This window comes from Mustela nivalis, assembly GCF_964662115.1.
Source record: "Mustela nivalis genome assembly, chromosome: 5".
Classification (NCBI taxonomy): Eukaryota; Metazoa; Chordata; class Mammalia; order Carnivora; family Mustelidae; genus Mustela; species Mustela nivalis.
This window is the reverse complement of record NC_139024.1, coordinates 36,924,600-37,212,957: the sequence shown is the minus strand read 5'-3', so window position 1 is coordinate 37,212,957 and position 288,358 is coordinate 36,924,600. Positions and strand designations below refer to the sequence as shown.

At 35.2% G+C, this 288,358-nt stretch overlaps 1 protein-coding gene across 8 annotated transcripts; it reads right to left on the bottom strand.

Annotated features, from left to right (window-relative positions):
- Positions 1 to 63,280: 63,280 nt before the first annotated feature.
- Positions 63,281 to 236,192, bottom strand: EPHA7 (EPH receptor A7). 8 transcript variants are annotated; one of them, XM_082731671.1, is made up of 17 exons: positions 235,848 to 236,192; positions 231,387 to 231,451; positions 227,064 to 227,733; positions 174,926 to 175,081; positions 173,734 to 174,069; positions 94,733 to 94,857; positions 91,934 to 92,117; positions 86,928 to 87,036; positions 86,161 to 86,216; positions 82,144 to 82,269; positions 81,091 to 81,276; positions 80,428 to 80,489; positions 78,611 to 78,820; positions 77,753 to 77,902; positions 70,136 to 70,329; positions 68,918 to 69,073; positions 63,281 to 66,869 (listed from the first exon to the last, which is right to left on the bottom strand). In XM_082731671.1, exons 1-17 carry the CDS (start codon positions 235,942 to 235,944, stop codon positions 66,755 to 66,757), a joined length of 2,997 nt encoding a protein of 998 aa, XP_082587797.1. In that variant the 5' UTR covers positions 235,945 to 236,192; the 3' UTR covers positions 63,281 to 66,754. The 8 variants fall into 8 exon arrangements, with proteins under 8 accessions (XP_082587797.1, XP_082587798.1, XP_082587799.1 ...); XM_082731672.1 differs by having other exon boundaries at positions 82,144 to 82,257; XM_082731673.1 differs by having other exon boundaries at positions 91,949 to 92,117.
- Positions 236,193 to 288,358: the final 52,166 nt, after the last annotated feature.

The following is a 288,358-nucleotide window of genomic DNA, read 5'->3' as shown; positions in this document are numbered from 1 at the left end:
TCTACAAGTCACTGTTAGCTTCACAGTTAATTGGGCTAGGCCAATGACTTGTTTTTCTTTCCACACAAATGATTCTTTTAAAGCAAAAGTCAGAAGCAAAATTCACAAAGTCACCCGATCAACCAGTTTGGTTAAGTGGCAGCCTTTATACCTGCCATTCAAATGATTTCAACAAACACTGTAATTGCTAGTGCGGACTTGACCTTGAAAAAGAGGTAGCTTTAGGATTATCTGGTGTATTGTTCAATAAACTCTGTATTGTCAAGCCACCCAGACTTTAAAAGCAACAGGATGTTATAGTGTTGTTTTCATATCCTGTTTTTAGAGGATCAAACATGCCACAGAACAGGCTCAGAGATTCTTCTTTCTTTTGTCCATTATATCCTGAGAATGATTACTTTATTCCAGATGACTCTATCTTACACCTCTTGCCTGTTCCATAAGTTTGGAATGGGTTAGAGTTCTCTCAATACAAAACATTCATGCAAAAGAAATTGTGGCCAACTCTGCCAACTTTCTACACTTTCTACACACTCTCTCAATAGCAAAATCATTCAAAGACATAAAGGGAAGAAGCCACGTAAAAACACTTTCTAGTGTTTGTGAAGGAAGAGTGAGTGAGGACCTAAAGCGTGAACCAACTAGGTCTACCAAAACAAAGTGACTTTTTCACTGAGCTCACCTGAGGAAGTTCACAGGTTCCAGCAGGAACCATCAATTAACTTAACTGACAGCAACTTCAGTGTGTGTCCCATTGAAGACTTAGATCCTTTTGTTAAAAGAAAAAAACACACTTTCTCCATGGCTGTAATTGCTTAGGACTACAAAGTTCTACCAGGCAAATTTACAAAGAGTACTATGAACAATAACATGGCATCGTACTTTATTTACTTTGAATAGAAATTGTTTGCCCTTTTTTTTTTTTTTAAATCATGTGATTAGTTGCCACAGTTACTGTATAAGAAAAGGTTAGGGCCAATTTCAAGCACAAGTGAATAAACCTTCACTATTTGAATTATCTCTATGGTTCCAGTAACATTGCCCTGGGCTGAGAGCTTGTTAGATATGCAGACTCTCAGGCCTGGCCCAGACCTACTAACTAAAAATCTGCATTATAACAAGATCACCAGGTTATTTACAAGTCACATTAAAGCTAGAGAAACACTAGACTATACAACCTCATGCTGGTCCCTTTATTAATGGACCTGCTTTTGTGTTTATTGCGTCTGTGGCTTAGGTTCTCCTGAAGACTACTTCTAAATACATTTATTAACGTAAAAATAGATATAGGCACTTACTGTATACCAGACACTCTTCTAAACTCCTCTTAATACAAAAATCCTTGCTTTAGTGGAGCCATAGAGCTTAAATCCCAGGGTCCTTAAGCAAACAAAGCACATTATTTCTACAAAAAAAAAAAAAAATTGATGCTTCATCCTTGCTAATACTTCGGTAGCAGGGCTCTGCAACCAATAATTGCATACTGATGCTCAGCATTTTACATTGAACTTTTGTTCTTTACCTCTTCAGAGAGGGTGAAATGGTGGTATTACCTAAATGGCCTTTGATAAATCAGTATTTTACTTACATAGTATTAATATTACTGAGAATAATCTTTTTACCTGGATATCTATTTCCAGGGTAATCCCTGGAGAAGAAACGTAAAAACATTTCATCAGTGACAGAGCACTTAGTAAGAAAATAATGGTAAAATTATATTTCATAGAGCAAACTGTTAGTTCTAGAGCAAAACAAATAGTTATTTAAATTGTGAGTTAACTTATTTGTCACCTTTAAAGATTGGTGTTACGTTTCTAAAAGTGAGTCCCATTATACAGTTAGACTTATAAGAAAAAGTAGAACAAATTAGTGATGTTATTTATTAACCTGAACTACATTGTACACAGAATTTCTGTGCTGTGGTTAATATTTCAGTTAGTACTTAAGTATGCAGTAATGAGTTAATTCATTCATAGTTCTCAGTGTCTAACTTCAAAAAGAATAAAATCGGCATATTCTGGAAAAAAGAGATAAATTGTTCTCCATCATTTTATATATTTTACATATATACACACATATCCATACATATGCATGGATATACTTATATTTATATACATACACACATGTTCAAACAGACACAATATCCTGAATGAGTACATTGATGATTATGTTGGTAAAAAATAGAAGACTAAAAATGTTTAAAATTATTCATCCCAGATATGGAATTATGATATATATGAATAAGAGCTTCTGAAAGAGCCTTTCTTTTCCTACATCTGCTAAGTATGCCCATGGATGTTCCTTTATTTTTTTAAAAGAGTATTTATTTGAGAGAGAAAGAGAGAGAAAGCATGCACACAGGAGCATGGAGGGAGGGGCATAAGGAGAGAGAATGTCAAGCAGATGCTGAGCTGAGCCAGAGCCCCACATGGGGCTCGTATCTGAAGACCCCAAGATTATGAACTGAGTTGAAATCAAGAGTCAGGTGCTCAACTGACTGAGCCACCTAGGCTCCCCCATGGATGTTTCTTTTATTCCTGCTACTGGATCCTCAGGAATTCTACTTTGTTGCAAAACCTCCACCACATTTTTTTATTTCAACAAACATGCATTCAGCGTCTACTACAAATTCAAGAGGAACTCTCTAACAGCAGATGGATAAAGAATTGGTTAATTAGCTAAGTGCTCACCTAGACTCACTAATCAAATACATTTGCAAATATTGGGGACAGGGCTATGGAGAAGATCAAGGTGGACTCTGGTGGAAGTATATTTGTAGCACACAAATACAGGTTTGGGGGTGAGAATATAAAGGTTTCCATAACTTAAAGAAAAGACAGGTGGTTCTGTCGCCATGGTAACAAGGAACCACTAAGCATCTATGAATGATGTCAACCCACTTGCATTTGTGAATGTTTGTCAATGCCTGTACTCTACTCCCCACTTCCCAAAACCTATGCGAGATCAGTCCTCTGCTCTCCCCAGAGGAACCATGCTGACCAGTATAGCTGTCCTGTAATAAATGCAGCTTTTTGCTTTTAATCTTAGGTATTGTGCAATCATATCATCTTTCGACAAGGGATAGCATACCTGGTAAGAAGAGAAAGGACCCCAGACTGCCCAGTTTCTTCATAGCCCAAGACCCTGTCATGCTCTCTGACTGACGGAATTTTCCTCAAAGTGTGTTATCCGCAGTGTCAAGCATCTCTTAGGAGCTTGTTAGAAATGCAAATTCTTCAGCTATTCCTGGACTTGTTGGACTAGCAAGCTCTTTAACAAGCTCTGTTAAAGCAGCACTAATATGAGGTACAGAGCCTAAATAATATTGAGCCAAAATTCAAGTCCCTGGAATACCACTTCCTAAATATTTGACCTTGGGTAATTTACTTAACTGTTCTGTGCTTCGACTTCCTAAATAATTAGGTGATAATACAGTACTTAACTTCTAAGGTTATTGTGAAGAGTAAAGGACACAATGATTTTAAAGTGTTTAACCTGGCATGTCATAGTACTGCGTAATTCTATCCATTTTGTCATATTTATTATTATTAGTTATTAAATCCATTCATGTGTAACTTCATAAATTCACTGATAACTATATTCAAGTATATGCAAATTATTTACAAGGAAAATAGATAGCGTTTTGTATAACTACTTACTCTGATTGATAATCAGCTGCAATTTAATATAGAGTATCATTTAAACAAATGCCAATAACAAAAGCCCAAAAGTAAACTATCTCGACCTAAGATTACCATCCCTCTTCCATGACACAGACCAGTGCTTCTCAAATTAGGCATGGTAAAACATCAGCTTTTATTTTTTTCCTCCAGTCTCTTAGACCAATATAATTCAGCTGCTCAAACTACAAGTGCCTCACAGAGAAGTGAAACAAAATAGGAACTGATCAATTCCTTGTCAATGAGATGAGTCCTCTGATTTTGTGTGTGTGTGTCATCAGCAATACCAACTGGTCACGAAAGTTTCTAAACTCTCACTCTGAATTTTTGTAACTCTTTCACCAGTCATTAGGGCTCTGCTATTCATCGATCACAATTTGAGTAATCCTGAAATAGGTAATAAGGACAGCTGACCTCCTATGAAAATGTTTTCTATCTTTTCCATAATGTTAACTGACACACACTCAGGTAGAAACACTTAGCTCTCATTCAAAATTACGTAAAAATGAATAAATCCTTAAAATTAATAACATAGTATTTATTGCATGAATATTTTAATTAATTAATTGATTGATTGATTTTAGAGAGGAAGAGAGAAGGGTGGGGGGAGGGAGAGAGAGAGACCCTTAAGCAGGCTCCATGCCCAGCACCAAGTCTGACGTGGGGTCTGATTTCGCGACCCTGCGATCATGACCCCAGCCAAAATCAAGAGTTGGAGGCTCAACCAAATGAGCCACCCAAGTGTTCCTAATGAGTATTTTGTTACCAAAATACTTGTTAACTATTAAAATAAATTCTCACTTAGTCTTTGAATATCAGTATCCCAGTGTGGTATGAAGTACTAGGTTGAGGAAATTAAGACAGATGACTTTGGGACACTTGCAATCCAAAGCAACAAGTAAACTGCACAATAGTGAATATTTGAGGACTGTGAGCAATGACGTTTTTTATTAAACTAAATGCAGGTTCTTCATGTTCTCACCATCCATGGCTTGACAGTTCAATTTTGAAGTATTCATTTCATGTGTATGGATATGTGTGTGTGTGTGTGTGTGTGTGTGTACTTCAAAATCTTTTCCAGCTTTTTTGAGATATAATTGCCATATGATACTATGTAAGATGAAGGTGTACAAGGTGATAATTTGAGATATATAAGCTGTGAACAGATTACCACAATAAAATTAGTTAACCCTTTTATTAACTCATATAATTATTCTTTTGGGTGTGTGGTGAGAAGATTTAAGATCTACTCTCAGCAACTTTTAAGGATGTGATACAGTATTAACTATAGTCCCCATTCATCCTATAACTGGAAGTTTATGTTCTTTGATTAACATTTCCTCATTTTCCCCATCCTCTAATTCCTGGTAACTACTAGTCTACTCTGTTTCTTTGAGTTTGGCCTTTATGGATTCTGCATACAGTGAGATGATAGAGTGTTTCTCTATCCCTGACTTATTTCATTCAGAATAATGCCCTCAAATTCTATGCATGTTGTCACAAATTGCAGGAGTTCCTTCTTTTTGGAATGTTCATACTTTAAGATTTTTAAAAATATCTCCTTTAAATTTGTCTTGAAAATTTTAATGTGTATATGGTAAAGCCAGTTTCAAATGAAAAAACATTCAGCATATCTATAATTTCAAGTTATAATTATCAAGTATAATTAACTTATAAGCTATAATAAAGAGCATTTTTTATTTTATTGATACTTATCAATTATATTGTGTTGTAAATTCATATAGTCATAATAAATAATTTCATAAAATGATGGTTTGCATTTATAATTTAAAATGAGAGACCGAATTCTGTGTAGCCACTGAGGCTAGTAATTCTGGCAACAGTGCGCCTACTTATTTGGCAAAGGATGACAAGAGGAATGTGATTAGTGGCCTCAGTACTTTCCACAAATATAGATCTTCAGAGTTCTTCGAACGTCACTGGAGTTCTATGCCAAACACTGTAGGGGTAGTTCCTTACTGTAAGCCCATCATTGACTATTTGCCACTTTCCAAACATTTTAAATGAATGACAACATCTATAAAGCTTAGACCTCTGGGGTGCCTGGGTGGCTCAGTGGGTTAAGCCTCTGCCTTAGGCTCAGGTCATGATCTCAGGGTCTGGGATCGAGCCCCACATTGGGCTCTCTACTCGGCAGGGAACCTACTCCCCACCGTCTACTTGTGATCTCTCGCTCTCTGTCAAATAAATAAAGTCTTAAAAAAAAAAAAAAAAAAAAGCTTAGACCTCTGTATTCACTAATTTAAAAAAAAAAAAAAAAAAAAAGGTAGCTTCCTTACCCCCACCCATCAGGTCCTTTATATACTCTTTGGTTTTAAAGTTTATATCCCTAGGTATAATAATCTGAGAATCTGAGTACGAGTAAGAGAGCCCAAGTGAAAAATTGTTTCTTTGTTTAAAAAAATCATCCAAGGAGAGATAGTAACCCTGTGCTGTCATGATACCACAGTATCACTCTATAATACTATGTTCTTAAGAGTTCACTGGACTTATTCACCAGCATATGTACTTGAATTAAATTTATTATATCATTAAAATTATGATTTTCTGTACCTTATAACTTTTAATGATAGCATTTATCCCTAAAATAGTGTATATGTAGATGACCTTTTTTCCCTAATTGAATGAACTTTATCTGTTAATTTTGATAAATTAAATTTTCCTAATTCATGAGCACAATTGCCTTGAGTTTAAAACTCTTTCTCTAGTCTTTCAAGATGTGTTTGCTTTCAGATTCTTCTCCTTTCTTTTTCTTCCCTTGTTCATTGAGATGATCTAATTTACCAGGACTTTGTTTTGTCCTGGCATCAGGAGACAACAGTCTTGTCTGGGAGCCACAATATGGCCTTGCCCTTTGATGGCTGGATAAATCAATCAAAATAGATGAGATAATACTGATAGCCCAAAATCTCACTGCTTAAAACAGCAGAACTTTCTTTCTTTCTCACATTACATGATCAAAGTGGGTCAACAGATGGCTTTGCCCAAGTGTCTTACCACTAACTTTATCCCTTAATGACCTAGGTTGATGAAGACTCCATCACCTTATGATGGTGACATTTAAACATGTTTCTGCAACTGCCACAGTAGGGAAGAGAGAGAAGGATTCACACACACTAGCAATTAATGCTTCTTCCATGGTGACACGTATTATCAATTGTTACCTTTCACTGGCTGAAGAGAGCCAACTGCCATGCTTAACTTCAAAATACAGTTTTTTCCAGTGGTCCGAAAGGGGTAGAGATCCAAATATCAGCAAATGATGGGGGATGTCTGGCACAAGTGTCTACTGGAGTTGCAGGAGTCATTTCCTTGTCAGCCTTGGCTGAAGCAGAAGCATGTCCCAGCACACACTGCTGCCCTACACTACACTCTCACCCAGCACTCCTGGGAACTCTCCACATTGTCCCAGAACCCATCTCCCACAGGCTCTGCTACTCTGTCACTTAATCACCTTGTTGGACTTGTCCATGATTTAGTAGTAACCAGGCTAGATGCATGGGAGCCAAAGAGCAGCTCTTCAGGTTGCCCAAATTTCCCTGGGGTATATGAAATTTCAGTGGACATCAGTGGAATTTCAACCCCCAGAGAAAGCAGAATAGGGCCCTCCCAGCACCTATGCTCTATCTTAAAACTCATGTCTCTTCCTCTTTGACTCTACTGTTAGTTGTTCCAAAATGTATTCTTTCTTTTCGCCCTCAATCCTTTTTTCACTTCCTCATAGAACGTTAGTGAAAGGAAGAATACATTAACTTCTCTCCCTCTTCTCTGATTCTTTCCCCTGTCCCCCAGCAAGACCACGAGAATGTCTTCAACCTCTCTTCTCTCACTCATACCCACTCTTCCAACCCTTAGGTTTTGCCAGAATAATTCTGCGATTATTGGAATTGTTTTTGCATTACATCCCTTAAGTTTTAAAAGTCCTCATGTCTTCATTTACTGAATTCACATAATTTAAGTTCATTGTTCACCACTACATCTGCTTCCTACATTCTGTGTTTTCTCTTTTGTCTAATGATTATCTTTTACTATGGTCTTTTCTCAAGTATTTTCCTTTGATAGCATGCTTACGTGGAAAACTGAGTTTTTATATTTACCAGAAAACTAAGTAGAATTCTTTACATGCAGTTTTTTTTTTTCCTTTTGAAAGTACTAAATAATCTCCTATTGTCTATTAACTTCTGATATCAAATAATAAGGCCTATGCCTTATTATTGGTTATTTTTCCTTTTTTGGTAACTTGTTCTCTTAAGTTGGAAACATACCTTACTTTTCTTTATCCTTGGAGCTCGCATATTTTGCCAATAATTTACCAGGCTATGTATTTCTTCTTGTTAAATTATCCTGGAGCTTAGTCAGCCCTTTTAATTTCTAGATTCAAATCTTCTCTCAGTTCAGGAAAATTTATTTCTAGAAGGTGTATAGTAATTACTTCACTCCCATCCACTACTTTTCCCTCCTTCCAAATCATCTTTGATTTTGTTGTTTAAAGGCTATTCTCACAATTTCTCTTTTAATTGTGATTTCTCTATCACTTTTTTTTTTCTGTAGTTTGAAGAATTTCTTCTCCTTGGATCATCTATTCTCAATAATCACCATTGTCCCCTTTCATTGTATGTTTAATTTTTTAGTTCCCAAATTAGGAATTTGGAGTGTGTGTGTGTGTGTTGTATTTGTGTTTCAACACTTCCTTCCTTCTCTCCTTTCTTCCTTCTTTCTTTTCCTTAATTTTTTTTTTTTTTGAATTTGGTTGTTAATTTGCTCATATGTCACTGATGTATATTCAGTATTTCACCCCGATCCTCTTCTCTCTGGCTGCTATGGCCCCTTAATTGGGCCATATTCGGTTATTTCTCAAGCAGCTCACTGAAGCTCAGTTCTGGGGGCTGAATTGTATGTGGGGCAGGGATTCTCTACAGGTTAAAATAACCAAGAGTTTTATTTTTCCTTTCTTTTTTATCTTCTTGTGTCTTCAATGGAAGGCTATCAGCCTCTTCCAGAGACACCCAAAGTGACCTGTTTTCTACTTTCCTTGCATTTCCACAGGTATAGGATCAGGAAAAACCAGCCAAAACTCTAGTTCTGATCTTTGGGTTTCATTTGACCAGGGTCACATAAACCTTTTCTGGTGATAGAGTGCACACATTCCCAAACACTGACATCTTTCATCTGCTGCTCACCTTGCCCAGTCCTCTGGGCTTTGATGCCATTCTTTAGTCAACCAAGTAGCCCACATGAGAAGGACCCAAGCAGAGCCAGGAATCTAGCTACCCCTGGTCATATATAAGTCTCAGTAACTACCAGACTCACAATGACAAACTGCTTGCCATTGAGAGCAGGAGGAAAGGTGGGGGGTGAGGGGTAGTCTCTCAGTGGCTTCTTTGTTGTTAGTGTTTGACCTGAGGAGATATGAGCTAGTAAATACTACTCTGCAAAATAGTGTATTAAATACAGATAGAACAAGATAGACTAGCGGACACTAGTGATTGTTTGCTCAAGAGGCATCACTTCTTCTTATTGGGGCCAAAGCCCCTAATTTTCTCAAATGATATTCCTCTTATAGGCTCAGCCTAGCAGACCCTTCCTCTTCCAGGATGAAGCACAACCAATATACAGGCTAGCCAAGGTGGTGTCAATCCCTTTGACAGTGACTGGTTGAGGCTTGCCAATGTGAATCTAGTTGTAGGGGAGGAAATTTTTTTGGAGGCTTCTAGAAGTTCTTCTTATTGATCAAAATAGATTTGAATCTATGAGAAATGGATTGGAATGAGAAATATCCCTCTTACTCGTTAGATATCATTGTGTCTCTAGCAACTGCTTCCTGAATTTATCAGTTTTGGTTTTACTCTTCTTTTGTGAATTATCTGCTGATCATTTGAACATTTGTATGGATCTTCTGACCTTTGAAGATAACAATCTCCCTAACACATATTGTAAAAAAATATATATATATATGGACTTTAGTGTCAGATGTAAATGGATATTCTGCAATGTATTTAATCACATCGTCTGCTCTTTCATTAGTAATTTACCTATTTCATTGGTTTGTTTTAAAGTTACATTTGTTAGTTTACATAAAATCTCTACACATTAAATATTACCATCTGGTCACCCAGAGGGGTGACAGGACCAACTCTTCTAATATTTTGTTCAGATATTGAAAGAGATGACACCAAGCATGGACAAAGAAGGTATGAAAATGTTCATTACTCATGCAACGAGAAGTACAGGTGGCTCCAATGCAAGTTCAAAAATGTCTTGAGAGAGCGAGGAGAAGCAATCAACTTGGGGATTGTGTTCTGAGAGCAGGCCTGGGGTGAGGGTTCCCAGGCACCAGCAGGTGGGGTAGTTTGGGAGCTTGAATTTCCTTCCCACTAGCACAAGATAAGAGCTCCAGAGCCTTCTGAGTGACTTTACCAGAAGTGAGACAAGAAAAGGACATACCAAAAATGGAGTCAGAATCCATTAAAAATGTTCATTTAATCCTCCTGCATTGTCATTTTCAGTGACCCATCATGAAACAATGCTTAGGGGATTTGTTTTAGAAAGATAGATTAAATGGGCTCATGATAAGAAAAATAACATATATCCCCATTATTGTAGGTACTTTTTTTTTTTCTTTAAGGAACAGAAAACATATGAACTCGTTTTACACATCTCTAAACACTGATGTTAGACTCCTAACAGATCTCGTTTTAGAATAAGATCTAACGTGTGGGCCCTCAAATAGATAGATGAATAAACGAATGAGGGACTGAGTAAATGCTTTCCTGGTTCCATGTAGCTTCTGTGTTTAATTTCTAACCGTTTCAAATTATGTTAGGCACATGTTAAAAGAAAACCCTCCTTTTCATGATGTGCTCTCATTTGAGAACTGTTGAGGCTTCCTCCATATTGATAGCTAACCATAATCTTTTGCAAAGTTAAGACTCAAACCCAAACCAAAAAAAGAAAACAAACACCAGCATGTTAAGAGTGCTGGTGTTTCCTTCTGCTGTGGGCAAGTTTATCTGGTTACGTGGCAGCCTGGACTTGCGGGCTTCCAGCTGACAATGCCACACAGCAGGAACCATGTCCTGTTGCTGGAGTTCTCACAGAGGCAAGGAGAGACAGCTCTCGTTTGCACATTCTTCTCCATTTGCTTTAAAGATCAAAAAGAAGCACGCAGCAACATTGTTCATTAATGGCACAGAGATGAGTGATTATGAGCTTTTGGCTTTCTCTTGCCTTTGAGACCACACACCTTAGATAGTCAATGTTTAAAATATTGGTGACACAATCAGCTATCAGTCCCTCAGTTCAGAAGAGGAGTGAATCCTCATTATAACATTCCATCTCTTCCGAAGTTGACTAGGCATGCTGTGCAAAGAGTATACTGTATGCTTCCTTCCCCCAGTGATCACACAGCCTTGTCAGTGCAATTTTTTATACGTTCTCTGTGCTCTCTAGTTCAAGAAATTTCTTTTCAGTTCATTGCCATGAGCTTTTAGAATACAAAAGCATGTGGAGCCAGCCTATCCAACGCACTATGCTCTTTTTTAAAAAAATTAATTTATTTATTTTCAGCGTAACAGTATTCATTATTTTTTCACCACACCCAGTGCTCCATGCAATTTGTGCCCTCTATAATACCCACCACCTGGTACCCCAACCTCCCACCCCCCCAGCCGCTTCAAACCCCTCAGATTGTTTTTCAGAGTCCATAGTCTCTCATGGTTCACCTCCCCTTCCAATTTCCCCCAACTCCCATCTCCTCTCTAACTCCCCATGTCCTCCATGCTATTTGTTAGGCTCCACAAATAAGTGAGTCCATATGATAATTGACTCTCTCTGCTTGACTTATTTCACTCAGCATAATCTCTTCGAGTCCCATCCATGTTGCTACAAAAGTTGGGTATTGTCTTCCACTATGCTCTTGATCTCAGGCAGGTCTTGGCTGCCAACAAACCCCTCCCCACCCGCACCCCCTAGCCCAGTGCTTTCCCTTGGCTACCTCAAAAACAGGTCTAAACACCTGCTCACTGGTCAGGAACAATACACGGGCCCACTATAAGGCTATTTACACAACACAACATAGTCTGTTTTCTATTTCATTAGGGATGAACAAACATTAGTTTACTTTCCAAGCCAATCTGCAGTCTCTCAATCGGTTACAAATATTCCATATTTAGCTTGGTAGCCTGTGTTTTTTTAGGTTATAATAAATTACAGGACTTGACCATTGGGCTGGAGATTTGTCCTCAGCAGTGACAAGAAAAGGCAAAGCTCAGGTTGCTGACAGCAAACATTTTAAAAGCAGAGAAGATGCTCAAACTGTGTGACTTCTCCTCTCCCTCACAATTCACTTGCAGCAGGAAAGACAATTTGATTTGGGGGAAAGGCTTAGAAGTAGGAAATAGGGAAAGGAGATCCAGATCCCTGTCTGCCACTAATTGATTACTTGTGTGAGTATGTTTAAGTTACTTACAGCCTTTGGACCTTGATTTCTTTAGTTGTAAAATCAGGGTATCAGATTTGTAAAGTCCTTTTCCACTCCAACCTACAATCAAGGTAGCTGCATCTTCCTCACCCCATTTTTTCCCTGGTTGCCCCTTGAGCTTCAGAGTCTTTTTTTGTCCTTTCTTCCATTCAAGGTTGCTCTTTAACTTGATATCTCCTGCAAATAAACATAGGAGAGATTGGAAAAGGGAACCAGAATCTCCAGAGAAACAGCCCTGTCTCCATACCAGTGTACCAAACACTAATGGGAGATACAAAGAAATGTCTTTGCCTTTGAGATTTCCCTGTTGAAAAACAGGAGTAAAAAAAAAATAAATAAACACAAGCACTTTCAACTTTGCTCTAGAGAACTCTAATATTTTTCACAGATTTAGAAAGGCTTGCAAGATTTATAAAAGGTTTGGACTTCTCTCCTCCAAAAAAAGAATCTAATAAAATCCTAAAGCCAATATTTTTTTTTTTCTCAGCATGCTTTCATAAAACAGAGTCAACACCTCAGATGAATACACGTGCATAAACCAGGGAACAAACTGCAAGTTTACATAGATATCCAGTGATTTCCATGTTTTCCTTAGTTGTTTACTTAGCTCAAACCACAACATGTGGTCATTTGGTTTTGTTTGGCTTTATGATTATTGCAACTCTATAGAACTGGGTATAAACACTTATGACAAAAATCCTCACTCTCTGTAGTCAATGCCAAAATTGTTCTTCTCATTCCTCTTGATCTAAATATAGTTTTAAAGATCCCTACTCTAATAGTTATGTATTTTTGCATAACACAAAACAGAACTAAATCAAATTGCCAAAAATACCTATGGAGAAATACTAAAAATGTATCTAAGCAGAATTCTTTGTATGATCTCAGGTATGTGGCAGCTGGCTTAAATTGGGTAGGCTACAGAAGAAACTATGTATCCTAAACAATTCCACAGTGTCTTTCCAACTACAGCTGTGTAGTCACTTGACCTCTCAGAAAAATAAAAGTTTATGCTTCTTAGGGCCATCTCCTTCAAAGTCCTCTTGTGAACATATGTCATTCTTGAACCCAAGCCCTCAGAGGGTCTCATGGAGCCCACCTTTGAGTAGCTGGCCACTGATCATCAGCTATGATCTCTCTATCTCAGTACATCTCCAAATATACAGTGAGAGCCAGTATCTATGGGCCACACTCTTATATCTCAGTGCTAAGATGATATCAAAGAATAAGGAGACATTTCTACTCTCAAGGAAATCAGAATCTGTTTGGGAAGATAAAATTTACATATATGGGACAACTAAAGACTGGTACAAGATAATTTATAGCCAAGTCCTAAATCACGTAGTCTGGACAATAAATATGTTAAGAATTTGGAGGAGTGACAGATCAATAAAAAGCCTTTAATAGTCTTCTCGCTGATCCTGAGGGACCCCAGCTTGAGGTAGAGAAAAATAGCAATGTCAGTAGTTGCGTTTATGATTTGATGGTAACTTCTTTTTTGACTAACCCATTTAGGTCTTGAGGAATAGAATATTCAAATCCTGCAGTTTCCTTTACAGACCCGTCTCTTCTCTTCACCTCTCCTCTCCTTCTCCTCCTCTTCCGTTTTCTCTCCACTTTTCTCTCCCTTCCTCTCTCTCTCTCTCTTCCACATTCTATCAGCAGACAGAGATTTGCCTAAGTGCATTTCCCTGAACTTGGCTAGGTTGAGTCATAAGGATAGCACATTTTTTCAGAAAAATAATTTTAAAACTTTAAATGCTTAATGTTTCTCATATTAAGGTCAGAAGTGTTCTTTCATTTACTTAAGGCTTTACTATCACAGAGACAAATTTCATAGTAAAATCATTTGAGGTGTCACTACTGTGAGTACCACGTGTAAAATGTTAAGCAAACAGCACAGTATCTGAGAACAGGAAGAAGGCAGGGGAATGGTATCAAAAGGAAAACAAAGGTTTTAGAGGAGTAGAAAAGAGCTCAAAGAAGAGCTCTTTCAGTAGCAGAGTAAGAAAGTTTATGCCAAAAGAACCTAGACTTCTCTTAGAGAAAAGAGAAGAATCAGAGGAGAGCAAAGCTGGTGATGGAGAGTATAGGTAATACAGGAGAACTATCATTTCAAAACAAAAAGACTAATAAAATTGAAGACCATCTCCCAAGTTGCACAAAATAGGACTTTATTGCTCCTTTATGCTTAATTAATTTTATCATATTGTTTTCCATTCCTGTAAAAAAAATATTATCACTAGCAAGCAGGCAAATTATTGTTTTCATTTGTTTACTTTGTATTTTGTTTGGGTTTTGTTTTGTTCTATATTCAGTGAAGGACATTCTATCCACCAGGACTCCGTGACACATGAGATTACTGGTTTTTGTAATAGTAGGAGAAAATTGAATAGATTGAAATGAATAAACACACACAGACACACACACACACACACACTTCTTAATGTTACTTAATTTCTGATTTTTGCACATCAAAGCCAAATAAGGCAGCAGACATGGTTATTTCTAAATTCACACTGATACCGACTTCCTGTTCACAACATGATTTATTTGTGGCATTACACAAAGAATGCTTTCACTCTTAGAAAACGTCATTCCATGTATAGAGAAGCAAACAATTTAACAACTTTGCAATGAGTTTGATTACCATAGACCTGGATACAAGTAAAACAAGAGTGAAGGTTCATAGTAGAGTCTGTTGGAACCTGAGGAATTTGAAATCGATATCCAAAAACATGGTTAAATGGAATGAAATAAACAAAATAAAACAGAAACGACAATTTGAAAAAATAATGTGCTCACTGATAAATCCAGAACAATGAAGTGTATTACTTGGCTAGTGACTTAATATTTAACTTCAAGGTATATGCTAATAAGTTAGATCTTGCCTAAAATTCAATTTTAAGTAGTTCCTGGAATGGCATGGGTTTTACTAATCCAGATTTATAAAAATTGTGATCCTTTAGGGGAAGTTAGGAAAGTTTTCTAAATTCACCTTTAGAATACCGTGTAGAAACAAGTCCTTTAAGAGAAGCAGCTTTTATATATGAGGGAATATGATCATTTCATTCTCAACTTAAAATACAGACACCTACCTTACATTTCCATAAAAAAAAACCAAGGATCCATTTGAGAAGCCACCTACATAAATGCTATACACTGAAATATACCCAGAGGAAAAAGAATTGCAGAAGTTATAAAGTCAGATATTTTTCTTTTCCATCATTTCTGCCATCAGCAATAGCTTAGGGAGAAAGCCTTTAACTAGGATTAAAAATATCAAATGTTCTATTAGGTGACATTAAGTGTAATGGAATCTCAAGGTTGAATTAATTTTGTAGCTTCCCTTATCACTCCAAAGATTACTATCTCAAAAACTGGCATCAACAGTCAACACAAGAAGACTTGAATAATTGGTGATCAATCATGACAATCGGATGGCCTCATCCTTCCCAACCTTAAAACCTTAGAAACCTTGTTTAGAAACAATAAATAGAAAAACAGCTACAGTTAGGTGTGAGTTTAATTTGCCTGTTTGAAAGTACAGTCTAACCTTGCATTTCCAATTTTCATTATACTATGCTAATAAGCACATGAGAATTTTATGGGTTTGGTAGTTACTCATTTAGGAATGTTTCATATCATGGAAAGTAATACATTTAACTACTAGTCAAACAACCTCATAAAATTCTCAGAGATAAGATTTCATAAAACTTGGACAGCAGTAAGGGATGAAAAAAATTTCATCATAATGAAATTCCAAGACAGGCATCATATTTCTATGTGAAATAGTTCCACAGAGAAGACACTTTACATGGAAGAATCTAAATTAGGATGAGTGCATCTTGGAGCAGAAGCCCACCATTGAGAGGGGTTTCAACAATTTCTCTTCTCAAGACCAGCCCTCTATGAAAATAAAAATATTTACACATCTATTTAGTCAGTGACAAACAGAGAGGAAACCATCTGGCCATTTGAATCAGTGCAAATTGCCCAACCGCTCTTGTGAAAAGAGGAAGCTCGTCAAATTAAATGCTTATTTTGTTTTGGAGCTAAACAATTGTCCTAAACTGTAATCATAAAATCCACATTGGCAGTATCAAATAAACAAAAGCAAATCAGTGAAGAAAACTTGTTTTTGTGTCGTAATTGGCAGGAGGATTAGCATTTCAGTGGATCCGATTTCCTAAACCTCCTCTGTTCCTGATAACAGCTTCAGCCGTGAGGTGACACAGCAAAAAGCATAAATTATCTAAAGCTGGAGATAAGCAGAGGCCATTTGGGGGTTCTGAGTGCAACGTAAATAGATGCAAAACAGTAGGAGAACCAGCCCATCCAAAACCTCTGAAGGATTAGCTGTGTGAGCTCTGACTTCTCCGCTGTTGTTAGCTGTGATTTATCATCAGACAGTAACGGAGACTCGGCCTTATCTGTGATAATTCAATGGCTTAATGGCAGTACCTTTATCTGGAGGTCATAATTAAGCTTGTTTGATCAGGCTGAGAACAAGCACCTATGCTGTGCTGAGCCCTATTGCTTTTGGAGTCAGGGGTATAGCACAATAAGAACAGCACTGGAAATGGCATTAGTAATTTTGTTCAAGGGCTGTGGTGAGTTGTTACTTACCTATCAAGCAGAACCCGCAAACTGGGAAGGAAGAACAATGCGTTCCAAATTTAGAGACTTCTGTATCATTCAGGGTTTAAGAACACTAGGAAGCTTTGGTCTCAGGTGCTTGGACTTAAAACCAATTTGAATATAAAACTCAAAAGGAAGAAATATTGTAGCATGAACTTCAGCTAATAAAAGCAAATGCTTATTAAAACGAAAATGAATGTTTATCACATCCTACAACTGGAAGGTCTTAACAAACTCTTGTATCTCTTCAAAAATAATGGGAATTAGAGGCATTGATTCAAATAGACATAATATAACTTCATTAATCCAAAATTACTGGACAGAAGTTTCGTTTGATTTTGAGAAATATCTGAACTATTAAATATTTTAAAGGAGCTATATTTTATTACTTTAAAGTACTTAGAGTAATTTGAGCTAGCTGTTACATATTTCTAAAAGGAGATCATGTCAGGTCTAAATTTAATGGGATGCCCTGAATTTAGCTATGCCATTTGGTCACAAAGAATGACTGTGTTAAAACATGCAGTAAGAGTTTATTTTTAACTGTGTTAAAAAATACCACTTGTGGTAATTTTGTAAACAATGTTCTTCTCTTAAAAACATGTGCAGGTAGGTTTCATCTAGCTCAGGTATTAATTAATCACAAAGTCTGAATTAAAGCATTATAAATCAATGATGCCTTTCAGCATTTGACTGCAGTTTTATATCACTGCTGAGTTTTATAAAAATTAAGTAAAAACTCCTTTATAAAGTATTTTCATAAAAACTGAACTGATTTAATGGATACCTGGTCCTATCTCTGTTTATATGTAACATGGGATTTTGTTTTGTTTTCTAATATAAGGTTTTTTATAAAGTCCTCTCCTTCCAATATTTAAGAAGTTCCCATAGACTAATATACCATGGGCAAAGTCAAATGCACTAGGTTCAAGTCACAGTTCTGCTACACACTGTGTGCTCCTGGAAAAATGATTTAATCTAAGTTTCATTTTGTCCCATGCAAAAGAATGCTAATAGTTATGCCTGAAGAAGACTCCAGTAAAACCATTCTTGTGAAGTATTTTGCACAATGCCCACCACACCCTAACCACACTGAATGCTACCCCTCCAATCAGTGCTCCTTCTCATCTTTGCCCATTCAAGAACTTGAAGGTAATTTCCTTAAAAATGAGGATACAGAGAATTTAAGAAATCTGGATATTAAGAGCAATCAAATAGATGAGGAACTCAAGATGATAGTCTAAGTAACAAATCAATTCAATGTCACTGTCTATTCTTTTTAAAAGAATTTATTTATTTATTTGAGAGAGAGAGCATGTGTGGGGTGAGGGGCAGAGGGAGAAGCAGAATCCCAGCTGAGCACTGAGCGCTGAGCCCAGTATGGAGATCAATCCCAGGACTCTGGGATCATGACCCAAGTCAAAGGCAGGGGCTTAATGGACTGAGCCAACCAGGGACCCCTCATGACCTCTTTCAAAAGCTTGAGTACTTTTCATTTGGTAGTAACAGATACCTTATTTCTTCTTCTGCCCATAATTATATTTATAATCTCCTGGAGTAAATTGTCAGAAGGAAAAATATATGTATAGTGTATTATACATGGTAATGTATATACATAAATGTGGATTAAGGGGGGCCTTTTTTTAACTAAATAAAAGGAATTTTTCATTTCCTTAGTAAGAAAAATCAATATTTATATAATAATGGATGTATCATACAAAGGAGTTGTTTGAATGTGATATATAATTATTTGCCTTGAAAATTCTATTCTTGCCAGACTGCAAGTCAAAGTTTCAGTATATAAGTACAGAGAATTTAGTCACTTTTGTTCTTAATAAGCAATTGCAGCATTGAAATCAAGGCTTTTTAAGCTCCATATTTCTAAACCTCAGGTCCTGTACAAGGATATGCTCCAAAATTCCTGACCCTCTAGACAGTGAAGTGATCACCATAAGCCTGATGTCTGAAGCAGGAGCCCATTAAAATCCACAAAGGTGAAGGAAAATTCCCATGCTCTTCTAAGGTGGGAAATATTTTGTTAAATGTACCATGAGAGGTCTGAGAATCCTATTCTCCATCATGTTCTCTAATTAGAGGGACCAAAAAAAAAAAAAAAAAAAGAAGGACAAAAATGGAAAAGAAACAAACACATAGGAACACAAGAGTTGAGAATGAACAACCACACCTTCTGGGTTATGTCTCCCTCCTAGGGAAAAAAACACTTAAGTCAGGAATTCTTGGAGGCAAAAAGAAAAAAAAAAAAAAGGAGGGGGGACGATTCAGGTTGGACTATAACCAGTTTTTCTAGTATCACATTTTTATAGGTCATTTTAAGGTCATTTACTCTATCAATCTCTTTCAACAAGCAGCTTTCCATCTCATAAAATAGATCCTCCTTTCTTTGGAAACTATTACTATAAGTTATTCTAATGTTCTACAACTTCTATCTATTAGTACTTATTCTTCTCATTAGATTCACATTAGTCAATCTCATCTAGGATGTGACATCCCTTAGAATATTTGAAATTAAATAGCACATCCCACATGATATTTCTATGAGACTACATCCTAGGGATGGTTTTGAAAGTCTATATCAAATGGTGTGGTTGTCAGGCAGGAGAACTTTCTAACTAACCTCCCCCCGCCAAACACCACCACCACTACTACCACTGAGACGACTCTGATGTGTAGCCATGATTGGGAATCAGTGCCCTATAGCCCTTGCTCTTAACACATTCATAATGCCAAAATTTATATTTTTTGTGGCTCTGAGATGGGGAAATAGTATTCTGCTGGTGTTTCTAAAATGATATCTCTAATTACTGGTGCAGTTGACCACCGTTTCCTATGCTTATTGGTTATTCTAATGCTGTCCTCTGTGATTACCTCTTCATAGCTCTTGATTGGCTATAATTCTAATGGGTTCCTTTCTCTTACTGATGCATTAGAAATTTCGTATTTTGTTGATACTGAGTCTTCTTATTACCTATCTGTATTACAAATTTTTCCTAGCTGTCACTGATCTTTAGATTTTTACTTCATTTTTACCTTTTCAAATATTTTATTTTCAGTTTATCTCTACACTCAACGTGGGGCTCAAACTCACAATACTGAGATCAGAAGTCTCATGCTCCACAGACTGAGGTAGTCAAGTGCTCCTAGAGTTTTACTTTAAATAGGGCATCTTGTGTGGTGTTGTAAAATAATGCAGATTTTTCATTGCTGGTACTCTTGTGGCTTGTTTTTAAAAGCCTTCCATATTTCCCAAGAAAATTCACTTCTTCCTGATGTTATATTGGCCAATTTACAAACAAAATGTAAATATCCACTTATTCAGAACTTACATGGTATGTTTTAATAGACTTTTGTTAGATTAACTCTCACATATTTATTGTATGCTCTCTGTTATCTTATCTTCTGGGTTCTTGCTGGTGCAGGGGGATGTGGCTAACTTTGGCTACTTTTTTAATCCAACAATCTTGCTGAAGTCATTCCTTAGTTTTAATAGATTTTCTGGGGCTTTTTTTTTTCCCTTTGGTTTCTAGGTAAATTATGAAATTATTCATAAATAATGACTTCTTTGTTTTTTTTTAAATTCCATACAGCTTTTCATACTCCCTTTTCCAGGACCTTTCATAATATATTGTACAATAGAAGTAATACCAAAAATCCATGTTTCCTTCTAAACTTTGAAAATAATATTCTTATAATTCCTTGTCCATTTGTTTTGGGTTTTTGGAAAACAGCCTTTATCAGGTTAGGGAATTTCTTAACTGTTCATGCTTTCTATAAGCCTTTATAGTAAGTGCTGAAATTTCTGAAATGATTTTCTGCATGTATGAAAAAGTATGTGATCCCCCCGTTAATGTGGTGGAAAATACAGGGAGATACTCAGCTATTTAACTACCCTTGCATTTCCAGGATAAAATCTACTCAATTATAATGTATCATTCTGTTGCTATCCTGCTCTTTTTTGACCTGCTAATGTTAATTTAGAATTTTACATCTATATTTGTTTGAGATTTGTCTATAATTCTGTTTTCTTAGATAGTTTTATTTCTTAGTATTACTTTATGTAAGTTACACTTACATAATTAAATTAATTGGACACTTTTCCCAACTTAATATATGGATTTAATTTGCTGAAACATATTGAGAAAGAGAAATACAATCTGTTCATTGACATTCTGATAGTATTTACTTGTAATATTCTCTAGGTCTAGAACTTGAAGAGCATGCCTGTTTATTGCATTCTTATTTCTTTATTGGTTATCAATCTGTTCACATTTGTCATCTTTTCTTTCACCAATTTGAGCATTTTTCTTATTTCCCCAAAGCTTATCCATATTTTCAAGTTTATTGACATGTAGCTGTATATAACATTCTTTGTTTTGTATATCTAGTTCACTTAAGGTTATTTCTCTCTTTTATTTCATATTTGGTCTATTAAGTCTGTTTTATAAGGTGCTTAGCATATTAACTCTATTTCATGAGGCATTCCATGGAATTTTTATTGTCTTTTTCATGATATTGACCTTCTTTGTGAAGCTGATGATTCTTCATTATGGGCTAACGTTCTGCAACAGCATTACCTTATCCTGGCCTTTGGCCAACACATAAATGATATACCCATTTTCTAGACTCCTGGAGTTCCTTTGCTCTCATAGTTTTTAGGAAACCTGCAGAAAGTGCTTTATTTGTGGTGCCTCAAATGCCTTTAGAGTACCAGACTGGGACTTGACTTGGTATAGAAGATGTCATTCTGCCCTCCTCAGCAGGGTTTAAGGTGCCACTTATCAAAGCTTGGAGCCACTGACTGACCAGTAGACATGAGCTGTTACATCTCCTCTCCCTCCTTTAATGGTTTCCATAGTCAGAAGAAATTGAGGATGGAAGTCCTTGTATATGGTCAGGAAAAACTTGAGAGCAGAATGGAACTTGATCCAGACCCTGTCGAAACTATTAGAGGTCAACAGAACTAGATTATCTGGTATAAGCATATGGCCTCTGGACCACAGCTTCTAACCTCCAAAAAGTATAGGCACCTTATTAATTTTTGTTCTTAATCTTAATTTTCTGAATTTTTTTCTAGGCAATTATTTTGTTTTTGATATGCTCAAAATTATCTTACAATGCAAAATTATTCATCCACAATCATTAAATTGTTACCTATTTTATGAGCCCTGTCACTAAGTCTCTACTGCTCAGGTCATATTTAAATATGTGGGAAAGCTTAACATATTTGCTTTGCTGCAGCATCCCTAAAATGCTTACTAACTTCCATATATATCTTTCTGATGTCACGAGGCTCACTTTCAGAATATAGCTTCTATTTCCAAGTTATATATATATATATATATATATATATATATATATATATATTTTTTTTTTTTTTTCCCCAAAGGTTCATCATTCCCATTACAGAATTATCCTAACCCAAGTCCTTAGCTGAGATGAAAACCTCAGAGTGTTGGCCCAGGCAATAAGGATGTTTATCTATAATAAACCTCTGACAACATTATCATGTAACATTCCAGAGTCTCCATATAGCTTTCAAGAGGAATTTTGAGTCTGAATTATGGGCCCTAGATTGCTTCACCTGCCACTCCTTTTGGGGGGTACTTCAGGAACAAAAGGAAAGTTTGTTGCAAAATTCTAAAGAGTCTCTATTCAGCCATATTCTTACTACACTATATATGTCCAAGTATTTTAAGACATTTTGTACACTTTCCTATTCATGTCTGTCCTTATTAGAATCATTATATTTTCAAAATCCATGAGTTCTGACAGTCCGCTGTTATCTTTGCCTTGTGAGTCTTGGGACAATCACAGCCAGTGTCCAGGGATAATAATTGGATTTTAGCAAAACTACGCAGTCAAAGAAGATTGTTAGCAAACTCCAAGCCGTCCCAACGTGTAGCAGGTTGATCCTAAGTCCACAGTCATGTGTATGCACTGGAGTGTCTGTCTCCCCAGGTCGAAGATTTTCTTCTGTTTTCCCTTCAGCTCTGCTCCCAAGCCCTTGAACAGTGCTTAGGACAGAGGAGATACTCAGTAAGTATTTGTTGAATGAATAAAGCATCACTTTATTTTCTGTAACTCCACCTAAATTCTGATTTCAAATGGGATGGCTGAAAATTTAAACTCAGTCATGGTTAGCATTTCTTATTTACTGAATTGGTGTCAAGGGACCAGAATCCACGCTGATGCAAGGCAGATCTATGCTGAGCCGAGGAATGTTATTTGTTTATGTTTGTTTTGCTCAACCAAGATAAGAAAACAATTTAGACCCACACATATTCACAATGAGGCTCAGTTACAGATGCATACTTGTCAAGCTCTAAAACTAGACCATTTCTCCTTCCTCTCTTCTGTGTTCATAGAAAAAGTGTTGCAGACTAAGAACACTGGTGGAAGTCTTGTTCCTATCCTTATCCAGTGGGACAGAGAGACCATCTCCCTGTAGATTGGCATGGATGGCTAGCCAATGACTGTACCAGAATGGGCTCTCCAACCAAACAAATGGTTACAAATGTTTTTTTTTTTTTATATTTGTCTATTTCTTTATAATAGGCAGGACAAAATAATCTTTGTGGTAGTAACTGTTTCTTGGAGCTGAAGGATACAATTCCAACCCAGAGAAAGTCAAAGAAGGTGATTTATGACAGCTCTTTCTCTCCATGGCAAAATTTAGAAGGGAATAAGAACAAAGGGCTCTGACACCTCTGAGAGAATAAAACACCCGCAATTTACAAAATAAGTGCTTTAAATAACCTATGACCAATCTGACAGCCTCTTTAAAAGCAGATATAACTTGCCAAGATAGACAGAAAAGCTATGACCTGTGCAGAAGGATACAGGTCTCTAGCAGGAGGGGATGACATTTTTGACATCAGCAACATCAAAGGCATTGCCCTACGAAAAGACCAATTAGTTCTCTGGAACATATCTAAATTCAAGTGGGATGATTGATTGGCATTGGAACTTTTATTTTATACCCAGCAGTCGCTGAAATCTTAGGAGTCAAAAGTGGAAAAAAGCAAAGGTCAGACTATGTGGTTGAGGTACTTCTGGGAAAACTGAGCTTGAAAACGATCTCTCCAAAGATTTCCTTGAGAAAAATATTTAGAAATATTTTTATTGATGTTGGTTCAACAAATTCCATTTGTTATATTCTGATCTGGTAACTCAATGAGCAAAAGAAGTGCCATTTGACGAGGAAGGAGTAGACAGAGAAGCAGGAGAAAGTAGAAGGAGAGGAAGAGAAGAGAAAAAAGGAAAAAGAAGAGCAGCAGGAGGGGGAGGAGGAGAGCATCACAATCACAATCCAGTCAGAGCCTGCATCCCTTTTGTGATTTTCAAAATGGAAAATGCGCTCTTACTCCATTTGGGGGTCAACCTGGACAAGTTAATTAAAATGAAAATATAAAATAAAATCTAGTAAATGAACCTCCCTCTTATATTGTTGGTTTAGGTCTTTTCATGTAATGATTGCAAAAAAGAAAGTATGGTAATTTTATTTGCTTTTATTATTTAGAGAAGACTAATTGCAAATTGAGAAATTGCTTCTTTGTATAACAAATTAGACTTTTAAAGAAAACTGTAATCATGAGAATATTATTTTACTTTTCTATTTAAACAAATAAATCACAGTTTGGATTTGAGACCTTAATTTTTCTCCTGTGCTGTTTGAGAGACAGCTTAAAGAATTCTTCTCTTGACCAATAATTCTGAGCACTTATCAATATTTTACTTTTTTTTTCTTTTTTTTTTTTTTAAGATTTTACTTATTTGACAGACAGAGATCACAAGTAGGCAGAGAGGCAGGCAGAGAGAGAGAGAGAGGAGAAAGCAGGCTCCCTGCTGAGCAGAGAGCCCGATGCGGGGCTCGATCCCAGGACCCTGAGATCATGACCTGAGCCGAAGGCAGAGGCTTAACCCACTGAGCCACCCAGGCGCCCATCAATATTTTACTTTGAATTAAAAAATATGCATGCATTTTTGTCTAAAAGATTTGATCAATATGGAAGTAACAAAAACAAAATATAAATGTCCCATTCACGTTTTCTGTACTGATTCCCTTTTCTTTCATCAAAAGTCACCACTATCAGAGATTAAGTATCATCTTCTAGGGTCTATTCCTATGTATTCACACACACACACACACACACACACGCACACACACACACACATCTTTTGTCCTTTGGCTTGTTATACTATTGAAAATATACTGTATAGCTTCAAGACTTCATTTTTTCTTAATTTTCTTGAAGGAAAGTCTTTCCATGTCATTATTTATAGGTCTACTTCCTTATCATTTATTGTTGCATATAATTCCACTGTACAGATGTACTATAACTTACGTGACCACTCCCCTAAAGGCACAATTTTATTTTATTTTTCCAATTTCAAATAATGCTGCGAAAAGCACGCTTGTGCATTTATCTTTATGAGGCTGTCATTCAACTGTTAACATTCATAGTAAAGACAAACCAAGGATGTACATTATATTAAGAAAATGGTTAAGTATGCTTTCCATTTTCCTTTTATAAGAAAATGTGCATATTTAAGAGGGTGAATTTTTATGTATTCTCAACTCTTATTAAAAAGCACAAATATTAATTATTAAATGTTTCTAGGTTCTTTCTTTTAAGTTTTTATCAAACATTTAAGTGCAAAATCTTGTTTGAATCATAGCATGCATATATTTTCTTTTAGTAATGGTGATATTTAAACATATCACCAGGAATAGGATGAAAAGTAAACTTTATGTTTTGAGCCAAGGAGCAAGGGGTCAGAGTGATATTTACAGAGTTTATTATGTGGCAAGCAAGTGAAGTCATAATCTTGCATAAATTTTATGAGGTAGATGTTTTTATTTCACTTTTTACCTGTGCTTATGGTTCACAATTAAATGTTCTTCTTATTTTTTTTTTCTTTTTGTCAAGAGTCTCTGTTATATTACAGGAAAGCATATTTCTATCAGTTGAAATTCTAAGTCTCCTTCCAACTTGGTATCAATCCATTGAATCTAGAGTCCCAGAGTGTTTATTCAGCCTGCCCATACCCTTCAAACCAACCCTCAACGTGATATGGAGCCGCTATGAAATGTCTTGCTGAAATCGGGATGTGCTGTGTGCATAGAGCTCTCCTGAATTCCCCGTCTGATTAAACAATCACAGAGCAAAGAGAAGCTGTTCACATGACAGCGTACTCGGGCACACGGAAGTTCCTTTTCCTTGGGTTAAGGATTCAAATCCGTTCTGTAATCTTACCCAACAATGTCAATGACACAGAGTTTCTAAATTCTGTTTCTGTCCTTTCCTTTGAACATGAAAACTAGGAATTTAGCATTCCCTGTCATCTGACACTTTCCTGTTCCCTATGACATTTCACAGAGTGGCGATAACACCTTTGCAATCGCAGTTACAAATCAAAGCTCTTTGAGGACAGGATCTTTTTTTTTTCCCTGCTGCACGAGCGTATACTGGGAATGTAACGGCACTTGGTAGGCACTCACTATTTACTGAATCAATGTAGGAATTGATCCTGAGCTGGGTTTTCATTTGTTTCTGCCTAAAGACATGAATTTAAAATAGTTAATTGCCATCTTACTATCATGCACAATATTTTCTTTTTCCTCTTCTGAATCTAAATTCATGCTTAACACTCTTCTGTTTTGCAGAAGACTTGACACAGATATGAAGACAAGATGAAATCATGTGAGAGGGCTTCCAGGATGACAACCCGTTTGCCTTCCCAGGTGCTCCTCTCAGGAAAAGCTCTCAGCTCCACAGCCACATGGGATTGCTTATTCGAAGTAGACTTTTATGCCTTCTGAGGTCAGTGTCAGAGACCACGTCAGGGCCATTCATTTCACAGGCTGTCAGGAAAGTGCAGAGTTAAACTGCCCTTCTGACTTTTGTCTTACCTGTAGAGGGTGATGGTGGCTGTGAGCACAGGTGCACCTCGCCCAGGTAAAGATCCTAGGGGCAAATATACAGTGGTCCTTCAGGATCCCTGCCTTCCTCTCATGCCACACAGCAGTACTCTCTGTCACTCAGGTTTTCAATCCCTTAAAAAATGCCTTCAGAACCACTCAGAAAGATTGGAAGTCATCCAATCTAGGAGGATTCATAAATTTTTTAAAGCTGAAAAAGATCTTAACAGTCAGAAAACTAGGAACGGACACATATGTGATTTGTCTAATTATAAGAGTGATTAATTCAGCCTTTTGCTTTTCTAAGCTTAAGGTATGTGACAAATGCAAAAGAAAAATTAGACGATATATATTCCTAACCCTTCTCTCATACACACAGACACACAGACCACTTTGTCAAGAGGTTTCCGTTTTTACCTCTCTGGAAGTCAAGCCTTAATCTAAGAGATGGGTAGAAAAGGATTTGAAAGAGGATTGGAAAGTCTGCATTGATCTACATTAGAAAGGCAGATACAAGAAATAATATAGGAGGTCAGAGAAAGAAACACTCCTACTCAGGCTTGGTCAGGAAAGCCTTTCTGGGCAGAATCAGTGCTCAGTTTTGGGGGTCTGGCTAGGCTGAAGAAGGGGGATCCTTGGAAGATGGAATGAATGGAATTTTTGTCTGGTACCTCCCCTGTCTTCTGTAGAATGCTCAAAATGGTTTTAAATTCTCTTTTAAACACTGGATGATTTTTAGGTTTATATTTGTTTGCTTTCTTAATCTAAAACAGATGAATGACACTGCCTAAATTAGATAGGAATAGTTGTTACATTCTAATATATAAAGGAAGAAGTTAAGGTTTCCACTATTGACCAAAATAGAACAACAGAGAACAAACTTGTGTTCCTATTGAAGCAAACAAAATAAATGAAAAAAAAAAAATATATATATATATATATATATAGCCATGGACTTCAAGAGTCTGGACAGTGATCTCTGAGGGACAGGGAAGCTATCATGTGAACATACAATTGCTCCAGCCTTCCTCTTTGGAAATTTCCCAGGTTGCAGTTCAGATCAGGGGGCCCAGATGGAACATGGTATCACAGATTCTATGAGTTCAAGAGACAAAGCTGAGAGTCTGGGGAGATCAAGGTGTTAGACTTTGTAGAACAGAGTATTAAATAAGTGAGTGTTGCACAGTGAGAAGATCTAAAGAGAGTCCTTCTTGATTATTCAGCATAGTGTTGATTAGCACGTCAGAGGAAGGAAATTACCCAATTGGGGGGGTGGTCACTTGAGAAGATTAGAGAGAACAGTACCCAGTACTTATACATACAAGGACAGTATCTGCCTCTATCAACCAGACCAGAAATCCTCATTATTCATGGGACATTGGGTATAGTGCTCAGAAGGGTTATGCTTCAGGAATAGGAAGAGTTTAGACCTGGATCAAATGCAGCCCCAGTTCCTCTAATCAAAACTTAATCGACTATTTCCAAGTAACATATTTTGTCCCAGAACAAAGCTCAGAAATATAGAAAAGTACAAAATAGAAATACCAATATACTGAATTAGAAAAGGTATTAAAGATAGTGGAATAGGAGTTTTCTATATCTTCTCCAACATACATGCACATGCATTGATTTTGATAATCACTCACAGATAAGAATATCTTGTCTAGGAGTCCAGAAAAAAGTTCCAACACATGTGGGAGAAGGGGAAAAAAAAAAGATCAGGTGCAGTGAAGATGATAAAGGAACAGATTCACTTTATCTACCTCTCCCCTCCCCCAAGACAGCACACCCCAGTGCCAAGAGAAACTGTCTCAGCCGGTGATTTTCCTACAGAGAAGGTAAGTGTGCCTGAGTGAGTGCTTGACTTCCCCAGCCTTCGCTAACTCTGAGAGATGCTACAGAAAAGGCCCATTTTTTCCCATCTCATCCAGAATACTAAGATGTGCTGCTGAAGTAGGGATGGGAGAGGTTGGGCTCTCAGGAAGCATCAAAGGGATACAGATTCTACTGTCTGCTCTGTAGTCTCCCTCAGGAAGCCCACCCAAGAGCCACCTGAGAAACCCAACCTGGTATCAACTTAAGACTGTTACACTGTTAGCAATAGAGATTGTTATGTGTAAAACTCATGGTACCAACAAAGCAAAAACCTATAGTAAATACACAAAAATAGAGAAAGGAATATAAGTATACTGCAAAAGAAAGTCATGAAATCGTAAAAGAAGAGAAGAAGAGAAGAAAGGAACTGAGAGGAACTACAATAACTGCCAGAAAATAATCAACAAAATGGTAATATGCACATGCCTATCAAGAATTACTTTAAATGTAAATGGACTACATTCTCTAATCAAAAAATATAGAGTGGTTGAATGGGAAAAAACAAAAAGGCTGCCTACAAAAGACTCACTTTAATTCCAAAGACACACAGACTGAAAGTGAAGCTGATGGAAAGTTATGTTTCCTGTAAATGGAAACCAAAAGAAAGTTGAAATAGCTATAATTACATAAGAAAAAAATAGACTTAAAAAAAAAAAGGCTATGATAGGAGACAAAGAAAGGTGTAACATAAAAATAAAGGAATCAATCTAATGAGAAGATATGACATTTGTAAATATTTATGAACCAAACATAGGAGCACCTTAACAAATAAAGCAAATATTAACAAACCCAAAGAGAGAAATAGACAGCAATATAGTAATAATAGAGAACTTTAATACCCACTTACATCAGTGGATAAATCATCAAGATAGAAAAATCAATAAGGAAATATTGGCCTTAAATGACACATTAGACCAAATGGATTTAACAGACGTTTATAGAACATTTCATTCAGAGGCAACCAAATGCTTATTCTTCTCAAGTGCACATGGAACAGTTCCCAAGATAGATTATATATTAGGCTACAAAGCAAGTCAATAAGTTTAAGAGCATTGAAATCATATCAAGCTTCTTTTCCAACCACAATGGAAAGCAGTGTATACTATTTAGACATCAGGGCAAGTATAAATGAATCTTAATCAATGGGCAAAAGACAAAAGCTTGAACACATTTTCTTTAATTCTTTGGTTGCTATAAAATGTTATCAAAATATTATCATTTAAACAGAGGAAAGTGTTAGCTTATTTGTGTCCATTTCATAGTAACATCTTCTTTAAACCCAAAATTATGTTTTGTTTCTATGGCAAGTTTATATCATTGTTTTAAAAAAATTATTCTTAAAATCACAAGTTGAGAGAAATTAAAAACCATGATGTGAAGTTACAATAATATATGTAGATATATGCTGAATACTGTGCATTTCACAGATTACTTGGCAATCTTCTGATTGTTAAAGTTTCTTCAGAAATAAATGCAGATGGCCAAATTTTATCAAAGAATTTGTGCATTTCTCTTTTCATACAGAAGTTTGTAAATACTGCTTTAAATCTCACAATAATACTGTATAAACTGAAGGCCCGGGAAAACCTAAACTCAGTTCATTTCACCTGATCATCCTTGTGCTATCCTAATGTTTCATAATATTTGGGAGGAATTACAGATAATCAAGTATAGAGTACAGAGCCTCATTTTAACATCTAAGTTTTATTCTTAAAAATTCTAAGTACAATAAAATGGCAATTTGATTTTAAAAGCTAATTTTTATGTTCACTGGGGTAAAACAACATCAGTTTTTCAGCATGGCATTGTGTGGGGCAGACATGTGGGAGGATGTGACCATGAAGTCTATGGAGTGAAAGTTTTGGCAGAAAGATCAAAGAGTCGCAAACTGTATGTTTGGTTCAGACATGCTCATAACTCTACCGACTGACCCATATGCTCTTCTGCAATGACTTCAGGACATTCACCCTCAAAAAGTAGAATTTATTTCTCCATTTCATAGAACTTGGTGGATCCTGTGACTTCTTGGGTAAATAGAAATAACCACAGAAATAGCACTGTGCCAGTTCCAAGCTCTCATCTTCTCTGCCCTGGGAGCTTCTACTGCCTTCCCCTTTGAAGCCATATGCTACGTCATAAGTGGCTCTACCAGAAAGCACCATGCTGTAAAAAGCCCGAGTCAGGTAGAGAGGACCTGAAGGGTGAGAAACCATGTGAGAGAAACAAAGAAGCCAATGAGCATAGAGATACCAGATCTGTGAGTGAAGAAACCATCTTGGAAGTGCATCTTTAATCCCAACTGTCCTGGGTAATATCACAAAGATCAGAGACAAACCTCCCAACTAAGTTCTTTCCAAGTTCCTGGAACACAAAATGATGCTAAGTAACATGGTTGTTATAAGCCACTAAGCTTTGTAGCAATGTTTTTTTTTTTTCTTTTTCCCAGCAATAAATAATTGAAAAGAAGCTATATCATTAGATTACATCCTGCTACAACAAAAACCTGAAACAAAAACATTTGCTTTAGAGCTAGAAGGCAGGTGGAACCTAACGGAGCCTTGAGAAGACCATTAAGAAAGAAGGAGAATATTGTTATTGGAGCTAAAGAGACACCTTCTGTTATGTTATAAGGGAACATTTGTCAACACTGTCACTTATGATAACGTGGAAGATAGAATGTACCTACCTTGTGTCTTTCACTAAGGAGACCTTTGCGCAGAATGGCGAAAATGACATCTTTTTTTAGTGGCATGGTAAAAAGAAAGAAACAAGTTCAAAATGGACTTACAGAGGGCCTGAGGGTCTGAGACAGTTTTTCCAGCCAAGGAAAAGTTTCTCAAAGTAACAAATGACCTCAGGGTAAAGATTAAGTCAAGGATACAATGATTAGATCTTTCCTTGAGAACTCGGAAAGATTTAAGGGTCTGATCAAAGATCCTAAGAATAAAAGAATGAGACTTCTAAGAATCTTGAAGATATGCCATTTAGATACTTGGCTAGATAAAAGGATATTTATGGATCCTAAGAATGTTATCCTACAGCCATCTTGACTCTCAGAATAGGAGAACCTGTATCTATGAGATCAACGTACTTGGCTTTTGCCTAATAGACTGGACCCCCAATATGATTTATAAAAAATTCATAAAGTTTGTAAGAAAATTTTACTTGCTAGCTTGGATTGAAAAAGACAAAGAGTTCAAAATGAAAAAAAAAAAAAAAAAAGTCCTCTGGACCCCCAATCTTCTGGGGCTGGAAGTAGGCTGGGAAAGATTCCCAACTACATACATAGACCAAAGGTCAAAGCCCAGAGCACAGGGCCTAAATCCACAGAGAATCACTCCCAAGGGAGCAGAATCAGGGTCTGTTTCAAGGAAAAGGCAACATGTGCCTGGCTAGACTTCAAAAATGCCTTTTATCAGTGACTGTTAGATACATCCCATTTTACTATCTCTGCTTTGGGTACTGGACCAATTCTTACATTGCCCCGTTCTTGGAACAGCATTATATGCTCGATGTGCGGGAGACAGTTCACTCTCAGTCTCAGGGAGACAGTTGTCTCTCAGTTCACAGGTCTCAGGTTGAGAGTAATTATATTTGAGAAACCTCAGTCATACCTGGACCTTGTTTTGATAGTGAGCTCCTGGACTTTCAGTTAATATCATACTGAAATGAGAACATGAAGGTCTCGAGATGGGACTGAGTGTATTTTGCATGTGGGAGAATAGTCCATCGTAATGGCCAGAGGCAGACTCACAAACTGTCCTGTTCTCTAAACACACACAACTTCTCATATTAAGAAGTAGAATCTAATGTCTTCTCTTTGTGAATATGATAGACTAATCCCAGTGGCTTAACTGACTCCTGAGTTAGGGACTCCTGAGGCTAAATCATAAGAAGGCTTTCAGCTCCAACTTGAGTCTCTTGGAATATGTTTCATAAGACATCATGTAGATAAGAGACAAACCTCCCAACAAAGTTCTTCCCAAGTTCCCAATGCACAAAGTAGTGAGCAAAGCAAAATAGTTGTTATAATATGTTGTATAAAACATGGAATATATAATAACACAATATAGAATATATTAATATAATATAATTATACTACATGTATAGTATATATTTCATTATATATGATGTGATACATTATATATTATATATTATAACTATATGTTATCTAACGGTTGTTATGATCCCTCTCAAACCTAGGCGCCATGCTGTTGAAAGCTCAACTGTCATATCCAAAATCTATACATGTGTGTTCCAGTCAACAACCCCAGAACAACTCTCAGCCAACAGCCAGTCCGAACAGCCGGTCATGTGAGTGAGCCATCTTGGATATTCTGTCCAGTTTGAACCTCCCATGGCTCCCGACCATCTGCCTCCAACATGAGAGACTCTAAGTGAGAGGTAAGAATAACTTGTAGTTTTAAACTGTGAAGTTTGGGATGCCTGGGTGGCTCAGGGGGTTGAGCCTCTGCCTTCAGCTCAGGTCATGATCTCAGAGTCCTGGGATCAAGCCCCACATTGGGCTCTCTTCTCGGCGGGGAGCCTGCTTCCCTTTCTCTCTCTCTCTGCCTGCCCTTCTGCCTGCTTGTGATCTCTCTCTCTGTGTCAAATAAATTTTAAAAAATCTTAAAAATATTAACTTTGAGGTTTGAGATATGTTGTTACACAACAGTAGATGACCTATAACCTATACAAAAGGCTCCTGTTTAGAAGGAAGAAAGGAATTGTTACTTTAGTGATGTTACTTCAGTTGAAACATGTCCATATGTCAAATTGTAACAGACCCAACAGATTACTCTGCATTCTTCCATTTCCTTTGCTAAACATCATTCATTAAGGAGCCAAATCCCTTGCAGTGTGGAGGATAACACCCTCTCCAGTAGCCAAAAAAGAAAAAAAAGAGAGAGAGAGAGAGAGAGGGAAAGAAAAATTATAAATTTTTCACATGACTTGTGATCTGGGATGTGCAAATATGTGTATACTTAATAGTTCTAAAAATAGCAATAATATATTTTCAGGTGACCTTCCTTGATTTTATTTTAAAGTGAGATATGTATGGAAAACACATGGGGAAAACATTCTCAGTATAATTGTCGGAAGGGCAAATATTTTAATGCACACATTTTAAAAGAAACATTTTCCATTATCTCTTTTTGAAATATGATAGATAAAAGGTTTTAGAATCTGTCCCACTGGATATTTCCAGAATATGAGAACTCTCCCAAGATGATTACACTTCTTTAGGAGTGAACCAATCCAGCCTGAGGTAAAGCATTATTTTTGGTCTTCGGGATTCTTTGCAATCCTCTCGCTCCTTACACCCCTGCTGTATCAGCAGTGCTCACATACACCTCGCATCCCATTATCTTTCCCAGTATTAGTCTTGTGGGCCTAACTATAGTGCTCTTCCTGCAGGCCAATGAATGGTGAGGAACCTGCTTTTTTGTATTCCTCCCAGAACCTGGCCTGGTGATATGCTCAAAATAGCTGCTCAGATAGCTGCTGAACGAGAGCGTATCTTCAAAGTGCAGAGAATGGAAAGCCACACTGCATTTCATTTCTACCCTGGGCAAGGGTTCTTTAGCTGTGCTCACCATAGACTCTGTTCCCAGAGAAGCATTTCACATTAGCACGCATCATTACTTGAGGAAAAAAAAAAAAAAAAAAAATCTGCCATGTTCGTGACATAGTCCCACCTAAAAAGCACACATGAAGGTTAGGGAAGGAGACACGACAGGAAGATGGTTGTTTGAGAGAAAGATTGGTTTGATCACTGAACTTTAAAGTCGTGATGTGTCATGGAACGGCTTGGGAGGCCCTGGAGAGTGAAGATCCTGGGAACTCACGTAGGATTATTAGGGAATGGGCAGCCCTGAGACATTAGAGAGAGCAGGAAGCCAGAACCTGTAGAGTGAGCCAGAGCTAGAGGAGACAGCGAACCAATCCTGGTGGACAAGGAGAAGCCAGCAAGGGAACTGGCCAGGCAGGCCATGAAAGCCAGGTGAGTGATCACCTTGGTAGGCCTGGAGGCACTCTAATGGGTGAGTAACACAGTCACATAGCTAATTCAAAGAAAAGGCTTTTCTTTCAGCCCATCACTCATCAACTGTCTATGATGAACTCAGGGCCAGGGTGCTGGGGATGTAGACATATAAACACAGACCCATTTGTTCCTTTCAGAGAACTTATGTATTAGAGCAGAAGTACTTAACCCAGTGCATATCACCAGCCCCACTAGCATTACACAAACCCTAGAGGGTGAGCAGAGGGAGTTCTTCTGAGACAGCGATGTATTTCTCACCTCCCTCCCCCTCCCTGATACAGGGGCAGGGGGTCATCCCACCTGTCTTTGTCCTGTCTGGAAATGATTCCAATGGATGGCACTGGAGGCCTCACTCACTGTGGCAAGAACATACTGAGGAGCCAGTGGAGTCCAACCAAGGAAGGCTGCTCCATGAGAGCTCTCACTGCACAGCTTTGGGAAGTCACACACATCTCAGCACAAGAGGGTCCTCAACCCCTGGCGGGGAGTCACTTCTGCCCTGGGTTCTGCCAACTAATGAATGCTGGGCCGGTTTTAGATGGCTGTTCTTATTAGGGTGTCAAAGCAGAACCTGCCCCAGGAATTTCTGAACATGGAGCAGGAACATGAACATGGCAATGCTGAGTAATTTTGCCAAGAACAAAGAGAGCAAAGCTTGTTGCCCTCTGTGAAAGGTCAACTATGCCCCCACCTGATTCAGAGGCTCATTCTGTGGACCTGGCACGCTTCCTAAATCTCTTTTAAGCTCTCTGCTCTGGTTCCAACCCACCCAGACACTACCATTGCTCTCGGCATGTTACCATGCAGGCAGAGGCTGCTTCTAAATGATTCCCTTGTTTAAAAAAAAAAAAAAGACAATAAAAGAAAAGAAAGAAAAGCCTATGAGCAACCAGCATTGACTGGCATTTCTCATAAGCTCAGTTTATAATGACAGCCTTGCCTCCTTCATGTGCATTGTTTGGTAGCTTCCTCTCATTGTCACCTGAATACTAATGAGAAACCTGTTCTCAATATCACAGCAAAAGAGAGTTTTTGAAATATAAATAGGCATAGGAAGGGTAGCTGCCCAAAAGAAACAAGATCTAAAGTGATGAGGAAGAAACAAATCATGAAACAAAGAAAAATAAATGCATATAGCCTCATATTATACTTGAGCCAAAAGTGATACTCTTCTTTCTAATTTTTTAAACAGCAATTTAGTGAGCCGTGTAAGTTCTCATTCTGAGAAATCATTAGTGGTTAGAATTTGAAATTTGGAATCAGACCTAGATTTGAATCTCCGCTCTGCCACATTCCAGCTGTGTGATTTTGAGTGAGGTATTTGATCACTTATTATGTCTCAATATTACCATCTACAAAATAAAAGAAATAATCTTATTACTCCACAGTCCAAAAAAATAGATAAGAAGCCTCTTGACATATGTTAAGCTCTCAAAAATGATAGTTAAGGGGCCATAGGAAAAGCCACCGGGGCTCGTGTTACAGCCGACTGGGCTGTGGGAATTGTTCCTCATATTAGCAGTTGGCAGGGGTGGTAAGCAAAATCCCTCACAGAATTTTGCCTCCAGAAGGCCTCCAGACCTGTTCACGTCCTTATGCATGATGTCCTCATTGCTCAGAGATGTCAGCGTGTCATAGATTGTTTCTACTCTCCAAATGGGCTTGAATAGATGACTATAAATAAGACAAATATAAAGAAATTCATCTTCACTGATATTAATAGAGACCTAAGCTGGCCCTTTCACTCCACAAGTGAGGAACAACCACAAAGATGGAGATGCTTTGAGAAGGTGGTAAGGAGTAATGGGACCCTAACTGTTCCATTAGCTTTTACCAATTTTCAGTGTTCCCAGTTTACTTGTGGCTAATGGCATGATTTCTTAAATTTAACAAAATCAACACTCACAAAATAGACAGGGGCTTAGAAAGATTTCTACCAAGTAAGTCTGGCTCTTGATAAAACGAATAATACTAGCAGAGAATAGGTAGAATGAGGAGGAAAGTTCAAATGTTTGTTCCCTGGACAGGCACCCACATTGTGAGCACTTCTTTTGTGAGACAGGTAGGTATGAGGTGCCCCTCTCTGAACTTCCACAGAGAAAGAGATTGTGGGGGGAGGGGGGCGGTTGCAAGGAATACTTAGCTGACAGCCTCTGGGTATTCAGGCTGTATCCTTTGTTTCTGTCTACCCTGGCACCCCCCAGCAATGACTGAGCCCTGGGGGAGAGGAGAGCCTGGCCATTTCTTCCCCATGAAGGACTGCTCTCAGGCCTTCCTTGCTCTAGAGCTTCCTGTTGACGAGTGGTGGAGACACTGTCTGATCTGCAACTCCATCAGAGGCTTTCCCTGTCACCTCCTGCTCCTCCTTACTTCTGTCCCCCAGCCCTGCCCTCCTATCAGCCCTTCTGCCTTGCAGTCTGAAGGCTTTCTTCACTGTCTGGTTTCATTCTTATTCTACCCAACAAAACTCTTGGACTAGCCTCTCAGCCTCACTTCCCAGAGAACCTAAATGACACAGGGAATCAAAAAATTCCCTATGACCCTGCAATTGCACTACTGGGTATTTACCCCAAAGATACAGATGTAGTGAAAAGAAGGGCCATCTGTACCCCAATGTTTATAGCAGCAATGGCCACAGTTGCCAAACTGTGGAAAGAACCAAGATGCCCTTCAACGGATGAATGGATAAGGAAGATGTGGTCCATATACACTATGGAGTATTATGCCTCCATCAGAACAGATGAATACCCAACTTTTATAGCAACATGGATGGGACTGGAAGAGATTATGCTGAGTGAAATAAGTCAAGCAGAGAGAGCCAATTATCATATGGTTTCACTTATTTGTGGAGCATAACAAATAACAGAAAATGTTTAATAACAGAAACTTGGGACCTGGAAATTGGGTTCCCACAGAAAGTGAATTAATAGGAAGTTGTTTCCCTTTTCTTTTGCTTATTCTACTTTGTTTCCTTGTGCCTATAATAATCAACATTTCACTCACAATTTTCAGCATATCTCACATTGCTTATATTGGATTTGTTTTCACATCATCGTTCACATGGAGTCTTGGCAGATTTGTTATTAAAACACATTTTCCCACTGCATTTTTACAATTCTCCGTTAACTTACCACCAAACTAATTTTTCAAAAGGCAAGGAATTTTGCAATGAATAAGAGATGTATTGCATTTTTGTGCCAGGCACTGCTGAAGAACTGAGGTAGCAGTAGTTAGCCTGACAGCCAAGATTCTGCACTTGTGTCACCTGATAGAGGCCTTCAGGGGACATTCCAACTCAAATAGCATTTTCCCTTGGTCTTGCTGACTATTTCTTCCTTGTCTGCTTGCTGTATAGACTGTGGTTATTTGTTGATCTCTTTAGGTGTTTTCCCCAGTAGAAGACAATCCTTTTGAAGCCAGGCAAGCTCCATGAAGCCAGAGCCTTTGTCCAGATCCCCAATTATCTGAGCTCCTCTTCAACCACACAGAGAGGTAAAAACAATGACAGTGTGACTAGAAGTTGCTCCCCTTAAAATTAAATAAACAAGGACACTGCTCCTGAGAAATTAGGTAACGGTATGAAGCTATGACAAAAACAAAACTTTTAAAATGTTCCATCTTCAGGTCATTCTGTAGACTGTCCACATTTGTGTATGTTGTAGATGTCCAGTTTATAGATAAATAAATGTGTAAATATTGTGGGTATGTATTAAAAATAATTTTTTAAATAAGAAATACACTCAAATACAGTTGATAACCACTGCCCTAGATATGAGTTTTAAATTGTTTAATGTCATAGAAAATGTTATAGCTCAATTGTGCCCCACTCCTCAAATTCTTATCCTGAAGTCTTAACCCCAGTACTTAAGAATGTGACTGTATTTGGAGAAGACATACAGTCTTAAAGAGATAAGTAAGTGAAAATAAAGTCACTAGTGTGGGCCACATCTAGTATGACTGGTGTCCTTTTAAAAAGAAGGAATTTGGACACAGAGAGACACAGAAAAACCCGCCTGAAGACATAGGAAAAAGACAGCTATCCATCCAAGGAAAGAGACAGAAGAAACCAACACTACCAACACCTCGATGGCAGATTTTTAGCCTCTAGGACTGTGAGGAAATCAATTTCTGTTGTTTAAGTCACCAGTCTATGGTATTTGCCTTAGTAGTCATAGAAAACTAATACAAGATATGATACGTATCTCTCTCTCTCTCTCTCTCTCTTTTTAAGTAGGCTCCATGCACAGCACAGTTGTCGAACTCATGACCCTGAGATCAAGAGTTGCGCGCTCTACCAACTGAGCCTGCCAGGTGTCCTGAAAATGATATAGATTTCTATATAAATTTCTACATAAATTTGTCCTTACTCTTTCCCAGTCAGTATTCAGGGGTTTATTTTTTTATACACATAAGTGTGCTAGTTATAGATATTTAAAATCTGATATTTTAAAATTATTATTCCACATGAATGATACAACCATTTAAATTGCCTATGCCTGCATCTAGAAATCCCCCAGAAAGAAATAACAGTTATCATATAGTCTGAGATGACTCTCTCTCTCTCTCTCTCTCTCTCTATATATATATATATATATATGTATATACATACATATATAAGTCTATGCATGTATATCTATGTTAAGATCCTTATAATTTATAAATTTGTCTATTCTTATTAATTATTCTAAGTGGAAAAATTTAATGCTCAAATGGAATGTTTTAGGAGGAAAAAAATAAATACTCTTCCCCAAATTGCAGGGGATTTGTGTATTTTATTGAAATCCATCTGTTTTTACTGAAGTTGAAACTGAGTAGATTGCTAGGAACCCATTGCCTATAAGAGCCAACCTTTTTTGGTCTGTCTGGTGATACACTGAGCTTGGGATTATGAATGTGTGTTATCAAAAACACTCAACAGTGTCTCAGCCTCTGCCATGACCCAGTATCAGGCATCTAGTAGATGCTATTGAAATACCACCACTGCCAGATGAAACTCTTATCCAGAAACAAAGAAAAAGATTGAGTTTGTTCTACTTTTGTGACAAATCGGTCACAAAAATCTGTAAAACAATGCAACTCCAGAACTGATGGATTCCAGACAGAATTTTAAAAGAAAGACACACACACACACACACACACACACACGTGGTTAGAAATGCTCCAGCTAAAGTATTTTCAAATTCCTGGGTAAAAAGCAATTTACTACAGACATTCACATGCGCCAAACTGCACTAATACTAAAGAAAAATAAACCAGCTAAGGAATGTTCTTTTTTACCCACTAATATCCCTAGGATCCTGTCCAAGGTACTGGTTGACATTTTGGCTCACAGACTAGAAGGTTATTTAATGGTGTGAATCAAAGAATAGATTCTCATTCAAAAGGATAACATTATTAATAATTTTATTGCATGCCATACATCTCAATCATCACAGTGGACAAAAAGGCACAGATGTTTTATTAGACGTTAAGAAGGAATTTATTAAATTAATTGCCATGTAAGTTTTACATTTAGTAAAATGTCTAATAGCAAGTAAATCTTTCCAAAAGATTAAGATATAAACTCCAAGGGGGAAGCTTAATGTCAGTACTCCCAATCTTTAACTTCTCTTCCCTCATTCTCCCTCGAAAAGACTCCAGTGAATATTTTGTCCCAGGACTCTGCAAACACCACTATTATGAAGGTCACCCTGGGTCGGTATCCAGTCCCCATTTTATGTGATTCACCTGTGACATTTGACATAGTTGTGACCACTCCTTCCTGAGTGAGGCTCTCTTTCCCCTTTCTCCAAGGATAACACTCTTTTCTGGTTTTCTTCCTTTCTCCTTTCTCTCCTTTGGTAGTTCCTTTTCTCCTCTCTGGCCACAGGAGTGTCCTAGATTTGTCCTTGGCCTACTTCTCTATCTACACTCATTCCTGATGATCTCATCCTGTTTCACAGTTTTCCTTGCCATCCACATGCTAATGATTTCTGAATTTATACCCCAGGTTCATGCCTACCCTAAAGCCAGACCTTCTTGTCAAGCTACTGTTCACCACCTCCACTTCTTTACCCAATAGACTCTGCTCCAAATCAATACTTCCAAAACCAAACTCATTTCTATTAGCTTCAAATAGACTCTTCTTCCAGGACCCTCATCTGCCTTACTCTTTTTCAGTTGTTTAGTCCTTCCAGTAACCTTTTACTACTTTGCTTCTTTAGCCCACACCTGACCTTTGATCAGTGTTGATTTGCTCACACCCTCAAAATAGATCCACAGTCTAATTTTTCTTACCAGCTCCACAGTGCCACCAGCTCCAGGTCACAATCTCTCTCCTGGATATTGCTTCATCAAGTGGTCAGGCTGTGTCACAGACTAAAACATGGATATAACCAAGGTCAAAAGACAGGCAAGTATCACACAGGGAGGAGACCCAAGTATGCCTTGAGGTCACCAAGACAAACAGCATGCACACCAGACCCGAGTGGTACAGCAAGAGAAGAGAGAGCAGACACACAATCCAGCCCCTTCAATGTGTTGGTCCCACATGGTCAGTGGATGCATTTCCCAGCTGAGGTGGGCATGAATTCCAGTTTATAGTGGAAGGACCTCGACCCTGATCCAGTGAGGTCTGAGATACAGAGAGCTGGGAACATGTCTAAGGATATTGACATGGGGCCATTGACATGGGCATAGCCAAGGAAAGTCTGCATTCATCCGATCTGGGGAAACAGGGACGTCCTGACTGTGCTCTATGCTCTTTGCTTGCAATGTAATGTGATTGTGAGCTTGCCAGCTCCTCCTGTAAAAAAACACAAGGTTCTTCTCAGGAACAGAGGTAGGCATTACCTGTTCTAGGATCCTTCCCTCACACTACTCTTGGTGCGCTCTTCTCTGGATTCTGTTCTCCATGAAGTAGCTGGAATAATCCTAAAACAGTAAGCCAGAACATACTTCTCTGTCAAAACTTCCCAGTGTCTTGCTATCTCACTCAAAATGAAAGCTGAAACTGTCCAGAAGGTTCTGCATATTTTCTGCCCCTTATTACCTTTCAGATTTCCTATTACTTTTTAGCATTCCTCAAATTTTCCCAATTTTTTTCTACCCCAGAGCTTTGCACTTGCTCCTCCTGGAATCCCTCTCCCTGTATGTTCTGGCTTCTTCATTAAGAGTGATTCACAGACCTGTACCCCTGGGGATAAAAATATATGTTTATAAAAAATAAAAAATTATAAAAAAAAAAAAGTGTTTAAACCATGCCTTCTTCCTGGTCTTCCACACAGACCTGGGCCTTCAGCAAAGCCTACGGTCCTTTGCCTCTTTTTGAGGATATTTTTCTTCATAGCATTATCAACATCTAACAATATATTTTACTTAATCATTTTGTTTGTTCATTACCTTTTTAGAGACTAGAATGTGAAGTATTTAAGTTCCTGTGGACTTTTATTCTCTGTTATAACCCAGACTAGAGGAGTGCTTTCTTGCATACAGTAGGCTTTCAGAAAGTAGGTGTTGAATAAATGTAAATAGTGAGTATAACTATTATTGTACCTAATTCCATCAGATGGAAATTTAGGTTATCCAAAGCCCTCTGTAATAATGGTTTGAAAGGGAGAATTAATTTTTAAGCTTATTTACCACTACATATATTCCAAGAACATTCTAAGTTATTTATATAAATTAACTCACTTCATTCTTACAAAAGCCCATGAAGACTGGTGCCATTATCATCCCATTTTACAGAGGAGGAGACAGATAACTTGAGTGTGCTAAGTTTCCAAATTACTAAATGACATACACAGGATATTCGAATAATCTAGTTTAGGGTTTATGCTCTTAGACTTATTAACTGTCCTCAGTTAATGATGTTAATGATTGAGAACTCATTTCTAGTAACAGAAATACAAGCCAAATTAGTTTATGGATCAAAACGAACTTACTGCCATGTTTTACCAAAATAGACCTGGTCTCAGTGACTTAAGGTACTCACATTTTATCTTTAGGACTTTCCTTTTTTTTTTATATAACTTTTGCTTTTCTTTTTTTTTTTTTTTAAGATTTTATTTATTTATTTGACAGAAAGAGCACAAGTAGCAGAGAGGCAGGCAGAGAGGAAGGAAGCAGGCTCCCCGCGGAGCAGAGAGCCCGATGTGGGGCTCAATCCCAGGACCCCGGGATCATGACCAGAGCTGAAGGCAGTCGCTTAACTGACTGAGCCACTCAGGTGCCCCAACTTTTGCTTTTCTGAGCACATTCCCTTTCCTTTTTTGTTTTGACCTTTTGTTTGCTTGTTTAGTTTTAGTTTTTTGTTTTTTTCAGATAAATATTCTTCACAAGATAGAAGGCGAGAGGAGATTGGCAAAAGTGTATAAGACCTCCTAAAATCCTCATTTAGCAAATCCTGACACAGGAGAACCTCCCCATCTCTCAGCATTAGTGTGCAACATTCTGATTGTCTCTTTTTGGTGAGATAGCCAAGCTTGGCCCACTCACAGTAGCCAAGTGGTTTTCCATGATTGATCAGGCCTGGCATACCCATCTTGTGGCTAGTTAGAGTCTTTGCATTGGCAGACCACCAGAATCGTATGAAGCAGGGAGAGGTGGTTCCCCAGAGAAGAGTTGTGGACAGTGAGAAAACAAAAACCATTTGTCCATTAGAACCTATTTTAGAAGATGGTCAGAGTGTAATACCTCTCTTTATTTGACCTTTAATGAAACCAATACAAGTAATAACAATCAATATTATAACAATATCATAGCTAAACCTTTGAGATGTCAAGTCCATGTGTTCTTATTACAATGTTAAATTCACTATTTAATAAATTAAATAAATATAACAAAGTGGGCCAGGTTTAAACCAGCAAAATAAGTGCATCAGAAGTCAAGGATCATTAATCCAAACTGCATACCGAAAGTTCAAATAATAAAACTAAATTACAAAGTTTCACTCTGTAGGGCCTCAGTCTTGGATATAGAGTAAAAGGAGGATGAAGCAGTGAATGGCCATTCAACAAATACTGACAAATACTTACAATAGCAGCATAGTGTCAAGTGTTCCTCACTAGGGAAAGCACTTATGGAAAAAACCTGATGTGTGCTAATGTTGGACACTCCTACCTCCTTGCTCCAAGCCTGCTTATAATCTGTGTCACCTTGCTGTCACCCTGTGCCATCTCTCTGTGAAAAGCTGCTCAGAGAGAGGTCTAATATGAGCTGTAATATGTTTGTGCTTGTAAACTCAATGTTTCACCTTCCCCAAAGTGCTTGGACTCATAACTTTATTTAAAGTTTTAGACTGATTATCTCTACTCTCTTAAGTGAAATGTAAGAAAACTCACAAAAGTATGGGAGGGGGGGTTTTTTAGATATGGATTTTTTTTCTTAGCACTGTAAAAATTATTTTAAAAACATACATATGTACACATACATGTACACATGTGAGTAGACTTACCTTTTGGCACATATTATTGACTAAAATGTATGAAAATTCTTTAGTCCTTTCTAGAAATTGAGGGGAATCTGAAAAAGTTTTAAAATAGAAGATTCACTCTATTTAGAATTGACATTCTCTACAGCAACCTTTACAATCAAGCCATATAGTGTTTTTTTATAACAAAAAATCTATTTACTGTGCTCTATGCAGATATTTACAAATTTTAACTTTAATTTTAATTTTTGTTTCTCTCAACAATTATGAAGCAGTTGTTATTATCTCCTGTTTTTTTTTTTTTTTTTTTCCTGAGACGGCTTTGACTCGGAGGGTTAAATAATCTCCCAAAGTTGTAGTGAACAGTAGAGTTGATATTTGAACTGTTCAACTCCACAAACATTATTTAAATGCTTGTAAGAAAAGAACAAAATGGAAGGGGATCTTCACAGGAGGAAGAGAGATGTCCGGGTAAGAAGTAGCATTTGCAGGACCAGAGTGTGCAGGATGCATGTGACGGACACTGAGGAAAGGTTAGAGTCCTGAGGGCTCTTTGCGGTAAACATGGCTACCTGAAGTGTTGGCTGGTTGTGTATCAACGCCACATTGAGCCTGATTGTAGAGGATTTACATCACAAGCCAGTTTATATATCTAATTTGATAATCATGGCAACTTACTGAACACTTTTGCCATGCCAGGCAATTAGTGTTTTCTCATGTGATGATAATCTGATGGGACTATATTCTGATACTCAGCAACATGAGTAGAACTGTCGTTGGTCTTGGTTCTTTGCTATTTGTGCCACTATACACAGCTCAGGACGTACTTGTAATTTAGGAACATTTAAAGACCTCTTTCAGGCTTTATCTAAGTGTCTGCAATGACTGTCAATCATATAATTCTTTTATCTTTTCATTATTTATTATAACATTATTTACAATAAGGAGTTATACTAAATAGCCCAGAATGGACAATTTATGACCAAGTCGAGATGAAAAACCCTGGATAACAAACTGTAAGAATGAAGGTCCCAGCTGGTGCTCAGGAGCCACTCTAGAGTTCAGAAATGTCAAATCCAGTACAAGGAGAACATGAAGACTGGCTGGCCAAACAAGGCTTTATTCCTCGCTGACTTCTGGGGTGGAGGGCGCACTTCACCGCTCAGCCTTAATGAGTTGGCCAGCTCAGGATTCAAGACCAGCTGCCTCAGGATGCTGGGAAATAAGAAAGACTCTTGCTCTGCTAAGAATGTGTGTTAATTACACCTGTGTTTTCTATGTACAGAAGACATGGTCTAAATCCAAACACCGATACATTGTGTGGATTGAGCATAAAAGGGATAAAAGGCCATGCAATCTTTTCCTATCAACCTATATAGATGGAAAACTACTTTGGATCTGCTGTGAGGAAACTGACTAAGTCATGCAGAGCCCCGTAGCTGTTATGAAAGAATAGCCCTGTTGGGATAGGAATCTGCCCTTGGATTCCTCCTCACGCTCTGCAAACAATTCTCTGCCAGGCATTGCAGTCACAGCTGGGTGGCAGGAGAGCGCCTGAGAAATCATATAAACTTGACCCAGTCTCATGACTGCTAAAGAGCTCTTGTTGAACTTGTCTCTTTGAAAGGAAAGAAAAAAAAAAGCCAAAACCCAGTATGGAACTGATATTTATACCCAGAACTCATATCAAAGCTGATGCATCAGATACATATACAAACTACTATACTGGGCTGTGATAATAATTATTCTGACCATTAGTATCATTGTGCTCACAATATAACCCAGAAAAATTGCACCTTGAGGTTGTCGTGTTGATTCAGATTTGAATCTATTCATGTCTAGAGCATATAGAGATACCAAAATAATTTCAAAATCTTTCCTCTGTGGAAGATATGATATCAGGCACATCTCTATAAAGAAAGATTGAACTAAAGCATAATTTAGTGACCAAGGAGGTAAAAAAAAAAAAATTGAATTAAACACAGCTTTTTTTTTTAAACTAGCAAGCTTCTGAGGAAGTTAATTCCTCTGTCTTCATATATTATTATTCACATTAATAAGAACAGCAGACAAAAGAAAATTTGTTAAATATCTTACAGGTTTCATTCTCCTAAAACGATGCCAGAAAATACTAATGCCTATCTATGCTTAACCATCCAGCATAAGGATATGGTTATTCTATTCTTCATGTAATAAAAATGTGAAAAGGCCCATATTACAATATTGTTGGAGGAGAAATTGGAGAAATTTTTTTGAAATCTTCACACAGAAAAAATCAGAATGATAGACCCAGGATGGACCTTAGCTGGCATCTAATTCAGTCACTCTCAAAGTGTGTTCCCTCGGCTGGCAGCATCAGCATCATTCAGGAAATTATTAGACATGTAAATTCACCCACCAGACCTCAAAGCCAAAGAATCAGAAACTCTGGGTAAGTGCACTGATGAGGGAACAGAGGCTCAGATGGGTTGCCAGATTCATTATTTTGGGCAAAGTGAGATTAGAAACCAAGTTTCTTTTGCTGGTGCTATTGGTTCTTTCCATAGTTAAGCACTTGCTTACATTTTGAACTTGAGTTATGAATTAACTAATTACTTCCTTTAAAGAAAAGCCATGAGAACTCAGAGGTGAAGAAGTCTGCAAGGTAGAAGCAAGGAAGCAGAACCAAGTGGCAGGATTGTGTGTTTTCTGAGGATTTCAGTCTTGAATTATTAGCAGAGACCCAAGATTCTGCTACAACTTAGGGCACTAGTGTCATTAATTTTAGGTGTTCGTCATTAATGATTCTAGAGTTGCTATAGTCTTTTCTGCTGTTTCCTTTTTAAGTTGCTTAGATTTTTTTCTCATATTTTATGCCACTTTTTCTTCTCCAAATAATATAAATCATCATTCCTCCCAGCACCTGAAAGACTAGGTCTAGGCTTTTTCTAGAATCTACCAGGAAGATGGAGTCATTTTTGTTGATTATTCAGTTTTCAAAATGTTTTCCTGTTGCCTGTTAAAGTTTATTGAAGTATTTCTTTCAACATTTTAAAACCATACTTCTAATTTAGAATCCTCAAGATACCAAATTTTGTTATGCTTCTAATTGGAAATTATTTGAAAGACTAAACCTATCACTAAACAAGTCTGAAATAAAGATTATTTTTTAAAATATTTAATTTATTTATTTGAAACAGAGAGAGAGAGAGAGAGAGAGAGAGATCACAAGTAGGCAGAGAGGCAGGCAAAGTGGGGAGGGGGAAGCAGGCTCCCCGCTGAGCTGAGAGCCTGATGCAGAGCCCCAGCCCAAATCCCAGGACCTGAGATCATGACCTGACCAGAAGGTAGAGGCTCAGAGGCTCACTGAGCCACCCAGTTGCCCCAATAAAAAACATTTTTAGTAAAAGCATTTCTTGATTTACATTTTTTGATCATTTAATGGAGAGTGTAAGATATTTACATTCTATGGTTCTTGAAAACTTTTGTGACAAAATTCGAGGGATATATACCTGTATTTCTCTCGTGCTCAGCATGGAAAGCAGACAAAAAATAGTAATTTAAGTTACTGTGGGATGTAGGGAAGAGCACGATGTTTCAGAGACAAATATAGCTATCAAGGCTATTGGATCCCAAATATGTTGCTTAATTGCTCTAGAACAATTTGTGGGCTGAGAATGGTGATGGTACCTGTCTCAGGGAATTATGATAAATAAAAAGATGCCAACATATTGAGTCTAACAATGCACTCCCCTACAGATGGCTCTGATGTAATGATGTCAGCCATAAATACCCATCAACGTTTAATTATTAGATTTATATGCCTCTTTATTCTCTCATCAAGAGACTACATAATCCTACCTGTTCTGAATATGTATGAGTGTGTGTGTGTGTGTGTGTGTGTGTGTGTGTTTTCAGCAGCCTTTACCACCCCAGCATTACGGATCTCTGAATTACGGATAATTTTTGTTCTTGCAACTCTGTTTATGTTTATCACTACTTCTGATATCATTTTTCTTTATTTTTTTTAAAGATTTTATTTATTTATTTGATAGAGATCACAAGTAGGCAGAGAGGCAGGCAGAGAGAGAGGAGGAAGCAGGCTCCCTGCTGAGCAGAGAACCCGATGTGGGACTCGATCCCAGGACCCTGAAATCATGACCTGAGCCGAAGGCAGAGGCTTGACCCACTGAGTCACCCAGGCGCCCCTGATATCATTTTTCAATCCATATCCAAAATGAAATGAATTCTTTTTTTTTTTTTAAGATTTTATTTATTTATTTGACAGAGAGAGATCACAAGTAGGCAGAGAGGCAGGCAGAGAGCGAGAGAGGGAAGCAGGCTCCCTGCTGAGCAGCGAGCCCCATGCAGGACTCGATCCCAGGACCCTGAGATCATGACCTGAGCCGAAGGCAGCGGCTTAACCCACTGAGCCACCCAGGAGCCCTGAAATGAATTCATTTTTAAATGGTAACTCTTTTTTTTAGAATTTATAGACAATTAGCATATTAGACATTCCATCTAAAATGTATGCCAATTTCTAGTTGCAATTATAGAATGGCAATAATATACAAGAGCAACTGTTGAATTCTAGGCATTGTCTTAGCACATCAGAACACATATCACCTTGTGAATGTACCTACAAGAAAAATCTAACATTGTTTGGCTTTTTTTTAACTAAAAGTCTTTGAAAGTGATCAGTTATGGGTTAAGCTGTTTGAGTTTGATGTTCTAAAGAGCCTGGCCCCTGATATACTTTGATTGTCAGGTAATAAGAGGGAGAAGGGGGGATGTGAGGTTTAGACCCAAAATGGGCAACAAGTATTCTTCTATTTAATGTATAAGTTTTTGTTTTTTGAATTTCACTAATATATATCCAGATGCTGACTATTCACATAGTGTTTAGTATTTAAAATGTATATGTATTTATTCTGAAAAAAAAAAAAAAACTTTTGGATTTTGTTAACTATCAATCCATTTATATAAAAATAAAGACCACATGTAAGTGATAGCAAGTATTTGATTAAAAAATAAAATCCATGTATATTCATATTTCTAAATATCTGAACAACATATCACATGGGCCAATAAATAGTGACTAGCTTTTAAGTTTTCCATCAGGATGTTTAGATGTTTACACATTTCCTTAAGCTCTTGTGTTAATTGTATTATGTTACAGTGAGCATGGATTCTGGAGTAATTTACCTAGGTTTGAATCCTGGCTCCTATGGTTATTCTGTGTATAACTAGGGAACATCACTTAATCTCCCTAATCTTATTTCCACATGTAGGAAGTAGAGATAATAAAATTCATGCTTTTCTGAACTTTAGAAGACATAATTGAAATAATTTATGTACCATGTTTAGCATATTCCTGGCAAAATGTTAACTATTATTATTGTTAATAGACCACTAACCATTATTATTTTTATTACTGATTATTTAAATATATTTGGAAACTATGCTTGGTTAATACTAGTTAATCCTAGTTAAGAAAAGAAGGAAAACATGTAAGCTCCAGAGCTCCTGATATAGTTACTAAATTAAATTTGCCAGAGGGAAGGAGGGAGCAGGATGGGTAAAATGGGTGAAGGAGAAGAGGAGACACAAGGTTCCAATTAAGATAGGAATAAAAAGCACAGCAGAAGGATTAAAGTCTATGATACTGTAACAGCGTTGTATGGTGAACACATGGTAGCCACACTTGTGGTGGGCACAGCATAACGTAGAGAGTTGTTGAATCACTATGTTATACACCTGAAACTAATGTAGTATTGTGTGTCAACTCTACTCAAGTAAATAAATAAAAACAAAAGTTTTAGAGACTGAAAAAAATTGTACTATTGATTATATATAGCTAAAGAACACTTCTAATATTTAAAATATCAGAAACCACAAACTAATATCAGTACTATGAAATCTATGGGAATATCTTTGTCATTTTTAGTCCTTCTAAAATTGTTCTAAAGGCATATTTACCTTAAGTGTCTAATAAAAATCAGACAAACTTTATGAGTACTTCTGCATTTTGTAAAGCTATTACAAAGCCCTATTATTACATATCTGAAATTTGCCATTTATTTGAAAATTCCACTGATGAGATAGAGCTGAAAATATTTTCCATGAAGAGGCAAAAATCATGATGACTACTATAGAGTTAAATTAGCGTACTTATAGAAAATCACTTAGGATTCTGAAATAATAACATTGGGAATCTTTTCTTTTCTTTTTTTGGTCATAGCCTTTGGTATTCTACATGGTATAGAATGACCCACAGGGAAATGCAGTGCTATTTCGTGAATCTTTTACAAACTTGAAGGATGTATTCAAATTGCCTCCAAACAATTTTATGGCAATGGTAAACACATTTCTACTGATCCAGAGGGATGATCTCAACTTCCCATTTCTTGGCTAAGGAGGATTAACATAAATAAGATGAATATCGTTCCCTGTACATTCCCCCATTGTAGACATGTCTAAAGCTTTATGAAAAATCACGAGACAGAGGCAACTGTTTCGTTTTCCCTGAGGTTATGAGGGGTGGGAATGGAAAGGAAACTTGCAAACAATCATCATTTATAGGATTTCTTTTAAGTGAGGAAAGAGCTGAGAGTGCTATTCTGGTCCATCCCAGAGCCTGTAAATCCACATTCCACATCAGCGGTTCCCAAACTTTGCTGCATAATAAAATCACCTGAATCAAAATTAAAAATAATAATAATAATAATAATAATAATAGTAAAAATCCCCATATGTAGATTGCACCCCCAACAAATTATATCAAAATGCTGCTGGTGGTAGCTAGGCACCGATATTTTTAAAAGACCCCCAGGGAATTCTTCTGTGTGTCCAAATTTGGAAATTATGAGCTTTAATGTGAACTGGGAGGACTCAGTCCTAGGCTCTGCTCTCCTTTGATATGTAACACCAGTTTGCAAACTAAAGTTATTCATACTCAAGCAGACATTTAGGTTAAATTATTTGGGGTTGCCTTCTGACTATGAAGGCATTTGTTTGAAGTAATATCCAAGTGAAGTGGCAAATCAAAATTTAAAATTAAGATATTTCTATCAGGCAAGATTTCAAACTGTGTGAGCAACAGAACCAAGCCTGCTACAGAAGGCATGACTGGGTGCAAGCAGTTATGAGACTGGCAAGAGAATTAGAATGCTTGGGTTTAGGTAATCATAGAAAATATTTAATGCATGGCTTATTAAGCAATGGGAACTCTGTTTCTAAATATAAATGAGAAGGCTATTCTCCTACACTTTTTAAAAGTAAAATTAATTGTTTTTTTTTCTTTGTTTTGTTTTGGTTTGTTCTAATTCCAGGATCCCTCAAGGTTTATGATAAATGATTCCCAATCTGGTGATGGTGTGAGAAGTGCTAGTTATTGGAAGGGCTTTGATCAGTTGTGCTTCATCTCTAAAGACAGTTAAGCAATGTGTAAATGTTTCCTGATAGTTTTATGAAAATTACATGAGGTAAACACAGAAATTGTACTTCTGTCAAGATGATCTTAGGTAACCTAATACCATGTAATTTATTTGTTTACGTGATTATTTTTGGTTATTTAAAAAATAAGGCCAGGAGCACCTGGGTGGCTTAGTCATTTACGTCTGCCTTCTGCTCAGGTCATGAGATCGAGCCCCACATGGGGCTCCCTGTTCAGCAGGGAGTCTGCTTCTCCCTCTCTCACTCCCCCTGCTTGTGGTCCCTCTCTCAAATAAATAAAATCTTTTTAAAAAATAAAAAATAAGGCCAACTCTGTGTCCTTCTCCGTCTTTAAGAGCCCCACAAGTAAGTTCACAAGGCTTTTCCCTCAGAAATAGTTAAGACACTGAAAGTTTTAAAAAATAAATTATTTCAAGCAAGCCTCAACTACTGTCCGGCAGATGAAAGAAAGAAATTAGAAAACATTCTACACCAAAAAACTTGATAAATAGGTGGAAATGCTTCCAAAAATGCAGGACTTCGCCATTGGATTCCTACAATATAGAAATCACGACAACACTTTGATTCATATTTTTGAAGAAAAGCAGAAAAGTTAAACTACTGAAAGCATTTTTTTAAAAACTTTTCCCAATATTTCAAATGTAGATTATGTCCACTACCACATTAGCCTGGCCAGAACTTTAAGTTTGATCACCCCCTGCCATCCAACTAGAAGTTTACATGCTCCCATTTTGAAACATTCCTAGAAAGATGAGGTGTAGATACTTTCTTGACTTACATTTTATTGCTTAGCTGAAGCTCTTTGCATAGTTATTCAAATAGATTACCTTTTATATGCTGAACTGTGCATGAAGGCAAGATATTATTTTTCCTGCTGGTGACACAGTATAGAATGCATATCAAGATAAAGTAGAGGGAGATTGTGTTTTTCTGTAATTTTCATGATTCTGCCTACAGCTATTTAGAAAATAGGAAAGAAATGGGTTTTGTAAACCTATGCAGTTTTAGAAAGGCAGGCTGTTGCTATACTTTCTTGAAAATTAACTTTCAATAGGTAGTAGTAGTATTAAAAGGAAAGGGAATTTGGGCAAAAGGGGACATTAAATATAAAAATAGTAATTAAGCATTTCACAGTCTTTGCCTTACATTTCATCACTATTAATATCAAGTCCTGATAGAGAATTAAACTATTATCCACACAACCAGCGGTATTGGATTGCATTATACACACCAGCTTATCCTATGTACTCACAAACACCCTGTTCAATGAGCTGACTTCTGTGTGGGTGTGTGCGTGTATACATTGCAGCAATATACCTCTGCTTCCACAAATAATTGGCTTTTAATTTCTTTCACCTTGACTTTTTCTCCCCTCTGTGATGTTAGGTGAATTTTAGAAAATGCTAAGCATCAATTCAGAGTAATTAAAATATTTTGCTATCTCGTTAAAAATTTGGTAACCTGATTATATTTTTTATTTAAATTTTTTTATTAATTTATTTATCAGAGAGAGAAAGAGCAAGCACAAGCAGGAGGAGAGGCAGGCAGAGGGAGGCGGACTCCCCACTGGGCAAGGAGCCCATCATGGGGCTTGATCCCAGGACTCAAATAATTTGAGGGGATTCCTCAAAATCACAGTGAGTGAGTGGCCAAGTCCATACCATAAACAAAGTGTGTCTTGCTCCAATATCTTTGCAATTGTCTCATCTGCAACTGATTAGGAAGAGGTTTAAGAAATCTTCAGTTCACATTGTTTACCCTAAGTTAGTGCCTAAACAGGTTTTCTTCCAAAAGTTTAGCTTGACTCTAGAAATCTACATACTCAGGTATAGATCCTTCTTTGAAAAGTTCTCTACAGCTACTTTCTGGGTTCTCTACATCTTTTGTCATTAACTCTTCCATAGACAGAGGGCTATGAGGCCTAATGAAATGCTTACCATTTAAGTTGCTTTCAAAGAAACTTTCTGGATGTTTAAAATGTGGCAAACCATCCTCTGATGGATTCCTGTCCCTTAACTTATAAATAATGAAGGGTCTTTAATCACAAAGCTTAATGATTAAAATAGTAACCTCCAGACATGCTTCTAAGGTCTTCACATACATTCATTTATTTAATTTTAGGAGCAAATTTATAAAACAGGTGTTATTTATCATTTTTATTTTAACAGAAAAGAAAATGAGCCAAATCATGATTCTGTAACCAGCCCAAGGTCACATCACCGTTAGTGGACAGGACCTGAAAGAAGAAACAAAAGAGTGTTTTACCTTCTTCAGTCACAAACAGTACTCACCTTTTCCTCCAGCCAAGTGCAAATAAGTGCGGGTGTCTACCTTGCTCAGACTTGTTATAATTTGACTGAGAACAGAAGAGACTTAATTGTCCTGTCTTGGAATCCCAGGAAGGTAACAATTTCATACATCTACTTTGGAAACACAAGCAGGGACTACTGCCCCCTTTTGCCATCAGATTCTGAGATGTTAAATTGAGAGAAAGATGCTGCACACTTGATAACCAAAGGTGTGAGTTTTGAGAAACAGAATTGCAGGCAATTTTTAGGAAACTGCAAAATGCAAATCAATACACAATATGCCATATATTATAAAAAATTATATGGATCTGCCCATGATAATAATTATAATTTTATAGTCAAAGATGGAGAAACTACCAAGTAAACCGGAGCTTACCTCAATAATTCTTTGAAATGTATTTCTTCGGTCTCAATAACATTTATGGATTCACTTATTCAGTCCAATAGTCTTGAAATGGTTAGCTTTAAAACATTGCTATTTATACCCATGCACACACATTTCTACCTGTCTGAAATACATTAAAATAAAAAAAGCAGCAGTGCAATGTATTTTATTTTAAATAGAATGAGCCGTTTGAAAATTCAAAGAGTAACCAGAAACAAAACAAAGCAAAAAACAGTCCCCCAAATACCAGTAATCTTCTTACTTGACTTTGAGATCACCTGAAACACAGTGAGAAGGGCCTGAAAAGGCCTGCCATGATGGAGTTCGATGTGCATATTTACATCCAAGTTATGAATCTCAAAAATGAAACAGAACATAGGAGTAATGTTGACCCAACCATAGTCATATGGTTTCAACTCTAGATGTTTGGTTCTAGTCCTGTGGCTGACAGTTCAGGATGAGCAAACCCGAGATAATAACATTATCTAACATTATCCACACAGTGCTAAGCCAACAAAATTAAAATAGAGAAATCAAAATTTACTGTACCCCGGAGCACTGCTGAACAAGGAAACATCCTTTACTCCTGCCAAAGTTACAGTTGTTCAAGTTAGGCAGCTTACATGTGTGCGGGTCCCATAACCTAGGGGCCAACATACAGAATTCTTGATGACTGAGAAACTCCAGGTGGGCTGTAAGCACAGAAAAATGGTATGTAGTTTGGAGAGTAGAGGGTGTGATTTAGAGTTTATGGGATTAGGATACCTTTTAGGTAACATGCTGCAAGATTGTAGGGAGCTTTAGAAGCTACAAAACGAAAAACAGGAAAACACCTTAGATTTGATCCTTTGTTTGACAGGAAGCCACAAAGTGAAAGCAAAGTGGAGGGATTCTTAGATAATGTCCAAGTCAGGACACTTGAAAAGTCATGAGGATATTAGGAACTACCAATCCAGATCAGAAGAAAATATACCAAAATCATGAATAAATAAGAAACTATCAATATCTTTTGCCACGCACATTTATTTAGAACTTGCTAGGCTAACCGAAAATTGTACAGAAGTTGGCAAGATGATAGCATCTCAAATTCAACTCAAAAAAATAAAATCATCATAATTTGAATTTAAAACTTGCTTTATATTATTTAAATCTCATTTGTCTGCCTAATTTTATATGGTCTTCATAAAACTGCTGTTATGGAAAAAGAAGGCAGATATATCCAGTCTGACGAATAAGAAGACGGAGTTTCATAGATTTGAATTGTTCTGTGAAAGTTAAGGAATCAGTAAATGATGAAACCGGGGCTAATATTTCTACAAATGAGAGCTTCTCAATTTCCCCTCCAAACTGGTTCTCAATTTGTCCTCTCCAAGTGTGAAGATTCTCTGTTGATATTACATTTATATGAAGTTACCCATGATGGTAGTTAAAACTTAGTCAAAATTGAGATACTATCAAGCAGGTAAAAGATTGTATTTCAGTTAAACTACAAATGTATTTTTTTTAGCCCCAATGGCAACTATATCATTGTTCATTTAGTCAAAATTATTGATTAGTACCTACCATGTGCAAACACTATTTATTCAGCCTCTGGGCAATGTGAGGGAAATATATGGGAAGGAAGCTCCCTTGCAGAAACTCCAGGGCAACAGCTCACGCATAGAGAAAATTCGCACCACTATAATAGTAAATTAAGTCTCTATTTATAAAAGAAGGAAAGAAAATAAGAAACGCAATAATATATTAACTCCTAAACGATGGCCAAAGCATGTAATTGAATGCATGTTTCTAGTAGCAGATTTCAGTTCTTATCATTAACGTACTGAATGTGTAAAGGCATCAGATGCAAAGACGTATCAGCCTTCTTCCCAGACTCATGGCTTGGGCAGGTAACAGGGTCTACTGCTGCAGTGGGAGCAGATAACAAAGATAGAGTAAGAATCCTAGAAGCACAGATTTAGCCTGTTTAACTCGACTTACACAAACAAGTGATAAAGCATGAAGGTATGCATTTTAAGATTATTAAAGTCAAGAGAACAGGCTAAATACTGAGCATGATATTGTTTTGTGCAAAGGCCACACAGACCTCTTGCTAAGAGAAAGAAGCTATAAGGCCAGGAAAATACGAAAGTGGTTGATTATTTGGTAAAGGACGGGTAGAAAAAATATACAGAAGTTATGGCAGTTGCCATATTTTCACTAGCCGGGATGATGATTTGAAATGTTGAAGTTAAAATTGCATATCTGTTTCCCAAGAAAAAAGTTTGTGATCAGTTAATTAAATATAAATATGATGCTTTATCAAATCCAAAATTAAGTTGTGACCCTCCATTGCTGATTTCATTCGGAATTAAGTGTTGGTACAAAGTGTGTGATACTGTGCTCTGGAGGCTCCTGATGGGATTATACATAGTTTTAAGGTCAATAATGATGAAATAAGCTCAATAAAGATGTGTGAGGAATGGCACAGGGCAGCCTCTGGGAAATCTCTGTGACATTGAAAAGAGATACACTTTTGTAGAATGAGAGTGATTAAGGGGCTCAGGTCAGACGATTGGTCTTCATGCCTTAGGTTGGGACCAACTGCTGGAGCATCAGAGCCCCTGGATTGAGGGTCACATGACTTTCAATCACTCAACACAAACGTCTTAACAATCTGAGATGCTGGGGACTGTGCCACGCTTTGCAATAGAAATGTGAGTTGGATAAACTTTCTACTTCCTGTCTGTGAGGAAACATAATTGACAGATAAAGGAACAATGTAAAATACTATATAATATAACTGTGTAAAGAAAAATTAGAGAAGGTTTCCTTTTTCTATTTTTAAGATTCTTTTATTTAAGATTTTATTTATTTATTTGACAAAGAGAGATCATAAGCAGGCAGAGGCAGTCAGAGAGAGAGGAGGAAGCAGGCTCCTTGCTGAGCAGAGAGCCTGATGCAGGGCTCGATCCCAGGACTCTGAGATCATGACCTGAGCCGAAGGCAGCGGCTTAACCCACTGAACCACCCAGTCTCCCCTATTTTTAAGATTCTATTTATTTATTTTCGAGAGAGAGTGAGAGTGAGTGAGCCCAAGCAGGGGGAAGAGGGATAGAAGGTAAAGTAGACTCCCTACTGAGCAGGGAGTCACACTCAGGATTCAGTCCCAGGACTCTGGGATCCAACAGCAGACGGTTAGCCAACTGAGCCACCCGGGCGCCCTAGAGGTGATTTCCAATTCCAGACACGATGGTGGAGCAAAGCCATGCAGGAATCTACCCACAGTTTCTTCAATAAATAGAAGTCAAAGAAAAATTTTTAAATGTATGTTTAGATGAAAGAATATGTAAATGAGCATGTAAACATATAGATATCATCTTCTACTATACCTCAGAATGCAATGTTTATTAACTAAATGATCTGTTTTGTGTTATAGTTTCCAGAGGGGTATTTAAGTCATTGAAGATGCATAAAAAGTGGAAAAATGATATCTTGATATCAATTATAAATTGAGGGGGATTATGTGTTTTTCCTCAAACTTAAATTTTTGTTCAGTATTTGTTATTTATTTATTTATTTATTTGTCAGAGAGAGAGAGAGCAGGAGCACAGGCAGACAGAGTGGCAGGCAGAGTCAGAGGGAGAAGCAGGCTCCCTGCGGAGCAAGGAGCCCAATGTGGGACTCGATCCCAGGATGCTGGGATCATGACCTGAGCCAAAGGCAGCTGCTCAACCAACTGAGTCACCCAGGCATCCCTCAGTATTTGTTTTAAAGGCAATTACATATTCTTGCTTTAAGGTATAGGAATAGGAACTATTTTGGCCTGTAAATCTGTGTTGGGTTCAGTAGGTACTAGGAGGAATAAGAGATTCACTTTCCCTCCTCAGAAAACTCATAATGACAAGGGCGTGTGAAAGAAGTTTGTATGCCAAAGACACAAATTGTTCAGTCCAGCAGGAGGTGATAATGTGAAGATCACACAGGCATGATCCCAACTGATGATGATATGTTACATAATTGAATGCAATTCTCCAATTAGTGAGGGGCCATTAAAGTCTTTTAAACTGGGAGAAAACATGATCAGACACGTGTTAGAGAAATGACTCTGAAAGTTGTAATTAAGAAGGATTAGAGGAAGAGAAACAGAGTAGAGGATGTGACATTAGTCTAGGTGAGAGGTGATGAAAACCTAATTTAGGGCAGTGGCTGGGAGAATGGTGGTAGATTCCAGAAATATCAAAGAGTTAAAATCCGTTGGATGTAGTGAAGGATTGTTTATGGCCAGATGAGTGAAGTTTGACTCTTTCGGTACTGACTTAAGAGATATGGCTAATGGTGATTTAAAGAAGAAAAAACTGAGAAAAGGATAAGGACAAAATTTGGGAAGAAAACATATAATTTATATTCTAAAATACATTTGTCTTTTAGGTCAGAACTCACAAAAATGTGATAAGTGTTTGTTAGACAGATAATTCGAAAAACAGACAAAAATATCTCCCAAAGAAATGATAAGAGCTAACACGTATTGAGTACTTACTGTATAAGTACTTTCCAAGTATCAATTAACAAATTTAACAACTTTTTAAAAAAGATTTTAGTTATTTATTTGACAGACAGAGATCACAAGTAGGCAGAGAGGCAGGCTGAGAGAGGTGGGGGAAAGAGGCGGGGGAAAGAACAGAGAGCCAGATGCTGGACTTGATCCCTGGACCCTAAAATCATGACCTGAGCAGAAGGCAGAGGCTTAGCCCACTGAGCCACCCAGGCGCCCCCAACAACTCTTAGAGTGGGTACTCTTTATATCTATTTTACAGGTAAGATAGGAAGAGGGAAACAGAGAAATTGACTCATTCACCCTTGTTACACCTGTCGTGACAAGAATTAGTCCCATGTGGTCTGTCTTCCAACCCTCTGCTGTCGCCTACCATGGCTGCCTCTTCATAACGTAAATGGTAAGAAGACTTCCAGGCTGGCTTACGAAGGTCCACTTTATAATATATTTACTTAACTCTAGATTTACGGATGCTGTCTTGAGTTTGAGAGCTGGAGTAAGGGGTGCTTTCATTATAGAAGAAGAAAAATACTCTTTTCTCTTGTCTAAGCCTGATTTTGAATTAGTCATACTCACATCTCATTTATTTTTGCAGATTACTGTTCCTTAATTTTTTTTTTTTTTTTTTTTTTTTGGCCATGTCATTGCCTCATCAAATAAGATATTGGTAAATAGCCTTTCATTGTTTCTCTCATCAAGTCCAATTTCTTGTGCTTGATTTCAAGTCCCTCTTTACTCTTGCTCTGTTATTTATAACCAGTGATACCTCCTCCTTTCCAACAGCTGGAAGAGCCTGCCTTGGGTACCTCCTGGTCTTGCTTACTAATCAGCTTCTTCCGCCTCCCTTCCTCACACGGGTCTGTGTCTCCGTGCTCCTCTGCGGGGTCCCTTGGGCTGTCCCTGCTGCCCCAGCCTATCACAGGAGCAGCCATCCATGCTCTGAAATTAGTTTTCTCCCTCAGCACCTGGTTTACTACCACCTTCACTGCACCCCATTCATCCTTCGGAGCACCTGATCCACACTACCTTTTAAGAAGAAACCAATTTGAATTAATTTGCACTTCAAGGATTCTAAAATATTTATAGAGTGTCTACTGAGTGCCAGAAACGGCTCAGTCCCAAAGGACGTAAAACAAAGATTTCCATTTGGCTTCTGCCCTCCACGAGTACTTGATCCAGTGGGAGAGACACACATACAAATAATCCGACAGAGCGCAGTGGGAGAACCACAGCACAACAGCATAAGCAAAGCACCAGGAAGGATGATTCTGGCTCCTTGGTGTCAGGAAGTGAAGACTTGGAGAAAGGAACTTTTGAGATGCGTCTTGAAGAGAGGAATATCCCCCACTTGGAAAAGTAAGAGGGAATGTGAAAAAGGAGTAAAGATATGGAGGCAGAGAGGACAGTCTATGGCTCTGATCCAGAAATAAAGAGGAATTAATTCGTAGGTCAGGCACCCCTGCCAGACTGTGGCCCCTCAGACTTCATTTCTACCACATCCTTTTTCTGGTCAGAATTGCCAAGAGCTCTGCATTGCCTCTCCCATCAAACTCTGCTTCTCCTGTCTGACCCTCGGTTTCCTGTAACTTATCCCTGCCTTTGATACACACTTCCAAATCTGAAGACTAGCATTATTGGGTGTTTGTTGGCTTTGTTGTGTTAGTAGATCAGGGGAGATTTAGTTGCTCCTTGTTTGGCTGGCCCCACACCACACCTGACCTAACAGGTGGCACTTTTTTTTTTTTTTTTTTTCCTTTGGAAGATTGCTGTCATTGAACTGGCAGAACAGCCCCTGTGGTAATTCCCTTCCTTTGGTCAGGTAGCGCTCACCAGGTCTGTCTGTGGCATCAGGTTCCTGCCGATTTTTTCTGTTAAGTTGAGTTCTGGTGAATACACATGAAGCTTGGTGGGCAACTCACAAAGATCTAGTGAAAACACAGAATTACAGTAATGCGTGGCCCCAGATGCCATGCCCAGTAGAGACTTGAAAACACTTGTGCAAACGCCAGAGCTGAGGAAATGTGTGGGTCTCTTTCCTTTGGAAAGAACACGTTGTAGCCTCATATTCTGTCCAGTTTTCATTGTTAGCCGTGTGTGCCTCTATGGCAAATTGACAGAGAGACATCAGGTTAAACTTACGACTTTCTCTTTTAATTTTCTTCAGAATCTATCCGAGCAGTGTAGTAAGAGTCTGCAAATTCATATCACTTTTAAAAAGCATTGTGTTTTTTAAAAGATTTTGTTTATTTATTTGACAGAGAGAGAGAGAGCATAAGCAGGGGGAGCAGCAGGTAGAGGCAGAGGGAGAAGCAGGCTCTCCGCTGAGCAGGGAGCCCAACATGGAGCTGGATTCCAGGTCCCTGGGATCATGATTCGAGGCAAAGGCAGGCACTTAACCCACTGAGCCACCCAGGTGCCCCTTAAAAAGCATCCCTGAGTTGTTTGCCTCATTTCTATGCATTGAAAAATACTTTTAAAAGCATGTGACTTATCTGAACTCTCATTCTACATATATAGTCTAATTTTCTCCATTTGTTTTACTAGAGTTTGTTGTTCAGTCATGGTCTTTAATTAGCTTTGGTTACATAGCAGAATGGTGAGATTTGAACTGTATAGGTTAGTTCTTTACTAAGCTAGACTCAACATTACTTAAAAAACAAAGGTGCACATGAGCACATTAAATTTAAATCCATGACTAGCCACTCATTTAAAAAATATATATTGTGCATTCTTTATTTTGATATAAAATTCACAAATATACTTAATTAAAGGCTGTGAATTTCAAAAGGGAAACAAGGATAATTTTCAGCAGTAGAAACCCGGGAAATCTGAAATGATGATATACATATCGCAGGTTATATTTGATTTGAGCTTTATTTGCTATTTATGGAGACTAGACGACATCTCATTTGCTACTATCTCCAAATCATCAAATGCTGGAAATTTAGAAACCCCTACTACTTTTACGCATGTCAAGAATTCCTCGTGCTGTTACATACCTATAGAACACTACAGCTACTTACTGCTACCTACCAAACTTTGTGCAATAGGTCCAATTAAATTAGATCAATTAATTAAATTTATTTTAACCTCAAGGTCAATCAGAAGAGGTCTTTTATTGTTTAATTATAGATTTAATTACATTCAATCACTGAACTTGAAAAAAATATCCCCTTACAGCACTTAAATCTGATGAGACTCACAGAAGCACTCCTGTTGAAATATTATATTCTTCTGCCCATATTCTTTAAGCTGAGATGTACTAGCCAGAGCGAAAAGAGGAGGGAGGTAAGCAGTATTGAGGGGACATTAATAATAAACCGAGAGGATGGTGTTCCCCTCAGGGTAGCTTGGATCTTTGCCAGTCACCATGCACTGCCTTTTCTCATTTGTTAGTATCAGGAGTTAGTTAAAGATCTCTTGCACTTAAGAATTTGACCACCTTTTTGCTTTACATGTCTTCCTTCCAGCAGCCTTCCTCAAAACTGAGACTGAGTTTTCATGCAGCTAATAATGTAAAACAAATGGTAAGAGTAGGAGTTAAAACTGTTTCAACAACGAAATTGTTACTGATGATCACCGTGAGTTTCAAATCTATTTCTTACCTAGTGATAGACCTTGTGTGTATCTTTAATAGCTTTACACTTGTGCAGGGAAAGCGTGCTGGCAGGATAGAGTATCTTTGTACTGCTTACAAATCCAGTCCTTTAAGAGACCACATGTGACTGCCCATCAGTGTTTTGAGCTACGTAATTAATCTCCCGTGTGAACTTCACAAGAGCTTTGCCTGTAGACTAGTTAGGGGTAGCCGAGACTTCAAGATTAAACCTTGTGTTTCAGCTCAGCCTAGCCTGAGTACCAGCATCACAAGTAATAAGCAGTGACAGTATCTCAGCTGGTCTTAGTCTATTCTCATTTTTGAAAACATGTTTAAATATTTGTGAAACATTGAAGAGCTTAAGACAGTGATGCTGCAAAATAGGGAGCACTTCATTCTCTGTGTTGCAGGGGCAAGTCAGAAGGATCACTGAATCAGGGTCGATGGCAAGCGACCCAATAGGACCACCGGGTTTATCACCTTTTCCATTTGCTCTGGATCCCCTGTTCACACCCTGCAACATCCTAAATGCCAAAACTCCCCAGGCTTCCATTTTATATCAGATGTCTAAAGTGTTTGTCAGGGTCTGATGACAAAATATTTACTTTCACATACAGATATCCTTATTAGTACCATGTAGTTGCAGTTTCAATGAAAAAAAAAAAGAATAATAAAGGTTTTAACTAAAATGTCTGATAGTAGGGCTCTTTGAAGATACAGTCTTGTTATTCTATAATAATTAGAGTGGAATTAAGTCACTGTGCAAAAGGATGAAGGGAATCAGTGGCTATTAATTTTCTTTGTATTCTAATTGGTCCACTGAAATATTTCAATGAAACCTTTACTCTAGACATCTCCTTTCATGATATTGTGTAAGAAAATAAATGAGTAAGGGACATAAAGAAACCCGCCAATGATTGGAGACAGGATTTTCTTTCCATTGTCTAATAGACTTGTTTATTATTTTAAGCTGGTAAAAAGAGACTTATGATTCGTGTTGAAGAAAGAGTTATTTGTGCTTGATACATTGAAGACACTGTTTAAAAGCAGTTTGTCCTTATAAAAGGATGACCCCTGTAGTAATTGTTAGGCAAGGAGGGACAAATTCAACCAACAAAGAGCACATCTCGCCCCAAGTTCCCCATGATTTCTCCACATAGAGCAAAAAAATACACATCAATAATTTATTTGAACATGCACATCAGCGAGTAGCACCGTTCTGGCCACTCAGGAAACGAAAGGGAGAATATCAGCATTACCTAAATTTAAGAAAGAAAAAAAAAAATAAGAAAGAAAGAAAGAAAAAAAAAGAGGTGAATTACACCATTTTAATTGTCTTAAAAACACGGTTAAGAAGAGCAATTAAAATATAGTCCTAAATAGTGCTAGCTAATGTAGATTACATAAGTATACAATATGATTCAACTAATAGTGCTCTGACAAGCATAAACCACCAGTTCGCGTAAACAAGGCCCAGGTCGATTGCTGAGAAAATGTTAGATTCAGATGTAATAAAAGTTACTTTTATTTCAGTCCTGAATGCAAAACACAAGTCAAGTGTGAAGACAGCATTCTAAAAAAGGTGGCTCTGTTAAAGCAAGGAGGCCATTTCCTTTTGCATTTTTATAATTTTTGAGTTCTATTTTTGACGTTCGATTTCTCTACCTTTCCTCCCCTGAGCACTAATTTATCAAAAAAAAAAGATTTCAAGGTGCAAGGTGTACATTCTTATCGTTATACCATGTCATCTCTTTCTGGAAGAGAGTATTACAATCAGCATTACAATGTTAATTCTTCTTCTCTGAATGTTTGTTTCACATACATGTATTTCAAAATCATAACGTTGATTGGGAAAAGAAACCTACGAACGAGAGAGTGATGTATTCATACACTTCCTATTGTGCTGTGTGTCTTTTCCCATCCCTTCTCCCCTTTCCCTGTAAAGAGCTGTAAAAAATTTAAGGCAGATGAGGTATATTGCTGAAGAAAAAGTTATTTTTGAAAAAAAACTCAAAAAAACTTTTATTCTGCCCTTCTACTCAAGAAAGACTAATCAACTATAAATCTAGTGCTAGAAAAAAGCAGGAAAGACACTGTTTGCATGTACCATACTATGTCTTCTATTTCTAGAATGGCTTTTTGTTAATTTAATTTTAATAGAAAAAATAAGCACCTTAAGCTATGAACAGGAAAAGAACTTCATTATTAGTGAGTTTAGAATCCAAACGGAATTAGGAACACTCACTCAAACTCTTTCACTCATTCTCTCAAAGGCCAATGCTACTGATTAGAATTGTAAAGTGCTGTACTTAGTATAAACACTTGTATACACTGCAGACACTGAAAAATAACCCTCAAGCACATTGTGTTATAGTTCCAAAAATATATTTACAGTCTATTACAAAGATTACAAATGGAAGTGTCTAGGTGACTGTATTACGCTAATTAAAAGTATTTTACAGATTATTTTTCCTTAGGGACAAAAAACATTTTAGTGAAATTAAAATGATTTTTCTAGTCAATCAAAAAATAAATTAAAATATCAAATAACACTGTACAGTGATTTAAAAGAAAAAAAAAAAGGGTGGGGAGGGGTTTGGGAAGCAATCCATTTGAGTTTTTCTATAGCCATCTTTGGTCCTAAATGTGGGAAAACACATTATGTAGCACTGAAAATACCTGTTCTTTTGTGATGCTCTGCAAGTAAAATAGAAAAATATAGTGCATTTTCAATGTATTCAGAGCCCACTACAGAGAAATGTGTGTACAAAACAAGACAGTATAAATAAAATTTACAAGTTTTACAAAGGAACATTTACAGGTTTTTGTTTCTGTTATTTGTTTGTTTGTGGATGCCCACATTATCAAACAAGACCAATTATGACCGATCCCTGGGATCTTTCTCTATTAAAATCATTATAAACAGCCCAATTCTCTTTGGAAGTACAACAGTTCAATTCTGGGGTAGTTCATGATTTTCGTAACTTCGAAAGCATTACTCATAATATGCATACATTCCTGAAATATCTATAAAGACACATTTAATTATTGCTTATGAAATTCTAACACAGTAATCAAATAATATGGTTTAATAAATAAAGCTTAAAAAAAAAAAAAAAGCCAGATCCTTCACCTCTTCCTTACACGGTAAAAAGAGTTCTTTCATTTAATAAGCTTCTGACATCAGTGTTCACAAATAAAAGGCTTTTTAAAAACTGCAGTGGTGATATCCTGTGCAGCCGATTTGTTTCTGAAAGGTGAAAATGTGAACTGCCCCTTTTCTCCTGCTTCAGAGTTCTAATATAAAACTTACTTCTTTCTATTCGTGTTTGGACTGCATTAAACAGAATAGGATATAAAATATACATCAACTATTTCTCCTAAATTTCCTAATGTCTCAATATTGAAAAAAACCTCGATGTGCTCGGATTAAATTTTAGGTAACACTGGATAGTTCTTGCTCTCAGACACTTGCCTTCACCAACACTCTTTAGATGAAGTGCCTCAATTTTTTATAGTCATAAACCTACAATTTGCATTTTTTTTAATTAAATTCTGTCTAGTAAAATCACTCTATAAACAATCTGTTAAAAGTGCCTTATAGTATTTATGGATCATTATTGCTTTTTTCATTGAAAAGATAGTGTGTTGTTTGATCTTTACAAAAAAATTTCTTTTTAAAAAATACCAGAGCTCTTGGCAACTTACATTTTTGTGATTACCTGCCAATTAGCAAATGATATCAAAACAGCACTGATTAAACAAAATAAAATGGCACAAAAAGGATACCAATGTTCTGACAGAGATATATCTTCAATCATGCTATGTGGTTTTTTTTTGTTTCTTTCTTTTTTTTTTTTTTTTAATTTGAGATTCTTTCAAAGGTACCCAGTGTAGCAATGTGTCATAGATTAACACTAAAAAGGTCCAAAGCTATAAACAACTTTCTAAAACAAAGTCCTTATGAAGAATAAACACAAATGATTTTAAAAAGGAATCGTCTGAAATCACATATTTAAGGAAAATATTTCATTGATTTTAACAATAAGATCATGATTTTATTTGACAAATATATTCTTTCTTAAATTCTTTATGTACATTTTAAAAAGTCTATACGATAAAAAGGAGGTTAGAGAGCTCAAGGTGTTTGGATGTTTTCAGGTAGTACTTTGTTTATTGTCACTGCTGTTTTCCTGGCCACCAGTGGTGGATCCTAAATTCCCTTTTTATATATTCTGGTGGCACTTAGGAGTTCAAGTCTATAGGTGCTTCTTAAATCTTCTCTTCACTGTAGGAAGGACCCAGGACATCAACTGTCTTCTAGCAGCATTCTTATGCATATACCGAAGGCCAGTACTGTTCTCTCTCAATCCATAATCTCCCTGATAAGGGAGAAATGCTTATCACACTTGGATGCCAGTTCCGTGTAAATGTAGCATTTGTGCTCTCATAGTCTGAACGCTGCTCATAATTTTCTTCTGATGGCCAACCAGTGTGATCCCTAAACTCATCACATCTCTGGAAAAGACAAATGCATTTTGTTAGTTATCTTACAAAGAATGTACTTGGTATTCAACTGTCATCAGCTCTTTAATTCAATCTTCTGTTTATCTGAGGCAAACGGATCTTATCTAAGCCGTCTTGGGTATTATGATCACATTCCTACAGTGGGTCAGACTGGTGAGCTGCATCAGCGTGCTCCTTCCCAAGAACCTAACTGCTCAGGCTCTCAATCTGCCGTAAATTCTTTTTAAACTGATCTGAAATTTTGTAGACAAAAATTAATCAAAGTCTTAAAAGTATTCTTAACTTAAGGTAAGATCAGGAAATGTTATTTGCATGGTATTCTTGAACCTAAGTGAAGTTTAAATTTTTTTTAATTTAAATTTTTTCCAATGTTCCAAAATTCATTGTTTATGCACTACAACCAGTGCTCCATGCAATACGTGCCCTCCTTAATACCCACCACCAGGCTCACCCAAACCCCCACCTTCCTCCCTGACAAAACCCTCAGTTTGTTTCTCAGAGTAGAGTCTCTCATGGTCCGTCAGCCTCTCCGATTTCCCCCCACCCACTTCTCTTCATCTTCCAATGTCCTCTGTGTTATTCCTTATGTTCCACAAGTAAGTGAAACCATATGATAATGGTTATACAGGGAAGTGGTGCAAATGTAAGCATTTGGGGCTCTAGTAAATCAAGAATCTTCGCTGATCACCAAAAGATCTATATTGAGTTTCATTATTGTAGGGTAATTCTGAGCATATTATTTGTTGTATACTTGACTCCAGTTCAGTTCAATCATTTCACTACATTTTAGAAAAAAAATTACTTTCTAAAATGTGCAATACCTATGTTTAGTAGCTTAAATGTGACATCGACTAACTGTGTCTGTATATGTAGTTTTACTTTTCCTAATAGCCAGGAAGATTGAGCTTAGGTATTTGCAAGTGATTAAAAGATGGCAACAGTACAGTAGCATAGTATTTCATAGTCATGGTCTAAAAAGACTTTGAGGATCCTAGTTTTTCAGTGAAGTAGATTGCTTTGGAGAGATGGGGTATACTTATGCCAGCTCTCCCATGTGGTAACTAGAAGGAAACCAAACAAGACAGCACACACACACTTAAGTTCACATAGATGCTACTTCCTGACATGCCAGGAGAGAGAAGCTGATTTCTGGCTCTCTCAGCTGAAACATGTGAAACCCTTCGCACAACAGTACATAAGATGGATCTGCTCATAGACCCTTGAAGACTGTTTCCCATTTTCAAACACACTGATCGAGAGGAGCTTCATTGCCCGTGAGTTATGTTGCAGCCAAAGAAGCTGATGTTCAGAGATGATAAGTGGATTTCCTAAAACCACATAATCATTGAGGGAGCCAGAGATGAAAATTTAGTTCTTTTGACTTCCAGTTCACAGCAAACTTCAAAAGTTGTTTTAGGAGGTCATTCATCAGGTTAAAAAATAATAATAATGGGTCAATCACACACCTTCCAAAACATAAGCTAAACTCTCAGTTACAGTTAATTGAATTAAGCTGCCTTGGATCTCTTCAGAAAGTAATCCTATTGGATGTCAAAATGCATTTGGTATTGGGAAGGAAGCTTTGAGTTTTTAATGTCATAAAAAAACGTGGTGAGAGAAATCCTCCTTTGCAATGGAGAAAGTTTCTTTCTTTACTGCACAGGCACCCAGATGATACAGTGGTTAAGGAAAGAGGAAGGCTCATGGTGTGGTGTTTAGAACACCGTCTATAGAGACAAACGGATTACCACTTACTAGTTGAGTCAGTTTGGAAAAACATTTACATTCTCTGAGCCTGCGCCTCATTGTGTATAACAATATTGACTTAAAATTATTGCTATGAGAGTTTAAAAATGGACTACAACTTCAAAGGTCTATTTAGCACAATGCCTGGCACATAATAAGCACTTATTAAAGAGATGCTTTTCTCCCTGATTTTGTGGTTTACTTCTCTTTAATATATGGCAGATGACCTGATGTATAAAGCTCAGATTGTACATAATATATGCTTAAATAGAATTCTGAGAGCTTCAACTTACTCGATAGTCATCCTGGCCACTGATTCAAGGGAGTTGTAGCCAGCAGCTGTGAAGTTATCTTTATACCTTTCCATCTTAATAGCTTGTAGCCATTCTCCAACTGAACAAAAGGTAGTGAAGTCGGGAGTGTTTTGATCCAAAAGAGGACTTATTGGCCTAGATACGAATGAAAACAGAAAAGCACATTATTTTTCTTTTCATGAACCAATAAAGAATGTCTTTGCCTAAACAAACAAAAAAAAGCTATAAAGAATAAAATTACATATTCCAATGGGTGTTGTAGTAATGGATAAACAGACAAGTTAATACAAATCTAAAGGCTGCCCGGGAACTACAAACTCTGAAATTGACATTGTATTTAGATTTTACGACCTCCGGAAGCATCTTCCACACATTTCTAAAATTCCAGCCAACAGTATTTGTAATCAGTCCATATTTATTTGTTCACTTGCTTCACCAAAAGCAGCTGTGAGGGAAGGAAGCACGTTTGACTGTGGACTAACTCGTTCTATGTGGTGCTACTGAGAACTCCGTGCCTTCGCTGTACTGATGGCGCCCTTGAGAGTGCCTATTGAGTTCCTACGACCTACGCAAGGGCACACTGAGCATCAGGTTCACCTAGTGGCTGGAGCAGAATGATTTCTAGCGCGCCTCACAAAGGGCGGCGGGGGGGGGGGGGGGGGGGGCAAGTGCAGAGAACGGATGCAGTGTTTTGGACTCCTTTTGACGGGTAAGCCCCTTTCATCACTCACTGAGCTACTGTCATAAACTTTAACTTCACAGAGTATTACTAATAATAAATAAATAATAAGTAATAAAACGAAACTAGTTTTAGTTTTACTAAAAGACTCAAAGCAAAGCAAATTGCCTCATGCAAAAAAGTAAGGCGATAGTAATAAAGACCCACGTAACCGGAGTACTGACTTGAAAATGTGAAATGCCCCCTAATCACAAAATTCCAGTTGGAAAGTCTTCTAAAACAGATAGCCAGTGATAGCTCCCATAACTTTTAAGAAAACCAAAAGGCAATAATAATAGGTCTCATTAAACACTAATTTAATTAAGGTAAGCCATCTGAAAAGAAAAACACAATAAATTTCACACCGGTTCTAGTTTAACCCAGGTGTCAGCTTGCCACTGGGTTAGGACTGAGGAGATAAATGGATCAGGTGAATATTCGAATGTCTCCCAGATTCCATCCACTTAGGTATTTCTTACCTACTACAAGTTCCCAGGGGTGTTTTCAGACTATTTGGGTTTCGAATCATTTTGTCTAGAATTCCAACTATCTGCTCAAACTTCGGTCTTTCTGCACGTTCCTTTTGCCAACAGTCCAGCATCAATTGGTGAAGACCAGCTGGGCAGTCCATGGGTGCTGGCAAACGATAACCTTCTTCTATTGCTTTTATAACCTAATAGCCAAAGGGACATTAAAAATATTACTGATTGGGGTTCAGTTATAATAACATGCATTGTCTAGCAGGCGAAGAGATTTATTGAGATAAGACTGAAGCGCCCTTCGAAGCTTTGCAAAAAAACTTTGTTTTTGTTTTCCTGAACACCCATAAACATTCAATGTGTTATTAAGGAGTGTATGAAGAGCACGATATCATGACCCTTCTAGCTGATTTAGGAATTAGGAGCAGCGATTAAGTTCAACCAGGGTGCAATAGACAAAAAATTTTCATGTCATCCCAGAGGTTTTTAAAAGGGAATATGTTATGGAAATATTTTACATGTATCTGGCTGTACATGTACATACTTGCCTATGGATGTATGAATTCTTCAAGTTGTAAGAGGAAGATCTGAGTTACCCAGAATCACCCCCTGCAAAGTTTCAGGGTTCAAATGACATTTTCAAACTAAATCTCAAAATATGTGAATGTGCTATGATAGAAAATATTACCAAGCACACTATTACTTTAAATAATATAGAGCCTACCTACTTAGGAAATGTATAAGGTTATAATATAGAGTGGGGTATTGAACAAGGAGTATACAGGTGGTTCCTGAAGGTGACTGTACCACATTCCAAGTTTAGTGACCTCACACTGGCAGACTGAATGAAATCAGCCTTGCAAAGGGGCAAGGGAATGGATTACACCAGGAAATTGGGAAAAGTTAGAAATTAGGACTTTCCCACTCCAGAGTGCTGGTTGTTCAAGTTTTATCAGCACATCCCTTTCTATTTATATCTAATAACAGCCTGAAACACTGCATCAAGCTTTGAATGTTCATGAAAAATAAGTCTCCAAAGACACAGGTACATAGCAATAAAAAAGTCTGAAAACTACTTATACAGACTTGTTTCTTTTTGTTTATATGGAAAGCAAAAATAGATCTTAAACATTAGAAATTGTTAGAAATTGGAGCAGCACAAAAAATACTTAAGAAGGCAAGCAACACAAATAAGGACTCGTAATACATTAACATCATGTCAAGGGGGATTAACAAATCCTTTTTGATACTGACTGACATAATGGCAGTAGAAATGTTTAAAAAAAAAAAAAAGATGGGAAAAAAAAAACAGAGGTAGCCTTAAGTTTTTGAAGAAAATAAAGCCATAGGTAGGCAGACAGAAAGCTGGTTTTAAGAAATGTTGATTAACTTAATATTTATAGGGAAACATATCCCTGATGCTTATTGACATTCAAGAATAGCACATTAAAATATAAAAGGTCACCCTTTGGGATGAATGAAGTAGCTGGCATCAACAGTTGTTTCATAAAGTCCTTCATATAAAAAAGAAAAAAGGAACGTTAAGAAAAATCTATATATGTAAATTGATAAAATTTAAAAGGTAAATAGATTAACTTAATTATAGTGATTTTTGAAAAGTACTGTAAGACAAATCCTCAGCTAAAATTCTTTCCTGATTACTACATTGTACGTCCTGCATATCCGTTTGCTTGTACTTTGGAAAGCTAGGTTATGTTATTTAAACAGTGACTAAGTTGTGAATAAGTAAACCGACAACTTCTAATAATTTATATATTCAAAATGACCAATAATGAACAATCGGGAGACATTTTTTTTTTTCCTAATTGGGAAAAGAATGGCTTTCCTTATGTCGGAGGTTGCTTGTATTTGAACCTAAGCAATATCTTCCTGATTTAACAGGACTCCACTCCCATGCTTATAACATTGGGGCAGCCCTTACTATTTTTTTTTTTTTTTTTTTAAGATTTTATTTATTTATTTGACAGAGAGAAATCACAAGTAGGCAGAGAGGCAGGCAGAGAGAGAGAGAGGAGGAAGCAGGCTCCCTGCTGAGCAGAGAGCCCGATGCGGGACTCGATCCCAGGACCCTGAGATCATGACCTGAGCCGAAGGCAGCGGCTTAACCACTGAGCCAACCAGGCGCCCCCAGCCCTTACTATTTTGAATCATCTTCTAACCAATGTCCCTGCTTGTGCAATGCATGTAGAGTGATCTTTCCATTTTCTTTTTTCTTTTTTTTTTTTTTTTTGCCTTGAGAATAATCTTTAAAAATGCAAATCTAGGGGTGGCTGGTTGGCTCACTCGGTGGAGCATAAGACTCTTGATCTCAGGGTTGTAAATTTGGGCCCCATGTTGGGTGTAGCGATTACTTAAAAATTAAAATAAAAAATAATAAAATGTTAATCTAAAACTTATCATGATTCTCCAGACACTAATATTTTTTAGCAGCTCTCCAAGCCTTCATAAAAACATTTAGAATTCTTCATCACTGAACCCAATATATTCTTAAGTCTTTGTGCCAATGAACATAGTACCATTAAATGACTCTTACAGGAATGAGTTAATGAACCCTCTGTGGTTTCTCCTATTGCAATATAGGAATTTCATGATTCTTATTATTACAGCAGGGAAACGTTAATTTCAGCACAAAATGAAACTTCTGGCCTTCAAAGATACAGTGTTTTACAAATTTTTAAAGGAACATCAACTAAGGACAGCACTTAAAATAAGAGATTCTCTGGATTGGGAATGGACTTTGGCACCTTAAGTTTCCCATTAGGAAACAAGCACCTATCTCTAGGAGCACTAGAGAAAATTGCAGGGAAAATTCAGCTTCAGGGAGCACACATTGGCATAATCCAAGATATACGTACCCTTTGAGGGGAAACCTGCTGATGGAAGATGATTCAGGCACAAACTGAATCTAAAGGTTCTACAGGTTTTATTTGGTTAACTGCATTTTATTCCCAGTTGGAAGAGTAAAAGGTACTTTCTGCAAATAGTTATACATTCTTGGAAACAACAAGGCACACAGGTAAAATGGTTGAGCCTACGTTTCTTAGAGCATTATGAAATTATTCACAAAATTCATTTAAGACATCTTCTTAAAACAACCGGAAACATGTTGGACAGGGATTCTCCTGTTCAAGAGATGCTTTTCTCCCTGATTTTGTGGTTTACAGGTAGATCTAGCCTTAATATTCTAATAGAAGTTCAAGAAAACAGAAAAATATTAAGCAATTTCTAATTCTAGATAGGTCCGAGATTAATAGGAAGTGACTTTGGTAAATGACATGTATATAGGGAGCACTTCTTTGGTATATACTGTAAAGAAATACTTAGAAATAAAAACAAAAGTTTCTTGCTGAAAAGTGTTTCAGTATTATTACAATATGATCATTGTAATTAGGAGAAAAAGGAATATAGAAAGACCCTATGATACTGGGCTTGTAATAACTCAAAACGGGATCTAACATGATTGATTTCTGCTCTTTGCTCATGCTCGTTTCCATTCCATTAACTTCACAATAATATATGACCCACATTTTATGCAATTAAATATTCTGGACCACACATATGGGATGATGGCAAAGTTTTACCAAAAAAGATCAAAATTTTGTTTCTATCATAATATGAAAAATAAAAAGTCATAAATCAGTGGTGACTTTTAAAAGGAAAAGAAAAAAAAACAGGGCTCACAGTTTAACGAGAGTAAGTTTAAAGTGTATTATATTTTTGAAACTCTTAAAAAATGTCTTCTGAGCCTGGGTGGCTCAGTGGGTTAAAGCCTCTGCCTTCAGCTCAGGTCATGATCCCAGAGTCCTGGAATCTAGCCCTGCATTGGGCTCTCTGCTCAGGGGGGAGCCTACTTCCTCCTCTCTCTGCCTACTTGCGATCTCTTGTCTGTCAAATAAATAAACAAAATCTTTAAAAAAAGTAAAAAGTCTTCTAATGAACCATTTTAATAATTTATGGACATGTATTATTTTTATTATCTTATGACTAACTGCTAGTTAAACTAACAATTTATTGGTTTAACTTAAAGCAAGAAGAAATGACTTTGTTGAGTACTATAAACAGAAAATATGTAATCTATATAATATAATCTATATATATAAAATATAATCTATATGAAGAATTTCAGAATTTCAAAATTTGAGGGTAAAAGTTTTATTTGAACTAATTAACACACATTTAATTAAAAATAGCTACTGTGAATGCTAAGAGTATTTTCGATTTCTGTAATATTTATTATCTTTGACTGAATTTACACACAGAAAGATCTTTCTTTGAAAGGCCATTACAGAAAGGGCCAAACATCTTTTTAAGAAAAAAAAAAAAAAAAAGAAAGAAAACTAGAAATTTATTTGGGAAGCTCACTCTCAAATTTAATAGCAAATAACTAAATTCTAACTGTTCCCATTGCAGTGAAAGTTCAAGAAAATTATAAACACATGCACATACAATAAGAATCCATTCAAGTGTTAATCAAACAATAACCTGTTTGGATGTGGTCATCATCAAACACATGCATATTATCTTTTACCAAGTTTTTCTTACTCGCTGCCCTGCCCAGCACGCAAATAAACCTTTTTGGATACTACCTTACTGACTTCTACAGTACTCCTGGATCAGAGTGATCACAGAAACCTATTTTTATTCAGCATTCAGCCTGGAATTTTGTGGACTTGCTTACAAACATAACCATCAATTTACATATTGTTTCTCACGGTGTCAAAAGTCTTAAATCCAAGGCATTTGAAATTTGAAGGCTTTCTAAAATCCCTGATAAATTCCTGTCAACTAAATTTGAACAATGTAAAGATAATTAATTCATTTGATAAAACAATATAAACTAATTAAAAATAATAATATTTGGTTAGATCTGTTGAAAGTAAACTTCCCAGAAAACACAATCTATTTGCAAATACACAAGATTTCCATATGCATCGGTGGTTGTCAGATCTCTTAAGTCTCTCCATGAACTCCTACCGGAGACTTAAAATAAAAAAAATTTTACCTAGAGAATTTTTTGCCAGAATGAGGTTCATTATTTTGAATTACTCATTTTTTTTACCATTTGCATTTTGAAACTTATATTTTTTAAAGATTTTATTTATTTATTTGAGAGAGAGAGAGAGAGAGAGCATGAGAAGGGGGAGGGTCAAAGGGAGAAGTAGTCTTCCTGCCAAGCAGAGAGCCCAATGCGGGACTCGATCTCGGGACTCCAGAATCATGACCCAAGCCAAAGGCGGTCACCTAACCAACTGAGCCACCCAGGTGCCCCTGAATTTTGAAACTTAAACATGTAATTGCTCAAATAGCACTTCAACAACGTAAGTATAAATAATGAGCATTATCCTATAAGAGAAATATTAATATAAATTTTACTATAAAAACAACTGTGTAGGTAATCTCTCTCTATATAGAAACATGTGTCTGAATTTATACTTCAGACTTTCATAATTACAAAAAAAGAAGAAAGGTAGTGCTAAACGTTCTAGGTCAGAAGTAAATGTCCCTGTAGACATAATTTCATTTGATCAGTAAAAATTTTGTTAATTCTTGATACACTAATTATATATTCTTGAAATTTCATTTTCAGGAAAAAAACAAAGAACATTTAAGGAATTCTAAAAATTAAAATTGAAGATTTTTTTTTCTTCTTAACCATTTCTCTTATTTGTTTTTTGGAAGTTAAGTGAACTTTGAATTTAAGTCATCTTCTATTCCTGTCATTCTTTTATGTTTGAATCTAGTATAGAAGGAAGGTGTCAAAAGAAATGAAACTCCACCGAATGTCTAGGGAATGTAAATATTTCTCTTTCTCTGCCCCAAGGATTTGTTTGCCCACATTTTGACAGTCCATGAAATCTTTGACACTGAGTCCTGTCAAATATTAACAACTTTGCCTCTGCCAAACGGACTCATCATTTAGACTTTTATCTTTAAAAAACAGAAACCAAAACCAAAAAAACAAAGAAGTTTCATGTCCTCTCTCAGTTCAAAACACCAAAACATCTAGATGATTTAAAAATTCCACCTCTTCAGGCTGTGAGCTTTTCAGTTAATTCAGAAACTACTTCAAACTTACCAACAAATGATCTGACTTTATTTGTCAAAAAAGAACCATTTAGAAGTTTTAGGAATTTGACACAGTAAATTCTAAAAATAACCCCACCAATACTGATTTGATATAACAATGTTTGAGACCTCTTTATGAAAAATAACTCAATTTTATCTTTAGTCAGCTTCTGTTGCTGTCCATGTCTATAATACTTCAAGAATTCACTACTCCAGTTTGCTAGTCACATCCTTCTTTTAAATGGCAATACAGACTTTCCTCAAGCACCACTTACTTCTTTACTCATTGAGAACATGTATTTTTTTTTAAAGATTTCATTTATTTATTTGACAGACAGAAATCACAGGTAGGCAGAGAGGCAAAGAGAGAGGAAGGGAAGCAGGCTCCCTGCTGAGCAGAGAGCCTGATGCGGGCTTGATCCCAGGACCCTAGGATCACAACCTGAGCCTAAGGCAGAGGCTTTAACCCACTGAGCCACTCCTTCATAAAGTCTTTCACCAATTTGCCCCAAGTTAATCTGCATATCAAGTCACTACCAATGTGCACATCTCTGTTCAAGGGTAGGGAGTCTATTTGGTTCATCTCTGCACACTTTGCTAAGCTTTTGCTTCTGGTCTATTCAGTACACCTTCTTGGAAAATTCTCTCATTAGCTATGAACCAAAGTCTTCTCAGATTTCCAGTTCAAATCCTAGATTTTACACTTGCTCTACTTCTATCCAAATTTCACTCACATTTTCAGTAAGTTGAACTGTATGAATCTGCTAGTATTTGAACATTTCTGACTTATGTGAATACCAATTTCATAAAATCCAACCTAACAGAAGCAAATATTCATTTGCACTTATGCTATATTATTTTATAAATGGTTTCTTGGTGTGAGATGTATGCCGCCAAGAACTCCATCACCTTCTTTTCTCAAAGGATAACAGCATGTTTTATGCCTTAGTGTATATCACGATGCATATTTAGTTAAGTGCTAGCTTGTTAGGAATTTCCAAGAGCACTCCCATTGTGATTACATTCTAAAATATCACTACGAAACACTTACCAATACTGATCATAACATCGAGTTTGTCTCATGAAATTAAAATTTAATCAGATCAACCAACAATAGATAATTTAAACCTGTTTTCTCAGGACTTTAACAGAAAAAGAAAGATAAGCTTCAAAGACAAAATAAAGCACTGTCTTCCTTCCCTCCTCTCTGCAAATGATTCTTCCACTCGTGTGACTTTCCCATTAGAGATGGGCAAGCACAGCATCATTATCTTTATTAGGACAACATATCTTTTGTATGCTTCTACTACGGCGAGAGATTAAAAAAAAAAAAGAAGAAGCAATTCTTCAGAATGAAATTAACTGAATCATTAATTTATGGTAATCTTTATGGAAATAACTGTGACAACTCAGCAATCATATTTTTCTAATTCTATAAAAGTTTCTTCTTAGGAGCCATGACCTACATGTTCCAATAACAATGGACATTAATGTATGAAATCTTTTTCATTTAACGAGTGTAACACCTACATCTTGATTTGACATGTCCCAGTAAGGTCTTTCTCCATAAGACATAACTTCCCACATGACTATTCCATAGCTCCATACATCACTGGCTGATGTGAATTTCCGGTATTGGATGGCTTCGGGTGCTGTCCACCTTACTGGAATTTTTCCACCCTGTTATAAAAAGAAATTGAAATTTTAAATATGCATAATAACTTATAAATCATTTATAGCAGAACTATAAAGCTGCAGTTAAACACTTGTATATTTGGTTAGCAATTCAGCAACATCTCATCTATCCGTCTTGAATCTCTCTACGTGTATTTAAACGTACTAATCTGTTTTTAAAATGTCATTACAAGTTTTCATTTTTAAGGCAACTCAATTTAATGGCCCCTTAGGCTGTCTTAGGGCAAGAGTCTAGTCAAAGGACAATGACAAATTAGGCAACATAACTATGAAAAGGGAATGAAATATAAGGAATTTAACTAAATCCTCATTTCTTTTTTTCCTGATCTCACGAAAGTTGTAAGAATTAGTAGCATATTTAATATTCTTTTAAAATCTTTATTTCAAATAGGATTATATTTCTCTGCTACAATTACAAGAGCTAGCAACTAGATGTTATTGTATAAAACTGTATATTATGTACATGAACACCCTGATTATAAGACAAGCATGTTGCCATTCTGATCTTACTTCTCTTAGTCTACATGTAGAGTGGAAAAGCAGCAGTGATTCTTCTAAAAGGAGAAAACAGCATCAACAAAAATCTGAGATAAATTTGCCTCTTTTCTACTGTTGAGTTTCATATTAAGTCCTGCTTTCTCGGTCGGAAAGCCTTAGGAAGACAAAGAAGTGCGGAAAGAGACTTTTTCTTACAGTTGTTGTATAGACAGCTTCTGGATCGTCCTCTATAACCCGGGACAGGCCAAAATCGGACACTTTACAAACAAGATTGCTGTTGACAAGAATATTGCGAGCTGCCAGGTCCCTGTGAACGTATCCCATATCGGCCAAATATCTCATTCCAGCAGCAATTCCTCTCAGCATTCCTACTAACTGAATGACGGTAAATTGCCCATCGTGTTTCTACAGGAAGACAAGAATAAAAGTCCTTTACTTTCAAAGGAGGACAATTGTTGTGAAAACTGCATTCTAGTCATTTACTACAGTATAATAGGAATTATTAACCAATTTTCTACATAATACAGACATCTGTGAAAAGTAAAGTGGTTGTTGATTCAACTGACCTTCAGATAATACAAAAAATCTTTGGTAATCGTTTAGTGATTTAATAATCGTTTAGTTATTCTTACTGATTAAAAATAGTTTCAGGTTGTGCAGATCCAAAAGTATACACTGATTTTTGAGTCAAAGTGAGGGAATGGAATATCTGAAAATATTATCCCTGACAAGTAATTATTTTTTGTTATCTGCTAAAAATTATGTAAATAATCTAGAAATACATAAAGCGATGAAGACACATATATTGAGATATGTTTTTCTCCAAATAATAAAAAAGGGAAAGGAGAACGTTTTTGATTAAAGATGAAGAAAAACTAAGAAGTAGAAAGTGGTTATCCTGGCTGACTTTGTTTTCATTCTATATTTTTCCTTATTTTGCTGTTGGTGGGAACACTACTTGGAACAAAGATTCTCTAACACAGATGCACTAGCAAATGGATTTGAGAGCTCTACTGCATCCAGACTGGCCACCATCTATTTCTAAGCCATTATTTTAAGATTTTATTTATTTATTTGACAAAGAGAGAGGGAGGCAGAAAGAGAGGGAGAAGCAGGCTCCCTGCTGAGCAGAGGGCCCTCTATGGGGCCAGATCCCCAAACCAGCCCAAGGCAGACACTTAACCAACTGAGCCACCCAGGCACTCCTCCAAGCCTTTTTTAATTCACAGATTTCTCCAACTGAGTTGTAAATATGTTGCATGAGGATATTGGTTTGAGTTGATAAATTTGCTAGGTGATGCTTTATTCCAAAGAAGTGATAGTTATGCATATCATAATGATGCAGAAATAAAAATTTCTCTAAATCTTCAGATTGTTTACAATTTAAGTTGAATGTATCATTCCAGATTATGTATGATAAAACTGCATGTTCTCTTATTCTTTAGACTATTTTCTCCTCGCCATTTAGAAAAATGTTAACATGTGTTTATTCTTAGGTGAAAAGTCTCAAAGCAAAATTGTGTATGTTTATATATTTAGAATTTATTACAAAATAATCACATATTATTAATTTTCAAAATGTTAGTAATTCTATCTTCTACATTCAGTGTTCATATAGCAATAAGATAGAAATGGTTCCAGGCAGCAGAACTGGGATCATCGTGCTAATAATGAATGCTCTTCTCTGTATTATCTCTTCCTACTAAAAAAGTAAAATGTTACTCTACAACATGTATTCAAATTAAAGGGCTTCTGGTAGGTAACCTCTGTACTTGAGGGAATGTGTTAATAAGTACTATTGTTTAAATCACAATGTAGCAATTCCTGGCTCAAAAGGATTCTAGTTCAAACCAGACTAGGATTCTGATTTTTAATCTCATCTGTTTTTCTAAAAGCAATTTTCGGATCTGTTAAAGTTTATAATGTTTATTTTTATACTGTAAAAAAATCAAGTTATTATAGTGGTAGTATGTATAGTATATTTAGAATGAGAGGATAAGTTTGGTACCTACCCTGAGAAATGCATCAAGGGCTCCATTTTCCATGAATTCTATTACTATCATGACTGGTTTCCCTAAAATTAAAAAAAAAATGCACACACACATATATATACATATATATATCTATAAAAAAAAAAAAAAGCATTGCTTCAGGAACCATAACCTAAACTTCAGGCTTATTCCCATTCTCACCCTTGATAAAAAATGTGGTGCTCTTCTGAAAGGCTGAATGGGTGAGCTGTGAGTGTTTCTAACGTCCCCAGTGCTGCTGTTAAACTCAGAGTCTGGAAGTTTGTTTGGAAGACGGTTATGATTCACAATTAAACAACAAAGTCAGTGTGTTCTTCTGACTTCTGCTCTCTGAACAAAACTCAGAAAAAATGGCACTTGATATAAAATGTAAACACTAAAACGTATCACTTTTATGGCTACTGAAGCTGAATGAAAATATCAGTCACTCCGTCTATCAGATTTATTCTTTAATTCTCATTCTGCCTTCATTTAATCCTGAATGTTTTCAGAGGTAGTCACATAAAAGAAGAAGTTAGTCCATAATATACCAAGAAAAAAAATTCATTTAAAATATGCAATATATTCATGACTTGCTTTTTTGATTAGGTACAAAATAACACTTTTTTCCTGACAGGGTGATAAATGAAAGATATCAATATCTACCTCTTGTAACCACCCCTTCCAAATGGACAACATTTGGGTGGTCAAACTGCCCCATGATGCTTGCTTCACATAAAAAGTCTCTCCTTTGTTTTTCTGTGTAACCAACTTTGAGGGTTTTTATGGCTACTGCAACATCTCTTTTCCCTGGAAGTTTCAAACGACCACTGCAGACTTCTCCAAATTCTCCTGAAGTAATAAAACAGGCAAGTGTATTTTAATCTCAAAAATATTTCTTCTAGCAAAGTAAATGCATAATTCTAAAAACACTTTTAAGCTCCCTAAACTATCTGTTATACAAACTGTTCTTTTAACTGGATCAAGGCAAACTTTTTAAGGAAAAAAACACAGATTTGAAATAGTATATTTAATGTACACTGATGATTAAAGCATAAGGGCACATTTGCAAATTCTGAATATTGCTATTTCTTTTGCTGTTTGAAAAGCAAATATTTTTTAAAGATTTAAAAGTCTGGAACTCATATGCACCATGACTGCTAAATCTAAGGGAGTTGGATCCAATACACATAATTACTCTGAAAATATGTTGTATATGTAGGAAATAATATCCCTTTTAAATAATTTATACAAATTAACTTTCTGCATGGAATTAAACAGCTAACTGATACCTACAAATACATGAAAAAAGAGATAAAAATGAAAGCCCGGCAGGAAGACGGTTGATCAAGTAAGAGGAAATGTATATTCCACCAAAATTCAGGAACATTCTAATTAAAAAAAAAAATACTCAGGCATTCCTTAAACAACAGGCCAGAACTATTATGCAGTAGCTTTCAGTAGAACACTATCTTAAAAATCCAACAGAAGATAAAAGATACAGAGATTCTCTGTGGCATATGCTTCTTTTTCACCTTTTTTTTTTTTTTTTTTTTTTCTTGAGCGCTCATAAACAAGTACAGCCTCATTGCTTCCAACAGTTCAGGTAAATGCAAAAGTTCTATACTTGAGGTATAATTATTTGCCTGTCATTATGATATATGACTTTCGATCCTGGCTAAATGGAACAGCTGAACAAGGAAGCTACAACAGCCTTACCTGCACCAATCACACGCTCAATTTTAATACAGGAGGCATCTAGCTCCTTGGCGAATTGATGGACAGCTCTATTTGGATCCTCATAGGTTTCAGGGTCAATGTAGGTTTTGGTGCCTGGAAATTTAACTGTAATGATGTAAGAAAGCATGACTGTGATGAAGCAAAGCACTTATTGTGCAGTCAGCCCAGGAATTTCATTATGCAGAGTGCTCCTTGGAACAGTGAACTTGCTTCCACATCACCTGAGTCACAGCAGTTTCAACAGACTACTTCAGTCTGTTGGCGTATAGGTATTATCTGCAAGCTTCTATAGGTAACATAGGATCCAGCTCATAGGTTACGAACTGAATTGCTTTTCCAGTAAATCAACAAAAGACATCACCAAAATTCTCTGACATGACTCTTATCAGACTGGAGGTTTAATTAAATTCACTGCTATCATGGCATAGTTCAAGCCATATTGAGGTTTGTAATGGACTTGGAAACACATTTGTAAATCTATCAGTCAGTCAATCAATCAAATTAATACACTGGGAAAAGAAGACATTTCATTTACAGGTAGCCTACTACACTGACAGCAATATTAAAAACATTTAGACATCTTACTTATTCTTTTGATTTATTTTCTTAAAGACCAGCCACTGTTGACATATACATAAAATTAGTACAAGATATGAGGGACCGCTATCACAGAATCAGAGAGAAATCTACTAAAGACACAGTTTCATCTTCACCTTGAAGGGCAGTAGAGGCCAGATGTACAAAATGCAGAGTAAAGTTAGAAAATTTACAATATTCCTGGGATCTGCTAACCATGTATGACAGCAATTTGAAAGAGGAATGGTTTATATGAACTTTCAATTATAAGGCTCTGGAAGGAGGTAGCCAATATGCCTCAGAAAAGGTAGTCAAAATTCAAACAACATAGAATCATCTTAAAAGTTAAAATCTTCTTAAAATGCACCCAGAAGCATGCAGGTAACAGATAATGCTAAGTCAACTTTAAATGAAATTCAATTACAATAATGTATTCCAAATCTAATCATTTGGTTAAAGACAAAGATAAGATAGATAGGCATATATTTGGTTATATTAATGCAATAAAAAGAATTACACTATATCCTCAAAAAAACTTTATTGTTTTTAACAAAGCCACTGAACAATCTTTTCATTAAATCTTACTATTTTGAGAACAATATATTTCTTTATGTATCACACTACAGCCTAACTGTGCTTATGTCATCACATTAAATTAAAAGTATATTTTAAAAATAAACACATAACAAACAAAAAGAAGCAGAATGTCTAAAGAAAATGGGTTTAAAAAATCTTGATTTATTCTGCTGTAGTTGATTGTTTATCCAAAATTGATTGTCTTAAACAATTATTGTTGCAGTTTATAAAACTGACAGATGCTCATTTGTTACTAAAGCTGAACATGAAAAAAAAAAAAACACAAGAAGAAAAGAGAGAGGGTATAGAAAGAGAAAAGAGAGAAGAAGGAGTACAGGGAAGAGGGGGGGAAGAGAAAAAGAGAGAAGGGAAGAAAACAATAGGTTAACCTCCTAGATTGGCAGGCACATAGAGAATGAGCCATCTTCTCCCTTTTTATTCTCTTTCTTTCTTTCTTTCATTGTTTTTTTGGTTTTGTTTTGTGATAAGGGAGCTAGATTGGAGGTAACCTTCTGCATCTCAAATGGGTCTCTGATGGTTCTTTATTCAAGCTGTCATAAAACATTTTGACAGGCCAGAGCAATTTTGGCATAAAAACATGAAATACTGCCCAGCTTGGATTCAAAGACATTGTTAGAAGAAATGGTAGGAGGAAACAAAATGTAAATTGGAATTGCTTCACTAAACTTCTCCATTGTGTTTATGTCTTTAAATGTAGCACTTGGGGCCATGGAGAGTTGAGGGCGCCTGATACAAATGACTGGACATTCTATTAAATTCAGTGCTCTAAAAGCTAGTTAAATGGTTGCTTTCATGTTTCTGTAAAAATTCAATCTGGTGTCTTAGCACCTAAGAAAATTGTCTGTATACTAACGAAATAAAAGGACACCAACTTGTAAATAGCTGGTGACCATAGCTTTGTACTTTACGTATTTTAGATACAGCTATAAAATCAAATAAAATGCCTGGTACTCATCAAATGACAAAAAAAGATATCCTGTAAAAAAGGTAACTAGAAAATATCAAGCGTTTACCAGGATAGGATATTGTTAAAGTGCACTTTAGTTTTTCATTATTCATTTAAAAATGGATGTTTTAAGAAAAACATTAACATAATTTCTGAATAGGTTGGTTTGGTGTTTCTCTCAATTTAAGTGTATGAGCTTTTTTGTTTTAATATCGCATTTCCATTTCTCATGAGTGTTAAATATTTTAAAACCACCATTGACATTTTGTTCTGGGGATGAAAACTGTTTTTATATATCATTTATCTCGTCTATGTCAGCAAGGAAGACATGCAGCTCTATATTTGTCTGATTACAAACTTGATGTCAAATGTAAAAAAAGCAAATGGCATAAAAATATTAAAACTGAGTGATGACAATTTAGCATAAGGCTATACAACATGTTTTAGATAAGCCATGTTTCAATTTACCTTCTGCATTAACCTGAAAGCTAAAAGCAAATAAGCTACAATGTATTTGATAATTTGGGGATGTGTCAGATATATTGAGTAAAGGAAAGAAAAGTGACATACTGATGAAGGTAAAATTAAATGATTCAGTTATCAAATTATTTACAAAATGGGTAGAATTGGGCATTTTAGGAATTATAAGTTACTCTTCTAGATACATATTAAACTAGATATAAAAGTTCAGGCATTCAAGTTTTGATTTACTTTTTCCCCTGGGGGAAGATATTCTCTCATGTTGGGAAAAACAAAAAAAAAAATGTAACCTCCATTTTTTCTGTGTATCTCTATAAACTGCCGATGGCAAACTCATCATTGGTAACAATAGTAACGGTAATAGCAATGCTCGCAATTTATCACTTTAAACCACACATTTTCTTGATTGATGTTTATACATTTTTGTGACTTTAGGATGGGTACATGACAATATCTTCTTAGATACTGACAAAGTAATTTGATAAATAACACAATGATTGATATAATTCTTAGGCCAATTAGGAAATTCATCTATCCATGAGAAATTTTAGTAAATATTATGCTACCAAGAAAAATAATAAATACAATTGTCTTTTAATATTTTCAAGGATTAACAATAAAAGAGTGGGTTTGGATAAGAACATCATTAAGTGTCCGAACTCAAATCATAGGATCATGAGATCTTTACTTTGGCTACGTGAAGTAATAATATTTATTTGCATAGCTCTCATTTTTTCCCTGGTCATCCACATTGCAACAGGAATAAGATTAATGCAGAGGGGCATCTACTTCCTTTGGTTTCCAAAGATCTCTTCTAAATATGACTTCTAAAATCAATTTTTAAAAATCAGGTAACCCAAGGCCCCAGAAAAACAGTGGAAGATTGAATCCTATTATTATGAAATTGATATCAAGGGAAATGTCTACACAACAGACAATGTATAGTAGCTGAAGAAAAAGAGGCTCCATAGCTTGGCCTTTCATGGTAGCATCGCTCATTGAGTGGAAAAACAAGGTTCTGCCTTTCTACTTCTAAATGAATTCCTTAGCTAGAATACAGGCCATGCAACTTGTAATGGATTCTTGTTAGAATGGTATGAAACACTTGGGCAAAATTTGCAAAATGAAGAATCGTGACATAAAAGCAGCTAAATATCTTGCAGTAATATTAAAATTTCTTGTGAGAGATTATATTTCTCAAGCTATTCCATGTTTTTAAAATTCACATCATATGATTTTCATTCTAAATATCCTGTTCAAATGCTTTAAAGCAACATTTTGAGCTCATTATGTACTTTCAAGCATGAGACATTAGGAATTTTTTTCATGCCAATGCTAACAATCAGGTGTCTGTAGTAATTGGGGTACATAATAATAAAGAAAAACCAAACACTTACAATGAAAGTAAAGCTCTTCATCCCCTTCTTGGTCAGCTTTGCTATAACCACAGTGCCTAGAAAAAAAAATCAGATTTGTGATGATCTCAGCCAATAATCTTACTTTATATATTTAAAATTCAGTACAACTGCTTTAATTCTTTGACAACATGCTAGTTAGAGCAATAAACAAAATACAAAAAAAAAAAAAATCTTGTCCATAGTTTGAACTCATTGATAATAATATAGTAACTCATATGATTAAAAGAAGTACAAAATATGAAGTACTTGTGTGAGATAATGTAGAGAGAATATACTTCATAAATTTAAATTTATCAGTGAGTGAATATTTGCTTATACTTTTTTCTGAAAAACAATAGCGATAACAAAAGATTTTAAATGGTCTCCACTGACCCAGGAACTAAATGTGTACATCTTTCCTCAGCTATCTCCTATATTTATGGTGAAAACCTAACTAAAAGTAACTAATAAAAACACACCCAATAGAAATTACAATGCTCATTGCACTTAAACTAAAGGCAATGAATGATTAAGCTCATACTGTATTTGACCTTGGGAGAAGGGAATTTATTGACCTTTAATATTTCATATTTACTTTCAAAGTTCTAATACAAAGTTACTTACTTACTTACCTACAAAGTTACTTACTTATAAAGTTCTAGTATTTCATATATATTTCAATTTGTACACTAAATACTAATAGGCTGACATAATTCTGAAAAGTCAATAAGTTTTGTGTTAAAGATTAGAACAAATTTGCGTTCTACCTTCTTCCAATGATGAAGCCAAAGACCATAAACACCAAAATGATGGTCCCTGCTACTGCGACCACGGCAATTATAATAACAGGATTCTGTTCACTGGAGACGGCTGTCGCTGGAAAGAGAGGAAAATAGGCTCAGAAATACTCAACACCATGTAAGAACTTGAGAGGGTAAACAAAATCTTATGAATAAGAGATATCTATGACTTTTAATTCACCTCTAATTTTAAATAAATGCATTATGTTGTAATAATATCAACTTAAATAAATGCTGTTTTGTGGGGTTTTTCTTTTGCATTTTAAAGGCGTGGCAGGACAATACTTTCATCTATTTTATATTACTCAGCTATAAAAGACACCTATAAAATGCCTTATTGAATGGCTAACTCCTGCTTAGTTGCTGAAAACTTAGTTATGAATCAACAGAGAGAAGTCTTTGATCTATAATCATTATTAAAATCTCCATTTTCCGTCCCAACAAGGTATGCGATCTTTGTGACTCTTTTTTTTTTTTGATATATGAAAAAAGAAACAAAACACATACTCTGCATTTTTTCAAAGCATCTTAAGTGGTCTCTCATATTATTAATATAAAATAAAAACCAGAAAAAAAAATAAAAATAAAATAAAAACCATCATGGAATTATAGTAAATCATCCTGATTTTATAATGTACCATAATTCAGGAAAAAGATGAGTGGAAGTATTTGTACTAATTTGACAAAGTATGCTACACACACATTTTGAGAGTTTAAGATTACAGAGGAGGTAGGCTCTTTACAAAAGAGCAAACTTTTTGGAGGTACTTTAAAGAAACATTTTAGCATTATCTAATTGCAGATACTTCCTGTACAAGCCTAAGTGATTCTTCTATGCTTATTAAGACATGTCCAGCTGGACCTTTCTGAGAGTCTCCTTGGGAGCAGTGTGTGTTTATGTGTTCTTTAAAGCAAGCCCTGATTCCGATTCCTCATTAAGTCACATGGCCTTCTCACTTCCATTTTTCCAAATTAGTGAAGTTCTACTTATATGATAATTCATAATTGTCATATTTTCCCCAGAGTATTATATTTTCTATGTCAGTACAGACTTCATAAAATAATCAAAGGAGTGTAAAAACAATGAGAAGATGTATTCCAACAAATGATCCAGTTGCAAATATCATTTAATATATAATGTCAAACTAATATAGTTTGTTTATTGCTGAAACAGTCAACAGCTGTAATCTTTAATATAAAGCAGGATGGAAAATACTACTCCTTCTTGGTGGTGGCAAGGGACTGGGTCTCCAGGGCGGTAAATTATACGTAGGAAGAGTATGTCTTGCATAAAGTTTTTCTGATTGACCCTTCTCTATTTATCTATGTTCTCCTCTTGACAACACATTTCTTAATTGTGTATACCTATGCTAAGCTAACTATAGATAGATCTTATATCAAAAAATAGTGAAGTAGCGCCTGTGTAATAGACAGTTTCTGAACAAAGGCATACACACTCTCCCTAATTCAACCCCTGCTGATTTGCTCCCTGAGGTAATTATACAAGGGAGGGAGGCTGGAAAAAAGGAAACTTTTAGGCTTCAATTTCTGAATTACAGCCTATTATTATTCAACAACAAAAAAGATTTCAAATATATTTGTTTTTTTGGCTTAGTTAGATTATTTTAAATTTTCATCTGTCTTTATGTGTGTATATATATGCATAAATCTCTTTCTATATATATTTCTCTCTATATATAAATATGCATATATATATATATATATATGTATATATTAGATATCGAGAGAGAGAAAAAAGAACAGAGTAGTTTTTTTCCTGAGGGAGGAAAAATTATACACATATGTGTAGAAATTGTTTCCATTCAATTGATGTGTCCCATGGGTCTAATTCTTTGCTTGTCTTAGGCTCAGTTCTGCCTTAGCCTCAAAAACAGAACTGCAGTGAAAAACTGAATTCAGGTGAATGATGATTAGAATTTGTGAATATTTATACAGTTTTATAGGTACTCAGGGTCACACTTTAATCTTTCCACAGTCAAATTTATAGTTAATATTTTCATCTCCTTCATGGGTAATGCATTTTAAAAGTAATTTGTAAGTGCCATAATCATCACATTATGATTTCAAAATTGTAAAACCAGTAGTATTGATTCTGAAGAGATGGGGATTTTAGGATACATGTGCAATGGAATAATCTGTTTAATTTCCCTTTTCAAACACGGCTTAGGGGACCTCTCTTGGGTGGCATGTTCACTTTTTCCCTTCCTCCAAGAGCAGTGAATCATTGTTTCCTGACACTCTGATAGCATTGGGTCATGCACTCCAATGCTTAATTGTACGACAGAATTTGTGTACAAGTCTCTCTCCTTTAAACAGCATAATTGTGTCATGTGTCTCTCCGCATCCCTAATTCTTAGCGCAGTACTTTGTGCTAAGCCAGCAGTTCTCAAAGGGTGGACTGGAAACCCAAGGGTCCCTCAAGAGCTTTCCAGGTTATCTGCAGGGTCAAAACTATTTAATATGATGTGATGTTATTTGCCTTTTTCACTCTCATATGCTCACAGGTGCACAGCTGAGTTTTCTAGAAGTTACATGACATGTGAAAACACCCTTACTCTGATGGCTAATGAAATGTGTGTTTGTGTGTTTTATTTTTTTTTAGTTTTGCTTTCTAATAGTGAATATTGATAGATATAATCCAAATAATCAAAATCTCTTTGGATAGCCTCAGCATTTTTTAATAGAACAAAAGCTTGGGGATGGCTATGCTAAATAATAAGTAAAAGCTGACTTGAGACTTTCTGTATGTACTCCATGTACATTAACTTAGGTAATATTTAGAGTACCATTGACTTAGATACTGCTATGCTAGTAATGAGGTCATGCAAAGTCTCACAACTAGACATGGAAGAACTGAGATGTGAAACCAGAATATGTCTCCTGGCACTGATTGATAGTGGTAATCTGTTCTATGTTGATGACTGTGAGGTCTTCATTCCTTGCTTATTTATTGAGTGCCTTCTATGTGTCAAGCACTGATGGTAGGAACTGGCAAGACAATAGCAAGGAAAAGATAAATGGATTGTTCCTTCATCAACTTTACATTCCTGTGGGAGAGAATATTCAGTTGATAAAAACCATAAATTCTTTCTAATACAAAAATCTAGTTTTAACATCACTTCATGTGATCTTTTGGGTTTACTACTACATCTTATTCTCTTTGAATATTAGTTGTTTAATTTTTTAAATAATGAAAATAACATCTACGGATCTCAGGAATCAATAAAAAAATAGTTTGGCCCAATGTTCTCAATACAAAGTCAGAACAATGCACAGATTCATTTTTAAAGTTTTCAAACTCAGAGGTTTAACTGATAAGGAATGATTAGGTAATGTGAGATAACTAAGGTATCTAACAAGTTTAAGAAATTCATTAGCATATGATAAATCATTCCTTAAGGTGTTTTATTATATGAGAAATCACAAAGTAATATCATGAGATCAGTCTAAATTGAAAACTACTAGAACATATCTGATACAAGACCACTGAAATCTTCACATGTTGATATCTTAATGTAAAACACTTTAAAATTTTTGTGGCCACTGAATATATTTGAGGTTCTGAGAGTTACTGCTTAATTTAAAAACACAGCAAACCTTACAAGCATTTGCTGATCAAAGAGTATTTGTCAATTTGTCTTTTAAAATATGTATAAAAATATTTTTCTGAAGTCAAAATAACTGATAAAAATTATACTGATTTAAATTACTTACAAATTTTAATTAAAAATTGAGGAAAGAAGATCACGTAATATATTTTTTAATTCATCTGTTTAGAATTTTGTGGGAGGACTATACTGGCAAGATAATGAGGTAGCAGCTGGGTAAACCTCGTGCCTAGCAGTAATATCTGAAGAAATCAAGAACTCCAAAATACAGAAACACACACTGATTCCTCAGGTAATGGAAGAAAAAACAGCATGGCACTCAAGCTGTTCTGAACTTAAGCTCTGACAGTAAACTGGGACACGCATTCCCACATACTTCTGCTTATTTGTGGTACCCTACAGACACATGCATTTTTGTTACGTTCTGTGGAACTATAGAACAAAAAAAAATGATAAAGGGGATTCAAGATACTGGGGATGTTCAATTAATTAATTTAACGATTTTATTTATTTTTTGACAGAGAGATGGAGAGAGAGCACAAGTAGGCAGTGCTGTAGGCAGAGGGAGAGGGAGAAGTGGGCTCCCCACTGAGCAGGGAGCCTGATGCGGGGCTGGATCCCAGAACCTTGGGATCAAATGACCTGAGCTGAAGGCAGACGCTTAACATACTGAGCTAGAGCTAGTCACCCTAGTGACTAGCTCAGTCACCCCATGTTGTTCAATGTTTAGGCTGAGTGGTTGATACAGAGATATTCATTTAATTATTATTCTTAATATTTCATGTATACTTTAAATACATTCTCTGGTACGTTTGAAATATTTTATAAAAGAAGAAAATGGGTGATAAAAATAAATATAACTTTTAAGATCTTCTCTCTGAACTGCAATTTTGGAAATCATTGCTAAAAATCAAGAGACTTAAATTAACACAGATTTTTATAGATCATCTTTCCCTGGCCCATCCTGTGTATATCCTGGCTTCATTTTGGGGGTTCCACCTTTGATGGACACAACCGGAGTAATATTGTTTTGGATTCTATAAAAACAGCCTGTGTCAATAGACAATTGAATAAGTCCCGTTTCTGTTTCTGACTTCATCTTTTCCAGAAAATCCCCAGTGCATATTAAAAAAACATATAAATTACGAGATTTTAACATTGAAAAACAAAACAGCAAATTTTAAATTGTTATTCTGTATAACATTTACAAAGTACATATTTATGCATATATATTCACCTTTAAATATAAAAATAATCTTGAACCAAATCATCACCCTCAATATTGGGGGAAAAAAAATGTGACAGTTATAGAGAATAAGAATCCAAAGCAGAGGTGGTAATTACCTTCAAACATTTTACCTGTAGCTTCCTCTAGTGTAGCAACATCAAGTCTGGGACTGTAATTTCCATACCCAGCAGCAGTAAAAGCCCGAATCTGGAAAACATACACTGTTCCTGGCTTCAGGTTATTAATGGAAGCTGAAGTAGACTTGGTTTTTACTGTCGAATAGGTCCGTTCCCTTTGATCCTAGAAACAATATATTCAGGGAATATTTAATTGTAATTGCAACCAGGCAATCTGACAGCCAATTCTTGCAATTTATTTCAATTTGCTGCATTGTTTTTTATAAAGGGCTACATTGTACCCTGTGGAATATTGTAACATTGGGTTGTTTCTAAGATAATATAAAATGGAAATGTGAACACATGCCTTTGTTCTATAAATTTCAAAGAGAAATAATTTTGTTAAACCATTTATGTGTTTTGAGCTTTTGCTTTGTTGGTAGAGGGCACAGTGGCAAGAACTATTTAGCCATAAATATAATCAAATGTCCTGTTAACCAAAACCTGGGTATGCTTGTAAAATCTATGGTTTAATAGAGGTCTTCCCTTCATAATGTAGTCTTTTAATACTTTTCCTGAATGTTATTCAGCAAGCAAAAGGCCATATGCGAAAAATGAGGAAAGGTATTAAATCAAGAAATTTAGCTAATACCACCACCATACTGACATATCAATTGCTTTCATTAAAAACTACATTTCTCACAGAATAGAACCACTTTTACAAAACAATATTTAATGGACTATTTTAAATTAAAACTATCAATATAAAAGTTAAAGCACTGTATAATTTGGCAATATTTTAAACATCGCTTGGTTCAATTTTCCTCATTTTTCATGAAAGCTGAGGCCAGTAGAGTTTAAAAATGCATTTATCATAAATGATAAGACTAAGAATGAAATAATTATAAAAACCCAAGAATATAAAAAACCCCATCAAAACAATATCCAAATGAATAAATATTTAAAGCTTAATTGGAATGACTCTAATGGCTTTTTATTTAAAAAGCTATAAAAACTACATATCAAAATATACAATTTTAGATAGTTTCTTACTTGTTCTATAATAAATAATGGTGCTCAACTATGTCTGACAATAAAACTATTCATTGAAATCTGAAAATGTCAGTTGGGTTGTTTGATCTGCCTTCATGCTATTTGCAAAAGTCTGAATAAATCTGTGCTTAAACTGTATTTAGTGAAGTTGATTTTTGATTGTCTTAATTATAATCATTCATAAAAATGATTGTTGGTATTATAAATATATATTTATCTCAAATATAAGAAGTAGGCATAACTGATATTAGATGACATAATGATATATAGAGACCACATGCTTTCATATGTTAGAATGCAATATATTATTCTAATAATTGCCAACTTTGTAAGTTCAGCAAATGTAGATACATTCTTTTTTGTCATACAAAATAGAAAAGAAACTATCTGAACAAATTTATTCCAGACTAAGGATGTGCAAAATATTTCCTTGCACTGTGAGAAACTATACTGTCATTTACTACTTAACACATTTTTAAAATGTATTTCATTGCTTTAGAAATCTGATGAAATTTCAGAAGGGACCAACTATAAACTCTTAGAGCTCACTGGAAAACAGACATAACAAAACCAATAGTAAAAACAAAGATTCCTCAGAAACACAGTTGACAGGGCAAGAACTGTATTTCCTGGTACACAAATAAGGTGTTTAAAATGTAACTTTGGCCACGAAAGTCATGAATTAGTAATGAAAATAGTATGTAAAAATATTATAAATTTAATCTGAACATTGAAACTAATCTTAAACTGTTTTTTCTTCAAAGGGAAAAATGTATTTATTGCCAATGCACTGCATACATTTAAATTGTTCAGTCAAGTAAATTCTGCCCCCAAGATTTTCCAAAGCTTGGGTCCTATTTTGAAATTCTGTCTAAATGATTAAAGGCTATGCATATTATAGAACTTCAGCTAACATACTGAAGTCAGTAAGTAACACTTGTATTAATAATAACATTAATATCAATTACCAATATTCATATTAGTAATACTAATCATTTCTGTGTTTCAAACCTTGAACCAAATCTTTCTGTGAAGTGGAGCCTATATAATAATTTGTGAACAGGGTGTCCACGCCCCTCCAAATAGGTCAGAAGTAAACGCACTCATACACTCAATTATATCACTATTTACTAAAACTCAGCCATTATGAAGATTAAAGGGCAGCATTTGGGTTTTAGCCATCCTATTTTTCATGGAGAAAGAAGTGTGAAGAAGTGCTAGATATGATTATTATGCCATATGTAGAACAAATTTGGAGGAATTTAAAGGAGCGGTACCTCATCATCTGATTCTGAATTTTGGAGGAACTACACTATTTATCACGGAAAATGTTTTTATTTGTTCAAACGACTAAACTACTTGAGGCCACCATCATCATTAATGAAACCACATAAATAAAAGAAATCATTAAGGGCCCAAGCAGAGATCCTAAAAGAATCATTCTTCAAAAACGCATTGAGCTGCGTGGCTCTACGGTACCAAAAAATCCTACATCTAATTATTATATCAAAAATTGAACAAATATACCCACTAATGGAATAGTCTCCTTTGTATAACCCAGAAACTTAATACACAGAAATCATAATTATAATGATGAACCTGAGATGGTTATTAAAAAGGGCTAAAATTAACTATGAATTTCAAAATAGCTCCAAATAGCTGGCATCATGACCAAGTTTAGTCTACAGTGCAGGAGGATGACACGAGACACCTCGGCTGCACATTTCAGCTGTTCTTAGCACTTACTTTCTCGTAATACTTGATTTCATATTCGGTGATGACTCCATTGGGATGCTCTGGTTCCTGCCAGGAAAGCTCGACACTCCGCTGCAGCACCCTCTCCTTCATCACTCCGCTCACTTGCGAGGGAGCTGTTTGGACAAGACATGTCAATAAACAATGAGAAAATTCACTGGATGCCTCAAATCAAATGTCACAACTGATCAGTCCCATGCTGTGCCAGTTTCATTAAGGTAAAAGAAAGCACCTTTTCATAGCTCACAATTCAGAAGCTAATGAATATTCAAACAGGACCTTATTACTGTTCATAAACCTTAATAGAAATTTAAATTAAAGTGCAAACAGCAGAAGATAGCATTGTTCAAGTTAGTGAAAAATGGAAATGATGGGGCTGAGAATGACAATTAAGCAAATGAATGCTAATTAAGGCTACAAAATATGATTTCAGATTAATCTCCAGTGATAAACTAAGTCCAAATATTTACTTCACATGCGGTGGCGATATACTTTTTAAAAGAAAAAAACAGTTTAATGCTGTGTAAGAATAAAATATATGGAATGGCTACTTTAGTCTTCAATTAAAGGGAACACACTTTTTAGAAATGTTTTTATGTTTTAACTGTGTGTGTGTGTGCTTGTGTGTGTGTGTGTGTTTGTATGTGTTCGCACACACATATTTAAGTGGTGGCTGCTTTAGCATTCTCACATCTTTACCTAATGAAGTGTAAAAACTTTTTCCCAAGGTTAATTGGAATTCTTTGAGAATACACACACACACACACACACACACACACACATACACACACACACACACATACACACACACACACAGCTAGGCTTTTGCCCATGTAATTTCTGTCTACGTAACCTAGGTTTCAAGCTTTGATAGAAGCAATTCAAGCTACAATTTTGCTCTCTCTTTCTATATAGATAATAATATGCTCAGAGTCCTTTCATTCTAATTAGTGGCATATACTCTTTTTGGTAGCTAAGACTGTGGAATGTAGCAAACTAATTTGCTCTGTCTAATTTGCTCCGTGATGATTAACTAGTTGTCTTCTCTGTCTAAATGAGTAGCTGCACTGGCTTGGCTGAATTTCAGTGGGGTCATTATGTTTCATGTATCATGCTCTATCTCATTCTGTAAAATATTTTCAGGCTGTTAATTTAATTTTCAGATGTCCAAAATTGTTAATAATCCTGCTGACAGAAAAGCAATTATATGGGGCGAAAGCTGTTTAAGCAAGCTTCTGATGTTTATACCTTTGACTTTATTTTGTTACTTCTACTTCTTAATATTTTCTAGTATCAATGTCTAGGAAAAACATTTTTCGCTGCTTTCTGGCTTGGCGATTTTGCGGGAAGGACATGGAAGATGCATGATTCCCATATTTCCTCTCAGATTACTAACAGAAGCGTAACTAGGGCAGATTAAGTGGAACAACTTTCCCTTCAGGGGGATGCAGCTGAAGTACTCAGCAGACTGTGTTTACAGACTAAATGTGTTTCTGTTATGTTTCCAATGAAACAAATTTCTAATAAGAAATCTTATTTTGCCATGACTTTTAAAACCTGCATCTATGCAGCGAAGAAGAATTTGTTTCTAAAGTGATTTGTCTCTCCATCCAGAACATGCTTAGCATATTTCAGCCACCTGGGGTGTTCAAGAGGCTGCGTCCTCAAGCCATAACCTGGGGAAACAGAAACCCCAACGAATTCTGAGGTGAATCTATTTAGCAAATAATTTCCAGTAGTCCTTCTTCTTCTTCTTTTTTTTTTTTTAAAGATTTTATTCATTTGACAGAGAGAGACACAGCGAGAGAAGGCACACAAGCAGGGGGAGTGAGAGAGGGAGAAGCAGGCTTCCTGCTGAGCAGGGAACCCTATGTGGACTCTATCTGAGGACCCCACCCCCGAGAGATCATGACCTGAGCGGCAGGCAGACGCTTAACGACTGAGACACCCAGGTGCCGCAATTTCCAATCGTCTGATTTACTTAAAATCATTCAGAAAAATCTATATTTAAACTTTAGTAAGAAACAGAATGCAGCACACATAAGAATACGGCAGTAGACAATACCCGGAATTACTCAGTAAAGTTGCTGATCTCTGATCTGGCTTTATGATATGATGTGTGCTATTTGGAAATACATTTGCTGGAAAAAGGTAGAGAGTTAGGAGGCGCTGTCCAGGTCTCTCTCAAACAACACACGTAGCTTAATGCGATTTTCAGTGTAAAGCAAATTATATGACTTTGCTTAGTCTCTATCCTAAATAGTAAGGTGAAGAGACACTGAATTCTCCAAGGTATGGAGGAGTCGTGGGGTATAGATGTACCTCATTTAGTTTCTGACACGTCGCAGCAAAATCTAAGTATAGAACAAGATTTGATTTCTGCAAGTTACACACTAAAATTATATTCATTATTTCATCCTGGAAAAGAACTCTTATCAATAAAATTATGGTAGTTTGGGGGTTGGGAGAAAAAGATGTCAAAAAATACATTTGTAATATATGGCATTTTGAAACCCATATCACACCATTAACAGTGATTTTCCCCTTTTGTACAAGGAGCCACATCTATAAATAGCTATACTCCTGATTTTCTGGAAAATTCCCTTTAAAAATGTGTCCCTTGCTGATACTATCTTGAGTCACACATTTAAGAGGGTCAAAGCTAGAGGTACTAGCACATGGCCCTTGAGAATAGGCAAAACACAAGATAGGAAATATCTTTGTCTGTCTCATGTCCTTCAGATGCAACATTTTGTTATAGGAGAATTGATGATATTTTCCCTTGAGTTTCAATATCTTAGGCATAAGGATATATACTTTATAAACAAAAATCTGTAAGTGAGTTGGATTCTAACAGAGTCATTATTTTCAGATAAACTTCTATGTAAAGGTAAAATTGAAGTGGCATGAAGTTCTTTAATCTTAAGACATAATGATTTCTATGCTTAATATAGTCAATCTAAATTAACCACATTGTAATGATTTCACCAATACACTCACTGTTACACCAAAATACCCAATTAACTACAATCTGAAGTCAATTTTGAAAAGAAATGTCTACAACTAAATTACATACACACTTAACAACCAATTAGGTTTATGATATTTAAATTATATTTTTTATAATTAGCAAAGTGAAACAAAATCTACTGTAATCAGAATTAATGGAAGCTAATAAATAATAACCAATAATAATAAATTTCCTGGGGGTGCATGGGTGGTTCAGAAGATTAAGCATCTGTGTTTGGCACAGGTCACGATCACAGGGTCCTGAGATCAAGCCCCACATTGGGCTCCCTACCTGGCTGGGAGCCTGCTTCTCCCTCTCCTTCTACTGCTCCCCCTGCTTGTGCTCTCTCACTCTCTCTGGCAAATAAATAAACAAAATCTTAAAAAAAAAAATTTCCTAAATTGGAAAATGTAGGAAAACAAATACCACATAGAAAAGAGGTTTTAAATGTAAAATTTTAGTAGGTTTTTAAACAAATGATTAACAGATTCATTTTTTACCTAACTTTCTAGCAATATTCAAATACAAGAATTGATTTCAACCAAAGGAACATGGAAGATTCTCACAACTTATTGGGGACATATATGGAGTCTCTACAATTGACAGTGAAAGAACATCTTAGAAAATTGAGAAAATGGTTTCTGTGGTTCAAGTAGAAAATCTCAACAGCATAAGAACAAAGTCAATGAAGTTGATGTGAAAGGAAATCAGAAGTCTAATAACAGGTCAAAAGGTAAAAATCTGTGGGCTGCAATTATTAGTTAAAAGGCTTTGAATTTAAAAATAATCAGTAAGAATGGTGGGTTTGTGTACAGATGTGAACCAATCAACATTTTATAGATTTTGAGCTTCAAGCACTCGTGTAAGATTTTTTTATCTTAATCAATTTCTAATTAAAATCTAAATATAGCAGATATATTTAAGTTACAAGATGGAGAATATTCATAAGTCTCCATTTTTCTCTACTAAAATATTAAAGTTACTTACAGGTATGGAAAAAAAAATTCCCTTCATGAAGTGGAGGAAAAAACAACTGAAAAACATTGTATAATAGGTGAACGGCCCTATACAGATGTCCATACTCTAATTCCTGGAACATGTGAATATGGAACATTACATGGCAAAACGGACACTGCAGATGTAATTAAGGTTACAGACTTTACAATAAGGATATTATCCTGGATCTTTGCCATTGGGCCCAATTTAATCATATCAGCCCTTAGGAGCAGAGAAATTTCTCCAGCCAAGGTCAAAGAGATGTTATAAAAGGAGGAACCAGGGAGATCTGAAACATGAGAGGAAATTGACCTGCTATTACTGGAGCGGCCACATGGGAAACATGAGAAGATATGGGAGTAGATTTTAAGATCTAAGACTGGCCCCAGTTGACAGAGGAAGGGAAATGGAGGCCATGACTCTACAAGTACAAAAGCCCCACATTCTTACAACAACATGAATGAACTTGGGACATACTTCCCCAGAGCCTCCAGGTAAGAGGCCAACCCTGCTGCACCCAGACTTCTGACCCATAGAACTAGAAGATAATAAATGAGTGTTGCTTTAAGAGTTTTACAGTAGGTGGTTTTTTTTTTCCTTTTCTTTCTTTCTTTTCTTTTTTTTTTTTAACGGTAGCAAGAGAAAACTAATACACATGGTAAAAACAAAGCAAAACAAAAAGAAATGAAAATAGACTTACTGGAATTTTAGTGAAATCTATGAAAAAATAGGATACTAGGCTACTCTAGTAATGTGATCTGCCAGACTTAATATTGAAATAGCATGGAATCAAGGAATTTTTATCTTAATTAGGACTCAAACTGCAAAATCTTATAAGAAATAATCTCTAATATACATTTAAAAGAAATATTTTCATGTGTGTATAATAGAACACAAATAAAGCTCATGAACTTGATTTTGGATTGAAAAAGTGATTTATATATACTAGTTATTATTTTCATAACAGTTAAGTGTTCTCACTGAATTTCAATAAAGAACGGTAGGCAAAAAAAAAAAAAAAACAACACTTGTATTTCTAAACAATACAGTGAGGTAAGATGGGTCAACAAGCATGAAATGACTTTTACCATGCATCTCAAGTTGTTAAATCTATATTGATGGTTGTTAGATTTCCATTAGGTAAATACAAAAAGTGAAAATTAAGAAATTTTTAGAACACAGTCAAATGCAGATCTGACACTAATAGAATAATAGTCTTTACTTAATGCTTTATTTGCTATCCAGCATAGAAATCATTCTTTTTAAAGATTTTGTTTATTTATTTGACAGGGAAAGAGGGGGAGCACAAGCAAGCAGAGCTGCAGGCAGCGGGAGAAGGAGAAGCAGGCTTCCCACTGAGCAGAGAGCCCCACATGGGGCTCGATCCCGGGACCCTGGGACTATGACCTAAGCCAAAGGCAGAGATTAACCCACTGAGCTACCCAGGTGCCCTTCGAATTCATTTTTTTTTACAATCCTTTGAAATGACATACGTGTATTCTTAGGAGTTTAGCATTTTATAATGCAAAATTTAACTTTCTTACTCTTCCCCACAGATGTTTCTTTTCCTTTTTTTTTTTTTTTTAAGATTTTATTTATTTATTTGACAGACAGAGATCACAAGTAGGCAGAGAGGCAGGCAGAGAGAGGAAGGGAAGCAGGATCCCTGCTGAGCAGAGAGCCGGATGTGGGGCTCCATCCCATGACTCTGGGATCATGACCAGAGCCGAAGGCAGAGGCTTTAACCCACTGAGCCACCCAGGTGCCCCCCCACAGATGTTTCATTTTTACAATACAGGACAAATGTGTAAAAATATATAGAAAATTATTTCAAGAACAAACACTAGGCCATAAGTACACATGATCCAATGGAGTATCATATAATGTATCAATTCCATTTTTAGACTATGTTAGAATACACAAAAATTCTAACATGTGGGGCACCTGGGTGGCTCATCTGGTTAAGTTTCCAATTCTTGATTTTGGCTCAGGTCATGATCTTAGGGTCCTGAGATTGAGGACCCCTGTGGGGCTCCACACTCAGCAGAGTGTCCCCATTTTTGGATGTTCTCCCTCTATTCCCTCCCCCCACTCGTGTGTGCTCTCTCTCTCTCAAATAAATAAATAAATAAATCTTTCAAAAAAATTGTAACCTATGATTTCACTCAACTTCAACTCCCTGGGTGTGAAAAAAACAGGGTCACTAATAATATTATGAGCAATAAATATAAAATTTCATATGAAAGAAAAAGTGCAGAAACTAAGGGCAATTGAGTCTGCAGCAATTATGAACAATCCATTTGCAATAGAGGTCTATCGAATTCCTTTTGTTGGATAGAAGCACGATCTGTGGCTAAAACATACAAGTCTCATTCTGTAAGTAGTTGAAAAAAATCAGTGGAAAATGAATTGATCTTTTTCAAAATTAAATTACATACTTTGCGTTGCTACCTATTTAATGCACCCATTAGGAAGATGATGGTTTACCCAAAATGTAAGATATACAATATAATAAACAAGATACATCAGAATGGATTTCTAAATGAATCTAAAAACAATTATTAAAAATGCAAATTCAGTAAGAGCTAAAAATAAGATCTGAAAGTTCTCTGAAAAAGTGAATATGATCTCGAACTAACAGCACAGGAAAAGAAAATAACCTGGATTGAAATCCAAGTCAAGCATATATGTAAGTCATTTTAATATATTTCCAGTAGAGTGAAAAAAATGCATAACCAGAACAACAGAAGTCACTCCTTCACTCTTTGAACAACTAAGAATGGCCTTGTCCTTTAAAGCAATAGTCACAGTATCTTTATAAAAATGATCTGACAAAACATTTTGCTGAGATAAGAATTTTCTTCTCTGTTATCATCAGATGATTAACAGCCAATTGTTTGCATGTTTAATTAATTACCATAGGAGGTAGCACTTCCTGACAAAATCTCTATCTAAAATGCTGTAAGGAAGAAAAAAAAAAACAAAAAAAAACAACCAAAAAATAAAATGCTGTAAGGGCAAGGAGGTAAGGGTGGTGGAGAATGCTACTGTGGATATTGGTTCTAAGTATATATTGGGACCCCTGCTAACTTCCAAAACGCTAATTGATGAGGGCTAATTTTTAATGTTCATATAATTACAATGTGTAAAAAATGAAATATTATATAAACAGAAGGTATAAAATAGGATCCTTCCCAGAACTAACTATACCATTCACATCAGTCATACCTACAAAGGAGTAACTAATAAATGATCACCTAATATAACAATTCAGAAAGGTTAAGGACCCTTGATGTGAAGTTGTACATTTTAACTATCTTTTTAATGAATAGGTAACCAATAGGTACTATTTACTATTTAATCAATAAGTACTTTTTACTACAGATCTTTCTCAACTTATGATGGGGTTATGCCCAGATAAACCCATCTAAGTTGAAAATGCATTAAATACATCTAACTAGCAAACACCATAGCTAAGCTTAGCCACCTTAAACGTGCTCAGAATACTTAAATTAACCTACACTTGAGCAAAATCACCTAACACAAAGCCTATCCTATAACAAAGTATTGAGTATCTCATGCAATTTATTTAATACTATACTGAAAGTGAAAACAGAGTGCTTGTAGGCATATCAGTTGTTCACCCTTGCAACTGTTCAGGGCTGCTGACCAGCTTCACCAGAAAAGTTAATACCACATATCACTAGACCAGGAAAACATCAAAATTCAGAATGCAAAGTACCATTTCTAGGAACCATGTATCACTTTTGCAGCCTTGTAAAGTTAAAAAATCATAAGTCAAAAAATTATAAGTTGAACCATTACAAATTGGGGACCACCTGCAGTTCAGTTCTATTTAACATGTATGTGTTTGGCATTTATTACATGCAAGGCACTGTAGCATTTCTATAAATCCTTACAGTTGACAATATTCACATAATATTCTTTGTATAATAATACATATGTGTACGATCTTCTTCCTTCCATACTATAGCCCTGTGAAGTAGGTTCTGTTCCATTTTATTGGTGGAAAAGCTGAGGGTTACAGAAATTGAGTAGCATCCACTCAAGGGCAGATTTGAGATTGAATCCCATGTTTTTAAGTTCTACTTCCTATCTGTTTTCAGCTGCAGCATGATAATTCCAGGTGAGAGCAGACACTAGGAGGAAAGCCAAGTGGTCATTCATTCATTCATTCATTGAGAATCCATGATGTGTCATAATGATGAGGGGACCCTGAGGGACCTGCTCAGGACAACAATCCTAGAACCTGCAGGTACCAGAAGAGGTCAAACTGAGTAGATTTTTTTTTTTTTTCTGAGTAGAGATTTTTTAAATTACTTTTTTTTTTTTTTTTTTTTTTAAGGGTAAATTCATGTGTATGCAGCAAAATTCACAAGGTATAAGGCTCCCTCCTAGTCTGGTCCCATGTCACAGTTACCCTTCTCTAAAGCAATCGCTCTTAGCAGTTTCTTTGAAATATCTTTTTTTTTTTAAATTTTACTTATTTATTTGACAGAGATCATAAGTAGGCAGAGAGGCAGGTATGTAGAGAGAAGGGGAAGCAGGCTCCCCGCTGAGCAGAGAGCCAGATGCGGGGCTCAATCCCAGAACCCAGAGATCATGATGTGAGCTGAAGGCAGGGGATTAACCCACTGAGCCACCCAGGCGCCCCAGTTTCTTTGAAATCTTTTCAGAAATATCTAGGTGTGTGCAAGTATATGCATTTTTTACATGAATGGCATTATTCTCATAGCACAGTTCAAAACCTTGATGTTTTCACTTATACTTCATTTTAAAAATTGCATTATTGAACACATGAGGATCCGCATAGCTCTTTCGTCAACTGTGTTTATAATACGATGAAGTATTTGACCAGACCTTTATCAATAAACATGGGCCTTTCCCATCTGTTTCTCTTGTATATTAGCCACAATGAAACTGCTGGTAAACTAGTATTTAATATGAATCCTCTAAGGAGAATAAAATATTTTAGAGCAGTCTAGTGCCTGCTGGTGAAAAAAAGGTGGGTGAGGTTATCTGGACTGAATAGGCAAAATGTGGCTATTGTTAAAACTCATTTAGAGTCATTGCTTCATAAAAGGGAATGAGTAATAAATTTATTATTACTTAAGTGTTTGAAACAGTACCACTTTAGTGCAGACTACTTCCAAGTGCAGCTACAAGTCAGAGGCCTATGAAGAGGTGAGGAATCTGTGTCAAATGGACATCTATGGCAGCAAGTACTTTTTTGTTATTGTTCAACTGACTTCTTTTTCTGAGTGAAACTTCCCTGATGAAAGAAGCGTTTCTTTTTCTTTGCAGGCTTCTTGATGGTTTTCTTTCTGGGGCAAGCTACTTATCATATATTAGCATTCTGAGTAGCAGTGTCTTTTAAAATGCTATCTCTAGCATTAGTCTTAAGTATCCTTCACTGTTACACTAAAATGCCCAGAAGGTAAGATCACTCTAACAACAATGGTATTGATTTCTGATGAGAGTTTCACTCATTTATAAATTCAACATAAAATTTTTCATGACCGCATATAGTATAAACAAAGAGTTGAACGGACCGCAAAGATGATGAGGTCGAAGTTCTCACTTTCAAGGAGATTTAAATGGAGAAAATGAGTTAAAATGTGAATATGCACATTTTGAATGCACAAGTAAATGTAATAGCTAGATGAGGTGTGAGCCAAGTGCCAGTAAATTCTTGGGAGGCAGTTGAGAGCAAACCATACAAAAACTTTCCCTGTTTCAAAAAAGAAAGAAAGAAAGAAAGAAAGAAAGAAAGAAAGAAAGAAAGAAAGAAAGAAAGAAAGAAAGAAAGAAAGAAAGAAAGAAATCATTTCTAATTCAGTGTTTGGTATAACTACATATTTAAGCTAATTGTCAGGAATGTTGCCACCAAGTCTATAATCTGCAAGAGATAATTTTATATCAACTGAATAACTATAGAGCCAGATTCAAGACTGAACCCATGATCTCTCTCTAGTAGCCCCCACCAATAACTCACAACTTACTGAGTCATTCTTTCTCTGCTTCAGCTAATACTGATTATTACTTTTTTTTTCCCCCTAAAATACTATTTCCCTTGTTGGTAGTACTACATGATGTAACATTTAGCTATTTTGTAGTTTTTGAAAATCCTCCTACTCCGATGTTCCTTAAAGGCAGGAAAGTTACAGAAGCAGTCGAGTGTAGGAGTGCAGGGTATGGCCCCCGTGAACTAGTCTACTGGATTTGTTCATGGGTTCCATTGTTTATTTGCAAATTGTGCAACCTTGAACAAGGAACTGAACTTTCTGGTGCCTCAGCTTTCTCAGTTTTAAAATAGCTATTACTGGATCGCATGCTTCATAAATAGAGTTGTTCTAGAAATTTCATATATAAATACATATTAAATACTTAAAACCATTCCTGGCACATGCTAAGAGCTCAAAACAATATATTATATATTATTATTTTGTCTGTACTGGATTTATGGATGCCTGGGACTCATTTCAGAATGCTCTAAGGTCAAAGTCAGGCATACATATTTTTCAAAGGCTTCTCAGTTGAAGCTAATGTACAGCTGAGTTTGAGAACAATTCCTTTGCAGCTTTGGGAGGAACAAAAATCATCATTTTAAGGTAGGGTTCCAGGGCTCTCCATAATAAATGCTGACAACAGTTACTTTTTTAAACATTATATTGAGAATTTTTATTCAATCTTTAAAATTTAGAAATGACCAGTTTCTATAAGTTATACTATTTTATATGTACCAGCTAAGCAGAAATACATTAATGTTAAGTCATTTGGAAGTAATATATCCTTGGAAAAAATGAAATAACTACCAAAACAGAAAAGAAACCAATAACATGCATCTTTTTCAAAATATTGAAATATGTATTGAATTGAGAGCAAAGTACAGGTGAACCACCTTCTTCTATTTTGAGTGGTAAGAGAGCAAATATTTTGAAGGATAGTGTTTAAAAACCACTGTTGCATGTGGTCTATCATATAATCTGGCTCCATTTCTACCTTTTCCATGAATCCACAGATAGCTAAAGACTACGTTATTTATAAGGCCAACAAAGTGACTATGGTCTACAACCATACATTCTTAATAATGAAAATGAACCTTTAAATAGAATAAAAGATATGTGTGTGTGTATAAATATACACATTTATGTATATGTGTATACATTTGTTAATAAATATATACACACACACATTTGTCATTTGTTAATGACCAAAACCTCCCTTATATGTCATCAAAGTAAAATTTCAATTTTCTTTGGTCTTGGAACATGTTTTATTATAAATGAAGAAAGAATTGTGTTGTACTTCAATCACAACAATGTTGTAATATCTGTTGACAGTTTTTGAAATATTAATTTAGTCCAAATGCTTATGTTATGAATATCTTTAATTATAATATGCATAGCTATCTAAATTCCTTATAACATGAATATTCTATTAATTGATTTTAAAGAATGTCTAAGTTATTTTGTATTTGATATTCGCATTTAATTACTCTATATTGCCTTACAATATGTACATGACTATAATCCCTTCTTTAGATAAATTTAATTTATACACTATTACATATCATGAAATGACATGAATATTCTTAAATTATGCAATAATATATAATAATATTTCATATACATTCACATAGGTGTAAATTTGTGGCTAAGAAAACTTAATAGCTCCTCTCCTAAATATCTACACAATGTTTAAAATATTGTTCAGTATATTATAACAATATTCTGGAAACCCCACATATTTGGTTTATTTTTCAGAAGCAGCAAAGCATGTATTTAAACATGTAAGATGTTTACTAATAGGAACAGTATCAATAAGAAGAATATTAAAGAAAGAGGAGATATGAGTTCTACCTTAAAGCAGTGTGTTAGTTATATACTTTCAGAAAAAAATCACATTTTCCATTAGAATAAAATTGCATTACTGACTGCTACTGTGTTCTTACTATGTGACTCCACTGGATTCAGATCTTCCAAACCCTTTTCCAGGATACCATTATTTTTCATTATTGTAAAATCAACATAATGTATTGCTACCAAAATTTTAAGTAAATTAAGAAAAGAGAATATCAAGTGAGTGTTCATCGCATATGACAATACAGTTTCATAGAAATGTTTCATATGTGAGTGTTCATATGTACATGTGAATGTACCAAATTAGAGATATACAATGTGCCTCTGTGAATTACTATCAGTAAATATATTAAATTTTCTGGAAAGTCAATTCATTATATAATATATAATTGAGGGTATATCCACTTACAGAATAATATATATATATATATATATATATATATATATATATATATATTTAAAGTCATACATTACAAAACCTAAGGTGGCAAATATAAGATTGACAGTTCCATATTACACCGTTCTTTTACTCTATCTCAAGGTTCTTGATAATGATTGAAGAGAATGACCAATTCCAATTTATTCTGGCTGCTGTCAATTTCCTACTTTCCTACTTTTTCTTTTTACTCTCTTTCCTCTGCATCTTCTAATCTGGTATGAATTGTTTTTGACTCTATTTTTCTCTAGACCTAAAACTCCTATCTATACAAACCATCCTACTTTCTAGAATACTATCTAACAGTTTAATTTTTTGCAGAAATTGTTCATGTGTGGCTTTGTTCTTTTTATTTTTTACCTTTTTCCCCAAATCATCACTCTTGGAGGTGTTAATACAGTTAATTTTGATTTTAATTTTAATCCCGTTTTACTACAAGTTGAATTATTCAAGAAAGATAAAAAAGAATGAAAGGGAAAGGAAGGAAGCAGCTCAGGATAAGGAAGAAGAGAACAAAAAGAATCTAACCTAAAGTATCTCAAAACTCACTAAAACTATTTCATTTAAAATGTATAAATGTAAAATATTATCATCTCAATTTCTCTAGGTATTCTGAATATATTTTCTCTCCAACGTGCATAAACTTAAATTCATATTGCTTAATGCTAAGTTCTCAGTAGCAGTCATGATTTATTAGTTGGCTTCAAGAATTTACCATAAGTGAAGCACTTTGTTTAATAGAGCCTGCTAAATACGTTTCAACTATCACTGCAGCTTGTATTTTAAAGTGGCTGTCTCACAGTGTATAAGCTACGCCTAGGAAGTTAGGCATAAATGAAAACTTCATTAAATTCCCTAAACCTGTATGATGCCAGTGGTGCAATGTGGCATTAATTTACTAATTAATATGATGCCAATAGTGCAATGTGGCACTAATTTACTAAGTAATATTTTAGTTTCAAGAGAAAATTAATGCAGTTTACTATAGTGGCCAATTAATACCCAAGGAGTCACTTTTATGCACTGGGAAAATCTAGCTTATAATGAATAGTTCTATGCAGGGAGAGTTACCGATTCATGAATGTTTGGTTCCAAACGTTAATTTGAGGTTTAGTTGTTTGTAATTTGGACTTTATTTCTCTTAGAAACAATACTATATGTAGCATTTTGATTGCCAGGTTGGTGCACAAACTCATATTTGACCCCAAATATTGTATACTGGTTCAGAAAATAAGTTTAACAATCCTGCTTTAATACTAGGAACTCGTATTAAACAGGAAAACCAATACAATGAATAAAAGGTGTTTGTAATTACTACTGAACAAGGTGCTCAATACAAGAATTCAGATCTTCCCCAATCCTCCTAAAATCCTGATGTCTCTTAGCCAGACAGAGACTGGTAATTTCTGCTTGCTTTCTGCTTCTCCCCTCTTCTTGCCACATAGGGAGTTTTTACTTCATTGCTACATACTATCCATCTACCAAGAAATTACCATGTCAGTAACTAACAAGAACATAAATACAATTAAGAAAACATGTCCACTTTTCCCTTGGATCAGTTGGAAGATGGGTCAGTGGTCATGATCCAAATCTGGCTAGTCAACTGTTTTTACAAATAAATAATTGGAACGTAACTGCATTTATCTGTGTATATATTGTTTCTGGTTTCTCTCGTGCTAAAATATCAAAGATGAGGAATTGCAACAGAGAAAATATGGCCTGTAAAATGCCAAATATTTATTATCTATCCAGGACTTTTCAGAAAAAGTTTGTGTACCCCTGACTTGGAGTCTGTTTAGCTGCAAGTAGGAATAGTAAATAAATAAATAAACAGTGCTTTAAGGTTTTTGTTTTGTTTTCCTCCTGAAAAAAAAAAAAAATTCCGTAGGTGGGCAGTTGCTATATTTCATTCAGTGGCTCCAGGATTTAAAGATAATGCTTGTGGTCTTTCCCTCATGACTGCAATATGCTGCTGCTGTTGCTACTACAGCTCTCACATCGACAATGCTGGCACATAATAAAAAGGAAATGTGGAATGCTCGTGATCTAAATAAGGAAAGCCAACTTTCCCAGCAAGCTCTAAGAATCTTCTGTTTATATCTCATTCATCTCCTTTCTTAGATTGGAAATGAATTTTTAAAATTCAAGTTGGGTGTCCTGTTGCCCTAAAAAATAATAATAGTAATAATAAAGAAAGAAGTGGATATTGAAGAGGAAACTCACAGTGTCTGCCACCATCATCTTCCCCATAGCAGAGGAGAGGGAGAGTATCCCCTTGATTCCCACCCATCCCCCCAACCTCCTCAATGGATTTTTCTTCTGAATATAGAACAGTAAGGACCAAGGGAAGTCATTCAGATTCCTAAATGAAGGCATCAGATCATGTACGAAAAGTAAGGTTATGTAAACTAGGACTTGGAGAGAGATTTACAACACTACTAAGTCCTTATCCGTTACATTAAAGAGTAAGGTAGGAAAAAATTTTTTCCTTATTTGGCTGCATCAGGGAGTTATTTCAGGTACGGTTTTTTTCCCTGTAGGACTAGAAAGTTGTAGGAAACATGAATAGAGCAACAGAAGGTCTGAAAAGGTTATATCAGGTGATTTTAAAACATTTACTAGACAGCATGAATATTTATGTTAACTAACATAAATATAGAAACTTTTATAAAAACATCTTCCAATGACATTATTTCACTTAACCTTTTTATACTTGAGAAATTCCTATGTGAAAAAGAGGGTCTCACACTGATTTATAAGTACTAGCCGGAAACACTCCACCATCCGTATTTAGGCAGTTACTATATGCAAATAAAAAGATAAGTTTATTATGTTACAAATGACCCATTCTTTTTTATATAACCAATCTTTCTCTCCATTAGATTTTTCTAACAGATTTTATATCAACTCAATGTTCTCCCACAAAAATATAATTGTTTCTCAAGCCTATGTTTCCTTTCCATCTGCTGAGGAGTCTCTCTTCTTCCCACTACACACAAACATGTCAAAAAAAAAAAAAAAAGGTTGTCTAGGTTGTTTTTCTCCATTTCTTCAACTTCGGTTGTTTTTCTCCATTTCTTCAACTTCCATTCATGCTCCAGTCTTCTCCAGACTGGTTTCAGTCTACCTCATTTGATCCAGTGAGCTGCTGATAAGGCCATCTAACCACACTAAAGTACTGTTCTCAGTCCTCATTTTTCTTGGATTCTTGGTAACATTAATATTGCTAATCTTTCTCTCCTTTCTCCTTGGCTTCCATGACATACTCTTTTAGATTCTCTGTGTGTCCAATTCTTTTATTTATCCTTTGCAAGCCCCTTCTCCTCAAAAAAGTTCAAATTTCCTCAAGGTTACATAGAATGAAGCTCATTTTCATTAGTCATTATGGAAATGCAAATTAAAACCACATTAAGATATCACTTAATACCAATGAGAATAGCTACAGTCAAAAGACAGATGATAACAAGTATTGACAAGGATGTGGGAAAATGAGATCTTATATATTGTTGGTGGAAATGTAAAATGGAGCAGCTACTTTGGAAAAGGAGTTTGGTAATTTTTAGAGTTAAATATAAAGTTACCCTATGGCCCAGTAATTCCACCCTTAGTTGTCTACCCAGGAGAATACAGAGGTCTACATGAATTCTTTTTTTTTAATTTTGAGTTTTGAGGATAGTTTGATTTTTAAGATTTTACTTATTTATTTGACAGACAGAGGTCACAAGTAGTCAAAGAGGCAGGTATGCAGAGGCGGGGGGGCAGGGAAGCAGACTCCCCGCTGAGCAGAGAGCCAGATATGGGGCTTGATCCCAGAACCCTGAGACCATGACCTGAGCTGAAGGTAGAGGCTTAACCCACTGAGCCACCCAGGCACCCCTCTACATCAATTCTTAAACCTAACTGTCCACAACAGCATTATTCATGAAATTTAAAAAAAAAAAAAGAGAGAGAGAAAAGAAAAAAGGAAACAACCTGAAGGTCCATCAACTGATGAGCAGATAAAATAGAATATATTCAAGAAATCGGTATTGATCTATAAAATTGAAAGGACCTGCCAAATGGGACAACATGGATGAACTTCAAAAAACAATATGCTAATGAAAAAATCCAATTTTCCCAACACCATTTGTTGAAGATGCATAAGATCCACATTGTATCATTCTGTCACATGAAATGTTTAGAACGATGATACTATATAGACAAAAAAAAACAGATCAGTATTTGGTTAGGTCTACGGGATAGGAATGGAGAGAGGCTATACATGGGCATGGTGGCTCTTTTTGGGATAACAGAAACGTTTTAATACTGAATTATGGTGATGGTTACACAACTCCACAAATTTTCTAAAAATCAATGAATGTCATCACTTGAAGTATGTGAATTTTGTTGTATGCAAATTGTATCTAATGAAAGTTGTTAAAAACTGGCTTTTCATGACTTCTAGAATAAGAACCAAAATTCCCAACATGACTTACTCTCCATCTATCTTTCCAGCCTCACCATGTTTAATCTCCCCTCCTTCTCTGCATCTGGTACTGCACTTTATTCCTCAGCTTCTTCAAACTCCTTTTTGCACTGAGTTAAAACATCATTCTGATTGTTCCTCTTAGAGTACCTTTCCCAACTTCTCCTTTCCTCTCTGATATAACCCAATCTATTATGTGTTCTCCTAGTATTAGGAAATCCCCCATTACAGCACTTTAAAGCTGTAAACTGACATGTTTGTAGTATTATTTGATGAATGTGTTTCCCCCATTAGACTGTAATCCATAAGGTTGGGAGGTCATGGTTGGTTTTGCTAACCAGTATGTCTCCACTATTTATTCCAGTCTTTAGGTATCCATTAAATTTTGGTTTAATGAAGAAACAACTCTAAATTATCTAAAATTTTCCTCTAGGAAGCAAATTATTTTTTTTTAACTTCCAGTTTAGTTCTTTCAAATTATAGTGCTAAAATATCTCAGAGAACTTTGTGGTGTGGTATGTATACCTTAAGATCAGACTTTTTTTTTTTTTTGACTACTGCTTGCAATGTGTATTGCAATTCTTTAAGGAAAAAGATCACAAAATTTCAAATGATTTTTAAAAAGGAATCAATTAGTGATGCCAATCTATGTTAATTAGGATAACTTAAAAGACAGCAATTAATTTTTAGTAATTTTCAGTGTATCACTATGACAAATTTTGATACCAATGAATTCAAACTATTAATTCAAATAGTTAAACAACAGCTTTTAAAATCACTGAGCATAATTTTGCTTATAGTATTCTGGGCTTTATTTTCTTTATTAAAAAAAATTTTCCACATGCAACCAAGTTCTCTTATTTTCTCTTGTTCTGTGTGCCTGAATGGGATTTTGGAGATCAAGTAGGACATATAAAATCATTGGTTATATATAATACACTTGTTAATAAAATAAAGCCCATCAAAATGAAACTAACATAACATTGTGTGTCAACTATATGTCAATTTAAAAATTAGTAATAAGGGGACGCCTGAGTGGCTCAGTTGGTTAAGCAGCTGCCTTCAGCTCAGGGCATGATACCAGCATCCTGGGATCGAGTCCCACATCGGGCTCCTTGCTCGGCTGGGAGCCTGCTTCTCCCTCTGCCTCTGCCTGCCATTCTGTCTGCCTGTGCTCGCTCTCTCTCCCTCTCTCTCTGATAAATAAATAAAATAAAAATAAAAATAATTAGTAATAAGGGGCATCTGGATGGCTCAGTTAAGGATCTGACTTTTGATTTTGGTGCAGTTCATGATTTCAGGGTCCTGAGGTCAATGCCAAGTTGGGCTCCATGTTCAGCGGGAACCTGCTTAAGATTCTCTCCTTCTCTCCCTCTGCCCCTTCCCCCACTCTCTTGCTCAAATAATACATAAAATCTTAAAAAAAAAAATAGTAATAAGGGGCGCCTGGGTGGCTCAGTGGGTTAAGGCTCTGCCTTCGGCTCAGGTCATGATCTTAGGGTCCTGGGATTGAGCCCCACATTGGGCTCTCTACTAGGCAGGGAGCCTGCTGCCCCTCTCTCTGCCTGCCTCTCTGCCCACTTGTGATCTCTGTCAAATAAATTAAAAAATATTAAAAAAATAGTAATAAGAAAAAATGCTAGTTTCAATTCCCTGAATTTTTATTTAAATGGTTATTATAATGATGGATTTTAGTTTATATCTATTCTCTTGTTTTTATCAAAAATGATTTTTTTATTTATAAAACCGATCTTAATATTTATTCTAAGAATATTCCATGTAATAGAATACTTACAGTCCTTCATTTATAGTTTCTAAACATGAAATCATAAAAATGATTTTTAAATATTATATACATGAATATGTACAAATACGTACACACACACACACAAAGACAGACATATATTGATATTTATATAAACTTTTCTTCATATTTGTAGTTAGCAATTTATGTCCAACATAATACTATGGCTAATTTCCTTCATGTGTGACAGGTATTGTGAAATAAAAATTTATACATTCTTAAAGATATTTCTCATTTGTGTAAGACATTCTCAGAAATTTTATTGGCTGAGATCTTCTAAAAATAACCTCCATATTTAATAAAGGTATGGAATTGATAATACTTCAATTCCCTGTACAAAAAAGAGTTAATACATGAAATATAGCAGTAGATGTTCCTCAATTCTGTGGGTCAATCTTCCAGGTTTAATTTTAAGGGACTATTGTCACCATGGTTCAATTTTGTTACAAAATTCTGATCTAGAATTTTGCTCTGGAATAGAAAAAAATGTCTCCCCCCTTCCTCTTCTCCTCCTTTTCCTCCTTCTTCCCTCTCTCCTCTCTCAGTTTTATTTTTAGGTTAATTATTCATTTTTATATCTCTTTCACCTTAAATCAGTAGACTATTCACAAACCGCTTTTGTTCTTGAGACATAAACTAGTGAAGGGGCTTGAGCACTTCCCGTTACACATTCACATAACAATATTATCTCACTCAGTGTCACAGCGAGGCTCCTCAGGATCCCCACTGTCCAGGCAGTTTAAAATTAGAGTTTTGGCAGAAAGTTACATGAATGATTCATTAAAGATAATTCTACTTCCTGGTTAATAGAAATCTGATTCATCATTATCATCAAACAAAACAAAACAAAAACTACAACGGCAGGCAATGACTAGGACATTGAAATATATCACAATTGTGTTGCAAATAGTACCCTGCTGATGTTCACTTAATATTTGCAATTCTCTGGACCACAAGTGTTTAATTCCTTTTTAAAATGTGCACATTTTCCATTTTGTCCACTAATAAAATTTGCCCAGTGGTACACTTCTCTGGAAAACTCCATCAGATACATCTCTGAAAACATTACTTATTTTTGTTCTAAATTGCCCTGGGTGGCAAACAGAAGCAGTTGTATAACACATTTTATGCTACTTATCAATGAAAAATGAAAGGCAGATTCTGTATGGTTTGTACTTACTAAGAAATTACTTTGACTAGAAGTTCCTTCCATAGTATTTTAAGATAAGAATTTTTGATCTGCCTCTCTCTTTAAGAAACGGTGTCCTAACTGTAGAGAACCAAGTTAGTGGTCACCAGAAGGGAGGTGGATGGGGGTAGGGGTGAAATAGGTGATTGGGATTAAGGAGGGCACTTTTTTTTTTTTTTAAGATTTTATTTATTTGTTAGAGAGAGAGAGAGAGAGAGAGAGAGAGCGCGCGCAAGCACAGGCAGACTGAGTGGCAGGCTAGAGGCAGAGGGAGAAGCAGGCTCCCTGCCGAGCAAGGAGCCCAATGTGGGACTCGATCCCAGGACGCTGGGATCATGACCTGAGCCGAAGGCTGCTGCTTAACCAACTGAGCCACCCAGGCGTCCCATTAAGGAGGGCACTTACTGTGATGAGAACAGGGTGCTGTATGGAGGCGCTGAATACTGTACTTGTACAGTTATTGCATACTGTACACCTGAAACCAATTTTACACTGTATGTTAACTAATAAATTTAAGTAAAAATTTTAAAAAATAAAAATAAAAATTTTTGACTTGAACAGAAGTCTAGTGTTTTTATGGTTTGGGAGTGGTGAGTATACACACATGTGCACACATAAACACACACATACCTATGTCCACATGCATGCAAAAAAATATAACTCCATTATGTCCCAAAGTTAGAAGAAAAACTAGTTTCATATCAGTCTAGGTAAAATTTTATTTCCCATGCTTGAAATTCACTCCACCACCACAACTACAATTGTTTATTTTTTATGTGTATATATGGATACTTAGAGGAAACAGAAGGAAAAAGCATTGCTAATGATGCCACCTCTAATTTCATAAGATTGATGTCACACAGAAAATATTCCGTCCCAGATTTGCCAGTTACTAGTTATTTGCCAGTTACTAGTTATACCACCTTGCTCAAGTTGCTAAATTGCTCTGATTCACACACTTTTCATCTGCAAAATGGGAATAGAAAGTATTGCAATGATTTAGAAAGACAATGAATATAAGTCGCTTAGCACAGTACTTAGCAATTAACAATGTTTCAATAAATGTTAGTATTGGTAGGAAAGCAATTAAAGGGGAAATAAACGTCAAATGACGTTTAACAAAGCAACAAATCAAGAAATATTTCTTACTCAGTTCATTTACATTATTTGCATTTGTTTTAATGTAAACTGGCATTTTAAAATTTAACAAATATTTTAAATGCAATATATTTGGAACCCTGAACATTTCAAGTCCACAAGGATATATCATATTTCAGCATCTGCTGAAGTGCAGAGCTGGACTGTCTTATTTAATTATTATGTCATACCTAATTTATTTTATTTTGAACGTGACTTGGTAAATGCTCTACAAAATTTGAAATCATCCATCCAAATCTATTCTAATGTAAGAATGACATTATGTTAAATTCTGGATATTAATTATAAACTGTAATATTTTCTGATTATAGGAATTTTTTTTTGCTAATGTTGGTTTGTTAATGTAACTGATTTTGAAGTATAACCTTAACACTTCTTTATAACATTATTATAACCTTTTAAAACACATTTTGATATGTTGTTTTGATAATTTGAAGTGCTTTTAATAAATTCCAGTTAAGAGTCACAATGTTTAGGGGCACCTGGGTGGCTCAGTGGGCTAAAGCCTCTGCTTTCGGCTCAGGTCATGATCCCAGGGTCCTGGAATCGAGTCCCACATCGGGTTCTCTGCTCAGTGGGGAGCCTGCTTCCCCCTCTCTCTCTGCCTGCCTCTCTGCCTACTTGTGATCTCTGTCTGTCAAATAAAAATCAAATAAAATCTTAAAAAAAAAAAAAGAGTCACAATGTTTGGTACCATAAGCTGTGTCACTGTGGACACATTTCATTACATTGTGCCTCAGTTTTCTCACCTCTCAAATGGAGATAATATGGAGCTTTAAGATAATACTGAGTTACTGAAAGCATAAACTGAGAAAAGATGGGAAGTGCGTCACGTAAGAAGTATAGTCGATGGTAGCTGTCATAACATTAGCACAGCATCCAAGGTCTGTCATGGTTGGCCTCTGTTTACTCCCCCAATATTTCCTTCTCATATGTCAGAATTGGAAAATGCCTCCAAGTTTCTTTAAAAGGAAAAATCTCTCTCTCTCTCTTTTTTGAACAGTTCATGCTATTTCATTCCTCCATAGTTAATGGCTGTCTGATTTCGTCTACATGGAAATCCTCATACCCTAGCCTGTTGCCAGCCTCCTGCTCACAACTTCAAGACAACCAAAGGCTCAGCTTCTCCATACTTGGTGTATACTTCATCTAGTGTAACTACCTGTTCATATGCCTTCCTCCTTTACAGAAAATGAGCTCCCCTGGTGTAGGAACATCCCTGACACCGTACAGACATAAAGGACCCACTTCATACATGTTTGTGGAACAAACTGTACGTTTTTTTTCCCCTCACATTTGGACAAGTAAAGTATCTATTTAAAGTAGCTCTAAATCAATTTGTCGTGTGAATCAACAATATTCACATCTCTATTTTCAATTCTGTCTGCTATTGTTGATATCACCTGAGCATTTTAAGTTATCTGTGTCTAGACTGAACGCACTCATTAGATAACAATAGCAGATATACTTGTTATTGAAAACTGCTGATTTAAGAAAAGGCAGGGGAAAATGCTGGACTCTTGTTTGTACTGAAAGGTTTTTCTTTGTTCTTCAGTTAAGTTGCCAAATGACAAAGCTGACCCTGATAAAGGGTTATGGAGTACAACTGTATTATGTTATAAATGCCTATTGCTTTAGATCAATATCCCAGAAATTCCCTGCTGTGTTTACAAGCCCAGCATACTAAAGTGGGCATAAATAAATCATTTATTTTACACTAACAATAACCTACAGAGAAGCAACTTAACTTCCTCAAACTTTCGTTCTGTAGTGTAAAAATAACAAAATCCTTACAACTTCTGTAAACCCTAAGTAGGCAGGCAAACAGTCCATGCAACCGCAGGTACAGGAGTGGGTTAATAGTGTAGAGGTATTTAAGTAAAATCTATGCTCTTGCCAATGCTCCATTCCTAATCATTCACTCCCATTTTAGGACAAATATCAGCTCTTCATAATTTGCTGATCTATGGAATCAAAGAGATTGATGAAGATGTTATCCTTTTGGTTAGAATTATTTGTAAATAATACAGGTGAAGGAATAATCCTGGATCTTGCAAAATTGCAAAAGAATGGTAAATCGTTTTTTTCCTGGGGTGCCTGGGTGGCTCAGTGGGTTAAAGCCTCTGCCTTCAGCTCAGGTCATGATCCCAGGGTCCTGGGATCAAGCCCTGCATCGGGCTCTCTGCTCAGCAGGGAGCCTTCTCCCCCCACCCCCGCCGCCTCTCTGCCTACTTGTGATCTCTGTCAAATAAATAAATAAAATCTTTAAAAAAATAGTTTTTTCCTAATAAGTTGGAGATTATTAAAATACTGATAAAATAAATATTGATAAAATAGACACACTTAAGTATTAAATTACTCAAAAACGACATGTAGAAAACACCATACAAAGCCATACATGATGCACCCACAATGATTTCTGTTCTTCATAATTTAGTTTTAAAAATATTTGATCTGTTTTTAAATTCATTTGCACATATGGTTTTATTTTTTATTTAAAACACTCAATTTTGCTGTAACTTAAGAAGGATATTTTAGAATACTTTGCTATTTCACTATCATGAGATTATTAAGGCATTCTGAAATATTTTTCTTGTTTTAAAATATGCATGTCTCACAATGTGAAATACACGTCAGAAGGAAGTATAAAATTAAATAACTCATTTAGGAGAATAGATATGAAGGTTTATCTGTCATGTGTTTATGGTTAGTGCTTGCTCCCAAGATCATATTTATGAAATCCCTTGTTCCTTTCTTTGACATTTGAAAGGAAACATCATCATTCTTATGTCTTTTTTAAACCAATCTGTCGACACTGGTATTAAACAACTTTGAACTGATGTTGAGTTGTGTAACAAGTGACAATATCAACTCCCAAGACAGGCAAAATGCTTGCTTCATGAATGCGTTTGACAGGTCAGAAACCAACCTGATACTTACAAATGTGCAGTGGCAATAAGAAGGCTTCAAAAATAGGAAAGAAAACTTCTATGTCTTTGGAAGACATGTTTATATTCCCCGGAAAATATTATATATTAATTATCACTCGATTGTCTGGTGTTTGTTGCGATTCTGCTCCGGCACTGTATTTTTCAATAGCAAAATGTTTGCCACCTGCTCGTGGATAAAAACTCTGGCCCGTAGGTATTGCTGTTTGTAAATGACTCCCAAAGGCAACAAGACATAGTTTTCCCAGGTGGGCTACTCATTTACTTTCTGTTTTCTTTCTCCCACTATTCATCTGTGGTGACAAGTGTCAATTATGGGCAGGAGATTTATGGGATGGGAAAGATAAAGCCCAATTTACAAATCATTTCCTGCGCAAGCAGACAGGTGCAATGACAGAGCCGGCTTGCTGTAATTGAATTTCTTGCTGCTATCTACTCAGTCACAAGAAGATGTCAACCTCAAGGATGTTAGCTGTGGAAAAAGTCTTGATACACTATGATTTTGAATGTGGAGATGACAATATAGCCAAGTTTAACCCCGGACTCTGAATAGAATATACCAAATTAATTTTTTTTTTTCATGTAATAAGGATTTTCCTTACCCCTGCAATAGGCCTTGAATCAGGGAAAATGTGTCAAGGCAGTCTAACTTTAAGTTCACTGTCAAGTATTGTTAAAAAAATAAACTCCACTCTGATGTATCAAAAAATTGGTTTATATATAACTACTGATATACTAAAATTGAAGAAGAGTACATGTTGGAGAAATGAACATTTTTTGATGGGTAACTAGTTTGAACCTTATTAAGATGAATGTTTGCTAACATATATAGGTTTTTTAAAAATAAGATTAAGGTGTTATAAAATCATTAAACATTAAACAGTTTTCCCATTTGTTTAAAAAAAAAAGTTTTAAATGTTGCTTTGTACCAAAGAACACATGAATATACTACATATATTCATAGGAAACTATAGCTGCACTAATTATAGTTTACCAGCTCTCAAAAACATCTATACCTCTCTTATTTCTTAATGTTTAGTTTAATCCAACTTTCCAATGCATCTGTTCAGAGGCAAAGATTCACATGGGGCAATGACAATAAGTCAAAGCTTGGGAAGTCTGCAGAAAGTAATACAATTAATACCTTTGTTTTGCTTTTTCATATTTTACTGAATTCATCTGAAATATGTGACACTTCTATTTTAAAATAGATCGGCTTATTTGATAGTCATCTTCTCAAAGTTTCAGATTTAACAGTTTTGGATTATTTTTCTTTTTTCTGAAAAAATCTTCCAAATCATACGAAGTGTGATTACTTTTGAAATAGAGAGGGAGAGAAAAAGAGGAACAAAGAAAGGAGGAGCCTGGAAGGGAGGGAGTTTTTGACAAAATTAGGTTAAGAACATTTTTAAAAATTCCCACATATCTGAAACATAGAAAGAAAATTGTTATCCAACAGACATTGTCTTATAGATAATTAAGTTAATCTCCAATTTTATTTGTAAAGAATTGAATGCAGAAAATACAGTGAATCATTGTGACTGTGTGTGTACTACAGTTTCCTTAGTAATATTCTTTTCAGTTTAACAGATACTGCCACATTAAGCAGTTTTATAAATTCTTAGTATGATCAGGAATTTATAAAATTTTCCATTTTTATGCATTTGACACAACACTGGCTATTTTGTTATGTTTTTAATTAATGTTTTACTCTCTTATACACTAAGTGGTTTTTCACTGCTGTTCATTTTTGCATTTCCCTATTAATTGATTTATTACCCATTTCTGTTTCTTCAGTTTCATATATCAGATTTTCTCCTTCTTTGTATTTTTTAAAAAATATAAACTACCGGATCCTATTCCTTTGTCAGATATATATAACATCTACTGCCCATCATGTAGCTTATGTTTTCAGTTTCACAGGCAATTTTATCAATGTTTTCTTTATAGACTGTGTTTCCAGTAAATTTCTTCTCTTTTCAAAGGTCATAAAAATAACCTATATTTTCTTCAAAATTGTTTAAGTTACAGTTTTTTTCTTCACAACTGTCTTCTTTCTGTGGAACTAATAGTTATTTATTATGCATAGTACAATAAATAGTATTGTAGTACTATTTACTTAAATCTGCCACCTCTGTCATAAATTGTATTTCCATGTGTTTAAGATATTTGTCTTTTTGCATGAGAATACTTACCTGTTTTTGTTATTAGCTTATTTTCTTAATTACATAGCTTCATATTACATCTTCCTACCATTTTTTTTTTTCAAAATTGTTTTAGCTATTCTTAGCCATTTTCCCTTTTCATTCAGTTTAGGAATGGAGTTTTACACAAATGCACACACTGTATTAGAAATCCGATTTCAATCACAGTGAATATATAAATCCCCTTAAGAAGGTTTGATGTATTTATGGTATGAAGAATTCCAAATAATAAATATTGTCTACCTTTCTATATTTTGAGATTTTCATTATGTCATTTAAGAATGTTTTATAGTTTTCTATATAAAATCATGCATATAACATTGTCCCTTATAGATTTTTATCTGTTTATTTTTACAACTGCCAATTTCATTTTTAAAATTATGTTTTCTCTTCGGACAACATTCATTTTCCAACACCGTGTGCTGCACACTGAGGAAGATGCCCTATATAAGCACCTAATTTAATCGTCAAAGCAGTCCTTGGAGAAGACGTTTTCACAATTTTACTGATAGGAAACAGATTAAAAAGATTTATGTAACTTTCCCAAGGTCACTAAACCTGTAACACTAAGAACTGACAAGTACAATATAGAATCTGCATGGAGTAGAACTAACTTATTTTTCTTTTTGAGGAAAGTGAGTTTAATTATTTGCAGGTTATTGCATATGAATCTTAAGAAAAACTTTTTTTTAACCGAAGTTCTCTTTGTTCAGTGTGGCTGTAAAGACCCCAAACCACATTTTATAAGAATAAGGTCTGGTGCTCTGTCTCTACTCCAGAATCTCCTTTTCTTTGTTTCCCACTTAGTCCTGTGTTAATAATTGGTTTAGGATCACTAGTTCAGAGCTGGCTGCAATTCCACGTAGCCATTCTGAACCAAAGAAGGATTTTGAGAAATGCAAGTTTCTTTATAAGTGCAAGTTGCCACTGGTTATTAAAATAAAAGCTTTCTCATATACAACCTTGTCAGCAATAGCACTTAGTGACCTACAGGGCAGCTATTTACTAAAAACAGGAACTCAGTAATTGAGGCTCCTATATACTGTCTCTGCAAGCTTGCACCAAAACATACTACAAAGGCTTGAGCTAAATGCTTTTTAAGCCGCTAAAGTTTCTACTTCAGCATATGTCTCTGCCCAAAATACCCCAGGTCACCACGACTTCCATTATATTTCATATGTAATTCCCCATTGATTAGAGTTGGAATTATCCTTAGTTTGGATGAGAACAAAATTAGCCTTCAACTAGACAAGCCCTACCTTCAGATACATGGCATTTCAGAAATGGCCTTTCCAGGAGGGCTTTGGTAGATCAGTAGCCTGTTAAATGGAGAGGCTGCTGCTGTGTCTTAGGCTTCCTTGATTTCTGACCTATTGTGATCTTTATGTTGACCTCAACCGAATATGACTTACAGGTGAAGAAAAGTTCTAATTTTAGGACTATATCATAGGGCACATTGGACAGGGCTAAAAATTAACATTTATTGAGCAGGGTTTTTTTTTTTTTTTAAGGCACAGTTTTTTATTAGAATCTTTACATATATTATCTCATTCACTCCACAAAATAAACTAATAAGGTAGCTGTGATTAGAGTCTTTGTACACAGGCACATTTTGAAGCTGAGAAAGGTAAAGGTAAAGAGGCATGTCCACAGACACGTGCAGAAACTAGCTGAACGGAATTTAAGTAAAAGTACTCCGGTTACAAAGCCTAGAATATTACAGGATACTATTATTTTAGCTTTTGGTTTGGGTATTAGTCACCAATTTACTGTACATGAATTCCAGTGACTGTAACTTTCTTGATTATAACCTAAGGGTTAAGTTCTCCCCCATACTTTATCACAATTTACAATAGGCACAGAGAATGTTAGAACCAGAATAGTTCTTAGTGCACTAGAATCTGATTTCCATGAGGACAGGGACTTTGCCTTATTCACTGTCATATATTCAGCAAGGAGAACAGTTATTAGGAACATAGTGAGAACAAAGTGAATAAAGTAAAATATCTCTCCAACTCAATATCTTGAATTTTATAGCTAGGGCACTGAGATTTCGAAAACCAAAATGACTTGTCAAAGCTAAGTGTTTACTTAGTAGGAGATTGGAATAGACTCTAGTTTTACTTGTATTATGGTCAGTGGGTTTTCCAGTATTTCAAATTGCCCCTAACTGGACAGCACAAGACAACCCTTTTCTGATCCATGTATTAGAAGTACAAAGAACAGAAATAAACAAACAAAAATCCCACTTATGGGTGTCTTTTGTTAAAGACTGCTGAGCATGGCGTGAAGCACTTTCAAGAAATTTTCAGTTGGGTAAATTGGCTGAGAAAGAATACATGATCAATTATTTATAGTAAACCATTTTATGACCTTCAAACTACAGCACATAATTGTAAATTTTATGAATTGGGAAAGTTTTTTTTCTTACTATATAGACTTAGTATTACAGCTCTTGAAGTCAACAGCTACTTTATTTTCTTTCAGATATTAAAACTCTTTAAGAATAATCACCTAGGGGGGCGCCTGGGTGGCTCAGTGGGTTAAAGCCTCTGCCTTCAGCTCAGGGTCCTGGGATCGAGCCCCACATCGGGCTCTCTGCTCTGCGGGGAGCCTGCTTCCTCCTCTCTCTCTCTCTCTCCCTGCCTCTCTGCCTACTTGTGATCTCTGTCTGTCAAATAAATAAATAAAATCTTTAAAAAAAAAAAAAGAATAATCACCTAGGAATAAACCTAAGAAATTAAGAGAACTTACATAAAGAAAATAATAATTATTTATTCAGTTACAGACATATGTAATTCAAAAAGGTATAGATTGTTTTCTGAGATAGGAAAACTCAACATTGGACAGATAATCTGCTTTATTCAGATTATTACATAAATTAACATAAAAATGACAATTCATTGAGAACTTCCAGAGGAATTTTTTTTTTTAAACTCAACAAAAAGATAATATAATTTAGCTAGGCAAGTAAATACTTGAGAAGATTCAGTGAAATTAAGAATGATAATTATAATTGAAATATAAAAATCTAAATCTGCATTAAGTTAAATGTCATATTAGGCAAAAAAATAAACAATGAACAATTAATATTAGAATTTTCAGAAAGAGGCTCCAGTCTCTACATGGCTTGGTAGAAAATTTAAGTCTTTAAAAATACTGTGAGGAGGATATATTTTATAGTAAATAATGTCGAAACAACTGAAAAGATTAGTGGAAATAGAAACACCATGCTGGATATAAAATATATTCTTGATAACTTAAAATTTTAACATAAGCCATTGAATAAAAGAACATGTGAGTAACTATTTTTTATAACATTGTTATGGATAAGGCTTTTCAAAGCATACTATGCTCACAGAACAATAAGCAAATGCTAGACAAAAAAATTTAAACTTCTCTGTGTCATGGGATACCATATATAAAATGAAAACACAACAAATTGGAAACATCTGTCATATGTAATTTGAGATATATCTTATTTGTTTAATTCGTTCAGTTAACAAATATTTATTTAGTGCCTAACTTGTCCTAAGCACTCTTTTTAAGTTCTGAGTTGAACAATGTCTAAAACAGACTTAAAAAATACATATCTGATTCTAAGATGCTTACATCCTAATAGGGGTAGGAAGGCGATATCTAGGAAGTAACATGAAGTAGAATAAATACTATGCTAACAGTGAAAAGTACTAACGAGGAAAAATTAGGCAGGGAAAAGAGATGGGAAATATTGCTGATGGGTGCAATTTTAGATCAAACATACAGATCACCTTAAGTAGTACAACCTTACCATATATTCCTTTTTGAGACATAAAATGAAATAAATGGAGACAAAAGCATGTACACGATAGGCATAGTTATCTACTCTGCATTTTTAAATTAAATTAAATGGGATTTTACTGGAGATTTTTAATTGTGTAATTTCATCAGTAGATAGGTGATTTAGGATCCTGTAAAAATGGGAGGTGACGTTGTATTTTTGAAGTAGAAGAAAGCAAGGCAAAGGACCGCTCCTTTTATCCTGTGAATGTCCACAGGAACCTCGCCGATCTTTTCTCAGTCACCTTTTTCCATGAATTGTTCCTCCTGATTTTCTTTGATTGAATTGTCAAGCATTATCTGCAGAAACCTTTCTACTATTACCTAACTGCCACTTAATATGCTTCTCACATGCTGCAAGACATAAATGTCTGAGAAATGAATAGGAGAAAGATGATTCTGCATCTGTTGTTAAAGACAGCCGTCATTGCTCTCAAACGAAGAGAACATTGGAAAATATTCTGGTTAAATCACAGGATCTGCTAAAAAAAGAAAAAGTGTAAAGGACTAATAGACATTCTAGGACAGAGGCACGTTTAATGCTTAAGTTCTAAATTCCGGATACTTACTCACACTATGTGTTTTGAAGGGCAATAAAAAGACACCCTTGATTCTTGGTTCTAGATTGCAGACAGAAAAGCAGTGTCTATTGGACTGCTTGTATTTACAAGGTAAACTAATGAATTTGTGTAGAAAAGATGTCTGGAGTTGCTAATGCTGGCTGCTATGTTTGCATTATCTGTTCTGCTCCAGTTTCCCAAACCAAATCAATGATTATTTACTGAATGCCGCCACACCACCAACTTTATTCTCGATGCTCTAGGGGATAGAAAATGATTGATTATACCTTATGTCCTTGACTTAAAGGAGGATATAATCAGGTTAAGAAAGTAAGTTGTAAGTGCAGAAAATAAGACACACACTTTAAAGAATGCCATGGATTTTTACAGGAGGAATCTCTACAACCCAGAGTCAGATTACATCACTCTTCCTCTGACACTCCCTAATGACTTCCCAGGTACCTCAGTTAAAAAGTCCAAGTCCTTAGAGTGGTTACCTGACTTCCCTGCCTACTACCATCTCCGCGTTGCATTTTAGTGATCGTCTTGCCACATTACTAGAGCTCACCAGGCTTTCCAGCCTAATGGCTTCACATACGGTGTTCCATCTGTCTAGAACACTCTTCCCTTAGACATGAACATGGTCACTCCCTTTCTTCCTCTCTGTCATTACTGTCACCCTCTTACTGTTAAAATTGTTAAGTCAGCCTCTACCTTACCACTCCATTCCTACTCCCTATTCTTTATTGCTTTCTAAAAACCACATATTTCATTAATTTATTTTGTGGCTTATCTCCATCATCTCTCTAATATTTCTTTAAAAAATAAATTCTAAAATTTTATTTAAAATTCATTTAAAAGAGGGGCGCCTGGGTGGCTCAGTGGGTTGAGCCTCTGCCTTTAGCTCAGGTCATGATCTCAAGGTCCTGAGATGGAACCCCACATCGGGCTCTCTGCTCAGTGGGGAGCCTGCTTCCCCCTCTCTCTCTGCCTGCCTCTCTACCTATTTGTGATCTCTGTCTGTCAAAAATAAATAAGTAGATAAATAAATAAATAAAATCCTTAAAAAAATTCATTTAAAAGAATAAGTTGCAGCTCTAATGAGGGCTGCAATTTTTTTGTGTTTTTTTCCCCCACAACAATTCGATGGCTTCTCTACTACCGCCTGATACAAAATACATATATAGAGAGAATTAATGAACAATAGGGAGTTCACAGAAGAAAAGCATGAGCAAACCTTAAATAAGGGGGAAATATGATTAAGCGGGGAGAAAGAAATGTAAAAAGGTGATGATAGTAAAAAGAGAAATTATGCAAGAAAAAGTCCAAGGAATTATATGAAAGGCTGAAGCAGTTCTGCTATACAGAATGTACTAGATTAAAATCTCTTAAGAATCCCCAAATGCCCTTTGCTGGTTACAAATCACTTTTTTAAGGACTCTTTCCTCCTACAATTTTGCTTTCTCCATTGAAAGCCTCATGGGTAATTCTACTCAAATGACCGTGTAAGACAGAAGTGCTTGTCTGATAACAAAAAAACACAATACATATAATTACACAATTAAGTGACCAATAACTACTGATTCCAAAAGTGGCTTTCCTGCTAATTCTTTCTAAGTATTAATGCTAATTTATATTTATTAGACATATTAAAGTTACTCTGAAAAATAACATAGCCTGGAAACTGCCAAACAAATGAAAATCACAGTCTTTAACTTACTGTATTACTTATGGGAATAGATACTAGAAACTGAGTAAATTTTTTTTTCTTTTGTTGTAAATACTTTCATTAGTGTCATCTTCACAAACGTGTAAGAAGATTAAAAAAAAATTTGCTGCTATGTGCTCTGAATGTTCATGCAGATATAATGGTATTTAATACGGTCACTCATTTACAGGTACTCAGTTAATACCCAGAACTTTTTTGCTTTAAAATAAATCAATTTGTATGAGTGCTACAATAAAATATCAGAATAAAATCTATTTTAGTCTAGGAAGTGAAAATACTTGCTAATATTTTTACATGAAAGAAAAACTAGTGTGAAAATCTCTACTTATGCTAGAATCATACTTATTTGAACTAAAGAAGTCCAAACATGTCTCTAACTTTAAAAGAACTTTCGAAAAATATGATTTGACTGGAGAATTGGGGAAGCAGCCTATAATTCCTTCTCTTCTCTCATAAATAAAGCCTCCCAGCAATCCCAGTTAGATGGCTCTTTATTTGGCTGATGTGCCAGAGATTATATTGAGAACTTTATACTTTATCTCATTTAATGGGATAAGGGAACCATGATGTTAGCTTCTGTGGGAATGAAAATATAAAGAATGCCCTCAAAGAGTTTATCAAATATTAGGTTCCTAAGAAGGACTAAAAAGTTGTAGGAATATATTTCTCAATTACTCAAATGGATTTAATTAAATAGTAGTTTCTGTTGATATGGCTAACCCCTTAAATGTGTCTATGACACAGTACTATTGACTTAAAAATTCTAAAATCTGAAGATTTAGAGGAAAATAAAGACCCCAAATTAGGTAGTATTTCACATAGTCTGCTATACTCAACTAAACACAGGTTTGTTTGTTTGTTTTAATGTAACATTAGTTCCAATGTTTAATATAACTCACTATAAATGGGTTTTTTTCTTTCCCTAATTTCTAAGCTGAATTCCATGTGCAACTCAAATTAATTCATATATTTATAAAATATATAAGTAATATAGACTCTTTACAGATAACCTAACTAAATTTTCTAAGGCACAAGACCATCAATCCTCAGTATATTTCCAACTAGGTTAAAATTTGAACTGAATTCTATAATCTACAGTAGAAACAATAGATTTTGATTTGTCAGATGAGAGAAATCAACTCTTTCTTGAGAGAGAAAAATCTCTCCATGAACATAAACTGAATAATTTAGTTGTTTTAGCAGAAATTATTTATTTTAACAGAAAATAATATAGTGAATAGGCACATTTAGAATTATTCCTATCTCAATTTAATCTTAATAGGATACTACTATATAAAAGAAGTATAATTATGAATATTATAATTGAAAACATAACTGCAAATAAAATGAAATGACTATAAATTATCAAGCCTATCTAAATTGCATCTATTTACAAAGGAAATGCTTAATGTTGCCATCATTTTATCAACTAAATATTAGGTTCTCTGTGTTTTCCGTGTTAGAAAACCAACCAGTGTGATAATATGAGGTCTGAAAAAAATTCACCATGATGACAAACATAAAATTCTAGTTGAGAAGATATTGTGTATACAATATAGCAGAAACAAATCAAAGATAACAAACCTTTAAATCTATTCAGCTAATGAACTGAGTTGTTTTGACTCTGATAACACATCTTGAATAAACTTTTCTGCTATAATCTTCAGATTTCTCTAGATTAAATTATACCCACAAGACTTCATCAATACATATTATGGAAAAGAAAATTATTTATCCTCACTGCCTTTTTCCTTCTGACACAGAAAACTTCCAGGGCACTGAATCTATTCAATCAAAGCTATATATTCCATTCAATACCTATTCAATAAAATACATATATATTGTTTTTATTTTAAATTTTATACTGAAGAGTATACAGTTTTCAAGTCAAGTTTATTTATATTCGCCTTATGCTGATTAATACAGATTGAATTTCATGGCATTGAGATCAAACCATTAGCAGATGGTGGAAAAATAAGAACAATTATGTTAAAATATGTATGCACTTGTGATAGATATTAATATAGACCAATATTATGACGGCGTTCCTTATCCCCTGACAATTGTGTGATTATATCCCGTCCCTTTCATTCTGGGGAGAGCACTCATCCATGCTTTAGACCTGGATAAAACCAGGACTAGTAACTAACAACAAAAGTACCTTGCCTGGTTATGTGAAACTAGTGAAAGTAGTAAACAATCTCTACTCAGTGTTCTCAAATATCAATATTTCTTTTCAGCGAATATGAATGTGGGCATTTTTGTTCAGATGTCATCACTATCAGAATAAAGGAAGAACATTATCCCAATGCTTCCATTCGCAGTGTTCCTGGTAGAGGGTATCAAGTGGGAGAGACGTGGGGGAACAGAGTACGTGAACAGTAGCAGACGAACAGTATCAGTCCCAGAAACCTGACACTGCCCAAAGAGAAAGTATACTCTTTGTTATCTCATGAAATGCTGGCTGTTTTTAATCTTTTGAGGTTTAATCACTATTGAGTGATATGCTATATGATAACTCAAATGCTGTCTCAGGCGCTAGCCATCACCTTTCCCTCCTGCTCAGGATATTAGAAAGTTTTCTCTGTGGCTCACTGAGCTGAGCACACAGGCCCTTCCATACCTGCTCTGGCTGCCATGCAACAGATTAATACACAAAAGGCAAGAATATTCTATTATTTCTGTTGTTATAATTAGTACAATCAAGGCACTACTAATTCTGATAATAGTTAAAAGTTCATAGGTGAACCTCTGCATGTAGATTTCATATAATTTTTTTATGAACAATTCAAATATTTTTAACCAATTTCAGAGATCTCTTCCCCTTGAAAAGGCAATATACAGTTATCGTAAGTTTTTAAATTTCATGATATGATAGCTACTTTAAAAATGTTCTGTATTAAAGACTTTACCATCGGAAATGCTAAAAGTAAGAAGTCACTGTAGTTACCAACGTTCTAAATTTTTCCAAGATATACATTTTTTCCAGCATTTACCAAAATAATACTTTAATTGAAATGCTGATCTTGATTTAAAAACAATGGCTCATAAGGCAAATATCACTTTATTTTTGTTTTTTTATTAATTATGTGTTATTAATTTGTTTTTTAATTAATTAATTAATTTTATTATTCTGATACATAGTCACCATACAGTACACCATTAATTTTTGATGTAATGTTCCATGATTCATTGTTTGTGTATAACACCCAGTGCTCCATGCAATACGTGCCCTTCTTAATACCTATCACCAGGCTCACCCATCCCCTCACCCCACCTCCCTTCTAAAACCCTTAGTGTGTTTCCTGGAGTCCAGAGTCTCTAATGGTTCCTCTCCCACTGCAATTTCCCCTCCAAATATCACTTTAATTGAAATAATGCAAAAAACCCTTGGTACCCAATATGGTTAATCGAAGATATCTCTATTACATACACCATTCAAATGAAAACTGTTTTTCAAGTTTCATTAAATTAATTTCAATAAATTAAATTTCATTAAATTATAGTCATATGTAATTTATATAATTAAACATAAGTATATGAAATGAATACATAGCTACATAAATATAATACTATTAAAATATTTTATCATAAGACATTTTACTCTTCAATTCAATTTAAGTAAAGAACAAAATAAATGTTCATATGGAGATCAGCAATTAAAAGCATTAACATAGCTTCTCTTACTAGTGGACTTGAGTAGTTGCACAATTAAATGTACAATGTAGATAAATGTTCTGTTGGCCTCACTAACATCAGAAAATAACATTTTCCAGTTTTTGCCTTATAAAAGGCAAACCAGAAGAGGGAGATCAGAGCGTGGAGAACAAAGTTTTAAGAGGTGGATTTTAACCACTTCGGTCCCTTTATATTTGGTTCACAGTGCTCAATTCCCTAACAGCTTTACTTCATTATCAGGCACCTAACAAGTTGATTTAAGAAGACTAAAACGGGGGGGGGGGGTATGTTTTTGAACAGCCTTCAATAAAGATGAATTATAATTCATTTACGTTTGCATGGTGCTGAGTTTTGGAATAAATTACTTAGCCTATGACATGAGTCAGGTTCATATAAATTTTGGTTATGGTCTCAGTGAAGAAAATTGTAACCCCCAACCCCCACATACTTTTTCAGTTTCATTGTAGGAAGACATCAAAAATTGAGTGAAATTGGGGCGCCTGGGTGGCTCAGTGGTTTGGGCTGCTGCCTTCGGCTCAGGTCATGATCTCAGGGTCCTGGGATCAAGCCCCGCATCGGGCTCTCTGCTCCGCAGGAAGCCTGCTTCTCTCTCTCTCTCTCTCTCTCTCTCTCTCTCTGCCTGCCTCTCTGCCTACTTGTGATCTCTGTCTGTCAAATAAATAAATAAAATCTTTAAAAAAAAATTGAGTGAAATTAAACAATGGAAAATTCTCCAAATAGAGGACATCAATTTTTTTCTGGACATAGTGTTTCAGTTTACAGTCTCAAAAAAGTTCAAAACTCACAGCAAGTTCTCTCCTATACTGTTTGATATAGTGTAAACTGAAATAACCTGTTTACAAAGCACCAATTGTTATTTACTTAACAATAAGCACCAATTCTTGGGAAATTCTTTTCTGCAAATGTATCCCAAATAGATTTTTAAAAAGTCTTCCTTTAGAGAAACAGGAAGCGATTATCAATAATGGTGGAGAATGGAAAACAATAAAAATATCCTACATGTTATTATAAAACCACCTAAAGTGAGTAACTTACATCATGTTACATAAGTAACATAAGTAACATGATGTAAGTAACATGAACTTACACAGTAACATTTCTCACAAATGAAGAAATACTTCATTTGTGAGAAAATGATACTATACGATATTGAGAAAAAAGTAACATGTAGAATATATGTTATTAATAAAAATTTCGGAGGATCTTAACAGTTGTTGAATATCTTCCTTGTTTGTACCTTGTACATATCTGAATTTCCTCTTTTATAGCAAACACATTTATTTTATAGCTGAAAGCAATAAATAAATGTTGTAAGAGATCCTCATATAGTAAAACATTATTTTATATTCTGACTCCCAACATCTCTTTTTCTCTCTTTTCATTCCTTCCAATTCTGTGTTAAAGTTTATACTTTTTTCTCCATTATTTGTCTATTCCATCAACTGTCTTACCCTCTCTTTATCCATTTATTCCATGGTCTGGCTTCTATAAGATCTTATTTAATTTACCAACAGTGGCCTCAACATGCACGATATAGACTATTTAGAATGTTTTGAAAAATAGTGATATTGAAACAATCTTAATGTGTTCACATCTTTTGCCTCGTGACTACACAACCAAATTCCATAGGAAATACTGCTTTTTATTTAGGAAGATAGCCAACATAATTTCTGTGAAGTGTGTAAACCTGGTGATTCACAGACCTGTACCCCTGGGGATAAAAATATATGTTTATAAAAAATAAAAAATTAAAAAAAAAAAAACAAAATACAATATGCCAAAATATATTACATCAGAAAATAAATTTTGAGAAGCTTCATTTTGGTTACATTGTTTTTTAAAAAGTGTTATATGAAGAAATAATCCTACATAACCTACCCATTACCACAACTTGTATCATCTGACATTAATTATTATTTAACTGGCATGGTAATCAACCTAATAACAATTATTGTGATTCTAATTTCAGAGATAAAGAACTTCAGACTTGGATGAGCATTTAACAAAGTAGCATAAGAACATCCAACTGCAAAGCGGCAGAGGCACTTTCCCAGACCCTCTCTGGCCCCCACATAGCTCCTGACTTGCTTCACCATCATTAAGGAGAACATTCATCTACTGAGCATTGACGGATACTTTAGTTTAATCAATGGAGTGGCAAGTACACCTTGCGTACATGACCCACAACCATGACCAACTATTAGACCCACACCTGAAAACCATGTTAATGGACATTATTCTGAAGAACACACATGCCAATCTCTGAACTCTAAAATAAACACCTCCACTATCTGCCCACCTTCCTTGTTCAACTTTTTACCTGTGGTGTTCCATGCTTTTGCCTTACCAATTTCATGGCCAGGGAAGCTGTTTAAGCTTTTCACAATGTGTTCTTTTACTCATGATTAAAACGCTATTAATTCACTCTCGGTTTTAATCCTTTCCTTAAAGAGACCATTTGTTTTATGAGAGCCCTATTGCAGGAGAAGGCCTCCTGGATATAGATATCCTAAAATATATCTTTAATGGTTTATGAAAAAGTAAATTTCATTGGTCCTGTTATAGAACTTAAAGTTCATCAGGGTCAAAGAGAAATGGCTGAGCTAAGCTACTAACTAAAAAAAATGGTTAGAGGTTATGATGAGAACACTAGATTTAAAAGGAAGCATGTGATTTGTTTATGCTATCATTAGAAGGTTCTAACCTGCCCTAGTTATGATCATAATAGAGTGAAGTCAACAAATAATTAGATGAGCCTACTTTACTCTCTCAGATCACAACTGGTAACACAGGCAGGAATTGATTTCTAATTTTTTTTTCCTATTTAACCATAAATATGTAACAGATTATCTATGTTTAAGAATAAGAGCATGACATTCCCTTTCCAACTTCCTAAGTAATTTAATGTTGAAAACTAAATCCTTAAAAGTTTGCAACCACTGAACTGAACATGTCAAGCAGCTTATAACATTAAAATTAACTCATATAAAATCAACCTGAAAATATTTAAGGTTTCTTCCTCTGGAGCTACAGATATTTTTAGAGATCTTGAAAGCTTTCATTTTGATATAGTTTTTATTTGATTATACACTGCATTTATAGGATTTCTAGGTTGTGCATAATACAACTTCATTGCAGACATCTACACTTTTTAGGCAATATCTGTTCTTCTAAATTACTAACAATCAGGTCTCAGGTTGCTTATTTTATATGTAATAAATCATTTACACATAAAATATCAATTGAATAAAGTAATTACTTTCTATGCCAGTTGCTAAAAATGACTAAGTAAACCTAAGGCACAAATTTTTAGAGAAGAATGATGTATTTTCAAGAACTTCCTGTTGATTATTGAGTTTCTATATTACATAAATTAAGGGGTTCATTTCAAGATTCTCTGGATATATATCCTATATGTATGGCTTCTAAATGGATAAGTGATGTAGACATAAAAACAAATATTGAAAACACTTAGAAGTTGGATGGAAAATAACAATTAGCCTTGACAAGAGAAAACTGAACCACAGCCTTAAGATGGAATGTAGTAATTTCATATTGCACATTTAGTAAAGCTACCTGCTGTGTTTACTAGGGTCATTCCTCCCTAGCTGCTCTTTGCCAAACAAATAATAACATGTGGGACATTTTGGATTTCCTCTCATCTCTCTGCTAGGATGAAAGGAAGCTTAAGGGCAGATGATCTTGAGGGCTTTATTCTCTACTGTATATGTGGTATGTTTGCCTGGGTAGATACAAAACAATGCTACAGAAACCCCATAACCTTCTGGCTTTGGAATTTATCAGAGGAATTTTAAAGACTTACTATTTTAATTATGTTTCAAATAAGCTAATGTGAAAATAAATTCACATGCTCCTGCATGGTAGGTAGAAGTGTGTCCTAGGAATGCCCAGTATGACCCACCATAGAGGTTACCTTGGAAAAAAAGTTTAGAACAGAAAGGTGCTAAAATTTGGGAGACACATTTATATAAGACCCCGTTTTGTGTTGCTTTTGGTCCTTTATATGTGAATTATGGGCCATGATTGATTTTCTGACACTTTTTTCGGGGTATTCCATTTTAAGACTAGCAAAGTGATTAATCCGACTATGAACCTTCTTGTAATAACGCCTTGCCAAATGAAGAACCAGTCTTAAGCAGCCTTTGTACTTGATCACAGAGTTATACATAATTACAAGTTTAAATATCAACTGCTTGGGCAGAACCAATTTTCCCGGAATAAAACCAGCTCAGTTGTGTACTCCCCCACATAAATCCTACCCATCCCCAATCCCTTCAGCTGTTATAAAAGCAGAAATCCTTGACCTCGTCTAGCACCTCCAATATGTGAAACTGGCTCCTGCTGCCATCACAGCTGGCTTAAGAATCCCTTGGAGAGTCATTAGCTACAGAAAGAGATGAAATAGCTTATCTAATGAGGTTACAATATGAGCTGGAACTCTTCATCCTCCTTCAAGCCAGCCATCCAATAATCATAGCTCTCATTCTCACCTCCATATCTTCTTCAGTACCATTTTCTGTACCTGGAATGCTCTATCATTTCTTCTTGATCAAAATACTACACTGCATGAAGCTTGAAGAGCTAATCCAATTATGGCATTATCTTCAGAAGAAAAATGTTGTACTTATAAGACATACTGCATTCCTATGTGTTAACATCTCTCTCTCTTGTTAATTCATGGATTTCTTAAATGAAATAATATATATGAAAACACTAACACAGTGCTTGGTATATAATATGGCTCTCAAAACTGTGAGTTTCTTTCTCTTGCCTTTATTTTGCCTACAAATTCTCACACAGTTTTTAGTGCATGGCAGAATAAATTGGCCTGCATGTCTCCATAGCTCGCCACGATGCTGCCATCTGCTTGGTGAGAAAGTGAAAGAAACGTGTGGAAAGAAACTACTTGGAATCCGACATTCTGAAGCCAATGAGTTCACTGATTTATGGTATCTAAGTGCAGGTTCGTGGACTAGTGAGTCTCCTTAATGTAGTTTTCACTAGAAAGGAGAAAAACACTTAATGCTATAAATTAGTGCATATTTAATAAAGGTAAATATATTTTATTTTCTGTCCATACAGTTTTTATGTTTATTTTATTTTTTAAAAGATTTTATTTATTTATTTGACAGAGAGAGAGATCACAAGTAGGCAGAGCAGCAGGCAGAGAGAGAGGGGGAAGCAGGCTCCCTGCTGAGCAGAGAGCCCGATCTGGGGCTCAATCCCAGAACCCTGGGATCATGACCCAAGCCGGAGGCAGAGGCTTATGCCACTGAACCACCCAGGTGTCCCTGCCCATACAGTTTTTAAACAACAATTGCTTTTACTAAATAGTGGAGATAAAAGTGTACTGTCATTTGGGGGTATTTTGGGGTTTTTGCTTTGCTGGCTTTATTATTACCCCCGTGGCAGGGGATCATAATAGGATTAGTTGTTCAAGCTTCATGCAGTTTTCCTCATTTATCATGCTTTCCTTTTTTTTTTTTTTTCTAAATTTTATTTTAAAATCACCTAAAATTCTAGAACCAGAAAATTATTGCTGCAGCTAACCAAAAAAAAAAAAAAAAAAGGTGGACTTTTCTGATAAGTATTATAACTATTTTTTCAGATGTTTCAACTTTTCAATCTTTGCTGTTAACTAAATTTAACTTAAATTCTAAATTAAACATATATATATATTCAATATATTATATATATATATATGTATATATATATATTCATTCCTAATATCACAATTTGATTTTATAAATATTTATTAAGGGTTTACTATGTTTACACTATTCTTGCAAAGTTTTCAGAAATAAGATCAAGGAAAAGAAAGATCTCTATTCTAATGAAGCTTACATTCTTCAGAAGAAAGATAGACAATAATTTTAAAAACTAAGAAAGGTGTATGGTATGTAAAGTGAAAAGTGATCTGGAAAAAAAGAAATAGTAAGGCAGGGTCAGGGTGTCAAGATGTTGAGAAGTTACAAGCTGCCGTATTAGATTGGTTGTCAGGATAGATCTAACTGAAAACAGAGGGGTTGAAGGATGGTTTGAAGGAGATGACTTAGCCAAAGGAATATCCAGATGAAGATAATTCTAAAATAGTAAGATTAGCCAGAAAAAAGATACAAAATTAGGCACATTTCTGCTGTGTTTTCGGGACCATGTAAGAGACTGATCTGGTTGGAATAAAGGGGGACAGGGGACAATGGTAGGACATGAGGCTACAGGGGTTAAGGAGGTGAGGCATGAGGCAGAGGACTTAAGGCTTGGTGGAATTTTCTTCCTGCTCTGAGTGAGATGAGAGGCCAGAGCAGCCTTCTGAGCAAAAGATAAAGTGGTCTATACTTTAAAAGGTTCTAGTTGTTGTGTTGAAAACAGACTATAAGGGAAAAAGTATAGGACAACAGAAACTTACACTAAAGTTTTGCAGTCATCCAGGTATAAAATGCTGGTAGCCTGGAACAGTGAGACAGCCATGGATGTGGAAAAGTAGTCAGATCCTCTCTCTATATATTTTATAAATATATAAATGTTGAGAGTAGAGTCAACAGAATTTCCTGAAAAACTGCATATATTAATAATCAAGTATTATAGTAATCTTTACTTAGTAACCAATAACTGATAATTATAAACTCACATGGAAAATAATACCTATACATCAGTGTATAGGTTTTTTGTTTTTGTTTTTTGTTTTTTCATTTCTGTAGGAAACCAAAAGATAAATTTTCTCTCCTGAAGATCCCTCTTACCACTATATATATTTACTAGATATTTAGAAGATGGACTATGTATTAATTTGGATACGATATTGCCATAAGAAAATTTGGTAAATAATGAAAGCTGTGACTCAGCGGCAAAATCTGTAGCAAGCACTGTGTGTAATTATTAGTGGGTTACTCGTTTAAGGAAAAGAAATCACTGATCCATTTCATTGATTAATTAATGTCCTTTGGAAACTGTAGAAATTTGAACCAATACCATATTTTCATGCCTGGTTCTATTTTATCCAGAAGTGCTTTGGTAAATGCCGTATTTTAATCCTAAGAAGCTGCTGCATGTTGGAATATTCTGCATGTTTAACAAAAGCTTAACGAAGCATTTTGATATATAAGTAAAATTCATGTAAAGATTCAGTATATTAGTTCTTTCATTCCAAAAGAGAATTCTTTAAAATTAACATTATATTACAGTGATAGGCATGGTGATTATAAACTGAACATGCCTGGCTATTTTAAAAGAATACAATCATTAGCACAAAATGATTTGTAGTGCAATTTTACCTCAATTGGGAGGAAAACAATTCCCTTTCATATTTAGTAAATATATTTAAGAATGTAGCTAGAAAAAAAGAAATGGAGCTAGAAAACCCAGGTTCTGATAATGCTTTTCTCTCACATGGTTTTAAAAAAGAAGTCATTAGGTCAGATGTACAATTAAAACTGAGGAAAATAGATCTATTTTATAATAAAGAAATATACTGCATTTTGAAATTTCATAAGCATTAGTCAGAAAACGTAATTTGGAAAATTATATTTAAAGCTTACACAGCTTTACTAGTATTTAATGCTTTAGAGACAAGATGGCCCAACACAATTAGCCAAATCCTGAGGCAGCATTAAAATGCTGAAATACAAGATTGTAGAAGCTTCTCAAGTCAGAAGTTTTCCAAAATAATTTTGATTAGTTAAAATATAATTTCACTTATAAAATGACCCATGGTTTACTCAAGAATCTGTATATTTTTATATATTTTATTCTCACATAAAACTGCTAAAGAAAAATAGCAGTGTTCTACTTATCATAAATGCTATGGAGAAGACTTAAAAAAAAAAAAAAGATCTGTAATACACAACCCATGACCTGAAGAAGATACATGTCTTTGTACTTTTTTTTTTTAAGATTTTATTTATTTATTTGACAGACAGAGATCACAAGTACGTAGAGGGGTAGGCAGAAAGAGAGAGAGAGGGAAGCAGGCTCCCCCACTGAGCAGAGCTCCCCATGCAGGGCTCAAACCCAGGACTCTGAGATCATGACCTGAGCCAAAGGCAGAGGCTTTAACCCACTAAGCCATCTAGGCGCCCCTGAATTTGTACTTTAATGTATGTCTTTAAAATCAACATATCACAAAGGGCTATGTAAACATTTGGCATTGGTATTAAAATCTTACGACTCACCTGCATATATATAAACAATGCACTGAACAAGTTCCCACCCCAGTTAGGTACAGCATCAGGACTTCTTGACTGTGCGTCCCAGGATTTGCATTTGTAATGTGCATCTGACATGAATTTGAGGGACATAAAATTTTGAGGCTCAAAGAATGGGCGACAGTAGTACATGATTAATTGATGGTATATATATATATATATATCAATCACAGTGGCTGAGAATATGGTCTATAAAGATCAGTAGAAAAGGGAGACTGCAGCAGATCTTTAAAAATGGATAGAATTTGAATGCACAGAGGTCGGAGGAAGGCATTTCTGGTGAGGGAACTGGATTGTTAGGGAATTGTCAGAAAACAGTTAGTGGGTGGTATGACTCAGGCAGTTAAAGTGATTTGGGTTAGACTGTGGATATCAAGCTGCTGTACCAAGCAGATCTCCTAGTACCTCCTCTTTGGTACTGACTGTTTTGGAGACTGACAGCATATAGTTGAGTATCCCTTTGACAACTCTTCTAGGCTAAGAGCAACCTGGTCCAGGTTCACACCCTCAGGCAGGGGCATATCCAACGGCTACAAAATGGCAGGAGTGGGGATTGCATAAAGACCTGGGTTCTTACCCCAATCCGGATAAAGTGTAGAGTGCCCTCCCAGCTCCAAAGAACTCCGTGCTATTACTCAGATCATTGTTGTGGATGTATCTTCAAGTTCAAGGATTTCCTCTGCCCAATCCTGCTCCCATGGTACACATAAGAGGTTTTAATCTCAAAAGCAGTCCCCAATAAATTTCCTGCATCTCTGTCTCAGAATCTGTTTAACCTTGGAATTCAACCAACAATGCCTGGCTATAGCTGAGCTTGCAAATTAACACTTCTCTAGTTCTTTCCTATATATCTGTTTTGTTTGACACAATGAAGGCGTTGTTTGCTTTAAAATTGAATTATTAAACAGAAAATGCGCAATCTGAGGATTTGACTGAAAAATCCTGATTTCTGGAATTGCCATATCTGGCTCCACTGTATATGAACGCATGCATTTTCAGCAAGAATTGGGAGGTCACAGTTTCCCTTGAGAAGAGTCATTGTCTCTCCTCGTCCCTTTAGTTCACACAACCCCACACTGGCTTCAGTATCGATAGGTCCATGTTTAAGAATTTGTTTTAAATGAATTGGTCAGTTACTCAGGTAAATATCAAAGCTCCAGCTTTTAAGTCTTAATCTTGGCTTTTAAAAACGCTAGAAAATTAGGAAAATCCATAAGGCATAATGAATAAGAGCATGATTTGGGGTTTGATTTCTGTGTAGCCTTGGCTTACTCAAGCCTTCCCTATACCTTTATTTCCTCATCTGTAAAATAGGTATGTTAACATCACTTATATGTGAGGATTCATTGAAATAATGAAGGCAAAGAACCTAATACAGAAACCAGCATAAAGTAAATTAAGCAATCAGTTTTTCACACCAACAGATGCATACACTCACACATTTTATATATGTAATACATATATACATATATATAGTTTATACTCCATGTAATTTATCTATCCATAATAGTTCGTATGTAATTTTATACTGTAGGAAGGTGAAGTAAACAAGTAAATTTAAGATGGATATTTGAAAAAAGGATATAAAATATTTATTAACATTCTTTTCACAATTTAGGTAAAAATATTCCAATAAAATTATACATTTATCAGAACAAGTATCTTTTATAGTCTTTGCATAACAGTTCTTTTGTCTTGTTTTATAAAACCATGAAGCTCCCTGGAAAAGGAAAAATATTTTTATTTTATAGAGGGATACTTTTCTGATAGACTTTTGTAAATAGATACTCTTCCTTAAAGAGTTTCTGAATTTGAACTCACTAGTTCATCCTAAGAATCATGCTTTTTCCAGCACAAGTTTTTGGTAAGAGGATAAAGCAGTGCAGTTAGCTATGGTTCTATCACTGACTGAATCAAGGAGGCATCTTAGTGACTATCTGATCCTGAGTTTATACCTGTAAACTTGAGGTCCCAAATTCATGAGGTCATTGGATCATCAGCATAAAAAAATTATCTTGGTTTCAGTGGTTCATATAAATCTCTAAGGCAAGACTTCCAAAGGTCGCCTGCAGATACTTTTATTCATTATAATAAGCAGTTCTAAGCACTTAGAGGGACATTCCATCCCCTACTCTGTGTGTGCATGTATGTGGGTATGTGTGTGTGCACGTGTGTGTGTGGGTATGTGTGTGTGAGAGTTTTGACAGTTATATGAATAAATATATTAATTAATGCTATTTATGGCTCAAATAAAACAGTAGTCAACCAAATTGGTCATTTTCAGTGAAATTAGTTTATAAGTTTGAATTTAGATTTTATTAATGCAGTATCCAAAGAGGAAGCCAACAGAAAATATGATGTGAGAATTTTTATTAACCACAATTATAGCTTTTGTTCATTGTTTTCAATTTCAAATGTGTAATATAGAACTTTTTGAGTACATGTAGTAACAAGCATTTTAACAGTTTATTTCTAAATATTCATCTCTCTAGTAGATGAATGAGTAGGTAGACTAGACTATATTAAGCACAAATATTTGTGCTTTAAAACTTAGGGCTAAATGTATTATTCTTCCTTCCTAAACTGGCCTCTTGCCCCCTCAGTGTGGGCTCCAATAGGGCAAAATGTCTTCATATATATTTAGGAGTCCTGTCATTCTTCCCCAAATGCTCTCCTTTCTCTCACAATCCCACTCATCAACCCCTGCCATTCCTTAAAGTTTAGCTCCTGAAACAAAATAATGATTTAAAGTCTATAGAATATAAAGTTCTGGGAAACGTGCATGATTTTGTATGCTTACAGATAAATACCATTCATTAGGTACTAAATTTCAATACACAAAGTAGCATGTGTTTCCTGGGCTAGTGTAATCAAGATTGGGGAAAGGCAGCTGTTTGACAATTTTATTTACATTTTCTCAGATTTTATTTTTGAAATTGAAAACTCCATCTGGATTAAAACATATCCCTACAAGGTTAGGAAATCAGAAGCGAAAGAACGCTACCCCTAACTGATCCCACTGGCTCTCACACAGGGCTGCTCCTTAGCATCCTTCAGCTTGATATCATTTTTGGATGTAGCTAAATGCCAGATACCCTGACAAACATACACTCTACCAGCTGGGTCTCCATCTGCTCAACTAAACATTTTCACACCAAATCTGTATAAAAAGCTATGTTTTCAAAGACAGTTATCTACAACTGAAATATTAAAATCTTAACTCCAGGAGTCCTTCCACTCACATATTTCACATGCGTTTAAGCATGAATACAAAACTACCTCCAAGGATTATCGGTGGTGTCCTTGTTCTCTGTTGTCAATAGTTATCTTAAACCATCCATGAAGGGGCAGACAGACTTCTGGGCACAAGAAATATTTTTAAGGTTTTTCACAGAAGTTTTGCTCGCATCTTTGGATGGGTTTGCTTAGAGAAAAATAACCTGTTTAACCTGTTAACCTGAAAAATAAAATGTTTATGGACAGGATGATTTTTTAGAAATACGCATTAAGTTTATCTTGAGATACCTTTCTTTGCCTACATATGAACTTATTATCAATAAATATGTTTATAATTAAATTCTTATAATAGTTATCAGTCTTTTTAGTTAGGCCTCCATTGTACAACGTGGCCAATAAAATCTCAAGTAATTTTTAAACGTTTCTACCTGAAAACCTAATAAATTAAATTAAGACCGTTCTAAAGAACACTCCAAAAGCCTCAGTGGCTATTAGATTTTCTAGGTTGGGGAAGAATCATCTATAAAATATTATTAGATTTTAGGAGACCCAAGAGCAGATGAAAGGTATGAAGTAAAAAAAATATAGTGATATTGTCATTGAGGCAAAATGGGATCACAGAACTCATACAACATATAATTGAATACTAGGAAAAGTTTGGAAACAGGAAACTACATACTCTCAAAACTGTGTACATTACCTTTAGAATATATCGATGGCCATGCTTTAAAAAACATGTGTGCAGGTATGTTAGGGCAAGTAGGAGGAGTCCATTCTTTCAGAGTTGAAAACCATAGTCAAGAAAACAAAGAATTAAGAATGACTTCAAGATATAGACAGAGAAACACAAATCTGCATTTCTTAGCACCTTGGCAAACAAACATAAAGTATTCAGAACTTTGCAATTTCTTACACATCAAGTCCTTGGCCAGGAAGCAAGGGAAATGATTGTGTTCTCACGCAAGAATAGAAGAGAGGTTCTTTTTCTAAGAGGGAGAAGGCCTGTGCATAAGCCCTTCATCCATATGTTTTCCATCCACTATTTGATTCTCTACATATTAATAACATTTCAGAAAGAAAGGCATTCTCTCAGGTGAATATACCTTTTTCAGGATGGAGGTTATAGAGGATTAAAAAATGGGTGTGGACGGGAGGAGGGTGATTTGAGAGGAAGGGAGTGCACATTGAGAGGTTTTGTTCAGGTAAGTATCTTATAAGAAAATAACTTTCAGCCTTCAACTTTACACTTCCCCTAGGGAGACAAAGAAAAGATCCAAATCACAATGCATAAAAATACCTATGGTGGAGGCCAAAATTTCTTTTTAAGAGTCTACCAGCAGAAAAAAATTATAAATGCAAAGAATAATGTATGTACATAGGGAAATTCTTATAAAAACACAACTCAATTCTAATGCTAAATTCAAAGCAAGAGACCAGTGAATTTGGAAATAATTCGTTCTAAATGATTTTTACTTCATAGAAATTTCAACATTACCTCGCTTCTTCTATATCCTCTTCTATATTCTCTTAAGAATCAAAACTCTTTAAGAAAACAAAACAAAACAAAACAAAACCCTCTTCACTTTAATAACCTTCCAGAAGAGGTAACATTCCTCTTTATCAGAACAAATGTCAGGGCTTTTCAATTGCATGATAACACTGGCCAAACCAGAGATGGGTAACGGACTCAGAATAAACATTTGCTAATAAGATCAATTGGTCTAAAATTCCCCATAATTGCAAGCTTTGTTTCAAATGGTAAAAGTTAGGATATAACATCTTACTGTACCACACTGCTTCTCACCCTCCATACCTACTCCTCATCTTGCCAAAATACATCCACTTAGAGCACCCGGGTGACAAATAAAAGATAAAATAAGAAAGGGAACTTAAAAACTATTCCAAGTAAATGAACTGCCACTTTTCTTAATATTGAAAACAGGTGTACACTTAACCAACACTGATTGCAGTAAAAAAAAAAAAAAAATGTTTTGAACACATTGGTAATGCTTAATATTTTATATTTACTCAGACACACTTTGCAGAATCTGAGTCTATTTAATTGGCTGAAGAAAGGACTTTGAATCATAGAAATATCAAAGAAGAAAACTTGCTTAATTCAAGCATTTGCCAAGAAAAAATGGTTATCATCAAACACAAGATTAAATAATTATGTTTTCTTTGCTGGCTCAAGATAGTTGTAGTACTGATGCATACGCTTACTGAAAACAATGACATAACATCCGTCTTTGCCATCAGTGAGATCCATCAAAGATTCAAGAACATGGGGCACCTGGGTGGCTCAGTGGGTTAAAGCCTCTGCCTTCGGCTCAGGTCATGATCCCAGAGTCCTGGGATCAAGCCACACATCGGGCTCTCTGCTCAGCGGGGAGCCTGCTTTCTCCTCTCTCTCTCTGCCTGCCTCTCTGCCTACTTGTGATCTCTGTCTGTCAAATAAATAAATAAATAAACTCCATAAAAAAATAATTCAAGGGGCGCCTGGGTGGCTCAGTGGGTTAAGCCGCTGCCTTCGGCTCAGGTCATGATCTCAGGGTCCTGGGATCGAGTCCCACATCGGGCTCTCTGCTCGGCAGGGAGCCTGCTTCCTCCTCTTTCTCTCTGCCTGCCTCTCTGCCTCCTTGTGATCTCTCTCTGTCAAATAAATAAATAAAATCTTTAAAAAAAAATTCAAGAACAATAATTGTAGATTTATATACTGTCTGATGCCTTCACCAAAAATTAGCCATATAGCAGATGATTTTATCCATAGGCTAATGTTCTTTCGTGAAAACCTCCTAAGAACACTCAAGAATAGCACCATAGTGATAGTGGGAGCAAAAAGAAAAGAGATTGATATCTATTTCCCCCAATAATCTGGTTCCATGAGACACTATTACTTTTGTTTTTTTAAAGATTTTTTTTTATGTATTTGACAGACAGAGATCACAAGTAGGCAGAGAGGCAAGCAGTGAGAGAGAGAGAGGAGAAAGCAGGCTCCCCGCTGAGCAGAGAGCCCCATGAGGGGCTCAATCTCAGGACCCTGAGATCATGACCTGAGCCCAAGGCAGAGGCTCAACCCACTGAGCCACCCAGGTGCCCCGACACTATGACTTTTTTAACACTGAGTCCCCAGGCCTCAGCAAAATTATTTGAGTGTTAAATATCTAATGAAAAGCATAACTAGAACTCACTTAGAAGAAATGTTGACTAGCCAGTGATCTAAAAACCTCTATATGTGATGATTTCTAGTAATACATGAAAGTTATAAGCAGAAACAAGCATAGAAAGCAATTTTTAAAACAGAAATTATTTGTCCTTGGAATTTTTAAGGTAAAATTATATTCTCCCTTTCTTCTTCACCCATTTCAATGGGTGAGTTTCCTGCTAATGTGGGAATATCCAGAGACGTCAGATCTCATCATGGCATAGCACAGTTTTGGACGAAAATTCTTCAGAAAATGTACTCCATGAACACAGGAATCTTGTCTCCTTTGCATACTACTTGATTTTTAGTGGCTAGCAGAGGGTTTGACCCATCATAGGCATTTCATATGTATTGAATAAATGAGTGAATAGGCAGAAACAATTTAGATTGTAAATGTAAGAAATAGCTTCCTAAGATATAAAGCTTTAGGTTTCTTCAAAGATTACTGTCATTTCTTCCTCAGTTTTCTCCAAGTTAGCCAAACCCATTCTTTCAACTGGGACTTGGAGTTCATAATTGGACACAACAGTCCCAGTTGGAGGTGACAAGTGTAGAGCAGAGCTGAATGTCAGCCACCCTTTGTCTATGGATTAGTACAATCTAAGACACATAAGATGTTATGATGGCCATCAGACCCATACTGGGTTGATTTTATCAAAAGTTCAGCTTTTACTCCTCACGTTGAAGGGCTATTAACATTTGACACAGATCTCTTGAAACATTTCTTTGCACTTCAAGGCATTGAACTCTGAATTTTCCTCTTATTTCACTGCCCATTCATTGTCTGTCACTTTTCTAATTGTTCTTCATCATCCAGTCTCCTGTCACTCAGATCTAAACTTTTCAAAATTTTTATTGATATGCACTCTCCTTAATATATTGATTTTCATTACTTTAAATTCCATGTCTACACTGATAACTCCAGATTTATATCACAGACTCAAATCTCACACATAAAATGCCAGACTTATGTATACAACTGGAAGTCAACTACAGGGATCTTAAACTTACCATGAACAAAACTGAGTTCCTAAACTTCAAACCTGTCCTCTTTTGTCTGTTAACACAGCACCCAAATGTTATTGTTAAAAATGGAAGATGATTGATGTCTCTCTTCTGTTCAAATTCCAATGGCTTTCCATCTCCACCTAAAGCCAGTGGTTAGGCAGTAGCGCCTCCTTGTCAGTGGGAATAATGTTCTAAGACTCCCAGTGGATGCCTGGAGCCACAAATTACACCAAACTATCTATACTGTTTCTTCCCATACCTACATACTCACAATGAAGTTTAACTTATAAATTAGGTATAGTAAGAGGTTAACAAGAATAACTAATAATAAACTAGAAAAAATGTAATATATTATAATAGAAGTTATGTGAATGTGGTCTCTCTCACAAAATATCTTACTGTACTATACTCAGCATTCTTCTTATGATATTGAGGGATGATACGATGCCTATGTGATGAACTGAAGTCTGGTGAATGAGGTAGGCATTGTAACACAGTGTTAGGCTACTACTGACATTTTGGCCATATGTCAGGAATCTCACCTATTTCCAGACCATGGCTGACCATGGGTAAGTGAAACCACTGATAAGAGAGGGAATACTTTCATAACCTGCAAGGACCAACACAACATCCTCCAACTCCATTAATGTTCTGACATTCACTTCTATTTTCCTCTTTCTCCACACGAGTTATGCCCACCTGCGAGCTGAACATGTCAAGCATGCTTTTTGCTCAGGACTTTGCACATGTTATTCTCTCTGACTGGAACCTTCTTCCTTGTTTTGGTTTTGCTCTCCTATCTTATTCAGGCTTTTATTCAAAGTCATCTTCTCTATGAAGTCTTTCCTGACAACATTTTAAAAACTGCAACCTTTCTGCTACTCTATCATGCCTTTCCTATGCTATACGGACATCATCTAATGTTTAAAAATCTCCCACATTTAATATATTTTTTTTTCTGTTGCACCCTGCACTCCACTCCTACTAGAAGCTTCTTAAGGGCAAATTTGTGTGTGTATGTCTGTGCGTGTCTACTGTTTTTTTCTAGTATCTAGAATAACGTGTGAATGTTATCACCTGTTGAATAAAGACTTTTAAATGATAAAAGAATAAGTGAATGTCTCAAGGAAAAAACATTTCACTAGTGAATTTTCAAGTATCAGCCATTTGGGGAGAGTTTTGGTGTAACAGAATCCATACGTTCTTAGAAGTGCACCATGTGTCATACTCTATTGATTCCCGCCCCCAGCTCAAAATAGAGGAAAGCTGGTCTTCCCCAATTTTATTATCTTTGGGTACCAAGATTTCTCCTAGGACATTGGTTCCTGAGTTACAGCAGTTCTAAAGCATGATATGATTACCATACACTCTGCGAAATTATACATTCTCATTACAGAATTCCCATGGAAGCCCTACATAATCAATGTGACACCTCAAAGAACATAACTTAAATAACTGCTGGGGGAATGATAGGTGAAAGATGGCATAGCCTCTTAAGCAAACCATATACAACCATGGGGTCAAAATAATACTTTGATTAAATAATAAAATAAGCAAAATAAAATAAATAATAAAATAAGAAATGTTCTAAGTTACTAATTTAATAATAAGAGCATTAAGAAAGAGAAAAAAGTGGGACACCTGGGTGGCTCAGTTGGTTAAGCAGTTGCCTTCTGCTCAGGTCATGATCCCAGCGTCCTGGGATTGAGTCCCACATCGGGATCCTTGCTCAGCAGGGAGTCTGCTTCTCCCTCTGCCTCTGCCTGCCATTCTGTCTGCCTGTGCTCGCTCTCTCCCCCCCACCTCTGATAAATAAATAAAACCTTTAAAAAAAAAAGAAAGAGAAAAAAGTGCATATATTATAGAATAAATTAATCAAAACTATATTCTAAAAATCCATGTTCTTCTTCCATGATCAAAACCAACTTGCAGGGGCACCTGGGTGTTTCAGTGGGTTAAAGCCTCTGCCTTTGGCTCAGGTCATGATCCCAGGGTCCTGGCATCAAGCTCGCATTGGGCTCTCGGCTCAGCAGGGAGCCTGCTTTTACCCCCAAACCACCACGCCTGCCTCTCTGCCTGCTTATGGTCTCTGTCTGTCAAATAAATAAATAAAATCTTAAAAAAAAAAAAAACTTGCAACGATGACACCATTATTTTAAGTCCCATCAACTTCACACACACAATTAACTAACTTCTCATGGAATTGCTGTTAATGAAATAATGCAGTTTTATTACCATTAACTTTTAGCTATTGTCTCCTTTAGAAACTTTATATTTTAGCATCAGTTAGACTGAATGAATACCTTTTTTCTTCAGAAAGGTATTCATTGTAATGATATAAGTAAAATGCTGAGATAAATGACTTCCAAGCATGTTCCTCAGGTTCTGAATGAGACATTGGCCATTGAACACCTCTGTATCTTTTAAGCAGAAAAAACCTAAAGTTTTTGATTGCTAATAATCAGCAATTTTTATTTCAGGCATGAAAATATGAAAGCTTTTCTTAATTAACATCTAAGCCAGACCATAAGCAATATTAGCACAAATATGGAAGTGAAATTTTCATTTTTAGACATAAAACCCAGTAACAGCATGTGGTAGAAGAGGTCTTCCAAGAATTTCACTCTACACAATAGAGAATAAGTGTGCATTACTACAAACTATGAATCTTGATATATTGGAATTTGAAAGCAGTTTCCCAACATAGGTCTTCTTTGTGTACTTTTGAAAATAAGGGGATATCCATTCGAAAGTATGGTTGAGGTTCAATAAATTTAGGACATTCTGAAGATTCTCAAATATTCTTTCCATTTTCTCAAATATTTTTGATAATGTTATGTGTAAAATAACCTTTTTCTATCCATGGTCTACTTCCCACAATAAAAATATGGCAGAAGTAGTAAGCAAAACCATGTCTTTCTTGCTCAAGGGCCCGTCTTCTTTCCACTATACTAACTGAAGTGAAACCAGGAACCAAGATCAGGCTTGGAATAGAAGACACCGAACAAGGATACTGATAATTAAATTATTAGCACTGTAAACTCTAACCTAAATTCTAATCAGACTTATTATTTTACTCTGGTTAAAAGAAACTACATTTTGGGGGCAATGAAGAAAATGTCATAGTCAGTGGGATGAGGGGAGGGCATCACTATGGGAAATTGGAATGATCTTTATTATACAATTATTAAACATAGTAACTAAATTCTTTTTCAAACAGGGCATAAAGTGGTAATCATAGAATGAAAATGACTCTTCGTCTAAGGTAATCAACAGCATTTTCTCTAAGGACAAAAAATGTTGTATTCTCTCTCTTTATTGTTAGCTTAGGCATCAGCCAAGAAGGCATTTCAAAAGGTGATAAGCATTTATTGGAGTCCTTACTCTGGAACTGATCTTAGGACTTGGCTTTATGGAGAACACACACATTTGACCACAATCTTGAACTCTGAGCATTTCTCAAGTGGCTTTACATTAGAAGATCTGCTGATCAAGTTCATATTCAGGAGTGGGCAAATAGATCACACATCTCATTAAAGCAATGGCTATTTGAAGGAAAAGTGTTGGAATATAAATTAGCAACATGGAAATGCAATAAAGGTATATGTTTGGGTACAAGTTTTGGCAAAGAATGTATAAATGAGAATAAATACGGTATGCCATTGTATTTTAGGAAAAGAACTAAAGAGAGATAGTCTATTAGTTTTTTCTCTAGTTGTATTATATTCCACATAATATAGTCACATTAATATAATAAAGCTGTGTTTCTTCCAAGGTCTTTATTGATTTTCCTCCAGCTAAGTCCCACTGTATTCTCTCATTTTCTTCACCCTTTCAAATCAGTAACTCTTGAATACATCCATGCCTTCCTGAAATATCCAGATTATATCTTTAGCAGAAAACAAATATGAAAAGCACGTATTGGAGCTCCTTCAAATCAAACATAGACGTAGTTCTTTTGTTTTTCTTTTAGAACTTAGAAAAAGAGATTCCTTCTAGAATGTATATTAGGTTTATTATGTATACACATTATGTTCTCAAAGACATGATCAAGGAGAGTTAAAGAAATAATCTGCATAACTGAGGACAAAAATTTTTTTCACTTTAAATATGCAAACAGTTGAGGTGCTAATGTTTTCTTATCCAATGAGTCTCCAATGTAATCTGTGTGTGTGGCAAACAGCAACAACTGCATTATACATTGTCTGGTTTATCAGTGATTTCTTTAATGGTATGTATTTTTCACATTTTAGCTGGTAGGGTAAACCACTACATTGTTTTATCTGTTCTATAGTATCCACAAGCCAATATTGAGTGAATAAGCTTTCATTACATCAACTCTGCCTTAAGGGGAACACAGACAACTCTAAGTCACATTCACTCACATAGTTCAATTCAATAGAAATAATGTATTAACCTATTTTCTCAAAAAATATGTATTATGCACCTGCTATGCACCTGACATTTTTAGGTGCTTGGCTTTAGAAAACATGTTTAATAAGAGCACTTATTTAAGAATATTCTCACAGAATTGGATTTAAAGTATGTTTACAGCAGAGCTCAGTGAACCTAGTGGGAGCTGAGGAGTGGAAATGAATCAAGCAAAAAATTAAATTAAATAAAGAGTCTTCTTGTAAAATTAATAAATGAATAATAATATTCATAAAATAAAATACAATAATGGAAATTTTAACTCCCCTCACCCTCACTCTGCCAAGTTACATCTCTGCTAACTCTGGCAATAACTCGAAAGAGAACATACTCTAAACAATGAGTTACTTACAGAATGTGGACTTACGGAATATGTGCCATCTTTAATGTGACACAAACTTTTATAAAAATTGCAATTTCTATTTCTCTCTGCTAAGTGGCTTGCGTTTTTATTACATGCAGTTTCTACATAGGAACCCAATCATAAATTTAATCATGTTTAATTTCTGTGCTACACTTTAATGTATTTGCTCATGGCAAAGTTAGCAAATTTGTAGTAACATTAGTATTGGTTTTGTGCACATCTTATTTTTTTTTAAAGATTTTATTTATTTATTTGACAGACAGAGATCACAAGTAGGCAGAGAGGCAGGCAGCGAGAGAGGAGGAAGCAGGCTCCCTACTGAGCAGAGAGCCAATGCTGGGCTCAATCCCAGGACCCTGGGATCATGACCTGAGCGGAAGGCAGAAGCTTTAACCAACTGAGCCACCCAGGAGCCCAGTGCACATCTTATTAATACACCTTAAATTTTGAAAGCAAAAGCAAGAGATGTTTTAGAAAAATGATTTAAGTTTTCAAAACAAATAGAAAATATTCAGAATATTTTGAATTTCAAATTTTCAAATAAACTGATATGATCAACAACATGATCTGGCAAAGATTTAAGCAATTAAATTGTGCAAAGAGTTAATTTAAATGTGAAAAACGCTGTTCAAATTATTAAAATAACAGAAATTAATTTTACATTTCTAGCAATAATTCTCTAACCTGAAAATACAATACCTACAATTTGAAATACTTTCCAATTACTAGAGAGTAAATTTAACCTATGATGTTAGAAAAAATGTCCAAAGGAGCATGTTAGATGTTATCATGGCTGCTACTCTGGAAATCTTTATCCTTGTGTGTTTTTCCATGCATTGTAACTAGGATATATTATGAATCAAATCCACAAATACCAAGGTTAAAAGTGTGATGCAAATCCATTTAATTCCCTGATAACCATGAATATATTCGCATGTTTCACTTTTACACTTAATCCAAAAGTAGCATAGATTGTGATATGTCGACCATATTTAGAAATTTTCCAGTATGAGTATGCATCACATGTTTATTAGAATTGACATTTTCTCCAGAAATAGGACAACACAGCTATAAAAATCAAGAGCAGAAAGAGATAGTATAGCATAGGGAATAAGAGGATTGGCCACAGGGACTGTCTGATGTCACTGGTCATCTCACCCAGCCACTTTACAGCCTTATCACCTTGGGCCATTTGTTAACTTCCTCCCACTTTCTGGATAATAACATATTCTTCATAAAATTGTTGAGAATTTGATACCTAAAGAGTCAATAAATTGTTAACAGGCAGGGCTGAATCCCTAAATATCTTTTATGTAACTTCAGTCTTGCTTTTTCTGCTTCCAAATAGTATGGGGGCAGGGAACTCAAGAAATATTATAAAAATTCTCTCCACTTCTGTTTTTAGAATTAGAATGAAATGGGACTTTTCATCCAGTGTAAAGCATAATCATCTACATATGTGTTATATTATCTGTCTAGGGTTGTAATATAAGCTTTTTGCCCTGACCAAACCTGGGACATAAATTCTATTTAAAATTTTACAACTACATTGGTATTTACATTATAATTCCAAAGGATTAGTTAAAGTTCTGGGTGTCATTAGAGACATAAGGAATTACTTTTTTTTTTTTTTAAAGCAGTGAAATAATTATATTTTTTAAAAAGCACCTGTGTTTTGTGAGTAAGACCACCAGAAAAGATTTAGAGGAGTAAGAAAAAAGAAAGAGGCAAGAGGGAAAAACCTATTGGACCCTAAATTAACGTGTAATATGGTAACCCTGCAGTAATCAACTACAGTTTTTGTTTTTTATTTTTAAATCCCATGCTATCTATACCAATTAAAATGGAGACCTGGAAAACAACGCATAGTTCTGAATTCTCCTAACAATAATTTCTTACTAGCATAAGAATAGCCATAAATTGCATCATTTTCCTTTGCATTTGGTGAAAACTTAGAGAGAAATGGCTTAGCAATATAATAATGAAAAAAGGATTATTAAGATTCAAATCATTCCTGGGGAAACTCCCTTATTTATCTCTTTTAAGATTCTAAAGAAACAACCAGCTAGAGATCTGAGGACTTAGGATATGAGAGGTGGTTAATGCATCTTTTTCTCCGTAACCTGGGAAAGAGGTACAAATATCAGTATCCTTGTTACCCAATAGAAATTGGATGATATTTAATTATAATTTCTAACTTCTATAAAGCACATGTAGTGTCATAAAAGGGAAAAAAGTTAAATAGTTCATGCAGTGTGTTGAATACCAAAGACTATGGAGCCTTTCAATTACTATGGCTTTTTAATATAAAAGAGAAAAATAATATAAAATATTGCAGAAGTGTATCTATGGCATGGTTGTTGATTTTTAAGATTGCCCAGATGGAAATTCTTTATGCTCTCTTCAATGAGTTTACATCAGTAAACCAAGCAAGTGCATGGTGTACATGAAAGTTTCAGATTCTATTCACATGCCATATGTTACAAACTGCTTTGATATAGTGTGCCCATCGCTTTGAAAGCCTAGTGGGCAGTCACATGTACCACTGTACAAAGCCTTTTAAACAGCTTGTAAGAGCAGAGGGAGACAGCTCTTCCCCAACACCAACTCCAATAGCAGCTACTGAGCAGGCAGCCAAGGTAACCTCTTGCTTCCAATGGCATCTTTCTTCCAATATAACAATTTCACCATAAATTGGAAGAATGTTTAAAGTGATATAAGTTGGATACCCTTCATAAAACAGTGTAGAAGAGAAAAAAAACACAAAGAAGTTTGTACGGCCAACCTGTTCCTTTGTTTGGCATCTATGGGGATGGGGGTTGGGAATGGTCAGGAAAGAGGCATGAGTGAAATACAAACGAGTAATTAAAAGTGATTGATGGTGTTGTTTTAGGGTATTTGGCAAAGGCACATTCACTGCAGTGAGAATCTTTACAGAAAGTACCTTAAACAACAGAAGAGTGTATTAGTGCTTTGTTTTCAAATCCACAATTCAAAACCTCACTTTTCTCCCATGGGAGACTGACCCAGAACACTAGAGAAAGATCCTCAAGGATAAGGTTGCTCAATAATGTCAAAGATTACCAGTGATCAAAAGCAAGGTTCCAGTGACCGCACACCATTTCCAAAAGGTCAGAATCACAAGATCTTGTGGTAAGTGACTGTATTTACAGACTGGTTGAATAAGACTTTAACAAAAGACTCCATTTTTATTCTTTGGAATACAAATTAGAAATGAGACCTACTTTTCTGTGGGAAGTTCTTTGACAAATTCTACCCTTAGAAAAAGCTACTCTTACAAATATAAAATCTGTTTGGTCATAGTGGTGCTTTTTATTTAGGAGAGTTCTTAAGTATGTGAGGGAAAGAAAATCTGTTTCCAAAGGGCCTCAAACAACTACTTTTTTAAAAACACTCATTCTGATTTATATAAATGTTTTTGGTAGAAATTGAAAGATTTATCTCAAAGAAAGCTAGCAGGAAAAGAAAAAATTCCAATTTTTTTCTATATCCAACAGTACAGCATCTCAGACAAGTCTGTTGTTATTCTCACTACTGATCTCAAACCTGCAGCCTTCAAGTTAGACGTACCTCCGAAAGAGAAGTAAGTATCACAGGATGTAAAAATCTGCAGCAACCTGGAGGCAAAGAAATGAATTCTTAGGTAACAACCTGTTCTTTGTTCACCATTTATGTGACTTTTGTGACACTGGAATAGTGGTTTCCTATTGTTTCATGGTTTTTCCTGTACCTGGCTTCTCACCACCAAAACAAATGGGAGGGCAAGAAAGGCTGGAAGGAGAGAAAAATAGAGATGGGGGGGGGGCGTGAGGGAAGGAGCGAGGAAGTTAAAAGAAAGGAAGAAAGGGAGCAGGGAGGAAAAGGAAAAAAGAAAGAAGAGAGAAGACAGAGAGGACAAGTAAAACCACATAAAGGTCTAGGACAAGAAGTCCAAGAATACTGTCATGTTTCCAAAACTGCCCATCAACAGTGCCTAGGTGTAGAAATGTAAAAAGCAAAGAAAACAACTTTCTGAGGTAAAGGCTGGTCTGGAAACTGCTGCCATGTATCATTTCACCCCAAATGGGAACTCAGGTGCAAAATTATGTTCTTCTTTGTCCTTGCCTTTTTTTTTTTTAATTTATTTTACATCTTTTGGCTTCCCAATTTTTGCTCCCCAACCCCAACAGTATGAAGTAATCTAAGCAGGGTCTGTGTATGAGAATGTGTATTCAAGGGCTCAATTTCTATCCAAGAGAAAGAAGCAGTGGAAAAGTAGAAACCAATCAAATATATTAAATGAGAGAACAATTTTCAGGTATTAGTAAGCTCTTACTGAGTTATAAAAGGGTAATCTTATACCACATCTGAAACACTGATATTCAACTTTCTTTCAAAATTTGTATTTCAATAAATCATATTTCTCTTGCTCCCAGTCTGCCAAAAGTGGGCTTATGTTTTAAATGTACATGTTTCCAACATTTAAAATTTCCTAAGTTTGTATATCTGAATATTAAATCGTAATTTAAAAAGTCATTTAGGGATGCCTGGGTGGCTCAGCTGATTAAGCCTCTAACCTTGGCTCAGGGCATGATCCAGTCCCCTATCAGGCTCCTTACTCTGCGGGGGCCTGTTTCTCCCTCTGCCTGCAGTTGCCTCTGCTTGTGCATGCTCTTTCTCTCTCTCCCTATCTGTGACAAATAAATAAATAAAACCTTAAAAAGTCATTTAAATTTTTTCTTCTTATGTAATAAAGGTGGATAGCATAATACCTTTTAAAATGTAATTAAAGTCTTTAGAATTTTTTCAATGTGTTTATATAAAATCATTCTCTTCCAACTTTATACTATCTTACCCTCAAAATGTAATATAAATTGGGTTCAGTAGTGGAAGTGGCGCTGTATTCTGATACAGCAGTAAAGAAAACTATAAGATATATCTATATAAGTTATAAGATCTATCTATATACCTAGAGAATTAAATTTTCTTAAACATTACACTTTATATAATACATGGACTTACACATATAGTACCATAATGTCTCAAATATTTTGACACTACTTAATTTTCTTAATTTTAGAAAAATAGGGATTAAAATATAACATTGATACTTAGCATCATTTTCTAAACATGTAACAGTATAAAAATTGGCAATAGAAATATGTTTTAAATTTCTTGTGTCTTAAGAATTCAGGGTTCACTTTAAGAAATTGATTATATCTAACACACCTCTTATTAATTCCCAGAATTCTAAGAATTACGATGGTTTTGACCAGAAATAAGCTTTCATAAATGCCTTCACTTTTGTCTGTCTATTGAGAGGGCTACATATTGTGAGAATGAAGAGAACATTAATTTGTATTAAAATCAGCATGGTTTTGCTAACTTTTCCAAGACTGTGCTTTGCCACAGCTAAATTTATGGCACAGCTCCTCAAAACTGTGTTCTTTTATATCAATACCACCAATAGTCAACAACAAAGTGTTCTTATTTAATAAACCCCTTTTCATGTATTATTTCATGTAATTCTAAAATTAGCTAGATATAAAGATTGCATTAATTGTCCAAAGTCAAAAAACAAACTGTTCAAATTGGATTCAAATATTCTCGTTTTAAATCCCAGTGTTCTAAATAGTGATTCAAGGGGCACATATACCCCAATGTTAATAATAACAATGTCCACAATAACCAAAACATGGAAAGAGCCCAGATGTCCACTAAAAGATGAATGGATAAAGATGTGATATATATACATGATGGAGTATTACTCAACTATCAAAAGGAATAAAATCATGCCATGTGCAACAATGTGGATGGAACTAGAGTCTATTAGTCCAAGGAAAATAATTTGGTCAGAGAAAGACAAATACTGTATGATTTCACTCATATGTGGAATTTAAGATACAAAATAGATGAACATAGGGAAAGGGAAGGGAAAATAAAATAAGATAAAAAACAGAGGCAAACCATAAGAGACTTATAGGAGAAAAACAGGTTTCTGGAGGAGAGATGGGTGGCAGATGGGTTAATTGGGTGATGGGCATTAGGAGGCACTTGAAATAATGAGTACTCGGTGTTATATGCTACTGATGAATCACTAAATTCTACCCCTAAAGCCAATAATTCGCTATATATTAACTAACTTGAATTTAAATTTTTTAAAAAGGTTAAATAATTAATTAATTAAAAAACAAATCTAGTGTTCTGAGCCTAACTTGTCTAATATACTTCTGAAGCCTATTCTTTCTATACATGCACTATTATATATATAAAAAAAAAAAGATTTTATTTTGATAGAGGTAAATAATCTGCTCATCTCAGTCTATGTATTGACTAAGTAGCTTAAGCAGTGCCTACTTTTGGCAAGTCAATACACAGAAAAATCTCCACATCTAAAAATATATAGGAGAAAAGCAAAATAACTCAAATGGAACGTTTCTGGTTAACAAGCCATTTGACCTTATTGGCTCACTATATGATGCTACACAAATAGTCTTTTTTTTTAAGCCTCAATTCCTTGATCTGAAAACCTTAATTATATTTATTAAAAAATAAATACATAAATTACATTTGTTATATTCACAATTCAAATGGCATTACAGCAAAAATTAAGAATTACTGAAAATAAGAACTCTTATGATTCAGAAGTGCCAAAGAGAAACTAAATGTAGAGAGAGATATTAAAACACCATAAACTGCTTGGCTATTAATATCTAAAGGAAAATATATCTAACTACTTAAGAGATAAAACATACCTAATTATTAGAGGCAGTATATGTCAGTAGTATAGTCATAAATGAAAGAATTCCTTTAAATATGAATTTATATTCATACAAAATAAATATACATTCTGAATATGCATATGTGTGTGTGTGTGTATGTGTGTGCATACGCACTTTACTGAGGCATTCAAAATAGTGAACCATTCAGTAATGAATATTCCTGGCCAATTTAAATTCTGAGTTAAGCTATACTATAGCTTAAGGCAATTATTATGAACATATCTATCAAATAGTTTTAAATTATTGTATCTCATTTGAGAAAAATTATGGATGGTAAAATATTTCTGTATATTCTGGTAATTAAGCCACTATGAAAAAAATTAATAGTAGATTCATTCCTGTATGACAAGAGAAACTCATCCTTGGATAAATATGCAATTCTTACAAGTAATGCACACATTTCAGGAATCTGTTTTTAATATGTACTACATTGAAATGAGTTTAATTATTTGCATTAAAAAGGGTCAAATTAAAGTTATATGAAAGAGATTTTTTTTTTCTAAAGATAAAGTTAGATTTTATTTGTGTAGAGTTTGGTTTAATGGTGAAATACTTATAAATTGAACCATAATCTATAGCCTTATAAAAATACAAGGCAGGAATTTGTAAGTGAGGCGAGAGTTAGAGGTACAGATTTATAGTTTTAACTGTATAGAGGTGAGAGCAGAAGCTGGAGGAGTACTCATCCTTTTCCCCAGTAGTATCGGTCCAAATTTTCCAAAATTATTTTTTGTTTACTATGTAAACATTATGACCTATTCAGTCTACTAAAGATTGGACACCTTCTCTTCTGTTAATCCGGCAATATATGGTTTAAAATATTGTCAGATATTTAGATCACTTTCAAAAAGTTAATCTATTTATCCTTTTTTTCAACTGGATTTTCAAGGAGCTCCCAGAGTTTTTTTTAAAATGTCTTCAGAGAAGAGAAGTAAAACACCTTATACATAATAAACATCTTCTCCAGTGATTATAAAACACTGTGCATTTATGCACTAGGTTATTAAACAAGACTATAACAAAAAGGCAAATTATATACTTCAGGATTATTGCATTTGTATGTGTGTAAACTAAGTTGGTAAGATCATTGAACTTTGGCACTAGTCGGTATAAGAATCAAGGAATGAGAATCATCAAAATCAAGAGATAGTTAAAACATAAAAGGCAAGTTGTCTATTAAAGCAGAATAAGGAAAACTGTGGAAAATGGAGTATATGACTGAATATAAAGCAGGATAATTATAATTCTAATTTTGATCTAGCCATCTTTTAACCCAAATATTCACCTAAATTCACACAAACAAATCCTGAAGCCAAGCAACATGCTTAGGTTTAGGTGGTAACTGTGGCAAATTTGTATCAGCGGATTGATACAGATGTTAGCTACAGTTAACAATTTAACACATACATCCACAAACAAAATGACATGCAGATTGGCTACACCTAGAAATGAAACCTTTCATGATTACAATTACCTATAGACTTCATTGAACATGGAAGTATAGTTGTGATGTCAAATATAATTTAATTACAATATCTAAGAATAAAAAAAATCTTCTGAGACACAGTTCCAGGATTTTGAAGGCCCTAGATCTTTTTCAGGGTCTGCCTGGTTAAAAGGGCCTAAGACCCATTCAAGCACACATAATTCAGGAGGCCTGCCTGCCAGCAATAAAGGCCGAAATTGGATACTTGGTGAGATTAATTACCTAGATAGGGCTTGATAATGCAAGTCAAATGGGAATGTAATTAAAGTGCACCTTCCATGAAAATTATTCATTGCTGATGGATCAGGTGACAGATAAATCAAAAGGCATTTTTAAAAAAGACTACAGGTTAACTTGAAGCAGGTCTTTCCTCTTTATGAAACTCTGTAATTGCAGGTGTGGAATTCACTCTTGCTGTCCTATCCTCATCAAGATACCATGAGACAAAAAAAGGAGATTGTAATGTAACCTGTTAGAAACAGAAGCCAATAGAATAACCATTAGGATCACAGTTACAAACAAAAGGTCAGTTAGACTGGAACCAGTTGGCTGGCAGCTTTCAGAAGAGAATATCACTCTATATTCATACTATAATGGGGATTGCAACCATAAAAGAACAAGTGATGAATTAATAAGTTGACTAGTCCCCAGGGTGCAATCCTTATAGATGAAAGTCATGCTGGGGTAATCAAACAGAGTTATAAATTAGATAAATCGAATGCCATAAGAAGTATTTTACATCATCATTATTAAATAAAGTCTTCCTGGATGTGTTGTTAATTCTTTACTGTTAATACATTTATTTACAGTCTTAGAACAATAAAAAACAGTGTTTTATAACAACGGCAGGGTAATTTCAGTTACCCAGAGGGACACTAAATCTAATTTCCACCTTGAGTTCTTTTAGATGTGTTTATTATACACCTAAGAGAAGATAGATGAAACAAAATGTCCAATTAAATGACAGTTATTGGAAAATGTGGCTTTATATGTTACTCATTTTCTTGCTCTAACTAATGAATATATCTTGCTTTTATTGACCTGTATAAAGAAAACACATAGCAGTTTTCTTTTCTGTAAGAATAAACTTATTGCTGAATGGAATACTATGTCATCTAGTAGACAGAATATGAAATTCACAAAAGAGGACAATCCCTGTTAGAAAAAACATAATAGCATAAAACTTGAAAAATCTTTGTTCTACAGAAGTCTTTAATAACAATATAGATACTGACTTACTACACGTCTTTGAAAAATTCCCACTTCGTATTTTATTTAAACTTGAAAAAAGACAAAATTTGGGTTGAAATTCCCCTCAATAATCCATTCATTCCAAAATCACATAAAAATCCTTCAAATTAAAAGACAATCAAAATAATAAAAACTGATCTTGCACTATTACCTATAGGCAATTAGGAGGCTCATTGCAAATACTCAAACCTTATAATAAAGTAGTATATCTAAAATTTTTTCAATAAAAATAAACTTTACATAGCAGCTCTTTCCACATGGTCAAAACTCAGCAGTAAGAAAATTCATAAGCAAATACACAATAAGATTTTAGGTATGTAAATTTGACACACAGAGTCTGCTTGTGTTTGAAGTACTATAGGTAAATGTATAAAAAATACATCTGTCAAAGAACTGTTTACAGTTCTCCATTCCTAAAGGTTACTGATTAAATTTGAAAATAGACATGGCAAACACCCAAGATATTTTATCAGAAGACACTGCTTTTTATGTTCCCTGCAGGTTCCAGTAAGTAACTTAATCCTAAGCAAACTATAAAGTAAACTGTTCATGATTTGTCAGATTGGCTGATGCTTGTCCAGAAAAACGGTCTGAAAAAAGAGTCACCAGGACACTATAATTAAGATCCATTCATCCATTTCATCCCTGTATTGAAGAAAATAATGAAACATCAAAGTAATCAGACAGCAATCTAAAGAAGTTCGGTTAGTATCTTTTCAAATATAACACCAGCATTTAATGCAGCAGGTGCACCAGAAGTAACTTACAAATCATATTACGATCCAAGGTTGGCTGAAATAGCCTTATGACTTTCTCTTCTTCGTTTATGTCATTTTCAAAGATAAAGGAAATGTGGTTAAAAATAAAAGGTAAAGTATTAGTATTAACATACTGACTGAAGATAGCAAGAATAAAGTTTCAAAATTTTAGGTGGGTCTCCAACTTTTCCATAGGTAAGTACATGATGGGGGTATATTTTAAAAAGTCTGGCAGAAAGAAAAGAAACTAGGAAGAGAAAGAAATGTGAAAACAGAAACAACATAAAATGTAACTATAAATAGAACCATTTATATATTTTATATTAACAGACATAGTCTTTATGAGTCAGTGCAGTCACTTGATTTTATAACAATATTTCAAATTAAGAATGACAATAAAGATATTAGAGGAGACAGTGTTATAAATGCATAGTTTATCTTTATGGAATTAACATCTTTCCTTTTATGACCTCTACTGAGATTACCAGGTTCTCAACAGTAAAATTTATGTGAGGCTAAATTTGGGTTCTTAGTGATGTCAGAGACGTGCGAAAATAGGATGAGATGTCAAAACAAGGAGAAAACAAGGTTATGATAATGTATTAGAAAAGAACAAAGGCAGTAATTTTTTTCCAAACAAAATTCCGACTCATAATCTATCTTAGAGCTTTTACCAGTCTGATGAATGTTGTATGAAATCAGCATAAAAAGTAATCTATTACAATTCAATTCAGCCAACACTGTGCACTTACACCACATATGCCATAGTGTTACACTTTGTTTTCAACCATGACAAATATGATTATGACATTTTTTGCTCCAACCTGTCTTTAAAATTGTTTCTCATGGCTCAAAATTGTCAAATCCAATGGACTTTCTTCCCTCTTCATTCTATTGACCTCCTGTGACATTTCATTCTATGATTAACTGACTTGGGAACTATCCCTTCCTTTGGTTACTATGTCAGCCCACCCATCCAACTGGACTGGGTACTGTTTTTTGGTCTTCTTCACTTTGTTTTTATATTCAGCCAGCTCTTGTTCGTATGCTCAAAACTCCTCTCTCAAACTTTTAACTTATAGCTCTACCTCCTCTTATCTTGCAAAAGGCCATTCATTAACTTGTCATCTATAGGTTCATGATACCCAAACCTGCAACATTTAGGCTCCTCTACCATTTTAATGCTTGTTCTCCTAGGAATATTTATGTGTTCATAAAACACATAGTTAAAACTGTCTATATACAAGCCTATACACATAAATATATCACATCCCAGGTGATGTCACAGGAGGTAAATTTGTTATGTTTAAGGGTATTAGTAACATTTGAATAAACTGTACAATAATGATATGGCTTAGCCAGGGTCTCTGCATTTTATTACCATATATGGTTGCCATTATGAGTGCTATGCTCAGACAATGCTAAAATTAATGATTTCTTTCTATATGCTAAAGTTAATGATTAAATATTATTAAAAATTGGGACACTAATTATCTGATGTCAACACGTCATGGATAATTAATAACTGTGTGTCCTTAGCTATGATAATTGTTTTTCACAGATCCTTTTTAGTGCCTGTGTCTTAAACAAGTCAAGCAGCTACAGGACTACAAGTACATCTCTGCCCCTACTTTGTCAGAGGACATACATCATCTCCTCTGCCTTCTCCCTGATTAATTTTGTTCAGTTGCAGCAATTATCTCTCCCTATGTGACAGACCTCTTTGTAAATGAAATCCAAGAAATTTGGATAATTTTTCTTAGTTTTTACTTCTTAACTGATCCTTGTTTCTTGCTTACCATAGTATAAAGGAAATGAAGTCATAAAGCAGCTGGAATTGACACAAGTACCAACAGGCTTCTGCAGTGGTAATTGACACATCTGAAAGGCAAGACCTCGATAGTGTTCTTTCCTTTACCCTATTACTTAGATCATTTGGTTAAAACTGTTAATGATCCTCCTGGATCAATGTCTTTTGCTTGTAGCTCTAATTTACTGCATTGGATGATTAGTACAGATGTTTTTGTGGATGGCTCTGCATCATTCCGCCAAATTGCTTGTCTGAATCAAATTTGCTTCAATTCATCACCAATGAAGCAAGGAATAAAATAATCAACATCTACTTTCTCTTAACAGTGGTACCAAAAATAGAACAACGAGATGCTTGTAAATTTAAGAACTATTTTTTACCTTTTTCAAAGCAGCTATGTCCCTTAGTTTATCCAAGGGCTCAAAATGATATGTGTGGTTGGGTGTAGCAGCATGTAGGAAATGGAACTGAGAGGAACCAAAATATGCACTTCAAATTTATTTTTTTAAATTGAGGTATAATTGACATACAACATTATATTAGTTTATCATCAAATTTTTATCACCATCATCATCACCCTCTTCATCATCACCCATTCACATTATGTGTATTCATCTATATATGAATAATGTATGAAATTACCATCCACTGGCTTTTCATTCTCTGAAATGCAGCTTATTGATTTTTTGCTCTTAAGTGATTTTTTTTTTCTGAAACTGTGTCTATCTTCACAATACTATTCTTTTAATAATACTTCAGGGAAATAATTGTGATAGTCTGCTCTGTACGAACTAAGCAAACAACCCAGAGATCAAAACCTTTCTGTACTATGGAACAGGAGCATCAAGGAAATCAGGTAACCAGTTTTGGTCAACTAACAATTCAGCAGAAATCATTTCCTGGTTCAATTCATATTGACAATCTTTTACAAATGTGTTAATTTATATTCTTAGCATAGTAATCCTCCTATGTATATATTTTGCTCTTTCATTATTTATAATTGTGTAATACTTCCAGAAAAAGAGACTGAATTCAATATATATTGACCTGGGTTTGTACTGTGAAAAATTCTTGCATATTTTATTTAAATCTCTGGTATTAACTTGCTTTTTGCCTTATTTCTTGCTAAAATTAAATAATAGGTGGTCTTGTTAGTCACATTTTTGTTAAAACAGATTTACTTTATCTCACTTGACCAAACTTCTTGACTTCAAAAGTAAAGTAGCTATTTCTTTATAAGTAATACTCTAGTGCATACATTTTCAATTCACTACAATCACCACTCAATAAACTTAACAGTAGCAAAATGAAGGACCTCCTATTAAGGGCAAGACATATAATAAGAATTACTTTACATAATTCCACCATTATCTACTATTCCAGGACAATGATCCTAATGGGCAGTCATATATTTTGTTGAAGAGCCTATTTAGAGGAAGCTTAAATTTAACAAGTTACAAATTCAAATCTCCAAAATACAGTTATAAAAACTTTTTCACTAGAAACTCCTAAAACAGCATTCATTTCTTAATCATGTTGAAATTGCTAGTTTAAAATTGCCAAGAATTTGACAAACTTGCTCAAGCTTGAAAATTCAGAGACAAGCTACATAACTTACTTTATATAGAACGTTCTGCTACCATCAAAGTAGCACCTTCTATAATTTATGAGATAATAAATTGGCTCCGTTTAAAAAAAAAAACTGTCTTGGAAGTCAAAGCAAAATATTACTATTGGTCTTTCTGGCACTTACCAATGCATTGCACTAAATAAGTTCGGTACCTTTTTGAAAGGGAGAAATCATAGAAATGCTTAAAATTCCTTCAACTCCCACCACTTTGCACCCATAAAAGTGTTTATGTCTGTCCTATGCATAGGGAAAATACTTTCCTTCAACATAATAGGACGGAATTTAATTATCTGAGGGATGGATATATGTATTAGCCCATTCAGAAAGCTGTAACACCACAGACTGGATGCCGTAAAAGAAAACAAACAACAAAACAAAAACAAAACCAGAAATTTCATATCTCATAATTCTGGAGGCTAGAGGTCCCAGATCAAGACCCAGCAAGATTCACATTTTGATGAGACCTCTCTTCCTGGCTTGCAGATAGCCACCTTCTCTCTCCTCACATGATCTTCTTTTAGTGAATGTACTTGGAGAGAGAGCAAGCTCTCTGGTGTCTCTTTTTCTAAGGACACTAAACCTGACAGGATCAGGGCCCCAACCACATGATCTCATTTACCCTTAATTACCTTAAGTATCTCCCTATAGGGGTGCCTGGGTGGCTCAGTGGGTTAAGCCTTTGCCTTTGGCTTAGGTCATGATCTCAGGGTCCTGGAATCGAGTCCCACATTGGGCTCTCTGCTCAGCAGGGAGCCTGCTTTCCCCCTCTCTTTCTAGGCCTGCCTCTCTGCCTGCTTGTGATCTCTCTCTCTGTGTCAAATAAATAAATAAAATGTTTTTTTAAAAAAAGGAATTTTAAATACCTCCCTATAGTCCCTGTCTTCAAATACAGTCACACTGGGGGTCAGGGTTTCAATGTATGAATTTAGAGGAGGACACAATTCAATCCATAGCAATGTTATAACTGAATTATTACAAAAATTAACTCTTTCTTCTCAGCTCTTTAAATACAATTATTCACAAAATAGCAAAGCTGAGAACAAAGACCTTAATATTAAAATATATTAAATTGAAAATATGAAAGGCTACTTAAAACACCTAGGGTTCTTTCAAAAGTTCAGAGTCCTTCCATTCAAAAGCGTGCAGATCGACTTGTTAATAATCTCAACTTAACTTCAACATAAGCAAAATAGTTCATTACAAATATTTATAAAAGCAGAAAAGGGTGGATGTGGCAACTCACATAGAGACTGGGACTGGAAAACATGGAGGTCACATGAAGGTGAAGATGAGTGGTTGAGAACACAGGTTGCTTAGGGACATTTCTTTACATGTATTTTAATTGAGAGAATTCATAGAATAGCTATGTGATATAGTCTTAACAAGTTACAAAACTACAAAAAGGAAAATACTAAAATAAGTTATAAAAATTATATATACATATATTTTAAGCTGGGTGTAGAGCCCAACAGTTGGCTCAAACTCACAACCCAGAGATCAAACCTGAGCTGAGATCAAGAGGCAGATGCCCAACCAACTGAGCCACCCAGACTGCCCCTCTATTCAGTGTTATATTAAAAGAAAACAAAATAATTTTATTTTTAGTAGATTTTCAAAATCTTAAATATCAAATTATGGTGAAAACTCACTTTAAAATTCTAAATATATCTACAGTTTTAAGACCAAATAACAAAATGTTTATACTTGAAATCATTTTCTTATATATTTATGGCATAATATAAGTAAAATTACATTGAATTCTAATTAAACTAATCCTTTATATTAATCTTGATAATCTTAGAAAGTCTCTTTTCATATTACAATATACAAAGAATTTATGTATTTAATATAAAAAATTTACTAATAAGCATGGCCCTGGCCCCAGCTGGTTTCAGAGGCTAGAGAATAAGACCAAAGAGGTCACTGTTTGTTTACGCTGTGAAGTCTAATGGGAAAAGCAGGTATTTCACAGATAATATGTCACCAGTGTTATAAAAAAAATCCACAAGATATTTACTGTAAGACCATATCACAGAAAGATATAATTTTCTACCAAATTTCCATGGTAAGTTCGGGATGTGAAGATACTGTGTAGACATCCCGGTCTTTACATGTGAAGTGGTCAGCACATACTAAATACTCAGTAAGTCCTAATTGTCAGTAATCAATGCCAACACAGTGGCCAATTTTATTAAAATAGTACCCAAAAAAAATCTTCCTTTACATATATGTTTTAATTACTGATAGCCACTAAAGAAAAACTGGTAATGTATCTATATGTTTATTTTTAAATTAATGGTGTCACAAATACTTAAACTTTAAAGAATTAAATTTCACTAAGAGAGTCTAAGACTCTTACTTGCTAAACAAAACTATATGCATAAATTTCTAAAATATCATGCCCTAAGGCATGAATTAGCATGACTGTATCCTGTTCTGCCTTTCAGATACATCAAGCTTATAAAATAACTAGAAACATGACAGAAATGTGTGTTTTGAATGGCTTACTGTTAAAGGAATTTTACTCAGTTGATTTTTCTGCTGTAGCATACATGTGTGTTTATGTACGTATGTTTTAATAAAACTAATACTATTTCTGCAAAATGTTTTTTTGCTGGAAGTGGGTGGAGGATTTTTTTTCACATTAATCTTATTTCACTTTATGGAAATTGCTGGGTTTCTTATTAATCAATATAATCAGTAAATGCTCTCAAACAAGAAAATGAATTTTTTTAACATCATGTTCCCTTAAAATATAAATCAAGCTTATAAATTCCAAAGAAATATCAAAATTTATAAGCTTAAATAGGAATAATGTATTTTAGTTACAGGACACATAACTTGATGGCCTACCATTTTAAATCATTGAGATGAGATGATCTGAGTTAATTTATGAGAAAAATAGTCACAGTTGAGTCACACTAATAAATGTGAGTGAAGTTATTTCTGACTAATACAGGAAATGACTTTTGTTACTATTTCCTTTTTGTATAAATTTGTTTATGTATAATATTTTATCATATAACTCAATCGTTATAATTCATTTGGAACATTATAAACATTACAAATCTAGATAGAAAGAACAGAGAAGCAAATTTTAATTTGGACGGAGAAATAAGGTCTCGACATTGTAAAACATAAGAGAAATTAGTCAAATTAAGATATGCAGGGGTACTTTTGAAGTTTCTCATAAAAAGGCAATAAAATCATAGCCAACAGGCAAATGCTACAGTAAACAACATTCTGTCCAAGATATTTTATTTGTTATTAATATCCTCCAGAAATAACTCTTCTTAGTAGTTCTCTTTTTCATTGAGGAGGAATTTATCACCAGACCATTGAATCAATCATCAAATTCCCATGTAAAGGACAGTAGAGCGAAAATCTTAAAAGACAGCAGTCCATGATAAGATTACACAACACTGAATAATTGTAGGTAAGCAGTGTATTTTACTGGAATAATCTGGGATGCTGTGCCATCACATTCTCCTCAGTGAAGGACTAAAGAATTTATTTGCCCAGATGCCAAGATGGCTGCTAAAAAAGCAGACCTCTGTTCCCTGCCCCACTTCAGAATTTCCTTGTCTAAAAAATGACACCTTGCTCCTTCCCAGATTCTTTCTTGCAGCGGAGTCTGGACAACACAGAGGTATGAAAGCCTCACACTCTTTCTTCAGCTCTGGGCAATATGGAGGTCCCTTACAGGTGGAGAGTTCCCCATGGAGTTGGCTAAGGATTCCAAGGAGACTGCACCAGAGCTCAGCTTCCCCTTTGCTCCAGTCTTGCCCCCTTCCTTTCTCTTCTTGTGGCACTAATCCCAAGTGCATGTCCAAATACTCATCTAAATATCTGCTTCCTGAAGAGCTCAACTTGGGAAATCACGTCTTCTTTCAAGTGGTTATAGTTTTCATCTTTAATTCCTACCCAATGTTTTCTAGAGAATTCTAAGAATTATCAATCCCATTAAAATTATAGTATTTGTACACGTTTTATTCAATTATAAATTACTTCAAATTCCAATCAATAATGCAATGCACAATGTATAGTTTGCATTGTATTAAAATTTCCCATTTTACTATGGGCATTAAAAAGGCTCTTAGAGGTCTTCTGTCCAAAACCTCTTCTTTACTTAGGAGGGCTACATGAATTCAAATAAGTTAAAGTATTCAATTTTGACACTCTTTCTTTTTGAAGATTTTACTTACTTATTTGACAGAGTGAGAGAAAGAGCACAAGCAGACAGAGCAGTAGGCAGAGGGGAGAGGGAGAAGCAAGCTCTCCACGGAGAAGAGAGCCCGACATGGGGATTGATCCCAGGACTCTAGGGCTGTGACCTGAGCCGAAGGCATTCCCCCAACCCACTGAACCACCCAGGTACCCCTTTACACTCTTATCGTGTTCATTTTACATTTGAAAAATACCGAGAGCATAGTGAGTGTTCAGTAACTACTCACTCTATTATTTCTACTATTATAATTGTTATAGTACTATAACACACTCTTCTATTCTAATAAATGTAACTGGTATTAAGCTAAAAGCTCAATTTCTATAATATGAGGAGTCAAGTAGCATGATACCATTTCAGAAGAAAATTCAAGTTCAAAGAGCTGAAATAACTTATCTAAAATTAAGTAATTATGTCATCGAATATCAAATCCTTTGCCTTTTCCATTCATGTCTCAATGTTTCCACTCTTGTAAAATCATTTAACTTTTCCTGTGTATGATTAGTTTCCTCATTGGAATTGATTGCACAACATTCATTGTTCAGCTTGATTATAGAAAGAACCGTGTTATACGAGAAAGGTACAGATGAACATAACATACTCCCTGACCTGAAGAATAATTGCTGAGTCATTTAAATTTCTTTGGGGTAAGACCACATGTTTTGATTCTGTATGCTTTAAAAATGACCTGAATTTTTTGAGAGATCCCACAGTGAACAGAGGTATTGTAATGAGACAATAATTTTAGGGTAACCTGTTTTTATGAACTTTCATACTTCTGCAGATCATTTTTGTGTTAATGCACTTAATCTGGAGAAGGAATGTAGTGGCACTTACAATGTCTTAATGAGTGAGCTCCTGTTGAGGGTGTACAATGTGATTCCCTTGTTCTCCTGGCAAAATCAAATCTAATCAAATCTAATGTTCAACACTAACTGGTATCTTTTCTGTGAGGACCTCCCTTTTCCCACAGATAGAATGGATCATTCCTTCTTGGGGTTTCTGTATTTTGTTCCTGAAAGTCTACAACATGCCTCACCTTATATTCAAGTGCTCTGTCATATTAGATGTGTAAATAAATATATCTGCTACAGTATGGGCTCTTCATTAGGGTAGGTACAAACTTACCTGCTTTGAGGATAGGAACATTGTCTTCAACAGTGTTTGATACACACTACTCAGTACAGTTGTATATTAAATTGTTATAATTGTTAATATATAAATTGTTATTAATAACATTTAAATAGTCAGCTTTTAAGAACACTTACGTGATTCTTTTTTTTTTTTTTTCACTTACGTGATTCTTAAGATCATTTTTGTTCAAGATAACCTTCCAATGTAAAGGAAAGTTAGGATCATAATGTCATAAATTAAATGCATGTGCTTTCCTCCTCACTTATATATTTTTAAAGTACCTCTGACATACATATGTTTGACATGTGTGACTTTGCCCTTAATAGGTCAAATCATTCCTAATAAAATAAAACAACAATGAAAAGTGTGTGTGTGTGTATATATATATATCAGCCAGTTTATGTAGATCATATGTTCCTGACAAATACAAAAATTATTGAAATATGAATATCACATATTATTCTCTGTACACTTTTCATCTTAAAGATGATTATTGGTTTAAAGTAGAATCTCAGTATTAAGATAACTTGTGACTAGATTACAGTCATATTTTGCACAGGCAAAACAAAATTAAACTCCTCCCCCTCTAAGATTATAAAACTAATTGCCAATTCTAAGTCCCCAGTAATGTCTCCCCCCCACACACACTGGGAAAGATTAAGATTTTACTCTGTTTTGCCTTGACAGGTTCACAGCTAGTTATATAAAAGAGAGGATTAATTCAGCATTCATTTTGCTACTTGCTACAGTAATATTTTTATGACACTAAAGAGTTTTTAAGTTTTTTCCAATATCTATCATCCAACATTTTATCTCCATTTTAGTCACGTAGAACTCCAGTGATCTAGTGAAAAACACGTAGCTCCTAACCAGCAGGGTTGGGGCTGGAGCATAGGTCCTTTAACACAAAAACCTTATGCTTACCCCGAACAAAGCATAAGGGGTAGTCAGTGTACTTCCATTTCCACAAGCACTGGTGGGGAAGGGGTGTTGTGTTCCAAACTGCAAAGCTAACAGAAAAGATACAAAGTGTATACACTACTTTTCAAACACTGGCTGATTATTTTCCATCTTCACTCTATTCTTATCCAGACACAGGGCAGATTCTCCTAATAAATCTCCTTATAGTAGGCATCGATAGATTGCTGATGAGGGGAATAACTGACCAGAGATCCTGATTTCAACTTATCGTTGAAATGACTGTAGCATAAACTAGGTGGGAGGTGATGCTGTTTAGTTAATAGAGGAAGAGAATTTCAAGGACCACTGCCGGTTTCCATAGATAGTAATGAACACAGGCAAAATTTCAAAGCATTCCTCCTTTAGAAAGAACAAAAATACAGGTGGCGGGAAGCAGCGGGAAGTGGGTATGGTATACAAATTCAATAGAATAGTCACTTACATATTCTAAATTTCCTCCATTAAATAAAATAAAGGAAAACTTCTGCCCCGCATTGGGGCTCCCTGATCAGCAGGGAGTCTGTTTCTCCCTCTGCCTCTCTGCACTGTCCCACATCCACCACTCTTCTCCCTTGAACTTGCACCCGTATTCTCTCTCAAATAAATAAAATCTTAAATAATAAAAAATAAGAAAACTTCTACAAACTTCTTTAATTACCACAGATTGCTGTCTTATTTAGATGCATTTCTTTCTGAAAGTAAAAATAAAAAAAAAAACTAACTCAAAATTCATGGGGTTTTAGCATTTGAGATGCAATAGAGACTAAGCAGTTCTGAATCAGTATTTTAGTATAAAAATATAAACATTGTTTCTTAACTTGCTTATATTTATTCTTCTTAAAAATTTTAAAATATTTATTGAGGTATAATATACATGCCAAATTTACTCATTTTAAGTGTATAATTCAATATTTTCTTTATTATAGGAGCAAAACCAAAAAAACAAAACCAAAACAAAAACCAAAAAAACAAAACCAAAACAAAAACTAAAACAAAACAGATCCTCAAAGCAGTCTGTTTGGTGAACTCTATTTGTGGCATCAGTTCAGCAACTTTGGGTCATTTAAAAATAAATACAAATGTCCCTTCCATACTTGATATCACAGGGATAAAATAACAATGCTAGCTCAGTAGACCTAAGAGTTTCTACTAACTGCGATAGTGTCACAATCATGATTCTAAAATGTTTTGAACTCACTCACTGTAAAGTTAATGGTGACAAATTTCAATATAAAGCAACACAAGCAAATAAATCTGACCAAATGATTTGAAGAGAACAGTAAATAGGGTCAAGGCAAATACAAGGAATCAAACCAAATAAGTTCAACTAGTTATTTCTTTTGTCCAATTTTTGAAAATTTAACATTTTCTAAGTTGCTTTTCCTCCAGACTTCTGCTTTTACACAAGAGATCTGATTTGCAATTGGCTTTCAAATAAACATCAAAATGAAACCTTTAGAATAAGAGCCTACTAATCTATTCAAAAAGGTAAGCATGAGACCAAATGCATAGATTTCATTCTGCAGATAAAATTTAATAGGTAGCATTTTGTTAAAATTCAAATGGAAGTGAAGAATAGATTATTTTATGTCCAGAAATTTGGGATAATACTGGTTTCTGACAGGCAACCAAAGATCAGGAAGACTTTGCTATAAGCTTATTATGATGCTCACACAACTCAGTACTCCAGGGTAGGTCCTATTTTATTAATGATGATGACATGGCACTTGGCTACATCTACTACATAGCATCTTCTTTCAGCAGCAAGACGTTGAGAAAGCCCTCAATTTCTGAAACTTCTTTCAGTAGTAAGATTTTCTGAAGATCTAGATTGTCTCCAATTTCTGAAACTTCCTTTCCAATTTGTATTTTCCAAAACATACCACAACAAAGAATGACTGAGCAGGGCACCTCGCATGCCAAGAAAAAAGTAAATGAAAACTGCTTTGAGGCTAAGTTATGAGTTCACAATCATCATGGCTATTATTGCTTAATTCTATTTCTTTTGAAATCCTCATGAGACCTCCCAAGTCTGTGCTCTAATATTATGAACAGTAATGGGATCACCAATCTACTACTGATGAACTTAAAATTCCCTCATGCAAATTTTGACACCAACCTGTTATATGTTACGAATATCCCATTCTATGTGGTAAAATATTGGCTAACAGAAAGTGAGACAGGGAGTTCAACTCTTTCATCATTCTTAATTATCATGGAGATTTTGATCATAAGCGCATACCACACAAAAAAGTAAAATTGCAAGAACCAGCCTACATCTCATTTTGTCCAGAATTTTCACTCCCTTCCTCAAGATCTTTCCGCAGACCTGCTTGTCGTAGAACAGTCTTAACTGCCTTACAATTTATCCCTTTTTAGTTCTCCTGCCAGATCTCTGGAGATGTTAATGAGTCTAAGCAATGGTTTAATAGGCAACAGGAGAAATAACAAAGAAAAGTTAAAGGTGTGAATAATCAACAGGCTAGAATAATGGAGTTCTGTGTAGCCAAGTTAACTAAATGCCCAAGCAAGACACCTCACTTATGTAGTCGCATTATTCACTTAGTGAAGACAAACACAAAAACATACCTGCTTGGCCAGTGGTGATGCTGACAGCCGCGAAGAGCCTCTGGGATCGGCTTAAGTCAGAAACTCCATTTACAGCTTCCACTTCAAAAGTATAGTTGGCATGGGCTAGCAGGTCCATGACAGTGACATAGTTGTCCTCTAATCCAGTCTGCTGCGGCATGTATCCAATGTTACTCCCACAGGGAACACATTCTCCCTGCTCCCAACTGCACCGCTTACACAATATTCTGTAGGTTACATCATTTCTTCCCCCATTGTCTGCAGGAGGACTCCATTCCAAACTCACTGTAGTTTGGTTGATGTTGAAAATGAGGTTCTGTGGTGCAGATGGAGGCCCTGTGGAAACCAACAATAAACAAACAAATAAACAAAAATAGAAAAAAACAAACCCAAGACATGAATGAAAGGATCAGAATGGGCCATTAAGCTAGTGGCTCAATTACCATACAGAAAACTAGTTGAAATGCTTTCTTTTACATAAACATTTCATTACCTTTCCTAGAGAAGCTGCATAAAAGCCTCCTTGAATTCACTTGGCAAGAGGCTTTATTTATTTTCCATTTAATATGTCAAAATGAAAACAGGATAACAACTGTCTTTGTACTTTTGCCACAGTCTTTAGCTATTTTTCTTCCAAGCAATTAAAAAGAACAGTTAATGCACCTAAAAAAAACAGTTGTGCAGTTGTTTAAAAATAGTCTCCCTTTAACCATATAACAGAGAATACATCTATTCATTCTTAATGTGCTCAAGAATGATTTACAGGAAGTCTGGGATTGGCTTTGGATTTGGGTCGCTCCAACATTCATTAACTGAAGCACCAAGATGTGAGATTTGCTCTATTTAGTGATGGAATTTTAATTTGTAAAGCATGACTTTTTAATCACATTTCGCATCTAAGTAAGACTCAAATAATTCTTACATTTATTTGTGATTCTTATTGGATGCAAGTGAAAAATATCATTAAGATGCATCTTGATTTTGCAGATGTGAAAGTCTCACTAAAGATGACATAAGATGTATCTATTTTCTATTATTATTTAGCCTTTATCAGCACATGAAAAAATGTAAACATTTACTAATAACGAAGAAGGCACTCACAAATCCGAAGCCTATCTCAACAATGTCACAATAATATAAACGAGTGGAAGGCTTCTGAAAGTCCTTCCCTACTTTACTAATACGAACTTACTTGTGCAGGCAACATAGGGCGGATCAGATGGAGCCCTGTAATACCCATCCTCACATTCACATCTTGAGGAGCCTTCTTTATCAGAAAAACTGTGAGTTGGACAACGAGAGCACTGAAGATCTTGAGAGGAAGATTTGTAGAACCCACGGCCACAGGCTGGGTATGCAAAAGAAAGTGAAAATAGAAACATGAGAGCAAATAGATGTTCTTAATTTCAGTAATATTTAGCAAAGAATAAAATAGGAAATTTAATTTCCGAAAAACAAGCTCTCTATGGTAAAATTTTGTTTCCATGTATGTCAATAACCCAGTTTTATTAATACTGTATTTTAAAGTGAAATAATAAAAATCAAATGATATGTCAACTTGCACCTATAATTGGCATCAGTTAAAAATCTAGAGCTCCAAACTGAACAGAAACATAACTTAATTGGACAGAAATATAGGATATTTAATTCAGATGAGTTCATTTTCAATATAATTTATATTTGTTGATACAAATTAACATACTTCAAAGTTATGTTTTCTTAATATAATGTGGCAGTAAATTGACTTTATGTGTTTACTTGGTTCATTTTGAAAAATATTAAAACAGTTTTAATTACCTGACTAGAAATAGCAATGATACAAAAATTTCATCGGAAAATGGTAGAAGTGTATATCCTCCCAAATTTTCAGAAAACGTCAAGATATCATTTCAACCAATTTTAAGTTATAAGGCAGGCTGCATTCCATTAAGTGAAGTTTCCTGTTACTAAAAATAACAAAATCCTATGAAAAGGAGAAACCTATTCCACCAGAAATAAGGAGAACGCCTTCAACTGTAAACAGATGATGACTGTTTTTCCTCTGCAAAGAGAGGTTAACAATAGTCACACTAACCTAGCAACTGCTCTCAGGAATGAATAGACGTGTACAAAGAATGTCTCTATCACCTCCTAGTGAGGCTGCTTTTACTCATTTATATCCTATTTTCTACTAAGTCCAAGCAGTCTTGAACAATTTTTTATCATTGATCATTTTATATATTTATCTTTAATTAAAATTAAGCAAATTAAATTTTCATTATTTCAACAAATTTTTTTAATTAATGGTTTCATACATTGAATATATTAAATAAGTTTAATTTACCCTTCACTTTATCAAATGAATATATGCTTAGGTTTTAGTGACTTCAAATTTAATAGAAATTAATCATTATCTATAAGGAAAGATTAGTGAATAACATAAATTCAATTATGACTTTTAACTTATTATATTCACATTTATGTAATGTCCTCAACTCGGGCATCAGGAACTTAAGTACATTTTCATTTTCAAGTGGGATAAACAATTCTATCTTATCAAAATGGTATACTGAGTCTTTCTCTACTTTTGTCCACATGCTCAGTATTTAATACATAATACGATCAATTGAGAGTTCAAAATCATCTTTTGAGCTTCAAGAAATAACGCTATTTCACACAAATGAGACAAGTGTTTTAGATACTTAAAAACTTAAAGGCGTGTTATATTGCAAAAGGTAATTGATAGATATGTAAACAGAACTACAACCATCTCCTTGTAAATATATGATCCACTACTATCTTCAGAAGCCAGTCTGCCTTTATGGCTACTGCAATTCATAGAAGAGGAAGCATTCACAAACATCTTAGGAAAAGAAGCTTAATACAACTTCACATGTAGCAATTACTACAAATCTAAGGCACAGAGAAAATGAGATTGATTGCAAAATAGTATAACAAAAATATAACTCTTTAAAATGTTTCTAGGGGAGCCTGGGTGGCTCAGTGGGTTAAAGCCTCTGCTTTCAGCTCAGGTCGTGATCCCAGGGTTATGGGATCGAGCCCCACATCAGGCTCTCTGCTCTGCGGGAAGCCTGCTTCCTCCTCTCTTTTTCTCTCTCTGCCTGCCTCTCTGCCTACTTGTGATCTCTGTCTGTCAAATAAATAAATAAATTCTTTTTAAAAAAATAAATAAATAAATAAATAAAATGTTTCTAAAGATACGATCTTGCCACATAAAAATGGTTAACTAGTAAAATAAAGGATTTGGCAAGGGTTTCTTTGGATAGAAATTCCTCTCTTTTAAGTATTCACTGTACCTTGCTTTATGTATTGTCTATAATTAAGTGATCACATATGATATCCGTAAGATAGAGAAGATCATGTTTTACTCACAACCTGCACTTTGATAACATTAAGGACCAGAGAATTTAAAAAGAAAAAGAAAGAGCCAGTTAGAAGAGACATGTGCTGACCATCTTTAATGACCCGTATGTCAGTTTTTACAAGGAGTGGAGGCTAGGGAGCAGGGAAATGGGAAGCACAATGGTAACGTAATTTACCATCTACTAGGGAGAGCTTCCAGAATTAGTAGGCAGCACACTACCTAGTGGAATCCCGCAGAATCCTCATTCTCCCATTGCAAATAAAAGCTTCTAATAAAGGCGTAGTTTATTTTTCTTACAAATAAGGAGGGACATTTCTTGCTCAACTTGCATGGTTTGTAGAATATATGTGGATCCTAATGTGGAGAAATTTAAAATCCTTATCACTCAACTTTCAAAGTTACATTAAATTCCATTGCCACTTTAACAGATGGGAAAGCAGATTTGAAGCAAAAGTAACCTGAGTTCTTCAAATAATTGTTTGTCTAGGTTAAAACTGGATTTAGAACACAGGACTGCTGATACTCAACCATATGCTATCCACCAGCCTTGACTGCTCAATGAGCCAAAGTCTGGCACTTATTCACTGGGTCTCCAGGGCTCTAGTTACCCTAAAAATTAATTTTTGATGGGTCCTTGTTGTCTTTCATTATACCCTTTTACTAATTTAAAGCTATTATTTTAATTTAGAAAGCTATGAAATAATAGCCTAGCACACCTCATAGAAGAGATACTAAATAGGTATTCTCAATTGCACTGTGAATTTTGGCATCAAAGATGCCTGAAAAATTGTGGCCTACATGCATGGGTATCATTAAATAGATAATGATAGAGGCAGTACCGGAAAAATGTGGTCATCAAAGTCTTAACATTTTTTCTTTGAAGTAATATTCTGTTTCAGTTCAGTTAATATTGAAAATAATAAGTTGTGACAAGACAGTTTTCACCTAATCTCTAGGAAGACTATTAATTTAGAGTTATTAAAAATAAGTACAAAATCTTTGGAGCAATGGTGTTAAGAGCAAAGCCAAGAACATGCAAAGGCATAAGCTGTATCTCTTAGGATAATAGTGAGCAACTGGGTGGTAAAAAAGTTTGGGGAGGAAGTTAACAGATGCTCTTAAAATTACAATTTTAGATGAGATATCTATACAAAATAGCTTGAGTAAAATACTCAATGCAAGAAATGGGGGGGAGTGGCACCCCACAATCAGCCACATAGGGAAGAACAAGGGGACCCCTGCAAAGGCTCCCGAAAAGGCTATGTGGAAATCAAGGCAGTCTCTCCTCTCTATAAATGTAGCTGGCTTTCCAAAAATTACTAGTACAAAAGTTTTTAGAGGTAAATGTCTTCTGAAACCTCAAGGATACATTCCCTTTATACACAGCTATGAAGTATGCAAGAATAACTTGCTAGATATTGTCCAAATGTGGCTTTGAAACTTTTCTTTCTTCGCTTTGTTTCTCAATTTGTTCAATAGCATTTGAACTCTCAGGGTAAACTTTAATTCATATAATACGAGTGCTATGGTAAAGTTAGTTACAACAAGAAACATACAATTTTAATTTCCTGCCTCTTGATGTTTTTGCTTTTTTAAATTAAAGATTATTTTTAGGTAATGTTCACTAGACTGATGAAGACTGGGAATATATATAAAATTTGTGTTCCATATTTAATTATTTTTGTAAAAATAATCTTTCACCTATTATTTGAGTAATAGTATTTTTTCAGTGTTACCATGAAGACCTGGATTGATTCTTTTGATTGCTGTTGTTTTTTTTTTTTTTTTTTTTTTTTTTTTTTTTTTTTGGTCCTTTGGGGCCCTAATGAATAAAATAATGTAAGTTCATTACCCCAGAGCTGAGAACCATAATCTTGTCAGATTTCATACACCAAGCAAGTTTTCACTTAGTCCATTCTAATGAAAAGCCATCAAAGAAAAAGGGAATCTAAGAAGCAAGTGAAACTTGTTTACCATGCACTAAAAATACAGTGCAATACATCCACTAAATTATGGTACAATACACTCTACTACAAGACCTGTTATACTATTTACTGTGATGAAATAAATATAATCTATTATGCTCAATTTCATCTATATTTCAATAAGAATAGCGCCCTTATGTAACTACATTTGTTCAAATAATGTTTGAGATTTCAATTCTTTTAAAAAAGAACACAAAAGGCAATAGGGTTTCCCATTTATAAAAGAATTACTTAAAAGTAATAATACTGCAACAAATTTGGAACATGAGGACATTTAAATACATGAGAGTTGTTACTAAAGTCTTGTATTCTGATTTCGCAGCTAAACTCTCCTCACAATCAGATTCCGAACTTGTGTTCAACGGATGTCAAGTGTTTAAGCAACAGGGGGCCAGGACTTTGAGCATATACTTGCGTGATGCACACAGTCTGTGGAACAATCAGCGTACTGGTAGAACAAATCTGTGCTCAACACAGATCAACAATTCTAAAGGTCATCCTAGAAGCCGTAGACAAATTTCTGGGTAGGTTAAGCAATTAGGTGAAATGGAGTATCTCTTCCTTCTGAATGAGTACGCAGATACTCAGACTCTTTGGTTCTTTAGGTTTATGACCTTTAAGGGTAACCTTGTGTGTGTGTGGGGGGGGGTAGATATCCTATTGGTTATATTTCTAAAGACCCTTTCCCATAAACTGGTTATCCCAGAAAATCCACATACTTGTAGAGTTATTCTCTAGAAGAAGATTCTTCTGGTCCTTAATGGACTCTTTGGAAATCTTAAACTCGACTTCTAATCTCAGACACAACTGACAGCAACCGGGACTTTCAGGCACTGATGATCTATTCTTGGTCAACTGTCCTCCATGACTGCACATTAGGGATGCTTTGAAAAAACCCTAATGACTTGGCCTTATCAAAATAATTGAATCATTTCTAGGGTCTGGACTTTTCTGTATTTTAAAAGCTTTCCATGTTTAGAACCATCTTCCAGCAAGTCCCCAGATGCTCCAACTATCAAAATTTTCTCCAACTATCAAAATTTCTAAAGAATGCATGACAAGATATCTTCACCATAAAATTGATGAGGGAGGAAAAATAAGATATTATTAAGAAATCTAATAAAACAGAATTTTAGGAAAAGTAAAATGAAGAATGAAAATTCATTAATAAGCCAATCAAAAATAGGCATAGAATGTGAATAGATAGTTCTATATGGAAGACATACAACAGCCAATAAAAACACACAAAAATGATCAACATGATTTTCCAGCACAGAAATAGAAATCAAAACCATAACGAGATACTACCTATACCCAGTAGGATGGTTATAAGAGAAAAAAAAAAGGGGGGGGGGTTAGCTAAAACAAGTGTTAGCAAGAACATGGAAGAGTTAGAAGCCTCATACCTTGCTGTTAGGGATGTAAAATTGTACAGCCACTTAAACAAAAACTGGCAATTTCTAAAGAAGTTAAAAGTGCTTAGCTACCAGATTAGCCAACAATTCCACTCCTATGTATATACCCAAGAGAAATAAAAATGTGTATCGACACAAAAACTTACACATAAATGTTCTCAGTGAAATTATTCATAATAGCCCCAAAAGGAGAAACCCAGATGTACATCAACTAATGAATAAACACAATAGCATATTATTCAGTGATCAAACATGGATGGATGAACCTTGAAAACATGAGGCTACGTGAAAGAATACAATCACAAAAACATTTCCCTTATATGAAATGCCCAGAATAGATAAACCTATAGAGACAAAGCGTAGATTAGCGGCTTTGAGGAGCTGAGGCAGTGAGGGGAAATGGAGAGTGACTATTAATGGGTGTAAGGTTTCTTTTTGAGGTGACGGAAATGCTCTAAATGTGATTTATAATGACGGTCATACAACTCATGTCTATACTGAAAAACCACTGAATTGTTCACTTTAATGGATGAATTGTACAGTATGTGAATTATGTTTCAGTAAACCTGATACATACAATGAAATCCAGGGGCGCCTGAGTGGCTCAGTGGGTTAAAGCCTCTGCCTTCGGCTCAGGTCATGATCCCAGGGTCCTGGGATAGAGCCTCACATCGGGCTCTCTGCTCAGCAGGGAGCCTGCTTCCTCCTCTCTCTCTCTGCCTGTCTCTCTGCCTACTTGTAACCTCTGTCTGTCAAATAAATAAATAAATAAATCTTAAAAAAAAAAAGAAATACATTAATAATATAACTTCAAATTGAACATATGAGTAAGCAAACAATAAGAAAAAATGCCAAATTACATCTGTTGATAGTGTGCTAGTTTGTCTTTCTAACACTTACACTCTATATTCATCTATTTTTATAAATCCATAGTTAGGAGGCACCTGGGTGACTTAGTTGGTTAAGTGCCTGACTCTTGATTGGAGCTAAAGTCATGATCTCATGGGTCATGAGATCAAGCCCCACAAGAGGGCTCCATGCTCAGTGGGGAATCTGCTTCTCTCCCTCTTCTGCGTCTTCCCCACTTGCAGGCTTTCACCTTCTCTCTTTCTCTCTCTCTCTTCCCGAATAAATAAATAAATTTTAAGAAAAAATTAAAGCTGTAGTGAGGCATAACAAATTAAATATGAATTATAAAAATATTGGAAAATTTTAAACCTATAATCCAGGTTATAATCTATAATCAATATATTTGTTTACCCATGTGTTAATTTTAGTTTCATAAATAACAATTTTTCTTTTATCTGAAGAGTAGCAATTTTATTTGAACAATTTTTTAACAATAGAAAAAGAGTCTTACCAAAATCACACTTATAATTAGGAGAGATTTTTAATTATACAGAGTTAGTTTTATGTGAATATCTGAATAGACCTTAAAAATTATTTGATTTACCCTCATCTCTTTGTCAGACAAGGGAAGCTCCAGCCCCCCCCCCCACCTTTCTCCTACCATAAGCTAAGCAAATACCACAGATTCAGCTTCTTCAGGTCTCACACTCTGTTTCCAGACCTGCGATTTGAAGCACAATTGAACTTTTTCTGAAGGAATTATGTGTATATGTCTGTGTGTAAAATATGAGGCTTTGCAGATGTTTCCGGCTGCAGTTACGCAGCTGCAAAGAGTTTATTAATTATGAACTATAAGAGGATTGTTCTGTAACTGGAACTTTCTGGGCCTTAATATTGTTGTAGAACCTACACACACACTTAGTTAGGGATTCTAATGACTGTTGTTATTTTATTTATTGCAGATGGACCCTGTACTTAATCCAGGGCCTAATTCAGAGCAAAGCTAGTCTGTTTCCATAGGCTCTTTCAAATACTTGTGTCATATTAATGTCTATGCTCTGTAATGCAAAGGGGAAAGCACAGCTTGCAGAAATAGTATTCCCACTGCTCAAAGTGCTGACCTCATCTGGGATGGACAGATCCAGAATCTGTTTTTTAATCCTATTGACAGGGCCTCAGTGGGAATAATTACAAAAGTCTGCCTGAAAGCCAGACCTCCTGTCACTGATATGCTATGATTTTTCACATTGAGAATGAACAGCGGGCAGAGAGGATAAAAACAACATGATGTAACGAGTGTATTACAGCTTGCCAGGCACCATCCATATTACCCTACAGCTAACTTGTAGGAGTTTAGAGAAGAAATGATGAGGAATATAAAGTTCGTGATAACAGGTGCTCAAGTGCTGAAAATACTGGGGGATTTTTGAAACTAACAAAAGAAAAATTAATTTCAGGGCATTATAAATATATATGTGTGTTATTTAATTGAGTACTTAATGTTTTGTTAATACCATACAGTGGAAAAGAAACAGGTAAAATAAGAACCTTTTAAAGTTTTACATTAAAACTTTTTAAAAAGGCTGTAAGAGAAAAGAAAACAACGCATTATGTAAAGACTGCGTTTTTGTCCTTTATTATCAGTTTGGAATACATTAGGAATTTTACTGAGGTTTGACATTAAAATACTTGTTATTTTATCAGAAAATTGCTGTAATGATGTCACCACCAAAATGATAAAAAAGAGTAAAAAATATCAAATTAGGACACTGAGATCTCTTTGGTCTTATCTTCTTATTCTATTTTACAAATATGAGTTATGTTAAACAGGCAATGTGATAGAACAAAGGAGAACTGGGTTTTAACTAAAAAAAAATCTGTGTTCAAATCTACCCCACCATTTACTCACATGCACTTTGGATGAAATCACTTCACATTCCTGGAGTTCAGTGCCTTTGTTTCCTTGTTATTATTTACTAAGTATTATAGACATACTAATTCTATATATTTACATAAAACTATAGAAAATCGTTTTCTATTTTATACATACTTACAATATATAAAACTATATAAAGTAGTTTTATATTTATATATAGCTTATGTATATATAAATATATTTCTATTTATAAAAACATCTTCACAATAACACAGTAATCAGTTATCTAGCTATTAAACCTCCCTACAATGTTTTTTGTTGAAATGTTATATTTAAAAACATGTATACTTCAGCCCCCATCACCAAATCCTCAAAACCCCACATATAATTACACTCACTTCGTCTTTGAGTGGTGCCTCAGCAGGAGTATGAAAGACCCGGCCTGCCTCTGTATTCCATGCCTGATAGGCAATGGCACATATTGTGTCAAGATGCATCTGCCTAGCAGTTCACCTCCGGCCCTCCTGGTGCCATTGTGGTCAAACATGGCCTGTGTTCCCAGACATGTGCACATTCACTTCGGTTCATGCAGGTAAGAATCCAGAAGTGGAGTTCTTAAATTATATGAATAACTTAAAAACTGACTCCCATTAAAAGGGAATACACATAATGAAATCAGACCCTTCTGGATCTCGCTCAATATTGTTCTCATAGGTTCATTCTGAGAGATCAACCCACAGATAGAACAACTGAATTACCTACACAAACGTAGGATTTATTAACCTACTGGAAAAGGACTGAAACAGAGTAATTTTAACCCTAATTCAAGTCTATAGCAAAACAAGTGTAACTATTGGGTCTTCAGGGATGTGTCTAAAACACATGTGACTAAAAACACTTAAATTAGCGGAAGCTAAGGGTGACCAAAAAAAAAAAAAAAAAAAAGGCTTATTTGTGATGCAGAATTATTTTATTTTACTAAAAGATTTCCTTGAGGGCATTATGATTATGAGCAAGAGGCTGCAAAGAGAAGCGCTCTTAAACACTGGCTGGTGTTGGGAAGATTTTAGGTGAAGGCACAATTTACTATAGCATTTAGGCCACTGTTAAGTTTACACTCAAATATCTCTCTTATATTTATTATAAGACTGTAAGTTTTATAATTTCAGTTTTATTATTCATTCTCATTACACTAAGCCATTCCTCACAGTTTTGAAAACATACCAAGAAAGTTCAGACAATGGAGGCTTTATAGACAAAAAGTGATGCAAAATATATGAGTGAGGATTCTTCTTTTAAAAAGATCAATACTCTGGTTTTAACATAATCATTTTAAAACAACACCTCTTCAAGGATGAAATTCACATTCTGAATGACAGATATTGTTAATTTCACCACAGAAAGTCTCACTTCAACAATCCTGAAAAGACAATACAACATGCCCGTTATACAAATTGTGACACTGGCTTCCCCTCAAGCTTGTCCTAGCTATGTAAACTTCGCAAATCTGCTTAAGTACTCTGCGCCCAGTTTTTCCATATCAGAAGTAGAGAAACCTAATAATAAGACTATCTCATGAGACTACTGTGAATTAAAGTGCATAATTCATGTGAAAAATCTAGCACAGTGCCTGGTGGAGAATAAGCACTCAATAAATAACCATTATAATTATTTCTTAATGCCAATCTCCATGCTGTTTTGATTTCACCCTAGTTTCTACCTGTGATAAACAACAAGCTGATTCTCCATTATCAGATGTGTGTGCAAACAAAAAACACAAATTATTAGACAAATTACTCATTCCTGCCCTGACTTAATAATTATTGTTTGCCTACTCTTTGCATCATGCAAAGCAGTGGACCAAAGTTATGTACACCAAAAAGCAAATATTATGATCTCTAAATACATATTACCTTTGATCTGGCATTAAATGGTATGGATAATCAGTTGCTTATGTGCTTAAGCTAATTAAATTTCTGGTATTTCATAAGAAATCATTATGTAAATTATATATATTGTGCCTTAACTTGTATCTTTTGCAATGTGTTTAATTATCTCCTATTTCAGTGGTGAATACAGACTCTAAAGTCACCTTTCCTGCCAGAGCTGTAGCATTTCATCAATGTGAAAAGAGAAAACTACTCGGCACAGGTAGACATGCAGGAAATGTGGGAAGGGACATTATTGACCAATTATATTTAAACTGGAGAGTTATTTGTGGCAGCTATTGCTTTGTCTTTCAGTGAAGCTAATAGTGGATCTGGCAACATTAGAATATTTCATAAAAGCAGGTTACTTCAAGTTCAAAAAATTTAGCAGGGCATGAAATGTGTATATAAATACAAATATTTGAAATTTAATCATATGTAATAAAGTGAGCACTTTTAGTTCAATTCAAAGAATGAAAATTAAAGTATCACGTTAGTGATTCATCAATAATTGGTTTCTCTCCCGCAATACACTTAAATCTGTCTATCCGTAGAAAGAGTTTTCAAGATCTATAGCCAAATGAAAAGAAATAATTCCACTTTAATTTCTTTTTTTTTTTAAGATTTTATTTATTTATTTGACAGAGAGATCACAAGGAGGCAGAGAGGCAGGCAGAGAGAGAGAGAGAGAAGGAAGCAGGCTCCCTGCTGAGCAGAGAGCCTGATGCGGGACTTGATCTCAGGACCCTGAGATCATGACCTGAGCCGAAGGCAGGGGCTTAACCCACTGAGCCACCCAGGCGCCCCAATTCCACTTTAATTTCTTAAAACAAAGAGCCATCCTTCCATTTCAACCAGTCTTTTAAAACATCAAATTGTTACCATTAGTTTTCAGCAAAAATTTCAAAAATGATTAAAACAAAAATCATCAGTTAAAACAATCTTTCTAGCTATATTATGAAGACCAGTATTTTTTTCCTTATTTAGTCAGTTATGTAATGTAGATCAATACTAAGTCTTGTGAAGCAAATAACCCTAAAGCAGTTTAAGGCAGTTTGAACATGTGGGGAGATAAATAATCATCTCTGTTATGTCCGTGGAAAATTTTCTGAAGATCATAAAGAAATCAGTTTGCCCTGAAGCACGACATTTTAAAAAGATGCAGCAGGACAATGAGGATATTCACTCAATCCTTAATTCTTAGAAACAAAAGAAAGTAACAGGCAGAATAAATCCTCACAACAAATGATGTTGTCGAGTGCAATCCTTTTTTCAAAAAATGGAGCTCACTACATGTACAAACACATACACACACATACACCCCTAAGCAAACAGACTTATACATACATACACACATTATGTATGTATGTATGTAGAGTTCTGAGATAACCAGAACTGTTAGAAATAAAACAATAAGAATTCTGTAACTGGATTCCCATACTTCCTACTACTTAATAACAGAAAACCAATTTTTCATTTTTAATCTTCACACAAAGCAAATAATTGGACACAGCTCTATCTGTACCTGATCTACTTTGCACTCATAGCATTTTACAAAAAGTGAATGTAGGTACGATTAGGTTATTGTTTAATACATTTTTAATAAAAAATATTTTTGGTAACGGTAGCTACGTTAGACATGTAAAAAGACATCTAGTTTAGTTCCTGTTTTTATAAATAACTAATTCATCTTTCATGAACCAGTTAAAAGCTTTACTTCCTCCTAAAGCTACCAAGGAGGACGGTACAATGCTGTCTGCACAACATACCACAATTATCGCATTAAAGGTGTCATGATTATTTCTCCATGTGTGTCTCTTCCACCTCCCCGTGAGACCCTCATGGGCAGAAATTTTATGTGTCTGTAGATTCCAGAGCCTCACACAATGTCTAGCACATAGCAGGAAGTTAACCTGCATTTACTGAATGAAAGAATCATTATTCATCTTGCAATATTAGGCATCTGGTAATAACTATCCTACTTACCAGAGGCTAATTCACCAACACAACTTAGTAAACTTTTTATAGTAATCAGATCAATGGAAACAGCATGGCACTTTCTTAAGTACATTGTAGTAGAGTCCTGACTACATCAGCTAAGGAAAGACATTTCATGGCCTCTCACTCTTGAGGAGCCTTGTTAGGCTGTGCAAGAAGACAACTGCGCGGCCATGTTTAGATTAATGCTTTAGATAAATTCTAACATGATTCTACGAGCATTCTTAACATGGTGATATGAATAAGTACATGAATGAGATGTGAAATATTTTATAAGCACATAATTAGAGCATCTTTCTTTGAACCTGGGAAAGAAAAATTCCAAGAAAGGGAAAACTACTAGTTGTGAATTATAAATCATAATAACACTGTCAGTGTAAGGCTCTTTTCTAAGACAAAAAAAGATCAACATTCTTAAAAAGAAGACCATTTTTTCCTTAAATATATGACCTATCCAGACTCAAAAACAAGAATATTCTAGTCCTGGGTAGTCCAGAATTGCCATATCGAAAAAGTAAACATATACTTTCATTTCTGTTAGTAATTTGGAACTAGACAGGCCACTATTAAAATAAATTCTTATAATTAACATTTCTATTGGAAAACACAGAAACATCACTGATGCCTTACATTATGAAAAATGATTTCAATTTATTTCTTACTGGCTCTCTTCTAACTTTTAAAAACAATTATTGTAAACAAAAAAGTAATTTAAATACAATGGGCTGTTACATCTTTTCTTTTATAATGAGCATAAACACACATATATCCACACACCCTTCTATACCTTTATGTTTTTGCATTCGATTTCTAAGATAAATTCATTTTATCTTATCTAAGATATATCTAATATAAATCCATTTTGTATACAAACTATGGGAAGGGGCATAGCAAAATTAAGGGTTAAAGCCTATTTATACGTAGCTATAATATTTTACTTTTTTCAGGTTAAAAACTGAAACCTAAAAGAACGGGAAAACTGGATAAGAACATAAAGTACCCTACCATAAAGAATGGAAGGCATTAAGAGAGGGAAGGGAAAAATGAAGGGGAGATATCAGAGGGGGAGACGAACCATGAGACACTATGGACTCCAGGAAACAAACTGAAGTTTTAGAGGGAAAGGAGGTGGGGGAATAAGTTAGCCTGGTGATTGGTATTATGGAAGGCAAGTATGGTATGTAGCACTGGGTGTTACACGTGAATAATGAATCATGGAACACAGCACCAAAAACTAATGATGTACTGTATGGTGACTAACGTACCATAATACTTAAAAAAAGAAAGAAAGAAAGAAAGAAAGAAAGAAAGAAAGAGCTCAGAGAAACTAATGCAAGTACTACAAAATATATTTAGTATATGTGCTGCCAAAGCAAGCACTACAAAATATATTTAAATCTGAAAAAAATGAAAACGTTATAAGTGAAATATTATTTTCTCATGGTAAAGGATAAAAATGTAAATGTGTAAATTTCCAAATGAAAAATGTGTTGGAAGTTCTTAGAAAGAAAAGGACAAACTAGAATATAATGGTACTATAATACAGTATTATGCACAGAAAGCTAGCAGTGCATTAAATATTCCTAATTAATCAGAATCAAATCATCTCAAAACCCACCTAAACATTTTGAAAATATCAATTTACACAAGAATACAGATAATAATGAAGGAAAAAAGCAGTTCCAAGATTGCATGTAAAATTAATGGTAAAGAACATAAAGGAGAAAAACAGAAAATGCATTGTGAAGATACAGTCACAGATGGAAACCCATTGGGATAGGCCAGACAATACTTTTAGAGTAAATTTTTTCATCATTTTAGTTGAATTACTCTTTTGTAAATGTTTAGCAAAAGAGTAATTAGAATACCAGTGTGTATATATCTAAACAAACAGAACGTCTACAAGCCACAGTTAATCGACTTTTAGGGATAATCAAGCACTGGATAAGACTTTGTGAAACCCCTTTGTAAGTGGATGTATACCAATGACAAAATTAGGAATCTGATGATTGATAATTTTCATATGCTTTTAATTACACCATAATGAAAACAGTAAACAATACCTATGGCAAGACAAGACTAATGACAACAATGGTAAGAGGAGACAATCCTAACTTTTCAAGAATATGACTTTTTGCCACTCTTTTCCATTTGCAGTTTTTCAATATGATTATTCTGTAGTTTAAATTAGTAGTCTTTTAAGAAGGAGCCTAAAGAGTGGATCTTTTCAAGCTACAGATGTTAAGAGTATGCGTAGCCACAATGTCAGTAAAGGTTTGTGAAGTTCTTGTATTTTCCCAAAATGAAATCCTTCTTTTATCAAAGAAATAGAAAAGTATTGATTCTATAAAATATTTTGCAAAATTACAACTGGAGGGTCACCTGGGTGGCTCAGTGGGTTAAGCCTCTGCTTTCAGCTCAGGTCATGATCTCAGGGTTCTGGGATCGAGTCCTACATCAGGCTCTCTGCTCAGTGGGAAGCCTGCTTCCCCCTCTCCCCCTCTGCCTACTTGTGATCTCTGTCTGTGTGTCAAATAAATAAATCAATAAAATCTTTCAAAAAATTTTAAAAAATACAATTTGGAGGGAACATTTTTTTTTATCAAAATTAGGTGTACCACTCTTTACCTATTATCTTCATTATATCTGTTTTATGAAATTTTCCATCTAAGTTATATCTTCAAAAGGCATGCAATTTGTCTAAATTTTATAAATCTCTGTTCATGAAATGCATTAAATACCTATCTGTACAATGTACAATGCTTGCAAAAACCTAACAACCTAAGTGTAATTTAATATGGTTAAACATTCTACTTTTCACATGGAATATATTAGAGTTGAGTAGGTTCATATGTTGGTATTGTCTTAATGTCTATATCACAAAATCATTTTTTATTAAACGAATTCTTCTATTATTCTTTGGAAACAGCTACATTGCAAAGGGAGTAGAAAATTCTCAAAACATACTCCTCTCTTTATGTTAGTGTATACAGACTTAAATATTTCTTAAAAGAATTGTCACAATAGCTAAGAGTTTGTATATTTTCTATTTAAATATTTGGTTGTGTTACATAAAACAATAAAGATCTAAATATTTTGACATAATCAAAACTTATAATTAGAATGACTGATAGCACATTCTCTCTAAAGTTTATAGTACATTTAATTTTATTAACATAACCTAAAATTATACTTTGTTGCTTTAACATCCAAAATCAAAAATAAATTCAGCAAGAAACTCTTATCAGCAAAAAATGTTTATCTTTTTTTAAAATCCAAATGCTCCATATAACTAGTTCTTCAAGAATTTGTATGATTTGTAAGAATTTGTATGACGTATGAAACAGAAGCCCCAATTTTTTAGAAATAGAGGATTCTATAGTTAAATTGTTTCAATCAATACTCTGGTTGAACAGGAAACCCAAGCAAAATACTTTAAAATCATATTTCCCTTATTCAGTATAATTTCTGGAAATACTATGGAATAGTTTTTCAATCTGACAATCAATATATATTCTTGATTCTCTGGAATTTGATATATGACTAGTTTGTTGGCTGTTTACCACATAAGATTATTATATTGTGTTATGGAGGTAATTTAATTAGTGAGTTTGATGATAGTATCAAAATTAGCAGTATTTTTAGTATTCAGGAAAGATTCACCAACATCCCCCAAGTTATATCTCTAGAAAGACAAAGGTTTAAGTTATATTCATTACCCTTTCTTTTCCTCAAATGCATTCCCTTCTGAAGGATCATGAACTCAACATAAGCATGTCATTTACTAATGGATAAATATATTGCATGCTTTCCTGCTAAAGGAAAAAATAAATTGTACTTCAAATCCCATTTTACATATTTGATTAATATATGAAAGAATAAATCCTTTCACAGTGCACCTCAGTGTTTCATAAATACTCCTATTAACTTTCAGGGAGAAAAGCATAACAATAAATAAAAATTAATTTATCAGATGTTAGAAGAAATAATAAGAAAATAGTAGAATATTGAATTTCCAGCTAACAGAAAGTACCAAAATAACATACAGTCTCACAAAAGGTATTTAACTAGAGCATTTTTTTTTAGAGTCAGGCTCGAATTCAGAGCTATTTATATCAAGAAGTAAGCTATGGAGTGCTAAACCTTCTGAAGAAGATTCATTACAAATGCATTTGCTACAATTCCAAATCACATCTTCTTTGAAGCCGTATCTGACCTCTGGTTTAAGCAACTGAGTCCCTCCTGTCTCTTGCCCTGCCTATAATTAAACACTATAGCTAAGATTTACATCTCTATCTCTAGCTAGCTAGTTCACGCAGGGTACCTTACGCTCTCACTATAGTCTTCCAAGAGAGTTATCATATTCTTTCAATCAAATGTAAAGGTGTTAATTATGTTTCCTTTATATTTCACCAGAGTTTGTTCCTTTGATGTCTTCTTTCTGAGTGTTATGCCTCAGTAAGCTAATCTTTAATAGTGCCCAGGATGTTAATGTTTCATGTAAACATATGTAGATTATAATTTTACTTGCCAAAATAGAAGAAACATGTATATATGAATACATATTGATAGTTAAGAAAAAGTTATTAGATTAGTAGAGGACAGTCTGTAAGAATGCAGGCTATGGAATCAAACACCTTGAGTTCAAACCCTAGGTTCAAATGCTAGATGTATCACTAGACCATTCGATAGGAAACTGCCTAGGAAAAGTAAGTTTTTTCCAAATAGGATTGTTTTGTGGACTAAAGAACTTATAAAAGTGCCTAGAACATACTAAGTACCTTATACATATCATTAATATTATAATTCTTTATTATGTTAACACAGTAAAGAACATTATTTTTAATTAACATATTTTGCTTCCTTTAAAATGTAAAAAAAAAAAAAAAAGAAACCTTCTGAAATATTCTCCAACATTTTTACAAGCAATCTGTTTAATTGCTTCATTATATAAATTATGTAGCCTAAATGTCTGGAAGTTTTGATTTTGGAATTCATTTAATAGTTTTGACAGCTAAAGAAATCATGTATAAAGAATTCTTTGAAATAACATCATTTAAAAAAAAATCTTCATTTGAAATGTAACCTATTTTCCTTTCTGTTGTTTTGGTCTGGATAAATCTACTTTCTTTAGTATATTATTTAGGTAGAGGTACAACTTTTTCCTCTATTCTACAATGAAAGGAAATATGCCAAACACACATTTCAAGCTGCGTACGTTGCCATGAAACACCAAAATAAAACAACATAAGACAGACTGATAAAAACTCAGAGAACTGAAAGGGTCAAGAAAAGCTCCAGTTCACTGGAGACCGCGATTACAGCTAAAACAGTCACTAAAAAGAAGAGGGAGAGAGAGAGAAAGAGAGGGAAGGAAAAGTAATGAAGAAAGAATAGATTTCTTTGATTTCTAGTCAATTCATGAGTTTTCTTTGCTACCCTTAACAGTGATGTAAGCACCCGTAAACCACTTGATATCAATCTGCTTTCCATCCATATCTCTAAAGTCTGACAATTTTTTTTTTCTAAAGACAACTAAGAAAAATGAAAGCGACCATTCTCTTTCTTCATGACAACTAAAGAAGAAAAATCGCAGTATTATAGGGCTTCTGTCATTATTTCTCTTATCAGGTATGCCCACAAAACCTTCATTATAAGAGATTTATGATATGAGGATGTGAGAGAAGTTAGGCAGCGGGAGGCGGGTCCTACTCCTAATTAAAAACAAGTCTGGCGGTAATAATCAAGAGGGAGAGAGAATGCACTCCAGAAAGCATGGCATACTGTCATGAACAGTGACCACGTGACATGTTGTGGTTTCATTTTCACAAACTAATACAACACTGGTGGTCTACAGCCAAACTGACATAAAAACAATTGATCGTAATGTATGAGAGCAGAAGCCCAAAGATGTTTCTCCTATGTTCAGGGATATACACGCAGTTGATTTTCTGGAAATCGTATCCATCCATTATAAGAAACATTCACTGTCTTCCATTCAAGTGCATTTGAACAAAAATAAAGACTATAGACATAAGTGCACACGCTGTAACTGAAGCCTTGCCTTTGCGGGGGAAAGTAAGCCTTCTTTAGTTCTTCAGTCCTGGGTCCCAAAATCAAAGAGTGACACAGACTCAGGCGTTCAATCTTTATACCTTTGAGGCAGATCTTCAAAACACAAATTCACTGTCCTTTCTTATCTTATATTTCTATCATCCATTCTATTCCTTAGATGTCTTTGTTTTCTGAGACACCGTGTCCAGAGTCCTCACCACTTTCACATTCCTCACAAAATCTCAAAGTAGTCACATTGATCTTTTACATTTTGCCAATAATCAGCAAATACAGATCCAGGAGCAATTTATGTGGGAATTACAAGGCTCCAGTACATTATAAAATTTTCCTATCCATATGGCATAGGGATATAATTTTTAATTTTCCAGTATAATACTTCTCAAGTGAGGGTGATTTTTGTCCCCAGGAGACATTTTGCAATGCCTACAGACACTTGTGATTATTTTCACGGGGGTGATTTTACTGGCATCTGGTAGGTAAACATCAGAGGTGCTGTTAAACATCCTACAGGACTTGCCATGACAAAAACTATCTGGCACAACTGTCAATAGTGCTATTGTTGAGAAACCTTGCTTTACTAACAAACAGGTATCTGTCAGTTTTACTCCTGAGACCTAGATATCTCTTTGTTAATGAAGTCCTGTCCTAACTAGGGAAGAAGAAAAAAAAAAAAAAAGTACAGCTAGGTTTTTTTCATATTCAACAGAGTAGAACATGATTTTGTAACAGAACTTAGTTTTAGCTTTTATAGACTTAGTTTTTCTCTGAATTTCTGCAGCTAAAGCTCTAGATGATTTGCTTAGAAATTAACTTCACTTGAAGCTTCTTCATAAAAAAGTCTGAAGGGCGCCTGGGTGGCTTGGTGGGTTGAGTGTCTGCTTTCAGCTCAGATCATGATCCCAGAGTTCTGGGATCAACTCCCTCTTTGGTCTCTTTACTCAGCAGGGAGCCTGATTCTCTCTCTGCCTGCAGCTTCCTCTGCTTGTTTTCTCTTTCCCTCTCTCTGATAAATAAATAAATAAAATCTTTTTTAAAAAAGGTCTGAGAAAATTTTTAAAAATGTTATATAGATTAAAGTTGACAGGAACATGCTTATTATCCCTATCCCTTCTCTCCTATCAGTACCACTATTTTAAATTTCCATCTACATGTAAGGTATGTCTCCAGAGTTATAAAATCCATCCTAACCTAGAATTAAAACGAACAAACAAACTAAAACTGAACTTGTTATTCCTTCAGTAGCAGAAAACATGGTGGTTCTACTTCTCTCTACCTCTCATATCAAGTTAATTCTCATCCATTATTCTTTTGACACTCTCAATACAGTAACCTGTGACAAAGTTAATCTTAGTTACTATACTATTTTCCTATACAGTTGTTCACTTATTCATCATCCAGGAAATATTATGAATGCTTCTTATGTACTCACTATGCAAAGAACTAGAGACACTGTGGGAAGAAAGATAGACACAGTCCTTGCCCTCACAGAGCTTGGTCTCATAGAAGGCCAATAATTAAACAAGAAGTTCTAAAAAGCATGATGTGTCATGAACAGGATCCGCTCAGGAACACAGATAAGTGGCATCTCTTCTGGTATAAGTGAAACTTGCAGAATAAGTAAGAAATATGCAAAAGAGAATGGAAAGAGATTACTCACAGGCAAAGAAAGAGCAGAGAGGAAAAAGGTCATGGCAATCGGAAGCAAGGGCAGAAGTCGGTGTGCCCGAATGTAGGCGACAGATAGAAGAGGAGTTAGTGATGGTGCTGGAAAGAGGCAAGGGCGAGTGTTAAGGAATTTTTATGTCATTCTAAGAGGAATAGGAAGCCATGGAAGGATTTTCAGAAGACAGTATTTTGATAAGACTCATATTTAGAAACATCACTGTAGCTGTAAGGGATTAGCAGGAGACAGAAATGGAGAACAGGGAAAGGTGGGGCTGTGATGACAGGTGGAAGATGATGGTCGACTGGGACAGGACACATAGGTTCGTGTGTAGAGAGCTGGACATTCAGTAGATCTTTAGGAAGTAGAATCAAGAATTTTTATTAGATATTCCCCAGGCTCTACTCTTACATTTTCTCATTATCCAGCTCACGCCAGCAGTTTTGGTTTTAAAATACTGGAAATTAAAATGCAGTTTGATTTACAAGAGCTGAGAGGGTCCTCACAGCATCACATGAGATAGGCAAGGCAAGAGAATTTCCCTCATTCAACAGATAAAGTGGAACCTTAGAGACATTAAGCAACTGACACCAATTTATAATGTTACTAGGTGGTAAAAATGGGTTTAGAACCCAGCCAGCAGTTTCTGAATCCAGTCTGGTTTCTAGTAGTGCATTTCTTCTGCATCTACAGAGCTTTGCCAAAGTTCTGGGCTATTTGGTGTATACTATGCACTGTTACACCTGATTACTGTCAAGTATAATTTTCTAATCACTTCATAAATGTGTTTGCATATTCAGTAACCATTCCACAAAGAAATGGGGGGAAAAAAGCATAAACTCTGATTATACTGATTATAACTGAATGAATAAAATCACAAGTAGACATTTTTATCAATATAAGTAATACAGGAAAAAGAGACCTATTAGCATTGTCCAAGCTAAAACTATGTTTCACATGGATTAGTTGGCAGTATGATCAGAACATAAATATTTAATAAATTATGGAAATCAAATTTGCCTTCATGCAAGTTCACTCTAAATGCACATTAATTCCAGACAAGCAAAGAAGTTGAATTGCTTCTCCTTTAAAACATAATTTTTCTTTCCATCTAGTTGCATTTGACAAGTAATCCTATAAGGTGCTTTACCTTTTCAGCTCTAAATTTGACTCCCAAAAAACCCTATAATTAATTTGCTATTCTGAAATATGAATACTTAAATTTAATAAGTTTAGGGTAAAATAATTACTTCTGTTAGTGGATCGACTTACCAGTCACACAAACATAAATTTTATTTTGGATATGGTAGGTAACAACTTTCTATTTTAAAGAGTTAAAACATACTAGAATGCAATTTAGAAAGTGATTATTTTGGAAATATATAAAAAGTGGGTGGTAAGGAGACCAAATGCTTTATATGGAAGATAACTATATAATTCATCTCCCCAGCCAGAACCCTTTCAAAACTGAAAGGAGAGCCATTAATAACAACAGAATGAGTGTCACCTTAATCACTAGAATGAGATAACAACAAGGGGAAATGGCTTTTCTAAGAGTTCCTGAAATTCCGATGATGAGCCCCTGAAAAAAAAATTCACTTTAGTATACATCTATAGTAACTAAATAACCTGGATATACACCAAAATTCTGAAACTTGAAGATTTAGGACGTTTTAGCAGCCAGCTCCTTTATGAATGTTTTTAGAAGTTAAAATCAATATACTTCACAATAACTACTTGCTTAAAACTGAGTTTAAAACTGTGAGAAGGTTTTGTGGCTGTTTGCTTTTAACACCCCCCCAACTGAAGTACCTTGTTTAGTGCTAGACCTTGGGTGCCTTGCCCTAGTCACAAACCAGATATCAATCTCCAATAGCATTTTAAAAATTTATTATCATTTCCACTTAACTCTATTATATCTATAAGAGTAATACCCAATTAACTTTGAAAAGTAAAACACGAACACCAAACAAGGCAAATCCTATTATTGCTCCACAATTCTTGTATGTCAGGTCTAAACTGTCACAGGACAAAGTAAATGTTTTGGTAGGGGCAAAGAAAAATGCTTTAACTCAGAACTATTACGGTGTGAGCTGTGACAAGAGCCACTTACAATATATAATACAAAAGCAATATGCTGCCACAGAAGCATTCCTTCATGGATACGAGACATTTTAATCCGTTTTTGTACAGAATGGGAGGAATTAAGGAGTTGAAACAGAAACAGAACTTTTTAAGATGCCTGGAGAAAGAAATATCCATTAGTAAGCAGCATTCTCACTGGGATTGCATTTCTTGAATATTCTCCATCAAGGAGATGAGAATATCAGTTTTTACACGTTAGTCCAGGAAAGTGATAGTCTGAAATTAGAGCTGCTAAAAACAGGCAGGTACTGTGAAATTCAAGGAAATGCTGCATCAAGAAGCTAGAGGAACGAAAAAAGGATAAAATTCTCTTTATCCTTACAAAATTGGCACATTATTCCAAGTGAGGTAACAGGCAGAACCTCACAGCAGATTAAAAAGAATTTGAGGACAAATGTTTCATTCAGTAGGGCTTTCTATATAGCAGATAACTTTCCACCCAGTAAAGAAAAGCCTTGTCTTTTATTAACTCCATTTGAAGGTTTGTGTTACTATATAAAACTCCTTTTTTCACATAGTCATGAATGTATTGGCAAGTACCTCTACATCATTCATACTTATAAAATTCAACATGGCAGGTGGTCCTTAATTTTTCACTGTAACTATTAAAAGCTCTGCAGAAGGTGACTGTTTCCATTTGCTTTTCATTTGCTTCACTTACCATTAAAAAAATTGCCTACTGAACATTTTCAAAGAGCATCTTCTTTAAAAATAATGAAGCCTTCTTTAGAAAAAGTACAGAATGGATTTTTCTGAAAATTTTTGCTATTCTAGAATCAGGTAGATTCATTTCAAACGATCACATTTGCTATTTACAAATTCATCAACTTTGAGAGCTCCCTGCACATATGTCCTCCACAACACAATTATTAAGCACAGAGAAAATTCTAAGGCAATAAATTTTAAGTTAAAAGGAAAATAAGCTGTAAAAGCAAGCCATTATTTTAAGTTAGTAGATATTGAAGTGATACATATTTTCATAAATTGAGAACTGAAGAAGCACAAGAAAGATCTAATGCAATATGCCTTTAAAAGATCATACTGTGTTTTACTGCCTTCCCCAAAACTAAGTAAAGATTTCTGTTAAAAAAAAAAAAAATCATTTTCGTTTCAACCTATGTCCTTAAAAAACAGAAGCTTTCTGGTTTTTGATTGAGTCTGTTGGGCAAATAAGCTGCTTCTTTTGATATTGTGATTATTAACACATGTAGTTAATAATTCCAAAAACTGGATAATTAATAAACATTATCAAATTAATCATAAATTAAGTCAAATTAATCACAAATTATTTCACAAATTAAAAAGCTTAAAAACTGTATCAAAGATTGTTGGAACCAATGAGCTAATAAGCTAGGATAAAAAATTATTACAGTCTGGAATTCTATGAGAGTCCTCCCCTCCCCCCAGCCCCAACGCCTTTATCTCACACCCTACGATCCCTTCATCCCAATTCTTTAGCTTCATCTTTTGGAGAGATGAATTGATATCATCCCCATCTGTCAACAAGCCCAGCCATACTTAAGCCATCATCATCAATCAGAGTTTTTTTTGTTTTTTTTTTTTCTTTCACTCACAAGCTGAAATGCCTCACTTTGATCTCAGTCCTGAATCTTGTTCCTTTCTCACTATAATCTTGGTTTCTCTGCCCTTCTCTTTCAAGGACCCTAGATGATCATTTCCCCAACTGTGTTTGCAAACACCGCTCCAAATCTTATTAAGAACTACATCAAAAGGATTTATCTTAAAGTTAACTATCCACATTCTATCAATCAAGTAAGTTTAGCAAACTCTGGACAGAAAAAATCTTTTTTAATACAACCTCGCAGAGCTTTGTTCTTATTATGAACTCTCCAAATGGGAACGAATCCCATTTGTGCACCACCCAAATAATTAAACTCTTAGCCACTCTGCTACAAGTTTACTTTGTTACTGCCCTCTTTTCTTCATGACAACTGTTTATTCTCACCCCAGTCACTTTCTCAAGTTACCATTCATTCTTGGTTCATATGAATTTGGTTTCTGCCCTCACCACTGTCTAGGTGATGGAATGAGAACCCCCCTGAAAACTCTCCAGCTTTCCCCACTACTCTCTACTACTACTATTTTCACAGATACCTCTGCAACCCACCGTCTACATAAAGCCACCAGCAGCAGCCACAATCATTTTGAAAGGAAAAGCCCACCCTGTCAGGTTTTCTGACCTGCCTGAGAATGAGACTAACAAATGCAGGTATTTGAAACTACTCTCCCTTTCTTTGTCCAATGCACAAAATCAAAGTCGTTATCTTATTTTAAGAGCCCAGCTTTCAGAGTTCAATTTGACTGGCCCATTCTTTGATAGGAGAGTCTCATTCCCCATTGCCTCAAATCTTTGAGGTAATTTACATCATCTTACACATAACCTAAACAGTTAAACTAACATTTACCATGCACTTTCTGTTCCTGAGATGTCACTTGGTAATACACATGCATTATATAATGTTAATAACAATATCAGATACCATTCAGAATCCATAGATTCTGTCATGATACTCAATTTAAAATGGAGATTCTGAGATTATATGAGATTAAGTAATTTGCATAAAATAAATCACAATTAGTGAGTAAAATAAAAATTTGATGCCCACTAATTGTAGTATCTTAGGAAATAAGAACTTGAAAAATCAAATATTCTGGGACTTCTAGAACAAGGAAGATTAATTTTGACCTTGAAATTCAGAGAGGAGTACCTGAAGGAAATAATACTTGAGCTTCTGAAGGACATACAATGTATGAATATTTTGTGAGCATATGGAAGAAAAGTCATGCCAAGAATGTGAAACAAGCACAATAGAAATCATTGAAACCAAAAAGTAAGGGATACGCTTAGAAACTACTGACAAACCAAATCAGTCTGGCTTAAGTAAAATGGGCTTTAAAAGGATAGTAGTAGGGATGCCTTGGGGGCTCAGTCAGTTAAGTAGCTGCCTTTGGCTCAGGTCATGATCCCAGGGTCCTAGGTTTAAGCCCAGGATCGGGCTCCCTGCTCAGTGGAGAGACTGCTTCTCCTTCTCCCTCAACCTGCCTCTCTGCCTACTTGTGCTTTACCTCTGTCAAATGAATAAATAAAATCTTAAAAAAAAAAAAAAAAAAAAAAGGATAGTAGTAATGGCACGTAGGTGGTATAGTCAGTTAAGCCTCAGACTTTTGATTTTGGCTTATGTCAGATCAGATCATCTTCACGAGATCGACCCCAGTGGGGGTCTTCACACTGGGCAGGGGGACTTCATGCTGGGCATGGAGTTTGCTTAAGATTCTCACTATCTCCCCCACTGCTGCTTCCCTCTCCTTCTCCCATTCACCCTCTGCTAGTCCCCCAGCTCTCTCTCAAGTAAATAATTTTTTTTTTAAAGGATAGTAGTGGGGCACCTGGGTGGCTCAGTGGGTTGAGCCTCTGCCTTCAGCTCGGGTCATGATCCCAGGGTCCTGGGATCGAGCCCTGTGTCGGGCTTTCTGTTGGGCAGGGAGTCTGCTTCCCCCTCACTCTCTGCCTGCCTCTCTGCCTGCTTGTGATCTCTATCTGTTAAATAGATAGATAAAAAAAAAAAAAGGATAGTAGTAAAAGATAAGCTCAAAATTCTAATGTCAGGTGTCCCCCTTTAGATGTTGTTTTTCTAAGCATTAGTTCTACCTCTGTAATAGGTCTCTACCATATCCTTTCTTTCCCATTCTCCAAAAGAGGGTCTAAGCTCATAATCTTTGCCTAGAGTCACTCCAAAAGGAGTTGTTGCTTTCAGCTTCTCCCACCTCTAATCCAGTCTCCGACTCCCATTTCAGTTATTACCATAGCACAACTTTGATTATATGTCCTCCCTAAAAGTTATTGATGATTTCCTCATAACTACAAAAAGTACTACAAATCCCTTCATTCAACATAGAAAGACACCTCTTCCCAAGATTTCATCCAATTTATCTTCTATTTTTCCAGCTTTACTACTGTAGTCCTTTTCATACAAACCCAACTATCTGATCACCAAATATGACCTACAATTTCACACATCCCTCACATTTGCTCATAGTGTTCACTGGGGCTGAAGTACCTTTGCATGATCTCACATCTATTGATTAATACTCAGTGTGCAAACCATTTCCTGCAAGACTTTATCTTCTCTCCAGTTGACAATTATTTACTCACTTAATCAGAATTTGTATGCAATTAGCACTTCCTGGCTTGTATTGTAACTAATTACTTAAACATTTAGTCTTTGATGAAAATATTGTCTACTTAAGGTGCACAGAATAGATGCTCAATACAATTTTATTTTTCTGGTTTATTTTTCAACAAATGGATGGGGAGATAAATTTGAGAAGAAACTGTCAGCAGAAGCACGTTTTCCTGATGCAAGACTTAAACTGGGCAACAGCTCTTGGAATGGGAGAACACAAGCATGGACAGCCTTTCCATCCACTTTACTAATCACAAGGTTCCTGGTGCTAAAGACGCTTCGGAGATTGAGATCCTGAAGTGATATCTATCTCCTGAACATCGGCGTAGAGAAGGGAGTGATCTATCAAAAATTACATAGAACTAAGCAGAGCTAAAGGCCATAAGTTTGTGTAACTTAAAAAACAAACAAACAAACAAACAGGGATTTGGGAGGTTTAGCCTAGTGGCAGGTATTTTGGAGGGCACATATTGCATGGAGCACTGGGTGTGTTGCAGACACAATGAATGTTGGAATACTGAAAAGAAATAAAATAAAATGAAAAAAAAGTGAATAAATGAAAAATAAAGTGAATAAAATGAAAAAAATATAATAAACCACAAAAAACAAAAACAAAAACACTTACTAAATTATACACTATCACATGATTCACAGATGTTGTATCTCCCTAAAATATTTTCTATAGTCTAATAGGAAAAAGAGTGTCAAGTCCTTAAAAGAAACCTATTGAATGGCATGAAGTTTAAAAACTTTATTTTTGAGGAGTGACTCAGGAGCTCAGTTGGTTGATTGGCCAACTCTTTATTTCAGCTCAGGACACAATCTCAGGGTCCTGGGATCAAAACCCACATCAAGCCACGCCCAACAGGGTCTGCTTCAGAATTTCTCTCCTTTTCCCTCTCCCTCTGCCCCTACCCAGTTCATGCTCTCCCTCTCAAATAAATAAATAAATCTTTTAAAAAAAAAATCTGTATTTTGGCAGAACTAAGAAACCCAGAGAATTTGAATATGCTTTATCAGACAATAAAAAATTATTTGCACTACAAATACAAATGTGTATGTCATACATATAATACAGCAAGATTCAGTATGTGTTGAAGAAAATTGTTATAATACATTTACTTCCTTTTAGTAGTTAGGTTTTTATTTTGGTTTCTTTTCTAGGATTAATATGCAAGTATATACCAATTTCTTCCTCACACAAAAAGACACCTTTGGGGAATTAATATATAAAACATATTAGAGCTGATGCTACCCATTTGCAGCTTATTCTAAAAGTGATATTCATTGCCAGAAAACAATGCAATTGACTGCAAAAGCATAACTGCTTAAGAGTAACAGCAACAGCCCAAGAGCTACGCATCTATAAGAGCTTTAAAAAATATACACATAATTCATTTTGATGAATTTTATATATCACAATGTGTTTAGCCTGTGTCATCCATCAATTAGAAATAAATCATAAAAATTAAAACATTTCGTAATTTTTTAAACTTCATGAAGTCCCTCGTTTCCTACTTTGTTTATAATGGTACAGTCACCAAATTGGTCTAGATTGTATATTAAATTAATAATAAAATATTCCTGAAAATAAGGAACCTTGTATTGGTTAAATAGAATGCTAGCCCATATTTTTAAACAACAATCAAAAATAGTACTTCTTCCCTACACATTAATGAAAGTGAAGAACAAAGCAAGGATGGGTTAATACTGTCATGTTCTACTTCTATGCTCCTTTTTTTCATTGTAAAGTTAGAGATAAATCTGATAGCTAGATTCATGTGTGTATACATATGCATAGACACACGTAACATCATAAGTGATTAATGTAGAAAACATAAAAATTACAGAATAACCCAAAGAAAACTGAATATAGCTTATATCTCACTGACCATCTCAATAGTTTCATGCACATTTTTGCATTCTTTTCCTAAAAATTAAATGACACTACTTGTGCTCTGCTTTTTTATTTGGCCTAATATTGTGAACATTTTCCCATGGAAACATACATAATTTAATGACATGATTTCAGAGTCTGTATGACATCTCATCTTACGGAGTTTAATGATAGTCTTAATCTCCTATTCTCGGCGATTTAGGGTGATACCTCCTTTTCAAGAGTCAACAGTCTTTCTCTTTCCCTAGAAAAGAATCCCAATTATAATCATCATCATCACCCTCAAAATACTTGTTGGCAATTAAATGAATATTAGACATTTATAATCTTTGTATTTTGCCTTTGGAGTTAACCAAATAACTTCCTTTATATGGTTAATGATTCCTCACCTATTTACTGGTAGGAAAGGTGAGCTATGTAGAGTGCTAGTTGTAATATGAAGGTGCTAACAGGCCATAACGAAATGCCATTGTTCTGTAAACTATAATCTAATGGAGGCTATTACAGTAAAGCTGATGCACGCTGATATCTGCCTGACCAACATGGCTGTGGCCTGGTAAGGAAGGGGCAGCAATGGGAAGACAAGATGAAGAGATTGTAAGTCTTCCCCCAAAAGATGGAAATTTAGACAGAAAATTATAATACATGAAAATCATAGGGGGGAATTCAGCAGTTAGAATACTTCAAATTATTCAGTATGGTTGTGTAACAGGTAAAAGGATAAGTAGAGGCAAGTTAGAAGGATTTTGAATAAGATGTTAAAATAGATCTTGGACAGTGCCTGGGTCACTTAGTTAGTTAAATGTCTGTCTTCAGCTTAGGTCCTGATCTCAGGGTCCTGGGATAGAGCCTCATATAAGGCTCCCTGCTCATGGGGAGCCCGCCACTCCCTTTTCCTCTTCCCACTGTCTCTCTTTCAAATAAATAAATAAAATTTTAAAAAATATATGTATCTTGGAAACTACATGAAGAAATTATGTATTTTAAAGAAGCCATGGCATGACTGAATGTGCATTTTAAAAATGACTCCAGAGGATGAGTAAACAAAAAAATGGAAAGGAGTAAGAACAAACTCAAACCGATAAATTGGGAGGCTACCCACATTATCCTCTAAGGTAGGTATGACACAGACTTAAACGGAGATAGTGTCAGTAAGATGGGAAAAATCATTGGGATATATTGGAGAGATTTTATGGAAGTAGAATCAATAAGATTTCTGGATCTTTTCCAGCCACATTTACAAAAATAGAAACACAGAGAGCAATTCTTAGAATAGTAACAAATGCAGTAAACATTTATTGATTACTTACCATGTGTTAGACAGTATGCTAAATGCTCTACGAGCCCCATCCCATTTTTATGCATATTTATTATCCACTTTCCATGCGCAAGTGCTTTCTGTATATTAGCTCATTCGGTCCACAAACAAACTCTGGAGTTAGATACTGTTAATATTTCCCACTTTGAATGTAAGGAACCGAGATCTAGAGAGATTAAGTAGCTTGCCCATACACACAGCTAATCGATCATACGTATATGTAGTCAGAAGAGATATTTTTAACCATTATTTAATTACTTTAATAAGATAAAGCTGCCAATCTGAAAGATGTCTCAGAAAGTCTCCTGAAAATAAAGTGCTCATTCACTCATTACAAAGGATACATTACAAAAAAGATGCATTAAACGTATCTTCAGAGGCTTAAGAATTAAAAAGTAAAAAATAGAACAAACGTTGGAAGAATTGGATTAGGATTTAAATCCTAAAAATTATAACCTGACTTCAAAGTAAATACAATTAATATTCAATTTCATTCTTCTTCAAGCAGAAATTATTCTTCTTAAGTAAAAACTCAGTAGATATGAGTTTTTTTTTTTAATGCTATTTTATTAGAATCTGAGTCTATAGAACTATCCAAACAAGTTGGGACTAGAAAAAGGAAACTTTTTCTTTTTTTTTTAAGATTTTATTTATTTATTTGACAGAGATCACAAGTAGGCAGAGAGGCAGGCAGAGAGAGAGAGAGAAGAGGAAGCAGGCTCCCTGCAGAGCGTACAGCCCGATGTGGGGCTCGATCCCAGGACCCTGGGATCATGACCTGAGCTGAAGGCAGCGGCTTTACCCACTGAGCCACCCAGGCGCCCCAAGGAAACTTTTTCTTACAGAATAAAACTATTAAATGTAAAAGAAATAAAAAATTTAAAAATCAACACTTTGCAATGACCAAGGTTAATAAATGATTCCATTTGACACCATAAATGTTTACTCGGTGAATGACTGTCAGGGAACTGGAAATTACAATGGAATTACAATGATTCCGGGTATCATTGCATATTTGCTAATTGACTACAAATAGAAAGCAGTAAGTTTACAATGGAAGAATCTGGCATACATAACCTTAACCAAGCCATCAAACTTGGCCTTACAAAAGGGGACCAAAGTGACATGATGTGATGCAACGGAAAGTAAATCACATCAATGATATTGTATCCCCACCAAAAATTTAACTTGAATCAAATAATGAGGAGATAGACAGGCAAACATAGAATGTGGCAACATTCTAAGAGGTAATTGTTTGAATTCTTAAAAAAAAAAAAAAAAAAGAAAGAAAGAAAGAAAAAGAAAGCCAGTAAAACAAAAGTTAAGGGAAATTTCTAGATTAAAAGAGAAGAGAAGAAATATAAAACCAAATAAATATAGGATCCTTAATCAGCTTGTGGATTTAAAAAAAAGTCAACAATAAAGAACTGTTTGAGGCAACTGGAAAATTGGAATATGTATTATTTATTAGATAAACTTTTTAATGAATATTAAATTTCTTGGGTTTGAAATATAGCATTATGTTTATGTAGCAGAATGTCTTTGTTTTGGGGAAATATGCTAGAGTAATTTAGTAGGAGTTAAGTATAATGATGTCAGCAACTTATTTACAAATGGTTCAGCCAGGAAAAAAAAAAAAATATCACACAGCGTACATACACACACACACAAGGGTGGGGAGAGGTAAGCACACACACATTTGGTAGTATTTTAAAAACTGGAGCACCTGAAAACAACTAGGGTGTTTATTGTTCTATTCTTTCTACTTTTCTATTAAACAATTGAAAAGGGAAAAATTATAAGGTAAAAATTTCTCAAATAGAGTTAAAAATTCATCACTGGATTGTTACCATTATTAATTTTAACTATTTCTGGCCATCTATAAACTCATGTAATTTTCTCTCTCCTTGACAAAATTTATCATAGTTATGTATAAACAAAAAGCACTCAAGAAATGTTTGTGGGACTAAAGTGAATTGGTTTTATATCCCAAACATCTTTCCCCAAAAGTCTTCTTAGTACTGAATTTTTGTTAACTTCGATATTTTCATTTTGTTTGATCTTCTACTCGCCAAGCAGCATTGAAGAATCCCTACTCCCCCTGTATATTACATGCCTGTCAGTTTCATAATTTTCTCAATAAAATGCATTAGATTTTGCCAATAATTAAAATTGTCAACAAATATTTAAATCTAGCTTAATATGTAGCCTTGCTATGAGTATACTCTAATGAGAGCAGTCCCTCTGGAATTTTATACCAGATACTAACCCTCCAGAGGTTCATAGAGATTCCAAAACACACATCTCCGCCTCAAGGGCAAGAAAGGTCATTACAGGTCTAAAAGTGTAAATGGAAACTTCAGTGTCACCTTCACTGGAAAAACTAATATGATACCACTGTCCAAGAAATAAACAGAAACAAAGGGCAGTAGAGGAAAAGAAAACTAGAAAAGAGTTAGACCATACCAATGATGAAGCATAATTATTTGGTTTGACCAAGAACAAAATAGAGCATCTTGACCTCCTCATGTCGATGTTTATGCCCTGGTGGAACAGGACAGAGATGGGCCTAAGAGAAGTGACATGAACAGGAGTAATTTCCTCAGTCACAAAGGAAAGGATGCAGATAAGCAAGGAAATAGTGCAGAGCCTCTTGACCTCAGAAAAGTATGAAATGTCTAATAGGTATGAGTTATCTGTATTATACTTATAAATGGCAGAAAGGAAGGAAGAAGGATGAGAGGGAAAGAATGGAGGGAGAGGGGCGCCTGGATGGTTCATCTGGTTAAGCCACTGCCTTCATCTCAGGTCCTGATCCCGAGCGCTGGGATCGAGTCCCGTATCAGGCTTCCCCTGCACTACAAGGGGCCTGTTTCTCCCTCTCCCTCTGCGTTTCCCCCTGCTTGTGCATTCTCTTTCTCTCTCTCTCTCTCTACAAATAAATAAATTAAATCTTTTAAAAAAAATGGAGGGAGAGAAGCTGGTTATTTAATCAACTAAGAGATAAAGGGGACAGTATAAAATAATTGACTTTTCTAAACTATTACTTCTTCCTGTAACTTCCAGGTATTTAAAAATAGAAAAGAGGTTAAACTCTTCATGGTTTAGGAGAAAGAAAATCTACAACTGAAAACCTAACACCTGAATTGTAGTTGGATGTCATCTCATTTTAATGTTTATACTTTGGAGTAATCTATCGGTCAGCATGCAGCATGATTTCCTGAAATATGAAATGGCACAACCTAAAATTAAAAAAAAAAAAAGTTATGGTACAATCTAAAATCTGAAAAATTATATAGAATTCTCCTGCTCTACAAAGGAAAGCAATTTTTAGACTCAATTCCTTCCATTGCAAGATTCTTTTACAACTGTCAAAAAATAAATAAATAAATAAATAAAAACGACCACAGCTCTGCTGACAAAGCAGTGTGGAGTAAACTCCAATCTACACATAACTTCAGAGACCTGCAGGCATAGAAAGTGAAAATCACCCACTTTTCCTGACAGCAAACATAGGTCATGTTTCTCCAGAAATCCTTGACCCCTATAGCGCAGTAAGAATCAGAAGTAAAATCAACCATGTCCTCCAAGGGAAGGTTACCTTTTCAGTCGTAGTGTGTGCTTTTGCCTGGCTGCCTCAATAGGAAAAGATGGGAAATGTCAGACCAGGTATTGGAACTGCCGGTTTATTTTTCCTTCCAGATTGACACAAAGGAATTAAAACAACTTCCATGGCTCTCGGTCAGAGATGTCACTATTCATCTAATGATTCTCCTCCAGTGATTAGACTGCAAATAACCAGTCTCATATTTTTCTTTACATTTTTAAACAGGAAAAACAAAAAGGCATTTAAAACTAAATACTACTATTCATTTACCCGATTTTTCCATAAATTGCTCCTTGAAGATATAAAAGCAACATTTAGCGCATTGGAACACAGTATGTAAAGTTACTACCAAGGAAAAGACTGACTTTTGGGGAAGGGCACTTAAATTCATAGTGATTTCTTCCACATTAAAAAAAAAATAATAATAAGTATGTGAAGTCTGTTGTTCACACAATAAAGCACCACTTACTTATTATTTAAAAATAAACAATGCCTATTTCAATATCAAGTATCTCCCAGGCAAGATCTTAAAAATGAAGCATATGTGAAGTGTGTAAACCTGGTGATTCACAGACCTGTACCCCTGGGGATAAAAATATATGTTTATAAAAAATAAAAAATTAAATTAAAAAAAATGAAGCATAAAATACAAAATTAAGAATTTTACTTGAAGGGAGCCTAGGTGGCTCAGTCACTTAAGCATCTGCTTTTGGCTAAGGCCATTCATGATCCCAGAACCTTAGGATCTAGCTCCTTGTGGGGCTCCCTGCTCAGCTAGGAGTCTGCTTCACCCTCTCCCTCTGCCTCTACGTGTTCTTGCAAGGCAAGCTCAGGCACGCATGCGCTCTCTCTCTCTCTAATGAATAAATAAAATCTTAAAAATATTTTTTGAGGTATTTCATTTTTTAAAATAAATAGAAACAAAATTTTGTTGGGAATGATTAATAAACTTGTGAACTTATTAAGTAAATTATAGCAATGCCTAACTTTAAAGAACATCATTAGTTGAGGCAAAATACCTCATTTCATTTAATAATAAATGGTAATAATTACAAAACAAAAACAAAAACAAAAAACCTCTAGAAAAGGATGCTTTGATATTGCAGATTGATTGAAAGTAAACTCTCTGAAATTCATTTACAACCTGTTCTAACAAATCACAATTCATACAGATGTGCCATGATTAATTTAGCATCACTAATAACCCTCTACTGGTATCTCTTCTCAAACCATAGCCCATAGCCATTATGGCTTTCAAACCAAAATCTAGGAAGTCCAATTATTTCAGGCATTATTCCATGCCTAGAAATCTGAAATATAAACCAATATTGTATGTGAATACAGAATCCAATATAATGTTGAATGTGATATCTCAATGAGTGATTGCTATATACATACATGAAAGATGTTCAGTAACTTCCTAGTCTCAAAATTTCCAATCCAAAGCAATGTCTCTAAGAATAAGCCAAGAAGTACTGTGAGATGACTCCACTGGCTCAAATGATTCAACAAGGAATGATTTTGGAAAGTTACCAGAAACCTTCATGACACCATAACACACTGATTCGCATATAAAACACTCTCTGCTGGGCTTGCAGAACTGAACTGAACTGAACTCTGTAAGCTCTCAGGGCAAAGGGGCTGATACTTAGCAGCATAAAATGACACAGGCTTCTAAACTTCAGTGTTACTAATCCAAACTGACTTCTGCAGATCATAAAGTACAATTGGCCTTTCAATTTAGATTCAAACACCTGGCTAACTCCATTAGCCAGTGATCCCATGAAGCAAGATCTACTGCCATTTAACCAGTTCTTCCATTTTGGAAGTTCTTTGTTTTTGAAGAAATCAAGAAAATCTACAACCAATGTTAAAAACAAAAAACAAAAAACAAAACAAACAAAAAAAAACCAACCTTGAGCAAAATTGCATCTGTATTCCAGACAGCTTTTCACAAATCTTTAAGAGAACAGACTATCGAGATCACTAAGAGCAAACTTATATCCAGGATAGGAGGCTCCTGTCATTTCTGGAATACATTTGTGTGTATTTATGTCACTGGATTCAATTCAAAGACCCTTTGGACAAACTAAGGTAATTCAACAGATGTGAATCAGTTCAATTGAGTCCACCACCACTGTCTCCACTACCATTAAGCACAAGAACATAACTAAGGAAGCAGCTTTGTCAGAGTACTGCTTGGAAAATCATCTATTCACTGACTGAATTTAACACCTGGGGGCGCCTGGGTGGCTCAGTGGCTTAGGCCTCTGCCTTCAGCTCTGGTCATGATCTCAGGGTTCTGGGATCGAGTCCCGCATCGGGCTCTCTGCTCAGCGGGGAGCCTGCTTTCCCCTCTCTCTCTCTCTGCTTGCCTCTCTGCCTACTTGTGATCTCTCTCTGTCAAATAAATAAAATCTTAAAAAAAAAAAAAAATTAACACCTGTATGTGCAGATACGGCATATAATTCATAAACAAAGCAACAAAGCAGCACTTTTCATGTACATCATTGTTAAATCTTACAGAAGATAACCAACTAATAGGAGAGAGCTGTCAGAAGAGAAGATACTATCAACACGATAAATTCTCTTCAGTGTTGGAACATCACTTTACGTAGACGGGCGCTCAGATTCAGACAAATGTGGGGAAAAATAAGAATTGACAAAACACATGTTTAGTGTCTTTGTATGATTAGGTTCAGGAATATTGCCAGGAGAAAACTTTGTGTATGATCTCATCTGAGCTTAGTTACTTGTCAAAAAAGAAGAAGAAAATATCTTAATCATCAGATGATGTCTTTTTGAGTTTGGTGGAACAAAAAACATGCTCATTCCTTTAATAAGTCCAAATAAACAAGACTGATGAGGTGAACAAAAATCAATACACAGATTCAAAAAATTTTACAACTGTTTATTTTCAGTTCAAACATGATTGATGTCAATTAGATGCAGATCTGTCCTGGTGATTCTCATGAATCCACCATGTCAGATAATCACCTTCCATGGAACTCTTTTTGAAAAGTCAATGTTGTACTTTAAGTTATCTTTTCCCTAAATCCTTAAATTCCAGAATTTTTAAAAAAAATTCTTTTATAAATTTTCCCAGCTATTTTTTCGTTTTTGTCAGTGGTAATATTTTACTTACAGAGTACAGAGGATACTTTGTGTTGTTGATGTGTTGGACATTTATGATCACTGGTACATGTTAACCATTTTCGTGAGAGGTTTTTTTTTTTTTTTTTTAGGTATTATAAAAAACCCTTCAGAGTGAGAAATGCACAATATACAATTTAAAGTGTAATCCTCAGTAAGCAAAATATATGAAATCTTGAATTATAGACAAAGGAGGCTACTAGGTTGTAACATGCATCGCTAACTAGAAAGAAAAGTACTTTTAAGCAATGCTGTAAAAATTGGTAAATAAAATATAGCCTTTCTGACTTTGTCTTTAATGAGACCATTCCACTTTTTATAATCACAAAGAAATCTATTGTTTCATGATGTTTTGAATGCAAACTAGTAACTCACTAGTAACTCGGAATTTTCTTGAAACTTAGATCTTTTGTTAGTGAGAAGTCAATCTTCTCTTCCTGTGACGAGGCACTGTTATAAAGATTAACAGAAGCCAAATGGGAGCCTGTTCTACAACACAGGCAAGCTCTGCATGTAAAATGTCATGACATGTACAGGAAAATAATTCAAAGCTAAATTGGTGTCTACATGGTAAATCTGTGGCTATTATGAAAATCAACTAAAAATACGGAGTGGCTAAAAGATCTATATTTGCTTACTTGGCCAACACACACGCACGCACACACACACACATACATTCTGTCCATCATTCACTTTTTGAAGTGTCAGAAAACATTATTTCTCAAATGACACACAGGGCTTCATTTGCTATGCATAAGGTCAGTGAATATTAGCTTCATTTACACTTGGCTGAGAATCCGTTGGTGTCAACAGGAGAGGCTTAGTTCCTCTACTGAGCAGGGTTAGAATCTGACAGAAAGCTGCCACTGAAGAAGATGGATGATCTTCTCTGCTGACCCTGCTCCCCTAAAGTGTCATAGTTTGGATCTCTTTCTATCTCCACAACAAAAGACCCTCTCTGAGCTTCCCAGTGGCCTTCAGCTTTATTAGTGCTAACAGGTCCAGACATTTTCATCGATTGGATTCTCTACCTTTTAAACACAAGAGTTGCCCTTTTTGGCTAGCTAAACCTTGGCACAGATGTCTTTTTTTGTAATTGCCTCTCTGCTGTCTATTGGAAAGGACACAGTCAGACAGGCAAACACCATGTCAGCATAGAAAATGTTGAGCTATTTATCCCAGTTGCCCAATGTCATTTTAATGATAGTGGTATGTCATCTGTCTGTAGAAATTAACCCTTAGATAATCTCATAGTATCCTTCTCAATGGAAAGTCAAAATCTCATGTCTATTTAATGACTAATATATGTAAAATACATTACGCAGAACTATTCAGTAGGTAGGAAAAAGTACTTCTCATTTTATATAAGCAGTTACTGACAACCATACTATAAAACAAATGTACCTGAGAGTGTTCTATATAATTTTCATTCTATAAAATTCTAGTCTATATACATTTTTCCATTTTGCTTTCTACTACTGGCTGACACTGTGAAATATGGCCTTCTCTGACTAAAAAAAAATACATGAAAATATTTAATACATAACAAAGATGTTATAACAATGGAATAAATTACATGTGACTTTGAGATCCTGGCTGTGAACTATTTTAATATGTTGGAGATTTGTTATTGATATTTGAATAATCTGAAAGAAATTACCTAAACTCAAATTTAAATGTTTAAAAACACATATGCTAAAATGATAAAAAGGTCTTACAAACAGATTTACAGGTAACACATTTTATGAGAAATGACAATTTTGAGTATGTATGGAGTTCTAATTCAGACAGTCTATAATATTATAATATGTAACTGTCAACATTATTTATTCTATGCAAAATACAATTTAACATATTGGCATATCTGGAATTGCAGAGTTAGCTACTAAATATATATGTATGTAAAATATACTGATCTCCATAAAAAAAGAGAGAAAAATAAAAATAAATTATACAAAATGAAGATAAGGATATATCAATTCTAACTCACGTTAACCCTTGTGTTAAACTGCAGACAAAATATAATGCAATAATTTTCTTGCACTCTGAAATAAAACTATTACGCCTCTATTAAAACATTCTGAAATTCTGTGTATTATTTTTTAGTGTTAATGCTTTCATCCAAGTTGAGAAAATTAGCAAATTTTTGTTGAAAATAACTATTAATTAAAATCTCAATAGCCAAAATTTCATTCTAGGTATAGTATTAACAACTTGCAGTAAAATAAGTATATTTATAAAGGCTGAGGAATCCATTTAAAAATATACAGTGCCGAGACCATTCAAGGAAAACTTTCAAGAATACAGTTCCCTTTTATTTTTAAAATCTCATGGACTGTACATCAATGACTTTTAACTGTTATTCTCCAACTAAATAGTATTTCCTTCAATACAATGTCAGTAACTTCAGGTATGTATGTACAAGGCAACGATCACCCTTTTCTCCCCTCTTTCTATAAGACAGGGTAACTAAAATCAACATTCTGACTCTAGGATCTGAGCCAGAAATATCAGGAACCTGATATTTTTAAAAAATCAAATTGGTTACTACTTTAATTTGATAATTATGGCATTAAAGATCTAAAATTATTCTTAAGATCAAATGAGTTCTTAGGGCTATGCGATGCTTTTAAAAATAAAAATACCAGTAAGATTCCTCATGCTCAATCTGGGTCCAGAATGGTTTTATATGTTCAACTGACCTAAGCATTCTGTCTATAAAGATTCTCAGGAGCATGTCCGTCAATCACTGTCAGCTTTTTGTCAGACTCCACTCTGATTGCAAGTGACAGTCGGTTATCTATTGACATTAATGAATAATAAATAAGCATGCCCTTTAGGTTTATGCGAATACAATGTATATTTTTGTCAGTATAGATTAGTCTATATGCAAAGCAGATTTGTTTTTTTGGGGGGGTGCTTGGTTGTTTTTCATCTCATACATTAGGATATGATAAAAAAAAAAAGCAAAGGCAAAAACAAAAGCAAGTGGATGCAATAAAAGATGTGCCTAATGTGAACTCTGGTATACATTATTGTTTTGCTTTTCCACAAGTCAACCTTGTCTCAGCTTGTGTCATATAAACTTAAATGAGTTGTATTCACAGCCCCCTGAATATTTATGCTGTCTTTTACAGACCTAACACATAGTTTGTTGTCTCTGCAATAGAGTATACAATGACAGAAAATCCTTAAAAAACTAAAGATCAGAAGTTGTGGCAGTATTCTAACCTTGCCTCTCTTTTGTAGTCACCCTTAATCTGCCTTCCTGGTGGAAAAAAAAAAACTATTTAAATTATTATTACACTCTTCTTTGTAGTTAAGTACCCATCTCCCCTTCTCGTACCATAACAAAACTGTTAGTTTTTTGAAAAATAAGAATTTAAGAACTTCAACTACTTAAGCATTTACATATGCATCTTGAAAAGTCCCTTTATGATACTGACTGACAGTGGCAATTCTAGAATTATATAGTCACAATCCAACCATTACAAAAGGGACTATAACCTCCAGTATTGATCAAAGTATGGTTTATTTTCTTAACTCAAGAAAAACAAGTTAGGATTCAAATTATAAAAGTTTTGCCCATATCATGTGTTGTGATTTTTATTTTTAAATTTACCATTTTACCTTCTAATTATGAAAGTCTCTTCTCAATTTTATATTAAAAGTTTAATTTTATAAACTATTGTAAAAAGTTAATATTATCAATGATTTGAAGAGGTAAAAACTAGATTTCCTGTTAGATCTAATTAAGACTTCTACCAAAAACATAAAAAGATGGAGAGTAGTTCAAAACACAAAGATATGCCATCAAATTTTGCAATAATAATGAGTAATAGTTATTAATAAGGTTCAATCTTTTTTAATTGATATGCATAGCCCCAAATTATAAACATGAAATCACTGTCATGTTAGGAAGGCAAAAAGACACAATGTTGCCAACTATATACTTAGATTTCAATAAGTGAAAACACAGAGTGAGTAAGGAAGATGTAATCTCACTATTTTAATCCACTTAGTAGATTAGAAGGTATGTTCTGAAAAGTTTCAAACCAGGGAATAAGGTAGAATTTTCTGAAAAGTAAATGAAAAACTGAAGCCTACAACACTATAGGAAAAGATGGGGGTTTGGGGGAGAAGGAACTAGAGGCAGTGGGGATGGAAGAGAACACCCACTTTACCACACTGAAGGATGAAAGATGTTAGAAGAAAGGTTGGTTATACATTCAGTGACGGCCTGGTGAATAAGCTTGAAAATCAACGAGAGAGCTGCTTGAAATGAAGTGAATAGCAATGTTGTTATATTGGAAAAAGTTAAAAAGCAGCAAATGATTGAACCGTTATGTTTAGCCTTGAAAAAGCACAGTACTCTTCTACATAATGTTTGTGCAGAATAAACATCAGAAACAGCAAGAAGCATGGCTGAAATAGCCAACATTAAAAAGTTTCTCTCAGGATTCCTTTGCAAACTAAAATACTGTCTTAACATATTAAACTTGGAGCCACATGTTTTCCCAGCTCCAGCTCCCAATCTGAAGAGCTAAGCTTACCATGTGTTAATGTTAAAGATCAGTTTGAGAAATAGATTTTGCAGAAGACTGACTGTCCCTCTGCCCTTGTAAGGTCCGAGGGGGCCAAGGTCTGAAGGGTTTCTCGGAGGAGAGCCAGCCAGAAATCACAAGGTTAAACAGCAGAGTTGCTGTGCCCTTCCAAATTCTAGGTTTCTGATAATGTAAGAGGTGTCCACTATCTTCATTTTAAAGCACACTTATATACAATTGTCACAATATCCAAAACACACTAATTGCTAAAATCTACCTACCTAGGAGCTGGTAAAATACTACAAGAATTGTAAATTAAACGACAAAAAAAGGAAAGAAAGAAAGAAAGAGAGAGAGAGAAACTGAGAAAAAGAAGGGGAAAAAGGACTTTACTTTCTTCTACGGCAGAGGAAACCTAAAACAATCTACTTGAAAGTAAAGAAGTAAAAGTTAGTTTACAATGTTTTGCTTTGTGAAGAAAAATTTAATGACATTGCTGAAGTAGCTTTTATTTTTTTTCTTTTTTAAATATGCAATAATCCAAGAATATCCTTTAAGAGTTTTCAGCCTCCTTGTAAAAGTCAATTGAGATTTCCACAGAGAAAGAAGTCTTAACTATTCAGCACTTACAAATTAAAATATTAGTGCAGAGCAATTTAGAAATCTAAAAATGGGTCAAGGAAAAAATAAAGTTAATTTTTTTTTACCCCTGGGGCAGGTTAGAGGTGGGCAGTGAATGTGTGTGTGTGCTTATACATGTATGTGTGTGTGTGTCTATAGATATATATATATATATGTGTTATATTGTGTATGTAATGTTAAAATGGAAAAAAAAAAACTGGAAAGAGTAAGTTCTGATTTTACTTTGGGATTTGTCATGAATGAACTCTTAGAACTATAAATGAGGTCTTTAGCTGTTCCACTTACTGAAAAACAGAAAAGAGACCCCCTCCAAAAAAACACTATTTTTTATAATATTTAAGGTACATTCAAACTCCAAGAATTTGTTTTTCTAATTGTCTTGGAAGGGACTATATTATACCCTCGAGGAGTACAAGAATGTCCATGGAACAGTTTTATTATAATGAGTTTATGTATTTGGGTAGGTAAAGTACCTGTCCTAGCTCACATCTCTTTTCAAGGATAAAACTACTTTACAGGAAAAGGTCAACTTAAATAAGAACACTGTGTAGTATAAGTGATTTTGCCTGTTAAAAATAGATATGAAGAATGTTTTTTAAATCAATCAAGTTTATTTATTTAAGCCATCTACAAGTTTAAATTAAGGCCATTAATTAATGTCATTAGGTAAGTTAATGTCATTAGATGTCATTGACTATATAGGAACCAGTATAGCTATTAATAGTAAACTACCAAATAAAAGAAGATATAAATCACTGGGAAATACACAGTAGTATAGTAAAGTCACTAATACTCAGTTTATTTTTCTTAGACTAAACTTTTATTATACCTAGTGATTCTTTAGATCTATTCTACCCCTCCACACCCACCACTCGCATCCTTAATCTCTCTCTTATCCTACTTTCTTTTTGAAAGAATGTTCTTCTTAAAAAGTAAAATAGATAATACTAACATAATAGATTGTTAACCAGCTTTAGCAAATGACAAATGGAAGATATACAGGTAATAATTACATCTGATTTGATCATCTATTTTATTAATAAAAGCATCATGGTACTCCCTTTACCAAATCAAGATTTTCTATAAAATGCTCTAATTTAACATTAATAGCTTCAGTGCAGGCCAGAGGCTAACATCACCATAGATGAGAAACTAAACTAGGTATTACTTAGGTAACACATGAAACAAAATATAAGACACAGTATGTGTCCGTTCAAAGCCTCTTGGTTTTCTCTTAGAAACAAAAGATTATATCATCATTAACAGTAAGTAATTTTTTCATTTCAAATGGAAAAATTCAAAACCCAGAGGACAAAAATTATAACCTTGAAACAACTTACAAATTCCTCTACTCCAGAATGTATTTTGCCTGGTTTTCTATATCATTCATTGACCCCAGACTAAACAAAGTAAACTGAATAATAAACTTTCCATACTTTTTCATAAAACCACAGAATCTGAGAGAAATAAAAACACATTTACTTCAGCTAAGGTGTATCTTTTTCTGTGTTCCTATTAAATGCTGTTACATGGGAAAAATACTATGATATATATTCATAGATTCTATCATCTTTAGCAAAGTTGGTGTTATAATCAAAGCCAAAAATAATGTCTATAACTCATCAATTTGACCTAAACTCAAAGCTGAACTGCTTTACCAGATTCTTTAAAAACTCATATTATACATTCATGTAGCCTTCTACTTTTCACATAATAACATGACATGAATATCCTAATAAAAATGTGCCTCCATAAACTTAATTAGGAAGATTTTTTTTTGTGTGTGTGTGTTTTATATTTGGAAAGTTTATTTCAGTCGTGAATTGCCATTTTTGTAAGATTTCATTTGAGACATAAGAAAGGTTTCTTTGATAGGTTACCAAAAAAAACCCATAAAAATACATATATCTAATTAGGAAGATATTTTGCAGAGGATGGGATAATTTAAATTCTCTTAAATGTGAGGAAAATTAGAATACGGAGACTTTCTGAAATTTTCCTCTCTGAATCAGTATCAGATTTTTATACACATAGAGGAAAACAGCAAATGTATAGCTGGTTCTAATTTCTCCCATAAAAATAATGTTGTTATTTGTATAAAACAATGATATTGTGGATAATATCATCATAAATAAAATCTTTTGTGGATTATCATTATAATAATGTGTCTTCTTAGAGGAAATGTCTAGAAGTTTGATACAGAAACCAAAGGCAAAATTAGCAGGTATCATTGATTTGTATTACGACACTGCCTACTAGAAATTAATGACAATTTTAGCTGTCACTAGAAATATATAAGTTTGACCATATCTTTGCCAAAGTTAGGATAATTGGAAATGTTCTGAAGTCATATAAATCGTAGCAAGGTTAAGTCCTATACATCAATTTCATATTTCCTTGCTTCCTTATTCTTTCCTCACTTCTTCTCCTCCTTCTTCCTGTCCTTTTTGTACTGTATAGTTACCATGTTCATTGCACTGCGGGCAATACAAAGATGATTGAAGATGAGTAAAAAGCAGTCTAATGTTATGTGAAGTCTATGGTGTCCTAGTAGGATATTGTAATATGATTCTAATTTAAGTTTGACCATGATATTATCCATGTTTTTAAAGAATTGTGAGCAGATATCTCCGTAAAGGACAGAAGAAACTGATAACAGTAGTTACACTATAAAAAGGCCCTGTGGGACAGGAGCATAAGGATGGCACTAATTCCAGATCTATGCACATTACCTATTCAAAGATGCCTTGTGCAAGTTTATGAAAGTGAATAATTGAAGAGCATAAAAATGTGTAATTAGCTATAACTCAAATAGAAATATTTTTGGACATGATACTGAATTTACATAATTTCTGATTTATAGACTAAAATACAGCTCATGTTTGTTTCTTTCTATTATTTCATTTTGTTTTGCAATTCAAGTTAGTATTTACAATATATAATTTGGAAGCAAAATTATCTTATAAAAATCACTTTCCCATGTAAGATCAACATAAATATACTCCAAGGCTTTCTTTTTTTAAGCTTATTTATTTTCTTTTAGTGATCTCTATACCCAACATGGGTCTCAAACTCACAACTTTGAGATCAGGTGTGGCATGATCTGACTGAGCCAGCCAGGCACCCCAAGACCTTCTTATTTTAGAAAATGTTACCAGGCTCTTGGAACTCTCTCTTTGTCAAGACATAGGTATTGGTAACAAAGGTGAAATGGCTTTCATTTCATTAGAGGAGGGAGACATAGAAATTAAAAGAAAGACACAAAGACAGTGACAGAGAATGGAAATATGACAATGAATAAATATAGTTACATTGTTTTCATAGAAATAAATTCCATATCTGGAGCAGATTCCTGTCCGGGTTTTCTAATGATCAGCATATCATCTTGCTATATGCTATGAGGACAAGAAAATATAATGAAAGGTTCTCATACTTACCAGGTTTAAGGCTAATCATAGAGGATAGCCATATACATAAGAAATTAAGTAGTGATACGAATATGAAATAAAAAATATTTGTCTTGGCAATGGGCAGTGTATGAATAAGTCTTTAAGAAAGTTCAAAAACATTTATTGGAAGATGAAAGTGATAACAAGAACTGTGCTAGGTGGGTACCATGATCTGTAGTAGAGAAACTATAGGTTGTATAAGCTGTAAAAGGAATTACAAATAAAGATTAAAATCTGATTGCAGGGTGCCTGGGTGGCTCAGTTGGTTAAGCCTCTGTCTTAAGTCATGATCCCAGGGTCCTGGGATGGAATCCAAGTCCTCATCAGGCTCCTTGCTCAGCAGGGAGTCCATTTCTCCCTCTCCCTCTGCCTGCCACTCCCCCTGCTTGTGCTCTCTCTCACTCTGACAAATAAATAAAAAATTAAATTAAATTAAAAAATCAGATTGCATGTGATGATTCCCACTGGGAAAGAGCAAAGTATAAGTATCCACAAGAACAGATGATCTAACAGAGAGTAAGAGGCTTTTAACTTGAAATTGTAAGGAAAGACACAAGTTCAATCAGCTGACACAGGCTAGCTCGCACTGTAGGTTGAAAAAAGCAAGGCATGGTAAGTACCAAGAGAATCTGGAAGAGAGAGCTCATTGAAGAGCTCGGGAATGTGCAGGATTAAGATACAATAGGTAACTGTGAGAGGCAGTGATGTTTGCTTGTTTTCTGTTTATCTGGGGCCAAATGTTGAGTAAAAAGGCATCATAAAAATATCTATGGGTATATTTAACAGTAGAATGACAGATCAGTACCAGGCTGAGGAACAGGGACCTTGAGTATGATAAATAATGTGATGGAATGTTAGAAAAGAAGATTAGGATCAAGTTGGAGAGACTTAAATGCCAGCCTAGAAAACAGGGAATTTTTCTATTAGTAATGAGGATCCTGAAACTTCCTGATTAATGAAGTAATGTTGTGTTTGACAAAAACTGCATTCTGACTGCCACATGAAAAAAAGAACCAGGATAGGAAAGATAATGGCAAAGCAGACGAAATACTTCGGATATAGGAAAAGACAGAGAAGTATTTTGAAATTATTATAAATAAGAAAAATGTTCAGATTTGTAGCACCTTTCAAGATCCTGAAAGAACATTTCCTTTTATAAAAAGACTGTGATAGATAAAATGCTTATTGTAAAGATTTGGGCACTGTATTGGTTAGGGGCCAGGATTCCCGGCCAGACCACCTTGACTAAACAACAGTCTACCATTCTATGCAATTGTAGGTACTTCACCCACTTCTCGCTGTGCTTTGGTTTCCTTATATAACAGTGTGTGTGTGTGTGTGTGTGTGTGTGTGTGTGTGCATGCGTGCGTGTGCGCATGTGTGTGTATTTGCAACTATGTATCATATGTATATGTAAATCTATATATACATATATTGTGTGTGTATATATATCACATACATGATTTAATATAGGTAAATAATGTAATATTTTAGTTGGAGTACTTTTGTCCTTCAAACAGTATGATGATAGTGTCTACCTATTATATTAAGTAAGTTAGTAACATTCCTCTTTGAGAACTTAAATGAATTAATACATATAAAACACTTAAAATAAGCTCTTGCCCTCTATGAATAACTAGAAAGCAAACAAAATCAATGACCTGTTTTTGTTGAAGGCCTCGAATCTCTCCCTTTTTAATTTTTTAAACTATGTCTTCTACTTACTACTGCTCTATAACCTGAGCCCCATATTTTACACTGATGCTAACTTACTTGAGAAGCCGTATATATTCAAGATACAACTCAAGCTGTTGTTGTTTTATGAAATAGCAGAATACACATAACTTAAAATTGTTGAAGAAAAAAAAGTCAATGCTCAAGGTAATTTAAAAACTCAGAGAACAAAAGATCACCCACGATCCCAGTAGTCTGACACGTCGATTTTGTTATTTATGCTTTGCATCTATTCGTTTCCCTATGTATATCCTGCATATTCTAAATATCGGTGTCTGCATATTTAATTCTTAATTTTTCATTCAAAATTATTAGTAGAGACAATTTATAATTCTTATATCACATTGCTGATATTTTAAGGCCAAATTTGAACCACAATGTTGCACTTAACTTTGGACATTTAGGTTATTTCCAATATTTAAATTGTGTATATCACTGGGGAAAGAAAAGGTTATGTAAAAAAATTTTTTTTTATCTTCTCCAATAAGTTACCAGGGATGAAATTACAGGCTTAAAAGATATTTAACTATTTGTGGCCTGTGAGATCTATCCTCATTCACTCATTAACATGAGATTTCTTTACTTGGCAAATTCCATGTTACATTATAAATAACAAGATAATAGCAAGCATTCATTGATTATTTGCTATGTCCCAGATACTACTCTTAGGGTTTTTACATGCATTGTTTCATTCAATTCGAACAAGAACTCTATGCGGAAGGTACTATCTTATTAGTCCCATTTTATACTTAAGAAAATTAAGGCTTAGAGAAATTTCCCAAGTTTATTTTACACTCCTGGTATGTTGTAGAGCCAGAATTTGAGAACTCTGTGACTCTACATCTGAGCTTTAAACCCTGCAGTGTATTTTACTTTTCAGTTATGTTTGATTATAAACAAATACATTATGAAGACCCATTTGTTTTCATAAAATGTGGTGGTACAAATTACATACTACTTTACTGCAAAAAACAACAACATGGTTTTCAAAAAAATCTAATCAACACAGGTTTTAATATTATCAATGCTTTCAAATTGAATAAATATTTTTATTTAATTGAATATGTTATATGTCTATTAATTATATGTTAATAAAATAATGACAAGGCTGTTAACATATTAATATAAAATATTAAGAAGCAACTATTACAAAAATTCCTTATGATAAAAATTAGAAATCTGAAATTATTGGAATTCCCTTTTACATTAAAATTATCAAAAAAGGAATTCCTAAATTTTTGTTTTAATTCAAAAAATCAAAATTAAGCAATATAAATAAAGCAAGTAGAGCCCATCTCTACGGTATAAGTACATGTAAACTGCATAACATCCTTGGATTTTTTACAATTAAGGAGACCATATATTTTATCATCTAAACCGGAACACTTTGGAAAGCAAAGAGAGACAGTGTTGAAAGAACAATTATCCCAGATAAAGGAGGCATATGGTCACCTTACTTAGAATAAACTTTCACCATTTCTTCAGTAACTAGAATCCATTGGTTGAAGTCCAGAACATATTTTAGGATGCAGTGTAGTGCAGTGGGGAAAAAAGACTTGATTTCGTAAACAGTATACTGAATTCCTACCCAGTTTTCTTACATATTAATATCCCTGAGCTTCAGTTTCTTCATATGTTTAAGAGAGAAAAAATACTTTCAATCTCTTAGGGATGTGGTAAGGACTACGCACTAAAATTAACACGATTGTCTAGTGTAAACTGCAAATTTCCCATACAAATCTGTTATAATACTAAGCTCCACACTTTGACAAATACTATTCTACTTTTTAAATGAAGCCAAATTATACAGAAATTCCAAAAATTACAAAAATATATTTCAGAATATAATTTTATTAGTCTTCTGAGTGTATATATATATATATATATACACACACATATAAATAGAAAATAATCTGCTGGCTTGCACAGAAGCTGTGACAACTCATGGCTAATTTTTTTTTTTTTAAATGACCTTTTGACAATAAAAGGTTACTAACCAACTGGAATTACATACTTTTAAATGACTGAAGAGTTATCTTCATTAATGCATTATAATTAAGAAAGTTTCCATATATTAGTAAACTAATTTAGTTCTCAAAATTGAGTTGTTGTTGTTTTGTTTTGTTTTGTTTTGTTTTGTTTCAGAATTATGGAGAAAAAAAAAAAGCTCTTACATGAATTAATCAAAACTGTGATCAGTTTTCTCAGTTGTTCATATTTCAAATTATACTCTAACAGATATTACCGTGGACTTCACTCTATAAAGTGCTCTGATAAACTTGCCTTTAAGTGGCTAACCGCCTTCATTTGGCTAGGGACTCACTAGCCTCCTCTCCCAAACACTTCAGTTTTCCTCAATATGGGACTGGAATTTGTTTTCAAACTCTTAAAAGGATCATTGGAAGGAAACAGGAGAAATAGTATAAAGGCAGGCCTGGATTGATTCCAGAGGCAAGTACTCTCACAGCAATGCATTGGAATTATGCCAGGGAGAGAAATGTTTTTGTAAATGAACATAGTGCCAGAGTTAAGTATAAGGTCTTTAATTCCTTTGTCAACATCACCAAGGTTAAAAATTAAGAAAGTTATGTGATAAACATTTACTTGACTTAAAACAGTGCGCACACACTCCTTCAACTGAACATCAGGAGGCATCTTGACTAATCACAGTTTTTTTAATGAACACTTTCTGATACTTAATTCCACCTATTTCAATGCAGGATTCATGTAGATGACAGTGAAGTCATTTTACTTTATTTTTAACTACCTAAGTGTGGTTTATAGGTGACAATAATTTTGGTACTCAAATGTGGTTCTAATTCTTGAAACTAAAACAAGTAAATGTGGATAATTTTAATAGTATCACATTTAATGAGATTATTTTGCTGATTTGGGAGAAATTGGGAGTGTTTTCTTCACAGTAAATGTCTTTATTGCAGTTAAAGACTGTTTTTCTGACTAAGTTCTACTCTCGTAAGTATAAAAGGCAAACAGTTCCTGTTTGTTTTTAACAAATAAATGCAGAGATCATTTAGGTTAAATTACACAAAATGATACTAAAAATACAATAATTTTCTTAAAAATCTTTAGGCCTTCAAAGAGCAGAAACTTTAAAGTTACTTCCTAGACTTTCCTTAGACATTTAATTGGGCACTTTTGCAAATCCTCCTGCTTTATTTACTATGTTTCCCATTTTTAATTGTGCAAAAGCCTAAATTCCACTTTCACATCAACCAAAATTCTACTCAAATTGGCTGTTTTTACAGCCAAAGTGTAATAGTACGTTCTTAAATTTTCCTATTATAGTTATTTTCAAGTAATTGTTGTTAACTTCCAATCAATAAGAACATTGTCTTTCACTGAATTGATTAGCTCAGTAAGACTATTTCTACACTTCCCCAGTGATATAGCATTCTGCCTACTAGTACTGATAATAAATTTTCATCAGTGTTTTATTTCCACATGTATGGAACCTGCAGGATGATTCACCTAGTAAGAAATTCTACCAGTGTAAAGGATAGGGAAGGAGAACAGGGGGTAAGACAGGTTTGACTCCTTCAGGGGAGTGTCAAAGAAAGCTGCTAAACTGCTCTATAGAACCCAAACCGCCCAGAGTTGAACTCACAACATTCGCTGTAGCATGGCTGTCAACTGAGTGCTGGGTCCTTGGTATTTTATATGCTAGTACACATCCACATGAAGTATTTAACTCTTTAATTGGGATAGAAAAATATATTTGCTCAATTACTTCATCTAAATAGTTTTTCCAATAGAAATATAGAACAAGCTATATAATTTTTAAATTTCCAGTAACCACATTAAAAGAGAAACAATAAAAATTAATTTTAACATTATACTTTATTTAACTCAATATAACTAAAGTATGATTCTCTTAATATGTAAGCAGCATAAAAACACTATTGACGATATATTACATATTTGTGTGTGTGTGAATCCGTTGAAATCCAGTATACAAAATATACTTATAGCACATATCAATTTAGAATAGCCAATTTTTATATCCTAAGAAACACATGTGGCTCCTGGTTACTGTGTGCGACAACACAGATCTAAATATCTTTTAAGCTATTATTACTTTAAATATTCTACTAGAATGAGAATTTTATGGGGAAGTAACATTACTTATACACCAAATTACTAAGAGCAAGACATTTGAATTCAGCAATGAAACAGAACGATATTTGCTAAGATTCTCCTTGCTTTGTGCAGAAACCAGGCCAATATTGTTGCTAAAAGCCCAGGCTCAGGAGTCAAAGTGCCCCGAATCTGATTCTAAGCTAAGACAGATATTACCTCCCTAAAGTAACTACAAGCAAGCAGTTTAACCTTGATAGCACCAATTTTTTTTTTCTGTACAAGAGACATGATAATTTCATTAAATGAACTAGTATATATAAAACATATGGAAGAGTATCTGCATAAAGTAAGTTACTACTGTTAACTCCAGTCCCTTCTAAAGTAATTAGGATTTGCAGTTATTAAAATTACATTGCTGGCTTTAAAGTACAAAGAATATATAAAAGTTATTTTTCAGAATGCATTATGTGTTATAAATTAAATTAAAAATATATAAATAATATAACCTTATTAAAGAATTTTTGGAATATCCACAAATAGAAAAATATCTACAGTTTTGAAGATCCATGTGACATAGCTTTAAACAGAAAAATAATGGCCAATTATAATGACTACAAAACACTATATAAGAGAAAATCCGTTTTACAAAACAGAGGTAAAGGTTCACTCATTTGTATGCTATTATTGTTTCAAAAAATAGACAACATCTAACTGATGTATTACAATAACTAAAGCTTTGCTTTGGCCCACTTCCACAAAAAACGTGGTCCACTATAATAATATGACTTATCAGAAAAGCATTTGTTTTATTATTTAGTCCAGAAAAGAAATATGGCTTTGGTAGAAGTCACTTCAGAGATTTATCAAGTAACATTTGATGATTTTCATATCGAAGTTTTATTATTTGTAAAAAACAATTCTAAAAGTTTAGAAATATATTTTTATGTGTCCTGTCAGTTGAGTTCTTGTTAGCAGCCTCTTTAACCTCCTTTTTTCCACTACTTATAAGTCCAAACAATACAGATTTCACAGTAGGAGGAATCCCCTGTCATGGAATCTTGGTTAATGTCACACCTCACTCTGCTCACTCTCCTCTCTTAAATCTCATAGACCAATGTGCAACTGTTGACTTCTAGGTCAAACAGAGGGCAAATTAAATCTTAGTAACAAATGTCATTGGCCAATATTTATTACCTACCATTAGTGTAGATACCACTGTGGGGAATCATTGATAGCTTAACAGTGACTTCACTTAAGATCGGCTGAATCAGAAATGCTGGTGTAGCACAGACTCACTTGTTTAAATAACTATTACCACACAAAATCTCTGATACTGAAATAGAAAAGAAATACAAAGTGGAATTTTAAGAGCACATATTACTTACGTTCACAAGTGTCCCCTTTTTGCTGGTAGCCTGCTTTGCAGATACACTTTCCAATGGGCACTAACCATTCTCCTTCTGCACTGCAGTGCATCCTGGGGGAGTTTTCCGCCTCTTCCTCTGCACTGCTGACACATGTCCCTCGAACCTCGACTAAAGAGGAAAATTCTGAACCAGTCACTGTATCTGGAAAGATAGCTAAATTCTCAATAATGGACCAGCACTTCTTGTAGTATACTTTGACAGAAACCAAAGCTATGCAAGCCCCTACATCCTGAAAGGCAAGATAGAATCCCTTTTTGGACAAAGGTCCAATCTCTCTCACCTCAGTGTTAAGCTTCATCTTTCTTTCACCAAGGTCACCTTGGGTAAAACTTTCATCTGCAGCAATGGTGTCTATTTTTACATAGAGGTTTTCTCTTATATTCCTGCCAGTGTCGTAGTCTGTTTCATAATAGTACAAATTAAAGGTTTCCTTGCAAGTTCCCAGTACTCCAGGAAGACTGTTACAATCCCTCAGGGTAAATTTCAATTCTACAAAAATCCTTTGTGCATTGCCTTTCGAAATCCAGTTAGTCCGCAGCCAGTTGTTTTGGTTGGGCTCCATGACCTGGCACACCTGGTAGGTTCGGATCGGGGTGTAGTTCTCATCCAAACCACTGATCTCTTCCCACTGTAAAATGTTTTAAAAGGCTATCAGTCATACAGCAAAAAAATAAATAAATAAATAACATTTTTACTTTGAAAGTGCATGAGGCATCTTTAGCGTAGTACAAATGATGATCTGTGAAAGAGCTGGGTAGATTCCTACCCTGGCAAAAACTCTGTAATCTAAGAATTTAGGACTCTTAGTTCAGCTTCGTCCTGGTAACGCAACATCATTCATGTTGCCTGCATCGTTTGTACATACAATAAATATTTCATTTTGTTTAATGTCTGTTTGCTAGGGTATTAGTGTTTCTTTTTACATGTTTGCTTATGTCTATAGTCTCCACTGAGACTGTAATTTTTATAGACTGAGCGCACAACACAATCACTTAAATTACCATTTAATGCATATGCATATGGATATATGGCAGAATTTCTGATAACTCGGTTGACATTTTAAGTGTTGATGTTAAACTTGGAGCACCTAAAAAACACAGGGAAGAAAATGCCAAGAGTGCTCTGAAATGTAAAAGCAGTCCACAACATGTTGATATTCACAATACGAAATCTTTTATAATCTTTCCAAAATAAGATATAAGAGAGTAACATTTTACAGAGCAATTTATTTCTTGCAGCATTATATATATAATACTGTACATAAGCCACATAACTATAAATAAGTAGCATGATTCATCTTTATAAATAAATTGCTTTCAATAGACAATCAAATGTACATGGCAAATCAGCACGCTGGATCATATTTCAGTAATAAGCTTTTTTACTTGAAAAATATCACATGTTTAAAAATGTCTATTCATATGCTGATGCAATACATATTACAGCAAACACATATTTTCATGAAAAGGGAAAATAATAAGTTTAGCAGAATTTGTGACATCTTAAGGACTATTAAGCCATGTATGATAATATCTACACTGCCCATTAGCAAATAATTTCAATTCACCTGAAATAATCCTTGAAGTCTAATGTAACAGTTGATTATGTCCTTTTTTTACTATTATAACAAAATTTCCCACTTTATATTTAGGCTGCCTTAATAGTGAAATCATCATCTATGTGTTTTTATTTCCCCAATAGTGCCGAATATGAAAATATGTTAGTATTTCTCAATTTCCCCAAAGTGCCGAATATGAAAATATGTTAGTATTCAAATCCAAAATCTTACAGCATGCAATATTTAAACCACTGTTTCAAGAAAAGCAGAAAAGAAAGTAAACTAATAAGCATGTGGTAAAGAGTCCTATTTGTAAAACTTGATTAGAGAATTAATTTGTTAAAATATTTTAAAACATTAATATCTACTTTTAAAACTATTTTTCAGAAAATTGACAAATTAGCAAAATACTCTTATTCAGAAATTTCTTGTGTGACTTTATATTTTTGCTGTAATTTTATCAGACATACGAAAACTCCTCAATGCAGCAAAGAACCCATTATCATGTGCAGGTTTTATTCAACACAACTTGAGTTTGTGACTAGTTAATGGTATGTATATTTCTCTTTGTTTCAGTTAGCTGTTTATCATCTGTCTGAATGGCATTTAACCAAATATACCCAAATTCATCCATTTGGATAAGGATATTTTAGTCTCTTAATTAGATTGAAATTACTAAAAGAAGTAAAACTATTAATGATATCTACACCAAGAAATCAAAAGATCTAAAGATAAATGTGCTCTTTTTAACAATTCCCCAGCGTGAAGAAACCAAGGCTAATTATTATAAAGGTATATCTCAATATTTCTTTTTTCTAACTTTAAGAAAAATCATATTTGTTTTATGTACAAAAAATCAATTTCACTACTTATGAAACCCAGTTAATTTTAATTTTTATTTAAAAATTCATTCCTGTGGGGAAAATTTCAAGACAACGATTGTATAGATCACAAATAGTGAGACTACATAAATGCATTTAACACAAATCTTGTTTTATTTCACTTTCTCAAGAGATCATGATCATTTCTACAAATGACACCATTAGGAAAGAAGTATTAATTCAGATACTGAGCTTTTATACTATACTTATAAAAATATTTTCTAAAAATATATCTTAATAACACTTTATTTCCTGTAAGATATTTAATCACATGCAAGCCAATCCATTTCATATATTAAAAAAATATTGTCAATCACCATTTCCTAACATTATCTGTTGATTCCTCAAGATTCTTAAGGTTAACTCATGATATCTGGACTGATAAAATGCCCATTTGAGTCAAGGGTAACATAGACAGGCATAATTTATCCTTTTGTGTATTACATTGATGAAATACTCTAATCACTACAATCCTGTATCAGTTTACTTCTCCTTAAAGATAAAAACTATCCTCCATCTCTATTTGTTTTAATTGATGGATGGTAGAAAACGGGCTATATCTGTCATTGGTAAGAAAGGTTTCTTTTTAATTGTAAATGACTTCCTAAAATGTATATTTCTACTCATGGAAACTATTTCATTTACGAGAAAAGTAGGACATTCTTACCTTAAGTGCATTTAAATTCAGTGCACTTTTTATAATCTGTAAAATACTTGTCATTTTTTCATAATTTAATCTGACCTATACAGATAACTACAATATGATCTTAAACAATCTTTCAAATATTAATTGAATAAAAAATCTGACTATTTAAAGGAGATTTGCATTGTTCACATTCTGCATTATTAAGCTGACTTTCAGTTCATGACATATTGATTTTATGCTGTTCTTAAACTCAGAAGTCCTTTTCAGATTTTTATTCTTCTCTTTGTTAAATTTGTTACACTTTTTATAATCTCACTAGGCTTCTTACTGTAAAGAAGATTAACTTAAATAACAATGAGAGATATATTCTCCCTTCTTGGAGCCCCTTTCTTCATAAGGGATGAAGTATGTGCCCTCTCTCACAATTAAAATAAGACCTAAAGACAAAGATGTTGAACTAAATTAACTAAATCAAAGTAAATAATATACCTTTCAGACATGTGAAATGTAATGGTCAGACTATTTTTAGGGTTTACTTATATTCATCGGTTTTTATTGGACAGCTTTTACTCATATTTATTATAGCAGATTTTTAGTATAATATATACATGCTCTGCCATGGTTTCTGATTAATAACAGCAGATAGCACATGATCAAAATTTGGAGAATCCAAATAATATTTTATAGCAAATTCCATGCTAAAATATGGAGTATATTATATTTTTAACTACCTTTTAAAGTGTATTTTGAATGATGCTAAAACTGTTTTTAAAAGAAGAAACACATCACATACTGTTTTAAAGAACTACATTCAACCTACCTAGTGATTATACTAAGCAGTATAAAGCAACTAAAGAGGTTTAAGTGAGTTTGTGAAGGAAATGTTCCCTGTAATTAGTTAGCATTTATAGCCTGAAACCTGAGGTATGATTCCTCTCACAATAAGAACTCAAAAGATTATGGTTATAGAGTTTTGTTTTTTTTTTTTTTAAATCCATTTTTCCAAGTTCTAAAGTATACCTTCTCTTACTCAAAGAACTCAATGTCTCATTATAACACAACAAAATTTTGAATGAGACATTTGGAATTAAAATAGTTTAAATATGAAGAATGTGAATAATTCCAGGGGTTTGGGGAAGGTTGTGCTTCTTACTTTAAAAAATAAAAGGTGATATTTTATGAGGAGAAGTACTTACCCCATTGGGTGGAGAGGAAATCCACTCCAACTCTGTTTGTTGTGCTTTAGAATCCAGCAGTAGTACTGAAAAACAAAGTTTCATTTTCAAATCTTACATGAAACATGTAACCACATTTGTAAAAGTTATTAATATGGATCGAATTTCTATGTAATGATCATGATCTAAGATATGATCTAAGATATATAAAGTTATTTATGTATATGGATGATGAAATAAGCACCTACCTGATACAAGCATATTCCCCTTTCTTAAGGAGAAAAGATGCTAAAATACCATATTATATTTGGTATTATTTAATTGAAACATTAAATAGGTTTAAAAACTTAAAAATATCATGAAAGGGTAAAAATTGTATGTGGTATCTTATTTCTATAGTAGTTTATATTTTAAAGAATTTTATAAGCCATTGAGCACTCCAAAGTTTGTCAGATATAATAGCATGAACATAATAAAATATAATTCCATATTCATCTTCCTCTAGTCATTAATTTGTAATATTGCACCAAAAGTATCTCCTAGTTTCTTTTGAGAATCGGAGTTTATTTTTTAAACAACTTTTTCATAGAGTGTCTTCTCTTAAGCCAAAATGAATACAGTAGAAAACTATATCAAGCAATGTCATCATGAGAAAAATAAATTGCCCATTATTTCCAAGATATATTTCTGGGTTAGTCAAACATCTGTTTTCAATATTTCTATTTTTTTTTTAATTTCCAAATATTTCAAGGCATTAGCTAATTCTCAAAATAATATATTTAAACTCTGACTTGACTTTGTTCCTGACTTGACTTTTAAAAACAGTTGTATTCCACTTTGATATTATCAAAAAGCATAAACAATTCATTTACATGTATATAAATGTACCAAATGCTCTTGATAGTATTAATATAAGACAATGTATTCAAATGTTATACATTAATATATATCATACCTCCAATTCAATATATAGTATTGCTTTTTAAGACAATTGCTCTCCTAAAGCATTTACCCTGCTAGAACTGATTCAGTTACGAGTTTTTATTCTTTAAAAATATGTCTGACTCTATAGCATTTTAACAAATGCGTCTGTTTGTCCAGAAATAATACTGAATATATGCATAACATCAACCTCAGCAAAATGTTGAAATTTGGACTTAAATAAAATATATGCTTATATGAACTTTAAAATAATCACTAGAGAAAAAAAGGTGTATTTAAAGGTAATGAAATTTTGTTACGCTAAGAAAACAAAGGAACACATTTATTATGTGTTCAACTCCTTCGCTCTAGTCAAGGTTATTCCCTGCAACTGAAAACACATAGATAAAGAGACACTTTTTTGCAGAAATGTTTTACACTTAAGACTCTTGGGAAGACCATGAAAGCACAAACCTCGGTCACAAACACTTGACTCTCTTGCAGACTTATGGGGGGGGGGGATGCACACTTTCAAAATACCAAGTTGTATTTCGCACTGGGAACATCACTAAATCGTTGGACTAGTGAATTTATATAAAGTAATGTTTAAAGTTTGTTTTGGTTTTGTCCTCAACAATAGAAAGTAAGCACAAAGAAACAACATGAGTTCCAGGTTCCTTTTGAGATGATTTATTATTGCTATCATTTTTGTCTTCTGCACTGACAAGAGACAAGTAGATTTTAAACCTAGGTGACCTGCGAGTCATTTTGGAGAGTGAAACAAGCAATGTGATGATTGTTTACTGCCTTGTTACCCCTTAGCACTGCCTACGGTGGGAACCGGGTATCGCGGAGGGGTGGTGATGGCAAACAAGTTAAGAGAGAAACAAACTAACAAAAAAACAGTAACCAGTTCCTGGGCTTTAATCAGAAGCAGCTCTAAAGTGATCACTGTGTCTCCTTGTCCGCTCTCCGGATAAACCCCCAAGTGCGCGCTTTTGCCTTCCCGCTCAGAGCGCGGAGCGCCATCCTCCCTTCACAACCACCGAGGCGTAGCCGGAGGCCAACTAGGACCTGGGGCGCACAGGCCGGGGTTCCGGGACTCCGCGCCCTGCCGCGCGGGGGTAAAGGCCAGGGGCAAGATGCCGGGCGCTCCCGGGCCAAGCCAGCCAAAGGCTGCAGGAGCAGCGGCAGCGGCGGGGGCCGGGGCGGGGCCCTCGGCGGGGAGGGGCGGGGCAGGGGCTGCCAGACGGGCGCGCCCGCCGCGCGGAGCATCCATTACGCACTCCGCCAGACCTGGACACTCTAGGGAGCCAGTGGCGCCCTAGCTCCAGAAGGAGCCGGGAGGAGGAGAGAGGCTTTCGGGAAGCGTCTCCTTTGAGGGAGAGGCGGTGGCGGCATTTAGGAAGAGGAAAAACAGCAGCTGTACTTCGCCTCCAAGCGTCAGACTCTGACTTATACAGGCGCTCCCCGCAGCGGGAACTGGCCTCCCGAGAGAACACGTATGAGGAAAGTGGGGGAAGAAGGTCCCTCATTTCCCTCCATCCACTCCCGGCCACCCCGGGAGGCCTGGCACCTGCGAAAGGTGGTACCCAGCGCTCGCTCCTGGGTGCCGGGGTGCCCCTCGGGGCTTGCTAGCTCCTAGAACCGAGCTCTTGATCGCCGCTGCGCGCTGGGAGCGTCGCCGCTGAGAAGCGGGGCTCATTCGCCCTCCCGCCCACCTTTTAAACATCTCACTTCTGCATTTATAGAATTCAGCCTCCTAGAATCAGAATCCTCTTCACGTATCTTGCACCCAGAAGAGAAAAGCAAGCGAGCGAGACATTCTGGCTGCAGGAACCTCTCCCCCTAGTGATGCAGTTATTTATAGCTCAAACTCCTGCCGGGTCTGCGTGAGCTTGCGCGCCCGGCTTCTCCGCAGCAGTGCAAACTTTTCCTCGGGTCCCGCTATTCCGGAGCAATCAGTACAAGGTTCCAGGATTGAATGTTCCTAATCGCTAGTGTCATGCGCGTAGAAACGTGCATTTTGGTGTGTATGGGTGTGTGTTTCTGGCCGACGTTGGTTCATATGCTAACGCGTAACCGACAGCTCGGAGTCATGGTTTTCTCTGAAAATTTCTCTGAATGGGTTCAGCGTCAATACGGGTTGCAGATGTGGAAACTGGGGTCAGAAGGTCAGGCTGGCTCAAGAAGTAGGACGTGGCGTTGGGGTAGGGGGGTGTGGTTTGAGTGAAAGACTCAAAGGGTGCACGAAGAGAATGGAAAAAAAAACAAAACAAAACACTAAATCACTTAAGTTTTCAGGGCGACATGAAGCGAGAATCAGTATCGAACACAACCCCTCCCCCCCGCCCCACATCACCATCATGACCTAAATCTGATAACAGATTCCTCCGTTCTCCATACTTCAGGAACAATTAATTATTGGTATTCTGCTTTTAAGTATCGGGAAATCAACGTTAGATTTACAGTCTGGAAGACAACAGGGGGAGAGAGATTGTGACATTGCTCAAGAAGCAGGACATTTCCATTGAGAGGATTTATTTTTCCCCAGCTCCAACTACAGGCACCGAAAGGTATTTTACCTTGTCAGTGGTTCAAAGGAGAAGAAATAATAATAATGATAACCATATACAGGCGTATCTGGCCGCCCAAATGAAACCTCTTCTCTTCATCCAGAGGTAGCCTTCCGGATCCAGGTCCTTTCGTAAGGTCTGACCACTCGGACTCAACTGCCGGGCAGATGTTTGGGGACTTGTACTCGCCCAGGCGGCGTCTCGTTACCACTTCCACAGCCCCAGGCCGCCCCCTGCCTCCCCGGCCGGCCAAGCCAGCTGGACTCCCGCTGTCCGCGCGGCCCGCGGGACCCACGCGCGGCGCGCGCTGAATGGAGACGTCCCCGCCGCGGGGCGCGCACCGCTTCCTCGCTTCACCTCCGCGGCGTTATTGTTCCGCGCCGGCGGCCGAGCGCCAACCGCAGGCCCGCGCCTCCTCCTCCGACGCAGTGAGCACTTCATTAGTAACCCGAGCGTTTGGAGCTCACACATGTCACGGCCCCTCTGGGAAGGCTCGGGACACCAGCCGCTCGCCGACGGGCTGGCCAGGACACTAGAAGCTGCACTCCCCAGTCTCGGACTAACTCCGGCCGCAGCTTACCCCACCAGAGGCGAACACCGAGAGGAGGAGGAGAGGGCTAGAGGAAGAGATCTGACCCGCCTGCTAACCTAGAGAAAGAGCTCGCTGGTCATCACCCCCCCGCCCACCACCCCACTCCGCCCCGCCGCTCTCCGTTGCTGCTCACGCCCTCCGGACTGGCCGCGCCAGAAACCCCGCTCCCGTCGGGCGGACGGCCCCGGGCACCAGGCTGAAGGCGGTTCGGAGTAGCCCAGCTTGCCGCCAGCCTGCCGGGAGCAGCGGGAGCGGTGAGGGGGGCGGGGAGCCGACGGGGGAGGGTCGCCCCGCGCCGGAGGCGCGGCCGGCAGCCCCGCGGACGAGCCGGCTTGTGCAGGTAGACCGCTAAATAAATAACTCAGAACAAACTTTGCGTTCCCATCACCTTACCTTCCTTTGCAGCCTGCGCCTCCCCGGTGTGTGCAAAGCGGAGCAGCCAGATGTAGCATAAAATAATCCATGAAGGGTGCCGAGTTTGAAAAACCATGGTGCATGAGCAGGTTTTATTTTAGGTTTCAGTGGAGTCGTAGCTTTTTAAATGCTGTTTGCTCCGAAGTGGGTTCTTTTTTATTGCGCTTTTCGCATCGATTCCCCTGCTCGACCTCCGGCCGGCTGCTCCACGTTTAGCTTTTTTATTTTTTCCCCCTCCTGTTCGTTCGCACCGTGTTTGCTGCCTGCAAGTCTCCGACTGCAGACCGGCCGCTTGCTCCACACTCCAATAATATCAATTAGGGTGGAGGGGGCGGGGCTCCGAGCAGAGAGCCTCCGCCACTCGAGCTGACTGGCAGGCACAGCCGGCCTGCCAGGCGGCGATTCCCAGGGCCGAGGGGCGGGTCCCGGTGAAAAGGCCGCCCCGGCCGCGGGGGCGGGCTTCGGGGCGCGGGCCAATCGGCGGCGAGCGGAGTCAGGTTGCGGGTCCAGGATTCCCTCCAGGTTCCGAGCTCCCAGCTTTCGCTAGATGCTCGGAAAGGCAGGACGCGGATGGTAGCCGAGGTGCGTGCTGCTGTGGACACTCGGCTTTTAGCAACCGCAGCTTTCGTGGAGCAGAATCAATCCGAGAATAACGCTCCCAACTTAGAGTATTGTGTATATATAGTGGTACTCCTCGAGGTCTTTTAGAAACCAGAGGCAATGCAAGCCATCTCTCAGCTACCGAACACGGAGCCAGGAAAGTGAAATAAGCTATCTTTAAGTAAAGTGCCTTTTACTTTTTTGTTACTCAAAACCTCCGCGGGTCGGGTAACTTTGTTCTTTTCATTTCTTGAAAGATTTCTACTTTTCTTTTTTTTCTATTACTCAACAGAAGTCAGCTCTAGGCACCACCCAGCGCAGTCTCTGGAAGAATAAAAGTATCCAAATGTATTATGTTCAAACAATGTTTCCAAGAGTTTGCAACAAGCTCTGGCAAAAGAAACAGAGGAAAAGGGAGTGGAGAAAGGAAGTCTTTTGTTTTAGGTGCCCTCCTCACCCCCGCCCTATCATCTCACAATAGTTTGTTGGGTGAAGTAGGACACGAAGAAAGAACGTTTAGAAGGTTCCGTATCACTTTTCTTATATGTTTTAATATTTTTTGAGGTTTTCCTTGGATTGCCCCAATTTGAACGTTTCCCATTTCGCTGCATAAATTACACTTAATTTTAAAGAATGTTACCGCGCCTTAAATTCATAAAGCAAGACCTTTTTCGCAAACTGATATATTCCAATAATTACTCAATTGTATAATTATTATTATTCAGGCTTTTAAAGGAAACGGAGAATAAGAAGTATAACTAATATCTCCAGTTGAATTCATCCAACTAAAATAGCAAGAACGACTGCGTAGAGAAATCCGTTTACCGTTAGGCAGTTTTGGACACTTTGCAATTCAAGAGGAGGGTAATGTAATAAGAGGAAGAACTTTAAAACCTTAATTGCTAGATCACCAATTTCAAAGGTTAGGGCAGAGTAACTTAATCACATGTTTAAGATGAGCTCCGTGTTCTTCTTGTCCTATATTTCTCCCTTAAAAAAAAAAAAAATCTGTCATTTGATTTGTCTTTATTTATAATAGGCACAAAGTTTGATCTCACCTGAAACTCCAAACTTTTTTCCTATCATTTCTGTATAGAAATAAAAATTGAGTTGCTTCTGGTATTTGTAGTAAATACTTCTCAGAGATGACAGATTCCGAGATATTTAAGTTTTATTTTATGATAAATTGTCTCTTGTAGTTTTAACTTGCTTAACACAATTACAAAGAAGAAAGAAATGGAATCTTTCTCTAACCTCTCTTTGCTTTTGTAGTTTATTTTTTTTAATGTTACTTGTTCCTAGACATTATGCCTATTAAATATTTTAGAAATTATATCTAAAAGCATTTTAAGTGCCCTTTACAGCATGCATAGAAAATGTAAACTGCTTAATAGATTAACCTTGAAAAGAAACAAAAAAATGTAGAGAGCACTTGTTCAGAGAAAAGCTAGTGGTATTTACACAAACAGATGTTTTAGAGTAAAAATTGTAAGGTAAAACATAATTAAAAACATAAATCTCCACACATATACTATAAAACTATTAATCTCAGAACCACAAACTCACAAATATTAAACCACTTCTAATAGTTAAAATAATTCTACAGGATTTCAGCACTTTCTCCAGGGTCTCATCCCCACTACTTACAATGACACCAAGGTAGCCTTTAAAGTTTAAAATATTCCTTTCATCTATTGAATGACTAATACTCAGTGATGTGAATAGGAATAACTTTCCATTAAACCAGGAAACCAAAGAAGTAACATCCTTCACTCTGATGAGTGTAGGTGGTATAGGGAGTCCCCTTATTGTGTCCCTTCTGTCTGTCAGACACAGGGGCATGTGCAGCCTTGCTTTTATTTTTAGAGACAAGAGGCTTCACATTAAATGCACATGTGCCAGGCTGCTGACAGTTTTCCCAGCAGAACTGCATAGTGATACTCATTTTTAGATTTACCAACCTTCTTTCTTTTGTATCTAGGTATATTGGTAAAGAAGTCAACATTTAAATCAAAGTGAATGATTTAGTCAACAAAAGAACATTCATTGTGCAGTATTATATGGAACGTATTTTAGTATATAAATTGTTAAAGTATTTGGCTAACAGACAAACACATAAACCTATTTACATGAAGCCCTTGAAATAAAAAAATAACCAGTTCACAAATCTTTCATATTTTAAAATAACATTTAATAATGAATTTCATTCTATCACCTTAAAAATAGTTTATTTTAGCTTCATGTCTCGATTTTTATATCTATGATTTTTGAATCATATATATGATTATCGGTATAACAATTTCTAGAAAAGTAAATATGTGTGCGTGTGTGTGTGTGTGTGTATAAAATTAGTTAGAAAAGAAATGATTTTCCAGAGCTATATCAAATGGTGTATACAACCAACATGTGTGAGCCAAAGCAAAAATTCTGAAAACTATTTTTAATTGTTATGTATTCATTGTGCAGTGCTGTTGATAGAGTAACCTACATATATTTAGCTAATTTTAAATAAATGGAAATAATAGAGATAAACTTTAACATTTCCAACTAGGCTCAAATCCCCTCTTTTGAAATATCTTTTATAAAGGTATAGTAGAAAGATGGAAAATACCTAGGATCAGATGAAAAGAAGATATACCCAACTTTCCTGCACCATGTTATTTTTATTTAATTATTAATAATCACACATAACTTTACATATATGAAAATAAATGTACAAATTCAAGACACATTCCAAATGAGGGTACAGCTGTCATCTCCCGTTAACATCCTTCAATAATAATATTCACCTCACTGTTTATCTTTGGGAGATATTCTATAATTTTAAGGAAAAAATAGTAACTGAGGAGTAAATTGTGACTTCAGGGAATAAATTCCATGAATTTTCAAGTTCCATTATGTGTGTGTGTGTGTGTGTGCATGCGTACACGCGTATAGTAAATAGGCCTTCAGAGGATAAAGTACAATCTGAGACTGCAGTATGTTACCAATCTAAGGCTGCCAAACTAGTTAACAACAATGAAATCAAAGGGCTGTTTCTGAACCTACTACTTTTGCACTTACTGTCTAAATGCATTCACAGCTGGTAAATGTGAAAATGCAAGTTCATCACAGAAAAAGGGGTAATTTAAACTGAATTAGAAAAGGTACTGTGCAGAAGAAACTGATTATAAACAGAAAAGAAACATTATGTCTCAGTTAATAGATATTACAGAAAATTGGGTTCTCTATTTGTGATTTCAGTCAAAATGTAAACAATCTTTCCACTGTGCAAGAAAATCATTTACATATTTACATTAGCATGGTTTATGTGGTGTACATAAAATATTTATTTGCAGTCCAGTGTAAAAAATGTACATAAACTAGGCTCATAAAATACATAGTTATAATTTCACCTATTCTAAATCTCAGATTTAGTCGACAGTATATAGGAAGTCAAAGGTCAAGAATCAAATTATAAGTCAAGATTGTATTTTGTGACTTTATGAAAGTTTACCTATTTTTGTAAGCAGATAAATTGATACTGTTATGAAAACAACAAATTAATTCTCTAATTGCAATTACTGAGTTAATTTAAGACCTCTTAACAGATAGAAAAAAATTATATCAAAATTGTAAGAGTCCAGTTGAATGTTGCTAAAGTGTCACTTGGAAATTTTCTAATCATTTATAATATTCAAAAGTGTTGAGTCAAATAACTTTTATTATGTGACTAGTATTGAAAGAACTGCTAAATATAGCAGAGAAAATGGCACATTATCCTCATAATCACATAACACTTGTACAATACTCTCAAGAAGAATTTATTATTTTTAAATTTGATTTTGCCTGCAGAGGTTCTTCCTGTCCATTAGTTATATTTCATTTTGCCATAAGTCACTAGCACTGATAGGAAGAACTAGCTTAAATTATGCAAAGTACTTCTGCATGCTTTCATTGTTTCTTATCTTGCAGTGTTTTAGCTCTTAAAACCCTTGGATTTTAGATGTCAAGGAGCGCTGTGATGATTCAGTGACCACCAGGGGGCACCAGGATCTCTGGGTGTTGGGCCAATCAAGTCTACACTGAATAAAGATGAGGTAATTATGAAATTAAAAATATAATTATATGTACTTTTATCTCTATAACTATATAGAAGTATATAATTAATATATATTTGCCCCACTGGCGCTTTTAAGTTCCTTACTCTCTTTGTACCTGTGCCAGCCTACTAAAGGCCTTCGTAAAAATTTGTGAGATGGTCTGACCTATTTCAGTCTATAGAGACCAAGTTAACTGAAGGGGCTCCAAAAGTACCTTAGAAAGTGAATTATATTGCAGGAAGGTTCTGCCCAGTTTTTTTAAATATCTGAGGAACTCTGAGTCTCTAGATCAACCTCAGATATTCTTTCTTATATTCCATCCACTTAACTCCCCAGAGTTCTTTACCTAGGAAATAGGACCAGGCCGGGATTGAGTATCCTCTCAAACTTGATGGTACTGAAGTTTTTAGAACTCTCTATCTTGAGGAGAATTTTAGAGACTACTTCTTACCTTAGCCTTCTGCCATGGTTAATACTAAAAATGAAATTCTATCAAAATTTGCCTGGCTACTCTCAAGGAGGTCTAAGAAAAGGTCCAAACAGTAGGAATTTTTATGTATCTAAGTAATTTAGAAATAGGAATTTTTATGTTAAGAGAGAAAAAATACATGAATAGTATCCCCAACCTATTAAATTATGCAACTGTGGGACTCTCCACACTAAAGTTGAAATTCTGTAGTCTGCCAAATGTGGTGGTGCCTTATACTAACCCCTTGACTTGAAATGCGATTTTGTTCTGTGGAGAAAGTGGACAGATTTGTATGAGACAATGATCCTCCTAGGAGGAGAGGTATCATAAGCCCTAACCCAATCCCAATTGTTGAGTTTCAACAATATTAGAAGCTCTTAAATATTGGGATGGTTCTAACTAAAAATGAAATTATCTGAGTACCTCAAACAAGCACTTATTGTGAGGGAAAGAGAATTATAGGCTTAATATTTGCTAGGTGAAGACATATTTCTGATGCTCAAAAGCCCTCTGAACCCAGTAACCCAGATACAGTGTTTGTTCTAATTATGTAAGTATGAACTAAAATTACTATATCACTGTAGCTCAAATGTGGGATAACAAGCTGAGAAGGGATCTATAGAGTAAGGTATCACTAGCTATTCTCTGTAAAGTCAGATTTCAAAAGTTATACAGTATAGCAGTGATGAAAATAAAAAACGAAATGTACCGAACATACTATTCATTTAGGAAAAATCCAATCCCTTTGAACTGAGTGCACCTCTAGGGGTTCTTAGACAGTTCTGGAGATGAGAAAGCCCCAAGAAAGAGGTGCTAGATTTCCTCTTCAGTTGGATAAGCCAATTTAAAAGGGATATGTGACTATATTTCTTCCTAACGACGTGGATTGAACTGATTACAGATTCATAATCTAAGTAGCATAATATCTCAGAAAGAGAATACTAACAAAAAGCCTCAATTTAAAAAAATGGGATTTGGGGGCACCTGGCTGGCTCTGTTGGTGGAGCATGGAACTCCTGATCTTGGGTTTGTGAATTCAAGCTCCACATTGGGCCTCTTGCTTGCTTAAATAATAGGATTTTCAAGTATTTATTAAATATTTAGAAAAGCACAAAGGAGCACATGCAGGTGAATAAGGCTTAGTCCTGTACTGAAGAGACCAAGTATCATCAGCAGGATTCCTTTGTGACTGATATTTCCTTTTAGAATCAAGAAAATATGTTTAGAGAAATAGATAACTAGCCAGTTTTTCTCAGTGTTTATTTCACCTATGTCAACAGTGATGATGTCTTCATAATCACATTATTGGCCATAAACTGTAAGATGATTCAATGTACAGTACAATATTATCATCTGACTTATCCAAGGTTGCTTCATTTTCCCCTCTCTGCACTCAGATTAGATAGAAAATTTTCATGAAAATTTACACTCCATCTCAGATTCTGTGGGGTTATGATTATCACTGTTTGGTTTTATAGATGCATTGCTTTAGCTAAAGCTATAGAGTTAACCTGGCACATTCTCCAGTTGATTTTAGATTGATGAAATGACTGAGGTCAATCTCAGTTTAATTAAGTATTTTAATATCTGATAGTCACTCTCTTGTCAGTCTTTTAACAGTCAGGCTCTGGTGGCAAAGTCTGTAAAACTAAGTATGTGAAAAATATGGCAGAAGGTTCCCTCATTTAAGGTTAGATTAGAACCATAAAAGACAAAACCTCCTTTATCTACCTCACAAGTACAAACACAGAATAAATTATCCTGCATTCCAATAAAGAGGACAGGACTCCTTATGAGAGTACTTTCAGATCTCAACTTGGATTTAATATTTCTATACTACCACATCTCTGTCTTTATTTTAACAATTTATATTTACTAACATTTTTGAATTAAACTTTTGAGGAAATAATTACCTTCTAAATTTGAATAAAGATATACTACATTAACAGGCATGTCCCCAGGTACTTTTGGGAAACTGTCCAGTAGATCATCACCTTTTAGATAAAAAGTAGTTGTATCCATTTTACAAAATAACAGCTATGACTCAATTGGTTATACTTGTTCCCAAGGCTATACAACAAGATGGTAAAGATACTGAATGAAAAAGAAAAAAAAAAATGCAGTTACGAACTTAGGATTGATGATGTTAGAATTCTATGTATTCAAATATCTCAAAATATAATGAATATTTTTAAATTCACCCATTTAAATTTTTTTAAATTTAATTTTATTTGTTATTATGGGGGGTGGTGAATGGAGAAGAGAAAGAGAATCTTAAGCAGGCTCTACGCTCAGCACAGAGCCCAACACAGGGCTGGATCTCACAACCCTGAGATCATGACCTAAGCAGAAATCAAGAGTTGGATGCTTAACTGACTGAACCACCCAGGTGCCCCACTCATTTAAATATCTTTAATAAAGTTTAAGGCTTAAAAAAATAAGATCTATTTTTGACCAGATAATGAAAGAATAAATTTTATATAAATTTTACTGTTAGAGATATGTATATAAAGATCTTCAAAGTTATATATGAAATCTGACTATGATGGTATATATTTTTGTACAATTGTGAAAATATGTAATTTTGATTTTCTCATATTTTATACTTTAGCATGAAATATATTCTCTAGCAGTATCTGTTATTCAAATTAAAATGCTTCCAAAGTTTATTTTTATAAGGCATATATCCCTATTGTTAAAAGTAAATGCTTTTCCTATCACATTTACTTATTTAAAGATAACTGATGGGAATATGAACACAGATTCAGAAATACTTACCTATTAAGACATACATATGATGTATCATTTCTAAGATCTACTTGGCTCATAGACTTTGTATATTTCTCTATACCTAGTAGAAGCCAGTAGGCTTTCACCTTAGTCTCTATTCAAACTAAGTCTAGCCTTAGGAAGGCAGAATTCAAGGAGAATGAATTATATACTCAGAGAACCAGTGTTTCATTCTTGAATCAAGGCCTATATCTGGTTTTCTAAATATGGTATTCAAATCCCTGTCTTGGCCCATAAATGTGAGTCTCTTAAGTAAAGCTCCCACTATCTACCCTTCTAATGGGATTCCTGTTCTGGAACCTAGCGCTGTACCTTAGGCCTTTTCCTTACTTATCATAATGTGAACTACCTGCTATTTGCCTCTATACTGACCACTTTTTAGTGTGTTTTTGTGTGTGCATGTGTGTGTGTGTTTTGTTTTTGCCTGCCATCTGCTATAGTTTTCTGAATCTGCCTGATCTCAACTATTTATATGTAGATTTTCCCCATCAAATGAAATATTTATTGATTGTCCAATAAATACCACCTGCCTTTCTAGACCCCTTGATCACATGCGAATCTAAGTATTTTTTAGACCTCTTCATCACATGCAGATCTGGGTATTTTCATTAGCAAGCCTGGGTGTACCTTATCCTAACCCTGACCTAGTCTACTATTTTCTTCCACATTTAGCCAGCAATGTCTTTGCCACATCATGAGATACCGTAGAATGTGCTATCCCTCAGATTATAAAACATCATATTGTAACGACTATATTTAGAAGAATAAGGCCTGGTTTTTAGAGTTACCTCTTCCTTTTGCTATCTTCTCCTTTTGTCTTTTCTTAACCCCTCCTTAGCTCCTTCCTTCTTTAATTTGTCTCTTCCCTTCATTCATCACACTTTACAAAGCACATTCTATTCATCAGCCTTTGGCTAGTTACTGGTATGCAAAATAAATAGGAAATGGTCTTCCTGGTGGTACATGACAGAAATATACACTATTAACAGATAGTGCATTTTAATGACAGAAGTGGTCTGTGAGATGTATGCAGAGCAGTAAATCAGACTGGCAGAGCATTCTAGAAGGGACTGGCATTTTAGATTGATTTGAGGTTGCACAGAAGACCTGGTCAGATAAACAAAGGTGATATGGGAAAGGAAATTTCACACAGTGGAGATAATATGTAAAGAGCAGGATGTGTATAAGTTATAGTTTACTGAGGAAACAGAAACTACTCTAAACATTTTAAGCTGAAGAAATTTGATTTAAATGATCTTGAAGGTAGATCTCATGATGCCAAAAAATAGCCTTGTGTGTGAGTTAGGCAACGCATTCTTCCTAATTAGGAAGTGACTTCCTAAGTCACTTCCTAATGTGACTTAAGACGACCAGAGTCCCAGCTCACACTTGGGCTGCAGCCCGTGAGAGACCCCAGCCAGAAGATCTAAACAAGTGGCACTGGATTCCTAACCCATAGGAACTGGGGTAATAAATATTGGTTGTGGTAAGCAGATGACTTTCACGCTAACTTATTATGCAATTATATAAAACTAATACAAGAACTTTCACAAATTGTGGTAGGCACCTAATTTCCAAATTAATTTTCTTCAACTTAAAATGCTTAGGGTAATTTCTCTTTCTACAGTACATCTATCAGATCACCTAGGGAATAGGGTTCAGTTGCTCCACGTAATTACCTACACTTAATATTTTCCATATTTTTTTTATTTTTATTTTTTTATTTTTTAAAGATTTTATTTATTTATTTATTTATTTATTTATTTATTTGTCAGAGAGAGAGAGAGCGAGCGAGTGCACAAGCAGGCAGAGTGGCAGGCAGAGGCAGAGAAAGAAGCAGGCTCCCTGCTGAGTAAGGAGCCCGATGTGGGACTTGATCCTAGGACCCTGGGATCATGACCTGGACTGAAGGCCGTAGCTTAGCTGACTGAGCGACCCAGGCCTCCCTCCATATTTTTATTTTATCCATTCTATGTAGTGATATCATCTGTGCTTTTAATATTAATTTATCTGATGACTAATGAAGTTGAGTACACCTTTATATGTTCAGTGCCCTTCAGAATATCGTAATTAGTGAAGGGTCTGTTAAAAACTGTCCTTTTATTCTGAGTTATCTTTTTGTAAGAGATTGTAGGAATTTTTCACATATATAGATAGGCCTCCTTTGTCAGATATATAAGCCTTGTCACACTTTGTGGTTTGCCTTCCATTCAGTTCAGGATATCTTTTGATAAAATGTTTTTCATTTTACTTTTTTTTTAAATTATGTTCGGTTAGCCAATGTAAAGTACACCATTAGTTTTTGATGTGTTCAGCAATTCATTAGTTACATATAATACCCAATGCTCATCACAATATGTGCCCTCCTCAATACCCATCACCTGGTTACCCCACCCTCCCTTCTGAAACCCTCAATCTCTTTCCCGGAGTCCAGAGTCTCTCATGGATTGTCTCCCTCTCTGATTTTTTCCCATTCAGTTTTCCCTCCTTTCTCCTGTGGTCCTCTGTGCTATTCCTTATGTTCCACATATGAGTGAGATCATATGATAATTGTCTGTCTCTGCTTGACTTATTTCACTTATCATAATCCCCTCCAGTTCCATCCTTGTCAGTGCAAATGGTAGGTATTCATCCTTTCTGATGGCTGAGTAATATTCCATTGTATATATGACAATTGCACTACTAGGTATTTATCCCCAAGATACAGATGTAGTGAAAAGAAGGGGCACCTGCACCCCAATATTCGTAGCAGCAATGTCCACAACAGCCAAACTGTGGAAGGAGATGACATGGCCTTCAACAGATGAATGAATAAAGAAGATGTGGTTCATACATACAATGGTATATTATTCAGCAATCAGAAAGGAAGAATACTTTTTTTTTTTTAAGTTAGCTCTACACCCAACGTTGGCCTTGAACTCATAACCCCAATACCAAGAGTCACATAATCTACCAACTGAGCCAAATACGCATCCCCCGAAATTCTTTATTTTAATGGTCTAATTACTCATTATTTTCTTCTGTGATTGGTAATCTTACATTCTGTTCAAGAACTCTTTGCCTAATCCAAGGTCACAAAGATTTATTTCTGTTTTCCTCTAAAATAAGTATTGTTTTACTTTTTACATTTGCATCTTCAATCCATCTGGAATTGATTTTGTTTATGGTGGGAAGTAAGGATCAGGATGCATTTTTTTTGTCGTTCCCCCGGTAAACTGTCCAGTGAACCCAGCATCATTTTTCGGAAGACCCACTTTTCTGCATTGCATTGCAGTAGAGCTTTGGTCATAAATCCGGTCTATAACTATATGTGTAGAAGATCCTGTTAAGTTTTAAAGGAAATTGTATTGTCGAAGAAATCATGCTAGTACGGAATCTGCATATTTATCTGTTTTTGTGCAAGAAAGGAAATGTGCTATTTAAAATCTGATGCCATCACATATAGCTCTATGAAGATCCCAATTTTATTAATAGGAATTCAAAAATCTTACTCTCTCTATATTTTGAGACAATAGTTATTATCCATTTTAAGTTTACTCTGATTCTTGGAAAATATATTGCTTATTTTGGACAAGCCCACAAATGTTTCTTCTGCCCAAACTCGTCTTCCTATTTTACTGACTAAGAAGTAGCAAGCAGTGCCATGAATGATATTATGAATCATGAGAAAGATTGAAAACCTTTTAAAGGCATGTCCATCAGCTTTTTCCAAAAGAAAAAGGATCCAGGAGCCATGCACTCCATCTGCTTTTAGTTCTTCCCTTTCCTGTGTTAGCCAGCCTGGGACATAGCACAGGTGTAAAGTGATTATAAATGAAGTGATTAAGGTAACTTGGAAATTTAGATATAAAATAAGCATTTAAGTTTAAAATGCATTACCTGTCCCCTATAATTTTGTATTATTCTTTTAACTGAGCTCTGTGCTTCTGGTTTTGCTCATACCCTCAGTCCGTTCACTGAAAGAACACCTGCCAGAGGATCCTTTTACTTTATTATGTATTTGTCTGTCTATTTGTTTACTATTGCTCTTTAATGAGATCAAAGTCTTCTGTGTATGTTTTGGGGGGTGGACTTAGCATAGTACCCCAAACCCTGCCACTCTCCTCAGGACTGCACTCCTTTCAGGCAGATTCTAGGATGGCAAGGAGAGGCCAAGGAGAACTCCAGGAGTTGGCGCCAGGACTGTTTTTGGTGGGCAAGTAATCAACCCACTGTTCCAAAACTGTTTGTGGATCCTTTTGTTTATTTATTTAAAATTTTTATTTTATTTTATCCTATTCTATTCTATCCTATTCTATTCTATTCATTTTATTGAGAGACAGAGAGCATGAGCAGGGAAGGGACAGAGGGAGAGAGAGAATCTGAAGCGGACTCCACACAGATCATGCCGGTGGGGCTCTATCTCACGACTCTGAGCTTATGACCTCAGCTGAAATCTAAGAGTGGGAGGCTTAACCACTGAACTACCCAGGTGCCCTGTGGGATCCTCTTAAAAACATGTATCAGAACAAACCACTCCTCCACTGGAAACTCTCCACTGGCTCCCATGTCACTTAGTGGTAAAAATCAAGTTCATTAATGGCCTTAACGGTCCCACCAAACTAGGACCCATCTGATTCCCCTGTCTTGTCCTTTTCCCCTCTTCTCATTTTTTCCATGACACTGAATTTTTGCTTTTCTAATAGGTCAGGCAGTCTTCAACATCTGGACATTCAAATTCCCTATGTCCTCTCCCTGGAATGTATGTAATATCTCCAGACATTTACATAAATCATTCCTTCACTTCCTACAGTTTTACTCCATTGTCTCTTCTCACAAAGATTTCCCTTGGGTTTCTCTATCCCTTTACTCCTATCTCCAGATTTTATCATGTCTCAATATATCATAGCTTTACTTACCTTGTACATTGTCCTTCTCTCTAAACTAGAATAAGGATTCATAAAGAGAGTGGATTTTAAAATTCCATTTCCCTGGTGCCTAGAACAGTGCCTATACATTTATGCCAGGCATTTAATTGTTAAATAAATGAATGGTTTTCAGTTAGTTTGACCATGTGTTTTATAATTAGCTTTATAAAGCTATGTGTTTTAGGAGGACATTTCTTACAGTTTAGATTACTTGGAGACAAGATATTTGGCAAGGCCACTGGAAGTAACAATTCAAATCTGTGAAGAGCATTAGAGTAGCTTATATATAAAATTCAAGAGAGGGAACAACATATCAGAGGATATATATTCATTTTTAAAGAGAGCTATAACTATTAAACTACAGCAAACCATTATTAGGAAAATAAAGCAGAATTAGGCAAAATAAACTTTCTTTATACATGCTTAGTATATAAAAAAAAATCATCTCTGAGAGTTCAGGAAGATCTAAAAAATCCTCCAGTTTACCTACTTAGAAATGAAATATGATGACAAAGAACATCAAAAAGCATTATTCCCTAAAACACAAGTTTCTTAAAAGGAAGTTATATAAGAGCTATAAAGCAATTCTGTATGTGATGACCAGAAATACCTTGAAGATGTATGCAAACTGTGTGTAAATATTTATTTTCTTGGGGCGGGAGAGGGTGGTTAGTTTCCCAAACTAATTGTTGAAGGAATCCAAACTGAAAAAAAATCAGAAGCCAAATTTAGATCAATGATTTTTATACCTTCATCCAAAAAGCTTCATCTAGGAAGGTTTTGTTTTTTTTTCCCCCCAAAATCATCAACACCAGGGCCCTATTGTAAGGAATTTGATCTAATCTAGTGTAAGGTATAGACACTAGTATTTTTTTTTAAGCTTTTGGGTGATTCTATTATATATCTGGAGCTAAAAAATAATTGTTCTAGAGCAGTGCTATTGAATAGACATATAATGTAAGCCATATGTAATTTAAAATTTTGTAGTAGCCACATTAAAAGTATTAAAAGGAAATAGGCTAGCGAAGATGTTGCACAAAGGTTAATAAAGTTCCAGTTATAAGATGAATATGTTCTGGGGAGCTAATGTATAGCATAATGACTATAGTTAACAATACTATAATGTATACCTGGAAGTTGTTAAGAAAGTACATCTTATAAGATACTTTTTTTTTTTTAAGATTTTATTTATTTGACAGAGCGAGATCACAAGTACGCAGAGAGGCAGGCAGAGAGAGAGGGGGAAGCAGGCTCCCTGCTGAGCAGAGAGCCCAACGTGGGGCTTAATCAGAGGACCCTGAGATCATGACCTGAGTGGAAGGCAGAGGCTTAACCCACTGAGCCACCGAGGTGCCCCAAGAGAGTACATCTTAAGTGATCTCAACACAAAGCAAAACAATAATAATAATAATAATAATAATAATAATAATTTTGTGAAGTGATGAATATGTTAACTAAACCTATGGTAATCCTTTTGCAATAAGTATATCAAATCATCTTTATACCTTAAACTTATATAATGTTATATGTCAGATACACCTCAATAGAGCTGGAAAGAATTTTAAATACTGAAATTTATTTTATTAATACCTTTTATTTCACGTAATATATCAAAAATATTATCATTTAACATGTGTCACTAACCACATTTCAAGTGTTTGATAGCTGTATGTAGCTTGTGGGTATCCTATTGGGTACAGTGTAAGTCAGAATGGCCTAGAAGTTTTGTTAAAATAGCTTGGGCAGAATTTCTGAACCAGTAGGTGTAGGCCTGGACCTGAGAATTTAAATGACTAACAAATTTTCAACTAAGGTTTTGCTTCTGACTTTGGGATTACACCTTGAAAGCCACTGCTTTGAAATGGTGGTTTTTAATGTTAGCTGTTTATTGCAATCCCTTAGGCTATTTTAATGTACTACTGGATTCCACACCTAGAGATTCTGACTTAGTCAATCTGAGATAAGGCCTGGTCTTGGGTTCTAAAAAGATTCTTAGGTGATTTTCTTAAACTTTTTATTTTTTAATAACTGTAACTTCACAGATGCATTTCATTCATCCAGTTTCCTTCAGTAATAACACTTTGCACAACTACTGTATAAGATCAAAGCCATGAAGTTGACACTAGTACAATACATGGAGCATATTCAGGCATCACCCATGGTACACACACTCATTTATGTGTGTATGTATGTGTGTATGTGTATGTGTGTGGTTGTATGCAGTTTTAGCTCATGTGTAGATTTCCCATAGCCACCACTATAATCCACATACAATTCTGTATGATCCCCTTTTATATTCATAATCATCCCCTCCCCGCAGCATTTCTAACCCCGGCAAGCACAGATATCTCCCCCATCTCTATCATTTTGTTATATCAATAACTGTACAAATGGAATCTTACAGTCTGGGACATTCTGAAATTGGCTCTTTTCACTCAGCACGTGTGAGGTTCATTCAAGTTGTCTAATGTCTCAATGGTTCATTCTCTTTTTGATGAGTATCTTTCAATTATATGAAGGTACCACAGTTTATTTACCCATTCATCTACTAGAGGACATTTGGATTATTTCCAGGTTTGGATCACTACAAATAAGGCTATGAATGTTCATGTATAGGCTTTTGTATGATCATAAGTTTCCATTTCTCTGGAATAAATACCCAAAAGTACAACTACTGGATCATATGGTGAGCACAAGCTTCCTAAGAAACTGACCTGCTATGATCCTTTTCAGAGTAGTTCTACATTTTACATTTTGATTAATATGTGTGAATGGTCAGATTTTCTATATCACTGCCAGCATTTGGTATTATCATTTCAAAAAAATAGTTATTCATTGAGATATGTAGTGTTAGCTGACTGTGGTTTTAACTTGCATTTCACTAACAGATAATGACACTGAATATGCTCCCATGTGCTTTTTTGCCATCTGTATAACCTCTTTGGTGAAGTGACTTTATGTCTTTTGCCTATTTTACAATTATACTGTTTTTTTGTTTTTGTTTTTGTTTTCATCTTTATATTGTTAGGTTTTTAGAGTTTTTTTTTTTTTATATATATTCTAGATGCCAAACTTTTTACGGATATGTGCTTTACCACTATTATCTCTCAGTCTGTGGCTTGTTTTTCCATCCTCTTTACAAGGTCTTTAATAGGGAAAAGGTTTTAAATTTGGTGAGGTCTAATCTATTGATTTTTGTTCTTTTATGAATTGTGTGTTTATTTTCAAGGCTAAATTCTCTTTGCTTGCCCTAGAGACTTAAGACTTCCCCCTATTTTTTTTAACTAAAAATTTGATAGTTTTACCTATTATGTTTAAAACTGTGATCCTTTGGACGTAATGCTCTATTTTAAGGTGTAAGGTTTAGGTAAATGTTCATTTTAGGAGCCTATGCTCCAATTGCTGCAACACCATTTGTTGATAACACTTGCCCAACAAAGTCTGAAAACTATTGTAAACTGGCAGATTAATACCCCTGCATCTCTCACTCCTGTTCTGGTGCATCCTGTAAGTTATTTAGAAGTATGTTTCAAGTGTCTCAGGTTCCAAATTTACAAATACATCTTGAGTTTGGCTAATTCCTAGTTGAGGTTCAGTTTTATTAATACAATGTACTAAGAAATTAATAAAACTGAACCTCAGCTTAGTTGAGGTTCAGTTTTATTAATACGTTTCTTCACTTTCTCCTCCACTTCTTCCCCCATTCCTCTTATACTCTTCCTCTGCCCTTCCTTTTTATTCTTCCTCCATTTTTCCTCCTCTTTCTCCTTCTTGTAGAAAATTAGGTTTCAGATACCAGGGATTTAGCCATGAACAGATCATATTTGTCTTTATGAAACTTATACTGTCCACCAAGGAGACAAAATGTGAACAAGTAAAAAGAATGCAATTTCAGAGTACTCTCTAAGTATTTAGAGACTAGTAAATGTTAGTAATATAATAAAGTTTATTAGAAGAAAAGACTACTGTAAATCAAGATGTAAGCAAAATCCTTTTTCAATAAGTGATATTTAAGCCGAATCTTGAATTAATGACATGAAAGAAGGCAGTTGGGCTAAAATCTGGGGAAAGGATTTTTCAGGTTGAAGGAACAGTTGTAGCAAAGGCCTTAAATTGTCATTGAGATCAATATCTTTTAAAGACACAGAAGGTCAGTGTGGCTCAAGTTGGAGAGGATGGTTTCATTCTTTTTTGGAGTTGGTTGGTAGATCTTATGTGTTCTTCTAGGCAGAGGTAAGAAGTTTTTAATTTATTGTCATTGAATGGTTCAGTGTTGGTGTGTTCTAAAAAAGGAAGTAATGTGATTTACATTTTAAAATGATCATCTTGACTTATATGTGCAAAAAGTCGTTATTGGGAAAACCAAAACAAAATGGGCCACAATAGTTAGAAGACTCTTGGAGAATTCTCAGTGAGAGATGGTGGTGTTGTGGACCAGGGTAATACCAGTGGACGTGGAGTACTTGGATTCCAACTACATTTTGGATTTGTACATGTAGTAGATGTACGGAGTGAACATAAGGGAGGAGTCAAAGATAAATTCACTGATATGAAAGATGAAATAATGTTATAATTTACCTAGATGGATAAAACTACAGAAAATGGATTTGTGAATTGGTAAATATCCTGGGTCTGTTTTGTACTTGGTTAGTTCTGAAATGATTACAATATATCCAAGTTGAGATGTTAAGTAGTAAAATGGACATACAAATTTGGAGATCAAGGGAAAGGTCAGATACAAACACATGCATTTGTCATACAGTAATTAAAGCCTTAGATCTTTTGAAATCACACAAAGTGAGAATGTAAATAGACAAGAGGACATACAACGATCCCAACATATAGGGCTTGTCAAGGAGTAGAAGAGAAAGTGAGGACTGTTGTAGTTGAGTGCATTGGTGAAGAAGGAATTCTTGAGATGTTTTACAGTGCAACTTAGTAAGTTTATTTAAATAGCACAGGGACAAGACCCCTGTGCAGAAAGAGCTGCATTTTTGCTTTATGAAGCTGGTGGTTATATGCTTAGTGTTCGAGGGGGAGGGAACATGCAGGAAGTATTAAATCATAAATGTTTTCTTCTAATTTCTACTCCTAATACTACGAGATTTCTATGATGCTTATTCAGTTTGATATTAACTATCAGTGAGATTTACAGGCAGTCATGAGATCCTTTAAGAAAGTAACAACTGCACCTATTTAATCCTTATTGAAACTATGCAGGCTATAGGTCAGCCTTATGAGCTAAAGGTGAACCTTTTTCTGCTTCTATCCCTCATCAAGGAAAGCAAAGGAAAGTGTTTAAATTAGAACACAATATGGAAATGTTTTCCAAGGAATGGTCAGCTCTGCCAAATACTGACAAGAGGTCAAGCATAATGAGGATTTGAATAAGACAGAGAAGTGATCATGGGCTGTATGCATATGTTCTTTATGGTGATGGAAATATGATGGCAGAATTTTCTATTTCTCTGGTCCTACAGTCTAAAGAAAGGATAGAAGCAAAGTTTAAGACATGGTAAGTTTTTGCAATATTGTGGCACATAAAGGATTGAAATGGGCTAGCAAAATGAACTAGCTGAAAACTTACTGATTCATATAAGGAATTGAAGAGTTCAGGCTGGTTTTAGGACTAACCAAAGCCAGGGAATGAATAATTTCCCAGGATTGCTTTCTGCTCCCCCCCCCCCCGGCTTTATTGGATGAAGCTGTTTCTGAGAGGGGTACATTCTCTGGAGGTTCTAGGACATAGGATTGGGAGAGGACACTGCAGGGAAGTAGGTGCTCTCTAGGAGGCGTAGATGGGGACACTAGTTAGGATTATGTAGGTCGCAATTAATTCAACAAACACATGTTTTCAACTATTTCCCCACTTCCATCTATGAAAAAGTGTTTTGAGGAGTTGACTGTATCCTTATCATGTACATAAAAACGTTCATATGTAGGTTCACACATTATTTGTAACATATGAATACATATCTCTGTATGTGTATGTGTGTGTAATACATATTTATATACATGCACACACAAATAAATGACTTATGTTTTCCCCTTTTTGTTTTTTTTTTAATTGAAATATGGTGTTTCTGAAAAGCAGGTAGTCATACTGTTCCAGTAGTTTCCCGTACTGCCTCTGAAAAGGACTGGGCAATGATTTTTTTTTTTTTTAACATGAAGTAATTATGGACATATATCCAAGTCCATAATCTGGACCTGTTTAAGGAGAGTGCATATCTTTGTGATATAAATCTTGCTTTAATTTTTAATGCTCAAACTAACCTCAAATAGACTGTATTATGTACAGCATGTACTTGATCACTATTTTCAATATATAGAACAAATTAAAATTAAAAAACAAAAGACGTCAAAAGATAACCCTCTAAAAGAAAAGTAGATTAAAAAGGGAAAACATATTATTACTTTAAATTGCATTAAGCCCAACTCCTAGGTCCTATTTCAGCCATTCTTGAGATGTAAAATGATCAGTGTCACTGGCACACTTCCTTTGCATCCGCTGTAACAAGGCAGAAGTTCCTTGCAAGGAAAACATCTTAAAAGGAAGAATATGAAACTGGAGTTCCCAGCAGAGTTCCCTGTCAGAGCTTGATGGAATAAGATCCTTTTAGCTTAGTACAGAGGCTTATGCCCTGACAGAAGCTGTGTGTGTGTGCGTGTGTGTGTGTGTGTACACATGTATATGCACACATATGTGTGTGTGTGTGTGTATCAGTTGATCAGAGAAACATACTCTACATGCCTGTAACAGGTTAACTTGTTCTTTATATCCAAAGAGCTGACCATAAACAAATTCCCTCTGCACCTTGTAGATCCCACAATTGATTAGTCATTTTTAATGATGTCATCAACTCAGTTGGGAGGAGGAAATATAGTTGCAAAATCTATCCATATATCATTGTCTTTCAAAGACAAAACTACTTTTATTTGGGAGAAGAGGAATTATTAAAGCAACTTATGATCTACCAGGTGTGCTATATAAGGATAGACTGGAGAAACAAGTACGTTATCAGTGTAAATTTCTTGGTATTATGTGTGATGGTTTTCTCAATTCAAAGGTTTCCATATAAGAGGTCTCTTTTTGTCTCTTCTTGAGGTATAAGCTCTAGCATCACATAACCTCAAATAGTGCTCATTAAATTTTCTGAGCACCTGCTCTATTCCCTGTGTTTCCATCATACAAAAGTTGATAATGAATTCTCTATTCCATCTCACCATTTGCTTTCATCCATTTTTCTCAAAGGTTTTCAATAACTATAGCTTCAATAACTCAGGCCTGACTAAGTTCTAAGACTGCACTGTTAGAAAAATTGTATGAAAGGAAAAGAATTGATGGTACCTATTCACTAATTGAATGTGATTTTTGTAATAAGTCCAGCTCTTAGTTCCAGACATATATCTTGGAAATAAATACTATCCAGGGAACACTATCAAAAAGGTTATTACGGTCTTACTCTGGGGTGCATTGTTAAATTATACATAATGATACACACATGTACATCTAGGGTCAAATCCCAGTCCGTATTCTTTATTTTTTTTTTTAAGATTTTATTTATTTATTTGACAGAGATACAGTGAGAGAGGAAACACAAGCAGGGGAAGCAAGCGGAAGAGGGAGAAGCAGGCTTCCCGCCAAGCAGGGAGTTTGAAGAGGGGCTGGATCCCAGGACCCTGGAATCATGACCTGAGCCAAAGGCAGAGGCTTAAGGACTGAGCTACCCAAGTGCCCCTCCCCCGCAAGTCCCTATTCTTATTTGTTTAGTGATTTAGGGCAGGTCTCTTCAAGCTGTTGCATATCAATTTTCTCATCTGTCTAACAGAGATGAAAATACATTTCACCCAGAGCAATTTTAAGAACTCAAAATTAGGAATATAACTCACTTAACACAGTGCTTTGCAGTCAAATTTTACAAAAGCTACCTTTTAAGCAAAGACACTATTACTAGTCTTTAACTATATATATAATTTATTGTGGACTACTTAGCTGCCTAAATGACATGGAGAAAATTGCTAAATGGCCCTGGTTCCTTTGCACATTCTGACTCCATCCCAACATTCCTACCAAATGCTTCATTCTCTCCAGTCTACTGTCTCTTACTTGGAAAAAGTTACAGATCTCTGCCATAGTGAAGCCATCATGTATCTGGACTAGGTTTGAAGAGCCCCAATCCCTGAGCGCTTCTGCAGAATGGACACAGTGTTGATCTGTGCCACTCTGTCCCAGTCTCCTGGCAACCTGGTACTGCAAATTAAAAACACTAAGTTACCTCCCACTTCTGCATGAGTAATTCTCCCTCTGCTTAATTGCCTCTTTTGCATGAAGGAGAGTGTCCTGCTCCATGAGGCAAGACTTGACTAGAAGAAGAGAGGATACCTCCAATTGTATGTGAATACAGACAGAAGGAGATGTTACCCCTGAGGGTCCTTGAAAAATTCTACGATTTACCCTTTCTCATCAGAAGAGTAATTTTCATGCTATACTTATTTTCATTCTGGTTAGGAAGTTAGTACAAAAATTTATTTTGCTTCAAATCCTTGTTCTTTGACTCTTCCCACTTCTAGCTTACTTTTATCCTGTTTCTTAGAGGGATTTATTTCTTCCTTTCAGAATTCACATCTTAAAATGCAGTTCAACTGAATATATATGTATTTGTATATGTATATGTATGTATATATAATTTTACTTTTTTTTACTTTTTGTGATTTTATTTTCTTTTTTAAATTTTTTAAAATTTAATTTAATTTTATTTTTTTCATTGTTTCAAGATTCATTGTTTATGCATCACACCCAGTGTTCCATGCAATATATGCCCTCCATAATACCCAACACCAGGCTCATCCCACCCCCCTCCAAAATCCCCAGTTTGTTTCTCAGAGTCTACAGTCTCTCATGGTTTCTCTTCCCTTCCAATTTCCCCCAACTCACTTCTCTTTTCCATCTCCCAATGTCTTCCATGTTATTTCTTATGCTCCACAAGTAAGTGAAACCATATAATAATTGACTCTCTCTGCTTGACTTATTTCACTCAGCATAATCTCTTCTAGTACCATCCATGTTGATAAAAAGGTTGGATATTCATCCTTTCTGATGGAGTCATAATACTCCATTGTATATATGGACCATATCTTCTTTATCCATTTGTCTGCTGAAGGGCATCTTGGTTCTTTCCAGTTTGGCGACTGTGATTATTGCTGCTATGAACACTGGGGTACAGATGGCCCTTCTTTTTACTACATCAGTATCTTTGGGTTAAATACCCAGTAGTGCAATTGCAGGGCCATAGGATAGCTCTACTTTTAATTTCTTAAGGAATCTCCACACTGTTTTCCAAAGTGGCTGCACAAACTTGCATTCCCACCAATAGTGTAAGAGGGTTCCCCTTTCTCCACATCCTCTCCAACACTTGTTGTCTACTGTCTTGTTAATTTTGGCAATTCTAACTGGTATAAGGTGGTATCTTAATGTAGTTTTGATTTGAATATACCTGATGGCTAATGATGATGAACATTTTTTCATGTGTCTGTTGCCATTTCTTTGTCTTTGGAGAAGTGTCTGTTCCTGTCTTTTGCCATGTTTTGACATGATTATCGTTTTGTGTGTGTTGAATTTGAGGAGTTCTTCATAGATCTTGGATATCAGCCCTTTGTCTGTAGTGTCATTTGCTAATATCTTCTCCCATTCCATGAGTTGCCGCTTTGTTTTGTTGACTGTTTCCTTTGCTATGCAGAAGCTTTTGATCTTGATGAAGTCGCTAAAGTTCATTTTTGCTTTATTTTTTTATTTTTTTTATTTTTTTTGCCTTTGGAGACACATCTTGAAAGAAGTTGCTGTGGCCGATGTCGAAGAGGTTACTGCCTATGTTCTCCTCTAGGATTTCTGAGATTCCTGCCTCACGTTGAGGTTGTTTATGCATTTTGATAAAAATACACAGTTTATCTTTGTGTGTGGTGTAAGAGAATGTTTGAGTTTCATTCTTCTACACATAGAAGCCCCCAATATGGGAGCAGCCAACTACATTAGACAACTGTTAATCAAGATAAAGAGTCATATTGATATGAATACAATAATAGTTGGGGATCTCAACACACTACTTTCAGTAATAGACGGATCATCCAAGCAGAAAATCAATAAAAAAACAAGAGCATTGAATGACACATTGGACCAGATGGACCTCATATATCTATATAGAACATTCTACCCTAAAACAACAGAATACTCATTCTTTTTGAGCGCACATGGAACTTTCTCTGGAATAGACCACAAACTGGGTCACAAATCAGGACTCAACTGATACCAAAAGATTGAGATTATTCCCTGCATATTCTCAGACCAAAATGCTTTGAAACTGGAACTCAACTACAAGAAAAAGTTTGGAAGGAATTGAAACACTTGGAAGCTAAAGACCACCCTGCTTAAGAATGTTTGGATTGGGATGCCTGGGTGGCTCAGTTGGTTAAGCAGCTGCCTTCAGCTCAGGTCATGATCCCAGCATCCTGGGATCGAGTCCCACATCGGGCTCCTTGCTCCACAGGGAGCCTGCTTCTCCCTCTGACTCTGCCTTCCACTCTGTCTGCCTGTGCTCGCTCCCGCTCGCTCTCTCTCTGACAAATAAATAAATAAAATCTTTAAAAAAAAAAAAAAAGAATGTTTGGATCAACCAGGAAATCAAAGAAGAACTTAAACAATTCATGGAAACCAGTGAGAATGAGGACACTTCAATCCAAAACCTATGGGATATGGCAAAGGCGGTCCTAAGGGGGAAACACATAGCCATTCAAGCATCCCTCAAAAAAAAAAAGAAAAGTCTAAAATGCATCAGCTCTGTTTACACCTTAAAGAACAGGAAAATCAACAAATCAACAACAACTTAAGCCAACCTCACACATAAGAAGGGAAGTAATCAAGATTAGAGCAGAGATCAATGAAATAGAAACTAGGGACACAATAGAACACATCAACAAAACTAGAAGCTGGTTTTTTGAAAGAATCAATAAGCTTAATAAACCATTGGCCAAACTAATCCAAAAGAAAAGAGAGAGGACCCAAATTAATAAAATATGAATGAAAAGGGAGAGATCATACTAACACCAAGGAAATAGAAATAATTATCAGAAATTATTATCAACAGTTATATGCCAGTAAGTTAAGCAACCTAGATGAAATAGATGCATTCCTAGAAACCTATAAACTTCCAAAACTGAATCAGGAAAAATTGACCACCTGAATAGACCAATATCTAGTAATGAGATTGAAGCAGTGATCAAAAACCTCCCAAAAAAGAAGAGCCCAGGACCTGACAGATTCCTTGGAGAATTCTACCAAACATTCAAAGAAGAAATAATACCTATTCGCTTGAAGCTGTTTCAAAAGATAGAAACAGAAAGGAAAATGTCCAGACTCTTTTTATGAAGCCAGCATCATTCTGATCCCCAAACCAGGCAAAGACCCCACCAAAAAGGAGAATTTCAGACCAATATCCCTGATGAATATGGATGCCAAGATTCTCAACAAGATCCTAGCTAATAGGATCCATCAGTACAATAAAAAGATTAATCACCATGACCAGGTGGGATTTATCCAGGGGATACAAGGGCAGTTCAATATTTGCAAATCAATCAATGTGATAAAACAAATCAATAGGAGAAGAGAGAAGAACCACATGGTCCTCTCAATTGATGCAGGAAAAGCATTTGACAAGGTACAGCATCCATTCCTGATTAAAAGAGTTCAATATAAGTATAGAGATAGAGGGAACATTCCTCAAGTTTATAAAATCTATCTTAAAAAAACCCACAGTGAATATCATCCTCAATGGAGAAAAGCTGAATCCTTCCCTTTGAGATCAGGAACATGACAAGGATGTCCACTCTCACCACTGTTGTTCAACATAGTCCTAGAAGCCCTAGAATAGCAATCAGACAACAAAAAGAAATAAGAAGTATTCAGATTGTCAAAGAAGAAGTCAAACTCTCTTCACAGATGAGATGATACTTCATATGGAAAACCCAAAAGACTCCACCCCTAAACTACTAGAACTCATATAGCAATTCAGTAATTTAGCAGGATACAAAATCAATGTACAGAAATCAGTTGCTTTCTTATACACTAACAATGAAAATACAGAAAGGGAAGTTAGAGAATTGATTCCACTTACTATAAGCACTGAGAACCATAAGATACCTGGGAATAAACCTAACCAAAGAGATAAAGGATCTCTACCTGAGAAACTACAGGACACTCATGAAAGAAATTGAAGAAGACACAAAAAGATGGAAGAGCATCCCATGCTCATGGATCGGAAGAATAAACATTGTTAAAATGTCTGTACTCCCTAGAGCCATCTATATTTTCAATGCCATTCTGATCAAAATTCCACTGGTAGTTTTCAAAGAGCTGGAACAAACAATCCTGAAATTTGTATGGAACCAGAAGAGAATTGCAAAGGAAATGTTGAGAAAGAAAAACAAAACTGAGGGCATCACGTTGCCTGATTTCAAATTTTACCACAAAGCTGTGATCACCAAGACAGTGTGGTACTGGCACAAAAACGGACACATAGACCAGGGGATCAGAGTAGAGAACCCAGATATGGACCCTCAACTCTATGGTCAACTAATCTTCAACGAAGCAGGAAAAAATACCCAGTGGAAAAAAAGACAGTCTCTTCAATAAATAATATATATTGTTTTTAAATTAAGATATAGTTAACACACTATGTTACATTAGTTTCAAGCATACAACACAGTGATTTGGCTGTTGTTATGTCTATTGCTATGCTATGCTCACCACAAATGTAACTGCCATCTGAGAGTATATAGAGATTTTAAGGACAATATTATCATAATTTTATTAAATAATATCTTATTTAAACCTTACGTAGGTATCTCATACTTCTAATCCTTTTTTTTCAAAACAGCATTACATTTTAAATTCAGATTTAGATTGCTCTCTTCCCATTCTCTCACCCTCCCAATTGGTGGTAATTGAAAGAACATTTACTGTAATATGTGCCACCAACTAAAGTTTATATATGAAAAACTGTATGCCACAGGTTCCAAAGAAGGTTAGATTTAAAATAAAAAAATATATATATTTATGAGTCTTAAACATTGTACAATGCTAGTTTTTGATGTGCTTGTGACATGCATTTGTATCTATCTCCTATGAGTTAACAGAAAGTTTCACATGTAATTCTGCATAGTAAAAGACGGGTTTGGAGAAGGAAGGCTGATCCAGTAGTGCTTTGCTGAGCTGGGGCAAGTTGCTCTTCTAAATGTAATAATCCAATTGAAATTAAAGTTATCCTACTTTTCGTGTCAGGTGAAATTAAATATATAATAAGAGTTGAATCAGTGTAAACTTGCAAACAGTATAAGAGATGAGCTTTAAATGAACTATTTAATGCAGTCCAGAAAGGCAAATCCCAAACCATTATCAGACATGAAGAGAAATAAATGAAGGAAAACTGAATGATTAAATGCTTTCATCTGGAAATTTGATTTCAATATTCAGAAACTCTACAATTCTCCTAATTCATCATGGTCTTTGTTTATTACTAATAAATTAGTGTGCTGATGGAAACAATTCATTACCCTTTCTGCACACTTCACTAGTTGCAGGTCATTTATTAATCTGTGTTATCTGGTGGGACTAAAACAGCTGTAATTACATTGTTAAACATTGATTAATAAGCAACTCTCATCACTAATAAAAGAAACATGTAAAATGTGTATTCTTTCAAGTATTCAGCTTAAAGTTTTACTCTTCTCTTGGGAATCAGGAATTTCAGAGTGCCATTAATATTCTTTCTGAGCAAACTTGATTTGCTTTTGCAGCTGCTTCCGGTCACACCTATGAAACCCAATTACCAAAATGAATTCAAATACACTGAAGAAACTCATCTTGGCCACAAAATAATATTAACTCCCTAAAATTAAGATTCAAAATGAAGTCTATTTTTTATGATTTTCAGTTATTCTTTAAAATTTAATGTTAAAAGGCTAGGTGATCAAAGCTTTGTTTTTATTTCCTCTATTTTGATTATGCTATTGAATACACATCCATTTACGGTTTGGAATTCAAATATTTTACAGGTTGGCAGTACTTCAGCAGCCAGAAGCATATTAAAAACTCTGTAGTTACTGTTTACTAGGTTTCCAGGATAATCAGGTTGATTTAAGTGTTACCAGAACATTATTACATGTCAGATACTTTGATTATTATTAACAGTAAACAAGCAGACTATCTCTGACACATGAGCAAATTATACAGTTTCCTTTCTGTCAGTATTATAAAAAAATAAAATGTCAATTTAAGAAATGGTTTTCCAGTAGATGGTTTACATATAACCCAATCAAATTCATGACTTCTTAATAAAATGCCTCCCGTGATGTCAAAAATTCTTCTCAAAATTTAAGGTACTATATAGGCTATTGCACCTTTATCACTAAACTGACTGCTGCCACTGATTTTCTCACACTCCTATTTGAGTGCCAGGATCTTCCAAGAGGGAGCTGTCATTTTTCGGCAGAGCGGTAGTGTAGCAAGAGCTAAGGGTGGGCGTTATAGGTTCCAAGCCCAGCAGTGCCACTCGAGAGCTGTGAGTCGGGAAGTTACTTAACCTTCCTTATGGTAAAATTAAAGGATGTAATGATTTTTAAAAGTACAGTGTGGTTGGCTGACAGGGGCAAGTACAAAATGTTATTTTCCCTCGTGTCCTTGCATCTAGGTTTCTAGGCAGAGAGGTCAGCATTCTAACTGCTGAAATTTCTTAAGACTAATAGGATGATCTTCCTGTTTTCCCAACATCTCAACTGTGTGCCTCTGACACCTAACAATTTACTGGCTATCTTATCAAGCTTCTATCAGTGATACACACCTAAGTGAATTCAAATATTGGAATTTACAGCATGTCCAAAGATGATATTGAGATGAAAAAATACCAAAAATTTAATACGATGGGTAGAGATGGGAAGAGAAAGGGCCCAGATGAGGACAGAGTCAACATGAAGAAAGGACTTGGTAAGACACTAAGAAGGGGACTCTGACTGAATACAGATGATGGGACAAATATGGTCAGATTCGGTTACAGATGCAAAGGATAAACTCCACTGGTTCCATGGGAAAACTGGTGTCATCCAAGAGGCGACTGAACACTACAAAGAGGAATCATACATCTTAAGATGATCTTGGGCACTCATAACAGAAGCCAACAAAAGCAGTTGTTGAGGGGGATCTGCCTTCAGCTCAGGTCATGATCTCAGAGTCCTGGGATCGAGTCCCGCACTGGGCTCTCCCCTCATGGGGAGTCTGCTTCTCCCTCTCATTTTATCTTCCTCCCTCTCTCTCTCAAATAAGCAAAACCTTAAAACAACAACAACAACAACAAAAACAGAAAAAAAGATTTATAAAAGCATTTATAGGAAGAATTTTTGGAGTTTATAAAGTTGCAGAGAAGCTGGAAGGCTAGGTTTGGAATGGATTGAACTAAGTGCTTCCAGTAGTAATGTACAGAAGGTACTACAAGTGTTAATTAGGAGGAATGACTTGGCCAGGCCGCAACAGCTGCTGCTAAGGAAATGGACAGATCTTCTTCTGCTTGGAATATAACCTAATTCCTTGGGTAATACTTTTTACTTCCTTCAAATTTAGAATCTTGGGAGGATGCATCTTATCCAATGCTCTTATCTCCAAAGACTCACCTTTGTGGGCTGAGGATAGCAAGAGGAAAGATCTGTCTGTGTAGCTTTCACAGTCCAAGGCAGGAGCACTTTTCCCAACTTGCCCATGGAAACAATGAACAGTGACAAATTCCCTCAAAATAAGAAATGGGGTTGGATGTTGTTGAAAGTAAACAAAGAAAAAAACAGTACAGTATAGTACCTTCCATATGTGTGAGTCTTCCAAACAATGGGAGAGAAATTGAAACTTCGCTACTCTTGGAATGGGGGTTCCATTTCATTTTTGCTTGAAGAAAATGATATAATACAGGGTTTGGGCAACTTCCTGAAGGAAAACATATTTATTTATATATTTATTTATTTATTTATTTATTTATCTATTTATCCTGTAGGATGTGATTGATAGATGTCAGATAGACAGATAAATAGATGATAGAGAAAAAGAAAGAGAGAGTAAGAGAGAAAGAAAGAAGGAAGGAAGGATGGATGAATGGATGGGGGGTTACTTCTCTATTCTGCTCTAGTAAAGGCTAGCTTTTATGGCCATATCAACTGGTCTCCCTTACCTTCTGATTAGGTTTAGAATGGTAGACAAAGCCAGAAATCAGGAGGACAATGAGCTTGAGATATTCATTCCCCAGCTCCTTTCCTGTCAGACTGAATTCAGGTGGGCTGTAGCTATTGCTCTGTTGAAGGCCGCAGTTCCTGTTCTCCTTTTCCTACAGTTACATGTTTACTTGGGTTCTAGTAAAAGTATTCTCTCTGTATTCAGGTCTGGGGCTAAGCCCCCTTCCCCTTATCTTGAATATCCAAGGATGCTATATCATTCTTTATTGTTTTCCTTTCACTGGTTTGAAAACTCGGTAGAATACTCCCTTCTGTGAATTCTCTTCAATGGCATACTCCTTTTGGGTATGTCTGGTTTCCTTCCAAACCTGGCTGAGACAGGTGAGCTATGGGATATATTATAGCTGTGAATGGACTTACTCTGCTCTGGAAATGTGTTGTTACTATTTGGGTGAAAGAATAATCTGTATAAATCTTGGGCATAATACATGCTTTCATTAGTATTCTTTCATTCTCTAAAAAATAAGGATGAATCAGTATCAAGTTCAATTAAAAAAAATCACCACAGCTTTATCTTGAAGTCAAATTATTTTAAGTCCTCCTCATCAAGCAGTGTTCTAGAATAAAATAGGAATCATTGTTCTCCTTACTGATCTTTTTTGTGATCAGTGTATCCTAAAAATAAATTTATTTAAATTTAAGTTTAAGAAAAATTTATAATTTCTAATCTGTCTCACAAACTTTTAAATATAATTCAAAAACTCATTTTAGAATACATTTATGCTCTATGAAATGTATTAAATTTTTCCCAGAACACACACCAAAAAATCACTTACTAAAAGACTGTTTTAGAATACTTGTATCTCTTCTATCTCTTCCTATTCTGTTAAAAGGTACTGCAATCTGACCCCTGTTGAAACAATAATCTACAAAATTCCAAATTCATTTGGACTGAACTTCTTCACTGCATGGGATTCCCATCTCTTCATTGGAAACTGTTCCTCTTTGACTTTCATGACAGCAAATCTCAGTTTTCTTACTGGCTTGGCCATTCTTTTTTTTTTTTTTTTTAAAGATTTTATTTATTTATTTGAGAGAGAGACAGGGAGAGAGAGCATGAGTGAGGAGAAGGGCAGAGAGAGAAGCAGACTCCCCGTGGAGCTGGGAGCCCAATGTGGGACTCGATTCCGGGACTCCAAGATCATGACCTAAGCCGAAGGCAGTTGTCCAACCAACTGAGCCACCCAGGCGTCCCATTGGCCATTCTGACAGTTTTTTTCTTGGTGCTTCTTTTGCCAAATTATCAATTGTTTCTTAAGGAAAACTTTCTTCTCCTTTCCCCCACATCTCTCCCCTCTTCTTCCCCCCTTTTCTCTCTTTCTCTCTCTCTCTCTCTCTCTCTCTCATGTCTTTTACTCTCCTCCTTTTTCTTATAAGTGATTTCATTAAAGCTATCAGCTTTAGCTTTGACCTAGATGAGAGACCACAAACATCTTCATGGTCTCATAATTAGTGAGGCAGATGGAGGTAAGTGTTTGTGCTTCCTTAAAGAGTAATGAAGTAGAGGATGTTGTGTACCCCTTCTGAAGGGCCAGACTTGATTTAGTAAGTGGGAGAATTGTCATGTGGTAGTTTAGTTCAGGGATCCCTGAACTTGTAGTATTTTAAGAGCTGAAATTAGTCTCTAAATGTTTTCATGTTATTTCAGAAACATATTTCAACACTATCCTTGTATAGACAAGCAAAATCCTTGTATAGACTAGATTTGATTTAAGGGTTGCTAATTTTTGATGTTTGATCCCAATTTTATTTTTAGAACTCTAGACCTGATTTTACATCATTCCTCTGGAAAGCTCTACATGGCTTCCTCTTGAAACTCAGGCAATATGTTCCCAAGCTTTGGTCAACTATGTTTACTCACAAATGTTCCTCTCTTTATAAGTGATTCTCAAAAATATCATCCCCACTGAGACCAACTACCCAAGAAGGAAACCTTATCTCCTTCTTTATCTCTCAATTTTCCTAGACACTAGTCCTGCATTTCTCAAATTAGTTCTCTTTTCTCTGTTATCACTCTATTATGACTCTGTACATTTTCAACACCATTTACAAATCCACTCTAACATCAAAGTACTTCCTCTTCTGGTATACACACACACACACACACACACACATATATGTGTGTGTACATACATACATACATGTATATGTATGTGTACATATATACATACATACCTTCATTGCCTTTCCACTGCCTTGTGAGGTTTTCCAAATCTGCTTTTTAAACTCCCAGAGAGGGTGCTTTTTCAGATTTTATGCATGGAATTTTAGAGGCCCTCCCTAAACTGACCATGGTTGTGCTTATTGTAGTACCAATTTTATGTATTTGTAAGTAGGTCAAAATATCCCTTTCATGTTATTACAAACAAAAGAGTAGAATGCAAAATTCTGATTAGTTTTCACAGTAAGTTATAAGACTTATTATTAGTATTATTTTTGCTTGTAGTAGAAAACTCCTATAGATGTTGCCAACAGACCTGTGAGTGTATAAGTTCAGTGCTTTCTGTCTGTATTATTATGACAAAAAGTTATGAAAAACTTATCTTAAGGACACAATTTAAGCTATTTTCATAGCATAGCATAGAACCAATAGTTTGGTTCTAATTTATCTTTTTAAATTCATCTTATCTGTATTTTTCACCCTCACTCATTCTTCATGTCATTGAATTTTTGTGATTCTGAAAACATACCAGATCCTCTCATGCTTTTGTATAAACTCTATTCTCTGTCTAGAGTCAGTATCTCTTCAAGTCTTAGGTCAAAAGTTAGCTTTTTATGAAGGCTTTCCTGTTCTGAGGTCTTTAACCACTTAAACTTACTTTGTCTTTTAATTGCTTGCTAAATTTGTCTCTTTCACTACAGTGTGATTTTCTGGAAAACAGAGATCTCCTTTTTAATCCCTAGTGCCTAGCATAGTGCATGATAATGATAGAAAGAATGGATGATGAACTTTGCTGTTGAATATGTTTGTGTGTGTGTGTGTGTTTGAACAAAATCTCAGAACATTGTTTCCTCTAATTCATTTAGTAATGAGATTTGTGTTAGGCCAGATTTTGAACTCTATCAATAACAGTAAAAGAAATCAAAAGTAATTCAAATACTTCTTGGTTGTAATTACTAATTCTGTTGAACAATTGTTATAATTTAAACACCTTACATATTAATTTAGGAGAAAATCTTTTGCTCTGGCTGTGATCTTTGGCTTTGAGATTGCTGGATTGCTCTTCTAGATCCTCTGTTCACCTTTCTCTTTCCTGTTCTCTGAGGAAACTAAACAACTTGGCCTACAGGCTTCTTGTGCCCAGAAGCTTCTAGATTGGGTCTGGCCTTTGTGGAGCCTTGTGGAAGATCTGAAAGAAGGAAAGAGAATGAACTCAGATATTTATTCTTTTGGCTCTCTTTCTCCGGTGGCCCAGTACCTGCTCCCTCTCCTGTCCCTTGGGTCAAGTTGCAGCAGCTACGCAGTTACTGCTAAGTCCACATTGCTCTTTGTGTTGCCTTGCACCCCCATCTCTGCAAATAGGTCCATATTTGGGTAGTTTGTTGAGTTATCCTGATTTGAGTGTGACATCTGTTTCTTATTGGGAACCTGACTGATATAATTCTCTTCTAGTTTCATGATTGCTTTTCCCGTAGACAAAATTCAAAACAAATAAGGATGGTTTTTTCTGTGTGTGTGTGTGTGTGTGTGTGTGTGTATGTGTGTTTTATTTTACTACTTTATACAGCCATAAATTTGATCACCCTTAGGCAGCTGTACCTGTGTGCAAGACTAACTTAAAAACGAACAATGGCATGTTTTAGCAAAATGTATCCTTATTACAGAACAATGGTTCAAAATTATATAGATTGAAGTTGAATAGCATGTGCATTTTTTTTTTTTTTTAGATTTTATTTATTTATTGACAGAGAGAAATCACAAGTAGATGGAGAGGCAGGCAGAGAGAGAGAGAGGGAAGCAGGCTCCCTGCTGAGCAGAGAGCCCGATGTGGGACTCGATCCCAGAACCCTGAGATCATGACCTGAGCCGAAGGCAGCGGCTTAACCCACTGAGCCACCCAGGCGCCCCAGCATGTGCATTTTAAGAAAATTTCTGACCAGGCAGAATTATTTATTAAAGAGCATAAATCAAATTAAGATACTTTAGATTATTTCTCAGGGTAAGTAAGGTTAAGAAAAGCCTTCATGAAAGTGTTGTGCTTAGAACAAATAAAACCTAATTTTTAACTTTCTGTAGATAATAATTAAAATCAAGGAAGATAAGTCATAATTTAAATAATTTTCAAACATTTTAATATATTTTAAAAGGTGAAAATTAAAGATGTCACCAATAGCATAATTATAAGGTATTAATAAATTAATTTTAAGACAATGAAATGGAAAATTTTTAACATTCTTGTCATAGATTCTTAGTATAGTTTGTTTTAATTTCTAAGCAAATTGTAGTTTTTATTCTAAAGTGTTAAAATACAAAAATATCCTGGACTTTGCTAAAACACTGTACTCAGGGCTCTTGTTATGAAACTGTCTTTAGAGAAAGTATCTTCCTGGTATTTTATTTTATTATTTTGTTTGGTCTTTTAAAAAGATTTTACTTATTTATTTGACAGAGAGAGATACAGCAAGAGAGGGAACACAAGCAGGGGGAGTGGGAGAGGGAGAAGCAGGCTTCCCATAGAGCTGGGAGCCCAGCACCCAAAGATCATGACCTGACCCAAAGGTGGACGTTTCACGACTTAGCCACCCAGGCATCCCTCTTCCTGGTATTTTAATGAATACCCTTCCTCCAGGTGATGACCAAATAGACTTGCTTCTTCTATGTGTTGTATAGTGAAGAACGTTGCTTCTACCACAGAGTTTGCACACACTGCTGTTTAAGAGTCAATCCTTCATACTTCATACTTAAAAATCCTAAATCCTTCATACTTAAAAAGATAACTTTAAAATACCTTTTAACAAGGAAAATTTTCTTAAGTGAAAATACACCTTCAAACTCTCTATTTTAAATGAATATTGTCCCTGTGTTTCTGTAGCCTTATTTCTTCTATTTTTCACACATCATATCTTTTTTCAGAACTTGTACTCCTCCCCTGCCCCCTTTTTTGAACCTTCCGAAGCAAGAGACCACATTCCATAATCAAGGTTGGTGACTCTGACTTGTTATTTTTCAAAATGTGGCCAATAGGTGAAATTGATTGAGCTGTTCATGAAGTCAGGTGTGTGCTTTTTGTTTTGTTTTGTTTTTGTTTTTGCTGGTTATTTTGTTGTTGTTATTTGTTTTTGTGGGGTTTTTTTGTTTGGTTGTTTGTTTTTGTGACACTTTCATATACTATAGAAGTTTTGACAGCACTGGTACTCATGTGTTTTGGGTAATACTTCAACCTTCCTAAGAATAACATGAGTCTGAAAACACTAACCCTTGATCTGACATTCTGATGAATGTGATCTTGAAGTCCATCTATAAGAAGGAACAAAGGTGACTATAAATCATTTGATATAGTCTGGGTAGAGATATGAACAAATAGAAAAACTGAAGACAACCAACATATTGAATTAGTCACAACTAGAGAATTTCATTGGCTGCTGGACCCAAATTCTGCCAGTCTCCGAGACCTGATGTTAATCTTTTTCTTTTTTTTTTTTTTTCACTTAAACCATTTTTTTTTTTTTTTAACAAGTCAGTTTTCTTGACTCTATTGGTTCAGTGGAGTCTCTTGACTCTACTACTGAACTGGTGAACAGCTTAAAGCACCAATCTGAAGAGAATTAGTGACTTACTGACTCTTCTAGCCAGAGGCTCTGGAATGTAAACCTTAAAGTCACTCTCACTCTTATCCCTAGGGGATCCAGTTCCCAGAAAAAAAGACTAATAAATAAACCAGCTTCCTTTTCTGCCCCTTCTAGATGTAAAAAATTGTTGCTTCTAAATACCCACCTACTAATTGGGCCCTTATTTTCCACCTACAGTCCTGTTTCTGAATAATGACTTTATTTTTTTTCTTCTCACTAAATTTCCTGGGCCATCAACCAGATTATAGCCCTGCTCTGCCTTCCTGCTGGGATCTAACACCTGCTCTTGCAAACCCCTTTTTGACTTTTGTCTGAATCCAAATTGAGTTTATTACATTCTTTTTACATTGTTCATGGTTCATACTACCTCCTACACCCCTTCCCTTTTCAACTGCACTTTGTAGTTAGTCTCACAGTAAATCTAACTATTGAATCCTAAGCATAATCTCCACACCTGTTCTGTCCCAGTGGATTTAGATTAAGGTCCAAATGGCTTCATCCTTTCCACTCTTTTGTTTGCCTGATTGGAGCTCCACATCTCATCCCCCAGACCAATGTATGACATGTCCCAACACCCTGTGCTTCCCCACTCCCTCAGTCGATTCCACAGCATATTCTATGGTATTCTCAGCTTTCTGAGCTCTCTACTGCAGCAGCCAGCTTGTTTATCATTGCTTAAAAAAAGAAAAAGGTCCTAAGACTACCAATATAATCAACTGCAGACTCACTGTTATGCCTCAGATAAACTTTACTGGCAATTTCTGTATCCCTTAGAAGCTGTTTTACGCTCACTCATTTCCTTCCAGCTCCTAAGAACATTTCTGCCATCCCCATCACTTCCACCCCCCATCCCTCCCTTGCCACCTCTTGCCCTTACTCTCAGAGAAAATAAAGAACAAGCTTCTTTGTGAAGAGAACCGTGGGCACCCTAGGGGTACTCCCTACAATGTCTTTGCTCCTAATACTTCTCACCATGAACTCTTTTCCATTTTTCTTTTGTCTAACAGAAAGAAATGCCTGCCATCATTCTTTAACACAGCTTCTTTAACATTCTCCAATTTCCATAATTACATCTATTAATATAGTCCTATGCTCTTAATTTTCAATCTATTTCACCTTGGTCACGAGAAAACTTGAAATATTTCCTTTCTTTGTCCCTGATACTTCTTGAACTTTTCCAGATCTCCTTTCTTCCTTTTACCATGGGAAGGACTGCAGTTTTCACTTACTCTTATTCTCTTTATCTCTCAGTTGCTTACAGTATTTTATATTTTATTTACAAAGAGGTACATATAATTATTTTTAAAAATGGTACAATGAGCACATACATACCCGTCCAGCTGAGAAATACTCATACTAATACAGCTGAACAGGCTTCTGGTAATTGCCTCCTTTCATTTCATCTTAAAGGTAATCGCTATCCTAAATTTTGTGATAACCATGTCTTTGTTTTTCTTTATGGTTTTGTGTGTATGTGTGTGAGTGTCCCTAATTAATATATTGTGTGTATTAATGCAATGTTTGTCACCACTTTTTCCCATCCAGCAGACACCCCTTGGTTATGGTTTCAGAGTCCTATGCTTTCATCTCTCATAACATTTATCACATTTACTTTCTGTCAGTTCCTTAGCCTCTGAGCTCTTTGTCCTTTTTTTTTTTTTTTTGTAAATTCTCAGAACTTAAGCAGTGCCCAGTAAGCATTCAATAAATATTTTTAAATAAATTAATAAAAGAAGAAATTGTGGGCACAACCTCTTTATAGGTTCAGATTTCCTATATTTTCTTATTAAAACATTTAATTAGATGAACACATCCCGGAGTAGAAAATTTTTGAATCACAACGACTGAAACAAAAAAAGCATGTTCCAGTTAAATTTCTCTTATAATCCCAGGTCTGTCACTAATTGACTGCCACCTTGGGCCATTTACTTAACCTCTTGGTCCTCTGTTGCCTAATCTATAAAATGAGGTTGGACTAAATGATCCCCAAGGTCCTTTCCAGCTGTGAAATTCTATGATTGTCATCGATGATTGTATAAATAAAAAATTCAATTAACAAGAACATCTTAATCCCTAAGCATTATGACTAAATTGAGATTTTACTTTTTCAAAGAGCAATTATTTTATATACACAGAAGGAAAAGAAAGTGCTCACCAACTTCCTTTCCAGCCACAATTGAACTTCATCAACAGAGTTTTTTTAAACACAATGTGCATAATATTCTTCCTACTCAAATATGGGGATTTCTGTTCCTTCGAAGGGGCATCACTGAGAGATCTCTTCTTCATTTAATTAGCAAATTCATTACTGATCTTAGAATAAATGTGTCACTTCTCTTTCTCTAGTCCAGTGAAGTATGCTATGCTCTCCAAATCTAATTAGACATTTTAGACTATACCTGTTAGGCAACCAGCCTGAGTAAATTTCTTGTGTCTTTAACTACTGACCCTGGCCTACGTATGCCCCTGGAACTTTCAAAACCCATTTCCTCCCACTAACCCATGTTCACCTTTCTTATTCCTCTGGTCTTTCCTTCCTATTGCTTCTCTCTCTTCTCTCCTATGTGTAGATTCTATGGAGAGACTTCTGTGTAACATTCTCTGCCTTAAAGTCCTGTGTGACTTCCTTCCCTCCATAAACCTTCCCCTTGAGGGAAATTCTTCACCCACTAGGTCTGAATCGGGCCACAAAATTATGTAATCACAGAATAATGAAGATAAGTTAAATGTAAAAGATAACACATGGTCATTGTGAATTTTTAACAGCTTTATTGTGATATAAATGACATACACCAAATTTACATATATAAAATGTACATTTCAATAAATTTTAATTTGTGTCTACACCTGTGATTCCATCAATAGGACAAGATAACTTACCTTTCCTTCCCTAAACTAATCTCATAACCCTTTATAATTCCTGTTTTCCACCCTCTCCACACTCCTCCCTCTTTCTCCTAGTCCTTAGGTACCTTTCTCTATAGATTATCTTGCATTTTCTATAATCCCATATAAGTGGAAAAATAGAATAAGAATGCATTTTGTGTAGCTTTTTTTCACTCAGCATATTGTTTTTTTTACTTTATCCATATTGTTGCATGTATCTGTAAGTTCACTCCTGGTATTGACAGGATAGTATTCTGTTAAATGAAAGTACCACTATTAGTCTTTCTGTTGATCTATTGAACACATTTTTTTCCCCCCGTTTTGGGCTATAACAAATAAAGTTGCTATGAACGTTTGTATTCAAGTCTTTGTTCGGACATATTCTTTAGTTTATTTTGGGTAAATACTAGCAGTGGTATGGCTGGATCATGTAGTAAATATTTTAAGAAATTGTCAAACTGTTTTCCAAAGTGATTGTACCATTTCAGCAGCAGCAGGGTATGAGAGTTCCATTTCCTTCACAACATTCCAATAGTTGGTATAGTCAATTATCCTAATAGATGAAGAGTAGTATATCACTCTGTAGTTATTATTCAAAATTATTGAACATTTATTTTAGTTATTATTTATTATATATAAAACATTCAAACTTCAGTAATAAAAAGGCAACCCAAAAATATGTAGAAAAGATATTTAAAATTATGGAAAAGGAAAAAAAATTATGGAAAAGGTTTGAATAGATGTTTCATTAAAGAAAATATACTGGTGCCAAATAAGCATATGAAATGATGCTCAGCACCATTAATCATTAGGGAAATGCAAATTATTACAGATACTTTGATTAATATAAGAATCGATTAACATGAAGTACAATTGACAAAACTTCCTACTATTTTCCTGTCTGGTTGAACATAGTTAATATCATATTACATATGCAATTTAATCCTGTTTTTATTCTAATGCAGTGTGGAAGAATTTAGTGTATAAATATTGTGTTTCAGATTATGTCTTTGTTATGCTTTGGATTAATAAGAATGAAATTACTAGGTATATCAATACATTTTTCACATCACTTTCCATAAGCATTGTACTGTGGACACAACTTCCACCAATGACTGAGACTTTTTCTCTTCACAAAATTATTTTGGCAAAATTATAACTTAAATTTTTTTTTGCATAACTATTTATTGAAGAATTGATTTTTATCTTAATTAAGATGTCTTTTATTGTCTTTTGATTTTGTTAACTGTTTCCTTAGCGAAATAAGTCAAGCAGAGAAAGACAACTATCATATGATCTCCCTGATATGAGGAAGTGGTGATGCAACATGGGGGCTTAAGTGGGTAGGAGAAGAATCAATGAAACAAGATGGGATTGGGAAGGAGACAAACCATAAGTGACTCTTAATCTCACAAAACAAACTGAGGGTTGCTGGGGGGAGGGGGGTTGAGAGAAGAGGGGTGGGGTTATGGACATTGGGGAGGGTATATGCTTTGGTGAGTGCTGTGAAGTGTGTAAACCTGGCGATTCACAGACCTGTACCCCTGGGGATAAAAATATATGTTTATAAAAAATAAAAAATTAAAAAAAATGTCTTTTATTACTCTTGATAGTAAACTTTTTTATAGTTATACATTTTATACATTTACATGAAATTCTTTATCAATAGATTATCTGTTATATTCTTTATCTTTTGTCTCAATATTGTCTCAAACTTTAGTTTATCTTTTAATAATGTTTATGATACCATCAACTTTCAGTTTTATATTTTCATATTGCCAATATATTCATTTTATCCTCCCTGGTTTTTTTCCAATAACTTTAAACATATGAAGTTTTATTTATATATTTTTTGTTTTATATGTCTTGATATTTTATATTTAAATTTTTAATTAATCTATAATATATTTGGTAAGCCATATAAATAAGGGATTTTAGTTGATATTTTTCTATTACCTGACCATTTATTCAAGACAACTGGTTAATTAATCTATTCTTCTCTAATTGTTTTCCATGTATTCTTTCTCAGGTATTCCTTTATGTAAACCAATCACTTTATGTAAATTTCCAAAAAATTGTTTGATTTCTGCTTGTCTGTTCATGAATGTTTATATATTTTTTTAAATTAAGGTAAGATCTCTTTGGAATTTTTTGTTATGTTTTGTTTTTTTAAATACATGCATTTTTTTTTTTTAAGATTTTATTTATTTATTTGACAGACAGAGAGAGAAATCACAAGTAGGCAGAGAGAGGGGAGGAAGCAGGCTCTCTGATGAGCAAAGAGCCTGATTCGGGACTCGATCCCAGGACCCTGAGATCATGACCTGAGAAGAAGGCAGAGGCTTAACCTACTGAGCCATACAGATGCCCAATCTCTTTGGAGTTTTAATTAAAATAGTCTTACCAGTTTGAAGTAGTTTGGAAACAATTAGATATTTATAGATTTTGCATTTATATCCACAAGTAACTCATGACTTTTAATTTATTCAAATATTATTTTATAGTTTTCAGGAACTTTGTAGTTTATTTGATATAAATCTCAGGTATTTCTTGTCCGTTTCTTACTGAGTACCTTATACTTAATAGTAGCATATATTTTTTAATTATACTTTTAATTATTTAATACTGATATAAAAGAAGCTATGTCATTTTGTTTATTTTGTTTTCAGCTACCTATTGAATTCTTTTAGTTTTATAATGTTCTTTTTCATTTTTTTGAATTTCCTTGCTAAATAATCATATTGCCCATAAAAATGATAATTTTGTTTCTCTCCCCATATTTTCACTTTTATTCTTTTTTAAGTACTATTTTTAAAGCTTTTATTTTAATTCCAGGTAGTTAACATATAGTGTTATGTTAATTTCAGATATATGATATGGTCATTCAACAATTCTACATTATCAGCTAGTACTCATCACAAGTGCCCTCCTTAATTCCTGTCACCTGTTTTACCCATCCTCCCCCTACCATTCCTCTGATCACCATCAGTTTGTTCTTTATAGTTGAGTCTCTTTCTTGGTTTCTCTCTCTCTCTCTCTCTTTCCCTTTGTTCATTTGTTTTGTTTCTTAAATTCCACATGTGAGTGAAATTATATGAAATTAGTCTTTCTCTGATGGATTTATGACTACTAGTTTTGATTAGTTGTATTGGATAGAACTTCCAAAGGCATTAAAAATTCTAGCAATTTTACTGGAGACTCTTGTCCCTCCCTCCTTGATTTTATTAGTGTTTTATATTTAATATGAAGTTAGCTATGCTTTGGCTAACTTTTATATTTTAAAGCCAGTAGTAAGGTTTACTCAAAATTGCCTCAAATATCAGAATTATTCCTCATTTGATCAGGTAGTGATTTTCTAATTATGTGAGCATAAGAATAGAACCATAGCATTTCAAAATATCAAATATGTTCCCCCAGATTACTGTTACCATCAGAAATTGATATCTTATTTCTAATCAAGACTATAACATGGTCAGAAAATTCAATTGATGGATATATTCAGTTAACAAAAATTTATCAATTTCCTCTCTATTCCTCTCTAGGCAGAATTTTGAGACTTACTCTGTCTTACAATACTTACAACACATATTTGATAATGATAAGAAACATCTCAACCTTTGAGTATTTCATGTTTGGGAAGTCACTTTACCTTTCTGCATCAGTGGAATTCTTAATTGGCAATCAATAATGTTGTGAATTTGAGCAAATTAGTTCATTTTCCCCAATTTTGTTGCCTTATTAATTTGTAAATGGGTAAGTTAGGTTATCTCTACTATCTTTTTCTTTGACACATTCTGTCACTTCCAACAATCTCTATTAGAAATAAGACATATATATATGGAAATCTATATAATAAAAAACTTAAGAATCTATGTAGTATAGTCGAAATATCAGGGGTTTGGGCTCAGATTATTCCATATCAAAATTTTGGTGCTACTTACTATCTGTGTCATATTAGGTAACTTATTTAAATGCTACCATCCCAAGTTTCATGGTCAATGGGAAATACTAAAATTTGTATCTGTCATCTCTGGGGTGAGAACTAGGTACATAGTCCTGTACCATGTGGGTCTGTGTCTGTTAGAGTACCAGCAGGAAACAGATGGCACCCTTGCACTAGGTTAATTCTAGAATAATGTATTTATAGAGATACTAATTATAAAGGTATAGGTGTATGATAACCACAATGGATATTGCAATAATCTAAAGCATACCAGGGGACAAACTATCACCACACTTAGGTCCAGGAGCAATTGTGAAGGAAGAAGTTTTGGGAGCCTAGAGGGACACAGTCATGTATAATCATGGTTTTGAGAGAAGCAATGACCTTGGTGAAGGAACATTGTCAGCCAAGGAAACTTCATTCAGAAAGGTATAAACTGGGTTAGCTAATTAAATAAAATCTAGGCTTCTAAATTTCAACTCTAAGAAGATCTGTGTTGTTTAGTTATCTTCATATAAATGGATATTCAGAGAAGTTCTTCATATTAGAACTCAATGAAGTTAGTAATTTTATTTGTCCAGAATAACTGAGTCAATAAACCAAAGGAAGACCTTATAAAATTTACAGTATAATCAGGTAAGCTTTGTAATGGGCATAATGTAAGCTCTGATATTTCCAAATTACCCTCACATAAAACTTGTAATACTCATTTAACCACATGATATGTACAATCTGGGTTCTGATCTCTCTGTCTTAAGTTTCTCTTGCCGAAATCTGTCTGACATAACTCCAGGATCCTTAATTCCAAGATTGTCAGTCTTTCCCTATCTTCCTTCCTTAATGTATAATCTTTAAGAACTAGATCTTTATCAATTGATTTCTACAGAAAGCTGTGCTTCACTTCAACCCTTCAATATGTTCTGGAAACTACTGTCTGGGAGTGGTTTCCAGCTGTTCTATTCGGAGAGCTCCGTGTCTACTGGCAGTTGTTTTCTCTTTGTAGAATTAGAATTCTCTTCTTTACTTTGGTGATGCAAAAAGGGATTTTAGTTCTTTGCTTCTAAAGCTCACTTCCTGCTTGGAAATCAGAACTGGCTCTGCTGTCGCAGAGAAACATGGATGTCATGACTCTTCCTTGGGTAGCAATAGCTTAAGGCGCCATTCCTTAATTACTTCGTGTCCTACCTGTCAGGAAATTAGCAGAGGTGGATAGTATGATGCAAAGCGTGCTGGGACAGAAATTTCAACCTTGGGCTATATTTGGTTTAGTTGTCCATTTTCTACCCATTCAATTTGAAAAAATTACTTAAATCTCTAATCCTTATTTTTTTCTTGTCTGTGAAAATAAAATTACACACTGTTATACTTACTTCACATGATTGCTATAAGACTCAAATGAATTAATGTATATGGTGTGATTTACAAACTACAAAGTGGAAGGGATTTTTACTGTCTGGAAAAATTCATATTCTTGAGCAAGCAAAACTTGAGGAAACAGTATGTTATGTAAATTAATATTGACTTTGTGTTCATATTTTCCCACCTGACTAGCCAAATGAAAAAGACATGTATTTCTCATGGAAATCTCAAGGGATATTAACCAATCTTCCTTCAGTATATTTAATATAATTCTAAGAATTAATAGGCAACACTTAGAGTAATCACAGATACAAGACTGCACAAATCAAATCATAATCATGTTCATTTTACACTAATAAAATTTCCAAGACTAGCATGTACCTTTGCTATTCATGACTTACTTGAATAATTTTCAAGCCTCCATATAGTTTTTCTTTGAGTTATAAAACTTCAAAATTATTATATTAACTTGAAGAAGAAAATTGATTGACCTTCATTAAAGGCAATGACTATCATTAATTTATTAAGCCTGGAATTACTGTATACTGTTCACATGAATCAGCCTACTGCATGGTTGTTTGGATCTTTAAATGTTTATGTGAGTTAAAATTTTATTAGGGGATGTTATTTTCCTTATATTTCTTCTTTTATAAACCAAATCATAATAATTGCATTATTATTGCCTAATATTATATCTTTATTATTAGTAATTATGTTCTGTACTATTTTTCAGTGTGCAGCAAGGAGGATTTTAAGAAGGAAGATAAAATAAGATATTAATCAAGAATATTAAGATAAGATATTAAATCAATACTTCAAAACACTTCAAAACACAAACATTTCCTCCACTCTTTAAGAATTTTAAAGTAACCATTTCACTTTATTTTCTGTTTCAGTCAGAATACTTAAATATATTTGTGATCATTTGAGCATTTTACCACGATCTTCACAAATTTTTGCTGTTTTATTGCTGTCATCTGCTTTTTCAAAGTATTTAATGGCCTTTCTTGAGTGCTTATCTGATCACTGACACTGGGTACTGTGGGAAGTCAAAAAAAGGTGATTTCTCTTATAGGAATTACCTTCCAATAGACAGAACAGATGTAAACACATCCCCAAATACTTAAACAAGACATTTTTACATAGTAATAAGTACTATAATAATAAAACTGGAATTTGGGATCAGGAATGGTTGAAGTAAGTAAGGAAGACAGGGCTGCTTCAAATACAATGACCAGGGAATATCTCTTCCAGGAGGTGACCTTTGAGCTGAGACCTGAATAGTTAGAATAAACCAATGTTTTGAAGTACAAGGGAAAGGATATTTTATTCTAATTACAATGAGAAGCCATTGGAAGATTTCATCAGAGGAGTGATTTGATTTCCATTTTTGAAAGTTTGCCCTGATTACCATGTAAAAAATGAGCCATGTGAAAGCCAGTGATGGAGGCTGGGAAGCAGGTTAGGCGGCTGTTACAATATTCTAGGTGAGAGAAGATGGTAACAAACAAGGTGGTCAGTGTTCAATGGAAATGGTCAGATTTGGGATGTACTTAAGAAGACTAGTGGGACACCTGGGTGGCTCCATTGTTAAGCAGATGCCTTTGGCTCAGGTCATGATCCCAGGGTCATGGGATCAAGCCCCACATGGGGCTTCCTGCTCAGAGGGAAGCCTGCTTCTCCCTCTCCCACTCCCCCTGCTTATGCTCCCTCTTTCGCTGTGTCTCTCTCTGTCAAATAAACAAATAAAATCTAAAAAAAAAAATAAATAAAGAAGAAGAAGAAGAAGACTAGTGACTAGATCTCTGGTGGATTGCATGTGGGAGATGATGAAAGGGATTAATCAATTTTACCTTTTATATTTGAGGTGTGATCATCTAGGTATCATTGACCATGAGTGAAGGAATCTAAAAGCAAAAGCAGTTTTGGGGTAGGTAATTTGGGGCTAAGGTGGGGTCAAGGTTTTTGATTTACACTTGTTAATTTTGAAATGCCAACTGAGTACCCAAATAGAGAGACTGAATGACCATTTAGGTATATTACTCTAGAATGTGGATTTTTCATCTTCATAGAAGAGACCATTAAGTGTAACCAATTAATCACTAGAAAGAGATTAAACATTCTTGAGCAACTATTATATGCTAAGATCTTAGGTCTGATAATTCAGAAGATCTTCACAACAGTACTGTCAAGTGCTCATTTTTTTCTCAAAAATTTAAAGTGAGAGAGGACTATCTCTTAGATAACTTACATAGTGATAAAGCAGATTTAAATTCAGATATATTAGATTTCAAACTTCATGTTCTTTCTATTGAAATCCACAGCCTTCCAGGTATTAGTATTATTGCAATTTACATTCCTACCACCTGTTAAACAAAAATTGGAAATATTAAAACCAGTTGGGTTTTTGCATAATGGATCTACTACCCCGGGATAAAACTACTCTTACTACTGTTTCCACAAATTAACTGAAAGAACATTCTTGCAGGTACTCCAGTGTTGTTTCTTTCTTTCTTTTCTTTTTTTTTTTTTTTTAAAGATAAATTTATTTATTTATTTGTCAGAGAGAGAGAAAAAGAGCACAAAAGCAAGGGGGGTGGCAGGCAGAGGGAGAGGGAAAAGCATGTGCCCCTCTGAGAAAGGAACCCAATGTGGGACTTGATTCCAGGACACTGTGATCATGACCTTAGCTGAAGGCATTTAACCCAGGTGCCCCTGGTTTCTTTCCTTAAATGAATTCTATCCTGGGTCAATGTACATCTGTGTTTAGGATGCTATTTTGTTTAAAAAATGTTGTCAAGTGACCCCAAATTGTATGGAAATCACACAATACCTATGTTAAATTTTATAAAATCTGGTATCCAGAAATAGTTTTTAACCAAGTTTTTAACTTTGTGGCAACTGTCCCTGTCAATGGAATAGAGCACACTTTCCGAGCAGAGTTGTCACATGTGCTGTTTGGGTTAACTTGCATATTTTCTCTTAGAGCTGTACCACTTTGGGGGCAGTAAGGAAGGGAAGGTGGGAACTATAAAAAAGGGAGGCTGTTTTTATTAGAGATGCATTTATTTTAAAACTTGCATGGGTTATTCTGATATTTTACTTGGAATCTGTAGTTTAAACTTACTCTATTGCTTTAAATCATTAATAGATTAAAATCTGTTCACTCTGTTTATTTAAAAAAATAACATAAGTTTTTATGGGCAGTATATAAACTTGATATCAAACTTGTTGCAATTAAAAAATACTTATTTTTTCTCGTTAATTTTATGTCATGAATTCATAAATCTGTATTTTGTTGAAATACCAAACATTATTTGTTAAACAGTTTTAAAATGACTTATCATGTACATTAATACATTGTTAGTATGATAATTTTGCTTTCATCTTACATTACCTTCTTTATGTTTGTGAGAAAACCCCAAAGAAACTTGTTGGCATTGAAGAGCAAAATGTCTTATCGGCATGCACAATGAAAGTTTTCCTAGCTTTTCCCCTTGTTTCTTTTCTTTTTCCCTTGAGTTTTTCATTGTTAATAAAATGTTGTTAGCCCTTTTGTCTAGGGTCTCTTACCTTAAAGCAGTCTCACAGGAAATCCTTTCATATATATATTTATATACTTTTTTTTTTTTTTGCTGTAGATTCACTTGCTCAGTAAATATAGTTGATGAAAGAGTTCCTGGCAATCCATAAAAGAACAGGCTGTGGGGATGCTCATTAATCTTCTAATAGTTTCTGCTGTCTCCGTCTCTAAAGTTCTTTGCCTTGTAAAGTATTTGTGGTGAGCAACAGTGCTTTTGCTCTCCGCGAAGCAATGTCATCCAGCCAGATCCCAACAAAAGCCCCATCACCCTTTCAAATAGTTTCAGCCCTCAGTTGTATTATTGGTTGGGGTTCTGAGCCCTGAAAGGGAGACACTGTTTGTTTAACTGTGCTTCACAATACAAACAAGCCGAGAAAATACAACTCCTCTGGCCTTCTTTTGTGTCTCCTGATAGTAATATAGTTTTACTCTTAGTGACTGCAAAATTACTTTGCAAACAGATGTTGGGCTTTTTTTTTTTTTTAAAGTTTGTAAGCATATCTTTAAATACTGTACCTTAATAACATAGTTGTGTTTTGAGGAATCAGATAAAGAGAATATCTCATAGATTGCATTAAAAATAACATGACAACAATCTATAAAATGAATTCCATGTTAAGCCACAAATGTGAGTGACTATAAATTGGAATTCAGTAAGTTACTTAAGAAAAATAATTTCTGGCCAAATTTTAACATGTTTTCTTTTTATAATATCCATCAATCTTTAATTTCAAGATGAGGTTTATAGGGTAAAGTTATTGAAAAGAGGAGGCATATATAAATAATACCAAAAATTTTTTTTCTCAAAACCTGATAGGAATTGTGCTAGACAAAGTTTTATTTATGCTATTCTAATCCTATTAAAAGAAGTGATTTTCTCTGTAAAGGAGAAAATAATAGGACTCATCTAACACAAAACCTCACTTACATTGTATGGTCTCTATGTGCTCTGGAAAGCTGCAGATGGTAATTTTTTGTAATATTATCTATTTAGAAAGATCAACTTGAACCATATTACCATTTTCTTATTTTAAAAAATCCTTTCATTTAAGCAAAATTGCCACCTAAAATTGGTAGTAATGTAGGAAGGAAAATTTACATATGTGAATGTATCCCTTCACAAAATTTTACATTTCTACTTTTTGTTTTTTTAAATTTAGGATCTAAGTGCCCAGAAGAGAAGCATATATAGGGCAAACATCCTTGAAAAAAGGAAGATATGAAATTTAAACACACACACACACGCACACACACATACACAATAAGTGTAACATTTTAAATTATATCAATTAGCTCCAAAACCATAATCACAGTCATTAAAAATCATATGCAACTCAAAATGGTTAATGCTTGGTTTTAAGACTCACATAGCATGCACTGCATTGAGATTCTCAAAGTGTGATCTCTCAACTAGCAGTATCAACATCACTTGGGAACTTGTTAGAGTTACAAATTCTTTAGCCTCATTCTAGGCCTAATGAGTCCACAACTCTGGGGGTGGTATCCCAAATAAACTGAATTTTAACAAGTCTCCAGGTGATTCTGATATACAATGATGTTTGAGAACCACTGCTTTATACACATACAGTGTTGGCAAGAACTAATTCTGAGCTTACATTGATGCAGTCTTCCTAAATTGTAGATCCAGGGGAAATGCAAGCCAACACTTGATTGCTTGATAAACTGGATCTTTTGTTTCATTAGCCATCTTGTACTTCTCAAGAAAGGATGATCTTTGGAGGTTGCATTAAGAAAATATTTACTCTTCAAAGACAGGATGTCATTTTGGAAAATCTTCCTAAAAGAAGGTGTGACTCAAGAACACCAAAGTTTATTTTATTCAGTCATTTTGGTAGTATTTGTGGTTTATTACAGTATCAGACCTGGATCGTTATTTTACATAGAGAGAGAAAGAAAGAGCGAGCGAAAGCATGTGTGCACTTCCCTCATCCCCAAGCAGAGATCTCACAGCAAGGTATCTCCACTATAAAGGTGCATCTGCCTCTCCTAACCTCTGCATTCTATTTATTATTCCAATAAGATAGCTATGATATATGAAGCAGAATATGAAATTTTAAACACAATTTCAGGGTTTAGAGATGTTGTTGGAGTACATTGTGCTAATGGTATACTTGGAGAAAACTTACTCATTGCTATCTATATTTCTGATAGATACAGATTATACTGTAATCTAGTAGTAAGTACATTCAAAAATCAACACAGTTTTTTATGCTGTAGTTATGCATTTAAATATTTTCTATTCTTCTATCAATCAAGTGTTACTATTAATTGCGATCAACAGAGTATGGTATTTATAAATCTTGGGAAGGTAAAATACTTAATTTCTTTGTAGGTTAGTTTTCTCATCTATGGTTTGGGGATTAATTTCTATCTAAAAATGTATTTTATGGGTTATAAAATATTTGTTGGGTTGAGCATTTCAGCACTAGATATACATTTGCTTTTTTTTTTTTTTTTTTTTTTTTTAATCTAAAGTTTTCCCATTACTTCTGAAACAGAGCTAGGGATAGCAATAGTTAAAGGAATACTGCACGAAATAGTCATTTCTCAAGAGATACAATCCACACACCTACTGTACATTTTTGGAATGTGCTTTAAGTCACTCTTTGAAAGTAGTATAATAAAGTGCACATCAGGAATGGGAATGAGTCCATTCTCACCATCTGTTCCTAATTTTTTTTTTAAGGTGAAGACTCTGTATTATTAAACCACTGTGTAAAATGTTAAAATGGTATTAGAAATCTGAGTTAAATCCAGAAGACTTCAGAGAACTTGAGGTTATTTGAAAAATTGTTGATAGCTGCATTACAGTGATGGGTAAAATAAAGCTAGCCCCTTATTCTCAAGTAACCCTGAACTTCGTTTTCTAAACTTCCTACAAATTTAAAGTTCTCCCAAGTATATTGTTATCTAAATTGCATATATATTTAATTTCTACATAAACATGAACAGTTTTGTACCCAGCTTCCCTAAATCTCATTTTAACTAATAAGAATTTTAATATATCCTCTAGCTCTCAAATCACAAAATTTTAAGAGCTTACATGGTCCTATGACAGAACTTCTGTGACTTTCTGAAGACCAATTTCAGATTGTTTTCAACACAAATGGTAAGTCATTTGTCTTACTTTACTCTAAGGAATGTGGACAACATATTACTTCTTTGTGGCATCCTTGACAATTCCCAGAACAATCTATAAAAATTGCCTGGGTTAAGATTGGACCTAGGTATATATGGGTTTCAGAGGGGATTTGAAAAGGTGCAGGGGTGCCTGGGTGGTTCAGTTAGTTGAACAGCAGCTCTGGATCTTGCCTCAGATTATTATCTCAAGGTGCTGGGATCGAGCCCTGTGTCGGGCTCCATATGGGGCTCTGTGCTCAGTGGAAAGTCTACTTGAGGATTCATTCTCTCCTATTATTCCTCCCACTGCTTGTGCTCTTTCTCTCTAAAATAAGTAAATACTTTTTTTTTAAAGAAGGAAAGATGCAAAAGTCTTCTTGTCTACAAAATATCTCCATCTGTAGTCCTACCAATGTCCTAGAAAGTCCCCTATCAATGCTCTATACTGTGATTAAAAGATAGGGTTGAACACTACATCAAAAACTAATGTTTTTGTAGCGACTATATGTTGGCTAACTGAACATAATTAAAAAAAAAAGATATGGTTAAAATGTAAATGTATCTAGATATAGTTAACATTTTTTCAGCATTCGTATTGAGACAAACATTGTAGTAAGTTGGTTTACATAAATGTGACTCCTTTAGCATGGGAGAAGATCTTGCACTATCCTTGCCCCAAGTGTGTCAGGTGGGCCTTTGAGTATGTGGAGGATGTCCTGCTCATTTTCTAGGAGATAAAAGCCTAGTTAATTAATTTACTCTTAAGATATTCTTGGCAATATCTCACTACCTGATTGGTGGCAACAGTTTGTCTCAAAAACTCTCCCTGGGAGATTAGGCTAATTACTTGATCCCATTCTTTTATAAGCTCATATCATATTGGTTCCTAGAGAATATTCATGTCTGAGCCCCTCTTTGACTGAGTTTATGCTTCTTCTTAATTTATCTTGATTCATTTCCAATGGACAAAACTCTGAATGCTTTTCTGTTCATAATCTCTTTCAATTTTCTGATGTGTCTCCTGGGATGACCTGAATTTCTTCTGGTAAATTCATTGTCTTTGCTTTGCCCTCAAGTTGCTGCTCTGCCATGACATTCCGGTCAGAGAAGAACTATTTTTTTTTTTTAATACCATTTTCCTATCCAATCTTAGGAGCTTGGTTTGGAACTGTCTTAATTATTTGTGCCCCCATTTCTAGGGTCATCCTCCATGACTATCCATCCACCATCTGACTTTCCTACTTACTGATTCCATTTCCACCCTGGCACAATCCCCCTTTTTGCCCTCTCACCACTTTACGGTCTGTGCATTTTTTACTCCCAGGCTGGAATCAGAAACTGAACATATATATCCCTGTGTTTATGGATATGGGACCTCCCCTTTCCTCTTAGTAGGGTGATTTTTAATTTGTGTGTGTGTGTTTTGCATTCATCTGCAAACCTCTATCACAGTACAAGAAGCATTGTCTTCTCTCCTTCCTATCTTACATGCATCACACAGTCCATCTGGTATTTTATTCTGGTTAGTATCACTCTAGGGTAGGACCAACAGTAGAAGCTGAAATAATGAAAATAATAATGACCAACACCATTGAATTCTTTCATGTGCAATCTATCATTTCTACATTTCTAGTGTTTTGCATTTATTGCCCTGTTTAATTCTCACACAACTTTATGAAGTTAATAATATTATCACTATCTTAAGAAAACTAAAGAACAACTTGTGAAGCAAGATTAATATTGATCTGGGTGAGAGCAATGGGATTGAAGGAGGAGAAAAACTCTGAGGTTGATTTTGCATTAACCCCCACTTGTGCTCCAAGTAAGTATAACTGATGTCTTCCCATCTTTGCCTCCCTTCTCTCCTCTGCAGTTTATCTGGAGACCTTCCCAAGTGCTGCCTCCTAGCTGTAGCAGAGAAAAAAAAAAGCTCAGATATTCTCAAAACGATATTCCTTTCAAAAGGAGATGGGACTTATTTCTGCTGCTCGTGTACCCAAATCTACCATTAGCCCTTATAAGAGAATAATATTCTTGATTTTTTATTTTTCACAGAGTATGTCAAGGAGGAGGAAAGCAGTAGAATAAGGTTCTTTATTCCTTTTTCATTCATTAATAGCACTGATATTAAAATAAAATAGTCAATGTGTTATGCACTTGGTTTAGAATAGAGTGAGGGGAGAAGACAGGAAATTATTCTCAGTTCTATCAGAGGTATAGAAACCTTTGTTGGGAAGGCAGATGTAAAAAGAGTCTTGCCAGGTAAACACTTGGATTTCTTAAAAAAAAGAGAAAAGGAAGAAAAAGGAAGAAAAGAGAGAGAGAGAGAGAAAGCAAGAGAAAGACACAAAGAGCAAGAGTTAGAGAGAGAGAAGTGATGTAAAAGTATTCAAGTTTGAAAACTATCCCCAAGGAAGTACATTAACAGGGGTCCTCACCACTCTGTCCCTCAGTGGCCAACCCACTTGAGCCAGTTTATAAAATCTGGGATGGGTGGCTCAGAGTCAGCTTAGCTGCAAAGCTGTTTAAAGAGGACATATTCTAAATATCTTAACTTTTCTTCTGCATACTCTTCCTCACAGACATGAAGTTGCACCAGTTGACGGGTCCCCATGGTATT

What these genes read in the sequence shown, in the direction of transcription:
- EPHA7 (XM_082731671.1), bottom strand. Translation starts at nt 235,944, where the DNA reads ATGGTTTTTCAAACTCGGCACCCTTCATGGATTATTTTATGCTACATC. An exon ending in TTTCCTCTCCACCCAATGGG is followed by an intron (nt 227,734 to 231,386) that starts GTAAGTACTTCT and finishes AACATTTTACAG; the next exon opens with TGGGAAGAGATCAGTGGTTT. An exon ending in TGAAGAGCTTTACTTTCATT is followed by an intron (nt 82,270 to 86,160) that starts GTAAGTGTTTGG and finishes ACATCATTACAG; the next exon opens with TTAAATTTCCAGGCACCAAA.